This window comes from Dermochelys coriacea, chromosome 7 (genome assembly GCF_009764565.3).
Source record: "Dermochelys coriacea isolate rDerCor1 chromosome 7, rDerCor1.pri.v4, whole genome shotgun sequence".
NCBI lineage: Eukaryota > Metazoa > Chordata > Testudines > Dermochelyidae > Dermochelys > Dermochelys coriacea.
The window spans coordinates 114,606,349-114,894,706 of record NC_050074.1 but is presented as its reverse complement, the minus strand read 5'-3'; the positions used below and the strand labels follow the sequence as shown (position 1 = coordinate 114,894,706).

The 288,358-nt window shown below is 42.8% G+C and overlaps 4 protein-coding genes across 14 annotated transcripts; 3 read left to right on the top strand and 1 right to left on the bottom strand.

Annotated features, from left to right (window-relative positions):
- The first annotated feature begins 7,455 nt into the window (after window positions 1-7,455).
- On the top strand, window positions 7,456-10,666 carry ADRB1 (adrenoceptor beta 1). The gene has a single exon (XM_038409815.2). The coding sequence runs from the start codon at window positions 7,618-7,620 to the stop codon at window positions 8,917-8,919; it is 1,302 nt and encodes a 433-aa protein (XP_038265743.2). The 5' UTR covers window positions 7,456-7,617; the 3' UTR covers window positions 8,920-10,666.
- Window positions 10,667-56,327: 45,661 nt separating this feature from the next.
- Window positions 56,328-117,235, bottom strand: CCDC186 (coiled-coil domain containing 186). Of its 3 annotated transcripts, XM_043518468.1 has the most exons (17): window positions 95,048-95,189; window positions 94,984-94,987; window positions 93,250-93,964; window positions 90,360-90,486; window positions 85,334-85,462; window positions 84,084-84,296; window positions 81,943-82,062; window positions 80,353-80,478; window positions 79,875-79,973; window positions 78,882-78,968; window positions 75,937-76,079; window positions 68,792-69,047; window positions 67,482-67,671; window positions 66,734-66,814; window positions 65,181-65,391; window positions 62,278-62,497; window positions 56,328-60,497 (listed from the first exon to the last, which is right to left on the bottom strand). In XM_043518468.1, the coding sequence occupies exons 3-17, from the start codon at window positions 93,945-93,947 to the stop codon at window positions 60,414-60,416; spliced, it is 2,784 nt and encodes a 927-aa protein (XP_043374403.1). In that variant the 5' UTR covers window positions 93,948-93,964; window positions 94,984-94,987; window positions 95,048-95,189; the 3' UTR covers window positions 56,328-60,413. The 3 variants fall into 3 exon arrangements, with proteins under 3 accessions (XP_043374403.1, XP_038266372.1, XP_038266373.1); XM_038410444.2 differs by lacking the exons at window positions 94,984-94,987; window positions 95,048-95,189 and adding an exon at window positions 116,731-117,235; XM_038410445.2 differs by lacking the exons at window positions 94,984-94,987; window positions 95,048-95,189 and adding an exon at window positions 116,731-117,200 and having other exon boundaries at window positions 80,374-80,478.
- Window positions 117,236-139,010: 21,775 nt separating this feature from the next.
- On the top strand, window positions 139,011-205,441 carry TDRD1 (tudor domain containing 1). Of its 9 annotated transcripts, none has more exons than XM_043519008.1 (27): window positions 139,029-139,095; window positions 140,943-141,014; window positions 143,843-144,194; window positions 145,643-145,713; window positions 146,525-146,548; window positions 149,040-149,187; window positions 149,850-149,955; window positions 152,146-152,209; window positions 154,293-154,397; window positions 154,813-154,995; window positions 156,250-156,393; window positions 161,646-161,820; window positions 164,829-164,915; window positions 165,147-165,329; window positions 182,681-182,788; window positions 184,172-184,342; window positions 186,447-186,698; window positions 186,903-187,031; window positions 187,912-188,022; window positions 188,758-188,928; window positions 189,971-190,225; window positions 190,785-190,901; window positions 191,367-191,480; window positions 197,754-197,921; window positions 198,336-198,551; window positions 198,731-198,777; window positions 200,698-205,441. In XM_043519008.1, the coding sequence occupies exons 3-27, from the start codon at window positions 143,876-143,878 to the stop codon at window positions 200,788-200,790; spliced, it is 3,561 nt and encodes a 1,186-aa protein (XP_043374943.1). In that variant the 5' UTR covers window positions 139,029-139,095; window positions 140,943-141,014; window positions 143,843-143,875; the 3' UTR covers window positions 200,791-205,441. The 9 variants fall into 9 exon arrangements, with proteins under 9 accessions (XP_043374939.1, XP_043374945.1, XP_038267524.1 ...); XM_043519003.1 differs by having other exon boundaries at window positions 198,728-198,777; XM_043519004.1 differs by lacking the exon at window positions 140,943-141,014 and having other exon boundaries at window positions 139,011-139,095; window positions 198,728-198,777.
- An 8,504-nt stretch (window positions 205,442-213,945) lies between these two features.
- VWA2 (von Willebrand factor A domain containing 2) lies at window positions 213,946-284,956 on the top strand. The gene is given in 19 exon segments (XM_043519378.1): window positions 213,946-213,954; window positions 215,686-215,934; window positions 216,008-216,130; window positions 234,063-234,123; window positions 246,025-246,069; window positions 246,072-246,098; window positions 251,313-251,446; window positions 253,636-253,745; window positions 261,753-261,799; window positions 261,802-261,946; window positions 262,471-262,604; window positions 263,566-263,688; window positions 266,147-266,215; window positions 267,815-267,922; window positions 270,066-270,473; window positions 270,476-270,646; window positions 272,440-272,991; window positions 279,521-279,643; window positions 281,770-284,956. Coding segments are annotated over 19 exon segments (2,772 nt in total). The 3' UTR covers window positions 281,904-284,956.
- The last annotated feature ends 3,402 nt before the right edge of the window (window positions 284,957-288,358 follow it).

Genomic DNA, 288,358 nt, shown 5'->3' with positions numbered 1-288,358 from the left:
ATGGAACACTCTGCGGAGCAGCTCAGAAGATCCAGGCCCAGAATATACACAGTCTACTGCAATTCCTGGGACATTCAACATTCATTCATATAGTTTGTGTGAACAGAGTCCCGCAATTGAAATTCCATTTTATATTCCCTCGGGGTCCATTTGTTATCCACTGTGCAATGGGTGTGTTGCTAGAAATGACCCACCCTAATTATTTTTAAAAAAAATACCTCCAGGAAAAAAATAGATTAGCTATTCATTAAAAACTATGACCTGAAGTGCAGGCAGAAACAATCCATCCAAGAGTTTTGAACTCACTCCACTTGACCTGACATCCTTAAATAATTTGCACACAAAGAGCTATATTAAAATCATGCTAAGCATCTCATCTGAAACTCACAAAAGCCAGGAAATTTAGAGCTAAAGGTGACCTGCAAAGGTATCGTTCTGAAAACGAGTTAACCCTCCAGTTATCAGCAAAATGCTCTAAAGAGCAAGGGGCAGGGGGCTGGCCAGCACATAAATTCTAAATGTACCTTTGATTTTTCCTTTTGAGACAACCCCAAAGCTATGCTGGCTCCAGCTGTCATGTGACATTCCAGAATTATGCCTGCTGGCATAACAATGATCCCAGGAAACCCCAAGGGACTACGGACCTTCTGACTTATTGTGTGGCCTTTGGCAAGTCACTTAATCTCTCTGGGCCTTGAATTTACCTACCTTTGCAAAGCATCTAAGACATATAGAATGGCAAAGGATTATAATAATAATTAGTATTTGACTAGTCAGGTAAGGTAGTTTATTAGTGATATAAAGGTATCATCAGGACAATGAGTATGAATGAGAGGTGGGTGGATGACTGTCTTGTATACCTAAAGCACAGGAGTGGCAGCCAGGAGATCTAGGCTGTACCCTGCCTGTGTGATCTTGGCCAGCTCATTAGGGCTCAGATTTTCTATCCTGTCCACTACTTTGGGATATCTCAATAGGTGGGTGTTTAACTTGAGACATCTAGGGCCTGTTTTTCTAAAGGGCTGAGGACCCACAACTCCCATGAAGTAAAGGGGAGCTGCAGATGTCCAGCCCCTTTGGAAATTACATCCCAGGTGTCACAGGCTGGGCCAAAATTACTGGAAACTTTGAAATATTTGGCTTTAACCCCTCTGCATCATGCTTTCCCCCCCTGTAAAACAGGGACAATCCATGCGTGAGGCTAAATTCATCTGTGTTTGTGAGGTGCTCAGACAATACGACAATGACCTCCTTAGAAATGCTTCTAGATTGTGGTTTCAGAGTAGCAGCCGTGCTAGTCTGTATTCACAAAAAGAAAAGGAGGACTTGTGGCACCTGAGAGACTAACAAATTTATTTGAGCATAAGCTTTCGTGAGCTACAGCTCACTTCATTGGATGCATTCAGTGGAAAATACAGTGGGGAGATTTATATACACAGAGAACATGAAACTATGGGTGTTACCATACACACTGTAACCAGAGTGATCACTTAAGGTGAGCTATTACCAGCAGGAGAGCAGGGGGAGGTTGGAGGGTGAAAAACCTTTTCTAGTGATAATCAAGGTAGGCCATTTCCAGCAGTTGACAAGAACGTCTGAGGAACAGTGGGGGGAGGGGATAAACATGGGGAAATAGTTTTACTTTGTGTAATGACCCATCCACTCCCAGTCTCTATTCAAGCCTAAGGTAATTGTATCCAGTTTGCAAATTAATTCCAATTCAGCACTCTCTCGTTGGAGTCTGATTTTGAAGTTGTTTTGTATTTTTCACTGAATGCATCCGATGAAATGAACTGTAGCTCACGAAAGCTTATGCTCAAATAAATTTTTTAGTCTCTAAGGTGCCACAAGTCCTCCTTTTCTTTTTTCTAGATTGTGGGATAGTTTTGAAAGGGGATCCAGCCAGCCTGGTTTCAGGGAACCTAAACAGATAGCGTTATATGGACTGATACGCTGAATCCTCGCTGTTTGTGGCAGTCAGCACATAGCTTGCTAGGGTTAACTCACCAGTTAACAATAAAACCCTTTGCAGGTCATGTTTACAGAAGAACTTCATCTCTTATCTCCCACTGTAATGGGCTCTTCCTGCTATTGGGACTCAGGAGGAGGACAGGCAGGCACCAACTATTCCTGTAATTATGAGGGTGACCAGTGAAGGAGAGGGGAAGAGGCAGGGAGGGAATGGATTGGCACGTATTGACAGTCCTTGTCTCCTGACACAGATGGGCAGAAACTTGTCACGGGTGGTTAGCCATGATCCTTTCTGACACTATTTGCTCTGCATTTGGTGTATGGCGCTCCCTCCACCCTTGCAAGGCCCAGAGCTGGGCTGGCTGAGCAGTGAGCCAAAGATCATAGGAGCGCTGGGGAGTAGTGGGCAGGTCTGAGCTGGCCTGGCCATTTAGTCAGGGTTAAATAGCGTGTAAATAAATACATAAATAATTCACCCCCAGGTTGTAACCACAACTGAGCCTGAAGGGGATTTTTAATGCCTGAGCTCGAACAACAACACAGCCTTAGCTGAATAAATAGAAATGGGGAAAAAATAAAGACGCCGATTGCTCCTGTGCTGAGTGTAGTAAAGTGTAAAAGTCCCAGGTAATAATGACAGGTTTCAGAGCAGCAGCCGTGTTAGTCTGTATCTGCAAAAAGAAAAGGAGGACTTGTGGCACCTTAGAGACTAACAAATTTATTTGAGCATAAGCTTTTGTGAGCTAAGATTATGCTCAATGTTAATCCAGTTTGCAAATTAATTCCAATTCAGCAGTCTTAGCTTTTGTGAGCTAAGCTTATGCTCAAATAAATTTGTTAGTCTCTAAGGTGCCACAAGTCCTCCTTTTCTTTTTCCAGGTAATAATGTAATACACATGGTGATTAAAAAAACAAATAGGCCTGATTCTCATTTCCACTGTGCTGCAGTGCCAAAGAGCCTTCAAGGAGAAGTAAATAATATTTACCCCACTTTTCAGGCTATTTTCCAACATCAAAGCAGTGTAAAGGGGTGTAAATATAAATATAAATGAGACTCAGGCCCAATGAGTACTTATTTGTGGTAGTAGTAGCAGTTTCAGGGGATGTATCTGTGAACATGACTGGAGTTTGTATATAATCTGTTATCCAGATATTCTCTCACTGGGCTAACACACACACCACACATGTAAACTGTTTTAGTGATTATTAATGAAGAAGAAGTGTACTATGCAGTTGTGTCTTATTTCATCTGTCCATCTCAGTGGTACTATTAGCTCCATGGCTGGGGTAACAGGCACAGAGAGACTTGCCCAAAGTACCAGGGCAAAGCCAGAAACAGAGCCCTGCAAATCTGCAGATATCCGCTTTATATCCACGGATGTGGATATCCACAGACCATGTTTGCGGACTGGATGAGGATACAAATTTTGTATCCTTGCAGGGCACTAGAAATAGAACCCAAGCCTTCCAACACGCAGGCTTAGGAATGATACAGGGATGGAATAGGGGAGCCCTACACAAAGCCAGAATAAACAGGACTTGTGATAGAGAGCTATGCGGGGCTTCGAAAGGACAGCACCATCTCCTACCACACACCAGGCAGCAGGACACTGACACAGTCATTGTGGGCTATAGCAACCAGGTGAGCAAACCTTTGTATTCAGACCCTCCACCCCATGCCAGCCTGCCCTCCCTGTTGCTGTACTGAGGGCTGGTGTGAAGCAGTGATGCTGTACCATTTTTGTCACAGTACGTTGCAGAACAGCATAGATTGCACAGGTTTGAAAGGTCTTTGATATATCTGCCATGGCTGGGCGGATTGCTCTCTACATGTTATTTTGTACTTTGCTCCTGCCGTATTTGTCACTTAAACCAAAAATCAAAATAAAATATTAGGGGAAGACAAAATAATTTCTCTGTACTTAGCAAAGGGTTTTATTATTATTTAATGATAATAATACTTGACTCTCATAGTGAGCTACATTTCCAGAGCACTGAACAGATATTTAATACTAAAATGTGCAAAGCGCAGCCAGCCCACATCAGGAGCAGTGAGACACAGATTCTGAGGTCTGTGTTTCCTCCGCAAGGGTTAGTGCCATCACTTAAAAGTAAAAACAGCGGAGGGAATTGCATTCCTGCTGTTGATGATATCAGCCTTTCCAGGGGAATTAGAGAACACTCAACTCAGTGCTTGGGTGGTAAGTGATAAAGGACTAGACCCCAAGCGCAAAGAACACAATGGAAAGTCTCTCACTGACTTCTGTGGAGTTTGGATCAGGTCCAACGTCCAAAGTGAACATTTTGTTTTAATACATGTTTACTCATAGAATCATAGAAGATTAAGGCTGGAAGGGACCTCAGGGGGTCAGCTAGTCCAACCCCCTGCTCAAAGCCAGGGCAAAACCAACTAAATGATCCCAGCCAGGGCTTTGTCAAGCCGAGCCTTAAAAACCTCTAAGGCTGGAGATTCCACCACCTCCCTAGGTAACCCATTCCAGTGCTTCACCACCCTCTTAGTGAAATAGTGTTTCCTAATATCCAACCTAAACCTCCCCACTGCAACTTTCAGAGTAGCAGCCGTGTTAGTCTGTATCCACAAAAAAAAAAGGAGTACTTGTGGCACCTTAGAGACTAACAAATTTATTTGGAGCATAAGCTTTCATGAGCTACAGCTCACTTCATCAGATGCATGCAGTGGAAAATACAGTGGGGAGATTTATATACACAGAGAACATGAAACTATGGGTGTTACCATACACACTGTAACAAGAGAGATCAGGTAAGGTGAGCTATTACCAGCAGGACAGCGGGCGGAGAGGGACCTTTTGTAGTGATAATCAAGCTGGCCCATTTCCAGCAGTTGACAAGAACGTGTGAGGAACAGTGGGGGCGGGGGGAGGGAGGGGAAGGGAAGAATAAACAAGGGGAAATAGTTTTACTTTGTGTAATGACACATCCACTCCCAGTCTTTATTCAAGCCTAAGTTAATTGTGTCCAGTGTGCAAATTAATTCCAATTCAGCAGTCTCTCGTTGGAGTCTGTTTTTGAAGATTTTTTCTTGAAGAATTGCCACTTTTAGGTCTGTAATCGAGTGACCAAAGAGATTGAAGCGTTCTCTGTCTGGTTTTTGAATGTTATAATTCTTGACGTCTGATTTGTGTCCATTCATTCTTTTACATAGAGACTGTCCAGTCTGACCAATGTACATGGCAGAGGGGCATTGCTGGCACATGATGGCATATATCACATTGGTAGATGCGCAGGTGAACGAGCCTCTGATAGTGTGGCTGATGTGATTAGGCCCTATGATGGTGTCCCCTGAATAGGTATGTGGACAGAGTTGGCAACGGGCTTTGTTGCAAAGATAGGTTCCTGGGTTAGTGTTTTTGTTGTGTGGTGTGTGGTTGCTGGTGAGTATTTGCTTCAGGTTGGGGGGCTGTCTGTAAGCAAGGACTGGCCTGTCTCCCAAGATCTGGGAGAGTGATGGGTCGTCCTCCAGGTTCGTTTGCAGATCCTTGATGATGCATTGGAGAGGTTTTAGTTGGGGGCTGAAGGTGATGGCTAGTGGCGTTCTGTTATTTTCTTTGTTGGGCCTGGCCTGTAGTAGGTAACTTTTGGCTCTGTCAATCTGTTTCTTCACTTCAGCAGATGAATTTTGTAGTTGTAAGAACGCTTGATAGAGATCTTGTAGGTGTTTGTCTGTGCCTGAGGAGTTGGAGCAAATGCGGTTATATCATAGAGCTTGGCTGTAGACAATGGATCATGTGATGTGGTCTGGATGAAAGCTGGAGGCATGTAGGTAGGCATAGCTGTCAGTAGGTTTCCGTATAGGGTGGTGTTTATGTGACCATCGCTTATTAGCACCGTAGTGTCCAGGAAGTGGATCTCTTGTGTGAACTGGTCCAGGCTGAGGTTGATGGTGGGATGGAAATTGTTGAAATCATGGTGGAATTCCTCAAGGGCTTCTTTTCCATGGGTCCAGATGATGAAGATGTCATCAATGTAGCGCAAGTAGAGTAGGGGCATTAGGGGACGAGAGCTGAGGAAGCGTTGTTCTAAGTCAGCCATAAAAATGTTGGTATACTGTGGGGCCATGCGGGTACCCATCGCAGTGCCGCTGATTTGAAGGTATACATTGTCCCCAAATGTGAAATAGTTATGGGTGAGGACAAAGTCACAAAGTTGGCAAGACATTATGGGGATACTGTTCCTGACAGCTTGTAGCCCATCTTTGTGTGGAATGTTGGTGTAGAGGCTTCTACATCCATAGTGGCCAGGATGGTGTTTTTAGGAAGATCACCGATGGATTGTTATTTCCTCAGGAAGTCTGTGGTGTCTCGAAGATAGCTGGGAGTGCTGGTAACGTAGGGCCTGAGGAGGAGTCTACATAGTCAGACAATCCTGCTGTCAGGGTGCCAATGCCTGAGATGACGGGGCGTCCAGGATTTCCAGGTTTATGGATCTTGGGTAGCAGATAGAATACCCCAGGTCGGGGTTCTAGGGGGGTGTGTGTGCGGATTTGTTCTTGTGCTTTTTCAGGGAGTTTCTTGAGCAAATGCTGTAGTTTCTTTTGGTAACTCTCAGTGGGATCAGAGGGTAATGGCTTGTGGAAAGCGGTGCTGGAGAGCTGCCTAGCAGCCTCTTGTTCATATTCCGACCTATTCACGATGACGACAGCACCGCCTTTGTCAGCCTTTTCGATTATGACGCCAGAGTTGTTTCTGAGGCTGTGGATGGCATCGTGTTCTGCACGGCTGAGGTTATGGGGTAAGCGATGCTGCTTTTTCACCCTTTCAGCCCGGGCACGTCGAGGGACGCACTCTGTGTAGAAGTCCAGGCTGTTGTTTGAGACCATTGCGTCACCTGCCCCCCCCCCGAGAACAGCCGAGCTGCACCCTCTTTGGGAACCCCCCCCCCCCTTCAGCTAGTTGTAGGCTGCTGTGAAATCCCCCCCCCCCCACTCGTCTCTTCTGCAGACTAACCAATCCCAGTTCCCTCAGCCTCTCCTGCTAGGTCACGTCCCCCAGGCCCCTGATCCTGAGGCTCTAACCCGCCCGGCCCTACAGCGAAAAGCGGGCGGCACTTTCCCTCCAGCCCGGTTTCACATACAGCAACAAAAGCAGCCCAAGGGGCCGCTGCATTCGGCTACGGAATTACGCTCCCGCCCGCGGTTCGAGTCCGAAGCGCGGGAGGGGGCGCCCGCGAATCAACCGCGCGGCCCCGCTGCCCGCCTCCCGTGACTGCGCCGGTGAAACGCCCCGGCCCGCAGCCGCTCCCGCTCGCCCATTCCCGCGCCGCCCCTCGCGGGGCCGGGACCCAGCGCGCCCCAAGCCCGGCGGGACGGGAGCGAGCCGCGCGCCGCTGCGAGCCCAGCCCGCGAGGCGGGGGAGGGGCGAGTCCGGCCGCTGCCCCCACGCCATTGGCTGCGCGGCCCGTGACGCGCAGGGGGGCGGGGCGCGGGGCGCCGGATCCCGCCGCGGGGCGCTGGGACCCACGCTGCAGCCCCGGAGCGGCGGCGGGCGGCGGCCGGGAGATCGCTCCGGCGGCTGCTGCGAGGGAGGTTCGCCCCGCCTCGCCTCGCCTCGCCTCGCCTTCATGCCTCCAGCCCGGCTCCGCAGCCGGCTGCCCTGAGCCGCCCCAGCCATGGGAGAGGGCTGGCTCGCCCCAGATTGCAACCCCCCCAACCGGTCCAGCTCCCCGCCGCCCGTGCCCCCCAGCGGCGCCTCCACCCTGCCCTACCCGCCGGGCAGCCGGCAGCTGCCCCTGGAGCTGCCCTCCCACCAGTGGGCGGTGGGCATGGGCATGCTGATGGCCGTGATGGTGCTGCTGATCGTGGTGGGCAACGCGCTGGTGATCGCGGCCATCGGGCGCACGCAGCGGCTGCAGACCCTCACCAACCTCTTCATCACCTCGCTGGCCTGCGCCGACCTGGTGATGGGCTCGCTGGTGGTGCCCTTCGGGGCCACGCTGGTGGTGCGGGGCCGCTGGCTCTGGGGCTCCTTCCTGTGCGAGTGCTGGACCTCGCTGGACGTGCTGTGCGTGACGGCCAGCATCGAGACCCTGTGCGTCATCGCCATCGACCGCTACCTGGCCATCACCTCGCCTTTCCGCTACCAGAGCCTCATGACCAAGGGCCGGGCCAAGGGCATCATCTGCACCGTCTGGGCCATCTCCGCCCTGGTCTCCTTCCTGCCCATCATGATGCATTGGTGGCGGGATGGAGATCCCCAGGCTCTGGATTGCTACCAGGACCCCGGCTGCTGCGACTTCGTCACCAACAGGGCCTATGCCATCGCCTCCTCCATTATCTCCTTCTACATCCCCCTGCTCATCATGATCTTTGTGTACATCAGAGTCTACCGGGAGGCCAAAGAGCAGATGAGAAAGATAGACAGGTGCGAGGGCAGGTTCTACTGCAGCCACCCCCAGCCGCCTGCTCAGGCTCAATCCCACCATCAGCCAATCCTGGGCAATGGCAGAACCAGCAGGAGAAGGACCTCCAGGATCCTGGCCTTGAAGGAGCAAAAAGCTCTCAAGACCTTGGGCATCATCATGGGTGTCTTCACGCTCTGCTGGCTCCCCTTCTTCCTGGTCAACGTGGTCAAGGTCTTCAACAGGGACCTGGTGCCAGACCAGCTCTTCGTCTTCTTCAACTGGCTGGGCTATGCCAACTCGGCTTTCAACCCCATCATCTATTGCCGCAGCCCTGACTTCCGCAAGGCCTTCAAGAGGCTGCTCTGCTGCCCCAGGAAAGCTGACAGGAGGTTGCACGCTAGTGCTGGGGAGCTCTCCCAGTATCCAGGGAGCTTCATCAATACTTTGGGCACCCCCGAGCGCAGCCTCGGAGGGACGTGGTCCGATTGCAATGGGGGCACACAGGGAGGCAGTGACTCCAGCCTGGAGGAGAGGAATAGCAAAATTTCCTATTTGGAATCCAAGGTATAAGGATAGGGTGTGTGTCGGGTTTGGGGGCAGAGGGTTGTGTGAACTGGACACTGAGCGTAAAGAAAGACAGGAAGGGAAATGAACAGAAGGAAAAAGGAGGAAAAACCCACCAGGAGTCTGGTTAATAAACACCAGACCAAACTGATCTCTTGCTGTGGAGAGAATCTGTGTTTACTTAAAATTAAAAGCAGGTGAACTTGTATGCAGCATACCTCATCTGAAGCTAAAGGAAACGGGAGGCCACTGACCACTGAACAAAGGAAATTAACAAACTGTCTCAAACGCATTTGGATTATTTGCAAAAAGAAAAGGAGTACTTGTGGCACCTTAGAGACTAACAAATTTATTAGAGCATAAGCTTTCGTGAGCTACAGCTCACTTCATCGGATGCATTCGATGAAGTGAGCTGTAGCTCACGAAAGCTTATGCTCTAATAAATTTGTTAGTCTCTAAGGTGCCACAAGTACTCCTTTTCTTTTTGCAAATACAGACTAACACGGCTGCTACTCTGAAATTTGGATTATTATTATCTTTGTGTGGGGAGTTCCATGTTGGCAGTTAGGGAAAATAATTTGAAAAGGAAATAAGAAAATAGGTTACATTTTTCTGAGGGCTACAGTTGCAGAGGGGCCTGATCCTGAAACACTGAAGTATTGGAAATTTGCCGTTGCCGTCAGCGTTGGCAGGGTCAAGCTGTTATTAACCTTGCTTCAAAGGTTAGGACTATCAGCTATCCCTGTCCTTATTTCTGGGAGCTGCAGCAGTAGTCCCACATGGAGGAAAAGAGCCTGATTTTAATAAGTGCTGACTGCCGAAAAATCTCACTGAAGTCCGTGGGAATTGCAGGTGTTCAGCACTTTTGCATATGGCTAAAAGTCACTGTTGAAAGTGTATTTGTGTTCTGGTGAGTTTTATTTTAAGCTCTTGGTAGCTGGGCTCCCCCGTTATCTAAAGCAGATAAGAATAAAAAATACATAGTGTTGAACATTGATATACTTGTATTTTGAACAAACCTCTTCTGCTTTTTTCTTCGGCACCAGCAAACTGGTGACTTTTTGTCCTTATCTTCCCTTGCCAGACAATAGCAATCAGGCTGAGAAACTTCTACCTCAAACTGTGCATATTGTACAGGGGAAATGAAAAAGACATGTTTATATTAAACAGCTTATTTATGTATCACTATTAGTATTTTTAAAAAAAAAACCCACTCCAGTCATTGAGCCTTCTGCAGTTTGTTCATTGTAATTACAGATGAACAGGAAAAATGAATTCCTTGTATCAAAAAAATTACTGCACATTTTTAAAAAAGGCAACATAGCCATTTTTTGCACAGTGTCAAGAATTGTAAAGTGAATTAAAGATGTTACTTGCACAAAAAGTCGAATTACAAATAAAACGGGGGTTAAATAACGTCAAACCCCAGATCTATTTCAGTTCTTGTCTGCTATGTTACGATTTTACTGAGAGTTACTTTTTTAATATTATTTTATCAAGGTACTGTACATGTATCTATATTATAAATTAAAGTATCTTAAGGATCTTTTTATTTTTATTTTTTATGTCCAAGTGCCCACGTGAATCTGCTGTTGTTTTAGCACTTGTGTGTCATTTCCATTTTCCCTCTGTGTGTGTGTGTGTGTGTGTGTGTGTGTGTGTGTGTGTGTGTGTGTTATAATGTATTTATACTCTGGTGCAATTTACTACTGTGTAAGTAATCGGTCAATGTGCAATAAATGTCATTGCATCATAAGCAAGTTATGTTCAGTGTTTCTCTATAGGGTCAGAAGCGATACCCAGCTAGAATGGAAAGAACAGAGTTTGTTTTGCTCGGAAATGTGGATCAGGTTAATGATGCAGTCCTGTCTAATGGCTTTTCCTGACCCAATATTGTAAAAAAAAAAAAAAAAAAAAAAAAGAAGTCTTTCTAGACCAAATAAGGTTGTGTTCCTGTTACAGTGAGAGCTGCGTACTTCTTAAACTTCTTAAACTAATAGCCAAAACAAGGTGTTTCCAGCCTAATTTTGAAAACATTAGTTTTCTTTAATGATGCCTACTTAGTTATACCAATCTTTATTGTTAAGTGTACTGGACTGGGAGTCAGGATACCTACTATTCAAAAGTACAAAACTATTTCATTCTATTTGGTTTGAAAGCTGAAAATTCTCTGTCTAATAGAAACTTATGCATTGTACTCCATCATGAAGTCAATGATACTCTTAGAATAATTTCATTTCACACAGATGGGGCCTGATCCTGTGTCACTAACTCTCAAGGACTTTTGCCATTGACTTCAGAGAGAGCAGGGTCAAGTCCCTGTTCTATATGGGCCAGAACTTACTCCCACTGAAGTCTATGGAGGTCTCCACTGAGTTCAAGATATAACTGGAGATATAATTTGCAGGGTGTAATGATCTGAAACAATTCCAGACTTTTGTTCTGCTGCATTGTAAAAAAGACTTTCAAGCAAAATTCACAATGAGTTTGACCCTTCACACACTGGAATCAACGGGAGTATTGCCCTTGTCTTTAATGGTTGCAGAATCAGGCCCCCTAAGTGGTTTCAACTCAGTGAATCAGATCTAAAGACTATTGAAGTTAGTGGGGATCTTTTCTGTTGACTTCCATAGGCTTTGGATCAGGTCCTATATCACACAAGTTAGGTGACTGGTTTAAAAAAAAAGACTTTTTGTAGCTTAAACAATTATATATTGTGAATAAAGCAAAGCATATGTGGCCCTTATTTTGTGATGGTATGTTACTCTTAGTAGTGGATTCATTTGGGACCAGGTTCTGCTACCCTTACTCACATTGAATGGTGTCCTAGTCACACTGGTATCGCTGTGAACTTCAGCAGAACTCTGCATATGAGCACAGCTGTGCTGAGAGGGGGAAGGTGGCAGATTCAGATCTGTCATGTGTGTCTTGAACATAGAACTCCATCATAATGCAGCATTTTTTACATTGTTTCACAATGGTGCATTTCATTCAGGTAGCTGAATAAATACTTAATTACTAGAAATTGCTGTGGCAAATAGAGCAACAAAAAGACAGACTGCTCAATATTGTAAAACACCTCTCTACTGTGATGTGCAGAATAAAAGTGAGGCTGTTGTTAGTGCTCTAACACTCCGAGGAATAGTGAAGTTAGCAATCAGCAACCTAGGTTTTTGAAAGTAAGTTCTTCCGGAAACAAGCCAAGCCCTAATGTTTAAAATTTCAGGAACGATCTTTTATACAAAGTGCTCTTAATATTACAAGAAGATAATGCTTTTTTATGCAGGACCAAATTGAAGGGCCTTTAGAAGGTAGTTTTGCCACTGATTTCATTGGGGTTAAGACTTGAACTACAGTTAATAATTCCCTCGTAACAAGTGAAATGGGCTAACTAAATGCCAAAGTGAAGCCAGGTCAGCTGCCAGATGAAACATGCGTTCTATCATCATGGTCTAATGACGTCTATTTAAATCCAAGAATTCAATTCTGCCTTCAGTTGTACCCCTGCTATTCCAGAAAAGTCAGTAGAATTGCAAAGGTGTAACTGAGGGCAAAATTTGACTCCAGCTTACTAATATAGGATGTGATTAATTTATACATGATGGAGGTAATAGAGTGACTATTTGCTCCTCTCCGATGGCAGAAAAGATTGAGTCTAATGGACTTAGACCCTGATCCAGCAAAAGCAGTTTAGCACATGCTTAACTTTACACATCCCAGTAATCTCACTTAAATCAATGGATCTGCTCATGCACTTAAAGTTAAGCACATGATGAAGTGCTTTGCTGAACTGGGGGCCTTAGATCATCTTTAGGACCAAAACCTGCTCAGCTCGCTCTCCCTGGGAAAATACACTGGGCCACACTCATCCTTGATGAATGTAATACCCTCAAAGTCATTGGAGTTACATGTAGGATGAATGCTGCCCATTGACTTCAATGGGACCAGTTGTGTGAGTAAAGTGATCAGGATTTGGTCATTGTGTTTTGGACAATCAGAAATGACCTGATAGATAGGCTATAGGCTTTAGATACTGCAGTTTCAAAAATTGGAAGGTCTCTAATTGGCTGAAGGTTTAAACAGTCAATAAAGATAATCCATCCCACACTCTGAATGGCTGATACCTGACTCACCTAGTCCAGTGTAAAAAAAGCAGCAGCACCTTACAGACCGAGGAAGACGTATGGTGTGCATGTGGGTGAAGAAGGGAAGACTATGGATTGCTGTCTTAGTACAGCCTGTTCTTAGTATTAAAGAAGGAATATGCTCTGCGAAGAGTTACAGCACAGCTGAGTTACTCTGGAGGCAATGAGTCAAACATCCATGATGAATATTACTTTGAAGAAAACCAGACAGGGATTAACAGTAGGAGCTGCACTAAGAAAGTACAAACATTAGACTCTTGGCCACACACACACTTGCACCGAAAAGTTAAGTAACAGAAGAATAGAGACCTGAAGGGAAGGGAAAAGCAGATAAAACAGAAAATCTACTGTAAGAATACGGACTGCATCCATTATGGCTCAAATTGTTGGGCCAGGATGTCTAAACAGGCTTCTAAACTTTAGGCACTAAAATAGAAGTGGCCTGTTTGCCAAAGATGCTAAGTGCCTGTAGCCCCCATTGACTTCCTTGGGAGCTCAGTACTTTTGAAAATTAAGCTACTTCTCTGTAGGCATGTAAATGTAAATCTAGGAGCCTAACTTTAGGCATATGGGTTTGAAGATTTGGGCTTAGTGTAGCTGCTTTTTGCAGGTAAAAAGCATAAGGAAACCAGATCCTGCATTTTTTGTGAATTCAGCAATGCAGGCAAGTTAGGAGAGGAGTTGGATTTTTTAAAAGTAGTCAGGTGCCTAAAGATAGGCATCTAATGGAATTTTCAAAAGTTCATAGGTGCCAATGGGAGTTAGGTGCCTAGCCAATTTTGAAAATTCCACTAGGCACCTATCTGCATCTTTGGGCACCTAAATATCTTTAAAAATCTGGCTTAAAGTGTGCACTTGTATTGCACTTTCATCCATGGATTACATATAGATCTAGTACCAGCACGAGCCATTAGTAAGCAATAATTGCAACTAACTAAATCTGGTTCAGTAAGTGTGGCCTAAAATGCTTAGAATTACATCTTTACATCGCCCACAACATGCAAGGAATTCAACACGATAAGTAGTTTGTTTCTGATAGCATGCACTATTTCTGTTGCAAACACCATCTCTGTCATTTGGCATGCAAGTGTATTCAAATATAGAAGACAACTTCCTTATCTTTTTTTTCCAAGCCTTATCTGAAGTTGAAATTTTATTAATAACTTTTAAGCTGTTATTATGCAAACCTCCCTTGCTCTGCACACTTTCCTAATTTATTATTTCCCATGTGGTGGAATGTACTTACTTCTTCCCCTGCAATATATCAGTGATGGAAACGATACAGTCATGAACTAACAACACAGACATTCTTCAGGCCAAATTCTATCCTCAGCTATGCTCGTGATATGCCACTGGAGTCAGAATTTGGCCCTTATAATCTAATCTTTTATGAGAGCTACTAAGCAACGGCTCCAGAAAGGTCCATTGTCACCAGCAGTAATTGACATTTACTAATGAAGCTGGAGCAATTAGTCCCATTAAAAGCATTCAAGGAAAATGTTAACTGCTAAACCACGGTTAGTGCTGTATACGTCAAATAATGGGTGTTTTGTTTGTTGGTCTCTGTTAGGTGATATGATGGAAAATAATTATCCTTTGACTAGCAGCCAGCTTTGTACTATTCAGAAAGGAGAAGACGTGTTCGGTTTGAAAGATTATACCTAAAAACAGTTCTGATACATCAGCCACATCAGCAACTGGCATGAAGTTAATTTCCATGCACATATACACACACTCTCTATGTTATTTCACAAAAAGAAAAGGAGGACTTGTGGCACCTTAGAGACTAACAAATTTATTTGAGCATAAGCTTTCGTGAGCTACAGCTCACTTCATCGGATGCATTCAGTGGAAAATACAGTGAGGAGATTTATATACACAGAGAACATGAAACAATGGGTGTTACCATACACACTGTAAGGAGAATGCTCAGGTAAGGTGAGCTATTATCAGCAGGAGAGCGGGGGAAGCGGGAAATAAACATGGGGAAATAGTTTTACTTTGTGTAATGACCCATCCACGCCCAGTCTTTATTCAAGCCTAAGTTAATTGTATCCAGTTTGCAAATTAATTCCAATTCAGCAGTCTCTCATTGGAGTCTGTTTCTGAAGATTTTTTGTTGAAGAATTGCCACTTTTAGGTCTGCAATCGAGTGACCAAGGAGATTGATTTCGGTTTCACTCCTGTCGGTCAAAGTTTTTGGTTTGATTGAAAAAACAGTAATGCAAGCTCCTGAAATAAGGTCAAGCACACTGTCCTGCAGGATTGTTTTTCGTATGCATCACTGATTTGCATTCAGAGGGTGCCAAATTCCAAAATGGCTAAGGAGGAAGTAAGTATTCTTTGTGTTTCTGTAAATAATCATGGATAACATAAGATCAAGAGTAGAATTACTATGATTGCCTTACACAACAGATCCATTTTTTTTTTACATAGATGTCCATCTATCTGTTAGCCTAAACAGAAACAGCCGTGCTAAACTGCGTCAGAGAAAGTGACAGAGTGGGGGAAAAAAAGAATAAACAAGATAATATCTGGCGGCAAAGCCGGAGGGGGGATCAACAGGGCTGGATGTTAAATTTTCTTTCCAATGTAATGCCCGTTATGAAAAAGTCCAATAGATTTTAATAGGAATGAATCTGTCGGCTACTCAACAGAAATAAAATAGCCTTCAACAGAAATGACTCTAAAAACCTAGAGAATTTTATCCCTTCTATATTCTCTAGACTGGTTAAGCACTTTTCCATAAGGAGATAAACAGTTGGAGCAAACTCCAACACTTAAATGTTCCCTACCTCTAATGCACATTGAAAGAAAAATATCTGAGCCAGATCCGCAGCTAGTGTAAATCACTGGAGCTTGTTTGACTTCCATGAACTAGAATGACACCCACAACCCCCTTCTTCAGCCATTAGGTTCTCAGAGTGGCGGCTGTGGGCATACACATTATCTCATTAGGCAAACTGTTTCAACAAAGCCTCTAATTTCCACTGCCTTTGGATATTTACATTGTTCCTCCTAAACACAAGTGTGGCTCACGGTTATGCAACTTAAGGAAGTCTTTCTATTGAATTTCATGGGAGTTGCATAATACCTCATACTGGGCCTGACTCTGAAGCCATGAAGTGAGCAGTAGCTCACGAAAGCTTATGCTCAAATAAATTTGTTAGTCTCTAAGGTGCCACAAGTCCTCCTGTTCTTTTTGTGGATACAGACTAACACGGCTGCTACTCTGAAACCTGTCACTTTGCACAGGCCCGCTAAAGTGAATGGACCCAATTCTCCAGTGCCTTTCGCCTTGTGTTGTCATTTATACCTGTGCAATGAGGATGTATAAGTGATGCGGCCAGTGTAACTCAGTGGAGAATTCTGACCAGCTAATGTTTTACACCTGCTTTGCCAGGTATAAATGATTACACAGGTTACAGGGCAAGTGAGAATCAGGTACTTTTGTAAGACTCCTAGGAGTTATTGCTACTTACTGCTAACATAAGCAGCAGAATTGGGCCTGCCTAGAATTGTTATCATGTTTGGGTTTGTCATGTAAACTCTCACACATGTTCCTGGTTCACATTATTTAAGCGATGGTCACATAAACACCACCCTATATCGGAAACCTACTGACCGCTATTCCTACCTACATGCCTCTAGCTTTCATCCAGATCATACCACTCGATCCATTGTCTACAGCCAAGCGCTACGATATAACCGCATTTGCTCCAACCCCTCAGACAGAGACAAACACCTACAAGATCTCTATCATGCATTCCTACAACTACAGTACCCACCTGCTGAAGTGAAGAAACAGATTGACAGAGCCAGAAGAGTACCCAGAAGTCACCTACTACAGGACAGGCCCAACAAAGAAAACAACAGAACGCCACAGCCATCACCTTCAGCCCCCAACTAAAACCTCTCCAACGCATCATCAAGGATCTACAACCTATCCTGAAGGACGACCCATCACTCTCACAGATCTTGGGAGACAGACCAGTCCTTGCTTACAGACAGCCCCCCAATCTGAAGCAAATACTCACCAGCAACCACACACCACACAACAGAACCATTAACCCAGGAACCTATCCTTGCAACAAAGCCCGTTGCCAACTCTGTCCACATATCTATTCAGGGGATACCATCATAGGGCCTAATCACATCAGCCACACTATCAGAGGCTCGTTCACCTGCGCATCTACCAATGTGATATATGCCATCATGTGCCAGCAATGCCCCTCTGCCATGTACATTGGCCAAACTGGACAGTCTCTACGTAAAAGAATGAATGGACACAAATCAGACGTCAAGAATTATAACATTCAAAAACCAGTTGGAGAACACTTCAATCTCTCTGGTCACTCGATCACAGACCTAAGAGTGGCTATACTTCAACAAAAAAGCTTCAAAAACAGACTCCAACGAGAGACTGCTGAATTGGAATTAATTTGCAAACTGGATACAATTAACTTAGGCTTGAATAGAGACTGGGAATGGATGAGTCATTACACAAAGTAAAACTATTTCCCCATGGTATTTCTCCCTCCCACCCCACCCCCCACTGTTCCTCTGATATTCTTGCATAATCACAGGTTTCAGAGTAGCAGCCGTGTTAGTCTGTATTCGCAAAAAGAAAAGGAGTACTTGTGGCACCTTAGAGACTAACAAATTTATTAGAGCATAAGCTTTCATGAGCTGCAGCTCACTTCATCGGCGCTGTAGCTCACGAAAGCTTATGCTCTAATAAATTTGTTAGTCTCTAAGGTGCCACAAGTACTCCTTTTCTTTTTTCTGATATTCTTGTTAACTGCTGGAATTAGCCTACCTTGCTTGTCACCATGAAAGGTTTTCCTCCTTTCCCCCCCCTGCTGCTGGTGATGGCTTATCTTAAGTGATCACTCTCCTCACATTGCATCCGATGAAGTGAGCTGTAGCTCACGAAAGCTTATGCTCTAATAAATTTGTTAGTCTCTAAGGTGCCACAAGTACTCCTTTTCTTTTCTCCTTACAGTGTGTATGATAAACCCATTGTTTCATGTTCTCTGTGTGTGTGTGTATATAAATCTCTCCTCTGCTTTTTCCACCAAATGCATCCGATGAAGTGAGCTGTAGTTCACGAAAGCTTATGCTCTAATAAATTTGTTAGTCTCTAAGGTGCCACAAGTACTCCTTTTCTTTTCTCCTTACAGTGTGTATGATAAACCCATTGTTTCATGTTCTCTGTGTGTGTGTGTGTATATAAATCTCTCCTCTGCTTTTTCCACCAAATGCATCCGATGAAGTGAGCTGTAGCTCACGAAAGCTTATGCTCTAATAAATTTGTTAGTCTCTAAGGTGCCACAAGTACTCCTTTTCTTTTTGCGAATACAGACTAACACGGTTGCTACTCTGAAACCTGTCATTATTTAACTGATAACTGAACATACAGATTCACTTTGCAAACCAACATTTTGGCTAGCTGGCTCTTTGGCCATATTAAGTTTTACAGATAGACCCAGCCCGCAGAGTCTGACTTGGGATCTGAACATTGGCAGAGCTTTGGGAGGTTCAGATCCAGGGGGTTGGTTTAGGCACATTTCTAATTTGATGCTCATTGTTAATAATTATGTACCTAGAACTGTAGTGAGCAAAGAGGAAAGCCCAGCAGGCCAGCTTCATCCTCTGGCCCTGCACCTTACGCCTGCACTGTCTGTGGTAAGGACAGTCACTTAAGAAGTGGACTTTTTAGCCACTCGCAGTGCTTCGGCATGACACTGCTTCGGGTGTTCATCCACCATCTTCCGAGATGGAGGGCTGCCATTCAGTTCTGTTCGAACAGACACACCATTTTCCAAAACAAGTAAGACAAGAGTCCAGTCCTCAAAGAGTTTACAATCTGACACAGAAAACAGTAACACAATCCTGCCTTCATCATGGCATCTGTGCACCCAAGACGTAAGGACATGGGGCAACCTTTTTTTTTTCTCTTCATCCACTATGTTGGACCCAATACTACAGTCCTCACTGGATATGTCTACACAGCAACTAGACACCTGCAGATGGCCTGTGCTAGCTGGCTCAGTCTAACAGACTGTTTAACTGCAGTGTAGACTTCCAGGCTTGAGCTGGAGCCCAGGATCTAGGACCCTGGGAGGTGGGAAGGTACCAGAGATCTGGCTGCAGGAGCCGGAAAGTCCACACTGCAATGGAACAGCCCCTGAGCCCTGGGAGCCAGAGCCAGGGTCAGCTGGCACAACCCAGTCATAGGGTTTTCTCTGCAGTGTAGACATACTGAGAGAGACAAAATGTGACTAGGTGCCTAACCTGCAGTATTGTAAATCCCCCCAGTCTGCATCTTTAGGCACCTAAATTCCTTTAAAAATCTGTCCCTCGAGGATACATCTGTACTGCAGCTGGGAGTGAGCCTTCCTGCCTGGGTAGACAGCTGCATGCTAACGGAGCTTGAGCTAGCAAGTTAAAAATAGCAGCATAGATGGCTGGGGCTCAGGCTCTCAAGCCTAGGAAGTAAGGGGGCCTTGATGTGGTAGGCATTGTAGGTACATAGAATAAAAAGACAGTCCCTGGTCCAGAAAGCTTACAATCTAACCACAGGATGAAAGTAACCCGTGTCTCCTTTAAATGTGAAGAGTTAAAACAAGTCACTTTGTTGGAGCAATGAGTATTATTTTTATTTCACTTTCAGGCACACTGAAGACTCTAAGATATCCTTCTGGCAGACAGAATATGCTGTGAGAATACCAGAAAGACACTGTATAGTGCCAGGAATGTCAACAGGAGTCACCAGGAGTCATATGTTAAAGCAATTACTTTTCACTTGCTTTTTTTAAAGTACAGTCTGGTAATGCTCCTGCTATGATAGTTATTCAAGGGGGGATGAATGCCACAAAAAATTAAAGGGAAAATAACAAAAACAGCTGACTACAGCAGATTATCAGTGTTGTCACTATCACAATGCTTCTTTTAAGAACAAGACAGTCCAAGAAAACCCAAGTGAGATTTTCTGGCATGGAACAAGTGTGATGCTTTAGATGAAGGTTTCTAAATACACATAATGGACCCAGTCACACCCCCAAGTTCCTAAAGGCAGTGAAAGTTCGATGTATATTTCTGAAGGTAGCTTGGCTCTGCAAACCCCAGTCATGCTGAGGGCAGGGTGGTGTCAGTGCCAGTCTATGGTGACAGTTCTGTCTGTGGAATGCACAGTTAGTGCCCAAAGAAGTATCCTCTACACTTCCGTTTTGGGGTGTATAATGTGCTCTTTTCTGCCCCCACCTGCCAGCTTCATTCCATCAGCTGGTAAAGAATGCAACCAGGGCCCACATCCTCAAAGCTATCTAGGCTCCTAACAGCCATTGAAATTAATGTAAAGTTAGGAGCCCAATTACCTTTGAGGCTCTGGACCCAGGTTCCCATTCTACACCCCCTTGGAATGGCTGGCACTAAGGCTGGTAGCACTAATGCTCCCAACGTTTTGCATTCAGGTCCCTCTACCTCACTTCTAATTGCCCATCTGTGCAGAGCCATTTCAGCTCACCCACAGTTGGTAACGAACCAAACTGTCATTTAATTTATTGTTTGGAACATAGCTGAGGTTTAACAATTATTGTTTGTAACACTTGAGCAGTCATTATATAATTGTTAATCCTCATAAACACATTTTAAGTAATCATAAGAGCTGTTGTGTAACAATCAGCATCTGCCCTGTTATTCTAAACTCTAGGTATGGGTTGTCCAAGAATTTGTAAAATCAGGTGCAAAAGTGTGTGCCCTTGGCCAGATCCGGCTCCCAGTGAAGTCTATCTTAGTTTGTCATTCACGTCAGTAGGAGCAGAATCAGGCCCAATGTATGGCAATACATAATGAGCATCTTTGAGCCCTCCAGGCCCAGGTCCAGCCCAATATGGTATATCCTTGCACTTCTGAGCAACACAGGCTGCAGGCTGTAGCAGATACTATCTCTGTGGCAGGCTGAGCCCCACCCAGCAGAGGTTAACCACTGTCCTGAAAGACAAGTAACAAACTAACCATCTCCATATCAGAAGTTGTAGAGTTGGCTGGTGGAGGCGCACTTCAGTGTTCTGCTACCCTCAGCTCAGTCACCCTTCCCATCCGGCACAGCTCTGCTGAGATTACTCCGGTCTGCCTGGAACCTGGTAGGAGTATGGGGTATTGCTGGTGCTAGCTGTTCTAGGAAGGGGCTTTCTCCTCTGCTTCACCCTTGTCTCGCTAGGTGGTAGATAGGAAGCCTGCCACATCAACTGCACTTGGGCTCGGAGCCTCCATCATCAGAGGATCTTGGGAAGACTAGAGGGGCAAACTCCAGGGCCCTGGGTAGCCTGGCTTCCATACACAGATGGGACAACCCCAGGAAGTCCATTGCTTTGGCCCTGTTAGTCTTTTCCTGTTTTTCCCTAACTGATAGACATTGAATCATCCTTTGATGAAGAATTTGTCCTTGTGAAAGACTGATTAAGATAGGCAGAATCATAGGACCAGCTCTGAAGCAGCTGAGGATCTGGTCTTTAGGGGACAATTGGAAGGCAAAGGTATCTGACAAGCCACATGCATAATGTAGGATTAATAAAACCACAATTGTATGTTATAAACAAAAGTACTTCCCTCTTGCCGTGGTGCATGTAACTTTGGAGAAGTCCCACAAAGCTTCCATTGTCTAACACCTGCAGACATCTAAGGGTTTGGTTTGGTTTGGTTTGGTCTTTCCCTAAATATTCACTTGGGAAGCTTGATTTAAAATGTTAGTGAAATCATGTTGTTGTTTAGCGAGACAAAACTAGTTTAAAGACGAGTTCTTTAAATGGCAGCTGTGTGTAACACAAGGCAATGTGAGCTAGATGCTAAGGCCCTGGACCGGGCACCAGGAGACCTGTATTCCCTTCCTTGCTACATTAGGAACCTGCTTTATGACCTTGGACAAACACTTCACCTCTTTGTTTCCCTTTCATTGCCTTGCCTATTTAGATTGTCTGTCTATTTTCTATTTAGCCAGGACATGGGAGAGCAGGGGTCAAGTCCCAGCTTTACCACAGACTTCCAGTGTGACCTCAGGCAAATCACTAGGGTATATCACTAGGGTATATCCAGACAGCACAGGGAACCCAGGCTGTTACTTATCTTTACCTCTCCTACAATCCACACATAAAAACCTCTCACCTGGGTTTGGAGGTCCTTAAACTGGGGATTTAGATTAGAGCATAGGCTCTGATTTAACTTGGGCTGAAACCCATCCCCTCTGCAGTGAGAATGCAGGCTAAATCACACACATACTGATAGTTCTCCAGTGCCCTTCCCACAGAAGGACAGACAAGTTCTCCCACAATTTACACAAGTGATGGGGAAAGAATGCTAGATAGTGTCATCCCTGAGAACCAAGGTTTATGCTCCCAGATACACACTGGCGAGTACAGAAACAGTGAGGGCACAGTAATACGGGTAGGGCCTGGCTGTGGAGGATGCTCACAGGTGGATTAGGTTAACCTCCTGAATGCTCAGACCCAAGGACAAATCACCTGGGTTAATAGTATAGACACAGTCTCTGCCTCTCCATGTCTCAGTTCCCCGTCTGTAAAATGGGGATATGGCACTGCTCTACCTCATAGAGGCATTGTGAGGATAAATATGTTAAAGAGAGTGAAGTGCTCAGATATTATGGTAATTGTGACAATAGAATTACCTAAAATAGATCAAGGGCAGGCTTTTGGAGCAGGGACTGTCTATCTCTGGGTACATCTACACTTTGAGCTGGAGGGATAATTACCAGCTTGAGGAGACAGACCTGCACTAGTTCTGATCTAGCTAGGAGCACAAAAAACTAGAGTGTAGCTGCTGTGTGTGAGCAGCAGGAGGGTCTAGCTGCCCCATGTATGTACCCATCTGAGATGCTAGGCATGTACTCGGGGACTAGCCCCTCGCACTGCAACATTTATATTCTTAATTTTGGCATGTTCGTTCAATCAACACTAGCTGGATATGTCTGCTTGGGTTGAAATTTACACCTCCCATTTGACGTGTAGACATACCCTCTGTGTTTATAGAATACTCAGCATGATGGGTCTCCTAGGCATTGCTGCAGTATAGCTACTAGTAATAATAACGAATGCAAGAGGAGTTGTAACACTGATTCATGCTTTATAGGGTGTGTCTAGACACAGAGTAGAGATTTTTGTTCCTGTTTTAACTTGAGTTATTGCCAATTAACCCAAGGTAGCTAGCATATTTATAAATGTTAGTCTAGCCAATCCACAGATGCTGTGCTCTGGGGTAAACCACTGATGTTTGTAGAGTGTTTTCGACAAATATGTTAGCTAAGGTAACTCAAGTTGGTTGGCAATCAGTTAACTCAAATTAAAATAGGAGCAAAAACTCCAGTCTAGTCAGCCCCTGGTTTGATGAGATACTCAGTATATTGTATTGTTCTCAGTGTACATTTGCAACAGCCGTTTCTGTCACCTTAAAGAGATAAAAGCAAAAATGCCGTTGGTCCAAATTCTGCGCCGACTTAAACCCTCCATGATTCCACTGAATACAAATATAAATCTGTGCAGAATCTGACCCAACAAAAATTCTGAGTGAGTAGGGATTGCATAAGGTACATAAGAAAGCATACACAGGCAAGGGGATCCAGTAGCTAGGGTGACCTCAGGAGGTCTGAGTTCTACTCCCAGTTATCACTGATTTACTGTCAGACCTTGGGCATGTTAGGCACCCTCTCTGCGCATTTGTAAAGTGAAAAAAATAATATGTACCTTTGCTGAATGCTTGGAGAGTTACATATGAAAAGCACCATTTATGTATTATTATTATTATTACCTGTGTAAGTATTCCTCAGTGAGTTAGCAGTGGGAACAGAATCAGAGACCTTCAGCCCAGGTTTCTACCATTTGAATAGAAGGAGTAACTCTGTTATCTGGTCACAGTAATTGGCTGTTATCCTCCAGCCACTAGAGGGCAACATGACACACTGAGGCTAAGCTAAGGTAATTTGAAAACAATGAGCAATGCAAAACTATGAGAATTATTTCCATCTGACAGTTACGCTGTTTTCACAAATACCAGTGTGTCCATTACAGCATTGATGAACTGATAGCAATATGTAAGGCATTCACAATTTTACATATCGAAATCAGCTTTGGGGGAACCAGAAGGCAGAGTAGTATTAACACTTATTCACAAGTAAAGAATGCAGTGATAAAAAGGCTGAAATCATTTCAGTGAGGTGTTGCTTCCATTAATATATTATGTAACAGTTCCATCAGTACACAATTTTTAGTAAACGTCCCCTTTGGGTAGATAAATGTATGAAGTTTGTATGCATCCATGATTAATATATCTTCATTTTAAAATTGGCCGGACTTAAATCAGATGCTTTGTCTTTACGTTATAAGGCACCTCGTAAATTAAATGTTTGATATTGTCAGATGCATGCCATTAACACTTCAGGGAGATAATCCTCTCAGTGACCTCTGTAGTGTCTATCAGAATGCCTGACTCCGCAGATAAAACCTCTGGAAGTAGAACAAAAAGAAAAGGAGGACTTGTGGCACCTTAGAGACTAACAAATTTATTTGAGCATAAGCTTTCGTGAGCTACAGCTCACTTCATCGGATAAGCTGTAGCTCACGAAAGCTTATGCTCAAATAAATTTTTTAGTCTCTAAGGTGCCACAAGTCCTCCTTTTCTTTTTGCGAATACAGACTAACACGGCTGCTACTCTGAAACCCGGAAGTAGAACGATGATTCTCTGAACTCATCATGGCTTCTTTTCTTCAGTTTTGAGCTTTGCAAAAGAAAAATAACCCTTATCTGTATTGCTCAGGCAGTTTTGAAACACAGGTTGTTGTTTTTTACTCATATATTCCAAACATTATTGTATAAAATCTGGTAGAAAAGTGAAAACCTCTTGAGGAGAGGGATTTCTTTTTGCCCTGTAATAAAAAAATAATTCACATGGCAAAGTTCAATGACTTCTTTAGCATCAAATAAGGAAGAAAATAATGAACAGAATTTTATGTGCCTGTAATTCTTCTAGAGGGAACACAGAAGTAAGGGACTTGCATTGTTTTCTTCGCTGCTACCATTCATTAGAGATAAGAAAATGCTGATGACTCTTTTTCTTTCATTTCCTGGCTCCCTTCTTACACTGTTTAGTATTCCTAAACTAGTAGGTGAAGTATCCGTTTTCACCTCTTCTGTTTTAACTTTGGATGGCAACAGGGACTCTACTCTGACTGACAGAAGAAAGTTTGCCAGGTTAACCCTCTGAAGTTTGACAGGTTAATTTACGCCTTTCTATGTAGTCCTTTATTTTGTTTAATATAGCATCAATAACACTCCATAGTTAAGGTTGAAGTTAGTTTCCTATATTTCAATTTTCATTCCCTGCCAAAGAGAGTTTGTCTGCCACATCTCGTACCAGGACAGAATTGCTCTAGGAAGTTTGAAAACAAACTTCAGAAAAGTCATTTACTTTTGCGGTGTTTGAAAACGTCTTTGTATTTGACTTGTTAAAAATATTCCTATTACTTCTCCAAAAGGTCTTGGCCTACAAACTCCAGGTTTGTTTTATTGGCCTCATTGAGCAATGCAGTTTAGTGTTTGGTATTGGGGAGGTAAGGGTGGTGGTGGTGTTAGTGGGGGAATTTTTGCAAAGCTATGTAATATAAACAGCTTTCTCATACAAACACCTAACCGGGGTAGGCAAGACAGGGGTTAACTAGTGGGTCCTTAGAGCAGGGCTATAAATAGAAGGCACAGGAAGTCAGGGGAGGGGCACTGAGTGGAAGTGGAAATAATAATAAATAATAAATAATAATAATAATAATAATCACCACAATCACCAGGTACAGAGGGAATGTCTCACCTTTGTAGGTAAGTAAAAGTTTCTTTGGTCTTTTGTTTTGGCCTAGGTTAAGACCTCATTTTTGACTCTGTGTTGGACTAAGGTGTAGAAACAATATGTGTGTTCCTTAATGCAGTGATTTTTCAAACTTTTTTTCTGGGAACCCAGTTGAAGAAATTTGTTGATGCCTGTGACCCAACAGAACTGGGGATGAGGGTTTTGAGATGTGGGAGGGGCTCAAGGCTGGGGCAGAGGATTGGGGTATGGAGGTGAGGGCTGTGGGGTTGGGAATGAAGGGTTTAGGGTGTGGGAGGGGGCTCTGGGCTAGGGCAGGGGGTTGGGGTGTGTGGGGGGGGTCAGGGCTCTGGGTTGGGGGTGCAGGCTCTGGGCTAGGGCTAGGAATGAGGGGTTTGAGGTTTGGGAAGGGGTTTGGGGTTTGGAGGGGCTCATAGGATCTGTAAGAGCAGGACTCCCTTCCTGTGGGCTTTATATGCCCCCTGGATTTGAGCTTTCAGTGCTGGGTTTTTTAAATGTGAAACTTGCATGAAAAACAGTCTAAAGGAACATAAGATGGAAGGGATCTTGTTGCGATCACTTTGATGTCCTCTATAGAACCCAAACGTTAGAATGTCTGGAAAAGGACAGTGAATGGGCCGGCAAGTATTCTGCTGGCATACAGTCACATGTGATTGCTCTGTCCACTGTACAAGCTCCAATTTTGTTTGTGGAATGTGTCTTGTATGTGGGTTCTGGCTGAAAACGGTGGTGCTGGAACAGTTTTTGGAGTAGGGGTGCTGAGCTGCACCCCTCCTTACCCTGTCTGTGCCCCTCCACTGCCCCTAGAGCTGGGGCCGGTAGCCGAGCCCCCAGGGCTGGCAGTGGGCCTAGCAGCCAGGACCCTAAGTGGGCTGGGGTGCAGGGCTGGTGGCTGGGACACTGGGCACAAAACTTAGGGGTGCTGCAGCACCCCCCACACCTCTACTTCCTGTGCCTATGGCTGAAAACCTGGATAACCTCTATGTTCAAGGGTTAAAGTTGTTGGGTGTACCTGCCATCAACCTCCAGGACTCTGGGTAACTGAGGAAGATCTTACTTCAGATTAAGGTCTTGCCTAAATAAGTTTTTTTGTACTGATTTAATGGCACCAATTTAAAACTAGTGCCTTCCCTTAGTGTGGATGTAGTTATATTTGTTGAAAGGTATTTTATATTGGTGGAGGGTAAGTTATAGTCTACCACTAGAGGAGGCACCAATTTAACTATATTGTTAATATAGTTGTTAAACCAACTACAGTAGAACCTCAGAGTTATGAACCTCTCAAGAACAGAGGTTGTTCATAACTGAAATATTTGTAACTCTGAACAAAATGTTATGATTCTTTCAAAAGTTTACAGCTGAACATTGACTTAAGGCAGTTTTGAAACTTTACTACGCTGAACAAAAATGCTGCTTTTCACCATCTTAATTTAAATGAAACAAGCGCAGAAACAGTTTCCTTACCTTGTCAAATCTTTTTTTTTAAAACTTTTCCCTTTATATTGTTAGTAGTTTACGTTTAACACAGTATTGTACTGTATTTGCATGGGTGGGTTTATTTTGTTTTTTTGGTTTCTGCTGCTGCCTGATTGTGTACTTCCGGTTCCAAAAGAGGTATGTTGGTTGACCAGGTCAGTTTGTAACTCTGGTGTTTGTAACTCCGAGGTTCTACTGTATATTAACAATATAGTTCAAATGGCTCAATTTATAGACCACTAAGGATACAAAGTTCAGGGTATCGCCATAGAGTGGCAAACTATTTATTTGGAATACAATAAGAAACCAACCCCCAAACCTTCAGGCAGAACCGAAATGTAACTGCAGCTGAACATTTGAGGCTTAGTAAGAGTCTTGCAGATAAAGCTGTTGCTGGTAATCTTTTCTTTCCCACAGGCACTTTTGTACTTCCTGGTTCTGATGACAAATGGACCTGGGCCAGCCTGCTTTTCAGACCCAGGAGGTTCAGGTCATTCATATAATCTTCAGAAATGCATCTTAATTTTTAATGGCTTAGCCAAACAGAACAAAAATCTTTTGAGTTCCAGACATCACTAGTGCTATCTTACACATGTCACCACAGGACTCCTTGCCACTGAAATTCTAACCCTTCCCACATGTGATAGTACATGTGGAATGAAGATCTCTCAAACAAGTTTTCCATAATCTTTCTATTTTGGCCTGCTTTTCAAGGTCATCTGTCTGGCCCGCTGCCACTTACAAGACAGCATCTGTATGTACACGGGAGTGGCAGATCTGACTAGCAGCTTGATTTACAACCTGCTTGCAGCCTGTAAGGATGTTGTTGTGACATTGTATCATTGCCAGTCTTCTCCATTCAGGATGTGTGGAAAAGCAGCCATCTGGTTTATAGATGCAGCACCTTGGTAGGGTCATATCTATTTGGCTCTAGAGAAGGATGAAGTTTGTTTTCATAAAGTGATAAATAAAAAAAGCTGAATAAATAAAGGGTCCAGTCACTTATGAGTGAAGTTCAAAGGCTGACATGTCCAGGTCTAAAACTTCAGATCCCTGAATTTCCACTATTCTATACCAGTGTGGGTGGGTGCGTGGGGGGGGGAGCCCAACACTACGGTCATAGGCCCTAATTGAAATATGCCTAGTGGAAGGAGCACTGGACTGGGACTCAGGAAACTTGAGGGCTATTTCTGGTTCTGCCAATGGCCTGCTGGGTGACCTTGGGCAACTCACTTCATCTCTGCCTCAGTTTCCCCATCTGTAAAATAGGTATAATGATACTGACTTTCTTTGTAAAGTACTTTGAGCTCTACTGAGGAAAAGCCTTAAATAAGAGCTAGGTATTTGTCCCTTCTTGAAGTGCTTTAAGGACATGTGGTATCTCGTAAGATACTTTAAAAGGTGAGGGTGAAGACAGATACATAGATTTTTCTGAAATGGCCAGTGAGTTGTTTTTGTGTGTGTCCTGCCTGAGTTGCTTTAAAGGGGCCTGACTCTTTTCAAAGGGCAGGTGCTTTGGCTTTTCCTGAAAACCAAGCCCTTTAAAGTGTCTGATGTTGAATCCAACATAACTCTTGAAAATCCTGGTGGCACAGACCCAATAAAAGCATGGCAAACTCATTGGTGAGGTGATCAACTTCAGCAGTTTAAAGGTTCATGCCCCAGTGTCTTGGCCATGCAAAAGGATTGTATAATTACTCAAGTGTAGAATTCAGACAGTTTGCTATTCAGGCTCATCAAGAGTCTGTTCCACACTTAGTATTTGGTATCAGGGCTGCAGCCAAATTCTTACTCTGATGTGGACCTGGCACAAAAATAGTCTCTGATCCAGTCATTATGTCAACATTTTTGCCAGAAATAACTAGGGTGAATATTTCCCAAAAGGCCACTGATTTACAGTAAAGCTGAGTTGCAGTGGGGGAACAGCAGAGTTAGGGTTTGGTAACTGCCTTAGAAAATGAGGAACAGGATCATCAAGCATGAAGTAAAGAAGCTGCAGAAGCAATTTTCCAAAAAAGCATAAACTGTCAGTCAAAGTTCCAGTTTAATCTTAAAAAAAAACAACAACAAAGAAACAGCTGGTAGGTTCAAATCCTGCCCAAGCTGATAGTGATTTAAAGTTACTACTGTTTGGTAATCCTTAGACAACCAAACAGCACTCAACCCAGTTGATTTTAGTCAACAGCAACAAGATGTTGGTGTACATAAATAAGGTACATTTTTCTTTGACAAACTTTCTCCCATAAACAGCCAATGAGCCACATTTTCCTTTCATTTACACTAGTTTCACATTGGCATTATTCCATTGTATTGGATGGAATTACTCCTCCCACTCTCAGTTCTAAGAATTAGACCCAATCACACTAAGCACATCTATATTGTGATAAAAGATTGTAAAGCTCCTTACAAATCCTATATCCTCTGTCTGTATTCCTAGAAGACCTCCTTCAGGTTTAAAATGAAAAGTAGTGAAGTCTTGGCCTGTACAGAACCGCTCACCAGCAGATGTGACAAATGTTTTGTTCCAGTAGAAACCTAACCCCACGAATGTCTTGAGACATTCCTTAGAAGCTTAAGAGCTATTTTCATTTTCCCCCATCCATTAATTTCTGTACTGTTTGTCCTGAATTTGTTGCTGTTTTGTGTTTAGTTTAACACTGCATTCCAGTATTGAAATAGTTGTTCTGTAGCTGTAGGAATTTGTTACTCAAACCTTGTGATCCTGCTGGAAGACGGAGTGTGATCTGGTGGCTGAAACTCTAGGAGACCTAGCTTTATTCTTGGTTCTGCTTCACCTCTGTACCTTCTCAGCCTGTAAAAGAGAATGGGACAACATATCTAATTCACAGGGGTAGCTGGAGTTAAAATGGCTTCCATTGGGAGCAGTATGGAACCACCATGCCTAGAAAGAGCATGGGGCAGATTGTCTGCTTTCACTGTGCTCCCAGAATACGTGCTCTCTATCACCATCGTAGCTGTAAAGCCACCTGGCTACTCAATGATGCCTGATTTGAACATGGTTGTTGCATGTCATCCAATTGGACATGCATTTGCTGCACTGAAAACAATGCATTAATGTAACCCACTGAGTGTGTTACGGGTTCCACTCTGGGTATATCTGCTGTGTAGACTTCTGGGCTTGGGCTGGAATCTGAGCTTAGGGTCCTAGAACCCAGGCTCCAGCCCAAGACCAGATATCTACACAGCAGTGAAACAGCCCCATAAGCCCAAGTGGGCTGGTCTGGGCCAGCCGACAGTGTCTAGTTGTTGTGTAGACATGCCCTCTGTACTCAATCTATAGAGGAAATTTTAGGCTGCAGCTAGAGAGGCTTGACTCTGAGGCTGAAGCAATCCTGGTTTCTTAATTCTGCAGGTCCCTAGTTCAACTCTTGGTCTGTCAATCCAAATGGAGGCCATCAGCCTCTTTGGGGAAAGAAGACTTTCCTAATAATGTATCGATAGCCTATATACTTAGGCATGTTTGCTGGCCCACATTACAATTCCAATGGCGCTCTCAACAAGCTTAGTGGCTTGTGAAAACTGACCTAACCTTATTCCCAGAGGTGGTCCCATCTGGACACCACTGAGTGGGTCATGTGGGAAAGATTTCACTTGCTGAAATGAAAATGTTTCATGGCTAACGAGGACTTCAATCTTCCAGGCTGTTCATCAGGCACCTTTAATGAGCACTAGGAATTATTCTAGGGCTCCCCGCCCTTCACCTCTTTGGTTAGAAACAGTCTACCTAGCAACAGTGCATGTCTGAGATGCACAACTGCTGGTGCCAGCAACTGAGACGACCGAACTCGATCACTGCTGGATCTCTGGTTTCTGGCAAAGCAGCTGGAAATGGGTTGGAAGCAGCAGGTATAGCAGAGGAGGAAGTAGGGTTTACTAGGGACAGTTTGACATGAAGGACCCTGAGCAGAAGGCGTTTCCATTATGACAGTGAGAGCACACTAGGGGATGTTGCCTTAACCAGCCAGCTCATTACAATATTTTTGGTGGAAACAGGTGCCATGGGATAATCCTGCTCTGTTGTTCTTGGTCATGGTCCATTTCTATCATTGACGTTGAGCAAACAGGATCACTATATAAGTGAATGATTTACAAGGATAAGTTACTAGAGATGTCTATGGCCACTTGACTATAATGTAGACTCTTGCTTTGTTTAACAATCTGCCTTAATTTTGGCAGCAGAGGGGAGAGGGTGGGCAGCTGGCATTTTGCAGTAAACAGGCTTTCTAGCTGGGTCATCCTCTTACCTGGCTTATCATTTGGGATCAAGTGACTTGTTGGAGGGAAATATGGATTCATTTTTTCATATGAAAAACCATACTCCAGAGAGCTTCCACACCTATAAGATGGAAATAACACTTCCATAAAGATTGCTACTGTAGGGCAGTTCACTTTAACTATCATAGAAGTTGCAAATAGAAAAGACAGAAAGGACAGTTGCTAAAATGTCAAGCACTGAAATAGTAAACAATCCTGGCATTTAAAGTGTCATTGTTAAGCTTAAGAGTAAACACCAAATTGACACGAGCAAGGGCACTTCAAACATCTTCAATCGGTCTGTCTGCAGACTCTCAAAGTTAGCATTGCATCTGTTCATAGCGAGAACTTTCTCAACCAGAAGGGCCAGCAATGCAAGTATCCAGTTGAATGCTAAAGTTCTGCATACACTGATAGGGCCATCAGAAAAGGGCTGATATGATGCACCAGCCCATTCTGGCTTGGTGCGACTTCAGAGGTTGTCCAGCCCTGCTGCCCTCCACCTCCCACAGCATTGTCCTACCTTAGGTTTTGTAACCTATTGTCCAGTCTCACTCTAATCCACTCCTAATTAATACACTTCCACCATTCTCTTGGAAGACTACTTCACTGCCTAATAGGTCTTCATTGCCATTAGAGCATTTTTCTTTGCTAGTCCCACTAAACTTTCCTTTGTCCAGCTTTATCTTGTTACTCCTAGCTGTGTATCTTTGAACCACTGCAAACAATTTCTTTTTCCATTAGCAAGATGGAGGAAATATAACTTTTTTTGGCAGAAAATAATGGATATTATGCTAATGAGCATGCTTTCCCATGTTCCCTTTATACAGTTTCTCATGTTAGGTTCAGGAGTCTGTTCAGGCTGGAGTACAGTAGTATCACAATGATTAAGCTTTTCCCAACTCTGTGGTTCTGCAGCCATCTCAATCTGATAACCTGGTATGGAATAATAACTCTCACTGAAATTAAGAAATAGTATATTCTTTCATAGGCCAATACTCCATTATATAGAAATGGGGAAGTGCAGCTAGATTAGAGAGCATTAACAAGACCCTAATCCCCTTCCAGCTTGTAGTGACACCGATAAGACATTTTCCAAGAAACTGCCCAACCCTTATGGTGCAGAAACTGTCTCTTTAGACCAAGCCTTCATGTCCTCTTACACACAAGGTAAGTCAAAACTGAAACCTAATTCAGGAGGCTATTTCTTACAAGGAAGACAAGGATTTTAGAATCCTGTTTTAGAATTGGAAATCTTGGAGTCAAACTCCGACAAAGGAAAAAAATATACACACCTGTGTTTCAAAATGTATTTTGTAACTCTAGTGAAATGTGATCTAGCACTACAAAAGACTTCCTTTGTGTGGCTTAGGTGTTCTTGTGTTAGCTCTCATTCATGACCTGAAAGTGTGTGTTTACATTGCTGCAGTGTTTGTGGTCTTAGTAGTTCTGAAGACTTTCAGTAGGCCACCAAAAAGAAAAGGAGGACTTGTGGCACTTTAGACTAACAAATTTATTTGAGCATAAGCTTTCATGAGCTACAGCTCACTTCATCGGATGCATGCAGTAGAAAATACAGTGGGGAGATTTTATATACACAAAGAACATGAAACAATGGGTGTTGCCATACACACTGTAACTAGTGATCAGGTGAGGTGAGCTATTACCAGCAGGGGCTGGGGAGGGGAGGGGAGGGGGGGAGAACCTTTTGTAGTGATAATCAAGGTGGGCCATTTCCAGCAGTTGACAAGAACATGTGAGGAACAGTGGGGCGGGGGGGGGGGGGAATAAACATGGGGAAATAGTTTTACTTTGTGTAATGACACATCCGCTCCCAGTCTTCATTCAAGCCTAAGTTAATTGTGTCCAGTTTGCAAATTTATTCCAATTCAGCAGTCTCTCGTTGGAGTCTGTTTTTGAAGTTTTTTGTTGTATTGCCACTTTTGTAATCAAGTGACCAAGAGATTAAAGTGTTCTCAAATCACAGGAATATCACTTCTCCCTATTCCTCCTGTTCTGTGCCTGGAGGCCTTTGTGTTCTAAGCTCACTTTGCTGATAACTTTCACCAACACACTAAACTCATTCAAGAAAACTACTCTTGCAATGAGTAATATTCTTTTCCTCAATTCCATAACATCCTATAGCCTGGCTAGCCACATTCTAGGTGGTTCTAGTTAGAACATTGAAATGGAGGCTGATTAAACAAATTCAACTGACTTGTTTTAACTTGGTATAATGGTGGTATTTTTTTTTCCCAAATACCTCCTGCAGGTGTATGAGAGTTGACACAACAGACCGGGGACTCTGGAGCACACACCAGAGTCTGTGATGTAAATATCTGTTCATTCTTAAAGAACGGATGCACTGTTTTGTAAACATTTGCTTAATTTCTAAACCAGTGCTATCCACAGTTCCATTTAATAGTACTTAGTCATGTCAATGAAGTAATGCAATGCTGACTTTGACTATAACCATCCTAGTGGCTTTCTTAGAGAGAGATTTAGAAAAACAAGACTAGCTTGCTGGCACGGGTCTACCGTAGGGTTGCCAGGTGTCTGGTTTTCGACAGAAAACCCGGTCATAAAGGGACCCTGGCAGCTCCAGTCAGCACTGTTACAAGTCCGGTTGGTGGTGCTGCAAGACTAAGGCAGGCTCCCTGCCTGTCCTGGCTCCATGCTGCACCCCAGAAACTGCCAGTAGATCCTGCTCCTAGGCAGAGGGCCCATGGGGCTCCATGACCTGCCCTGCCCAAGCACCGGCTCTGCACTCCCATTGGCTGGGAACTGTGGCCAATGGGAGTTGGGGCGGGAGCAGTGCCTGTGGTCAAGAGCAGCACGTAGAGCTTCCTGGCTCCCTGAGTAGGAGCCAGACCTGCTAGCTGCTTCCGGGGCGCAGCATGGAGGCAGGGAGCCTGCCTTAGGCCCATTGCGCCACTGACTGGGAGCTGCTCAAGGTAAGCCCAGTCCCAACCTCCTGCCCCAGCCCTGAGCCCACCCAGAGCCTGTACTCCCAACTCCTTGACTCAACCCACGACCCCCTCCCTCACTCTGAATCCCTTGGCCCTATCCCCCAGCCTGGAGCCCCCTTTTGCACCCCAAACCCCTTATCGCTGGCCCCACCCCTGAGCCTGCACCTCCAGCCCAGACCCTGTACCCCCTACCACAACTCAACCTGCAGCCCTCTCCCACATTCTGGAGCCCCCTCCTGCACACTCAGCTAGAGCCCTCACCCCCCTTCTGTACCCCAGCCAGGTGAAAGTGAGTGAGGGTGGGGAGAGCGAACCACAGAGGGAGGGGGAAATGTAGTGAGCAGGGACAGGGCCTCAGGAAGGGGCAGGGCAGGGGCAGGGCCTCGGGGAAGGCACAGGGCTAGTGTATCGTTTTGTGCAATTAAAGTTGGCAACCCTAGTCTACAAGAAGACTGCTGCCTACAGGAGTGGCTCATTGTCTAGATCTCTGCCAGTAAGCCTGATGCTATCTGATACTTATAGTTATTATGTAACAAACTTCAAAATTGTTAAGCTTGTCATACTTCAGCTAAGAACTGTTGTACCTAAATGTACACAATTAGCTCTTGGCAGACAATAGACCTATTGTGCTCTTGTCATTTCAATGGAAGCCCACATTAGAACAACTTCATGGCCCTACTGCTGTTTAGATAATGCTACTCACTTGGGACCTGGTTCAGCAAAGCACTTAAGCCCTTCCCTCATCACCAAAGCACATGTTTACCTCCTGGTGGTCCCAATTAGGAAAGCATATGGTGATTAAGGATGCTTTTCTGAAACCAGGCAATTGAATTAAGCATGTGTCCGGGTGTCTTGCTGAACTGGGGGAGGAGGGGGCTTTGAGCCTCCTAAAAATTCACATCTGCGATCTTGCCTACAAAAATGAGTTCTTATTTGTAAGAAGCTACAGTTAGTCACCCTCAGAGTGTTCACATGTCTGAACTTAACAGCAGGAGCCAATTATTGCAAATCCATCTTTTCACCCCTTTGTTATAGTCGCATCATTTGCCATCACTAAAGGCCTTTGCTAAAGCCCAGTCCCCCTAGCACTGTGCATGAAGCTTGATTTTTTTAAATTTATTTGTATTTTATTTTAAATCAATGGGAGTTTGGCCATTGATTTCAGTCAGAGATGGATCAGACCCTTACGGCCTATTTTTGTTGGCAGCATTTGCAAAGCCAAGTCCTAACATAGAATCGTAGGACTGGAAGGGACCTCATGCTAGGACTAAGTATTATCTAGACCACCCCGACAAGTGTTTGTCTAACCTGCTCTTAATCTCCAATTATGGAGATTGTGCAAGGTCCCTAGGCAATTTATTCCAGTGCTTAACCATCCTGACAGTAAGGACGTCTTTCCTAATGTCCAACCTAAACCTCCTTTGCTGCAATTTAAGCCCATTGCTTCTTGTCCTATCCTCAGAGGTTAAGAACAACAATTTTTGTTGACCCTCCTCCTTGTAACAATCTTTTATGTTCTTGAAAACTGTTATGTCCCTTCTCAGTCTTCTCTTCTCCAGACTAAACACACCCAGTTGTTTGTTTTTTTGTTTTTTTTTTCAATCTTGCCTCATAGTTCATGGTTTCTAGACCTTTAATTTGTGTTGCTCTTCTCTGGATTTTCTCTAATTTGTCCACATCTTTCCTGAAATGTGGTGCCCAGAATTAGACACAATACTCCAGCAGGAGGCCTAATCAGCGTGGAGTAGTGCTAACGAATTACTACGTGTGTCTTGCTTACAACACTCCTTCTAAGACATCCCAGAATGTTTGGGTTTTTTGGCTTTTTTGCAACAGTGTTACACTGACTCGTATTGTGATCCACTGTGACCCTCAGATCCCTTTCTGCTGTAGACTTCCTAGGCAGTCATTTCCCATTTTGTGTATGTGCCACTGATTGTTCCTTCCGAAGTGGAGTACTTTGCACTTATTGGATTTCATCCTGTTTACTTCAGACCATTTCTCCAGTTTGTCCAGATCATTTTGAATTTTAACCCTATCCTCCAAAGCACTTGCAACCCCTCCCAGCTTGGTGTCCTCCACAAGCCTTATAAGTACTCTCTATGCCATTATCTAAATCATTGATGAAGATATTGAACAGAACCAGACCTGTTAATGCAGTGGTGTGCCTCATCTCACTCTAGTGGCTAGGCCATCTACTAGGGTATGTCTACACAGCAGCAATCCTCTGAGCCTGGGGTGGCAGACTTGGGCTCACTGGACAGCAGTAAAAATAGCTGGGTAGATGTGGCTCAGGCTCTGAAGCTTAGGGAAGGGTGTGTGCTTCAGAGCCCAATCTCTAGGCTCAGTCCCAACATAACTGCTGTCTACATAGCTATTTTAAGTGCAGTAGCCTGAGTCAGAGTCTGTCGACCTAAGCTTGCTGCTGCTGGTTGTGTAGACCTACCCAAAGAGGCTTGAGTCTACAGCCTGTGAGTTAATGGAGGTGGGTTCTCTAGGTTAGTCCTTAGAGGCTCCTCATTTTAGATCCAGAGGTCCTGTGGTTCAAACCCAGTTGCTATTGATTTGTCCAGGAGCATCTCATCATGTGAGTTCTCTAGGGTACAAACCTTTCTTTTTTCACTTGTTCTGCAAAGTACTAAGCACACTTGAGTGCTGTAGAAATAATGTATCTTAGCATGGGGTTATTTATTGCAGGCTGCTGCAAGTCTCTAGAGAAGGTTATTGCGCCTAGCCACCTGCAATACACCAGCATTCTCCTGCCTAGATATCCATCTCCCATTCAAGGAAGGACTCTCATTGATTTAAATGGGATTTGGATCAGGCCTCACATAAAATCAGAAATGTAGGGCTGGAAGGGACCTCAAAAGGTCAAGTCTAGCCCCTGTGGTGAGGTAGGACCAAGTAAACCTAGACCATCCCTGATCTTAACATATTTGAAGACTTTTATTGGGTCTTCTCAGTCTTTTTTTTTCTCAAGACTAAACATGCCCAGGTTTTTAATCTTTGCTCCATAGATCAGGTTTTCTAAACCTTTTATCATTTGTTCTTCTCTGGACTCTCTAACTTATCCACATCCTTCATAATATGTGGCAGTCGGAACTGGACACAGTACTCTGCATTATCCTTACTCTGTTGCTTTCATTCCTTTCTTTCCTCAGATTCATGATCACTTTCACCTAAACTGCTTTCCACCTTCAGATTCATAACCAATTGTGGCCTGTTAGTCAGAATAAAGTCTAAAATGGCTGTTCCCTTCCCCTCCCCTGGTTATTTGTTCCGCTTTCTGAAACAAAATGTTGTCCCCAATAAATTCCACTAATGTATTGGAAAATTTTGTTTTGCCATATTACTTTTCCAACAGATGTCTAGATAAAGTCCCCCCCATTACTTACCAAGTTGATGGATATTTATTTCTATTTCTTCTAGAAATGCTTCATTCACCCTTTTTCCTGTTTTCCTCCCCCCTTTTCTTTACCCAGAGACACCACCCTTTTTTTCCCCTTCTTGAACAAGCTATACCTCTCTCAACATTCATGAGATGTTCCCACCGAGTCTCCATAATGCCAGTTTAAGTCATAATTTAGTTTATGCACTAATTCTTACAGTTCTTCTGTTTGCTCTCTGTAATCCTTGCATTTTTGTGTAGACATTTAAGAGGCTGAGCATTAATTTCACTCTTGTTGCTCTGATCATGCTATTGTAACTTTCTGTGTTCTCTTCTCCCACACCAAACATCTAGCTCTCAATTAAGGTCACCTTTTTTGTATTTACTGAGGGCTTTTATCACCTGTGAACCTATTTAAGGTCCTCCTCACTAGGATGAGTCTGTGTGAAGATGCTGTTCCCCTTCTTAGTCAGGTGTACCCACCTCTAGCCAGTGTTCCTCTTTCCTGGAACAGCATCCCATGGTCAAGGAAGCAGAAGCCCTCCTATTGACACCACCTGTGCCAGCCATGAATTTGTCTCCAGGATGCACATGTTCCTGTCCTGGGTCTTTAACCTCAACTGGGAGGATAACTGCATACACAGCCCTGCTCCCAGGGCCCTGTAGTCTCTGCTGATTTTGCTCAGGGTCATACCTAGTGGTATCCTCAGTGCCCACATGGTATCATTAGTGCCCTGAGCAGCATGGGGTAGTGGTCAGACAGATGAGCCTCAGCAACTTTTCCATAAACCCTTGGATGCAAGCTGCAAATAGGAAGCACACCTGCTGGGACATCATGTCAGGTTGGCAGATGGATGCATCCATCCATCTTGACCACCAGCCCCCTATGTGGCTACCACTGCCTCTGGGTGCAATGGCCATGAGCTTCCTGGTCTTGGGGGCAACTGGCTGCTGCTTCTCAGCTATTGGAGGGGGGAGAGGTCTGCTCCTCACCTCCGTTGCTAGTATAGCTCATGACTGCAGCGGTGGGGGGTGGAGCACAGTCTACTGCCCGAAGCTGCCAGCAGCCAGTTCTCCTGTGGTGCTGCTGTAGTCTGGGCGTCCTCCATCACAGATGAACAAACAAAACGTATTTCTGAATAGTGAAGATATTGCGGAAAATGTATCATTCATGAACAAAAGCCACACTTCAAAACTGATCTTCTAAAAATATTTAACTTTAAAAGGTGGTGGTGATGGGGAGAATCGTATTAAGTTTGGCCTGAAGAGTTACTTCCCACAACGAAACTTTCTTTGTCTGGCATTCAAGCAGGCATTTAAAGCTTGTAAACTTGGACACTCTTTTGCACTCCTTTTTACGAAAAACAGAAGAACCGTTGGTTACTCTTTACTGTAACAATGAATCCCTTGTATTGCCATGATTTGATCCACAGCAAATATTCATCTGAATATTATAAATCCTAAGAGACAGGGCTTTGACTGATATGTTGGATCTTTAACAGCGGTGATGCTTGTTGGTAGTTATAGGTGATTGGAACATCTCAGGAACCATAATGCTCAGCCCAGTTAAACCTCCAGAGGAGGTCTTACCTTGTGGTGAAATCAAAAGTCAATGGGGCCAGGCTTTTGCTCTGTGTGGTGCTAGGCACTTGCTGAGCAATGCAGGGTCCCATCAGGACCTACAGATGTCACTTGGGCATAGAATCAGACTCCACTTCAGTCAATTGTATTAGAGTTGAGTGAGGTGAGGATGCAGTCCCTCCCCTCACAGTAATGTTAGCAGAGTTTTTTGTACCTACAGCATAGGTAATCATTCATGGCGAATGTTAATAGCAGCGTGAATTCAAAGCATCAGTTCCAGAATGCAGTTCTTTAAATTGTTCGTGCTGTGAAGCCTGCACTTAAAAACATGGATGGAGTGTCTAAGATGACTTCAGGGTTGGCCAAGGGAACCAGACGAACACCACCAAGCAAGAAGTTAGCTCACTCTCTGTAGAACAGCGAAGGCACATGCAATGAGATTTTCTGCATTGTTCACTGGAAATGCACCTCCATTCTGATCTGGAGGTGTGACCAGTAAGAGAGAAGAGTTCACCCTTCCCAACTGCACAATCCTTGGCTGCTTTGTTAGGAGGGGCCATAAAATGGTGTATTCATGGTGGGATGCCCTGGTGAAGAAAAGAGCTCATCACCTCCTTGACAGCATCTCACTGTTGCCCACTGAGTGGAACTTGTGTAGTGCAAGGTGCTCCAAGTGCTTTGCTAACGCTAATGAATTAAGTCTTGCAACATCCCTTAGCCTATATCTAAGATGCACTGAACTCTTGCTAGCAAATCTTAAATGCAACCAGGATCAGGCACTTGTTCAAGATCCATTAAGTAGCTTATGGAAATCCAGAAACCAAACATACACCTCTTGCCTCCCTGTCCCATGCCTTAACCAAAAGACTACCCGGCCTTCATATAACACACTAGATGACTACTACTGACCTAACACATATTGCTCTAGAAATCAAGCAGTTTTGCATGGCATCTCTGCTAACCTCACAAGTCCTCTCATTCCCTGAGAGCAGGTGGAAGAGAGGAGTCTATCAGGGATGCTGGGGGATTTATTGCTGTCTAGCCCCGCTGATATGGATTGACTGTGGAATGTGGTCTGGTTAAATGGATTACATGGGCTCTTTAAACGTTTGCATGTGACCTTCTTAACTGACATCAGGATGCCTAAGGCTGCTATGGCTAAGCCAGTGTGGTACTCCAGAAATCAAATACATAAATGTGGTTTTTATTTTAGGAAACGGACTGAATGGCCACTGCAGTTGCTATTGTGCATAGAACAAAGCTTCGAGAACCTGCTGTGCTAAGAAATAACAAGAATAAGATGTTGCTTGTTGGGCTTCCAAACTCTGCTGTATTGACTTTATAGGTTTGGAATGAGCTCTCCAGCTCTAACCATGAGAAGTAATGATGTGTGAAAGTGTACTCTCTAATTTTTCACTCTTTTTTGGAAGTGCAGAATGTTTTGCAGTTGACAGTACGACACTAATGCCTTATGAGGCAAGTAACTATTTTTAAACAGTCTGAGATTTGCTTAATGACTCATTTAAAGCAAGTAATCAAGGAATCCAAAACGTGAAATATCAAATACATATTTGATCCAGCAACTTTGTAATCATGTTACCAAAGTGGCTCAGACTCCCTGCAAACATGCTGCCAGTGCAGTAGCTATAACTTTACAGTTAGCCATAGGAATACATCCTGTAGGCACAGAGCTTTACCTCCATGGGACTATGATGCATGAATGAATTGTGCCTTGTGCTTGTATGTCAGAGTAACCTTTTCCTGTGTACAGACTAGACTGGAACACAGTGCATAGATGATAGATCTTACTTTCTTTTCCTCATTCACGAGAGGCAGCACTTCAAGGCTTAATCCTGGAGTTTTACTTATGCGAAGTTTTAGAGTAGCAGCCATGTTAGTCTCTATTTGCAAAAAGAAAGGAGTACTTTTGGCACCTTAGACTAACAAAATTTTGTCAAAGGTGCCAAAAGTACTCCTTTCTTTTTACTTATGCAAAGTAACTTTAGATTTAACGGGGATGTAAAAAATCACAACACTGGACCCTCCTCTCATGCCTGCAGGTCACAATGGGGCAATCCTGCTCCCGCTAACTGGCAGAGTAACAATTAGCTCCCTCTGAGTTCACTAAGGTCACGTTTGGGCCTGAGAAGGCTATAGAGTGAATACTGGGTGAAATTCAACATACAAATACATCAATTAATTGATCCCTGTTCTGGATTGGCCCTGTTTCTCTAGTCTTTCTGTAAAGTTCCTCCAATGATTTTCCCGTGGATGAACAGTAATGACTTGTTTTATTACACAAACTGTAGAAGCATAATAGAAACATCCTATAGAGTGGCATGATCCTTGGCTTATGCTGTGCTTAGGTTTTGTATTTCAAATACATGAAATCTCCATAACCTCTTTGGAAATGTGGCCCATTGATTGCCATTGACTGGAGAATCAATCAATCAGAGCAACCTAGACTATCCATGAGATACTTGACCCTAATTCAAAGGGATAGCCGTGTTAGTCTGTATCCACAAAAGAACGAGGAGTCCAGTGGCACCTTAAAGACTAACATGTTTTTACCCATGGAAGCTTATGCCCAAATAAATCTGTTAGTCTTTAAGGTACCACCGGACTCGTTTTCTGAATTAGTATTCATTTAATCTGCCCAATGCAAATTCCTTGAATAATTGAATCATCTCTCTTGTGATCAGTGCTGAAAGGAATTAAAGTAAGAAACCCAGCCCTATCTGACAGGATGATTGACAGCCAGTGTGCAGTTGCTGCTTGTGAGAATTTTTTGCTCTGGCAACCCAGCCAGGTTTGTTTCTTGGGTCTATCTCTGCTAGGTTTGTCCCTTGATCCCAAGGGAACAACACATCTTTGGAATTTTGTTAAAACTAGTTTGTTTTGTAAAAACCCAAGTTCTGAAGGGATTGATTTGGACTTAAATTCCTTAACTCCCAAAGTTTGGGGAAGAGGTCTGCAGGGATGGGAAGACCAGCAGAGTCAGTGTCCTTCTCTTAGTACTAGTGCTGAAAAAGATAAAAGGCCTGTTTCTCCTCTCTCTCCAACTCAAATATAATGCATTTAAAGTAACTGAAGTTTCACCTGTGTGAAATTTTGTCACAAGTCCAAATCGGGGCCTGCAGAGTGCTACAAATGGTCTTTCTTCTCAGGAAGTGGCAAAGCACCTGACAAAGTGGGTATTCAGCCACGAAAGCGCATGCTCCAATATGTCTGTTAGTCTATAAGGTGCCACAGGACACTCTGCTGCTTTTACAGATCCAGACTAACATGGCTTACCCCTCTGAAGCTCTTTCTTCTCAGTTAACTTCCTGACTGCATGTGGCAACTTCTGTCCTTCCTCAGGCTCACAACAACACCTATGCTGGCTTTTGCTAGCTAGAAACTACTCACTAATGCATTGTTCTCTTTAAAGGATTTCCTATGCTTGCACAAATACCACCTCTTTAGAAGCACTGTACAATCCAATATAATCTTCTGCACAAAATGCCTATCCTTGTAATGCATTTTGGGGTCCTGAGGACTTAAATTACAATAAGCTTGTGTATAACGGCATTGTAGGCTGTGCTATATCACAATGACCTTCCACCTCCTAGTTCTCCTTTTCCCATCAAAACACATAGGAACAAGTGACCTCTACAAATGTAGAGCAATAACTATTAAAATAGGGGTTATTGTCCTCTTAAGGTCCTGAGACTAGGAACTATGATGCAACAATTACAGAAAAGCTCTATGGAATCTAATAGGAAACATCTTTTTCTCTAGCCTCTTTGGGAAGATTTGTAAATTCTTACAGAGCCCCAACAAGAAGAGAATTCTCTAAACCTTTGGGGCTTTAGTAACTTTCATACAATTCTTTAAATGCCTATAGGCTGCTCCGTTCCATTGCTATTAAAATCTATAGGACTCTTACAAGGGTGCAAACAACTTGTAGCCAGCTTTGTGACTAAAATGAATTCTGGAGTTGATCCATAGGGTTTAGGGAAGCACATTGGTACTGGGAATGAGGGTCCCTGTGATAGTTATTTAAAAACATTGGGGGTAGAAGCTTGGCCAATAGAAGTCAATGGCAAAACTCCCCATTGACTCACTGTTGGAGTCTTGAGGGAATATGTGCATAAAGTTCTGAGATAGGCCTGAGTCCCCTAATTCAGAATCAGGATTGCAGCTGGGGCTGGACTTCTGAAAAGTTTGGGGACTGGTCCAGAACTGTTTTGTGGGTCAACCCTTATCTAAGCATGGACAATAAAATCTCTTGGGTCAAAAATTCTTTCCTGGCCCCTGTAGTACTCTTGCGCCTTGACTCCTACCTTACAGGTGCATCAAGTGAGTGTTTTTTTGTTTTTTTTTTTTTTAACTTCCTCTGCAGAATGTATTAGATATAGGCCATTCCTAAAGGCAGGATACAGATTTAACAGAGGTAATTCCTAGAACTCTGCTGATGTTCAACAGCAAAAACAAAGGTGCCTCCCCATGACAACTAGAACATGACACAGTTGCCTGTGACCTTAGAGACCAACATAAACATTGAAGGACCTAATGCTGACATTCTCCTGGCATCCGTTTTGCTCATGTGCAATGGGAAGAAGTGGGGGATGGAACCTGGGGGTTCTTTTGCCACCAATGCCTCTTAAACATGTTTAGTTTAATACATGCAAATTCCTGTCTGTTGATCAGGTCAGGATGGCAAGGGTCACTCTGGCCCACTAGGAGCTTTGAAAACGAGGAAAGTAGGTGTGACTGTCGAGCCTTGGGTCTGTGGAAAGACAGAGATCCTCCTCCTCCTCCCTACCTCAACCTCTGGGGGTCACTTCCTCCCACTAAATTATGAAGAATATTCCTAATCGCCACACCCCCTTTGCAAAGAGCACAGTAAAAGTAATGCCTGGGAAGAGTCCCTTCTATTGCCACCCTCATGACAAAGAAGAAAACAAGAGGCTGCCAAAAAGACAGCCATTGGATAGAAAATATTTCATGACCGGCAGAACAGGACAGCAAGGGGCTCCTCTGCAACAAAAGACAAGAGAGCAGGTCTAGTAATCGGGGGATTAACACTAGAAAGGTTCCAAAGAGGATGGAGCAAGGCTTTTTTCAGTGATGGCCAATGACGGAACAAGAAGCAATGGTCTCAAGTTGCAGTGGGGGGAGGTCTAAGTTGGATATCAGGAAAAACTATTTCACTAGGAGGGTGGTGAAGCCCTGTAATGGGTTACATGGGGGGGGGGGTTGGAATCTCCATTAGTAGAGGTTGTCAAGCTGGGCCTTAAAGCCCTGGCAGGGGTGATTTAGTTGGGGTTGGCCCTGCTGTGAGTGGGGGGGTTGGACTAGATGACCTCCTGAGGTCTCTGCCAACCCTAATCTTCTAAGATTCCATGAAACAAGTCTCTGAGGCCTTTGTGCCATCCCCCCAAGCCTGCCCCACAGTACTGCAGTAAAACAAAAATGGCATGCAGGATGAGACAATTCAGCAAAGCACTCAGCGTGTGAGGTGTCCTACTGATGTCCATGGGACTAAACATGTGCTTAAATGCTTTGCTGAAATTTGCCTTGGACTGGAGAGCAATAACTTCATTTGGGTTTTATTGAATTTTAGATTGATTTCCCTGCCTCTCTGCTTTTGTCTGCAAGTTTAGACACCATCTTTTTTTGCCTTGCCACAATTTTTACATATGTGGTTCCATTATGACTTTTTCCACAATATCCATGTTTTGTTTGTCGCCTTTGTTTTGTATTTGTGCACTTGCTTTTTTTCCCAAAAGTTTGGTGTATATTTTCCTCCCCCTGTTTTTATTTATCATGCTTTCTCTGCTATTCAGGAAACTATCTGTCTGCTCCACTCATGATCTTCATTTGGATGTGTTTACAGCTCCTGGTAAAATTAGTGAGGGCTCTGAGCTTTGTCATTTGAGCTCATGCATCTCACCTCTACTACCTATCTCAAAATTAGTTCATCTTGTTGGATCTGATGTAGTAGAACTGCAGAGTTATAAACTGATCAGTCAACCACGCACCTCATTTAGAACCAGCAGTATGCAAACAGACTGCAGTGGAGACCAAAAAAAGCAAAAGCAAATACAGTATGGTGTTGAACATAAACTACAGTACTAAAAAATTAAAGGGAAAGTTTAAAAAGATTTGACAAGCTAAGGAAACTTTCTCTGCTTGTTTCATTTAAAGTAAGATGGCTAAAAGCAGCATTTTTGTTCTGCATAGAAAAGTTTCAAAGCTATATTAAGTCAATGGTCATTTGTAAACTTTTGAAAGAACAAAAAAGGATTGGTGCAGTCCTGTTCATTTGCAAAGAATGTGCCAAGTCCTATTTCCTAGAACACAGTAGGATCAAATAGGAGGCAGGTTCCTTGCTCACATTCGAAGCCTGTCCTTCCAACCAGCAATTTGCCCAAAACACTTTCTGAGCTATCTCTCAAGGACGTACTACCAGTAGTTTTCTCACTGTTTGCTAGCTTACTCCTTGCTTCTAACAGATGTGCAACTCCACCAACTAATCCCCCAGCTCCTCTTTATCTGTTCCCAAGAAAACCCCTCTGCCTTCATGGCTCAGCCACTGCCCAAGCCTTGCGTATAGTCCTTGGGTGATGGCTTCCAGTGTTTCAGCTCTCATCAAACAAAGGAGCATGTCATTGTTCCCTGGTTTTACCTGAATTGAAAACAGCTAGCTCACCCATCTGCTTCAATGAGGTTTGTGATTGCCCAGAGATGAGATGCTTGCTGAGAGCCACGTAACCTCCACTATAATACCATGAATAATGGTATCAGAAAATGAGCAGTACCCTCCATACGGGAGTTATTTTTTTTTTTCAAGCAAATAAACTAGACATAATCCATCTTAAAATCATAGAATATCGGGGTTGGAAGGGACCTCAGGAAGTCATCTAGTCCAACCCCTTGCTCAAATCAGGGCCAGTCCCCAACTAAATCATCTCAGCCAGGGCTTTGTCAAGCCTGACCTTAAACTTCTAAGGAAGGAGATTCCACCACCTCCCTAGGTAACCCATTCCAGTGTTTACCCCCCTCCTAATGAAAAAGTTTTTCCTAATATCCAACCTAAACCTCCCCCACTGCAACTTCAGACCATTACTCCTTGTTCTGTCATCTGCTACCACTAAGAACAGTCTAGATCCATCCTCTTTGGAACACCCTTTCAGGTAGTTGAAAGCAGCTATCAAATCCCCCTTCATTCTTCTCTTCTGCAGACTAAACAATCCCAGTTCCCTCAGCCTCTCCTCGTAAGTCATGTGTTCCAGTCCCGTAGTAGTTTTTGTTGCCCTCCGTTGGATGTCTTCCAACTTTTTTCACATCCTTCTTGTAGTGTGGGGCCCAAAACTGGACACAGTACTCCAGATGAGCCCTCTTCAATGTTGAATAGAGGGGAACAATCACATCCCTCGATCTGCTGGCAATGCCCCTGCTTATACATCCCAAAATGCCATTGGCCTTCTTGGCAACAAGGGCACACTGACTCGTATCCAGCTTCTCATCCACTGCAATCCCTAGGTCCTTTTCTGCAGAACTGCTGCCTAGCCTTTCGGTCTCTAGTCTGTAGCGGTGTATGGGATTCTTCCATCCTAAGTGCAGGACTCTGCAACTGTCCTTGTTGAACCTCATCGGATTTCTTTTGGCCCATCCTCTAATTTGTCTAGGGTCCTCTGTATCCTATCCATGCCCTCCAGCATCTCTACCTCTCCTCCCAGTTTAGTGTCGTCTGCAAACTTGCTGACGGTGCAATCCACGCCATCCTCCAGATCATTTATGAAGATATTGAACAAAACCAGCCCGAGGATCAACCCTTGGGGCACTCCATTTGATACTGGCTGCCAACTAGACATGGGGCCATTGATCACTGCCCGTTGAGCTTTTTGACACTGTGCTAAAGTCACAACTGAATGGTGCTTCACTGAGAGAGAGCAGGCATGGAAAACAAAAGTGAGAACCTGAGAAAAGGAAGTTTTGTTTTAACATCCTCTCATAAAAATGTAATCTGGTAGCTTTGCTTACTGACTTATCAATTCATCACCCCTTTGTCCTGCAAACTTCAGTTATCCCAGAAGAAACGAGGAAAACTCAGTTTTAAGGCAGGGGTCTCAAACTCATGGGCCGCAGGATATCTGTGGCCCAAGAACTTCCTCAATGTGGCCCATGGGGCTCCAGCAATTTTGGGGCTGGGTCTCTTCCTCAGCCCTGCCTGCCACCCCTGAGTGTGCCCTTCCCCCCCCCCGCACACAATTTTACAATTGCTTGGGGCCCTGCCCACCACCATCAGCACAGCAGAGCTGAGTAGCTTCTGCCTGCTCACTCCATGTGTCTGCAAGCCCCTCCCTGCAGCCCCAGGGTGAGGCAAGGCTGTGCTTTCACATGCCGCTGCCCCTGCTCTGAGCACCCCTGCAGCCAATGGGATGCTGCAGGGGCAGTCCTCTGGCCCACCCCACCTTGGAGCCCCAGGTAAGCACCTGACCCGCTCCCAGAGCCTGCACCCTCTTCCTTCCCACTCACCCCATCCTGCCCCAAAACTCCCTCCCAGAGCCTGAAATCCTGCCCCAGCCCAGAGCCTGCACCCAAACTCCCTCCCAGAGCCTGCACTTCAGTCTCCTACCCAGACCTCCTTCCCCACCCAAACTTCCAGAGCCTTAGGCAGGTGAGAGGGTGGAGTTTGGGAAGGGGGAGTTTTGGCAGGCAGGTTCTGAGCAGTATGAGTGACATTATTGGCTCGCTGGGAGGATTTGTGGACTGGCACTGACCCTAAAGTAAATTGAGTTTGAGACCCCTGGTTTAAGGTGAACATTATGATTTTTCCAGGAAGTGGTTGGAAGGTCTATCTCTGTTGGTTTGTCAAAAACCAATTCAGCTAACCTATTTTTATCCATGCTTGCTTATTTGAGCATTGTGTGCTACAAGTGTGCATGTGGCTCTTCCTTCTGTGTACCTCAGACCAAGGTTTCAGAATTGCAGAGGATTTCCACACAACTAGGCCTGAATAAAGACTGGGAGTGGATGGGCCACTATAAAAAGTAATCTTCCCTCTGATATTCACCCCTTCTTCTCAACTGTTGAGAATAGGCCACTTTCACCTTAATTGAATTAGCCTCATTAGCACTGACCTCCCACTTCGTAAGGCAACTCGCATCTTTTAATGTGCTGTAATATATATATACACACACTGCTTACTGTATTTTTCACTCCATGCATCTGATGAAGTGGGTTATAGCCCATGAAAGCTTATACCCAAATACATTTGTTAATCTCTAAGGTGCCACAAAGACTCCTTGTTTTGCTGATGCAGACTAACAGTGTCAGGGTTCCCTCCCCACTCTGAACTCTAGGGTACAGATGTGGGGACCACATGAAAGACCCCCTAAGCTTATTTCTATCAGCTTAAGTTAACTTCCCCAAGGCACAAATTCTTCCTTGTCCTTGGACAGTATCGCTGCCACCACCAAGTGAGTTAGACAAAGATTCAGGAAAAGGACCGCATGGAGTTCCTGTCTTCCCCAAAATATCCCCCCAAGCCCCTTCACCCCCCTTTCCTGGGGTGGCTTGAGAATAATATACCAACCAAATAGGTAAACAAGGTGAGCATAGACCAGACCTTTGGGTTTGTAGGACACTAAAAAACCACTCAAGTTCTTAAAAACAGAACTTTCTAATAAAGAAAAAGTACAAGCTCTGTAAAATCAGGATGGAAGGTAACTTTACAGGGTAATAAGATTTAAAACACGGAGGAATCCCCTCTAGGCAAAACTTTAAAGTTACAAAAAACAGGAATAAACCCCCCTCTTGGCACAGGGAAAATTCACAAGCTAAAACAAAAGATAACCTAATGCATTTCCGTGCTATTACTTACAATTTGTAATCTTAGATGCTTATTTCAGATATGGCTTTAAGAGATGTATTTTTTTTTCCTGCCCTTGTCCCAGAGAGAACAACAAAGCCCAGAACAAAACCTTCCCCCACAGATTGGAAAGCATCTTCTTCCCTTATTTGTCCTTTTGGTCAGGTGCCAACAGGTTATTTGAGCTTCTTAACCCCTTACATGTAAAGGAGGGATTTTATGCTACCTTCAGCTGTATGTTTGTTTGACACATCTACCATTCTGAAACAACTCCCTATGTGTGTGGTTTCTCCAAGTCCTCTCTCGTTGTCTATCCCTGCAGGTTTGTCCGCCCCCCCCCCCACACACACACACCAGGGCCTGGATCCTCTAGTCATGGTCAGCAGGTGAATCCCTCCGTCGGGGAGGGTAGGCCACTGGCCCCACCCCTTCTTCCCAGGCCCCCCCATAGCCAAAGGAGCCCCAGCCTGCCTGCCCTAGCCAAGCTAGCCCCCCACCCCACCCCCCCAGTGCCATCCTGGCTGCTGGCTGGCCCAAGCTTCAGGCTACTGGCTTGAGCTGAGCCCCCCACTGGCTTCCGGGTAGAGGGAGAGGAAGGGAGGGGCCTCCCAGGGGAACATGGGTGGGGCCACAGCCTGGGTCAGGGGAGGCTTAGCCTGCTATGGCCTTTGATACCTGCCACCCATACCTTCAGTCCTTACATATGGAAACCTTCTGTTTGACTTCAGTGTGTGTTTCCACTGCCATGGGGCTGTGACCCAGATTAGAAAGGTGGGGTACTGTGATAGTGGGGACTAGAGGAAAACAAGAGGGCTTGCAACTATCATTGTCAAATTCCTAAGTACTCTGCCCAACTACCAATTAGACCCAGATTGACTGAAGTACGTATCCGTCTATATGTCTCACCTTTGAATTGACTGCTTGAATTTGGGCTCATTTTGATACAAAACCACTCTGCACAGCAGAGTGGAGAGAAATTTCTCCTGGCTTGTCCTACAGATTCTTACAAGAAAACAAGTCCCTTTCTTTTTAATTACTTTCTCTGGTCAGGTCTGAATATTGCCACTCTTCATACTGATTCAATCCTTTAAGCCCTTTCCAAAAACCATCTACTAGGGGTAATTTTAGTGCCAGTTTTGATAGGTATTTTTTTTTCCAGCAATTGTAATCAATAGAATGAGATGAGACCAACAGCTAATACAAACAGGTGAACAGCTGTCTAAAGGGAACAACTTCAGATAACCTGGCCACGGTTAAAATCAAAAGTGAGCTGGAAAGGAAAGGCTCTGTATTCCATTATCAGTCCCCTGAACTATCTGCTCCAACCACTGTGCCTGTCTAACCTCTTGTGAATAGCGTAAACTAAGAATGAAATTTAGTTCAGAATTTCCTTACTTTAGTTAGTTCTAATCTTGTAATGATTTTTTCCTTGCTTTAAAGAAGTCCCAGGAATACAGAATGTCATAAATAATTCATGTGCCTTCAGATCACAACTAATCGAGTTTTCCAGGTACAACCCTGATTCAGCAAGGTACTTAAGCATGTGCCTAACTATATAAGCATCTGAGTAGCCCCATTGATTGATTTAAATGGGAATATTAACATGTTTAAACTACCTTGCTCAATTAAGACTTCCCAATTTATGTAGCCCCCAGCAGACCAGAACATTCATAAACATACTGAAAGACGTATGTAGTATTTACACATCAGCTGAGGAGAACTTGTTCAGAGATGCTCTGGTATAACTGTTATCCACTTATGTATGAAAGTCTTTCTCCCCCCTCCCTCCCGTTATACTTTGTAAAAACAATCTACCTCTGTTACAAACCTCTGAAAACAGGGAAAAGATAATGTCTAGAGCTTTTTCAGCCTCCCTGGGCTGTGCGCCATTAGAATGTGATTCTAGCCAGAAAAGTAACTGTGGAATTCCAATAAATTCCACATTTATTATCCAATAGTTTAATATCAGATTGGCTCAGTTTAAGACTGAGTACTTATCTACTGCTTTACACCTTTAAAACTCTTTACAAACACAGCCTTACAATATCCCTTTAAAGCAGGAATGTGTCCGTCCCCTTCTCCCTTATGCGTAGAACGGGATGAGATATTACTTGCCAAACATTGCATAGCAAGTGGCGGAGTGAGGATTAGGATTAGAGAATTGGCTTCTCTGCTCAGCTATGCTACTACTGTCAGGGCCAGCCCTAGACCAAATGGCACCCCAGGCAAGGAGCATCTTTGGCATCCTCCCCCATTTGTTAAACTTTTAATTTATTTTTATTTTTATTGCATATGAAGCAAGATTTATCTGCCATATAAGATGATAAATTTGCATGCTAGGATCTGTGAATCTGTATTTACAGAGAGTCTGGAAGGTTCCACAAGATTCTACAAAGGTCCAGAACATTCTAGGAGGTTAGTGAAAAATGAATCCACTTACAGAATACCTGAAACATGTTACTTTGGCAGCATGGCTTATGCAGTGTCCTTCGAACTGGTGGAAGGGATGTAAGAGGCAAAAAGAACACAGCTAGACTGAGCTAGTCTAAAGAGCTGACAGTAAGAAAAATCTTTTCCTTAAGATCCTTATCTGTTCCTATTGAAACCAGTCTGAGTTTGCCATTAATTCCATTGGGAATAGAAATGGACCTTTGTGTCATCTGCTATCATTTCAGAAGTGATAAAATCTGAGCTAATAAATATACTTAAACTCCAGCCCCCATCCTATGATTGTAATCAACTCATGCAGATCTGTGGGCAGAATCCAGCCCTTAGGTTGACCATTTTGGTTGGGAAGTGAGACAAAATGGAACTGTTTGCTCTCCTACTGCTGCATTGGCTCTGCTTATTCACCTCACTGTCAGAAAACAAGCAGTTATGGCTTGTACTTACAAAAACAGCTGATCTGTTAAGATGCTGTTCTTGCAATAATCTGACAGTAGCAATTTATCTGGCCCACGTTAATGAATATTGGATTTCCAAATTTGTATTGGAGGAAAAGGGATATTTTAATGGTAAAGCCCAGTTGTTGGAGCTGATTATAATAAAAAAGGAGAGAGAGTGGGTGAAGGGAATGCCTTTTATTGGATCAACTTCCATTGGTCTCTCTCTCGTATCCTGGGACTAACATGGAGACAATACTACAGTCAAAATAGTACAAAAACTCACCGTAGATCAGATCTACTGCCAGTTATAGGATGGGGGAAAAATCTGATTCTGGTTTCCAAAAGTTTAAGTACAATAGAGAATGGTTTTACTATTTGTGCAATTGTATCTGCAGTATACAATCACAATGATGTACTGCCATCTTTCGCTTATGCAGTGCAATAGCAAATTCTACTTACAGTAACAAGACTTACCAGGCCCAGTCTCCGCTTCTGTAACAATGGTTAATTAAAAACTATTGGCACTGTAGCATTTAATCTGACCACTAAATTTCTAGACTGACAAGCAGTTAAATATATGCCAACTCATCCTCGTTTCTTTATTCAATTTTACAATCCTAGATACTAGTTGTCCAGGTTCATATTTGGACAAATTCTGAATTTTGCTCTGATCACTTATGAACTGATTTGGGTATAAATCATTGTTAGGTCTGATTTCTCTTGTTAAAATATTCTGTATTGTATAGTTTGAGTAATTACTCAGTTTCAGATGTCGCCCCAGGAAACTGGTCACCATTGTAGATTCATAGATTCCAAGGCCAGAAGGACCATTTTGATCATCCAGTCTGACCTCCTGTATGCTACAGGCCATAGAACTTCCTCCAAATTCCTAGATCATATCTTTTAGAGAAACATCCGATCTTAATTTAAAAAAAAAAAAATCAGTGATGGAGAATCCACCATGACCCTTGGTAAATTCTCCCAGGAATTAATTATTCACCATTTAATAATTTTACATCTTATTTCCACTCTGAATTTATCTAGCTTCAACTTCAAACCATTGGATGGTGTTACTACTTTCTCCATTAGAGTGAAGAGCCCATTATTAAATGTTTGTTCCCATGTAGCTACCGATAAACTGTAATAGTCATCCCTTAACTCTTTGTTAAACTAAACAGATTAAGTTCTTTGAGTTTCTCTAAGGCATGTTTTCTAATCCTTTAATCATTTTCATGGCTCTTTGCTGAACCCTCTCCAAGTTATCAACATCCTTCTTGAATTATTATATACAGCAGAAATTGGACATAGTTTTCCAGCAATCATTCCACTAGTGCTGGACAAGTAACATAACTTCTCTACCACTACTCAAGATTCCCCTGTTTATGCATCCCAGGATCTCATTTGCTCTTTTAGCTGCAGTGTCATAGTAGAAGCTCATGTTGAGCTGATTAGTCTCTTCCACCCCAAATGTTTCTGTCACTGCTTCCCAGGATAGTCCCTCATCCTGTAAGTATGGTCTACATTCTTTGTTCCTAGATGTATGTTTACATTTAGTGGTATTGACCATTTTGTTTGCTTGCTCCTAATTTACCAACTGATTTTGATTATCTGAATCAGTGACCTGTCTCCATTATTTACTGTTCCTCCAACTTTTGTGACCACTGAAGACTTTCAGTGATTACTTTCTTCCAGGTCGCTGATGATTTAAAAAAAAAAAATTCTCACGGGAAACAGCCACTCAATGAGTATTTTCCATTTCCATTTTGAGCAAGTAGCCAGTTAATCCTTTTAATGTGTGATATGTTAATTTTATATCAATTTTTTAATCCAAATAGGATATGGTACCAAGTCAAATGTCTTGCAGAAGTCACCATAAGCCCATTTTGCATTAATTATATTGCCCTCCTTTGATTCTTTAATAATCAAGCCCCATATAAGCCACTCCATTATATTGCTTGGGATCAATTGTCAGGTTGACAGCCCTATACTTACCCAGGTCATCCTGTTTTAGCCTTTTGAAATATTGGCACAAGATTAGCTTTCTTCCAGTCTTCTGGAATTTCCCCAGTGTGCCAAGACTTATTGAAAATCAGCATCCAGCAACTTCCTCAGCCAGTTTTTTAAACTCTTAGATGTAATTTATCTGGACTTGCTGATTTTAAAAATCTGAATTTTAATAGCTTATCTCACATTGTTCAGAAATTCTAGTGGAATGGAAAGTTATCTTCACCATATGATGAAGCTATATAATTTTTCCCCCAAATACAGAACAGTTATTGAATACATCTGCTTTCTGTATTATTGATGAGTCTACCATTTCCGTAAAGTAATGGACCAATACCATTGTCAGAATCTTTGTTCCTAATGTATGTTAAAAACAAAAAAACCCACCTCTTGTCCTCAGTTCTGCTCGCCATAGATTCCTCCTTGTCTTTGACTTCCCCATCTACTTTCTACAATTCCTAACTTCTGATTTATATTCACTATCAACTTCCCCTTTTTCATTTGTTTTTAAATTACTTATGATTGCATTCACTTTGCCTCTAAACCAGGTGGGTTTTTTAACCAGTATGACATTTGTGGAATTGTGGCTTTTTTTTTTTGAGCATCTAGTAAGTTCTTAGATAATTGAGAATTATCATTCACTTTTTATTTAAATTCTTCCTCCTGGTTCATTTGGCTCATAATTAAGTTTTGTGAAATTGGCCCTATTAAAGCACTGTGTGTATTTATTAATTACTGGTCTGGACTCTAGTCTGCTTGCATGACCAAGTCATGATCACTTGTACCAAAGCTATGGTTCATTTCTAGTTGGGTGATCAGTTCCTCTTGTATCTCTTAGAACAAGGTCTACTATAGAATTCCCTCATGTTGGCTACAACACTTGAGTTAGGAAGCTGTCATCTGTTTACAAATTCCAAGGATGTCTTTAGAACTGGCAGCCTGAGACCTCCACCATAAGTCACTTCATTTGAAATCCCTCTTGTGATCATTCATATTTTTTCCTTACATCTTACAGATAGGATGACTGCCTCATTACACACCTTTCTGAACTATGATTTGGTGGTCTGTAGCAGACACTAATACCACATCTTGAGCTTTATCTTGTAGGACATTCATCCTTCCACTTCGAAGAAAGTGGTTTTGAATGCTTGTCAGTGACTTGGAAACAGCTAATGCCATTTTTGACAGAGTGCTGCTCCTCCTTAATCCTGCCTAAAATAAGATACAACCATTGATTTTTAACACAGTGGTACCAGTCATCCTCCCCAGGTTCAGTAATAGCAATGCAATCCAAATTGTACTCAAAGATCAGCAATTCTCTTGTTTTACCTAGGCTCCCAGCAATTGTGTAGAAGCAATTCAATTTTCTTTCCATATCCCTTGGGTCATTGATCAATTTTGTTCTCAACTCATATCAGTTACCCATTTTGGGCAGATTTACACTCCCACTCTGGAGAAAAGGGACTGGGCATGGCCCAGGATGTGGGCTACCTCTTGCAAGGGGTATTACATGGCCTCTCTGAAATATAGGAGCTATAACAACTAGGTGGTATTAATAAGCCACATCTAAATAAAAGGATATTAGAGGTGCTGCAGGGAGGTACAAAATACAGCCTTTTGTAACCATATAATTGTCTGAGCTTCCAAATACACCCGCTCCCCCACACCTTTAAGAAATTAAGATGTAGTTGGAAATATCTGAGCTCAATCTGACATCCAAAAACCACTTGATTATTTGAAACCATGTTTAGATTCTCCTGCACAACTTGAACTCTCATCCACATCATAGGTTCCATCACCAAAATGTTACCAGGTCTCACATCTTATACAGAAACATGCAACAAAAGCAAAGATGGGAATTGGAGCCTCCCCTTTTTGAGAATCTGGGCCTTAGGCCTTACTCATGCCAAGTATTTCCCAGATTTGACATGTGAAAACAAGCATTCAGATATTTTCATGTTTATTATTTCAAAGTACACTATATACATAATGTATAGTCATGTCTTGAAAAACTTCATTTTATACAGAAATGTATCTACAAAATTAATCAAATCAAAGTCAGTATCTTTGTCAATACGCATATGTACATATTGGAAGATTGAACATTTTCACCATCAGCAGAGAATGGGTAAGTAAATAAAACCCTTTGGGGGGTGGAATCTAATTCATTTTGTATCATAGCTGAAAATTCTTTGCATTGGGCAACACTTTCAGTTATCTTTTTGATGGGCATGAAAAGGTTGGATTTCTTATGCCACCTACTGTTACTAATAATTTATCACAGTTGTGTCAATAGTTTAAAAAAAATATTGGCTATTATTGACAGTTTATGGAGAGGCCTGTACATCTGAACTACCTTGCTGCTCCCAAAGTAAGTAGTGGGTATAAAGTTTTAGGTAAGAACACAGCAATTGTACTGCAGTGCCAAACCAGTTTCAAAAGTTATACTTTTTTCAGCATGTTGCCAGCAACAAGCAAAGAAGATCAGTAAGCAACTGCAAAGCAGAAAATGTTTTGGGAAAACAAACCCATTGTTTTTAGAAGTCCCAGATCCCATTGTTTTTAGAAGTCTATTCACAAAAACTTGCATGCCCTAAGTGGATTTAAAAGGGAAAGGACAGCTGATGTCTGGCATACAGGGTGCCATTCAGATACATGGGCCTGACTTTATAATCTGGAATAGGATTTTTCCATGGTGTGGAAAGACCACAACAGTAAGTAGTCAGAAGCAGATTCTTTAGGACCTGAAACTACAGTCAGCCTGGATAGTATGTTACCCCAAAAAAAAAAAATTGCAAATTCTACTTCAGCCTATCATGCAGGTTTAGATAGGAACTTGAGGCAGCTTCCAAAAATACCTAACTACCCAGTACCACTAAATTTCACTGGACAGTGGGCACCTAACAGCCTGTCTCTCCTTCTGAAAACACTAGCCTACTATACTTCCCAGAATTTAACATTGATTTTATTTAAAAAAAAAAAAACCACAACACTCTCTCCTTCCATATTCGAGAGCCTGGCTGATACTTATCACTGCAGCAGCCACCACAAAGCTGATGCAACACTTAAATTCCCCAAACAAGGATCAACTGGATACAATTGTTGCATAGGCCATGTGCTGATTCCATAGAGGGCTGGATTTCACTTTGATTTAAAGCTATTCCCCTAGAAAAGAGACTAGCAATGTTTTACCTCCACCAAAGAAATCATTCTGATCCTTGCAGTATACCATGAAAACACTAGCATATTAGTCAGACAAGAATATTCATGAGGAAAATACAAGCTTCTCTTAATTTGCAGCATCATCTTCTATGAGAAAACTGACATCTATACAGTCAAGCAAAACTACTCTAACAAATTATTCCTACAACAATCTGCATCATGTCAAAAGTATGATGGCAAAGATGTGCATAGGCACTAACAACTACTGGAGTGCCATTTCCAGCTGTGATGGGGCATTAAAGAAAAAGCCTATACAAAACATCTGCCTAGAATATAATGAACACTAGGATGTCATGGCCACTACATATACAATTTATACAACCAAGGGAAAAATCCTGTAAATGTGTAGTGTTTAACACAGAGGAAGCAGCACTTTTTTCAGCAAGACGGGAGGATAACTAGGTGCTCTAAAATCATTTAAGAGGTGGAATGACAATGCCATAAAGCAGTAAGAATTTCCACAATATCATTGCACTTATCCCATCTGCATCACATTTCTTTACTACATTCACATTAAACAGCTGCAGAACATACTAAAAGGTTACATTATTAAATACTCCAGCAAATAGTTAAGAAATTATAGGCTTAGTTTCGGATTGAAAAAAAATACAAGAAACTGAATGTTTCCATTGTTTAAAGTATGAAAACCACAGATCTAGTACATGTAGGTATGAGAACTTAGTTATCTGGAGATGTGACCATTGTTCCTGAACACTTTGTTCTGCCGTGGGGTCTAATTCAGTCAGACATGCTTACTAGTCCACTAACTTCAAGAGGGGCCAGAATTTCACTCAACACCCATTGAAATCAATGGAACTAGGATTTTCTCCTTCAGAGGTTAAAGTTTCCTACTCACTTCCCCTCAGAGGAATGAAGGAGAGGTAAGCCTGACCTAGGCTGGCTAAGCTTTCATCACTGGCCTCATTTGTTCTTGGAAAAAATGTATTTTAAAAACTAATAAGGTTGAGAGCCACAGTTGGGGCATATTTTCCCCAACTCTCCAAGTTTTGAATCAATAGTTTTTACCTTCTTCCAAATAAATGCTCAATTTACTTTTTTTTTTTTTAAACATGACAGTTGTTCAGGACTCATAAGGAATTCTACATAGACCAGGCCTTGATCCTACAAACACTTGCATACCTTGCTTAACTTTACATGTAGGAAATCTTACTGACAATCAGAATTATTCTCATAGACCAAGTTAAGCACTCCTGGGTAAAACTTTCAGAAGGGTTAAAGTGACTTAGGGGCTTTTGACAATACATAGGCACCTATAACTTAGATCCCTTGGTAACTTTTACCCTGTGTTTACAGATTAGAGTTCGGTTTGCACATGAAGTAAGGGAATAGGTGGTGACGGGGTATAGAAACATTTAAAAGATTAACAGACAACACTGCAATAAGGTTTTAAATAAGTGGCCTTTCAAATTAAAATGGGTAATATTAAATTGTGGAGTGTTTGTACATGTGCACTAAATACTTTTCATGAGCATAGGAAGTGCAAATATTTAATAAATACAGTATAAACCCTAAATATATTTACAGGATGAACTGGTCTGACTCGCCCATTTTAGTTACATGGGCACTAATTCCATAAAATATGCATTTACTGTAGGAGTGGAACCATTCCAGTCCATCTGTTACAATATTTTCTACAGTGTAATATTAGAAAAAGGTGACTCAGCCTCAAGGTGACACCATTCTTGTTATTTCCCCATCACTTTGAATGAAGGGTGGAGATATCACCTGACATTTCAAATGATGGTCACAATTAAGTCATTTTGACAGACTAACTCACATCAGTAAAGTTGAGTGTGATGTCTGTTCAGCTTCTACAGTTCCACCAATAAATTTCAGTTCACCGTTTAAATATACCTTAGTCAGTTTTACTAGCTGGACTATACTTACAATTAAGATGACTAAACAAAACCCGCCCTCCATTGTGTTTTTTTTTAATGGATTGGAATGTCTTGCAATAAGGGAGTCTGTATATAAATAATGGACAACTTAACTCACACTTTAAAAGTTGTGTTAATTTATATTGAAAATCAAACTTATTTTACAAAATCTACCTGAGTTCAAAGTTATTCAGATTCCTATGTCTAGAGATGTGGATTTTATGAAAAACTTGGTGAGCTGATACTAGGCATTTTCAGCTATATCAGACTGTGTCAGCAGCAGAAGTTTCTCATTCTAATTTCGTGCTAGTTTACCTACCCCCCCACAAAAAAAGTCAATTCATATTAAATTTCCAGGGAAGCCATTAAGCTTTTGTCCAATGGTAAAATATACATGTCCTTAATTATTTTTTACAAAAGTTCATTATAAAGCCCCTTTCCCATGCATATGTTAATTGCTTGATCAACTTAAATATATCAAACACTTACAGAATAGGGAAGAAGATTCTCAAAGCCCTGGAAGCTCAGTAGCACTGCATATGTTCCACAGCAAATCAATTTGTTTCTCCCCTGAAAGCTTTATCATTAGCAGGCTGTTTAATTGCACAGTGCAGAAATTAAAATCTCACTGAAATGTACTCTACATGTAGTGCACACCGCAAAGCATCTGGATGCCTTAATTTCAGAGAAGAGTTCTAAGAATGTAGCCTATAGTAAAGTTCATCAATGGCTGAGGCAAAACACACTTCACACCTGATCCTACAGAGCCTCTCACGGCTGGAAGGACAATTTGTGTGGTTAAAGGTTTGCAGGATTAGGCCCTGCCGTTGGTTGACACTCAGTTTACAGGAGAAACTTTAAAATGACAGTCTGCAGCACCTATTTCTTTGTTCTGACTGTTCCATAGTTTTACACTTGCTTCATCCTCCATTCCAGTTCATGCTGGTGCTTAATAAGCCGTTCTATTTCTGTTCCTAGTGTCTGCAGATTTTCCTTTGAACAAAACAGAAGGGAACAATAAGAGAAAATCAGTAGATGCAATGAACAATACTGAATTTAAATTACCACTTGCCATCAATATGAGTGGATTGCTACCTGAAAACAGCATGCTTACCTGACAGTGAAAAGGTGGGGGAGCAACCCTTCTCTCCCCACATTAATAGTGAATGTGATGCTCTAAAGGAGAGTATCTTTCTTATAGATTTTAGGATTCTACTGAGCATGCCGAAAAGGTATACTGCTTCAGTTCAAAACTAATCAACATACAAAGATAGACATGGAATCAGAGATCAGCTTATACAGTAACTCCTCGCTTAACATAGTTATGTTCCTGAAAAATGCAACTTTAAGCAAACGATGTTAAGCGAATCCAATTTCCCCATAAGAATTAATGTAAGGGGGGGGGGAGAGTTAGGTTCCAGGGAAAAAATTTTCACTAGACAAAAAAGATTAAGTTTTAAACAAAATTTAATACTGTACACAGCAATGATTGTGAAACTTGGTTGAGGTGGTGAAGTCAGAGGGTGGGATATTTCCCAGGGAATGCCTTACTGCTAAATGATGAACTAGCACTCAGTTGAGCCCTCAAGGGTTAACACATTGTTAATGTAGCCTCACACTCTACAAGGCAGCACAAATGAAGGGAGGGGAGACAGCATGGCAGACAGAGAGATGCGCATTGCCCCTTTAAGTATGCTGTACCCACTTTAAGTACATTGCCCTTTTAAGAAGATCAGCAAGTTGAGACAGCTGCTGCTGCCAGCAAGCCTCCCTCCGTCCTGAGCTTTGTCATGTCCACCCACCTGCTCTATGGAGATGGGGCAAGTGGAGTGCAGGGGGAGGGGGACACCCTGACATTAGGCCCCTCTTTTCCACCACCCCCCTTGTACAGCAAGCAGGAGGCTTCCAGGGGCGGCTCCAAGGCAGAGGGGCAGGAGCAGCACATGGCAGTTGGGGGGGACTAGGGTGACGAGACAGCAAGTGTGAAAAATCAGGACAGGGTGGTGAGTAATAGGAGTCTATATAAGAAAAAGACCCTAAAATTGGGACATCCGGTCACCCTAGGAGGGACAGCTGAACTGCCGACAATTGATGGGCGGCTGCCACTCAGGGAACTTAGGGGAGCTGATGGGGGGGCTGCCAGTCCACCCTGGTTCCAAGCCCCCAATAGCTCGCTGCAACGGGCTGCTCTTCCTGCAAGCAGTGGACAAAGCAGGCGGTTGCCAAACAATGTTATAAGGGACCATTGCGCAACTTTAAAAGAGCATGTTTCCTAATTGATCAGCAATGTAACAATGTTAACCAGGACGACTAAGTGCTTGCATATTTATACCTGCCTCTGGAAATTTCCACTACATGCAGCTGACGAATTGGACATTCACCCACAAAAGCTTATGCTCCAATACGTCTAAGTCTATAAGGTGCCACAGGACTCTTTGCTGCTTTTACAGATCCAGACTAACACAGCTACCTCTCTGATACTTTAAGTGAGGAGTTACTGTAGATACATTCCTTACTAACTGTTAATCATGAGCCTAGTGGTAGGAGAATCATCCCCATTTTAAGATAAACACACACACACACACACACACACACACAAAATTCCAACCTGTACAGAAATCAGAACGTGTGTCTTTTGAGCATATTTTTGCTCTCTCACTGTCAATGTTACTAGAGAGACCTCTTTGGTAGCTGTGTGTTCAGGGCAGTATTTATTTGAGAAGAGTAAAAAAAAATTTGATTCATAGAATGAAAGGCTACCATAGGTACTCACTTTCAGTGTAATATTCTTTAATAAAGTATCCTCTAGCACAGCCTGTAGCTTCCTGTTTATCTCCAGAGAGAGTTCTAATGTGAGCCCACTGTCTGCGGGATGCGATGTATACAGGGATGCCATGATGCCACCGCGCCTGCTCAAATGGACTTTGTTAAAGTCCGAGGCTTCTGAGGACAGTGTGCCAGCTTCTTCCCGCAAAATGTAACTCTGAATAATTCTGGAAAAAAGAGAAATCTGAGTGAAACTGCAGATGTTGAGTTATGGTTCAGGATTCTTTGCGGGAAGGATATATACTATATTTGGGTTACAACAAAACAGATCTTCACATGCATGATGACAAGAGCAAGAACCTGATACAAAAGCTCCAAGGCTTAGAAGGGTGTAATCAGACGGGGAGATGGCTGAAGTCATTTCTTGCCACACACAGATTCATCTCCTTTTTCACACATTAACAGCAAACATCACCCAAAATAGGATTTCACCCTTGGTCTCTCCTTCTGGGTGGACCCTGGAAATCTTTAACTCTCATTTAAGTCAAAAGCAAAGCTTCTACTGACTTCAATGGGGTTGGGATTTCACCCCAAGAATACACTTAGTGACAAAAACCAACCCCGGTACTGAAGGCCACTGCTTTAGCAAAGGACTAAGCTCCCTGGGGAAGGGACCATCTTTGTTTTTTGTATTTGTACAGTACCTAGCACAATGAGGTCCCGATCCATGAGTGGGACACCCAGATGCTAGAGAAAAGCAAATAAATAATAAAAGGGTGTGAATTGCAACTGTAACAGTTCTTGGAGACAGAACCTTATGATGTAGTCTGACTAGAATCCAAAGCATTTCCAGAAAAAAATGTCAGTTTTGTTAGCAGAAATATTCAAGGGTGGGATTTTGCAAAGCATCTGAGTGACTCAAAAGTACAAGTCACAAATCCCAAAAAGTTGCAAGCCTGACTAAATTTAATTCAACCCCTTCTGCATTATAATGTAGTCTTTAATTACATGATCACATATGACTTTTTTCTATAGTCTCCTGCCTCATTGCGTGCACAGGGTGGATGTTCTGTGGATGAGTAAGAGTTGTGTAATTAAGGAGACCCCTGCCTCATCTGGTGAAGTTGGAAGGTGAGCAGTGAGTGAGGCAAGGAATGACAGGAAGATAAAGAATGGTGTCAGGTAAGGCAGCTGAATGCTATCCTGAATAATTGGATTCTATCCCTACCTCTGCCACAGAGTTCTTTTGCGATGGTGGGCAAATCACTTAATCACACTTTTCACAGACCATTACTAATTGTGTGTTCCTCATTTCCTGGATGCTTTATGTGAGACCTTTGAATTTGATTTGCAGAAATGTTGAGCACTCATCGCTGCAACTGAAGTCACTAGTAGCTGTGCTTTGAATGTAAAAAGTGCTATAAAATACTAAGTACTCAAACACTAGGGTCTGATTTTTCAAATTGGACACTAAGACGGGTAGACACTTTCAACCTTACTCTGTGCCTCAATTCCCATATGTAAAAGGGGAATAATATCCCTTCTCGTAACAGAAATATTGTAAAAATACACTTAGAGATTTATGAAGTATTCAGCTACTGTAGTGAGAGCCCCATAGAAAAGCTCATGAGGAAAATTAACAATTCTGTCCTCAGAGCACAGTTTAAATAGGGTACAATAAATAAGGCCTCGGGGCACTCACTGAACAGAGAGGATAAAACAAAATACTGAGTAGCTGCTTATTGGGTGAGCACTGTCCATCGTGCTCAGAATGAATCTGCACTGATTCAATTTACATGAAAGGCAGTAATTACTGAGAGTTAGAAAATTGCATTAGGTTTCTGAAAGTTTTTTTTTTTTTCTTCAATTAGTCACTTTTAAATCATGGCTGCTTTTCAGAACAGCCTGTGTTTTTATACATGAGACACCAAACACATTACTTGTTTTTAGTATGTTTTTGAAGTGTCAAAGTTATTAATAATTGTTTGGCTTTGTTACAGTCTGAATGAGACAGCTTGTTTAGCATTTCTATTGTAGTAGTTCCTAAGGAACCCAGTGAGGGATCAAGGCCCTGTGTTACAAGGCACTGTACTGGCACTACAGAGGGTCCCTACCCCAGGGAACTCACAAGCTATGATCTTTTATGAGAGACCATCTCATGAGATGGCATCACCATAATAGAGGACTGCATGTGATAACGGTTAGATTTAATACAAACAACATTCCTTCAAAACAGGAGAGTATACTCCAACTTCTTCCTTATGACCCCCAGCAATACTGAACGAGCAGACCTTAGACAGGAACTTAGCCAGCAGGCTAAATGACAGGAGCTCCCATAGCCTGCACAGCATGGAGAAGAGAAATCTTATATCCTATACTAAAGATGGACAGGCTTTGGCTCATATTTTATTACAATAGGCATCAATCATCATTTATTATTTGTATTACAGTTGCACCCTAAGGCTCCCATCAGGAATTATACTAGACTCTCTGTGTCAACCGAGGACCTCTCAGCATAGAAACGATGCATCACAAACAGCATTTTTTTGAGAGAGAAGAACTTGACTCTCTATACCAATGTCACACCTCAAACAGCCAGAGGGAGTCGCTGTTAAAGCAGAGGCACTGTTGACAGGGTGAGAACTTGCAGCACTGGCAGCTCCTGACAAGTTCAAGGAGCAAATGGGACTAAGCCACAGATCCAGGGCCTTCCATTTTGTGCTGCATAGTCTAGTAACTGTTCACAGAAAATAAGGTGAACATTAAAATCTGAGGTCTGCTGTGGTTGCAGATGTTTTATCATTTAACATTTTTCTATCTCAAGTTAATTGTGTGTGTTATGTAAGAGAGTGTTCTGGTGCAGGATAGTCATTGAGAGCCAACACTATGTGATCCAAATATCATACATACTTGGTTTTTTTCCGGATTTCCTCCACCAGTTGCTTAATGTGATCCTCCATGAATTCCATCTTTTCATTTTTCCGAGCATGAGCCTTCTGTAGTCTTACTATTCTCTCAATCAAGACAGCCTTGTCCACTTCTGGGAAGCTATCGGCAGCTCCTGAAGATCCAGTATTCTCAGGCGAGCGATCTTCGTTGCTGCTTCGTGCGTTAAGGGACCCTACCAAACAGTGACATTGTTTAGAACTGTGTACGTTATAATAAACGAGTACTTCTTGCCAAGTACGCCAGTCCATCTCATCACAAAATCAATAGCTCCAGACTGTGCCCAAATACTTTCTTCATAAAATGTTGATCTAATTTAGCTACTCCTGGAGTAGCTGTACGTAATAACAGTGCCATTTTCACAATATAGGTTCAGACAATGGTAAACTCCTCAGTGTGAACACAGCTATCGCGGAATAAAGGTGCTTCCATCAGTATATAGCCTATTTCTGTACAAGAACCTTTATACTGATATAACTGCCCACACTAGAGAGTTGGATCAACTTAATTGTATTATGTTCTACACGGATATAGTTAACCTTTACCAAAAAACTACAGATAGACCAGTGAAACTATTAAATACAAGAATGCTGCAGGGTTGATAGCAGTAGAAGGACCGAGAAGCTCTGGAAGCAACTTTAAAAGTGATGGGGATGAAGGGGGATTACAAGGGAAAAGAAAGGCTACATATCTCAAACACAACCTTATCGACTGAAGGTGCATCAACTTTAATATAATTAACCTAATTTAAAATTATGTGATATTGATCAGGTAAATAAATGCCAATGATATGGCAGAAAAAAAAAACATTTTTCTTCCTGGTAGAACAATAAAGGAATAAATTTGACAAGCACAGTGATGCCTGTAAATATGCCCATTGATTTACCAGTTACACAGTGCCAATTGTCAATTAGTGCAATTAAACAAACAATAATGGAGACAACTACTGATTTTTGTTTTGCCTTTGGCTACATTTAAGTGTCATCTAAGGTACCTCTGAACATAAAAGCAGCAAGTTCAAAAAGATAGGAGTAAAAAAACTAGACTGTCTATAATAAGAACACATGGCTACAATTATATTAACAAGTGCCATTATTAGGCCTGAGACCCCTATATCTATATTAAGTTCTTGAACCTCAGTGAATTCCCCACACTTTGCAACATAAGAAAGATATTCCTTTTTCTCAGTTACACATACACTGATTTTCAGTTAAGGATTACTGGGCAAACACTGCAGTTATCAAGTCTATGTATCTCAAAACTAAAAGAAAAGGGAGATAGCAAACTAAAACAGACTCCAGGACTTTCACCACCAAGACTGACGATATTCCATAAGTCTTGGTGTTCTACAGCAGAAAGTTTTGTTGAAGTGTTAACAAAAGCATAGCTCAGAAGTACATAACGTACAGAAATAACTAGTAACTATTTAAAACACAAACACCCTAAATCCATGGCAGTAAATTAAGTGAGTTATTAAAACTGAACAGTAAAGGCAGAACTGTTACTTGTTACGTTACCTGATGAGCTGGAACGACTCCCCATACTGCTAACTTCTTTATCACAGCCGCCATTTTCAATCTGATCCAATTTCCTTCGTGCTAACAAGAAAACATGAGGAGGGTTACCAAAATGGGAAAAAAATCCTAAGAAAATGGAACCCGCACATACATACCACCCCAATCCACCAGGAACTGAGACGGTTTTCTTTAATTGCCAAATCATACATGTGAGAATACTACAGACTAACAAACCATGTGAACATCACTAAGCGCTTGGTCTAATGCCCATTCTCTAATCCTTCTCTAACAGTGTACGCTGGGCGTGAGGAGGAGTATGTTAGTACACTCTAGTGAGGGGTTCTCAATCTTTTTCTTTCTGAGTTCCCTCACCCCAACATGCTATATGAACTCTGTGGCCCACCTGTGCCACAACAACTAGTTTTCTGCATATAAAAGCCAGGGCTGGCATTCGGAGGTAGCAAGCAAGACAATTGCCTGGGGTCACACGCCACAGGGGGCTCTGCGAAGCTAAGTTGCTCAGGCTTTGTCTTCAGACCCAGGTGGCGGGGCTCGGGGTCCTGGGCTCCAGCCCCATAAAGCAGTGTTTCGGCTTTCTGCCCTGGGCTCCAGCGAGTCTAACGCTGGCCCTGGTTGGTGGACCCCTGAAACCTTCTCATGGTCCCCCCCCAAGGGGCCCCCAGACACCTGGTTGAGAACAACTACTCCAGCGGACACAGGACTAATTTGGGGGGGAGGGAGTTTTCACCTTGCTGAAGTTGCTTGGTGAGGTCTTTAAGATTTGCCGCATGTTTACGCTTTTGAGTAACTAACTCGTCTTTTAATTCATCTACTTGGGTGTTCAGTGCTGTTAGTTCTTTCTGTTGAGAAGCCAAGTCTGTCTGCAGTGTCTGGACTTCATGTTTATGTAGCTCTTCCTCCTTTTGCAGTTTGTTTGCCTGAATTTACAATAAAAAAAAAAACCATCTAAAATCACTAGGCATAACCATCTGCTTAATGTCAACATCACCAGCGCTTTGCACCTGCCCTTCATCATTTTATGAACCATTAATTAATCCAAATACCACCAGTGTGGGATAGGCCATGGCAGTAAACAGGGTGTACTACTTATTCCAGAATTTAGCGCAGTGCAGAATAAGATTTAAACTCTAAAAATAATCCAGTTTGTAACTTTTCAAAATATATCTGCACACAGCAAAATAGAACCATGATGAGGCTATTAGTAATAATTTTTATTATAGCCACAAAATTATTCTTACAACTGATGGGAGCATACAGATACAAGCACAAAGGCTGCTCCAGGTTGATTTTAAAAAGTCATTTTACGAAAGGATCTCCAGTTGTGGCACACTTGATACACAAAATCAAGCTGCAATCTTGCAAATGCTTACACAAGTGAGTAGTCCTACTGAAGTCAGAGTGGGCCTATTTAAAATTACACTGTTAAATATTACAGGAATACCTCTGGACAATGGGAGCAGCCTAAAATAATTCTAGTCTTCTACATAACAAACAAGTTCTTTAAACATGAATGACTTGCAGAGTCATTTTCACATGCGAGTTAAATCCTGCTGGGTATAAAACTGGATTAAGGCAGTCCAGGGCCCTAGGCATGCCATGACATTGGCCCCCTGCTATGACTCCACCCTCACTGCCCTAATTTCGTGTTGAGACTCCATCCTTCATCTACCTAAATGACGGAGGCTGAAGTCAACTCTTGCCTCCTAGAGAGTCAGGAGAAGCAACAGGGTCCCTCTCCCAGAGCACTGGGTCTTCCATTGACACATATTGGGCAGTTCACATGTCAAAGCTATGGTGCTATGGAGTCTACAGGCTCAGGCAGAAGTTTTTGGTTACATTCAGATCACATTTCCAAGCTTTTATTCACAACTGCAAGGGCTAGCAACTAACTTTTTAAATGAAAGCTGAAATTGTGCACTCAAGATGACACTGCACGAGTTGGAGCCTTGGCAAACAACTTGATCAGATAACCTATTAGTTACCAGCCCTGATCAGATAACCTATTAGTACAAAATCCATCTGCATGTTGTAACTCACCAGATCATATTTAGTCTGTCTCACATGTTCCAACTGACTCTGTAACTCTCTTTCACTGTAGGTAAGCTTATCGAGCTGGGTCTGTAAGAAGTTGGTTTCAGACTGCAGCTGTGCATTCTTACTCGTTAGTTTTTCAGTGAATACAAGCAGCTCAGATTCTCTTTTCCGACTGCCTTCAATGTCCTTTTGGAGATCAGTAATCAGAGAGTTCAGACTGTCCAGTTCTTCCTTCAAGGTGTTGATTTCTTGTTCATCTCTACCAAAACAAATATATTTAAGCTCAAGTCACCCCTAAAACATATATCAAATGTGAAAATACTAAATATTTATCACAGATATGAAATAGCTTTCAAACTTCAAGCCATTTCATATCTGTAACAACATCTGAAAGATATTTCTTATCTCCAAGCTGTTAGTGATCCTAATCATATTACTGCTGAGGGAATTCTGTGCCACTGCACGTGCACAGAATTCATGTTCTGCACAAATTTCTTTGCTTCTCTGCAGAAAAATGACTTTCTGACAGGGAAGCAAAGGGAAGCGGAAAGAGCAGTCATGCACCACTCCCTAGCTGCGCAGGTACATCATTTAAGGCACCCAGAGCAGCTGGCGGAGACGAAAATCACCACAAGTTTAGGGCACCCCAGCCAGTGGTTCCTACCCTGAGCCGGGATCAGCTGCTAGTCACTGCTGGGGTGGAGGCAGGTGAGGATGGGACTTCCTCTTCCCCTGTAAGGAGAAACTAGGCCTGTGTCAGACCCATCCCCAGAAACCTCCCCCAGCTGCAGGAAGCTCAGCATCCTCCCCTGCTTCCTGCCCCCATTACCCTCAGCTGCAGGGAGAGGGATCACTGTACAGGGAGCTGCTCCCCCATCCGCCCAACCCCTGTGCATCCAGAGTTCCCATACCCAGACACCCCTGCCAAGCCTCACCCAGAACCCCCTTAGCCCTCCATACTCTAACTCCACCCCATTGAACCTCAACCTTGCATCTGGAGCCCCCGGCACCGAGACCACCCCCCACTGAGCTCCCTGCACTCAAACCCCCACACTGACGATCCCCACCCCCTTGAACCCCCACATCCATACTCCCCTGCTGAGACACCCAGACCCCTCCACTGAGCCCCAACCACTTTCTCCTGGAAGCCCCTGCAGAGTCCCATTGCACCTGCACTTGAAACCCCCCCCCCGCATGAGCCTCTGTGCATCCAGATCCCCCCACAGCTATACTCCCCACTGAGCTGCCTTCATCCAGATTGCCCCACAGAATCCTCTCACTACACAATGGCACCCCCTCCCCCGAGCCACTCCACACTTAGATCCTGCCTGAGCCTGCCTGCCCCACACCTGGGTGTGCCTGGCGCAGAAGGCCAGGGCCCCAGGGTGTATTTGGGGCAGGCCCAGGCCTTGTGCTGCGTCAGTGTTGGGCACACCCTCACCACTGAGTCTGTGTCCCCGGGATGGGTGGTGGGGAGGCTGCAAGATGATCTCCCATCTTCATGCAGCCAGCGGCCTTTGCTCTCCACTGCCATGCTGGAGCCTCTGCATTTAATTATTAGCAAATAAAACTTGCAGAATTTTAAAATATTGTCCCCAGAATGTTTTATGTTTTTGGTGCAGAATTTTTAAATTGTTTGGCACAAAATGCCCTCAGCAGTATCATATCCCTGATAATGACTAGTAAATAGAGGAGTCTGAATGCTATATAAATTTGAAAATTCCATTTTATAACAGTAATACTGTTATAATACTGACTCGACCCTGATGGGGGATTCACCCCCATGAGTTCAAGTGGCTGTCTCCCCCTGCCAAAGTGTTCTACCAGTTTCAAAGTACTGCAAAGGCTCCATAAGAAACGTGGTGGAGGATGCCTGGAAGATAAGATGAATCCAGTGCATTCTCTATGACCCCTAGCCTAGCTCCCATGACTAGCCTTGCCTATTCTGTAGGCCACAGCAGAGCAAGGTTTGCATGCCCATATCTAAACCAAAACTTCAGACCAGGACACCGCAAACTTTGGGGAGATTTAGAATCTGAATTCAGATCCAATGTTTGCAACTGACCCCTATTCTCTATAAACACTATGCCAAAATCCCAGATCTGAGCATCTTGAAGTCTGGAAAGGTGGATTCAAAAAAATCTGGATCCAAATGTTGTAGCTCAATTCAATTCTAACCAATTTATTGGACTTAACTTTACAGTCTTTGGGACTATAGTTTGGTGCATTTTTCTTTAATTTTTGTTTGTAATTAAGATGTCAACTACAATATGCTCCTTGACTGCGCTAGATGGCTGAGTACTCATCACTCGTGATTAATAAAAAGGATTGCATGAGAAGATCAATTTGAAAACTTGTGTGAAGTCACAGGGCTTGATCTAAAGTCAATATGAAATGAAACAACGCAGAATTTTGCAGGAGGCATTTAGCAACTTGCAGAATTAGCCCTATAAGGTACTACTTTTGCCAGTCTTTCCCAGTTAATGAGCTTGAATTTTCTACAGGAATGTTTTCATACTTTCTCTTTATGGAAGCAGAAAACTTGTATTAGGAACAGGGCCATTCTGATTTATATCAATTCAATACTTTGCCTGCCATGTCAGTATAATCCATTGTGTCTCACATTACTTTGTAATCAATGGGTAACAAAACTTCTTCACAAACTTTCATAACAACCTTTTGGGAAATATTAGTTACTACATAAATGCCTCCTCAGTAAGTAAAAACCCCTAATCTTTTCATGCTTTTTATGTTACCACAAATACACCTTAAACCTGCCTAAATGATTTGTTGCCACACATTCATATGGTATTTGACAATTCTTTTAGACCTACCTATTACATAACAATCCTCCACAATAACCTAGTTAAGACATTGGCTGTTTTCTTCATTAGGATAGACCTAATTTTAGGTCACTGACTATTACATGGTCAAGTATTTCATTTCATTCTAATCCCAACTAAAGGAAAAATCTAACAGTGAATTATGATTTTTCAAAGCAGACAGTTTTCCTTTCATCAGGTAGATTAGTCAAGAGTTTCCAAATTCCAGTTAACCTCCATAGAGAAAAAAGTCACAGCACTAGATCATCCTGTCCTAAATTGATAACTTCTTTAATAAAGGAGATATAAAATCCCACCTTGCTCTTAAGAGGTATATTTAATAGAAATACCTTTGCTTTCTCACAGAAGTCACTTTTCTATTCTGATCGCATTTTCTACAAAGGTTTGATTTATAAATAGTTTACAGAAGGTTAATGAATGATTAGATGCGTTAATACATGCTTAATTGTCAGACTGTTTTAGAGTCCACCAGGATGCTTATAACTATCTAATACCTTCTACTGATGCATTTATAAAGCCACCTATGACACACATTACTCCGGTATGTACTATACTTAAAGTATTTATAAATGGAATCTTAATGTAAAGTGACCTCTATTTCTGATGTCACTATCTCAAACAAGGCAAAGTTGTCTTTCTGGCTTACTAGGGCAGATTTCTCATCAGTCAGCAGCACATACTTCCCTTACAAAAAGAAGGGAAGAAACCTCCACCATACTCAATGAAGACTTCCTAAAGCACGAGAGTACTAAAGGCCTTTCCTCGTAGAGAGGAGGTTGGCAATGAGACGAGAACATGAGACTTCTGCAATAGAGTACAGGTTTCCTTCTCCCTGCCCCAGGAACTAGATCTCAGCATTAAGGAACGTTCTCTGTCAGTGCTGCTTTTCTTATAATACCGGACTCAACAAAATTTGTGATTTTTAGTCAGTTCTACAAAACTAGATCTAAGGTTACAACATACAAATGTTCATGAGAATCTCAACAGGAGACTGGCATCTAAGCCACAATGTCAAAGGACACCTCAAAAAGATATTTTTTTAAATGGGGTTGCATGTCTTTATTTTATTTTTGTTTGTTTAGCGTATTTTTTTAAAGTTTGTTTTGTTTTGTACAATAGAAATATGAATAATGTCACGTTTGCTCTTTCTTGCCTTTTCTGGAGAACTTTACTGTCCTCCCCATCCCTACCCTTCAGTAGGTCATGTGTATTGCATGCAATCACACTTTACATGGAAGGGGCACGATGCTGAATCTTCAGTGAAGATGACCTGTCAGACATTGGGGCTAAAGCGATGCCAAAAACAAATTTTAGGAACATACTAAATATCTCTTTCCTCTCGGAGTTGCATTTGTGATATTATTTCACGAGTCCTCCAGCCACTATAGAGAAGTCTAGTCTGGGAATGACCTAAACTAATGTAAAAATACCACCTCTCTCCCCACTAAGGGAGAAAAGAGCAAGTCAAAACCCAAACCAAGTTACATGCACTTCTTATATCACATAAAACAGTAAAAAAAGGTGCAAACCCATTTTTAAAAATTTCTCTGCAGGTAACTTTAAGATGTTCAAGTCACACTGCATTTAAAGAAGAAATAAAATCACTAGGCCAACATGCTTATCCATTTTTGGGTGAATTCAAATGCATTCTCCACACCTGTTCATAATTTTGAAAATGAAGCCCAACTCTTATAAAACTAGATAGCTGACACCTGGCATTATCCACATTGCTATAAGGTGCACCCTCTCTATGGCCATAGTATGGTGACTGGTAGCATGTTGCTGATTTGGTGACCACAAAAGTATGGCTAGGGAATGTTAATAGTTTATTCCCTCCTTTGTCTCATTCTCTTCTGTGCTAATACAGCCAAATATATTGTTTGCCCTTTTAGAAAAACATACAATGAATTACAGCAGTACTCTGGGTTGACGTCAGCTATTTTCCTTACAATAACCCCATTTATATTTCCAGTTCATCCCATACTCTTTGGAGGAGGCTGTTTTCCCATTGCACATTTCTAACTGTGTGGTTTCACTATGCTTAACAACAACAACAACAAAACAGCATGAAGCAGTTTGGGCATGTTACGGTAGAATACCCTGCATCCAGCAACTTCGTTATACAGAATATGCAAGTGTTATTTAGAACACTACCCTCGCAAAACAGAGCAGTGGTTATACAACCTCCATTCAGACATACGCCGGAAAAGGTGACAAACAAAATTCAGAGCAAGGCTAAAGCTTTCTCCCACTACTTTTATAATAGCAGATGTCCCCTATGCTGCAACTGGCCATCCACCTCCAATTTCTGTCATTGCAGGGTTGGCCTCTTCTAGATCAAGCACTAACAGCACCGACCAATGTGTATTTTGCCCTGTGTAGCTATAAAAGGTCCCTGTGGTAGAAGGCAGCAATGAAGCTGTTAACCTTCCACTTTGTGCCATGAAGGCTGAGTCTCTGGAAATGTAGTTATTTTGACAGAGATGTTTCTTTTAGTATGTGGCTTTTCCTCCCCTGGGATAATACATTATTAATGTAAATTAAAATGCAAAGAATTAGAAAGCCCTGCTTTCCATTCTCCCTCCCACCCAACCTAATGAAATTCCTAGTCAAATATTTGTTCAATCATCATCAACAGAGGAGGAAAATGTATTAGCCCTCCTGTAGTTGATGAGTAACTGATATTGATCAAGGTGTAAATTGAAGGTGTCGTCTGACTGATTGCAGTTTTCTAGAAAAGACTGATGCCATGATGTTAATAGGAGCCAAGGTCGATATAAGAAAACGTTTAGTTGTATAAACCGTAAGGAAAGCAGATAATTGATTAACTTCAAATGAAAATTGCTTACAAATTCCACAGGCACATGTGGGTGTTTCTATTTAAACGATGGTCATCTGCCTCCAATGCAACATTGTCAGAATCTAAGAAAATGGATAGTATGTGTTTTTGCTCTAGTTCACAGGTACCGTATGGAAATATGATTATTCTCAGACACTGCTCTGGAATGTCCGTGAGCCAGTCTCCTCTAACTTACAGGGGTGTAAACAGTGGTAAGCTGGAGCCGGTTTGCACTGGTTCACATGAACCGGTTGTTAAATTTTGAAGCCGGTTTAGAACCGGTTGTTAAAGGATGGGGAAGCTCAGGTGGGACGGACAGGATGCGGCCCGCAGGATCGTCCTGTCCGTCCTGCCTGAGCTCTCAGCTGTAGCTCCCATGTGAATTTTTACTGACCAGCAGCACTCCGAGCTTTCGGCGGCACTTCAGTGGCGGGTCCTTCACTCGCTCCGGGTCTTCGGCGGCATTTTGGTGGTGGGTCCTTCACTCGCTCCGGGTCTTCGGGAGCATTTCGGCGGCGGGTCCTTCAGCGCCGCCGAAGACCCGGAGGGACTGAAGGACATGCCGAAGACCCAGAGTGAGTGAAGGAACCGGTTCTTGAACTTCTGGCAGCTCATCATTGGGTGTAAATCTGTATTAGCTACGTGGCAGTTAAATAAACTACACCACTGTCAAACTGGTGCAAGTGAAGGGAGAATCAGCTTGTCTGCTCCTTCACTTCCTTGAAGCAATGGCATTTATTACAGCTGAACGGATGCTAGGGGTTTTAGTGACACAAATGCTCATAAGTATAAGTTAATAATATTTAATGCATCCTATGTTTAAGAAGATTTGTTAAGTTTGTATTTTTGTAATACTTTAATGTATCCATCACATTCAGAGAGGGCTGATCTTCCCAGCTCAGCAACCTCTCCCCTCCCTTTCTCCAAAACACTGGGGACACTGGCTCCATTTCTCTCATCCCTTCAATAAAATGAGCATTGGCGGATTTCTCTGAATGGAGGCTGTCCAGAGTCAGCAGTAGAACGAGCATCAATCAGTAAATCTCAGTGTTACACAACCTGTTACCATCCACCGTACACCATATCTGTCACTTTTATTGAAATCTAGTGAAATGATTAGGGACCAGTGACTGAATTCATCCCTATTGGAATACCAAAGTCAACGGAGTTACCACAGAGATTAAATTTTGCCCCGTACTATTTCAAAGGTAATTCATTACAGCTATCAGTTAACCCTAGAGGAGTCAGGTTTCAAAGTATTGCTCTTGGGTGCCTGTAAGACTAAATAATTTAGAAAGGTTCTATGAGGAACATGCCACAGCTGGGAGAGGATACAGATTCTCTGAGTACACCCCCCGGTCCAATACATTGTAAAGGCAGCAATACTTTTAAAGCACAGAAATGCTCCAGGTCCAAAACATAAATCTATATAATCAAATACATTCTTTAAAAACTTTAGTTTATACCTTTGATGTTGCTCCTGCAGCTTATCTACAATTTTCACTCTATCCAGTAAATTCTGAATCTCGGCCTTCTGCCGATTAATAATTTCTTTGTACTTTGATAATTCATCTTCTGTTCTCAACCTTTCATCCTCCAGACACTTTACCTAAGTGCAAAAGAACATAATCTTTATTGTAAATTGGTTATTTTCCTGCCAAACTTCAGAGGATAGTATGTTTCATCCAATAGGTCTAAAGCTCTAACCACAGTTACGGTAGTACTCCCTCCCTTTTTTTGAGCAATGTATAAAATCAGATGCAAACTATTTCACAGATCAAAAGCTAAAATAGAGAACAGTTCAGTCACATAAACAAAACAGCCATAAGAATTAGCTTCTAAAAATGGCCAAGTCATAAAAGCTTTAAGAGGGGTAATACCATCCCCTCCAAAAGATTCATAAACCCACACATATGGGTGGACCAAAGCCAAGCTGCACTTTCATCTTCCTACAGTCACCACGGCCAACCCACGTCATGCTCACCCATGCTTCTGTCTAAGAACTGAATGCTTCTCCCTACAGAGCTAGTCCATGCTGCTCTTGAGCTGGCCAACAGATTGATAGATGGGTTGCTCATCAGTGATACGTGGCACTTCCTCATGAGCTCTCAGAGGCCTAGTGTGCAGCCTCTAGTATACTCCGAAAATGCAGCTGTACTCTGATCTCTTGCATGGCAATATACTCTGCTGTGAGAACACCTCTGGGCTAGCTCCACTAGGAAAAAATCTGTGTGCAATGATCAGTATATTGCAATTAGAGGTACATACAGGAACACCCCCACACACATGTGGATAGTACTCTGAAAACATGTGCTCAACACGCAGTTGCTGTCAAAAAAGCCAACACAATGTTATTATCTATCCCTTTTCTGATTGTTCCTAAGAGAAAAAATTATATTGCCAACTGTATAAATCCATGGCAGGCCCACACCTTGCATACTATGTGCAGTTCTGGTCACCCCATCTCAAAAACGATATATTAGAATTGGAAAAGGTCCAGAGAAAGGCAACAAAAATGATTAAGGGTCTGGAACAGCTTCCATGTGAGGAGAGATTAAAATGACTGGGTCTGTTCAGCTTGGAAAAGACAATTAAGAGGGGACATGACAGAGGTCTATAAAATCGTGACTGATGTGGAGAAAGTGAATAAGTGTTATTTACTTCTTCACATAACACAAGAACCAAGGGTCACCCAAATAATTAACAGGCAGCAGGTTTAAAACAAACTAAAGGAAATACTTCTTCACACAATGCACAGCCAACCTACGGAACTCATTGTCAGAGAATGTTGTCAAGGCCAAAAATATAACGGGATTCAGAGCAGAATTATATAAATTCAAAGAAGATACCATCTTGGCTAATAGGTCCAGCAATGGCTCAGGGATACCATGCCAAGCTCTGAGTGTCCCTAGCCTCTGATTGCCAGAATCTGGGAATGGGAGACAAGGGATGGATCATTTGATGGTTGACTGCTGTGTTCATTCTCTCTGAAGCACCTGGCACTGGCAACTGTCAGAAGACAGGATACTGAGCTAAATGGATCACTGGTCTGACCCAGTATGGCCGTTCCTATGTTCCATCCTCCTGAAATGTGGTACACAGGCCTTTTAAAAACAGCCTCTAGTCTAACCTAGGTAGCAAGGCATGCTGGGAAAGAAGGCTACTATATAAACCCTTGTCTTCCTGATAGTAGGGGGAAACTTTGAGAAGAACTGTGGCTGTTCATGGATCTCTCCAGGACAAAAACTTATGAAGTGACTAATACTACTCAAGAAGTAGTATTACTCCTGGACATAGAGTTCATTTATTTTTGGGCTTGGGCTTTGTTTGGAGTTGTTGTTTTTTCCCCACTGGGTGAAATGAGCGAGCTTGGGATTTGAGCAGTGTTTGTGGCAAGCACAGGGCAAGTACTTGCTTCCTTTCCAGGGCCCAGAGTTGGGAAGGGAGAAAGCCCCCTCCATGTCATCTGTTCCCCATGAAATCTGGATGGGGAAATTTGTTAGGTTTTCCCAGCTGAGACAGCCTGTGATCACATAGCCTCTGGCCAGATCTTCAGCTATTATTTTGGAACCCTTTATGTTTTTGAAACAGACTATATGTCGATGGAACATAATCAGGAAGAAATTTGCTTAATGAACTTTTGTGACCAGGTGGCTACTTGTGGATTTGGGATTCTGGATACCCCAAAAAGGATGGACCTTTATGTTCCCCCAGAGAGCTATGCTTTCTACAGTAATGAGACAGCTCCAGAAGGGGAAACTGAGATAGTAACCACAGCCAGCAGCAGAAAGGTAAGAACTTGCTCCACTCCCTTTCCGGTGGGGGGGGACCCTGGGGGCCAGCTGCTGCTCTGGCTGCCGGGGGAGGGAGGGGGAGCCCCAGGGCTAGCCGCCGCTCTGGCCATCCTAGGACCACTGCTAGGAGCCACCAAGCTGCAGCAGCTCCCGCAGCCCCCAAGACTGCTGCTCGGGTGGTCCCCGAGGCCAGCTGCCTGAGGCTGCCAGAGTAGCGGCCGGTGCGGCTGGCCCCGGGGCTTCTGGTGTGACTGGCTGTGGGCTGCCCGAGCGGCTGGCTGCAGAGTTGCTCCAACAGCAGCTGGTGCGGCTGTTCCCAGGGCCGCCTAAGCATCTGGTCGCAGGGCCAGCTGCTTGGGTGGCCCTGTGGTCAGCCACACTGGCCACTGCAGAAGTCATGGAGGTCGCAGGAAGTCATGGAATCTGTGACTTCCACAATCTCCATGACAGATGCTTAGGAGTAATGCAGCCATCCTGAATTCATGCTGACAAATCTCTACACCAGATCACGATGTATTCTTGCTCTTTATGTAAACTAGCCAGATACAATAGGATCTGTTTTCAAAATCCTTATGTTCCACCTTCAGTCTCATGGCAAGAGAGAACTCTTTAGTTACCTTTGTTCTTAGTGTACGCAGCTCATCCATACCCTCTTTAAATGTTCTCTTCAGATCCTCCAGTTCTTTTATTTTGGCATAGTGTACCTTTTTAAAGAGAGAAAGCATCATAACACTGTCATTTTAGGGGGCACAGGATCCCCTCATCCACTGCAAGACTACACCCACCAGCAGAGAACTTATGTGCTGCCTGCCTAACTGCCTGGGTTTAATAAATATCAGCCCAGAGTCCTGTGCAAGATATAGTATGTGATCATGTAACTAATGACTGCATCATAATATATGTGCCTAACTTTGCAACCTTAATGCTCTCTTAACATAATTTTTTGTGGATGTAATTTCTTAGGGTTTTTTCAAAAGGCAAACTAAAAAAACCCCAGATGTTTCATCATGTTGAATCACTTTGAACTCCAAGATGGATCATCAAATAGGACAGGGATATATCTTCATCCACAAACAGTCCTCTACCACTTGAGCTAACAGTAAAGGTAGCAGCTGAAAGTTGTTAGGCTTGGTCGACCTGCCACTGGAGGGGGATGAGACATTTTGCCAGAGGGCTCCATAGCTATTTGTTAGACAGAAAAGGAATGTTAAGACTCAGGCCTTGTCTACAATACTGCGGTAAGTCAACCTAAGTTATGCTACTCCAACTACGTGAATAACATAGCTACAGTTGACATAGCTTAGGTCGACCTACTGCGGTATATACACCACACTGCATCGACAGGAGACAGTCTCCCATCGATTTACCTTAATCTTCTCGTTCCGGTGGAGTACTGGAGTCGACCAGAGAGCTCTCTGCAGTCAATTTAACAGGTCTTAACTAGTCTTGCTATATCACCCCCCTGCTGCATCGATCGCAACAGCATCAATCCTCAGTAAGTGTAGACAAGGCCCGTGGAATCCTAGGTTTAATGCCAGGTTCTGAAAGGGAGTGTACTCTAGTGTTAACAGATCCTAGTCGTACTGGCTGTAACAACAACAACAGTTTACCTCCAGCTGCTCAGACTTTTCCTGCATTTGTTTTTCTAGTTCGCCCTTTGTTACTCGGAGCTTTGCATCCAATTCATTTGATTTAATTTCTTCTGACTCCTAGTTGAATTGGAAGAAATTAAAAAAAAAAAGGGGGGGGGGACATTTTAATTATAGAGCTTTTTTAAAAGAAAAACTCTTTACCTATTTTATGAACACAGAAGACACACATTCTTATAACTGACTATCTGTAATTTGTACTACCATATGTAGTAGTTTTGAACATATAAAAACACATTGTACTCCAGTGAAACCGGACTCAAGATCTCACATTTTTCCTAATTTCTTTTTTATTTATCTCTAATCATTCACGTTTATAAATTTAATGGCATAACATCTCACGTGACATACATGCATGCATGCAATAATTTTTCACTTTATTACAATTTAAGATGAAAATAAGTAACAAAAAATCAGATGTTAAACATGTTAATTTCACCTCATGAGAAAGTATGCCTACTTGGTATGTTTTTATCATTTCTTGGCAGTTTTTCCGTATTTGGTCTCCCTCCTCTTTTGCTTGAGTTAACTTTGTGGTTGCCTCTTTGAGTCTATCTTTGGTTTCCTAGAAAATAAACCATGAACAACTATTTGAACCTACGGAGTGTCACAGAGCAAGATTTTGAATTAGCAGGGAAAAGGGAGTTATCACCAAAATGTTTTCAATTCTAATAGAGTTTCCAACTAATGATTTTATAGAGAATCATAATATTTGCTTAGAAAGTGCTGCACCACCAACTGTTAAATCATCTGTTTATGGCTCTCCAGAACGGCAACACCACAACTCAAAAACTTCAAGGGAAAATCTGCTTTTACCACTGTGTTCCTGTAGCCATATTTCCATGAGCCAAATTGAAGGTTCCCTTTAGTAACACTGAAAAAAACAAGTGTCCTGTAGTGGCTGACTCATTATCTCCACACAAAAAATCATGTAACTGAAAACTTCACTGTTCAATCACAGAAATGTGTTACGTCCTATCCCATCCTTCATTTACTATCACAGTTGTAAGCTCTTCAGAGCGAGGATCTAATGGTCATCTCTCTGTCCCTGTGGTAATTCAGCTCCCTCTGTTTTTGCAATATACATATTTAAAGAGAACCAAGTGCAAGGAACCATGTCCAGTTGCTTTCCTCTTCTCCAAATCAGATTAAGGTGACCAGATGTCTCGATTTTATAGGGACAGTCCCAATATTCGTGTCTTTTTCTTAAATGGTCACCTATTACCCCCCACACTCTGTCCCGATTTTTCAGGATTGCTGTCTGGTCACCCTAAATCAAACTGTTACTGTTTGTGATTTAGACCGTGCACACAGTCTGAACTGATTTGTTCAGGAGAAGCGAGAGAAGAAATTCTTAGCGAGGATTGTAGGATGTGTCATTCACACTGTGTTATGACAGATGAATTAAAAGCACTCTTGCAAATCAGAGTAAAGCAGAAATCACCCTGGATATATTCCACTGTTTCTCAATCTTTTGTGATGGCGAACCCCCTTGGATTTAAAAATAAAATAAAATAAAAGTGACCTCACTATTAAGACTTGAAAGAATTGTAACCCCTTACCTTAAATATAATGAAGTAAATAATTAATAATACTCAGGGCCAGCATGAGGGAGTGGCAAGCAGGGCAACTGCCCAGGGCCCCAAACCATAGAGCCCTAGGTGGTTGGCTTACGCCGAAGCCCGAGCCCTGCTGCCTGGGACTGAAGCATGTAACTTAGCTTTGCGGGGCCCCTTGTGGCGTGAGGCCCCACGCAATTGCCTTGCTTGCCACCCCCTAACACTGGCCCTGCACTTACACCCTAAACCCATCCCAGGTTGAGAAACACTAATATATTCTATCATCCTTTCACATTTTCCACTTCAATATCGCTATCTTTAAAGTACTATTCCAAAATCCATCTGTAGATTGCCAAGTTAAAAAGTAAACCACGATTTTTTTAATCATTTTAGTGCCACTAAGCAAGAAAATGGCATAGCAACTATACTGGACTCATTATGATCTTACTTCATGGTATTGATTTACTAACCTTGTGTGAATCCATTTCAGTTTTCAATTTGTTTTGGGCCCATTTTACTTTGATGATATAAGAATTGATTTCTTCTTTCAATTTTTCTATTTCTCTGTTGAATCTAGTGGCTTCACCTTCCTTAAAAAAAAAAAAAAGGAACAAACATCCACAGATTACATTTTATTGAGTTTAAATCCCAATTTTTATACAGCTACAAAATTAGACTCATACATGAGTGACAAATAGATTTCATCTATAAGGCCCCGAACCTGCAAAAAACTGCATACTGTTAGCCACGCTAACGGTTTACAGGACTGGGTCTTAAAGCCTTAATTGTCTAGGTCTATGGGCTCCCAGTGAGACACTGCCTCTCTGTCCATGTGCGTTGTTGCCACATTTGTGATCAGAGGAGAGGTTCTAGCTGAAGCAACCTTGATTAATTCTGAGACAGTTTCTAGCAGACTGTTTTCCAGAAGGACTTTTTTGACTGGAATTGCATAGATCCATGACAGACTAGACATACTGATCTTCTGAACAAGTGGCAAAGCCCCTTTTTCTTTTTGCAGGCGTAAGGGAAAGATGCAGGTTGGGGGGGGGGGTGTCAAATTGTAGGAGGATATAGCAGAAAATGTGAGGTTTACTGACTTTTGTGGGTAGTCTGACAGAAGCATTGTGTACATTGGATATTTGACTAAATGGACTATTATTGGAAAAAAGTGTAAATTATTCAAATAATGAGAGGACAACTGCCTAGATAGGTGCCAGATATATTAGGTCAGGTACCATTAGGCTGCACCTAAATATAGTTGTTTACATCAGTGCAAAGTGGGTGTAAAACACTATCAAATCAGACCGCTATTGTTTGACACATTTTGCACTGAAGTAAATGACTACACAAGGTGAAGGGCAACAGTGATTGTTGGCCAAAAGATGTACACCACACAAATCACCGCTCTATTTTTCTTCAAGTGAACATCCAGTGGTATTAATAGCAAAGCATATTACTGAGATAACCTTAGATACCAACAGCTACAAACTAATATTTGCAATTAAAAAACCCGTGCATTATAATATAACCCCAGCAGCCAAATAATATTTCTGAAATAACAGATCTACCTTAACTAAAACAGGTTTAGAAAAGCACCATGTGAGGGCAGCAGAATCACTCTAATATAAGTCTCCAAGCAATGTTATCCTGACTGTTAAGCTAGAAGTTAGACCTACCAGCTACGTTTTGTTTTGCTGACCTGAACAGGTCACACTGTCCATTCCAATCTGCTTAATTCTTAGGAGCAGGAATGGCAATGACATACATAAAAACTATGCTCCAGGAACCAAAGTTCTCAAGTTTCAATAAGATGGTTCTTTTGATCTTCTTCCTCTTGTGAGCAATGATCACTTGGACCAATGATCATGATCAAATCCATTAGAGTAGACTGAACCCTCTCTGTTCTGGGGAGAATACTGGATCTTTCAGGAGCATAAAATCAGGTTGTTTGTTTTTTTTAATTAGTTTAAACAATTATTACATTTTAAAATTTTGAGACTGCTGGTAGTTTAAATGTAGTGTCAAGGCAAGAGACAAACACTTATAATGAGCATTTGCTGAACCTTAGTACTTAAGGAAGGTATCTGCACAGATGCCTCAAAATTCAGTCAGTCAAACAATCCTGTGGAAGAGTACAAGGGAAAGGGCCTGATACAGTTCTTGCAACATGTGTGGAGCTCTTACTGACTTCCAAAAAGGAGCGAAGGCTTTGATGGCTTGGCCTATTTTAAAAATCAATTTTAAAAATCCAGTATGGACAGCCACAGGGGAAAAAAAAAAGTATATAACAAAATTCTACAGTGTTTATAAATCTTCACTGTTTGTAAAAGAAGTGATGATCTATAATATAATGGCTGCAAAAAGAAAATTGTGCTGTTAGAATGCTACAAACTTCAGTTCAGAAGAACACATAGGAATCTCAGGAAGATGACAATAAGATCTCATTTCCCCCCCACAACCCACAAAAAAATATATTGACATAAAATGGGTCTTTTGCAGCCACACAGTAAAAGGGAACTTAATAAGATATCACAATTATTAAATGAAAGGTGACACATAAGTGCTTTCCTGATTATTTAAATAGTGCTTTTAACCCTTTCTTTAAAAGCACCTTGGTTTCATAGAGCTGGTGCAATCTTCCTTTTTCCTGAGAAAGTTGTTTGATTTTATTCACGTGCTTTTCAATTTCTTTATTTGCATCTCTTAGTCTTCTCTCCAGTAACTCCTTTTCCTTTCGGAGATCTAGAGACTCTTTTTCTCCTCGAACATACTTCATCACCATAGTTTCCTTTTCTTGGCGTGCCTCTTCACATTTCTTGTTTGCCTTTAAAAATGTAAATTTAGCCATAAGTTTACATTTCACTGATGATAGTTTTTATACATGAACAATGGATACTCACAGAAATCCAACACAGTAATTAAAACATAACTGAAGGAAAGTCTTAAAGTCCCCAATTCCGAAAGCAAGGTACACACACTGGCTTAACATTACTACCATGAGCAGTCCCCCTGATTTAAATGGGACTACTCAGAGTAGTAACTAATGTGTTTAAGTATTTGCAAGCTAAAAGCTAAATATTTTACTTCAGCTGCATAATCAGCAGGCTGGTGCAGTTGGAATGTATCTGATGACTCCAAAATGGAGAATATATTCTTGATAACTCCTAAGAGGAAAAATATTTTTGCAGATATCCAGTTCCATTCCTCAGTTATTGTCCCTCCGCTAAATAATTTAACAATTACTATTCAGCTGTACATCATTTCTCACATAGAGACTCTGTTGTCCAGATATTGCTAATATTGTTTCATTAAGGAAAACAAAAATTATGTTCTAAAATTCTTGTAACACAGAGAAAGCCTTTGACTTAGCAAAATCTTAAGGAAGAAAACAGATGACCTTCCAGCAACATAAAATGAGGTGAAAATATTATTTTGTTGTATCGTTTTAATTGTGCTTGAAAAGATCAGATTTCACTGGTAAGCCTGCATAATTGTGGACTGACTTCTCCCTCCATTCAAAACCAAAGTAAATACTGATCAAATCAAAATTTACAGGGAAACAATCATTCCAGGGCTTTTTATTTTCCATATAAATACACAAATGAAAGAGCGTGGCCAGACAAAGCATATGTGAGTGTTACTGGCTCTACAAAAGGTTACAAATACTTGAAAGCTCACTAACCATCAAAATGCATGAATAATTGAATCCTATTAATTTAAAAAAAAGTTTGGAAGCCTTGGTGTATCAATTTTCAACATATCTACTGACTGCAACGCTCAGGCTGCTGAATGTTTCCTACAGCAAGCTAATTCTTTAATGAGAGATTCAATTATTAAAACTTCAAAGGAATTCAAAATTACCTGGTCCATACGAAATGCCATCTCTTTATGCAATTGCTGAATAGTATTTTTGACTGCAGCATCTTGTGTTACAAGTTTGTCTTTAGCAGTTTTAACTTCTTTTTTAAGCTCTTCTACTTTTGATTCTAACTGTAAAGCAAACATTAGCAGATAATTATAGAAAAGTCAGTAAAGATTCCATCAAATTTTGTACATACATTTCTTACAAATTAGAGGTTACAGCATTTTTAAAATATATACTGCGCTTGCCAAACTCTAATCAAACTGCAACAATCACTAGTAACAGCCCAGCTTTTGTATTACAATACTAAAGATGAAAGGAACTGAGATCATCATCTGTCAAGGGCTTATTGCATCATACTAAGCATAACCTCTGGACTAGAATAAATTACTGTGTGAAAAGGTAAAGAGAAATGGGTCAAATTTGGAGGTTCTTTTAAACCAGGGGTGGCCAAACCGTGGCTCGTGAACCACATACGGCTCTTTTACTGTTGAAGTACGGTGCGCGGAACCCCTCCCCACAACTTCACCCCCGCCCATTCTCCACCTACCAGACTGCAGGGGGAAGCTCAGGACCTCTTCCTTGCAGTGGGGTGGTAGGGTAGGGGCTTCTGTCCAACGGGAGGGGGGTCTTTGGGCTTCAGCCCCACAGGGTGTGTCTATTGGGGCTCAGGGCTTCAGCATGAGTGCCCCCTGAAGACTGTCGTATGTGGCTCGGAGGATCAGTAAGTTTGGCCACCCCTGTTACAAACGCTTTCTTTGCTTAGGTAATGTTTCACTGAGCAAGGACAGAATAAAAATTGAGAGCTCGGCATTACGTCCTACATTTTTATGCAGTTGCCTATAAAAATTCTAATTAGTCTCTCAACTTTAGAGGTTTCTTTTCATTTTCACTAACAAAAAGGAAAGAGGACAGATTACTGTTTACATCTCTTCTGAATCTCTGTAAGCTATTTGTGGAGACATCTGTAGAAAATTCCTCCTTTTGTCTATCTACACACAATAACTAGTCTCAAAAGGGAGTGCAATTCTTTAATATGTTAAGATTCTTCTAATATCACCAATTGCAACAATGCCTTAAGTCAATGATTCTCAAACTGTGGTCCCAATCCCATTTTAATGGTGTTGCCAGGGCTGTCTTAGGCTTGCTTGGGTCCGGGACCAAAGCCTGAGGGCTTCAGCCCTGGGCATCACGATTCAGGTTACAGGCCCCCTGCCTGGAGCTGAAGTCATTGGGCTTCAGCTTTGGCCCCCGCACCGGGGACTTGGGCTGGCTCAGGCTTTGGTACCCCCTCCTGGAGTCATGTAGTAATTTTTATTGTCCGAAGGGGGTCACAATGCAATGAAGGCTGGCTAACCTAGTGAGGAGGGCTTTAAACTAGGTTCACCGGGGGAAGGAGACCAAAGCCCTGAGGTAAGTGGGAAAGCGGGATACCGGGAGGAAGCACAGGCAGGAAGGTCTGTGAGGGGAGGGCTCCTGCCTCATACTGGGAATGAGGGGCGATCAACAGGTTATCTCAAGTGCTTATATATAAATGCACAAAGCCTTGGAAACAAGCAGGGAGAACTGGAGGTCCTGGTGATGTCAAGGAATTATGACGTGATTGGAATAACAGAGACTTGGTGGGATAACTCACATGACTGGAGTACAGTCATGGATGGTTATAAACTGTTCAGGAAGGACAGGCAGGGCAGAAAAGGTGGGGGAGTAGCACTGTATGTAAGGGAGCAGTATGACTGCTCAGAGCTCCGGTACGAAACTGTGGAAAAACCTGAGTGTCTCTGGATTAAGTTTAGAAGTGTGTGCAACAAGAGTGATGTCATGGTGGGAGTCTGCTATAGACCACCGGACCAGGGGGATGAGGTGGATGAGGCTTTCTTCCGGCAACTCACGGAAGCTACTAGATCGCATGCCCTGATTCTCATGGGTGACTTTAATTTTCCTGATATCTGCTGGGAGAGCAATACAGCGGTGCATAGACAATCCAGGAAGTTTTTGGAAAGCGTAGGGGACAATTCCTGGTGCAAGTGCTAGGGGAGCCAACTAGGGGGAGCGCTTTTCTTGACCTGCTGCTCACAAACCGGGTAGAATTAGTGGGGGAAGCAAAAGTGGATGGGAATCTGGGAGGCAGTGACCATGAGTTGGTTGAGTTCAGGATCCTGACGCAGGGAAGAAAGGTAAGCAGCAGGATACGGACCCTGGACTTCAGGAAAGCAGACTTTGACTCCCTCAGGGAACAGATGGCCAGGATCCCCTGGGGGACTAACATGAAAGGGAAGGGAGTCCAGGAGAGCTGGCTGTATTTCAAGGAATCCCTGTTGAGGTTACAGGGACAAACCATCCCGATGAGTCGAAAGAATAGTAAATATGGCAGGCGACCAGCTTGGCTTAATGGTGAAATCCTAGCGGATCTTAAACATAAAAAAGAAGCTTACAAGAAGTGGAAGCTTGGACATATGACCAGGGAAGAGTATAAAAATATTGCTCGGGCATGTAGGAAAGATATCAGGAGGGCCAAATCGCACCTGGAGCTGCAGCTAGCAAGAGATGTCAAGAGTAACAAGAAGGGTTTCTTCAGGTATGTTGGCAACAAGAAGAAAGCCAAGGAAAGTGTGGGCCCCTTACTGAATGAGGGAGGCAAGCTAGTGACAGAGGATGTGGAAAAAGCTAATGTACTCAATGCTTTTTTGCCTCTGTTTTCACTAACAAGGTCAGCTCCCAGACTGCTGTGCTGGGCAACACAAAATGGGGAAGAGATGGCCAGCCCTCTGTAGAGATAGAGGTGGTTAGGGACTATTTAGAAAAGCTGGACGTGCACAAGTCCATGGGGCCGGACGAATTGCATCCGAGAGTGCTGAAGGAATTGGCGGCTGTGATTGCAGAGCCCTTGGCCATTATCTTTGAAAACTCGTGGCGAACGGGGGAAGTCCCGGATGACTGGAAAAAGGCTAATGTAGTGCCCATCTTTAAAAAAGGGAAGAAGGAGGATCCTGGGAACTACAGGCCGGTCAGCCTCACCTCAGTCCCTGGAAAAATCATGGAGCAGGTCCTCAAAGAATCAATCCTGAAGCACTTAGAGGAGAGGAAAGTGATCAGGAACAGTCAGCATGGATTCACCAAGGGAAGGTCATGCCTGACTAATCTAATCGCCTTTTATGATGAGATTACTGGTTCTGTGGATGAAGGGAAAGCAGTGGATGTATTGTTTCTTGACTTTAGCAAAGCTTTTGACACGGTCTCCCACAGCATTCTTGTCAGCAAGTTAAGGAAGTATGGGCTGGATGAATGCACTATAAGGTGGGTAGAAAGCTGGCTAGATTGTCGGGCTCAACGGGTAGTGATCAATGGCTCCATGTCTAGTTGGCAGCCGGTGTCAAGTGGAGTGCCCCAGGGGTCGGTCCTGGGGCCCGTTTTGTTCAATATCTTCATAAATGATCTGGAGGATGGTGTGGATTGCACTCTCAGCAAATTTGCAGATGATACTAAACTGGGAGGAGTGGTAGATACGCTGGAGGGGAGGGATAGGATACAGAAGGACCTAGACAAATTGGAGGATTGGGCCAAAAGAAATCTAATGAGGTTCAATAAGGATAAATGCAGGGTCCTGCACTTAGGATGGAAGAATCCAATGCACCGCTACAGACTAGGGACCGAATGGCTCGGCAGCAGTTCTGCGGAAAAGGACCTAGGGGTGACAGTGGACGAGAAGCTGGATATGAGTCAGCAGTGTGCCCTTGTTGCCAAGAAGGCCAATGGCATTTTGGGTTGTATAAGTAGGGGCATAGCGAGCAGATCGAGGGACGTGATCGTTCCCCTCTATTCGACACTGGTGAGGCCTCATCTGGAGTACTGTGTCCAGTTTTGGGCCCCACACTACAGGAAGGATGTGGATAAATTGGAAAGAGTACAACGAAGGGCAACGAAAATGATTAGGGGTCTAGAGCACATGACTTATGAGGAGAGGCTGAGGGAGCTGGGATTGTTTAGTCTGCAGAAGAGAAGAATGAGGGGGGATTTGATAGCTGCTTTCAACTACCTGAAAGGGGGTTTCAAAGAGGATGGCTCTAGACTGTTCTCAATGGTAGCAGATGACAGAACGAGGAGTAATGGTCTCAAGTTGCAATGGGGGAGGTTTAGATTGGATATTAGGAAAAACTTTTTCACTAAGAGGGTGGTGAAACACTGGAATGCGTTACCTAGGGAGGTGGTAGAATCTCCTTCCTTAGAGGTTTTTAAGGTCAGGCTTGACAAAGCCCTAGCTGGGATGATTTAACTGGGACTTGGTCCTGCTTTGAGCAGGGGGTTGGACTAGATGACCTTCTGGGGTCCCTTCCAACCCTGATATTCTATGATTCTATGATTCTATGATAAGTTTGAGAACCCCTGCCTTATGTGGTCAACAGCTGCAGCATTCCCAGATTCATTTGTAACTTTAGCCTTCAATCTTGAGTTTATATACAATTATCTGTAACTGGCAATTTGTATATAGTACAGTATTTAAACTAACAAATATATAACCCTTAAAGGTGGCCTCACACATGATGCGTGCACTACAGAAAACTGGCAGGCCCAAATGGCAATATAATTTTCAGATAAATGCAGTATACAGTGCATGCCAAGGTTGCGTTTTGCAATTTGAGTATGACTCCTGTTGCTAACATTTAGTCATCCAGCCATCTTCAAATGGGAACTGAAGGCACTTACAGGATTGGGCCCAAGGAGCCCCAGTACCCAGAGATGCTGAGCATGTGGAACTCCCATTGACTTCAATAGACTTCTACATGCTTAACATTTCAGTGGTTCGAAGCCAAAGATAGTAGTAAGAGCTTTCAACAAACTAATAAGGCTTTGTGGGATGGAAGAATGAGTCAACAAACGCGTGGGCTACATTAGCATTGGGAGTTTGTTCCCTCCTTCGCTCACACACACAATGCCGGCTAGAAACTCCTACTAACATCAATGACAGTTAAATGTACATGCCAATGAAAGGTTAGACAGCATAGTCAGCTCTTTTGTTATCTGTACCTGTTTAATAATGTTGAGGTGCTGCTTTTCTGTTTCTGTTCGTTTTTTCAATTCATCTTTTAACTTGTCCTTTTCTGAACAAATATCCAAAATCAGTTCCTGATGCTTTTTGTTTTCTTTAATCAATCTGTAAAGATGAAATAAAATTGCTTTGCTTTGTTGTCTGTGTGGACAACAAGGAAAAGTGATCCAAACAATTGGGCACTGGTACTTTTTAACCCAGAACTGCTTTGTTGCACACCCTTATATGCAAGGCTTTTACAAAACTGCAGACAGATCCTTAGCTACACTGCAGTAATTGATGTGACACTAACAATGTGGCTGGCACTAAGGTAAGCGATTACTTGCATGGTCTCCATCACCATGACACTAGAGTACTTCCAACATGTAAGTGTAAAGTCACAACAATGGATGTAAACATACAGATATTATCTTCATTTTACGGTTGTGCAGAGTGATGTGACTTGCCCAAGGTCACACAGGAAGCCTGCAACACAGCAAGAAATTGCACCCAGTCAGGTCCCTTAACCACAAGATCATCTTCTCTCCCCCACCTGTAGGTAGTTCAAATGTTTTAAAATAGTTTGTTCCTTTACAGTAGTGGTTCTCAAACAGGTGTACATGTGCCCCTGGGGGTACGCAGAGGTCTTCCAAGGGGGAAAACAACTCATCTAAATATGTGCCTAGTTTTACAACAGATTACATAAAAAGCACTAGCAAAGTCAGTACACACTAAAATTTCATACAATGACTTGTTTATACTGCTCTATAGACTATACTCTGAAATTCAAGTACAATATTTATATTCAAATTCATTTATTTTCTAATTCTGTGGTAAAAATGAGAAAGTAAGCAATGTTTCAATAATAGTGTGCTGTGACACTTGTATTTTTAGGTCTGATTTTGTAAGCAAATAGTTTAAGTGAGGTGTAACGTGGGGGTACACAAGACAAATCAGATTCCTGAAAGGGGTACAGTAGTTTGGAAAGGTTGAGAGCCTCTGCTTTACAGTATAACAGTTTGAAGGCCGAATCAAAGCTGTAGCCTAAATGATAGCATATTTGTGTTGATGATTATGGCTACATACTGCAGCATTCCAGAAGTGATACAGAAGACAGTTATACCTATAACTCAGGGGTAAAGTTTTCAAAAGTGCCTTAGGGTCCAATTTACAAAGTACTTAGGAGTCTAAAGATGCAGACAGGCACCAAGGGGGATTTTCAGAAACACCTAAACAGGTTAGTTAACTTCAAGGCACTTAGGGGAGTGGAGAGAGTTGCAGGGCTCACTGTTTTGGAAAGGGTATATAAAAGGCAGAAGAGAAGCAGCACTGGTTTGTCTGCATCTCTTTAAGACAGTGATCAGTACACAAGACTGATCTGCTACAATCAAGTATTTACAAATGAGGGGCACAGTAAACAAACAGGTAAAACCCAGCTAACTGGCTTGTACACAATACCATGGAATTACTACCATCTAGACACCCACTGCCTTCAAATCCCACTCCCCAAAACACTCCCAAATTCTTTGTAATTGCTTTATGCATAATGTACACATGCCAGACTACAAAGTCACCGTTTTTTTATACTTGGTATGTTTTCTGATAGCAAGATTACCAAAATCATAGCAGATCTCTCCAGAATCCCATGCTTTGAACAGGAAGTTCTCTCTGGAAGATTTTTTTTTTTTTAAAATATGGTCATCCATTACTGTGGTATCACAAAAAGAACAGGAGTACCTGTGGCACCTTAGAGACTAACAAATTTATTTGAGCATAAGCTTTCGTCTCTAAGGTGCCACAAGTACTCCTTTTCTTTTTGCGAATACAGACTAACACTGCTGCTACTCTGAAACCTGTCATATCACAGTTCCTCCCACAAGAAGTTAACACAAAAAATACAGAGATATATAAATAAAAGCCACTTTCACTTCCAGCCCTGTCAGCAGGAAAAAGAGTTTAAAGTGGAAGGTTAGGTTTTTCAAGTGAGCAAATGCCTCTCATGTTATACAGAGAAAGCAGTATGAAAGATAAAAGGAGAACCAAGAACTCAAGCAGTGAGCTGAGAGAGTGTTTGAACAATCTTCGTTCAATAAAACTGAGTTAACAATTCGACTACAAAAATTTCTTGTAGCAAACTTTGTATATATACAGTAAATTATGAATTTCAAAAGCTTTCCTGTAACTTACTACTGTGTTACCAGATGTTATTTCAATGTTATTTGATGCTTGAAGATGTATGCTTGAAGATGTATGCAATCCCTTAATTGCTTCATACTTTTATGAGAACTGAATTAAAGATTTCCTTTTCAAGCCTTCTTTTTAAAATCCAAACTTGGCCATCTCAAAAACTGGCAGAGGAAACTTTAAGTTAACAATCATAACTGGTTTAACAATTGGTACAGTGGATGAAATTCTTCTGGAGGAGATACAAGCATGAAACTGAATAAAAATTAGAGAGTGGATTAATTTATCATATTTGACAAAGGATTCATGTCACCAGTACTTTGATGGAGTTAACAAGTAATTCTAACTAATGTAGACTAACTCACCAAGGATTTCAGATTAAGGATTAGCAAATGTCTGTTCAGTTCATTCAACAAGAAGTTAGAGGTCTATGTATACTCATTGTACATATTTGTAAATTAAATTTAGAATGATTATCGAGTTTGTAAAATAAATAAATAAATAAACAAAATGATTAATTAAATAAAAAACCTCATTTACACAACATCGTTAAAAAGAGTTAATATAAGCCAAAATCATGACAGGGTTAACAGCAACAACTAAGACCACATAAGTTTCACAACATGGAGGTTGTAACTCCACAATATACAAGTCAGGATGCTCTTGCACATACTTATTTGTCCTGAGGTTAATCTAGATACTCACTTCTTTATTGTTTGCTCCTGTTGGAGGTATTTATCTTGCACACATTTTTCAAAAATTGCTAAGGCATGTTCACCCTTCCTCATTCCATTTGGGAGCTTACGCTCTTTCGTAAAATCTGTAGCTAACAGTTCAGATTCTATTTCTTCTAACAAAGCCTCCTGTGATGATGATGATTGTATTGTGGAAATAAGTTTCTTGGTGCAGTCTGTGTCATAAGGGCTTTCAGAATAGATTCTATTGCTAGATTTTTTCGTGAAGTCAGACTCCCCCCTTAGCTCCTGCAGGATTTCCATTAGGGATTGTTCTGTGCCATTACTTTTTGAAACCTGTTGTTCAAAATCTTCACCAGGCAAATATTCTGCATTCACAGAGTCTTCTACTTGTCTTTCAGAACATATATTAGCACAGGAATCCCCGCCTCCACTACAATCAGGTGAAAGCTGCAGCTCCTGTGCTTCACTTATGGCTCCATCCCCTCTTATGTCAATAGTTGTTACATTGTAGTTTGATGCCAATAATTTAGGTTCCCTTTCCAAGCTGGAATCCTCATCACCAATATAACCAACATCTGAGCAGTCCTTCACTTCAGAAGTCTTGCTTGTGCTCTCATTACTTGATGAGCCGGCAGGTGTATTGTCTTCCTTTGATAGATTGACTGGCTCCAATATGCTCTGTATTTCCGGTAAACACTCTTCCATCCTTCCGTTTTAGGAATCTAGAAAGAGAATTTGGACAATATATTACATTCAAAAAGTCAAGATTGAAACGGGGGAGAGGAAAAAATACTTGGTTGGAAGTTCAGATACTGGAGGAAGGAGAATAATTTTGTTTACATTGCCAATGGTTAGCCAATGTTTTTGTCTGTTAAACATTTGAACATTCACTGTTCCAACAATTATAAATCTCTTATTTAAAAAAAGAAGTTCAGGGGACGGGGGAAGGATATCAGACACTGAAATTTAACCTAATTTTTATGTAGTAGAGGTTTTTTTTCTCCCTTTCAGTAACTCTTGCAGGGAGGAAACTGTAGAGGTGGCAAAGGTTTTGTTAATTCTACTGTGTTTTTAAAAAACAAAAACCAAGCACTTCCTGCTACTTTCAGATAAAAATAGCAAAAACAATGCTTCCAAAGAATAAAATACTGTAAAGGTTTCATTTTAAGCTTGTCAATGAAGATGATTTAAAGACCCACAACAATGATGCCTTAGAGTACAAGGTCTCTTGCTATAGAGTGGAAACCACCAGCCATTCATAACAATCCTTCGGGGGTCCACAGGTTTTTCTTCCTTCACCGTCAGTGAGCACACATAATATACACTAGTTTCTCATCAACAAGTACTGACTGATCAGTTCTTTGCTTGTTGTGACTCTTGAGTTATGCATCGAGGTTTCTAGACCCAGAAAACTGGAGGGTTTCACCTTCTTCCCCACATGGAGCTACAACCGATCAATGCCCAGCTACTGGATTTTCAGTCAGTGAGTCTCCAAGGAATCCCCTCAGGCTACACATGGTGAAGCTTCTCCTCAGCCCTTGCCATGCTGGCCAGCACCTTGAGCAGTAGCTTGTATGGCTTCAGCTATCACTAAACAAAGGGACATCTAATTGGTTTCTCTTTTAGCTTGAATTAAGGGTGCTTAATATACCCATCAACTTTACCAGGTCTGTGATCCACTGCCACCATTAATGCTTTCCACTATAATATGTGGATGCAGCTGGAAACAATGAGGAGCCACCTGCCTAGCTGACTCTACTAGGAGGAGACAGGAACACCACCCAGGGATGGAAGCCAGCAGCTACACGGGAGCTGCCAGCCATCAACATGAGGAAAACGTACAGGAGAGTGGAGAGTGAGGCAGACAGAGACAATATCAGAGGAGGAGCACACCAGGGAGAGCATCAGATGCCTGGGCAACATGGGTAGGGAAGCCTGTGGAGATTAGCAAGTTACAGGAACAGAACACATAGGAGAAAAGATATACTGAAGACAACAACAATCAGCTGTTTTCAAAAAGGACAACTCACTTTTCAGACCCTTTAAAAGAGATGCAAAACACTTTCCTCTCATCACTTTCCACACAAGATGCAATGCTCTGGAGCTGCTGAAGATTAAATCATCGGGAACAGGCGGGGAGATAGTCTGTGCCGTCACGACTGAATGGAGGTGGTGTACAAGACACTATTACCATGTAGTCTGCACTATGAAAGAGTGAACTATGCCTGCTGCAGCTCCTTTGCTTTCATACAGCATTGGGGCTGATTCCTGTTGTACTCTTCCACCAGTATCCCCTGTGCAATCTCTTCATAGATGTTCACATTCTGCAACTAGGCTGCAGCTGTGTCTGCACTGTCTTGTCTCCCCAGAGACCCAGGGGAACCTGTACTTCCGTCTACTCCAGGCAACTGCACATCTAGAACATGTAACTGGCATGGACAGTTGCTCACAACAAGGGAGAGCTGCTCAGTGTGCTCACTTAGGTGGGCAATCAGGAAAAAGTATTTAAAAAATAAACATCAACGTATGGGGGAAATGACTTCTGACCTCCATGACCCTGCACTGGTGTTCACAACTGTAGCCAGAGTGGTCACCGTCAGGCACTGTGGGACAACTGCTGGATGACTGTTATAGTAGACATTGGTCATACAGTGTCTATGCTCACATTACATTGACCTCAGTAGGTTGACCATGCCTTAACACTGTTGGGGGGGGGGGATGTTATTGCATCGCCATAGCAAGGCGTTTATATCAGCAAGAGACAAATTTGAACATAGACATATGCACAAATAGGTTGACGTAAGTCGCCTTGCGTGAACCTAACTTGGTAGTTTAGACCATGCCTAAAAAAGTAAGTCATACCAAAATAACAGTCTACAGGAGTTTTATTGCCCCACCTTGACCCAGGTCTCAGAGTCACAGACTTTAAGGCCAGAAAGGACCATCACGATCATCTAGTCTGACTTCCTGAATATCACAGGCCACAGAACCTCACCCTCCCACCCCTGCAATAGGCCCACACCTCTGGCTCAGTTACTTAAGTCCTCAAATGTTGATTTAAAGACTTCAAGTTTCAGAGTATCCACCACTTATCATAGTTCAAACTAGCAAGTGACCTGTGAGAAAGCCCAAGACCTATGGAACTCTTCATTTTGGTGTACATCTTAATATGAACTCCAGAAACAAATGTGTTTCATCTGTCTTTCTCAGCACACTTTTGCACTGGGGAACATCTTTATGGTGCAACAGTTGGCTTTATGAAAGCAACATCTTGCTAGATAATATTATCAATGCTCTCTGTTCTGAGATAACAAAAAGAACATGAAGCAGTGCCATGTGTTCAAAGTACCACACTTGTATTTCTATTAACCTTGCATTAAAGCATCTGAACACAAAATCTACCTCCAAGTCTTCACTGATATGTCATCATTGTTTTATTTCTGCGGCAACTTCGTTGTTTTACATTGTGTATTCGGAAAATCTGGTGTACTCAGATTTGAACTGGATACAATTTTTCATACAACTTCTTTTTTTTTTTTGAGAAAAATGCCAGTTTCAGTCAACTAGAAACTATTTGTGAATTTGACACAAATTTGCAGAATACTTATAGCAGAAAGATGATTTTGGGACTTAGACGCTATTCACAAAACAGAAGATGGTGTTGCTGCTGTGCAGACTGACTTATAACTTTTAGCCCGGTGGTTAGGGCACTTATCTGGCATGTGGGACACCTAGATTCTTTCAATCTCTCCTGTTGAAGCTGTTCGTGTGTGTGTGTGTGTGTGTGTGTGTGTGTGTGTGTGTGTGTGTGTGTGTGAATAGATAGATAGTCAGTCAGTCATTGGAGAAGGGACATGAACTTGGGTCTCCCCCTTCCAGATTAGTGCCCTAACCATCAGGCAACGGAGTCACTTACTCTCTCTGGCCCAATGACTAATCATGTATTTTATACAAAATGGAACACCTTCAACAGGAGACACAGAGGCCCCACATCAGAATATTCTATAGCCCAGTGGCTAAAGAACTCTCCTGCAGTGTGTGAAACTTGTGGACACATCTACACTGGAAAAAAAAATGAAATTCAATTAAAAAAAGGCATGAGTGAGTCTCAGAACCCAGGTCTACAGACTCAGACTTGCAGGCCTTGCCTAGAGTGCTAAAAATAGCAAATGCAGACATTCCATTCAGCGCATCGGTGAGTGGGGGTGGGTCTCAGAGCCCACTGGACCTTGCGATTTAGCACCAGAAGCCAAGTCTGTAGACTGAGGCTCTGAAATTCGCCATGGCTTTTTCTTTTTGCTTTCTGCAGTGTAGACATACCCCGAAGTTCAAATCTCTGCTCCACATCAGGCAGGGGATGAGAGGGGGATGGAAGTACTGAACTTGGACCTCTCATAGCCCAGGTGAGTGCCATAAGCACAGGCAGTCCCACCCCTTTTGTGAGTCTAACCCCTCATTTTATTTGATTTTTCATTTTGGGTCAATCCAACCATTTAGTATGATCTGAAATTTGTTAACTTCATTTCACTGAAATTTTTCTGAATTTAGTGTCGGTTCAAACTGATTTCAGAGTAGCAGCCGTGTTAGTCTGTATTCGCAAAAAGAAAAGGAGTACTTGTGGCACCTTAGAGACTAACAAATTTATTAGAGCATAAGCTTTCGTGAGCTACAGCTCACTTCAGCAAAATGCATCCAATGAAGTGAGCTGTAGCTCACGAAAGCTTATGCTCTAATAAATTTGTTAGTCTCTAAGGTGCCACAAGTACTCCTTTGGTTCAAACTGAATTTCTTTTCCATTTTTCTTATTTTATTTTCTTGATTTTAAAATGTGCATTTAGTTATACAAAAATAACAGAAAAGATTTAGAATAATTTGTGTTCCTAATGACACCTGCTGTTTAGTGCATTCAGCACAAACTTGCAGGGTCAACGCGCACACACACCCCCAATATGAAAAAACAGCACTATGCTTTTACGAGTAATGCCCACTCTCCAGTTACTACATCCTTCCCGACACACACACTGGTTCTCTAAATTCTCATTCTTTTGATGGGGTCACTTTCTCTTAACATTAGTCTGTCTCCTTATTTTACAAAAAAAATGGAAGCAAGAGAGAATAATAATATCCATTTTGTTAATAAGAGCAATAAAATACCACCACCTTGGCACATAACTTTGGTCTCTTATTCTATGCCTCATGGTATACTCCTGAGGGCATTCTGCACCAAAAAATTAAAAATTCTGCATATAGTATTTCAAAATTCTGCATTATTTGTCAAATAAATGTGGAGGCTCCAGCATAGCATTAGGGAGCACAGAACGCTGGCTGCAAGGAGGTGGGAGATCACTGTGCAGCTCCCCCCGGGACACAGACTCAGCGGTGAGGCTGCACCCAACCCTGACACAGTGCAAGGACTGCCCCAGAAACAACCCAGGGCCCTGGCCCTCCATGCCAAGTGCACCAGGCATGGGCAGGCAGGCTCAGCAAGGCAGGATCCAAGTGTGGAGGGGCTTAGTGTGGGGGGATCCAGGTATAGGCTGAGAGGGTTCTGTGTGGGGCAATTTGGGTGCAGGCAGCTCAGTGAGGGATCTGGGTGTGGGGGGGGTTCTGGATGCACAGGGACTTGTTGGGGGGTTCTGGGTACAACTGTAATTGGACTCTGCAGGGGAGTCCAGGTGAAGGTGGTTGGGGCTCAGCGGGTGAGGGTTTGGGTGTGGGGAGCTCAGTGGGGACGTCCAGATACTGGTGGAATGGGGCTCAGTGAGGTTGGGATCCAGGTGCAGCTGGTTGGGGCTTGGTAGGGTGGAGATCCAGGTGGCTTGCCGGGGTGCAGGGGGAATGGGGTTTGTATGGGGGGGTTCTGGGTGCAGGGAGAATGAGGCTCGGCAAGAGGGTCTGGGTATGAGGGAGTCTGGATGCATGGGGGTTGGGCGGATGGGGGGTGCAGCTCTTCGACCAGTGATCCCTCCACCTGCAGCTGAGAAGCGATGGGTATAGGAAGCGCGGGAGGGGGAGACAGTTTGCAGAGCGTCCTACAGCCAGGGGAGAAATCTGGGGGTGGGTTTGACACAGTCCCAGATGCCGTGCAGGGGAAGAGGAAGTCCCGTCCTCCCCAGCCCAGCCAGGACTAGCAGATGAGTACAGACCAGGATAAGAGCTACCAGCCAGATCTTCTCCAGTCCCGCCCCCTGCCCCACAGCGATTTACCTCTCTGCTGGCTGCCCTGGTCACCTGAAACATACTGCTGGGGAGGGTTGTATGACCACTCTTGTGGCTTCCCTTTGGTTCCCCATCAGAAAGTCAATTTTCTGTGGGGAAGCAAAGAAATCTGTAGGGGACATAAATTCTGCACATGCATAGTGGCGTAGAATTCCCCCAGAAGTAATGGTAACCATGAGTAATGTGTATGTTTCACGACAATTAAACATATAGGGAAACTATACAGAGACAAACACAAACATGCTAAAGGAGAAAAAACAGCAAATTCTGACATTTTAGGGTTTCCTGCAGTCTTGCTGCAAATTTAATTGTTTACCAAAACATAACTTACTAAAAAATAAGAATGTTTCTAACCTTCCAGATAGTGAAGACTGTACTGAATCTTCATGTTTGAAATGATATCTTTTTAAGTTTATAAACAGACAATTCGTGACAGGAGTGGGGCTGAAATTCATCTCAATAGGATGTAACTAATTTTTTTCATTTCAACTGCTAACATTTAAATAGAAACAAATGCCAATATTTTTCATCATTTCACTGCTGAGCTTCATATCAGAAACTTTCATCCAATATGTTTACATAAGCATGGATACCCTCCCAGCTCTATTTTGATATTTATGTAAAATAGCCTTTGCAAATGAATAGAACAAGACAACAAATTCAAACATGCATAAGACAGAATACACCAGATACTCTTTCAATTATTCAAGCAATTGCTTGTTACAGGTCTTATAAATTAAGGTAAGAGATAGTCACCATTTTATCAACTAAAGTGTGTTGGTAATGATGCAGTTTGTAAAATTTCAATAAAACTTAGCCTAGCAGTAGCAGTTTTCTTAAATCAAACCTGACATTTTGGCTAATATCTATGATGCTGTCTACTGTGCCCTAATGTAGGTTGTCAGATGTCAGCATGGTTATGGAAAAACAGAACACTTACACAAACTTATGACAAGATAAAATATTTTATGGACAGCTATGGAGGTGGCATTTATTTGTATATGATGTAAGAAAGTGGAGTGGTTAATCTCTAGTTGGCGTCAGCGCACAACATGATTAATAGTCTATTAGTAACCGTGGCAGCTAACCATGTTTTGACTTTGCCAGATACCTAGATCCTGTAACTAGTCCATGACACTTGGGTGCTCTGGCAGAACCCTCCAAGCATGCCTGTAACCACTAGTTTGACCTTCTCCTTCCTCCCAGCTCTCTACAGCATAAGGCATTCCAAAGTGCACTGTCTCAACATTTCGCTTTCCATACATAACCTCCCAGCACTTTTGCCTCTGTGCCGCAGCCCATACAGGGTTAAGCAGCATGGATGGTGGGGATACACAAATGTGGTTTCAAAGGAGCTGCAGGAGGGGGAAGTCTAAGCCTTCCACTTCAAAACCATAGCCCTGCTATAAGGTAATAGTCACCAGTTCGACATAGGACAAGAGAGAGAATTAATAAGATTTGCATAGGAGTAAAACACCCCTCTCTCCATCATACTGACAAACAATAGCATAGCCGTAAGTACTAACTCTGTATTCCCAAATCCAAGCAGTCAAAAACCATGAGTCAGGCCTTCAAAATCATGATTTAATCATTTTTAAGTTTATATTTTGCTTTCTGGTTTTTGAGTTTTTAGGGTTCACATTGCAAGCTTTTCTCTCCAAGCATGAGGGCTAGAAACTGGCTTATTTTGTATAAATGAAAGCAGAGAGTCTCGTCGTCACATGATTCCAGGAGCTTGAGCTTTAAGGAAAAAAAACCCACTGAGAGGGTTGGCAACACTACTAACTCAGCGTTGCAAACTACTACTTTGGTGGGAATGCAACAACACCTTTTGCATGCACCAGAGATGACTTGCAAATATTTTTCCTCTGTCACTTGACAATATTTCCAAAACTTTAAAATTTAATTTTGTGGGGCAGCACAATTCAGATACGTTTTAAATATTGCCTTAGTGCTTTGAGGGAGTAAAACTGCAGTTTCAGCAGCAGGTGGGAGACATGTAGGTTGTTTTTGTTTTTGTTTTGTTTTGTTAGTACCAGAGGATGGCACTGGCAAGAATGTGACAATTTTTGTTACTGATAGTAATCCCAGGTATTATCCTCCAATGTAAAATGTGCCAGCAGGAGCAATGTGGTGAGGGCAGCAAGGAGGACAATGACATCTGAACAGTTTGAGCGTTCAAAGCGTGGGAAGCAAGGGGAGGAAAAGAGGTACTAATTTGATTTAATCTCATGGTTTAGATTTAGCAGTTGGGGGTTTACATTGAGTCCTGTATTTCATTGACGTGTTTTCTGATAAATGAGTCCATTTGAATTTCTGCTACATGAGTGTGTGCAGGACTGAATTTTTTAATATACACAGCAATATACACCCACGAGACAAGAATCATCCCTATGTTTATAAGTTCTGTGCTGCCTGCTAAAATGAGTAATACTTTTTTGGTGTTCATGACACACTCTGCTGTAGGAATGTTAGGGGAAAAGCAGACCTGGAAGTGGGTGGAGGAAAGATGGATCTAGCCAATGACAAGGTCTTAGAAAGCTGAAAGATGTGTATTATTAATTCTGCTCTGAAGGTTGATGAAGAGGAACCTTGTTTTTCATTATTTCCTTATAAATTGGATCATAAAAATACAGACTAATATTATGATTACCACTTATGTAGCCTCTTATGATTCAGCATTTGACACAATATTCAGAGTAAACTGGTTTAAAATCTTAGGGTCACGTTTTGATCTTCAGCTGGAAAAACTTTTAAAGGGACACAGTCAATTTAAATATTTTGGAAATGAATATTTAAATAATGCATTTTTTGCCTTTTGCAGAGTGTATGATTTTTTTTTTAATGTTTCTTTTAAAAAAAGTTTAAGGGTTTTTCAGCTCCCCCTTTAATGTTTATCACAGTCTTTTCAGCAAGCAAGAAACTGACTATATAAAGGGGAAAACAGTGAAGCTGATGATACTCAAGATGCTGTCACATGCACAAACTGAAAAGAAGTGTTTTGCTAGTGTCTTTCAGTGTCAGTAATCTTACAGGTGTGTAGTAACTCTGGCACTGCTTCCACAGTTAATGAGACTATCAATATCTTTAAAAGTTAAGCATCTGTGTATTTGCAGGACCATGGCCTTTACCAAGTATAAAATTTCAGACAAGATCATTTCCAAGTTGAAGGTGTCAATTTAGAAAATGCTTAAGTAAAAATATTTATTTTTCTGCTAGTCTTTTGTCTGGCCCAGAGCACTTTTGCTGAGATTGAAGTGCCCTCAAATCCACTTGGGAATTTTTAAAAGAAGTTTAATATATTTATTGGAATCATTTAATGAAGTAGGGGCCTATCCGTACAGTATGGATCCAATCTGCAAAGGGTCTCATGTTGGTAGCCCTACTGGGCTGCAGAATCAAGCCCTTATCTTGTTTATCCGTTTATGTCTGATCTACCCCAAGGCAATTATTCAACTTTGGTTTTTATCCAGGGTTCACTCCCATACTCTTGCAAACTGACAACCAACTATACAGCACTCTGTTAACTTCACTTTAAGAAATGTAATAAGCAGAGGATTTGGTGGGTTTTTTTAAACAATGTCTGTCAGACACTGATTTTTAAAGTTATTTTGTGGTGAAAAATTAAATTGTAAAGAAGAGCACAGAAGTAAGTTATATGCTTGCACAACCATGAGACTGATCATAGTACAGTAATAAGTTTATCATGCTGAATTACTACAAGAGGAGAGTATCTGTGATCACACTTAAATGTCAGTACCTGAACTAAAAAATATTTTGCAAGACTCTGCAGAAAATAATAATAAGCTTAAGGAAATTCACTCACTGAAGACTACATGATGCAGATAGCATTTGTTTTAAAAATGTTTTCAAATTAAACTTCTGATTAATTTATTAGTCTAGAACCACAATAAAGCATGACATATTAGGTTGGAGAGATTCAACTTTAACTTGCATGGTAAAGTAAGGATTATTTTCAATTCTTTGTCACCAAATGTCAACTTGCTAAATGTATTAGCCCATCATGCAACCACCATACAGATTTCAGAGCACAGGTCAGCTAAAATACAATATTCTTTCAAACTCTGGAGATGTGAAGGTATCGAGACACCTCTTGCAGGAAGTGAAATAGTAATGTCCTACTCCTCAGGAAACACATTCCATCCCCCTGCTACCCTTCAATATATTCTATTCATTCTAGATATGGCAATAAAGCAGACTGTTCGCAATTTTCATGTGAAACTCTTAGGCCTTGTCTAAATATAAATTGTACTGTTTTAACTATGTGTGGATAAAGTGGTACAACTCTCCCAAGCATGGAGAAAATCATACCAGTATATAGATGCTCTGTACAGGAATACCTGCATCTACCCTAAGGGTTGTACTGACAACTATTTCAATAAAAATTTAACCAAAATAGGTAAAGTGGTACAAAAACGGTGCGTAGATCAGACCTTACCTTAAGATTTCTTCAGAGGGACTCATTTATACCTTCCAATTTTAAATAGCAAAGTCCTTAAACTATTTAGATCCTTTCTTTATATTCATGGTCCCTCCTCAAACCTGTGTTGACCAACAACCTAGAAATCTTCCTGTACTGTTACTGCTCCTGTGGCTTTTAAAGGTTGTATTTTGTCAAGGTCAATTTCCTTGAAATTCATCATAGAATATCAAAGCAAACACCTCTAAGCAGTAATCCTTCAAATGCTCTGCAACTTCCACTAATCCTGCATATTGCCAACCCCACGAGCTCAGAAATTAGAGTACAGACTATAAGAGATATTTTTAAAACCTGAATTGCACATAAAATAGATAACAGTGAATTAATGGGTAGCTTGCTCTGCTGGTCACCGGGAGAGGGGACTATTAATCTTCTCTCCCTCCTGGTTCGTAGGGTCCTTCTCCTCTACTGGCATCTGGAAAAAATGGGGGTTTTACCCATCTGTTTTTCTCTTCCTCTCCCTCCTACTTATGAGTGGAAGAAAGATCTACTTTTTCTTCTCTTTCTGTATAATTAGTGGCCAGGGTTGTGGGGCAGCTGTCTGCTCCACAGAAAAGAACTGGTTGTCTGTGCTATGTGGTGCAGACTTCCTCTCCTTTCTGTGCAAGGAATTAGTGGCCCGCATAAAGTCAGGTCCATTTGCTCCTCCAACTCCAGTAATGCTCATTTGGTCTGCATAACACTCGCTCATAACACTGCTCATCAGGACACACGGCCAGCAGAACCCAATAATAAGGTTATTGTTATTCACCTTTCCCCATATCGCCAAGAGGGAAAGAACAGCATCTTCACGCTGCTTACGTGAATCATGAATGGTAGTAAAAGATGTTAGGTGCATGGGACCTGCATATCAGTCAAATACTGTCAAAGCTGAGTCCAGAGCACAATTGTCTAACTACACGAGTTGTACCACTTTAAGTACACCAGTGAACTTAAACTGGTACAAACCCTCCCCGCCACTGCATGGATGTTCAAAACTGGTTCAAAAACCAGTTGGAGAACACTTCAATCTCTCTGGTCACTCGATCACAGACCTAAGAGTGGCTATACTTCAACAAAAAAGCTTCAAAAACAGACTCCAACGAGAGACTGCTGAATTGGAATTAATTTGCAAACTGGATACAATTAACTTAGGCTTGAATAGAGACTGGGAATGGATGAGTCATTACACAAAGTAAAACTATTTCCCCATGGTATTTCTCCCTCCCACCCCACCCCCCACTGTTCCTCTGATATTCTTGTTAACTGCTGGAATTAGCCTACCTGCTTGTCACCATGAAAGGTTTTCCTCCTTCCCCCCCCTGCTGTTGGTGATGGCTTATCTTAAGTGATCACTCTCCTTACAGTGTGTATGATAAACCCATTGTTTCATGTTCTCTGTGTGTGTGTATATAAATCTCTCCTCTGTTTTTTCCACCAAATGCATCCGATGAAGTGAGCTGTAGCTCACGAAAGCTTATGCTCTAATAAATTTGTTAGTCTCTAAGGTGCCACAAGTACTCCTTTTCTTTTTGCGAATACAGACTAACACGGCTGCTACTCTGAAATGCATGGATGTAGTTATTGCATAAAACACTTTTATATTGATACAGCCATTCCCATACAGAAAGAGAAACGAGCTATACTGGGATAAGTTACAAAAAGTATATCATCAGCCCTTAGTGGTTAGACAAGAAGGTGGTTAAAAGACCTGTGCCTGGTCCATACTTCCAGCTGTTACTATTACTGACAGAGCTGCAACAGTGGTAGAAGGAAATATAAAGAAATGCTAGCGTAGACCTAGCCTTACTGAGCTGAAGAACAGAAGCCAGAGTCCCTTTTTGAGCATGGGTTGCATGATTTCTTTTATTAAACTTGATAATCTCTACATATCAAGTACTGTAACACACCAACAAAAATAAAAGTTACTCATTCTTTAAGGCAGGCTTGTGATGTAAAATTAATGGTAAAATTCTGCTTTGGATGGGACTTACAGAAGCTGGTCCTGAAGCCAGATGGCAAACTTGAATTAAGAAGGAAAATCAGCTGCATTACATGTAGGACATGGTACAGTTCTCTTTATTTTTCCAGCATTGTTGCTTTTGACACAGTACTGCAGGAGTAGTACACCCTTCAAAGCATCTGAAACCAATGGTCACCGGTTTCACTCTTACAGGAACTCATCAGCTGTGGGCAACTGGTCCAACCTCCCTTGGACTTCTGACTGCCTCCCGTGGAGCTGCTGTGCCATGAGTGCACAGCCGGGCGGGGCCACTCCTCCTGGGTGCTGATGCCTGAATGTGATGCTGCGGCTGACTCCGGCTCTGTGGCTGGAGGAGGCTTAGGAGTCAGAAGTAGACACGCTGGAGACGGGGGCTGAAGCAAATGGGGTTTGTAGGTAGTGAACATTATCTAAACTATCTAGACAACCATGATTGCTAATGGGTTGTAGGGTGACAAATTAATTTTTTTTCCATGAAAAGTACAAGGTATCTAGAAGCAGATGCTTCACGAAAGAATCCATGGCTTTTCCTGACTCTTCCATTAGCAAATATATGCAATATGACTTCTATTTCCAGGAGTAAATTGCATGCATTACTGCACTTACTTTGAAAACTCATGGTTACAGGTCATATGGTGTTGCAACACAATTTTCTACTCCAAATTAAAAAAAAAAAAAAGAGAGAGAGCAAACTCCACCCACAAATTGAGGATTGCTGTAAAGCATATCAGATGTGTTTGACTTATTCTGCTCCACCTGTTATATACAAAACAACGTCACCTTTGTTAATTAGGGAAAAGAACTAAGTGGCTTGATTTGCAAAAGTACTAAGCACCCAGTGCTCCCATTGACTTCACTATGCGTTATGGTTGCTCGGTACCTCTGAAAGTCAGGCCCATAGATTCCAAGTGCATCCTCAGCTGAAATTCAACCTCTTTTTGTTAAAATGGAATGTAGTTTATCTATGTCTGCAAGCTGCACTTTGAATGTTATCAAGATATTATTCCACTTAGAAAATATTTTATCTGTACATTTACTGACTTAATTCTCCAAAACTCATGTTAAAATATGTCAGTTTTATAAATCTATATGAACCTGCAAACTCTCCTTAAAATTATTCTTTACTGTGATGTCTGCAACAAGAGCCAGTTATAAATTATTTTATGAATCATGTTCTGTCCCATTAAGATGTGCACATGCCTAAACTGAGTAACTGGTCTTATTGCTATAACTAACCCTTTACTTTCCTCCCACCTTCTTTTTCCCTATCATTTGCTACCCTCACTTGTTTCTTCCATTCTGATATTAGGCCTCAATCCTGCAAGACGATCTGCACAAATGGGCCCCCTATATAAAAGCACTTTTCTGCCAAGGAAACAATTGTTAAAACTAATGAAACAACAGTGATCTTAGTTACACTGGGAGCATTTGTAAGCATTTTTCTGCTGCAGTACAATCTAGAGTGGATGTTGTAGGGTAGACAGGGTTCAGGTATTTACCACATCAGATCATCCAACTCCTATGACCTGTCTACACTACAGCTTCCATCACCAGGAAAAACCTATCAATGAAGTTTCCAACTCCTCTAGATTACCAGAAATAAAAATGTGTACAAGTATCTATGGGATAATTTATTTATAAAGCTGTTTTTGTGTTCAAGGGTTTTGAGCAATAAAAATCTTGAGTACAACCGATTTAATCAAACCCCCTACTCCAAATGGAAATACCAACAAATGACAAGATACTTTAGTCACTGTAATATAGAATAGGGTAAAGGATTTGTTTATTTGAAAAAAAGTATTAATTATTAAGATTAATTGGATGGAAAGTATTCAAAGTGTATAAGAGTGTTTAGAATTTTCTTCATGAACATACAAAATTCAACATAGAAAATTCAAAATAAGACTGGAAATGATTATGTGCAAAGACCTTCATTAACGGCACTAAGTATTATTAGCAAGCCCATAACTGTTCAGATAAATTAGCCCTGTGTAGAAATTTTCTCCTAGTAATACCATAGTACCGAATATCATTTCATGTCCTTTACACCATCCTGTTATAAACACCTTAGAAAGGGTACTGTAAAATTAAAAATATTTTTCCACTACCTTTTAAAAAGTTACTCTACTACAATACACAAAAACTGCATTAAAAGACATATCAAGAACCTGACAACTGACAGAAACAAGGAAACTTGTAATTACAACTATTACTTTGTTACTAATTCAATCTATTGTACTTAGTTACTAACTACTAAAAAAAACAAACCCACATGATGCAATGTAGCATGGTCTACATCACACAGTGATAGTTTTACACTAGGGTAGTATTAAAGGAATAATGATTTGATACTACAAAATATTCTGAATTTTTATATAATTATGTGATTTGTGGTAAAAAAAATTAAACTTTAATTTAAAACCATGGGTCTCATGGGTTAAGGTCACTAACTATAATCATTTAATTAGGGAAAGAAACAGGTCAGCATGTCCAATCAGTGTCTATGAAATGTATAGATATGCATTTGTCATCAGAGCAGACTTTATGACACATGTACTGTACACAGACTACAGTCTAACAATTAAAACTGAACAGAGAGCTCTTGCAGCTTGGATTATATGACAGCTATGTTGTTACTCAAATCTCAAAGCATTCACTCCGCTGAAAGTAAAAGGACTGAACACATCTTTGTACTTCAGTCATTCCACCAGTCTGGGGAGGGGGAGAGTTGTTTTTTTTAATAGAACAGGATATCTTCAGTTACTGTTTTAAGTTCATTGCATAGATCAAGGCGACTAGATTTCCTGTTCTATTTCCAAGTCAATAATACATCGCATCTTTAATTTGCATGGTGTCTTTCATACAAACTGCATCTCAACACACTTTATTGAATTAAACAATACTACCAGAGGTAAATGAGAGAGAATTTATTGGTAAAGGCAAGTGAGAAAAATCTATTTTCAACCAAGATTCATAAGGAAATGGGGAATCAATTACTGGAGAAATAAAGAAATTGTGTTCTACGTGACAAGAAATACAGAGGAGCTGCCTCTCATACAGGTCCATCAGTTATGGCTATAATTAATATTGTGCATTATTAGGTTAGCATATTTTATTCTCTCTAGTATGCTTGCTGCTAGTTATATATATGTGACAGAGTTGACAATTATGTTCAGAGCATGTGCAGAGTGACAGAGAAGAGAGATTGCTGCTAGAAATTCAAAAGAAGAAACAAAGGTCCATGAAGTCAGTTACAGAAAGTCTATGGAGGATTTTAACAACAAAGGGAGGGTTGGAATCAGATCCTTAAATGAATATTGGACCAGTGGGTGCTGTTTGAGGATGATTTTCATATAATCATGGGGTTTTTTTGTACATGTGAAAGGGCAGGTGCAATCTGGAGAGATGGGACTCAGGGAGGCCAGAGCAAAGGACTGTGCAATATTGAAAAGAGGGGAGTAAAAAGGGATACTTTCTGATAAGATGGAATTGAGTCAGTGACTCAGATAGGCATCATTGTGGTTGTAGCAGTGATAGACAACCAAACAGCAATGAGGTTACAGAAGTGTAAGTAAATTGACAGTCAGAGTCAAGGAGAGTTTTGCTCGATTGCCAACTGGCTTTTCAAAAGTTAGACCGGCTTTTGTCTTCAGTAACCTTGTTAACTACCATACCAATAAACTCTGCATCTAGACTGGCCAGCAACTCCCATCAGCTTGATGACTCAATTTTCTGCACGTTTTCAGCAGCAAAAATCATGCACTTTTGCATCTGCTACAGTCTCAACACTTTGGTTAGTAAGATAGATGAATGATTCCAGAGAGATACCCAAGTTATAGTAGTAACTGCCTTTTTGGCAGTATAGTTTCCTAGGGTTCTAGCCAATTGTCATCTTGGGGAAATTATGTTCCGTCAGTCTAAAATTTCCTTTATAGGTTCAAGATTTCCCCCCCCCACACACACACACACAAACTTCTGCCCTTTATAAAACAAGCACAAAACCCTACTCTGTAATACTGTTAGTGCAGATCAGTTGCTGTGACCCAAATTATGCAGCGACCAATGATATCACAATAGTTTTCAGAGTAGCAGCCGTGTTTATCTGTATCCGCAAAAAGAAAAGGTGTACTTGTGGCACCTTAGAGACTAACAAATTTATTTGAGCATAAGCTTTCGTGAGCTACAGCTCACTTCATCGGATGCATCACGAAAGCTCATGAAAGCTTATGCTCAAATAAATTTGTTAGTTTCTAAAGTGCCACAAGTACACCTTTTCTTATCGCAATAGTTGTTAACTCTATAGCAAATATAATTAATCCAAACATACCAGAGATAATAAAATATGCTAACCTAATAATGCACAATATTTTATTATAGATATGATTGAGCCACCCGTTTCTGACTGAGAACTTCATTAAATCATAAAGATCTAGAGACCAATCATTTTGTAGCATGGACAGCTTAATAATACGGAGAGTCTCATGCACTCCTTCTTTTACTGCTGGGGGAATTCTGCGCCACTGCACAAAGCAGAATTTGCACAGAAATTAATGTTCTGTGCAGAAGTTACTCCCCATGCCCCCCAGAAATGAGCTGCTGACCGCCACTGGACCCGTAGAGCCCAGCTCACAAATGGAAGACACTGCCGGGGGAAGGAGGAAAGAGCTGCAAGGGTTCTGAGAAGCTGCAGTTCCTGGCACGCCCTGAAGGAAGGAGAAAGCGTGCAGGAAACTGCACACAAGCCTGGATCCCAATAGGATCAGGCTGTTTCTCCCTCTGGCTCCCTGGGTTCTAGGGGTGTAGGGGGTGCATGCAAGTATCTGGGCTGGGGAGAAGGGGCTCACAGGTGGGCTCTGAGGTGTGTGAGTGTCTGAGTGGGGTGGAATGTGGAGAGATGTCTGGCCCCCAAGCTGGACTCCGGGGGAGAGGTGGCAGAGAAACAGGAACTGGGTTGTTTTAACTCTCTACTCCTGGGGGGGAAATTGTGTGTGTGTCTGTATTGTTACAGACATAGTTTCTGACTTTATTTTTAAATAAATTATAAAAATAATTGAAACTGGAGTGATTATATATAGTGTTATTTTGACAAATAAAATATACAACATTTTAAAATACTGTATTGTGTGCAGAATTTTTATTTTTGGGGGGCAGAATTTCCCCATGATTATTCTTTCCCATTTATAACCACATGGACCACTTCCCCTGCTTACTCAAAAATTGAATGGACCTCTTATTCCTAGCCCTAATTGTGTAACATCCCTGTGGCAACTACAGTGATTGCTCACACAGAAGAATAATATGGGGAAAGTGTTTACTGTATTTTAGTGATGTTTTAATGGAATTTAAAAGCTTGAAACAAGATAAAGAGACACCACTCTGATCAACTAGCTACCAGTCATGGGTCCATGAACAGCAGTCTGAGAACCTGTGTGTTTAAAATAAAGAAATTGTTTCTGCCGCCTTTTGTACTGCATGCAATTCTTTCTAGGACAGCTAGTTTGATCATATTATTGTACCACTTGACGGCGTTCACTTTGCTTGCTGATTTCCAACATAAAGCCAGCAATCCTGTACTAAGTTCCATTCCATTGTTTCAGAACAGAGTATGGATGAAAGACACCATGTAAAAAAAAGTTGTACTTTAGTTCTGTGCACTACTAAATAAGATAAGAATGATACGTTCCATATACGGAACAGGAGTAGAATATGCCTCTCAGTGCTTGTATACATGTGTTTAACCACCATTAAGGAAAAGTGCTTGAGCTCAACTCAAACATGGCTCAACATGGTTACAGATAAGATGGTTTCTAACATGGTTTGGCTTGAACTAAACCATGTTTAAAATCTGTGTTTTAAAGGTCTTTACTTAATATAGTATAACTTTCTGTGTCCCTGTTTGATTGAGACAAGTAGTTTATTACCATTATTATTATTTAGACAGGTCTAGGCAACATGACAGCAAAACCACCTGAGCTCTGTCTACACTAGCATTCCCTTCAGTGGTACAGCAGAAGTAGGAGATTTCTCAAAAATTGCTGCTTTAAGACACTAATCCTAATCATAGTTACTCCAAACATCGCTTACTTGGCTCATGGAGGTAGAACCAATCTGTGTTACAGGCTGCCTGTCTACGCAGGGAAAGTCAAAGAGGATTGCAGCCGTGGTCAGGGCACAAATCTGTTTGTAACAGGAATGGAAAAGTCTACGGTGTGTTAAGGCTGTAACAATGCTCTAAACACAAGTGTAAATTGACACAGCTCTCTGACCCGGTGTAGACAAAGCCTCACTGTGCTATGAGCATTAAGCTTCAGGAGATGGGAGAGATAAGGGTAGACTGGCAGAGTACATAAAAGCAAGGAAATGTAGAGTATCAGACTATCATTTTATTTAATTGTTTTTAACCCTATTTATATATATTTTTAATGGTTACAGGTTGCTCCATTTCAGCACTGAGGTGCAAAACTCAGTACTGTACATCTTCAAAGCACTATGACTCACTCTAAAAGAATTGGAAAACAAGATATGCTCTTTTAACTGGATTTTCTTTGCTTGTGTCACAACTTGAGCATTACCTTAGTGTGTATTTTTTACATGATTGCTTTGAGGTATCTCTGAGTTTTTCCCTGTATCTTGCAAAGGCTTCATATTGTGATCTGATTGATGTTTTGGCAGTGAAACCAATCACAGCTCAACTTGAAGATAAACTTGAACATGGTTAGGTTTACCATTGGGGCTGGATTTGTTACAATTACAATGCAAGTCACTGGGCAACCAGAGTCTGTTAATATTTAGTCTGTCTGGTTCCAAGGTTAGTAGTGTACATGTGATGGTCAAAGTGGATCTATTCATAATTGTCGGGGGAAGGCAGGGCGGAATCCTGCAATCCTAGCAATGGGGCTGGCCTGGAGCCCAAAACAAGTAATCTTTAAACAGGGTTTTAAAACAGCCTTTAAGCTCTAAGGGCTTGCAAACAAAAGGGAGGGGAAGGGAGGGGAGGGACAAGCAGATAAATAATCCTTCATTGGGGGAGTTGCAGCAGTGCAGAAACATATTTCATAATTTTCCCAGTGTAGAAAAGACTTAGCACCCTCCTAGCTAAAGTGACACATTCCTAACAAAACCTGGTTGTTTCTATACTGTTCAGCCACCCATGTCTCAAACCAGTGCAGCTCCACTGGCAACAACCCTAGTGTAGCCTTGCTGCAGTAGCAGCATCTTAGCTACCATGTCATCCAGACCTGCTCTGGGCAGGGGTGGATGACTTGCCTGTTGAAGTGCCAATTAACCCCTAGTAACCTGTCTATATGAGAGTTCACCCAGACTATTGCTAGTTACAACACTGTAGCATCCTGAGTTGGCACGTCAGTGGTTTTCAATCTTTCTTCATTTGCAGACCCCTAAAAAATTTTGAACGGAGGTGCAGAAATCTTAGACATAGGCTGCAGACTCCCAGAGGTCTGCAGACCACAGGTTGAAAACTAAGTCATGGGTTGAGCCATTGTGTACTAAATGGGTTTTTAATTAAAGAAGTTTCCAAAAGTTGATACAACCCTGCAAGTCCAAAGTTAAAGAACAGCTGAAATATGGTACTGTTCCATATATACTGATCAGTCAGACTCATGTGTTAACTATGCTGGAGCATTTCTATATTACAACAAGATCCCCCTGCAAACTTTTAAAAGTGCGGATGGGACCAAAATATCAGTGCTCAGGAGACCCAGATGAGTGAATAAGCATTAAAGGTGAATTCATTAATAGAGGTCGGTTAGTAGTATAGTGGGCACACAATATTCTTTTAATTTTAACTTTTAAAATATAAATCTCATGTGCTCCCAGGAGTTAGGAACTATAAGAACCTATGAAGGAAAACATGATCCTAATTCCCACGAGCATATGAGATTTTACATTTTAAAAGCCACTTGAGTGCACACTTGTCCACACTTCTGTATAGCCAGTTTCACTGTTTCCCATGAAGACTCAGTTTATCAGTTTCCCCTGTTCATGAGAGTCTTCTAAAGAGCAACAGCACAGAAATATACACAGTTTTTTAAAATAAAGCAGGAGAATGTGACTATATTCTCTCCAAGAAGTTAGCAGGGAAGACTCAAAGGAAATGAAACTACTTTTTAAAAATTAATTTATTTTGATAAACGCCAACTAGATTTCACCTGGATAATGTCCCTTTAAAGTTAGTATCTGTAAATTTGATATTATGAAGCACTTTGGGATTTTTTAATGAGTGCTGCATTATTAGTATTATACTGTATTATTTTACCTTTCATAAAGGAAATTCTACTAGAAGAAAAAGTAAACAAGACAACAAAAATAAGAGTACGATATTAAAAAGAAATAAAAGGGCAGATTTTCAGGATTGATTTTACACATGAAGATCCCAAACAACCTGCCCAGATCTTCATAATGTCTCTCTGAGGTTCCTGGAACTCTGTGTGGGTTTAAAGGGTCCACCAGTGAAGATTGCTTTCTCAGGTTCAGAGCTAAAAATATGGACTACGCAAACAGAATTTTTCTTCTTGCCTGAGTTGTTGTAAAACCTCCCATTTTTAAACCTGGAACTTCAGACCGCTCTTATAAATAAAAGCTGAAAATACATATTGTACTGCAGTAATCCTGCAAGGTTAAAAAAAAATCCCTTCATGTCAGCTATTCCATAGCCTTCACGTAGTTTTACCACAAAAACTGCAAGTGTATAATAGAAGCACAAACCGCAGAAACAATGGGAAGGCTTTGTACACTCTATGCATTAGGACAGTAAAAATATAATCAACAATTTCCACAGAAGGGAAAAAAACAAAATATGAGGGGGGGAAAAAATCAGATGATACACAGCAGGAGCTAGACGTTTTAAAGCTTCTGAATGAGGAAATGGTATAAAGCTGCCTAGTCAGGACTTTAACCTCTTGTATTCAATTTAATTTTGCTTTTTTCCTCTCCTAAACTTGACCCTTTCCCACAGAGGCCGCAAGTTACTGATGTCACTCCAACTGCAGCTACCTGCACCTGGATCCTTTGCAACAGATTCATTGAAATCTCATAGCAACTAGCAATTGAAAAGATCACAAACAAAAGCCCAAAGTAATTTTTTTTCTGCTGTAGTTTCCACTGCACAGAATAACCACAGTTAGTATTTTATTATTATTTAAGCAATCGTTAAATCTTGCTGTTTTATTATTAGTTTCCAATGCACATTTAGGGGCAGCTCTGGCTCTCAGTATTTAGAGAAAGAAAAGGAGTACTTGTGGCACCTTAGAGACTAACAAATTTATTTGACCATAAGCTTTCGTGAGCTACAGCTCACTTCATCAGATGCATTCAGTGGAAAATACAGTGGGGAGATTTATATACATAGAGAACATGAAACAATGGGTGTTACCATACACACTGTAACAAGAGTGACCACTTCAGGTGAGCTATGGGGGGGGGGAGAGAAAGAGGGAAGAAACCTTTTGTAGTGATAATCAAGGTGGGCCATTTCCAGCAGTTGACAAGAACATCTGAGGAAGGGTGGGGGGGAATAGTTTTACTTTGTGTAATGACCCATCGACTCCCAGCCTCTATGCAAGCCTAAGTTAGTTGTATCCAGTTTGCAAATTAATTCCAATTCAGCAGTCTCTCGTTGGAGTCTGTTTCCGAAGTTTTTTTGTTGAAGAATTGCCACTTTTAGGTATGTAATCAAGTGACCAGAGAGACTGAAGTGTCCCCCCCACAGGGTTTTGAATGTTATAATTCTTGACGTCTGATTTGCGTCCATTTATTTTGTTAGTCTCTAAGGTGCCACAAGTCCTCCTTTTCTTTTCCGAACAGGGCGGCTACTTGAAGCGAGCTGTAGCTCACGAAAGCTTAAGCTCAAATAAATGTGTTAGTCTCTAGGGTGCCACAAGTCCTTCTTTTCTTTTTTGACAGGTTTCAGAGTAGCAGCCGTGTTAGTCTGTATTCGCAAAAAGAAAAAGGAGGACTTGTGGCACCTTAGAGACTAACAAATTTATTAGAGCATAAGCTTTCGTGAGCTGCAGCTCACGAAAGCTTATGCTCTAATAAATTTGTTAGTCTCTAAGGTGCCACAAGTCCTCCTTTTTCTTTTTTGCAGTACTCAGAGAAACATCACCGCTCCTTAGGGTTTTAGTACCTAATAACTTTTGATACTTTGGAGAAGGAAATAGAAGCACTAAACTGTCAGACAACCCAGCAGGCAGCCGCACACCAGGGTCATCGGGGCCGATCCTATTCAGGACACCCAGAGAGGCAGCTCCAGCAGGCAGGACTCCTGGCTCCTCTCTCCCCCCAGCCACTGGGTGACCTCGGCTCCTGTGCGTCCCCGGATCAGCTGCGACACTCAGGTTTCCCTAACTGCCAGGCAAAGGGGGAGGGGGGGGAGGCTTCAATAGCCAGCCTGGCCACAAAGTGCGGCGAGACCCTTAGACGAGAGAAGCGGGGACAGCCACAGACCATCAGTATGATCTTAGCTCCCTGGTCCGCAGCAGGCTTCCCCAGTGAACTCTTCCCGAGAGCGGGGCGGGCGGGAGGGGATGTAGCGTCCTAAGCATCAGCGCTTAAAACTCTTCAGGGAGGCGAAGCCAGTGTAACGTGGGTGTAGCGATCAGCCAGGGCCGGCACCCGACGGAGAGAGCTGGGCAGGGAGACCGGGGGCTGAAACGCCCCGAGCCAGCCCCCCACGCTTCAACCCTCCCTGCCGCAATCGCGTGGGTTCCGGCCACGGCCTCCCGGCGTGGACTTCAAAGCCTCCCCCTCCCCAGCCAGCGGCCTCTCACCAGCTCGTTAGGGGGGTTGGCGGCGGCGGCGGCGGCTCCATGGCGGCGGGGTGTCCCCCCCCCCCGGCTGTTCCTCCTCCTGCGGCAGCTCCCGGGCGCAGCTGAGCGCCGACACATCAACAAAGATGGCCGCCGCGGCCCGCCCGCCTCGGGGAGGGAGGCGGGGCTCGCGCTGGCGCCGCGCCCGCCCTGTGTGTCTCGAGCGGGGGCGGGGAGGCGTCTCCTGTGTCCCCGCCCCACCTTTTTTTTCGCCTGGCGCTTCCCCCGTCTCTGAGTCGCGAGCCCTGGCGCGTGCGAAGGCCTGTGATGACGATGAACGACTGAGGGGTGCCTCCCCCTGGCACCTGCTCCAGGGCCTCGCAGCTCCCGCTCGGGGCTCGTCTACACTCGCAGGGCGCTAGAGGATTGCGTCGCCTGTCAATGCAGTGTGGCCTCCTCCCGGGGAGGCGGTAGGTATGGGAGGAGCTCTCCTGTCAACACAGGGCTGGCTGCACTGGGGCTTAGGTCAGTGTAAGTAGGTTGTGCAGGGGTGTGGAAAATCTGAGTGACCCCCTTCCACTGACATCAGTGGGCCGCGTAGACCAAGCCAAGAGTCTCTGCTGGCTACTCCTTTGCTGCATTATTTGTTATTGCTCTTTAATGGCAGGTTTCAGAGCAGCCGCCGTGTTAGTCGGTATCGGCGAAAAGAAAAGGAGGACTTGTGGCACCTTAGAGACTAACACATTTATTTGAGCGTAAGCTTTCGTGATGCATCCGAGGAAGTGAGCTGTAGCTCATGAAAGCTTATGCTCAAATAAATGTGTTAGTCTCCAAGGTGCCACAAGTACTCCTTTTCTTTTTTGCGGATACCGACTAACACGGCCGCTGCTCTGAAACCTGTCATTATGCAAGGCACTGAATTTAGCCGTATGGAGTGGAAATCTATCAACTTCATGAAAAAACTCATACAGATACAGACAGACATCATCTTCCTCTCCAAATGCAAACAGGGGGACCTCATATCAAAAGGACTGAAGGTAAAAAAAATCCATTACAATCTACATGCCACACAGACTATGCTGACAGCTTGTGCCACACGCTCTCAAAGAAACTGCGGAACCAGCTGATCAACATCCTCTACAGCAAACAGGGAGAGTTTAAGAATGAGCTCTCAAAACTGGATACTCTCATAAAGAACCAACCTTCCACACAAACTTCCTCGTGGCAGGACTTTACAAAAACTAGACAAGCCATCTACAACACACACTTTGCTAACCCACCCAGCAATATTGTAAGGAATGCATCCGATGAAGTGAGCTGTAGCTCACAAAAGCTTATGCTCAAATAAATTTGTTAGTCTCTCAGATGCCACAAGTACTCCTTTTCTTATTGCTGTTTAGTATCTCAGACCCCTTTACTGCATTATTAGTTTATGTGATCGCACAGTCCCAATGTGCACTCGTGAAAACTATGGCCCCTCTTCAGCAAACTACTTAAGCGTACACCTAACTATAAGTCAGCCCATTGACTTCAGGGTTGGGCAGATACAAAGTATTTTGCGGAATCGGGGCCTAAAAAGTATACAAAATGTATTAGGAACAGAGGAATTGCCAGACTAGATCAGACCTAAAGTCTAGTCTAATAACCTACTTCCAATAGTGGCCTGTGTTAGGTGCTTCGGAGGAAGATGTAAAAACCCTGCAGCAGGCAGATGTGGGAAAACCTGCCCCCATACATTAGGTCTCACCCTTGTGTCTTACGATTAGAGATTGGCTTGGGCCCTGAAGCATGAGGTTTAATAGCCATTCTGAAATTAGTTAGAATAATAATACCTGGCTCTTATATAGATCAGTAGATCTCAAAGCACTTCACAATTTTTAATTAATTAATCCTCACAACACCTCTGTGAGATGGAGAAATATTGTTATCCATTTCATAGATAGGAAACTGAGGCAGAGAAAGGCTAAGTGAGTTGCCCAGATAGTAAAGCAGGGACTTTAACCCAGGTCTCCCAAGTCCTAGATTGGTGCCCTAACCACCAATTTTTAATTATTTATAATCAAGCTTACTAAGATTCCAAACCTATAACTCTTAATTAAAGAGTGATCACACTGACTTCAAGCAATACTCACCTTCTTAGAGTTGCAGCTTGTACCCGGAATTTTCTAAAAAAATACATATATTCTATAACTAAAACATTAAACTTACCCCTCAATTCACCTCCATTAGCTTCCCAAGTGCCTCTATGATCATCTTGCCTTCAGTCCTCAACCTCCCTGTCTTGTCTTTTCTTCATGTTATGATAATTATTTTTATATTATGTACACTCTCAGTGCTCAAAATTGAGCTAACACCATACAGACAGATTTCAGAAAATAAAAAGGGATGTGGACCCAGGGATTCAAAGGGCTTCTAGTCAAGGGCTCAAATCCTGAGAATGCTGGCACACTTGCTTGATTTTATGCACATACGTAGTTCCACTGGGTAAACTTAAGCATGTGTGTAAATGTTTGCAGTATCAGGACCTAAAATACAGACAAAGACTCAACTAGTGGTAGCAACAATTGGGTAGAAATAGAGAGAGAGATGGACAAAGCTTAAAAATATAATATCATGCAGATACTTAAGGCTAGTTAGTATGTTCACATGTTGATGGTTCCTCTATATATGAATATAGAGACACATGTATACTATGCCCCCAAACCTGCACTGTCTTGTGAATAATTTTAGAAATGTAAATAGTCCTGCTGGTGTCAGGCTGTTTGGAGTGGCTCAGCTCAAGGAAGACTGTCAGAAAACAGGGAAGACACCCCAAACTGGTGGTATGTTCTATAATTAGATTTCACCAAGCCAGTACCAAATGTGAACTGGATCACCATACCATTCTTACCATGGCATCACAGACAGTCCCCTTAGATGCTCCAGTCCAGGGGTCGGCAACCTGTGGCATGGGTGCCAAAGGTAGCATGCGAGCCGATTTTTACTGGCACACTGCTGCCAGCCTGGGTCCCGGCCGGCAGCTGGCAGGAGCTGGCAGACGGAACGCCAGCCCACCGCCAGTCTGGGGTTCTGTCTGCCGGCCCCGCTCAGCATGCTGACGGTCTGGAGTTCCGGCCGCTGGCCCCTTGCCAGCTGGGGTCTCAGCCGCCGGCCCCAATCAGCCCGCTGCTGCCTGAGTGAACGGAACCCCAGGCCGACAGAGGACTGAGCGGGGCCAGCGGCCAGGACCCCAGCTGGCAGGAGCTGCCGGAACCCCAGACCAGCAGTGGGCGAGCTGCTACCAGTCTGGGATTCTGTCCACCACCCCGCTCAGCCCACTGATGGTCTGGGGTTCCGGCTGCCGGCCACTTGGGATACCAGTCGCCGGCCCCACTCAACTCGCTGCTGGCCTGGGGTTCCAGCTGCCTAGCCTCCTGACAGCTGGGGTCCTGGCCGCTGGCCCCGCTTAGCCCGCTACCAATCTGGGGTTCCATCGGGGGCAGAATAACTCTGGGGATCTGTCTCCTCGTTCAGTCATTCTGCCTGTTAGAATCCAAACAATCCAGAGATGAGGGATCTTTCCTTGAATCCATTCTTATAACTTCTCACAGAAAACAAGCTGACAGTGTCACTACCCACGTGGGCTTTTCCTTTGATGATGGAGAGTGAGGAATGTTGACCTCCGATTTTGAGTCTTTGACTGGCAATCATCATTCACAGTAACCGCTTGCTTTGAAATTAGCATTTTTCTGTTAAAGTTCTTCATTTGCCTTTCACAAGGCTTTTTTTCTCATTTGATGGGTTTTTTGTTACAGGGGAACACACAATGTAAATGTTTGCTATTACATTATAACAGGATACAGATAAGTGAAAACAATGCAAGTAACATCCCCTTAGTTTTCAAGACATTTAAAAACCAAATACATTCATATACACTTAACGATTAGTTTGATCTATACTAATACACAAGGGAATTGACCTGGGGCTTTGGCATGAGCTGACATCTGGTCTGCCAGTGATAATGCATCCGATGAAGTGAGCTGTAGCTCACGAAAGCTTATGCTCAAATAAATTTGTTAGTCTCTAAGGTGCCACAAGTACTCCTTTTCTTTTTGCGAATACAGACTAACACAGCTGCTACTCTGAAATTGGGTTTTCTGGAACTACTCCCATATGGAAAGTTAAATCTGTGTGTGTACAATATTGCCAACTTCAAGCATTAAAAAACTTACTAAGTCAGGGCTCAAAAAAAATAATCACAAGATTGTATGATTTTTTTAAAGAAAATCTCATGCTTTTTAAACCATTCAGGAGTCTTTTTATTTGCCTTCTGATTTCTGAGCCTTTAGGGTACACTCTCTTCACATTATCAAGATTTTCTCTGCAACCATAAGGGCTAGAAACTTACTTGGAAAAAGAAAAGAAAGAAAGCTGAGATTTTCATGCAATTATTTTATTCAAGCAATGGGGGCTTTAGGAAAAGCACCAAATAGCAAGCATTGATAACATTGTTCGTACATAGGTATACATGCTTACAGAAATTTTGCATAAGGCTTTAAAAAAAAAAGGAGAAGTAGTATTTCAAAGTACCAGGTGTAACTGGTCAGTGGCTATTGGCATATATAACCTTTTTGTAGTCCTAGCCCATGTCAGGTGCCTGGGTTTAAAAAACAAAGATCAGAATCTTCCCAGGACTCCTCTGTGTTACATCATTATTTCCTTTCCCCCCATTTTAACTTGTATTTTTTGAGCAAGTGTATAAAGCCCCAGTCTTGCAAGAAGCTCTGCATGAGCAGACCCTCATTTACTTAGATGTGGTGCTACATGGGCACCCATGCAGAGGTCTCTGCAGGATCAGCACCTAAGTAATAAATAATAAAAGTAGCTTATCCTCACCCCAAAAGAGAATTATATCCACTCTTCACAATCAGTCCCCATGCACTCAGAGGTCTCTTGGCCTGATTCACACACTGATGCCAATTAAGTGTAAATCAATTGAAGTTAATGGGTGAAATCCTGGCCCTATTGAAGTCAATGACAGTGTGCCACTGATTTCAGGGGGGCTAGAATTTCATCCAGTGAATTTACACTGATGTAAGATCAGAGATAGGATCCTAGGTTAGCAGATAGATCGATAAAATGGCCTTGGCATTCAGTCCTAAACGTGTCTGCATTGCATTTCAGTAGCAGGTAAAAGGATTCTTATATGGTCCACAAAGCCTTTTGGGATGCAAGGAACTACACAAATGGCACTTATTAATTATAAGAAGACATAAATTGAAAAACCTACCTTGGCTGACTACCTAAGGGAAAATACCTGTTTACCATAACAGAGAAGCTGGCAGAAGAAGCAATTGCTTCTTCTCTGCTGGAAAAATAATCCCTTTCTTAAATGTTACAGTAGGAAAACAGATGGTTCCTTTGCTTTCTTATATACCTATGAAGTCAGTGGTTCTCTTCAGCTCCTGTAATTCAAAGCTGAAATGAACAATTTCAGGAATCTTTGGAATTAAATGTACCATATACATTTTCTTTAAAAAAATTAATTAGGGTGGACTTAAAGTTACTGTGGTAGAACAGGATTTTTTTCCTCCCCATATTTTTTGGAAAGTGGATTTTCAAAATACCCAACTCAAATGTTAGAAAACCACAAAATGCTCCATAAAGGTCTCCTTACAGATCCCTGAAATGAACGTTGGCTTTATAAGAAACTCCACCCACAAGCTTCTAGGAACCAGGAAATGCTCCATTAAGTTCTGCTTCTCACTCCTTTCTCAATGCTGCCCTCACTGGGATGCCAGTGCCTTTAGATTAGGAATGGAGAATATTTGCCTAAATTATTAAATTGCAATAATCCCAAAATCCATTTGTAACATAGGTAAGGATATTTAGAACAAAATTATTTTAGGATCCTTTACCGATAGCACACACTAAGGCAGCTTGTAGGATTACTGGGCAGAAAGGATTCTCTTCCTACCCTATCTGCTCTCTCTGGCTTCTACTCCAGTCTTAGTGCTAGAATAACTCCCAAATCACCTGTGAGAACCTTAGATTAGGGGACAATAGGGTGTTATTATTATTAATAAACATTTATACGATAGCACTGCTTATGCTTGGTGCTGTACAAACAGTTATAGAGACAATCCCTGAACCAAAGAATTTACAGTGTAAAAGACTCATGTGCTCTCTCCCTGTGCAATGGAACCACATCTGTTCTGCAGCAGACAAGGGCCCTCTGCATTGCAGAGAAGGGGGCAGGATTTACCCTTTAATCATTTTTGGATGATGCTGATTTTGGCTTAGGGATATTGTTTTGTTATCAAAAGGAAACAAAAAAAGAGAAGGGGGTAAGCCAAAAAGATGTTTACACAATAGTTCCATTCTTTACCTAAAAACTTAATGATATGTTGCATTGCCTTTCTATCAGAGGAACTCAGAGAACATTACAAATAGGGATATGTCTACACCACAAAAACAAAAAAAAGGTATGTTCTTAACTTAGATTATGTAACCTGGTTTAATTTACTCAGGTTAAAATAGCTTTTAACTCATTGAGACCTACAGGGCAGCCTTGGGTTGAACTCAAGCTAAGTTATAAGCTAAGTTGATATGTCTTTGCCACCATTCCTGGGTTAGCTAATAGGTAGGGTGACCAGATGTTCTGTTTTTATAGGGACAGTCCCATTTTTTGGGACTTTTTCTTATATAGGTGCCTATAACCCCCCCCGTCCTGTTTTTTCACATTTGCTATCTGATCACCCTACTAATATGGATTTAGCTAACCCAAGTTAAGACGACACCTTTTATTTGTAGTGTAGCATAAGTAACAAAACCCTTCTTGAACTATAGAGCAGTATTATCACTATTTTACTCATGAGTAAATTGATTGAGACATGGCATTGGATCAACCCTCCCAGGCAGAAGTTTACCAGCACAAGCTTTTTCTTTTCTGAGCTCCCACAGAGTCACCACTGGATTTTGCCATCTACTGGTGATAGGAGCATTGAGGTGAAGGAAGAATGTATGTACTAGTGGAACAGACATTGCACTAGGACTCAGAACACCTGGGTTCAATTTCTGGCTCAGCCACAGACTTCCTGTGACTTTAGGTAAATCACTTAATTCAGCCTGTTCCTCAATCCCCTATCTGTAAAAGGGGGATTATATCTCCCTATCTCACAGGGGTATTGTGAGGATAAAATCTATTAATGACTGCGAGGTGCTCAGATACTATGGTGAAGAGTGCCACATAAGAAGAAGGGTGTAAACACTAAAATAGACCAGGCTGAAGTATTCTTAGCACTGTGTGTAAACCTAGATTTCAGGACACTGTGCTGAAAACACCTGCAGCCTTTCTTCATTAACACTACTATCATTGGTTTCAGAGTAGCAGCCGTGTTAGTCTGTATTCGCAAAAAGAAAAGGAGTACTTGTGGCACCTTAGAGACTAACAAATTTATTAGAGCATAAGCAAGCTTTCGTGAGCTACAGCTCACTTCATCGGATGCATCGAAATGCATCCGATGAAGTGAGCTGTAGCTCACGAAAGCTTGCTTATGCTCTAATAAATTTGTTAGTCTCTAAGGTGCCACAAGTACTCCTTTTTTTTTTTTTACTACTATCATTGCAAAGCTGCAATGGGGCTGGAAAACAGGTACAACATTATCTTGCGTAGACAGAGGAAGGGAAACAAAAACTGAGTTGAAATAAAAAAAATAATACTCCATAGTAAAAGAAAGGGGAAAAGAACAAAGGAAAGGGGGAAAAGAGAGGAAAAGAACTGAAAATAGAAGACAAAGCAGCAACTTTTCTAGAGCACAGTGCAAAATCTGTTTAAAATGTTTCAGAACAAAATGTGCTCCTAGGTCAAGATGCTGTGTCCTAAGTTTCATGTTACAAACATATTTTTACAGCAAAGTTCTGAATTCATATAAAATGAGGTTGGCAACTGAAATGCTGACAGACACTTAATTTTATTGGTGCTATCAGACAAAATACTAGTTATTGGAACACCCTTGCATGCGGTCTGCTGCTGAAATGTAACATTTAGCACCCGCGGCTGACAGGTTATCAGCTGTGGAGTGTAGCCAATTAAATCCAATTTAAGAGAAACCCAAAGTTGCCCAAACATGTTCTGAGCAAGACTGCAACTTTTGTAGATTCAACTGAAATCTAATGCCTGAGGGGAAATGGGTACAAAAGTTCTCCGTAGCCAACATCTGAGAAAAAGTAATCACTTTGATCTTCCATTGGCAACAGAGTGTGATCCCAACGGCACATTGTGTAGCACTTAAGAGGCTAATAGTGAAGCTAGTGAATGTCCTTAGCCTTCATAGAACTCAGTTAATGTTCTGGAGAGACAGAGTGAAAACAACTGCGATAATTTTGAACAAATGGAGCATGATTAATGTATTGTTTAATTGGTGCCCTGACAACCAGACTCTCACTGAAAATAAAGACAGTTCAGTTTCAGCTCCTAAACTTAGGGGTGGCAGACATAAACAGAGTGCTGAAAATTAGAAGGTGACATTAAACTATCTCTGACTGGTCTGCTGGTCCCTCTTTCATAGTGCAGAAAGAGTTCATTGTGATGCAGCACTGAATCCACTGCAGAGACCATGCCAGCAACTGCCTATAGCTCACTGCCACAGCTCTATAGTAGGACTATGTAGGTTCCAATTCTGTTTTAATAAGGTTACCTTTTGTGATAACCTTCCTTCAAAAAGATAGTATCAGTTTACCAGCAGCAGTGACTCGGGGTAAGTCTACATTATGAAATTAAGCTGACTTAAGTTATATCTACTCATAGCCACCACAGTAATAAAATCACTTTTGCATGTCCACATTACTCATTGTGTGTCGGCGGTGCATGTCTTCACTATGAGTGCTTGCATCGATGCAGAGAGCAGTGCACTGTGGGTAGCTATCCCACTGTACGACTTGCCACAATCTAGCAGGAACTCAGGGCCGCCTGGTGGCTGGTGCTGGGCCACATCACCTGCCCAGCACTCCGGGGTGGGCCGCCTGGAGCCCCAGGGCTGGGGGGTGTGGCTACTGGGCGGCCTGGAGCCCCGGGGCTGGGGGCGCGGCAGCCACTCTGCCCGGCCACCTGGGGCTGGGGGCAAAATGGCTGGGCTGCCCAGGAGTTGTGGGTGCTGAGGCTGTGGTGCACTGGGGCTGGGGCCTTGCCCCCCGGCAATCCGGTGCAGGGCTGGGGGGGCTGCGGTGGGGGTGCTTTGGGCTCCTGCAGAGGAGGGGGAGGTAGAACGGGAGGAAGAGGGGGCAGAAAGGGAGAGGCGGGGCCTCGGGTACAAGGGGAGGGGCCAGGGGTTACCCTCCCTGGGTAGCCAGGTCACCGGCCGCCCACGGCACAGGCTGTTTTGGGAAAGGTTTGCAATGCCTTATGGGGGCAAATGAGTTGCACAGGAGTCACTGATTTCAATGTCCCATGATGCAGTTTTCTCCATCCCATAATTTTATCTGCATCCTGTAATGTTTGCACCTCTTTTCATAGATTCATAGATTCATAGATACTAAGGTCAGAAGGGACCACTCTGATCATCTAGTCCGACCTCCTGCACAGCGCAGGCCACATAATGTCACCCACCACTCCTATGAAAAACCTCACCCATGTCTGAGCTATTGAAGTCCTCAAATCATGGTTCAAAACTTCAAGGAGCAGAGAAGCCTCCCTCCAGTCAACCATGCCCCATGCTACAGAGGAAGGCGAAAAACCTCCAGGGCCTCTCCAATCTGCCCTGGAGGAAAATTCCTTCCCGACCCCAAATATGGCAATCAGCTAAACCCTGAGCATATGGGCAAGATTCACCAGCCAGATACCCAGGAAAGAATTTTCTATAGTAAATCAGATCCCATCCATCTAATATCCCATCTCAGGGGATTTGGCCTATTTACCCTGAATATTTAAAGATCAGTTACTTACCAAAATCCCATTATCCCATCATACCATCTCCTCCATAAACTTATCGAGTAGAATCTTTAAACCAGATAGATCTTTTGCCCCCACTGCTTCCCTTGGAAGGTTATTCCAAAACTTCACTCCTCTGATGGTTAAAAACCTTCGTCTGATTTCAAGTCTAAACTTCCTGGTGGCCAGTTTATACCCATTTGTTCTTGTGTCCACATTGGTGCTGAGCTTAAATAATTCCTCTCCCTCTCCTATATTTATCCCTCTGATATATTTATAGAGAGCAATCATATCTCCCCTCAACCTTCTTTTAGTTAGGCTAAACAAGCCAAGCTCCTTAAGTCTCCTTTCATAAGACAAGTTTTCCATTCCTCGGATCATCCTAGTAGCCCTTCTCTGTACCTGCTCCAGTTTGAATTCATCCTTTTTAAACATGGGAGACCAGAACTGCACACAGTATTCTAGGTGAGGTCTCACCAGTGCCTTGTATAACGGTACTAAAACCTCCTTATCCCTACTGGAAATGCCTCTCCTGATGCATCCCAAAACCGCATTAGCTTTTTTCACAGCCATATCACATTGGCAGCTCATAGTCATCCTATGATCAACCAATACTCCAAGGTCCTTCTCCTCTTCCGTTACTTCTAATTGATGCGTCCCCAGCTTATAACTAAAATTCTTGTTATTAATCCCTAATGCATAACCTTACACTTCTCACTATTAAATTTCATCCTATTACTATTACTCCAGTTTACAAGGTCATCCAGATCCTCCTGTATAATATCCCGATCCTTCTCCGAATTTGCAATACCTCCCAGCTTTGTATCATCTGCAAACTTTATTAGCACACTCCCACTTTTTGTGCCAAGGTCAGTAACAAAAAGATTAAATAAGATTGGTCCCAAAACCAATCCCTGAGGAACTCCACTGGTAACCTCCTTCCAACCTGACAGTTCGCCTTTCAGTAGGACCCGTTGCAGTCTCCCCTTTAACCAATTCCTTATCCACCTTCTGATGTTCATATTGATCCCCATCTTCTCCAATTTAACTAATAATTCCCCATGTGGCACGGTATCAAATGCCTTACTGAAATCTAGGTAAATTAGATCCACTGCATTTCCTTTATCTAAAAAATCTGTTACTTTTTCAAAAAAGGAGATTAGGTTGGTTTGGCACGATCTACCTTTTGTAAAACCATGTTGTATTTTGTCCCATTTACCATTGACTTCAATGTCCTTAACTAATTTCTCCTTCAAAATTTTTTCCAGGACCTTGCATACTACAGATGTCAAACTAACTGGCCTGTAGTTACCTGGATCACTTTTTTTTCCTTTCTTAAAAATAGGAACTATATTAGCAATTCTCCAATCATTCGGTACTATTCCTGAGTTTACAGATTCATTACAAATTCTTGCTAATGGGCTTGCAATTTCAGGTGCCAATTCCTTTAATATCTTGGATGAAGATTATCTGGGCCCCCCGATTTAGTCCCATTAAGCTGTTTCAGTTTCGCTTCTACCTCTGATATGGTAATATCTACCTCTATATCCTCCTTCCCATTTGTCATGCTACCATTATCCCCAAGATCCTCTTTAGCCTTATTAAAGACTGAGGCAAAGTATTTGTTTAGATATTGGGCCATGCCTAGATTATCTTTAACCTCCGCTCCATCCTCAGTGTTAAGCGGCCCCACTTCTTCCTTCTTAGTTTCTTCTTATTTATATGGCTATAGAACCTTTTACTATTGGTTTTAATTCCCTTTGCAAGGTCCAACTCTACTCGACTTTTAGCCTCTCTGACTTTATCCCTACATCTTCTGACCTCAATTAGGTAGGTTTCCTTGCTGATCCCTCCCATCTTCCACTCCCTGTATGCTTTCTGCTTCTTCATAATCACCTCTCTAAGATGCTTGCTCATCCAGCTTGGTCTACAACTCCTTCCTATGAATTTTTTCCCCTTTCTTGGGATACAGGCTTCCGATAGCTTCTGCAGTTTTGATTTAAAGTAATCCCAGGCCTCAACTGCCTTTTTCAAAAGCCCTGCAAACCCAAAGGTCAACCATCTGTGTGAGAAGCTTGGATCCTGCACATCTCTGCATTATTGTGATGAGCATTGTGAGCATGGGTGCCTAATTCTGCAGTATCTGCAGAGCCACGAGAGGGGCTACCTTGATGTGTGGCATAGACAGAAACAATTCATGGTTGTTATCATTCACGGAGCAGCTGCAGACAGTGGAGTGCCGGCTTTGGGCCCAAGAAACAAGCACTGACTGGTGGGATCACATCACTATGCAGATATGGAATGATGAGCAGTGGCTGCAGAAGTTTCAGATGCACAAGGCCACATTCCTGGATGTGTGTGTGGAGCTTACCTCTACCCTCCAGCTCAGTGACACCAAAATGAGAGCTGCACTGACAGTGGAGAGTGAGTGATGATCGCTGTGTGAAAGCGATAAATTCGGAATCAATGTGGAGTTAGGAAATCCACCCTGGGGATTGCTATGATGCAAGTGTGCAAGGTGTTTGTGCAGCTACAGCTGCTACAAAGGACTGTGACTCTGGGCAATGTGCAGGACATAGTGGATGGTTATGCAGCAGTGGGGCTCCTGAACTGCGGTGGGGCGACAGATGGCACACTAACTTTCCCCTAGTGTTATCTGGACCAGTGATCTGCTAGTTTACTCCAATCCTCGACTCTGAGAGCCAGTCTTACCCTGCTCTGCTGTGAGAATCACCACTTCTGGGCTGTTCACGCACAGCCTCTAGCATGTAAGCTGCTCCCAGCTATGTGAGTGAGCACTTTTGGCCAGTTGCTGCTTGGATTGTGCAACCGAATGACACTAGCCAATATCTCCGGTCCCAGACACAACCCTAGGAACCTCTGTCTTGCAGTGTCCAGTTATGCCTGCTGGATGCTGCAAGCTTATATGAGTTCATCAGTTTAACAAAGAAATTGATATGTACCAGGCTTGTTATCCCAAGGGGAGTCTCTGGCACGCTTCAAACCAAACACACTGCTTCAGGTAGAATAAACAAACACATTTATTAACTACAAAAGATAGATTTTAAGTGTTTATAAGTAAAAGCACAAGAAGTAAGATTTGGTCAAATGAAATAAAAGCAAAACGCATTCTAAGCTGATCTTAACACTTTCAGTGCCCTTACAAATTTAGATTCTTCTCACCACAGGATGGCTGGTTGCCCTTCAGCCAGGCTCTCCCCTTTGATCAGCGCTTCAGTCGTTTGGTGGTGGTGTCTGTAGCTGGAAGTGGAAGAGAGAGAGCATGGCAAACGTCTCTCCCTTTTATCATGTTCTTTCTTCCCTCTTGGCTTTGCTCCCCCGCTTCAGAGTCAGGTGAGCATTACCTCATTGTAGTCCCAAACTGACCAATAGATCCTTTGTTGCTGCCTAGGCCAGTATCCTTTGTTCCTGTGAGACTGGGCTGGGTTTGTCCCATACATGCCCTGATGAGGTGTGAACTGCCCTTCTGCTCCTGGAAAGTTTTGCCTGGGCTTGTTTTAAGCTATGAGGACACATTTTCAGTCTCATAACTATATACATGAAATTACAACCTATAACATTTACTATAACAACAACGCTCACTGCATCATGACCCTTCTGAAGACACCCAACATGACAAACTTTGCATTGGATACCACACAATCATAAGGATGAACATGGGGGTGCAGGATGTTCCCCCGAAGTACAGAGCGTCTCACACACACATATCCCTATTTTGGCACCAGGCCACCTTTCCCAGAGTACATCAACAGAAAGGGCCACTTTCCTATGGTATTGCAAGCACTGGTGGATCACCGGGGACATTTTACCTACATCATTGAGGGATGGTCAGGGAAGGTGCATGACACATGCATCTTTAAGAACACTGGCGGCCTGTTCAGAAAGCTGCAAGCAGGGACTTTCTTTCCAGATCAGAGGATTATCATCGAGGATATTGAAATGCCAATAGTCATCGTTTGAGATCCAGCCTACCTCTTACTTCCATAGCTTATGAAGCCATATACCGGCTATCTTGACAGCAGCAAAGAGCACTTCAACTATAGGCTCAGCAGGTGCAGAATGACAGTTGAATGTGAACTTTGGCCGTTTGAAAGGCCGCTAGCACTGTTTATTCATGAGATTAGTCCTCAGTGAAAAAAATATCCCAATGGTTATAGCTTCCAGCTGTGTGCTTCATAATATCTGGGAAGCAAAGGGGGAAAAGTTTTGGAAGGGTGCAGGGCAGAAGTGAAACAGCTGTCTGCTGATTTTGAGCAGCCAGATATCAGAGTTATAAGAAGAGTTCAATGAGGCTTTGAAAGACCATTTTAATAGTGATCCACAGTATCACTGTGTGTTGCTGTGGTGTGCTCTGCCTGTGTTAAGGAAAAGTTAGTATATGTGACTCCATTTTGGTTTGGGGTCCACCATTGTCTAAAAGCAAGCACATCATGCACCAAGAGGAGTGTTCCTTAGATACTGCATTCCTGTGAAAACCCTCCCCCTTGTTTCCAGCCTGTCTCGACTCGGTTTCTGTTCTTTGTCTGTTCCTAACTCCCTGCCTCCTGGCCTTGTGATATGGGCCTCTCATCCTGATAAGAAAGGTTACTGATGCATTGCTTTAGGACCATGTTGTGTAGCTGAAATAATAGTTTAGCACGGGGAATGTACCTAGCAGGGATAGGTGGTAGATAAGGAAAGGGTTTGTCTATTGGCTAAGGTTTCCAATGCACGACGGCAACATGCTTTGCTAAAAGGTATATAATCTTTGTATAACCTGCATTTGAGGTCCACTTCTGACTAGCAGGGGGCACCACGCTCGAGCGTAATAAACTAAATATCTTTGGGAACTCTGCAGTTGTGGACTTTGTTCGTGTGCCTCAGCCTAGACTCGAACTGCGCGTGACCTATCAGGTATAATTCACCACACCTGGCATTGATTTTTTTGTACTCTGGGTTTTTTGCACCTCAAATTGTTTTTTGAATGCTGTGTGTGTAGTAACAGAACATTGCAAATGCATCTATTGCTATTATCTGTGAATGATGTCAGCCCCAGCCAGCATATGTTGTGAACTAATAAAGATGAACTGTTTCCATAAATGGACTTCCAAACCCATGCAGATAGACATAGTTATAACTGAATTAAACTTTATAAATACAGGGAAATGAACTTTGAAGGGAAAGAGCAGTCATTTTCATTTCACAAACACATATGCCTACTGTCTCTCTCACAGGTCAGTGTATGTCTGGCTGTGATTGTCTATACTCTCCTCCGGGGTGGATTGTTATGGGTAGTGTAGTGGCCCCTAATGCCATGTGGAATGGGAGTGGGGTTGGTGTGTAGAGAGATCCCAGTTCTCTATGGGCTGCAGAGGGAGGTGAGCACAGATATGTTGAACCTGAAGGTCAACAAATCTCCAGCATGTCTGTTTGCTACTTGAGATGTGCTAGCATCTCCTGCTTCTGCATGTGTCTCTCCTTTTCCTGAGCTTTTCTCCTCTCCACTCTATCCCTGTCCATGAGGGTGATCCTATGGTGCACCCCATAAGGCTTTATGGAAATATGCTTATGAATGTATATATGACATAACTGGAATATGTTTTATGCTACATATGCTATGTAACATATCTTTGTAAAGGTTAAGATCTAATGAATCTATTAATCCTATTTGTATGCATGTATCATTTTTGTATTCAAAGTTATGAATACTGGCTGTATACTTGTTTGATTTTAAATAATCTTAGTAAAGCATTTGGTCAGCTTCTTTAAAAAGGAATTTGCAAATTAAGTGCCCGATCAAGAATCACTTAACGCACAATGGATCTTGGAAGGCTCCAATCCACATAAGAACTCTACATGTGGAGCTGCTGCCTGTAAAAACTGAGTCATAAATGGACATGTTACTTGCCCATGTGATTCCAAAACTCCATCTTAGAGCTGGACTTTGCATAGGAGAGAGGAGTGGGTCTCCACCCACAAGAGAAAATCTATTTAAATCCCTGGGAGACCCCTCCATTTTGTCTTCAGATGGTTAAAGAGATAGCCTCTCCACCCCCAAGGATACCTGAAAGAGACTGGAACAAAGGACAGTAACTACAAGGGGTGTGAGTGATTGTTGGACCCAGACTAGAAGGAGACTAGTCTGTAAAAGGAAGCTTACTGGAATTCCTCTGAGGGTGAGGTTTTTATCTGTATTCAGTTTTCTTACTGTATTAGATATAGACTAGCATATTCTATTTTATTTTGCTTGGTAATTCACTTTCTTCTGTCTGCTATTACTTGGAACCACTTAAATCCGACTTTCTGTATTTAATGAAATCACTTTTTACTTATTAATACTGGGGAGGGGCAAACAGCTGTGCATACCTCTCTATCAGTATTATAGAGAGCGAACAATTTATGAGTTTACCCTGTATACGCTTTATACAGGGTAAAATGGATTTATTTGGGGTTTGGACCCCATTGGGAGTTTGGCATCTAAATGTTAAAGACAGGAACACTTCTTAAGCTGCTTTCAGTTTATGCTACAGCTGTTAGGGGACGTGGTTCAGACCTGGGTCTGGGTTTGCAGCAGGCTAGTGGGTCTGGCTCAAACCAGGTAGGGCACTGAAGTCCCAAGTTTTTAGAGCAGGGAAAGCAGGGGCAGAAGTAGTTTTGGCAAATCAGTTGGCAGTCCCCAGGGGGTTTCTGTGATCCAACCCGTCACATTCAGTATCCAAAGCATGAGAGGCTTGCAGGATCTCTTGAACATTCATCCCACATTCCCTTTGTTCTCCTTCTTATCTGGCTGAACCACTCTGCAGGTGTGGATGGAGACTCTCAAAGCCACATTTCCAGGTGCAAAAGATACAACGCACAGAGGTATTATTGTGAGTGTATTCACAAGATAAATGGAAACTTAGTATACTGAACTCACTCCCCTAGATCCACACAAGTTGCAAGCACTACATTCTCACTTCTCCTTGGGATTCATAGAGCATGGCGGCAGTCCTAGCCATGATGAGTACATCCCTTGGAGAGGGGGCAAGTTGGGACATTTGGAGGTGGGATAGCTCACGGATATGAGTATATGCGGAGAGGGCAATTGAACTGAATACTGGCACCATTTTCTACAGGTGGTAGTGATTTTAGCTGATATCTCACTCATGACAGTAACAGAGGCTGAATGGGAACATCTCCTGCATGCTTCCTGCTGCAGACTGGGGCCATACGTTGCTAGCTGTGTGCTACAATGGTGCCTGCTGAAGTAATTGCTGAGTAGCATGGGTAAATGTCCTACCGCAGTGGAAAAAATAAGTAGCCCTCCCCAGAAACCTTCGGAAAAGAATTTCAGACTACCTTCAGGAAAGTTTCCTCAAGATCGCTGTGGAGGATTCACAGGACATCCCGGTGCACATAAATACATTTTTGGCAGGGCACGCTCTGCCTAATTGTACAGGGGAGTGAGAAGCAGATAGCAATTCTATCTCTCTTGATTATTTCACTACTTCTTCTAGAATGATTAATAAAGAGTAAATGAACAGATGTGTCCCTGCAATATCAAAGCAAACAGCATACTTACCAGAGGTTCCTTCCCCCTGCATCAGGCTTGCCTGTGCTGAATTGTAAGCACTGGCTCAATTACTCTGGAGTCAAAAACAGGTCCTGGCTCACTGTGCCAAGGGATCCCTCAGTGACCTGTCCCCCATACTCCTCCTCCTCCTCTTCCCTGTCCAATACTTCCTCCTCACTGTTCACTGCAGAGACCAGTGATTCGGACTTCTCTGAAGTGTCCACATGGTGGTGGCGGGGTCTCCACTGAGGATGGTGTGCAACGTTTTGTAAAAGTGAAACACTGCACCAGAATGACTGTTAGCCTCACTGCTACACCTTCCTTCTGGTACACCTTCCGCAGCTCCTTGGCTTTCATGCGGCACAGCTGCAGGTCCGTCTTTTAGCCATGCTTTCTCCTACACTCCCCAAGCCGTCTGCTGTGATATCAACATTTCTACGGTTGGATCAGAGCTGTGCCGGCACAGCCTTTTTCCCCCTCAGCTGCAGAAGATCCACCACCTACTGTATCCTGCAGGGAGGAGCATGTCTGCAGCATGGAGCCAGCATGCTCAGGTGGGCAGTTGTTAGGTAAGCTCTCCACGCCAAGGAAACAGGAAATGAAATTCCAAAAATTCGCGTTAGAGGGTAGGGGTGTATACCTGTGTACCTGGCAGCCAGGCAGCAGAGTTCAAAATGGTGACCAGAGTGGTCATGGTGAGGCATTGTGGGACACCTCCTGGAGGCCACTGAAGTCAACATAAATAATGCAGTGTCTACAATGACATTGTGTCGACCCTACTACATCTACCTAAGTGCTACGCCTCTCATGGAGGTGGAGTTATTAAGTCAGTGTACTGGGTGAGTTACATTGGTGGGAGCAACATTTTAGTGCAGATGCTTACCAAGTTAGGTTGATGTAAGCTGCCTTGTGTTGACCTAAGTCTGTAGACCGGACCTCTGAGGTGATCTGTTTTGAACTCAACTCCTTCAGCAGCAGGAACTCTGGCAGGAGAAATTTATCTCTGACATTTCTAGTGGGGGTGACCCCAAATAGTCTCAAAGCTGCGGTAAACAGTGCTCTGCATTGTATCCAGAAATTAACTCTAACCACACACTAATTTAGAGAGGAATAGGTGTCAAATGTCAGGGGAACAATTGGTGGTTCTCTTCCAAGCTCTAACACAAAATAAGATCCACCCATTCATGACATCAGAGAGAGACATTGCTCAAAGTAGATTAGGCAAGTGTTCAACATATGATTGTGTATGCTGTCTGAGCTTCATTGGGTTCCTTGCGTTTGACTCCCACTTGATGGGTCTTGAATATGCTCATGAGGTCTACTGTCCTCTTTGGGTTTGGCTCCTTCTTGATGGAGGGACAAAAATACATGGTGTTAACTTCCAAGCACCCACACACAACACCCTGACTTGTGGCACCACGAGAGTTCACAGTAAATGATGCACATCTGTGATTCACCCTCTTCTTTCTTACATGAGAAATGAAACAGTTAATAATGTGGAAAACCTTAGGAACATCCAGGCTTGTAGGGAAAATTTAGGTTGATATTTATGTTCTGCTGTTATAATTAGGGTTTAAATTTGACCTTATACAGTATGTACAGATTTTATTTGGAGCAGAGAAGGAATGCTACCTGTTTAAGCCTCATTAAAAATTAAGATTTATGAACCTGATTTTCAGCCCAATTCTCCCTTTCGTGCCCTCACTTTTGCAGATGCAAATAATTGTGGATGCAGTTGTGATACCACCATCAATTGTATGTGCATCATTGTCATTTTGATGCCTAACTGCTGGGGTGAACATGCACCAGGAAGTTAGGCATCTTAATGATATTAATTGTGCTATATAAAATGAAGACATATTTTTGTCTTCTTAGAATGTAAGCTTTATGGGGCAGGGACCATGCCTTGATATGCAGTTGTACAGCATGTAGCACAATAGGGCCCTGATCTTGACTGGGGCCTCTGGACTCTTCTGCAAAATAAATAATAATAATACATTAAAAAAATAAATAAGGTGCTGTTTAACCAAATTGCCCAGCACTTGTTTCAAGGACAGTGTATCACTATTTGCGTTGTGATAAATTAGAAGGTGCAATTAATTAATTTGCATACAGGACTTTGAAGATGCAGAGTGCAAATTGCAAACTGATTATCATGGGGCAAGTAAGTAGATAAATTGGTCTAATGGCCTATTGAGATTTTGGCTGACTCTTGCAAGGCACTGAGATGTTGCGTTGATGGGTTGGGTGCTGTTGTAAGGACCATAGTCTCCCTTAATACTTTCCAGCAAGAATCTAGCCGTATCATTTGTTCCCACATGAAGGATAATTAGGGGATTCTTTCCCACTCCCTTTAGGATCCTTTTCAATTTCAGGTCTACATCCCGTATCTTAGCACCTGGAAGACAGCACACCCTTCTATTCTCTGGATCAGCTCTAGTTACAGGCCTGTCTGTTCTTCTCAATAAAGAGTCCCCGATCACATAGACCTGCCTTTTCCTGGTGACGGTGCTATTCTCCAGTCTCTCCCCTGTTCCCTCTAGCTGCAAGTTCTTTCCATTCCTATATTCCCTTATAATCCTCTTCAACCCATCCTGTATCGTCCTGGGGCTCATATTTGGTGTAGTCTCCCTTGACTCTTCCCCTTTTCCTATAGGACTAGCCTCTCTTCTCTTCTTCCTTGCCCTTCCACCTTCAGCAACTACTTGCTGAGCCTTCCAAGGGAAGCAGTGGTGGCAAAAGATCTATCTGGTTTTAAGATTCTACTCAATAAGTTTATGGAGGAGATGGTACGATGGGGTAATGTGATTTTGATAATTAATTGATCTTTAAATATTCAGGGTAAATAGGCCTAATCCCCTGAGATGGGATATTAGACGGATGGGATCTGAGTTATCCAGGAAAGAATTTTCTGTAGTATCTGGCTGGTGAATCTTGCCCATATGCTCAGGGTTTAGCGGATCGCCATATTGGGGGTCAGGAAGGAATTTTCCTCCAGAGCAGATTGGAAGAGGCCCTGGAGGTTTTTCGCCGTCCTCTGTAGCATGGGGCATGGGTCACTTGAGGGAGGATTCTCTGCTGCTTGAAGTCTTTAAACCATGATTTGAGGATTTCAATAGCTCAGACATAGGTGAGGTTTTTCGTAGGAGTGGGTGGGTGAGATTCTGTGGCCTGCGTTGTGCAGGAGGTCGGACTAGATGATCAGAATGGTCCCTTCTGACCTTAGTATCTATGAATCTATGACCTAGATAGACACAGTTCTTACGATTGCAGAGCGCATGTGGTAGTGCGAGAGAAAGATTGATTCAGCAAAATGCAGTGAGTTTATATAGTATAGTCTAGTGCAGTGTTCACCATAGGATAGGATGCAGACTAAATATGCAAATGCAGTCTCAGATATCGGTCAGGGTGCAAAGTGCAGAAATGGCTGCATTACAAAGGGCAGCAAAAGTGCAAAAGGCAGTACTTTGCACTGCAGCAAGGACAATGATTGGAGGGTGCCATCTGCAGCGTTATTAACTGCATCTGAACCCATTATAAATCAAGCTTAAGATCAGCTCTAAAATAATCAGTTAGCTCCGATAACAGAGCCAGGCCTCCTGTGAACGCAGTCACCAAACCCACTGCACCATGCCACTCCAAGTAGGAAAGTCACTAGACTCAGTCTGTGCATGCCTAGAGGTGAATTAAGATTTATTGGGACCCTGGGCACTAAGAACATTTGGGCCCCTCACTTGCCATGGAGCCCTGCCCCCCTGCTCCTCCTCTCCCTTGAGAGGCCATGGCCAGGCCAGAGTTGGCAGTAGTAAGAGCCACCCAGGGACCCAGGCCACTGCAGGGAGCCCACTCCACCTGGCCTGGGAAGCATGCCCCAGCGGGCGGAGCCAGGGGCTGCTCTGAGGGGACAATCGGATTTCTGCTTGAGCAGCCTATTTTGGTTGAATTTCAACTTGTTCCCAGGCAATTTAATCTAAACTGGAAAAGCCACTCTCAGATGTTTTCACTGCAAAAAAGTTGTGGCTTTACATAGATGTGGTGAGTTTGAGATCACTATGTCAGTGTAAAACCCTAGTCTAAACAAAGCACTGAAGTTTATACCTCAGTGCAGGTAGTTGAGGTCACCCCTACATCCAACTGAGGTTTAGCCCTACTAGCTACATTAAGGTCAGAACTACCTGTGCCTTCCCTCCACTCAATGTTATATCACCAGAGTGATCCTGATATCAAAACACACCATTTTTGCCGTGAACACAAAGCCTTTAACTGAAATCAGAGCAGCCCCGCTGGGGCTTGCACTGGTTTAACTAAATCAGTTTAAATTCACCCCTTCAGTTAAACCAGGGCAATTCTACCTGCAGACTGCCCCCATGAGTATTACATTGCCTTACATTTCATGCCATCGAGAACAGCGATTTGTTGACGAGGCAACACATGCAGAGTTAGGGCTACGGTGAGGCAAGTAGTCAAAAAAAAAGACCCCGCGAGCTAGACCCATCGAGACCATAGATTCTTCCGGAGGCTGTCGCCTGTGCTGAGCTAATCTCGCCATCCAAGGGCAGCTCCTGTTGCCTTCTTCTCCCCTCGCCCCACTGTTCTACCAGTGTCGCTCCCAGGGGACCTGCAGCGGAGTTAGGCCGGGGGGCTGGAGCCCCGCAGCCGGATCTCGGGGGCCCCACGACCGGAGCCGGGGAGAAGGCGGCAGCGGCGATCGGGGGGGAGCCCCGGGCCAGAGCTCGCCGCCGCGCGCCGGGGGGGGCTGAGCCGGGATCTCGGGCCCGGCTGCCGAGGCCCGCCCGGGGCTGGGGGCGAGGCTGGCGCCTGGGCGGCACGTGGTGGGCGGGGCGCAGGCGGGAAGGAAGTGACCCGGCCTGGCTAACGGTCGGCGCGCTGCGTAGGCCCGGCCCTGCCCGGGGCGAGGAGAGACGCTGTGAGCGGGGGGAAGGGGGGCAGCCCGGTGGCCAGGGGTTCCCCTCGCTCTGGGGCGGTCTCCGCAGCGAGGGGCGCGCGGTAGGGCTGGGAGGGGGGGGGGTGTGGGCGCCGTCTCTGCTGCCCTCCCCGCCCTTGGGTCGGTGCCCCATGCCTCAGTTTCCCCTCAGGCTGCTGGGAAGTGGGGCCCTGGGGGAGGAAGTCGGCACAGCACCTCCTGGCTTCGAAGGCTAGCGCTCCTGAGCGGCACCCACACGCTGTGAATCGGGGACATGGTTAGCCCCATTGTACAGTCGGGAAACTGAGGCCCGTGGGCGAGGCTGGGATTTCCAAGGGGCCTAAAAGAGTGCGGGGTGCTTCTCCCATTGAATATCATCAGGAGGCGTGTACTTCTCTGAGGGCTTACTTGGAAGTTATCCTGGTGCAAGGAAGGGTGTGGATTTAAAGCTCTTTGGTTATCACTGAGTAATGGCCTGTGCGGATGCCAGAATAAAAGTGCCTCTTGTCAATTACCTTAATCCAGGTAAATTGGGGAAAGGCACTCTTATTCCAGAATAAGAGCCTCCATATGGGGCACTGTGGCAAAATGCTTTATTCTGTGATTGCTGTCTTGGTCAGTTTTCCCCAGAGATGAAATTCTTGGGCCCTTCCGAAAATCCCAGTTTTGGTGATTTGCCTAAAGAGTTACAGTGAGCTAATTGCAAAGATGGCAATAGGACACAGAGCTGTCTCTCATTTGTATGCATTGCCCCAGAAACCATCCTCTTCCCCTCAGTGCTATTGCCAAATATCAAGAACGCTGTTTAGATGTTAGACCAGCATTGTGTCTGTTTCCTACTGATGGAAATGTTGTTTCTGGCTTTGCCACTTACTTCTTTTGTAAACTTGGTCAAGTTAGTTTTCCTGTTGTTCCTTTCCCACCTATAAAATGGTGATTTACTTTTATCTCTTGGTGCTGTGAGATTTCATTCTTTAGCATTTCAGGGCTTCCTGGGCTTCTGATGAAAGATGCTCTAGGACGGGGTAATCAATTACATTTTTGTCAAGATCTAAATTTCTTGGTCAAGGTTTAGACTCTAGATAAAATAAGATTTTGCAGTCCATCCAAAAGCGTCTGCTGGTCTGGATTTCGCCTGCGGTCCACCTATTGATTACCCCTGCTCTAGAAGTACAAAGTTTTATGGTTAAAGTCAACTGAATGATTTCCTTGGGTGTGCCCTATTTAGGTTAAACTGAGGTATTGTAATGAAAAAGAAATAGCTTGTTTTGCAAAACTGAGTTTGTAGCATTAATGAATTATTTTTGCTAAATAAATGTGTAATCTACTTAGTGCACGTTAAGCCAGGCAGTTTTATTTAGGGTGCTGGATATTAATGCTTAGGAGGAGGAGTATTTTGCTTATATCATTCTTGTTGCAGATGCATGAAGATGCAGAACCATTGGGCTAAGTAGGAGAAAGAGCTTTTCAGGAATTGTCAATAATATGAAACTTGGTGTTCATTTTAATTCTATAACTAGATCAGATATTTGAATTGTGTATAATTTGGTTCAGTGAACTAAACAACTTGTTCAGTGCTGCTATATTTATTATTTATAACCTCTCATCTTGATATGTTAATTTAGTGATACATTATGTAGTGCATAGAAGCAGGGGTATATAATTATCTAATACTTAATTTTCTTACATGCCAAATTTCTTAATCTAAGATGCGGTACTTAATCCTCATTAGGTCGATGGCAGGGTAGAAGTCTTAAAATACATGTTTAATTTAAAATCAAATTAGTGTCTGAGTAACTTTCAAAGTGAAAAACACACTGACATAACTATGGCCATTTATTGCTCTTCAGAACTTTCCAGAACAGTTCACTTTTGATCTGAGTCCAAATGTGCAGAACTTTCTCTCCAAGGATTTCTAACAGGTATTTTACAAAGTGCTAGCTCTAGCAATAACTATAACTTCCCTGCCATAACATAATACAGTAATTTATTTTAAAAATAAGGTCCTTGAAATTTGTAGATTTTTCTGCATCTGTGGAAACTTTGTCACTGGCTGTGATCCTTTTTGATAATAAAATTCAAGTGCCACACTAAGGGGCTGGGTTTGTGAGGTGATGAGAGAATTTTTATTCTTGCATTTCATCCTGTTTCTCAGAGTACTTCAACTCAGTTTTGCATAATTGCAACACTTTTTGAAACTTAAATTGGAGGCTATATTAAGAGGGACAAGAATGAATAATCTTGCATGTATTTATCAATGTTCTGGGGCTTTTGACAAGTTCTTCATCTCATTACACTGTATACTTGAGGAATAAAATTGTGCTGGCTTATTAGGATTCCATTGAGCTCAGTTTGCTGCTCACTTTGGGTAATAGGTTTAGTTTTACTTCTGTACAAGAAGGGTGAGCTAAAATAGTACAAACAGCTTGCTTCTTACAGAGATAACGAGTTTTAAGTAGCTGCTGCTCAGAAACTACTCCTTATTTGAAGACCTAATTACAGTATGCATTGTAGCATGTGTTGGTAGGTGGTTGTAGATATCCAGAGATACATGGCTTTCTTGCAAATTTATTTCAAACTAGCAAATTCTTTTAACATATACGATAATGCAGTACTGCATTGTACTTTAACTTCTGGAACCCAAGGCCAGGTGTATATTACCAAGTTTGGTCAATATAAGTTCTGTTGGCTAAAAGCTGCCACAGTTAGGTATGCACACACACAAGTGATGTGTGTTTTAAAAAAAAAAAAAAAAAAAAAGTACTTGTGGCACCTTAGAGACTAACATTTATTTGAGCATAAGATTTCGTGAGCTACAGCTTACTTCATCGGCTGCATGCAGAAATAAGACTGCCATCTTCAGGAGACAGATTTCAGAGTATTAGCCGTGTTAGTCTGTATTCGCAAAAAAAGAAAAGGAGTACTTGGGGCACCTTAGAGACTAACAAATTTATTTGAGCATAAGCTTTCGTGAGCTCGGTGGAATGCATCCGATGAAGTGAGCTGTAGCTCACGAAAGCTTATGCTCAAATAAATTTGTTAGTCTCTAAGGTGCCACAAGTACTCCTTATCTTCAGGAGAGGATTGCAGAATACATCCATGGAAGTTTTATTGAGATCTCTCAGGAGGATTCAGGGGACATCCCTGTGTACATAAACATTTCCACATCTCTTCTCTCTCCCCCCCACCCCCACCAATGTTGGTCTGCTACCTCTTCTAGTACAAGTAAAACAATGAAAAGTAGATACCTTTGTCCTGGAAAGTTGGTGTCTGGCACCATCTGTACATTTAAACATTGTAATGGAAAAAGCATTCAGATATTTACCCAAGGTTCCTTCCTGTGCATCAGGCTCATCCATGCTCGGCTGGTGGTATTGGCTAGACTGTAGTGAAGTCTCAAACACGTCCTGACTTGGGGCATAGCTGGATGCCTCCAATGCCGCATTGCAGATCCCCCATCCTCCTCCTGCTTGCTGTTAATGGCAGGTGTGTCTGTTGGGCTCCTCAGAGGTATTAGCGGTGCTGGTGGGGTCTCCACCGAGTATGGCAAGCAGCTAGTTGTAAAAGTAGGTTTGCGGCTAGGCACCAGATTGACTGTTGGCCTTCTTGGCCTTGTGGGATGCCTGCCACGGTTCCTTCATTTTCATGTGGTACTGCTGCTGATCCCTGTTGTTTCTGTTTGCCTGTCTCCCCTAGCCAGTTTTTCATAGATGTAGAAATGTAGTCAGTTGCTTTGTAGCTATGTCTGCACAGCCTCTTTTCCTCACAGGCCATAGTACCTCCAGGCAGGAGTGTCTAGAAAGTATAAATGGCATGACCAGTTGGACAGTTGCACACAACAAAGGAGAGCTGCTGGCTGGGTAGTTGGGAAAAGGCATTTCAAAAGTAAACACTTAAGGGAGTGGGTGGGTTCTGGTCTCTATGACCCCTGGGCAATGGAGTTCACAGTTGTGACCAGAGCTGTCGGGCATTGTGGGACAACTGCTAGAGGACTGTTAGGGTCGACATAGGTCATGCAGTGTCTACACTTGTTCTGTGTCAATCTCAGTATGTTGGTCATGGTTCAATGCTGTTCGAGGAGGTGATGTTACTGTGTCACTGTAACCGGGTGCTTATGTCGGCTGGAGATAAATTTGAGTGCAGACACATGCACTGTTAGGGTTATATAAGGTGACTAACATCAGCCTAACTTTCTGTTGGAGACCATTCCCAAATGCCAAAAAAAATCATTGAAAAGCAGAGCCTGCTACAGTATACTCCCAAGATAATCCTTGCCAAATTGAAATTGGATTTTCTTACTAATATTTCAACTTGTAATACTTCAGAACACTTGCCTTCAGCTGCTTATCTCTATCCCTTTAAGAACAGGGGAGTATAACAGATAAGTGTTACATCTCCAGTTTTTTCTCAGAATTATGCTGTTAGTATTAGCATAGACACGGGTTTACTAAAAATATGGACAGCTCAATGAGAGACAGATTTATTTCCATCCACCATCACTACCCCTTTGAGAGTTCTTTACTAACGAATGAATCCTCCATCTGGAATGATAAAAATGGTTGAAATTTTAAGGAAGAAACTTAATACACCTTTCTTTTAGGATAATCATTTATACTTTATTTTCTTCATTAGCTTAATAAGCATTGTTAAAACTTTCCTTAAAATTAAGCTATATTTAAGTATTTTAAAAGTCCGAGTTGAATGCTATATTTAGTTTAACACATGTTTTAACTACTTATTTCCCCTCTAGGTTTTTGTAATTACAAAATAGTAATTTTGTAGGATGTCAGGGAAAGATTTGGGTGTGGATGTTTACAAGATGAACCGACGATATCATATAAAGAGCAAGGAAACCAAAGCCCCAAATGAATCCTTAAGAAGCCCTCGCACCTATCCCAACTTCTGGTTGAAAAGCCCTGATCTTGGAGGTAGAACTTCTGGATTATCCAACAAAAACTTCTTATTTTGTGAGAAAACTAAACAGTTCTTTACTAGTTGTGAGAATGGTTCAGGAGATGCTAGCTCTCATTGCAAGAGTGGAGTGGCGAATGACTTTAACAAAGAAGAGTTTGGATCAAAGATGAGCGAGGGTACACTAACAGGTGAGATAAAACACCTTTTAAATAGGGTAAGTTTCTGTAGCTATATGAAGACTTACTTTTTGTAGCACTATACAATATGCCCAGAAATGTAGTTTGTAGAAGGAAGGGAAAAGGCTAATTTAATAAACTTCCTCACTAATCTGAAATTCCAGTTTGATAAAGGTAATCTATCTGAATACAGTTTGAGTACCTGGTAATGGGATAACATTCATTTGCCATATGCATGTGTATATGTAAAAATTATGCACAGCAATTGTAAATATATCTGACTAAGGAATAAAACTCATTAAAGGGAGACTATCAAATTGTAATCCAGTGATTTTAAAAAAGTTAATAATTTCAGGGACCGCTTATGTCTTGATACCCGGAGTTTTCCCTTTCTTGTACAAGTCTTTTACACAGCAACAAGCATACAATACTCCTGGGAGAATTCTGCACAATTCAGAATTCGCACAGAATGTTCTGTGCAGAATTTTATTTTTCCCCTTCAAAATTGGTGCTGCAGAGCTGAGGGGGCTTCTGGACCTGGCAAAGCAGTGAGGATGCAGGCAGAATCATTTGAGTGCTGATAGTCTTCCAGTGCTCTTCCTTCAGCTCCTTCCCCCCTCCCCCCGGACAAACAGCTTCTCCCACAATTGAAAGTCCTAGGAAAGAATTCTTGAGTGTCTCAACGCAAAGAATCATGGGCTAAGCTCCTCCTAGGCACACGGGTGAGTGCAGAGATGCTGTGAAACAGTAATGCTGGTATGGCTTTGCTGTGGGGACGCTCGCATCCAGGCTAGGCTAACCTGGATGTTCAGACCTGGGTGCCAATCACCTGGTTAACTGTGCAGTAAAGAAATACCCTTGAATTACAGAGCACTTTGTGGATTTGAGAAAATTAGAAACAATTACTTATCTACTATTTCTGTTCCTGTAATATTGGGTGGCCTAATGATAGGCAATTCAGAATGTTTAGTTGGTTTCAGAGTAGCAGCCGTGTTAGTCTGTATCCGCAAAAAGAAAAGGAGTACTTGCAGCACCTTAGAGACTAACAAATTTATTTGAGCTCTCTTTAAATCTTGTGTTTGGGGTCGTACTCTTTTTTTAAAGTCATTTAAGTGGTTCAATTTGTAAGGGTGCATGATTTTAATTACTCATCCAATGTCTTGTATCAAGTGATAGACTGATCTACTTTTTATTATGTGAGGATACTTTAGTTTCAATGATGTATTTGGTAAGAATGATTTGTGTCAAAAGTTAATGTTAGTCAGTTATAAAACAAAAAGCTGTGGCACTTGCGTTTTCGTATTCCTTGCTCTTACTTAGTAGAAATGGAAGATATACAGTTTTCTTAGCTTCAGATAATATTTTGTCTGTCTTATGCTTTTTGTAAGCAATCTATTAATACTACTCCTGTGTTGGTTTTATGAAATCAAACCATTTTATAAACACTTCTTTGTTTTTAGGAAACTCTGTGGAAAGCATAAGTGGTAGAAGTAGTTTGCTGTTAACACCTTCAACTAAGGAGGAAAATGCTGTAAGTTGGGGTTTTGTGCCAAATTGTTAGCTTGTATAGTGCTAACGAATGATCAGCATATATTTTATGCCTTGCTAGAATATTTGCATTTGTGTTTGGTTTTTTTGCTCCATTTTTTCCTGTTGGCATCACATTTCAGTTTACAATTAACCATTTGTTTATTTGTTGTTTGCAGATGCGGTATTCTTGCTTACAAGTGATCTTATTGGTATACTTTTTAAAATATAAACTTAGACTGCATATTTAACTTATTTTTAAACATAAATGCCCAGTAGCTAAGCAAAATTTCCATTGTTATTTACAGGTAGTCTATAAGCTGCCGAGTAAATAAATAACAGAAAAATATTAAGTGTTTTAATGAGAAGTTACCTATGGCTCAAATTTAGAAATGGCATTGGAACAGTGATTTGCTAACGGTATCAGAGATACAGTGCACTGGTCAAAATTAAAGACGTAAGTTGAGAGATGCACTTTATCTCCCTCCCCATCCATATTTACCTTACAATGTAGCTTCTCCAATATTCCTCTGAAAATCACTGACTTGATAATGATGAATATTTAAAAGATGCTTATTTTGTTAGAGGCCATCTGTTCTCCACTAGGCCAATAAATTGACCTCTTCACTGGCTAGTGGTCTAGAAAGATCCTGGATCAAATATAATCCTTGAGTCTGTAAGAATGTAAGACTGATGGGAGTCCTAAAGTGATGTGATCGTAGTCTCAAAGAGGTCACAAAATGCTAATTTTTTGAGGTGTATGAAATGTAGGGAAACTGATTGACCCCAGGTCCTCTATCCTGTTTTACCTATAGGTTGCTGGTCCAAACTTAATCCAGGTGAGCAAAAATTAACATTTGGCCATTCAGACAGATGAATATATTGTATTCACATGAAATAAAACGTTGAAAGTTTGGGGCAAAAAAACCTGACAAATGTTAGAGAAATTTGTGATATACCTACTTTTAAATGTACATATCTGTTGTAAATTCTTTCTTTCTGGGCTAGTTATGTTATATTTCTCGCTTCTATTCAGCAATTTTTCAAAATCGCGCTCTGTAGGTTTCATAATTCTTTTCTCTGGCTGTTGTCTTGCTCTGCTTTTTGTTGGTCTTTCTTCTTCTCCCGGTATATTTTTTTTTCTCTCTCCATAGTCACTGGCACACTGAACAGCATTCTCTAACTTATTGACAAATACCATTTTGCTAATAGCATTTTCTCAATCAGATTTTTAAAATGTCTTTGTTCGATTTAGCTTAATTTGATTCTTTACTGATCTGACTGTTCACACTAGGATTTGCACTGATTTAAGTTAAACTGCCACGATCCTGATTTAGTTACATTGGTACAAGCTACTGTGAGGTAAGGTCTTCCATTTTAAATGTCTAAAATCTGTTTGAGGCCCCCACATGTGAGAACTGAAACTGACATTTTTTTATAACTAACGCTGTGTACCTTTTTACCAAAGAGATATGAAGGCTGTGTATACAATAGCACTTTTCTTGCTAAAACTTTTGTTGGTCGGGTGTGGAAAAAACACATCCCTGACTGATGCAAGTTTCACCAACAGAAGTACCAGTGTGGACAGCTCTATGTTGGCAGGAGATGCTCTCCCGCCGGCATAGCTGCCGCTGCTCATTGGGGATGGTATAATTATGCCGATGAGAGAGAGCTCTCCCGTTGGCATAGAGCGGCTACTCCGGAGAATTTACAGTGGCACAGCTGCAGCAATACAGCTGTGTCGCTGTAAGGTCTGTAGTGTAGACATAACCAAAATCACCTACTCTTTACTCTGTTGCAATACTGATAGTAGCTGGCAAAGATGGAGTTTGAGAACTTCTTTGCTTTTGCATGAACCTTATTGTTACTTTAATTATATTTTGTTTGAATTATCAGAGTGGTAACCGTGTTAGTCTGTATCCACAAAAACATCGAGGAGTCCAGTGGCACCTTAAAGACTAACTAATTTATTTGGGCATACTTTTTGTGGGTAAATACACACTTTTACCAATGAAAGCTTATGCCCAAATAAATTTGTTAGTCTTTAAGGTGCCACTGGACTCCTCAATGTTTTTGTTTGAATTGTTATCTAATTAGGAGTAAGAATCAAATGTAAGATAATTTGCTGATGCGTTATTCATTAAATGATCTAGTTACAGAATTGTAAATAAAACTAGTAGCTGAAAACCATGCTGTTGCATAGGCATAATTTTTGCTTTTGGGCCGGGGGGAGCCAAAAATGGTTGAACTTAAAAATTGGACAGTAACAAACTGTGAATCCCAATGATATTCTAAATAAAAAGAGCTTTCAAACATACTTGCAGCTGTTTCTATCACTGCAAACTGACTCAACAGACATTCTTTGCTTCAGAGTGATGTTTGGAGTTGTTTTGTATCTGGGGTGGGGTTGTGGTAGGAGTTCTGTGTTTTGTGTGCAGGAAGAAAGAAGAATGTTTGCTGCAGTTAGGGCTTGTGTGTGTTTGGGATTATTGTGTACATTGTTTGTGTAGACTTGTGTCTGGGGATTGTGTTGATTTGTGCAAGTGGCAGTTAGGCCAAGCAATATACCATCTGTATAGTCTCTCTCATACAACCAGTAAAATTGTTGCATGAAAATTAGCTGTAGAATAAGGGTGGTGATTAGTTATCTCTGATATCTCAATAGTGTAGGACACTCGGCAGGCATAAATACGCCCCTTGTTGTAAGTGTATATCTCATAGGGTCAAAATAGGTGAATCTCATTATATAAGTAATCCAAAATATTGCTGCAATTGGGTAACAGCATAACAGATGTGTTGGCATAATTATTCAAGTTTAAATAAACAGGTAAATTGTTTCACTGTAAGAATAAAACTGTTTACGTTTTAAGGGTTGGGATATCTTACTGGATTAAAGCATTTAGGAGCTACACAGATTTATACTATGAAAAGAATTATTCAGTCTCTCTGTAGATTCTGACATTCTTCTCTTGTTGATCAAAAGGTACCCCTAAATGACTGTGATCCACAGTTTGTTAGTTAAGTGAAACATATTAGTTTTTAAAAATTAAGAATATGCTTTAAATGTCTCAATTTTCATTGCTATTTTACAGTGTGATCGGAACCTTAATTGAGTAAAACTTGCTCAATACTATAATCTTGATTTGGTAGCTTTAGCTGCAGTTATTTGTAAAGAAAATAGCATGTGCTTTGTGATTTTGAGAACTTGTAACTTTTCTATACTAGGGTAAGCAGTTCTAGAATTGTAGGTATTCTGAATTGGAATATTACTGCTTTAGAGCTTTGAGTTCCTGTTACAAAATATTATTTGAGATTTGTGTTCTCTTACAGAGCTCCAGTTCTGACTTGCTTCACACAAAGCAGAAGAAGATACAGAATTCCCCTGAGAATATTTTATCTATAAGCTACGATTCAAAACTATTTAATTCGTTAATGCCATCACCTCGGATGACTACTTGCCATCATTGCGGTCTGTATGGTAAGCCTTAATTACTATCCCTTAGGCCTGCACACATAATACTCAAGTTGAATGAGGCTTTCAAGTAAATATGTGCAAAAGGCTCTTATAAAAATGTAGATATTAAGCCCTCTTCCCCAGACTTTCACTTTGAAAGAAATTGGTATTTTAAATTGGCATAGTAATTCTGCAAAACATAAATAGCAAAGATTACAAAATCATCAGACAAAACTATTAATCAGTCCAATCAATCAGTCAATCCATGCTTTGAGAAATCCACGGTGATACCACACAGATGAAAAAGCAAATACTTCAGTGAAAAATTAATGAAGTACAGACTGGCCTTCAAAAACAAAAAGTAATGGTATATTAAATTAATAATAAATATGTATTCTATAACTTGTCAGGTCTTTTTGAGAGAGATAAGATGGATGAGGTATCTTTTTTGTTGTACCAACTTGCATGGATGAAAGAGACAGGCTTTCGAGCCTTGAAAGCTTGTCCCTTTCACCAACACAAATTGGTCCAATAAAAGATATTACCTCACCTACCTTGTCCCTCTTGTATCCTGGGTCCGTCACAGATACAGTACTGCAAACAACTTTTTTTGTTCAGACATGATTGTGCCTCTTCCCTTCTTTAGGTTAGGCACAGTACTGACTTTTTTTTTTTTTTTTTTAAAGGAGACTTGAGATGTTCTCAATGTAAACAGACATATTATTGTTCTACAGACTGCCAGAAGAAAGATTGGTCTGCACATAGTATTGTATGCAAGCCAATTAAACAAAAGTAAGTTTAGGATGTTAAAGCAATATCTTGTAACTCAGAGAATCTTAAAAATAGGCAAATGAGAATTACTTTTGATTTAATTCTAATTTTTTTTACTGTAATTCAAATACCTTTAAATGATCTATGTTGCTTGGTCTTATACTGAAAGATATTCCACTACATTGTAAATCTGACCATCATAAGAAAATGAGGCAGGAGAGGGCTGGAAATTAAAAAAAAAAAAAAAAAAAAAAAAAAAAAAAAGGCAGCTCAGAAAGGTGTCTGAAAATGACCATATAGAGCTTTATACTGTGTCTGAATGGCTAAATATAAAATTTTCTGAGTTTACAAGTGAAAACATGTCTCTTGTAAGTTACAGCACTGCAAATGAATTTGAGGTGGGAAAAGTCGAGCTGAATTTTTTTTCTGCCTTGTTAACCTGACTAGTAATAGATTTTTTTGCAGCCAGAGCCTAGATATCACTAGGGTACTACCTCTATTTGCAGCTGCTGCATAGTGGTAAAAGAAGTTCAAATCTATTATATTCTTATGTTGTTCTATTCTTCCATGTGTACAATAACTGTGCTTATATGGAATGAAATCCTGCCCTATTGAAGTCTATGGGCATTTTGCCATTGACTTCAGTAGGGACAGAATTTCATCCAAGAATGATGTTTGCTCTCTAATGAGAGAGGAGGTGGTCCATGGATACAAACATTTGCCCTTTACCTTGGGATTCAGTCAAGGTAAAGAACAAACATTTGTACCCTGGAACAGACCTTTGGGGAGCACCCACACAAACCTTTACAAATATGTTAATTGCCAATTAACTTGAGGTCAAGTCTAAACTCTCATTTAGAGTTTGAGGTTTTTGTCACAACCATAATTAGAGACTTAAAGAAGAAAGAGAGCTGAGATTCTGGAGTAGAAAAGTTTCATAGAGGAGCTGGTACACCATAGTGCTGTTTTTCAGCGTAGTGTGAGAACTTGTTGGCCCAGACTGTTTGTTTTAAGTTTATATCCTTTTTGTAATAATTAGCCGTGAAGTTGCATTAATTTTCATGTCAAGAAAGTAAAATTAAAATAAAATCTTTGTGATATAGTGAAAAAAGTGATATATATGTATATATATTAAATGTACAATTAATAACCTCCCACATCTGACTTCAGATGCAAGAACTGTTCTTGCTAGTTACCAGCTGTGAAGTATGGTTTAAAAAAATAAAATAAGCTGGCCTTTACCTTACTTTATTATGCAGCCTTCATTGTGGATCTAGGATGCAGGTTGGCACTCATACTTTTCAACACTTCAGTCATTTTGCTTTGGGTCTATAAGTACCTGTGTCAGGGTTCCTTCCCCACTCTGAACTCTAGGGTACAGATGTGGGTACCTGCATGAAAACCTCCTAAGCTTACTTTTACCAGCCTAGGTTAAAACTTCCCCAAGGTACAAACTATTTTACCCTTTGCCCTTGGACTTCCATTGCCACCACCAAACGTTTGACTGGGTTTACTGGGAAAACGTTGTTTGAGAACGTCTTTCCCCCCCAAAATCCTCACCAAAACCTTGCACCCCCCTGCCTGGGAAAGGCTTGATAAAAATCCTCACCAATTTGCATAGGTGACCACAGACCCAAACCCTTGGATCTTAAGAACAATGAAAAAAGCATTCAATTTCTTACAAGAAGAATTTTAATATAAGGAAAAGGTAAAAAGAATCACCTCTGTAAAATCAGGATGGTAAATACCTTACAGGGTAATTAGATTAAAAACGTAGAGAATCCCTCTAGGCAAAACCTTAAATTACAAGAAAGACACAAAGACAAGAATATTCATTCTATTCAGCACAGTCTAATTTCTCAGCCATTTAAAGAAATCATAATCTAACGCATATCTAGCTAGATTACTTACTAAATTCTAAGACTCCATTCCTGTTCTGTCCCCGGCAAAAGCATCACACAGACAGACCCTTTTTTTCTCCCTCCCTCCAGCTTTGAAAGTATCTTTTCTCCTTATTGGTCATTGTGGTCAGGTACCAGCGAGGTTATCCTAGCTTCTTAACCCTTTACAGGTGAAAGGGCTTTTCCTCTGGCCAGGAGGGATTTTAGAGGTGTTTACCCTTCCCTTTATATCTATGACAACCTGTTACTAAAATGGCTTGATTCTTTATTTGCTCTTTCTTTAATAGTTTAATCAACTGCTTTATTTCAGTTTAAAGAAAAGTGAAGATAATGTCAAGTTGCCTGGTGAAATTAAGAATAAAATTGATTTTAAGGTACAGAATGTTAACTTTTATTTTAATTGGCTCTGGTTTTTGCAGAAGCTCACTGCAGGTTGGATATAATAAGGATGAATTTAAGTTTAATGTGTTATGGTAAACATCGTAATGTTTTAAACATCGTAATGCTCAACTCACTATAGTGAAGAGAATTGAAAGTTAAGAAATTTTGATCGCTTCAAAATACACTGTTGCTTCAAATCAAACTAACTAGTCTAAGCAACATTCCAAAATGTTTGTTTAAAACTGACGTTTTTGACAAAAGTAGAGTTCAGTTATTGCTGGATCTTTTTTACCTGTGTTAGGAGAGAGTATGGTAGATGGCATCGGTAGTGGAGGTTCTGATTTGAAGGGGAGACAGAAATACAAAATGCCTAAATCAGAAACATTACTTACATGTTTACATTTCCTAACACATTGTATATTGTTACTGTTTTCAGCACCCGCGGTTAGCAATTATTCAGGAACTTGTGGGTTGTTTCCGCTAGGAAGAGAAATTGATGAGCTGGGTATTTCTTTGATGCAACACTGTTGATTTATTTCAGAATGTGCACATTGTCATGTTTCTCAGAATAAAAACATAGGAGGCAATTTTCTTTGCTTGCAGTTTCAGGATTCTTTCCAGCTAGCAGACTCGTCAAAAAGCCCTCTCTTAGCGTTCTCTTCTGCTGCTTCTGCCCACAGACCCCTGTTACTCCAGCAGACAATACCCAGGCCTTTGTGTTCGTATTCCATCTCCAATGAAACCTTTCCACGACATATTTCAGATTTCAACTGGCCTTGCATGTTGTCTGTGTTTTGGGCAGTTGCTCCTATTATTTCAGCTATCTTACTCCAAAAAAGTATCTTAACTGCCTCTTACTTTTAACCTTAATGAAGGGCACTATCATGGCCAACAGCTTCAACAAGGTTTCACCCAACTTCCATCATAACTTTTTCCTTTTTGGAAGGGAAATGGAGGGAAACTTGTCTGCACAAACTATTGGGTATAAATATATCTGAGCTTTCCGGTAAGATTAGCTTTCCATTTAATTTTTCTACTTTAAATCCTTATTCAAGGTTATAGGTCTGATTTCTTTCTTTGCCTTGATGGTAGCTTTTATATAGCCATATAAAATAGTCCAGACCTCCAGTGCTTATATTGCAGTATAACTCTGATTAGAAACAGCAAATGCTAATTGACAATAAAGGTCCAATTAAATAAAGGTACCTTGCAAAAGAGGATATATTGATGATGAGTACATCCTTATTTTGTGGTTTTTAATAAATATATAAAGAACAGAGTTCCATTTGTGTTTAGCTTCAGCTCAGTTTTAAATTTCAGGTTGTGCAAGACTACATGCACAACCAACTAACACAGTGAAGGAAATTTAATACATTTTATTCTGGCAATGAAAAATGCATCTTACAATATAGGATGTCCCAGAAAAGCTTTAATAGATGTGGATCCCAGTATAGAGTTAGGCTGATAAGCCATTATTGGGATCCCTTTGTTCGTGTACAGAAGAGAGAGAGTATTTTAGGATATAATAGTAAGGTACAAATTTAAATATGGTGCCATTTTGTTATGATCTGAGCAAATTGGGTATATTTTGAAATCGGTGGGAGTTAAGTGTGTGTTAAATTAATTTAGATTTAGTGTTTAATTTCATTTAGATTTGCAGATGATGTTAAACTCTTTAGCAAAGCAGTCCTACATTTTTTTTTAAATTGGTAAGTTATCCAATACGAAAGGCAATTGCTGCTCTTTTAGACTTCAAAACTGCATGCCTGTACCTTTGTGCTTTCAAACACCTCTGTATAGAACAGTACTCACTTTTGTCAGAAGAGTTGCTATTCTGAGTGAACGGTGAAGAGTTGAAGGAAGGTAGTGTCTTTGTGCTCTATTTCGGGTTTAGGCATAAAATTTTCAAAAGCACCTAAGTTGACTTTCTCTGAGACTTAAATTCTTCAGTACCTAAGTCACTTTTGGTTACTTTTGAAAATTTAATTAAGCATAAATGCTTTAAAGGGCTACCCTGAAGCAGGTAATATGTAGACAATTCCAATTTAGAAGTCGCCTATATTTGTTTCTAAATAGGGCAGTTTATCTCCTGTTGATGCACACAAGATAGAAGATGACATCAAGAAAATAATGCTTTCTGATCTGCAAAATCTAGGGCTCAAAAAAGCTATGGAAATACAGGTACTTTCTCCTTGCCACCCACTGCATGATTAAATTTATTTTTGGAAAATATTGATACATTTCACTGTCAGCATGAGGTCCCTTCCAACCCTGATATTCTATAATTCTATTTCTTTGACAGGTCACTTCACCTCTGTGTGTTTGTTTCCTCACATGTAAAATATGGATAGCAATCCTGGCCCATCCTTTTAAGAGTTGTTCCATCTGCAGATGGAACTGCTGTAAAAGGGATGGGGGTGGTAGTACAGAATTGAACATTCCTAGCATCAGTAGTATACATCTACCAGTTCTAACTGATACAGAATATTTATAGTATATAGACGCTCTTCATGTGTCCATTAAATAGTAAACATGGTAAGTTATTGATGACAAGTATTAATGTTAGATACTTCAGTAGTATGGCTTTTCTTTTTAGGGTACGGTCACAGAATTCAGGAACCCAAGTGAATTTTATATACAGGTCTATTCTCCAGAAGTTTTAGAACATATCAGCAAACTTACTGTGAAACTAAAAGATTGTTATGCAAATATTGTTAACCAAGAGGAATATATTCCTATCGAAGGGGAAGTTTGTGTTGCAAAATATTCTCTGGATCAGGTAACTGTTTTTTTTTGGGGCGGGACTGGTAAACATTGTTAAAAGAATGTGGGACTGTAAATATCTAAATGTCCTAAACACCTTTTAAATTGTGTGTGTTTACTTAAAGTTTTATATATTCTGATTTGTGTTGCATGTAACTCCCATTGTTATCAGCATTTGTATTGAGTGATGAATCTGTTGTAGCATTTGGAAACCAGGTGTAGTTTATACTCTTGCACGTTCTGAAATCCAACTTTGTAGAAATTCTTGTCTTTTGAGATGGTTTATGTTGCCCTAGAGCAGCTCATTTTCATGTAATATTTTCCTTAAGTTCTTTATTAAGTTAATTTTCTTTTAAACATAGTCCATCGTGGTTGGTATTTTGACTTGCTTAGGGTATCTTAGTACTGGTACAACAGGACAACCTGCAAATAAGAGTTATATCTCAATTTTTTTAACCTTAGTGCAGGTCATTTGACCCCTCCCCATTTACTTCTGATTCTTACCTGGGGTGTGGCCTGATTTTCCTGACAGCAGTTTTGTTGTTAGCCCTGGTCTACACTTGTGGGGGGGTTGACCTAAGATATGCAACTTCAGCTACACGAATAGCGTAGCTGAAGTGGGCGTATCTTAGGTCGACTTATCTGTCCGTGAGGAAGGTGGCGAGTCGACCGCTGCCACTCCCCCATCAACTCCTCTTCCGACTCTCACAAGGTAGAGTTCCTGAGTCAATGAGGAGCACATTTGGGGATCGATTTAGCGTGTTTAGATGACACGATAAATCGGTCCCCGATCGATCACACCCACCGGATCGGCGGGTAAATGAAGACCTGCCCTTAGTAAAACAACTTATTTTCCCCCCTTGTCATCTTCTATACTTTCTTCTTTCCCCCTCGTCTTTTCCCGCAACGCTACCAGACTCTTAAGCTGTTAGAAGCATTGTAATGATATATGGTGTCTGTGTTGGGGGCGGAGGGAGGAGGTGGAAATTTCTTTGGAGCAGACTTGCTGTGAATCCTGAATGTTTTGTGCTTTGAAATCAACCGTGTCTTGGTGACAGTACTAATTCTTTTTCAGATGACTTTTGCCCAAAACTATTGCTGTACAACGAGTCTTTGGTTCAGTTGAGTTACTTCAGAACTGATCAATATTTGTTACTTTGTTGCCAACTTGATGGAGTAAAAGTAATTCCTGAAATTATTCCTTTTGTGGAGAATATAATGTGTATGTAGTTGTGTTTTTACATCCAGAATATCATTTGTTCACGTGTAGACCTGGAACAGAGTACTGGTAAAAAAGGTGGATATCTTGCAGAAGAAAGCACAAGTGTTATATATCGATTATGGCAATGGAGAAAATGTTCCACTAGATTGGATTAAACCACTCCACAAAGACATGGAACTGTTTCCTCCCTGTGTGAGTATTTCTTTTTAATTTCTAATAGCTAGTTGGGTAAGCAAAAGTTGTATTTAAACGAACAGTTGTCAGTTAAATCAGTATTTCTAGTGGCATGCTTTAATTGCAGTTACCACAACATTTTATTAAAAGATAATATTGCAAGGGTAGTTTGGTATGATGTTGTCATGGTAAAATTACACATAATTCATGGCATAGTCACAGTAAAAAAAAAAAAAAAAAAAAAAAAAAAAAAATTTCACTGTATGGTCATGGCAACCTTGTACACCCAGCTGCCATGCATTAGCAGTTAGCTTGTTTTGATATAGTCCTCTCTGAAACAGGACTAGATCAGATTGAACCAACTAATTGTTAATCAGTGCTTGAATTATGGTGGGGGGGGGGTCTGCCCTGTCCTCTCTTCCACTCAGTGTAGAGCTCCTAGAAGGGCAGGGCTGGGTTCCCTGTAGCAGCAGCTCCCATTTTCTACCTTCTTTCCTTCTTGTAGGTCCCCTAGACCTTGATTTCTTCCCCCTTTTCCCATCTCCCTCCCTAGCTGGTTGCTGGGACCTGCTACCTGGGCGAAGTGCTTCACTTGGCAGCTCCCAGGCCCCAAGGCCCTAGTCTGGAGAGAAGCCCCTTCGTCCTAGCAGGAAGAGGGCGGTGCTGTCCAGTGCCCTGGCCAGTTTCTCTGCAGAGATCAACTCAAGCCCGCTGCATCTTATCCTGATCACTCTTCCTCCAGTGACAAACTGGAGGGGGGATGGAGACTGGGATCAGAGGGGGGTCAGGGATTGAAGAGACTGGGGGGGAGGGTGTTGTGATTGAGTGAGCTGGGGGAGATTGCTGGGGGCGGTGGCATTCAAAGAGGACTAGATCAAAGTGAACTAATGTGATGGTAATGCATGGCAGCAGGATAAATGGCATAATTCATGGTTCTGTGACAGTAGTGAGCTTTCATGGTGGAGTTGTGATGTAAATGGCAGAATTCCTGGGTTTCATGACAGTGGTGACCACCATGACAGAATTGTATCTCTAATAATGATTCAGTTACTGTTAGTAATTCAAAGTTACGGTTTTGTGAAGTGTTGAAAGTTTGGTAATTGAAAATTTGTCAAAAGTTATTAGAGAATTTTGGCCTCTGCATATTTCCTTTCATGGAAGACGTGCCACCCAGTGCAGGCTAGACACTAGAATCTTCTCCAAACAGTGCTTGTTGAAGCTCAGATAAACCAGCTAATTTTGCCATCATACTGTCACCCACACATCTCACCTAATGCTGAAGCACTAGTGAAATATTTTTTTCTTTGAACCTTTAGAGATTGTGAATCATGTTATACTGCGTGGTGGCTGTAGTATTTGGACAAATATTAATTTGCTACCTGGAATGAGTCCACCAAATTCATTTTCACTTGAGAATTTATACTGAGATCTCAAACTGGTGCTCTATCCCTATACACCTAACACATACACTATGAGAAATAGGTGGCTATTTAAGCTGTGTTTTGGACCTTGTCCTCTCCCATGTCCATGACATTTGGGCTGGCTTTCTTCCTGAAAATTGAGGCAGTTCTGACTTGCTCATGAAGCTCTGGGTTTTAGCTATGCCTCTTCTACCTTTGTGCCAGACTTTTTCTGTGTGTGGTTCACTGCTAGCATCCCAGCCTTTGGAGTTAATTTAAGGAAAGCTGTGACAAGACACAGCGACTGACTTCCACAGTGTCATGGAACTAGGAGACATCAGTCGGTCTTTGCCCAAAGCTCCTGGGTCATCTTCACAGAGATTGTTTCATGATTTTCAGTCTCCTTTACTACGCAGCTCTGTATCCTTAGAGCAGGTCCACTCTGTCCATTGAATGAAGTAGGAATCCTGTGGGGCAAAATGGGATGTGATCATAAATAAGGACTGTTATAATACATATATAAAATAAGACTAAATTAAAATTGCAAAAGCCATCTTAATTCTGGTGTTTCCGTTCTTTTGGGCGCTTGACTTTACAACCTTAACATTCTTTTAAAATGGCTTTGTGTGTGTAATTTCCTAGATTTTTTTTAAAAAGCAAACTGGAAAAACAAATTCCATCTCTTTGCATCATATTGATACCCATGTGGTTCATCAGCACTGTTGAGCATACCCAATGTGGATGAAATTGTGGAGATTTTTAGCTGCAAAAATCTGAAGTTTCTTCTGGATATGTATAAAAGGCTGTGACTTTTTCCCCCAGAAACTTAAAACTTGGCCACATTTGGGCAGTTTTTCACAGGGATGGCAAAATATGCACCCCTAAATAAAAAGTCCACTCCTTCCTTCCTTCTTTCCCCTCAAAACTTCAAGTATAGGTTCCTTGAGAAGCTCTCTTTTATTTAAATTGGGGGAAGCGCCCTTTCCAGATGTGCAAGGGGAGTACTGTTTTGCCCGTAGCTTCCTACCAAGATGCTCATGACACATGCTTCCGTGTTTGGGTGGAGAACTCACCTGGGATATCTTCAGACCCAAGACCTCTGGATTTCCGGTGAGACTCATCATCATATAAATATACTTGCTGATAACCTATGCTGTCATACAATTGTCATTCATAAAGCCATGTTATTTTTTAAAAAGGCCAAAAATTACTCTGAACTTAAAGTAGATGGTAACAAACAGTGAATCCCAGTAATGTTTGCACCTTAAGATATTCTAAACAAAAAGCTTTCAACTATGCTGTAGCTGTTAATCGCTTCATGCTGACTCAAGACATTCTAGGCTTTAGAGTTTTAATGCTGGAATCTTAAGATCAGAAATCAGAGCTATGGGTCTAGCATTCAGAGATATCCTTTCCCACTCTGGGGTTTGACAGTCCACGTCACAGCTCTCAATACAATAGCAATGTAGTAATGTTTTGTAAGACAGGGAGGATCATTCCCTCTTTGCCAGGAAACTGTTTGTTTTTGGAACTGGTGCATTTGCCACCAGATCATTCCAATATCTCTGCTTCTGCCAGAATTATAAAATGTCCTAGGACCATCTCCACAGACAGTTCACAAGCAAACCACAAATGGATTGTCATGGACTCTGTCATCAAGAACATCTTTCTGAAAATGGGGTCACCTGACTCTGTTTGCCTCAAAGGTTAATGTCAGCTGTTTTGCTCAAAGGGGAGGGTCTGAGCCAGGTTCTCTGACAAATACTTTCCTCAACTTGTGGACTCCAGGAATAACTTAGGCTTATCCACTGATACCATTAATACTGAGGGTTTTCAGAAACCACATTGTAGGATTCAGCAGTGATCATCGTATTAAAACCAGCCCAGACAGTTCTGGTACTGGGACCTCATGAACTTGTCCACCCAGCCACAGATATCCCCATCTCTTAACTATCATCTCCCAGAATGAAGGACACTTTCTACATCTGGACCCAGCTTTGTTGCACTTGACAGGGCAGATGCTGGCTTGCTAATCATCATGGAGAGAAGCTGCTCTATGGAGGTCGGAGCACGCTAGTTCAGAAAAGACTCTACTAGACTAATATAAGCAGCCAAGTGGAAAAGATGTCCTGTTTGGGCGGAACAATGCCATCTATGTTCTCTAAAGACTCCTATTCTTTCCATTGTGGATAATGCACTCTCACTAACTAACTCAGGGCTATCAGTCAGCTCCACAGGAGTACACTGAGCAATATCAGCTCAACATTCCCTCCCTCCGGGGTCACACCATATTCTCCTTCCCCACAGTCGCTAGGTTCCTTAAGGCTCTTATTTCCCCCCAGTCCCAGAGACCTCTCCTTTTCCCTTTTGCATCCCTCTCATCATGCTCATTCTTGCTCACTCTATCATCCATCTCTGAAGAGGGCCTTGTATGCCTACACAGCAGCTAGGAGGTGTAAAAACCCAGTATGAATGTACAACCTGGGTGGTGACTTAGGCTAGCTGCCTGCATACACTCTCACCAGACCCCATGGATATGTACTCTGGCAGCTAGCCCAAGCCAGCCAACACAGCCACAGCCAACACCTGTGCCAACACAGCCATGCTGCTATTTTTAGCATGCTAACTTGAGCAGAGCTTGCATGTGAATGTCTGCCTGTGCTAGGATTTGCACCTCCTAGCTGCTGTGCAGACATAACTGAAGTGGCTATAACATCTGTTTTAAAGTTTGAAATTCAGGCTCTCTTGTCTTTTCCGTCTTAGTGTGTTCCGTTAGGACAAAGTACCCTAAGGCCTCATGCTAATTTTGTTTTTTCCTGAGTGGTAGCCTTCCATTTAAATCAGATGATTTATCTGCTTGTTTTCTTAAGTCCCACTATAAAGAGAAGCTAGAAAGTACACATTTGGTGTTTGTAGGGCTCTTTCATTTTACCTTGACAGGATCAAACCTTTCAGACTCCCTGAGACTATTTGTAGCATTCGCAGTTAGGATGAAAGTTCAGGCAAGATCTACCCAAAAGCTAAGTGTGTGGGTATCTAATTGCATTAGGGTATGCTATGAGCTAACAAGATCAGATCCACCCATGCAGGTAAGAGCCCACTCCACTGGAACTCAGGCAGCTTCTGCGGCTTCCCTAAGATGCATACCTATCTGAAATCCACAGAGTGGCTACTCTGGGATCAGTCCACACATTTACATATTTTTCACGTTACACAGCCTCGTTGGGGTATCAAGATCTGAAACCCACTTTATCAGATCTGTCCTGCAGCCTTTATTTAAGTAGACTTTCTGAGCACTTACTTCCTTTATACTAGGTCACTGCTTGTTAGTCACCAAAAGTGGAATACATATTGACAGTCGTTTAGAGAGAACAGTTGTATGCTCTAGAGTAACTGGCTCTTTGAGATGTTGTCCATATATCTATTCCACTGCCCCCTCTCCCTCCCTTCTCCTGTGGAGTTCTATAGCAGTTGGCTTCTGTGTCTGTGAAAGAACTGAAGGATGGGGGTGGGGGGAACACAAGGGCAGTCTTGCACATGGGGTACATGTGCAAACCAGAAGTGGAGTATATATGGACAATAGGTCTTGACACATCTGCACTTATTGTAGGGTATGTAACCATTCTGTATGTCACAATGAATGAGGATAACAGTGGAGGCAGGGGAAGAACAGGAACAAGAATTCAATATATTGTCCCTTAGTTCCCCTGTAACCGTAGGACCTTATGTAAATAGCTTGAATTGTTAATATGGACTTGAGTGCAAAAACAAAAATAAGAACCAGTGACTATATTTCTTGAAAACCAAAGATTTTGCAGGCTCTAATTTTATTTTCTTAAAAAATGTATTCTTTTTGGTTTTCTCTTTCAGGCCATTAAGTGTTGTGTTGCTAATGTTGTTCCAAAACAAGGAGAATGGAACAAAGACTGTGCTAACATTATTACTCCTCTGCTCATGGGACAGTACTGTTCGGTGACTGTTGTTGACCTATTACAGGAGGAGATGATGACTTGTTTCGCTGTAGATGTTGTCCTGCCAGGTTCTGGTAAGATGGGTTTGATTGTTCAGGGACATATCTTAAAATTGTCAGTTGTGATTCTCATTTCTGTTCCCTTAAAGCGTTTTACAGAAATGAGATCGCACGCTTTTTATCTAAAATGTTTAGTTTTCTAGTCTTAGAAATTTGAATAGCTGCAATAGAGAGATCTTGTTTTGAAAAGTTGTGTCTTGATTGGCTTAATCTCATGCTTTGTTGACTACCTTTATAAACTTAAATTCTTTAATAGTGAACCTTTAATAAGATCACTTAAAGTCTGGATGATAATTTTCTTCCCATATGGTGCTAGTCTTTATAGAGCTTTTGTCTACTGGCATGTAGTGACTTGGGGTTATTTCCTTACATTCTTTCTTACTGTAATTTTTTTCACACTGTTTAGTTTGAGGTAGTTGCCTTTTCCAGGCACAACTGTATCTCTGCCCTGTAGTGATGTTATACAGTAATAATATGGCTGTGACTAAAGCATCTTAGTTTTTGTGGTCCTAGCGTACATTACATGGATTCTCAAAGACCTATCAGATTTCCCCTCAAGTCATCACTATAGGGCAGACTTAAGGTTGTTTGGGACCCTAAACTGTGCGTTTCTTACCTTAACGTATTTGGATTTCTTTTAATTATTCATTTAATTTTTGAATTTCCTGAGTTTGTAATGCATGGTTTTGAAAACTTTTTATCCTTAAATTACTGGCACATACTCTCGACCTCAAACCCAGCTTCTAAGAGGTTTTTTGGGGTTTTTTTTGTTTGTTTTTTTTTTTCCCCCTCCTGGGAATTTCTTTAGTTTTTAAAAAATGTATTTAAAATTACATACTAAACTAACATAAAAACTAAACAAGAAGTCCCCCCAAAATGCTAGTGTGTGATATTTCTAATTATTTGAAGACATAATACCAATCTTAAATATTTACATGTTAAGGACAAAGTCCTCAGTGGAGAAGGGTAGAATGAAGCAGCCAGAGTGCATTGGCCAGTTAAGCAGCTGTAAATCCAGCCTTGCATTACTATAATAGCTGAGAGATACTAGTTTATCTGGACCTAAACTTGCAATTAATTTATTGGTTTTAAGGGCTCTTTGTGAAACCAGTGCTATGTGAAGAGGGGAGATAGAGAGAGCTGAGTTCTATTGTACCTGCTCTTTTGGGTTTCCCATTGTGCAGCTGCTTTGGTGTGCCATGAAGTTAAGGCAGTGGTACCATCTAATCTTTTAGATTGATTTAGATAGATTTAGATAGATGTCCATACTATGCCTGCAGGCACAGAACCTTTAAAAAGTAGTGATATTTGAGCCAGCTAACTTACCAGTGAGAACTCTTGACACACATAGCTAGTTTTCCTCATACTATTGAGTAATGATATCAAATAGAATTGTTAGCTGAAGGAACAGAAATGGACACCGTGTAGAGCCAAGCACGAGTGTTTATTACGCACAGCGCTGGCAGAGTTTCACTTTGTTTATTAGGCTCAGTGAGACACTGCTAAACAATTTATTACAATAGTTTATATAGAATGCCAATGGGTGGAGAGAAGCGACGGGGTAGGAGTTCCCGAGCCCCGGATAGGTTCTGGCAGCAAGACAAAATTAGCACAATAAGCTAATAGTCTAAAAGATTACTTAATGGCTTCACTCATAGCTCAGGTTAACATAGTTGTTAATACACAGGTGTTATTCCCCAAAATTTTACTTTTAAAATGTGTAAGTTGAATCCTGATTTCAGGTCCATAGGGGTGACGGTGGCTCTTTCCAGACAGATGTGGCCCACAGGTATATCTCTGGAGGATTTAAATCAAAAGAATCGTGAAGAGTACACAGCAATAACAATGATTTGGTTTTACCCTTGCATTTTTGTGAACTATGATTGGCATTTGTGAGGGAGGGATTCATCTGTGAAAGGGAGGATGTCATATCTCATGCTGACATGTTAGGCCTCTCCCTGAACTCTGGTTGGCATTTGGGGAGTGTGTTATCTTCTTCCTGCACCAGGGAGTAGACTTTGAGGCTCCTCTCAGTGCATTGTGTGCCTGTAACTCATGATAAGGACACCCAATTACTGCTCTCCACCTCGAGTTATGCTGTTTCAGCTCATAATATCTATAGTGAACAAATAAGGGTTGTTTCCTGCTTCTTCCAGTTTCCTTAGCCATGTATTGTCCATTGCTAGCCAGGCCTCATGCCTTAGATCAGGCCATGGAGTTTGGGCCTATGAGAGATTTTTTTAACAGAGACTGTAGTCAAGATCTTACATACATATTATTGGGATTTTGGCCCTTCATTAGCTATAAAGGAAGAATGCTGATTGAGTTACAGTGGCCCCACTTAAGTTATCTGAGCCTGGCAGTAGCCCGTATAATCATAAAATACGATCATTACTAACTTGGCTTAATTATAATCCAACTTCTTCAAATACAGGTTGTGCATGAAATAAAATGAATTTTTGTCTATATTGAGAGTTTGAAGTATTTGTGGTGGTCTGCTCATTTGGGACGAAGAGAAGACTGTCACAGACACTGAAGATCTTAAAGGACCCAGTTTTTAATTAACTCATAAACTAATGGATTTATTTGTAAATTCTCAGGCCTCATTCTGTACTCAAAGTGCTGTAAGTTTGGGGAAGATCTGGAGCGGTTGAATCCTGGTTGGTGTGACACATGCAACTCAGCCTTAACTATCGAGTCGTAGCATGATAAATTCAGTAGCAATTGTTATAGATATTTTGGTGAAGTGAAATTAGCAAGGTGGTAATTGAGAAATGGGTGTTTTTAGGAAACTTCTTAGTAGTCAAACTACTCGGAGCCTTTTTAGTATATCTATATAAAAATGTTATTCAACACCCACAGCATGCTAGACGCTTGACCAACAAGTAAAATAGACATAGTCAAGGTCAGATTTTCCAGGGTTAGTAGTTTAGAGAGTGCGTTCAGAAAACATGATTTACAAAACTTGTCTGAGACTGCCTTTGTATGTAAATTAGTTTAATTTACATAAATATGTATTATAGGGAAACACCTAGATAAAATACTTCTCGAAATTGGGCATGAATTGAGTCCAAAGAGGAAAGAAACTAAGAAAATGAACCCAGATACAGGTGAGTAAACCAATCAGGCTTTTGACAGATTAATCTGAAATTTGGGAACGGTATCGTCTCCTATTTTGGATGGTGTGGAGTTAATGGTGAAGTTAGGTTGTCCTCTGTTTCAAACTTAAGATGCTGGACAATGGAACTAGCTTCAATTCACTGACTGTGATGTGGCGTGTGTTCTTATTAGAATATTAACTCAGTAAAATAGCTTCTCCTATCATGTTTGTATTTCCTCAGGTACTATGTTACAAAAGGATTCTGAGGGAGAAAGAGAAAAAACAGCTGAAGATGAAAAACTGGTTCACAATAGTGATTTAGCCATAAAGGTTTTTTCCGTATCCGTGGGAGATACATTTTCTGGTGTAGTTGCCCATATTCAAACACCAGAAGATTTTTTCTGTCAGCAGATGCATAATGGCCGTAAGTGAATATATTCATACAGGTCATTCTAAAGTAAAAGTGTTAACATAATAGTTTATGCAAAAATGGTATATTACAATTTTTATTTATATATATATATTTTCTTTTTAATAAAAAGCATCTGAAGGTCCCAGGGGAAGAAGGTGGGACCATAAGGAGGGGAAATGGAGTTGGGGGAATAAACTAGGAGCCCTAGAATAAGAGTGGCATACAACTTGAAGCATAGAATAGCTGTTGAGGACCTATGAGTCTGGAAGAGGCTGAAAACAGCAATATCCTAGGGCACAGAGTTTAGCTTTCTTGTGTTGCCGCTTGACAGAATAATTTTTTCTGCCTTACTTGTACAAAAAAATGTGATTTTTTTTTTGATTTGTTGAACTGACCCAAAAAATATTATTTAATGCTGAACTGATTCTAAACTACTACTTACAGTGTGATGTTTCTTTTATAGCAGTTGCTGTTTGAGTGCTTGATGCCTCTGTTCTCTCTCATGGCTAAGTCCACAGATTGTTAGTATTGGTCATTGCCTGTCTGCCCCCTACTGCTACAGAATCAGAGCTGATTGGATGGCAGATGAGGGACTAGCCCCACTTTCCAGAGACCCTTCCCCTTAGTTTCGGGTTTGTTCTGCCTCCAGTAGCTACTGGCAGGGAAGTGGAATCCAGCACCTGTTGCAAGAGAGAATGGGAAAACAAAACCCAAAATATGAAGATGTACTTTGTCTCATACAGCACCACTCCCAACTACTCAAGTAACGGGCTATGAGGATGATGGAGACTAAGGCAGGAGACTAAGGCTATTCCTCCTGCTCTGCATCCCTGCAATAAGTTTGTGCCTTGTTTTCCAGCTGCCTCATCCTCTGAGTTGGAAATCTTGTTTTGGTGGCCTTATTCTGACCCAGGAGCTAGTTCCCCACTAGCACGGAGTTTGACAGCCAGACTTCAAATGTCTTGAAGGATGTAGGAAAAATGGAGAGCCCTTTGGCCACCAGAGGCAGATACGTCAAAGGACAGCATCCTGTCACAGGGAAACGGTAGGCAGGCCCGGCAGAGCAAGAAGTGACTAGTAAGACTGTTTCAGGGATGTGTCCTCCTGCAAAGCAGGTCACATCATTACATATACCCCGCCCATCTGTGTCAGGAAATTCAGTCTCTTCCATTAGCCTCTGGGAAGGTCAGGAATTCTGCATAGATAGATATATAGGGAAGAAGAAGGGAATCTCATCGGGAAGAAATTCTCTCTTGGGCTAGGCAGCTCTTGGGTTTGGTATGAAAAGCACCATTACCTCAAAGTCTGCTATCTTGGAGCCCTGGGCAGGAGCTTAATATCCCCTTACTAGCATTTGGTCTGCTCTCAAAAGGGAAAAGATAGAGATGCATTTAGCAGAGGAGGTTCACGGTACTCCTCACCTGACTCAGATTCCCAATCCCCACCTCCCCTAAAGAGTAAAATTTAAAAAAAGAGGGGAAAGGGTTCAAAAAATTACCACAGAAATACAGGAAAAAACTTGGCCTGTTCTTTTGAGAATAGCAGTTTCTTTGACACATCACCAGAGCAAAAAACTCTGCTCACAAGGTTTTGATCCATGGAAAGAAAAAAAATAATAAAAGGAATAGAATTGTTTGTGTCTGATTTTTCTTTATCTTCATCATCATTTAATTTATTTTCATCCCCATCTTCATGGGTATCACCAAAGAAAAAGAAGACTAGGAAGTATGTTCAATCCAAATCCCAGAGGAGAAAAGTCAAGACAAAAGTCAGGATTTTCTTCGGAGGAAGGTGAACTCTAAAATCAGAATCTAAATAGCAGGATGAAGCAAAGCAAGAGGATCTTTTTCGAACTATCATTTGAGAAGATGTTAAAGGGTGATTAGATACTTCAGGTATTTTGTTGGATGAGCCCACTAGCAAATACTACAAGGAAGAAAAAACGATTGGTCCAGAAATTACAAAAAAAATATTTTCCAGCTGGTTCATAATCTGAACTATACATTGCCCTTCACATCTTTTTGGAAAAAGTAATTAATGCCAAATGGGAAATACTGTAAAAACCTGAGGAATATCCAGGTATATCAAAAAATTCTACAACAAACACTGTAGCAAAGGAGATTTTGTCTCTTCCCAAAGTGTCAGAGCAGTTTCAGCGCTAGTCTAAGATGCTGGTATCCTAATGGAATGGGATTTTTTTTTTCCCAAAAGAATTCAATTGCAGAATTGAAATACCATTGTTCTGTACGTTTGAGGCTGCATCTTCCTGTCAGGGCTACTTCTGCAGCAACATGTTGTGTAAGGACAGTCCTGGCCTGGCCTGACAGTTTTTTGCAGTTAGTGCCCCCCCCCCCCAAAAAAAAAGACACAGAAATTGTTTTGGTTAGGTTTGGAGTTAAAGAAAATCTCAATGGCTTCAGCCTTCATAACCAATGAAACCAGGGATGCTTTGATGTTTTCAGCACATGTCACGGCCTCCAGCATGGTGACCAGATATCATCCCTGTTTATGAGCCTGGAAAGGCAATATACAAGCCAGAATCATGTTAGTGTCTTCAAAATATTCAGGAGGTGGCTTATTTGGAGAGCTGTTAGAGACAAAGTGATGCTGGAATCCTCAGATAACTTAAAGATCTTACAGAACCATCCTTACTCCAAATCTGGGTATAGGGATAGCTGACCTTATTACAGGTATTAATCTCGTTTTCTTGGCTACTGAAAGTATGGAAGGCAAGATTACAGCAAATGTAAGCCTTGAAAGGGTAGATATCAGTCTTCCTGCAATGCAAATTCCAACACTTAAAAACAATGCCTGACTAAGTCTGGAGAATTCCAACGAGTGACAACTGCGGGTAGACTATTAAAATTCAGGGACCAGTGATCTTTCTCCATATCAGACTAATGGATCCTGGATGTGTTTTGACAAGGGTACATCATGGAATTTTCAAATATTCTGAGTCTTCATTTTCTCCCTTCTCCAGTATCCTTAAATCCACAAACAAGGAAAATATGCTAAAGGCCATAAATCAGCTTCTGCAAATCGGCAAGATAATTACCAAGGTGGAGATGTTCTCTGAACATACTCAGTCTTGTTTTTTGTACCTAAGAGATCCAGGGAGGACAGAGCATTGTTGGACTTAAAACACCTGAACAAGTTCATAAGAAGGGCCAGAGTCAAGATGGAGATCTTTAAAGTCCATAGTGGTGGCAATGTGACAGAGGGATTATTTTACAGCAATCAGTTTGAAGGAGGCCTATCTTCATATGCAAGTTGAGTAGGTACACAGGAGATTTCTGTGCTTCATTCATGGGATCAATTGTTTTTTATACAAAATTCTGCCTTTCAGACAATCATCTATATCTCACAAAAGTCCCCATTCTGGTGGCTTTGCTCAAGTAGAACAGGATACAGGTATACCCTTTCCTGGATATCATTCTAGTCAGAGCCTCCTTCCAGGAGGGGTCTCTTTTGGTGGCTCAGACAAAAATCTAAATGTTGCAACAGCCTTCTCAGCACCTAGTTAATCTTGGTGTGTTGATGGACACGGAGGCCCACAAAATCTTTATCAGCTGAAAAATGGTACAAGATCAATTCAGCAGTTAACCCTCCTGAGAAGGTATCAGACGACATGGGTAGGCACTCTGAGTGTTCTGTAGGGATGGTCGTGTCCTGCATTGGAATAGTGACTTGGGCAAGAATGCATATGAGGATTATCCAGAGATTCCTGCTGTCCCTTCCCCACCATTTTCTGATTATTTTTTTCCCCATCTTGAAAGTTGAACATTTTGTCATTTTGTGTTGAAATCCGTAGGTTGGTGGATGAGTCCAGAGAGATTTCAGGGAGATCTGGCCAAGGCAGAATCAAAGCAGTATGTCATCACAGATGACAGTCTGGAAGGATGGGAAACATTCTCTGAGAAGTTGGTGGCTCAAGGGATATGGTCCATCTCAGAATGAAAGAAAAACACTCATTTTCCTAGAGCTGAGGCTGGGCAATTAAGTATGCTCTTTGACAACGGGCCCCAGCATTGCTGAATAGTCATATTTTGGTAATCGCACACATGGCAGCGATAGCATACATAAACCATCAGGAGGGTACGAGGTCAAAGAATCTACAAAAGGAAGCAGCATCTGTGATGCAGTGGATGGAAGTCCATCTATGGTCTATCAAGGTCCTGTATATCAAGAGCACCAATAATGTGAAGACTGACTGGCTGAGCAGAAGAAAAATTGATCAGGCAGAATGGAGTTTTCACAATGAATCCTTTTGGAATTCTGATTTTAGATCTTTCCATCCAAGATGTACCAGAAGGTTCACCAATAATTTGCAGAAAGAAGGCAGCCAGGAGCCCTAGGCATAGATGCCTTGTCACTAAAGTTTCAAAAGGGCTTACTTTATGCTTTTGCCCATTGCACATCATCACAAGTGTAATACAGAAGACCAGGAAGGAGGAAATGGTTATGGTGGGATCGCATCATTCTGCAGGTATGGGATGATGAGCAATGGCTGCAAAACTTTCCAATGCACAAAGCCCAGCTTCCTGGAACTTTGCAGAGCTCGTCCCTGCCCTGCAGCATAAGGATACCAAAATGAGACCTCGTCTCTAGGTGAAGAAGCGCGGGTGATCGCTGTGTGGAACCTGGCAATGCCAGACCACTCCTGGTCAGTCACGAATCGGTTTGGAGTTGGGAAGTCCACCATGTGGGTTGCAGTCACGCAAATGTGCAGGGCCATTAATCTCATCCTTCTATGAAGGACTGAGACTCTGGGAAATGTGCAGGAAATAGTGGATGGCTTTGCAGAAGTGCAATTCCCTAAATCCAGCGGGACAATAGATGGCACGTATATCCCGATGTTGGTCCCAGACCATCTTGTGACAGAGTTCCTCAAGAAAAAGGGCTACTTCTCTGTGGCATTGCAGGCACTTGTGGATCACCAGGATCGTTTCACTGATACCAACGCAGGGTGGTCAGGGAACGTGCATGACACATGCATCTTCAGGAACCCTTGCCAGTATAGAAAGCTGCAAGCAGTGACTTTCTTTCCAGACCAGAAGATTCAGTGGGGGACATTGAAATGCCCTTAGGGATACACTGGGTTTCCCAGGATCACTTTCTCACATGGCTCATGAAGCCTTACACCGGAAACCTTGGCAGCAGCAAGGAGCACTTCAACAACAGGCTGAACAGGTGCAAAATGACCATTGAATGTGTGTTTGGCAGATTAAAGGTTTGCTGGCGCTGCCTTTATGGCAGGTTAGCCCTCAGTATGAAAAATATTCCTATGGTCATAGTACTCTGCATAATATTTGTGAAGCTAAGGGGGAAAAGTTTCCCCGGGGTGAAATGTTTACTGGATCGGCTGATTTTGAGCAGGGCTGTTGGATACCAGGGCTATGAGAGGAGCTCAGAGGGGGGCTATTCAAATCGTGGAGGCTTTGACAATGAACTCCAGTAATGTGTTTTCATGAAAGGCATTTAGCCAGGCTTTGTTTACTTGCCACCTGGAATGAATCTTTTGGTGATTGCTTCCTGAGTGTGATTTGAAATGTGACAATTGCCACTGTGTATGAATTCCAGCAGCAAGGTATAGGAGAAAAATAAATAAAATAAAGATTCATTTTCTATGAATGTAGACATTTTTATTTAACAGCAATAACAAATAAATAGAATTCAGTTTCTTGTAAGGGACATGATACCGAGGAAGACTCTCCTCTTAATGGAGGCTCTCATAGTTGTGTATAAATCCAGCTGGGGTAGAGTGAAAGGGCTACTGCGATGGACCGGGAACATGTCAGGAATGTGGGGGGGGGGGAAGGGCATAGCATGCAGTTCTGGATAGGCTGCATGCCGAGGCAAGCATGCATGTGTTCAGACAGCAGTGCAATCAGGGACTTCAGCATCTCCATTTGGTGTTCCATCCTTTTTATCATCCGTTCCTGGCCCTGCTTCCTCTCCAGGCTAACTATATTTTCAATTTTTTGTTAATTGTCTCTTTCCACTCTCTGTGATCATGATCTGTGGTGTCAGATGATTGGAGCACCTCCCTAAATGTGTCCTCCTTTACTCCTCCTGGGTTGCCTCCTTATCAGACGGAGGCGCCCCACTGGTGTGTTGGGGGTTCCCCTCAAGGGCACAGCTACAGAAGCGCAAGAAACAATAAACAGAGGCAGTATTGTGAGTGCACTTACAGCATTAAATGATAATAGTTAAATGCATCTCTTTCTCATTCTCCCTTGGCAAGCACACAGGTTGGGCAAGTGCCCTAAACATGGTCAGTTCGGCCTGTGACGGTGGGGAGGGGAAGGCCCAAGATGGGGCAAGGGGCCCAGGTGTTGTTTTTTAAGGGAATTGCTGCAAGCAACTAGGGATATTATTGTAAATTCATTTTCCACAGGTGGAGGTAATTGAGGCTGATATCTCACTACTGAGGATAAACAAGGATGCAAAGGGGCGGCATCTGCATGCGTGTGGCTTCAGACCAGGTCCCTATGCTTCTTGCCTTTGGTCCCTGCACTAGTGATTGCTGGTTGGCGTGGCAAAGTTTCTTATAGTGGGGAAAGAAACACAGCAGCTTTGCCAAGGAACCTTGGCAGAGGATTGGCAAGTACCTCCAGGAAAGTTTCCTAGAGATCTCTCTGGAGGATACCCATGAAATTTCTGTGTGCATTAACACACTTTTCCGCAGGGCCCCCACTGAGTAGCTGCATATGGGAATGGGAAACAGATGCAAAGACTACTAGTCTTGTACATGTCTATCCCTTAACCCACTTCTAGTATATAACAAAACAAAGGACAACTCTACCTCATATAACCAAACAGTATCAAATCAAAATGAGCACTTACCAGAACTCCCCTGTCCTGCATCATACACACTGGAGTCCGAATGCTTGGACTGGTTTGAACCCTCCGAAGTTGATGATGTCCTAGCTCACCACGCTACTGGACAACCCTGTCACCTGTCCCACCTCATCCTCCAACTCCACTTCCTCATCCACCACTTCATCGTCTGGGATGAGTCCCTGGCTGCTGTCTCCAGTCCCCTGAAAGTATCCACGGGGCTCTTAGCAGTAGAGGTAGGGTCGCCACCGAGGATGGCGTCCAGATGTTTATAAAAGTGGCGGGTCTTTGGCGCAGCACCAGGGTGACAATTTGTCTCCCTAGCCTTCTGATACGCCTGCCTCTGCTCCTTGATCTTCACACAGCAATGATGCCTGTTCCTTTTGTAGCCCTTCTCCAACATTCCACAAGAAATTTGATCATAGATATTGAAGTTCTTATGGCTGGAGTAGAGCTAGGACTGCACAACCTCCTCTCCCCGCAGATCCAACAACTCTGGTATATTCCAAGCGGGAGAGCATTTGCTGCATGGAGCCGCCAGGATCAGCTGGGAAGATGCCTTTTGAGCTTTCCATGCTGAGTTAAACAGCAAGTGGAATTTCAAAAAATTCCAAGTCTTTTTAAAGGGGGAGAGGATGAATGCCTGTGTACCTGGCTGCAGGTCAGCAGAGTTTGAACTGCTGACAAGATTGGTCAGGATGGGCATTGTAGGACACCTCCTGGAGGCCATTTATGGCGACATAAGCAAGCGTAGTGTCTGCACTGACACTGCGTCGCTCTGACTTAGCTGCAAAAAGCTCTGTGCCTCTCGGGATGGTTTTATTTTTTCGGCGTGGCAGGAGAGTTAAATTGGCAGGAGGAGCACTGTAGTATGTACACCTCCACTGTTTTATTGATGAAAGCTGTCTTTTGTCCACAAAACTGTGTAGTGTAGACAAGGCCTTAGCGGCCCCCAGTGGCTCAAGGGGCCTTGGTTTCTGGACATCATGAACATAACCCTGAAGCCACCATTGTTCCTGAATCTGCCACCAGATGTGTTATCCCAGAGTCTTCATTAGGATCTGAGGAGGTTAAATTTAGCATTTGGCATTTGAAAGGAATTTTCTAAAATGAAACGGTTACTCTGCTGGTCTCACAAACTCTCAACATATAGGAGAAAATCATTAAAAAGAGCTTTCTCAAGGATCTGGTCTAAATTCAAGGCATGGTGCAGAGACGCATTCAGCATCATGTAGCCAAAGTGTCTCATGCTCTGGAGTTTTTGCAAGATGGTTTTGATATCAGATTGAAGCCAATACCTTGAAAATACATATTTCTGCACTGTCTGCAATTTTAATGTATCCAGAAATTCTTCCATTTCCTGCCATGAGAACATATTCTGCTTTATTAGAGCAGTTCAGCTCTGACATCCTCCTAAGGTGCATTGTGCTCCATATTGAGATTTGTTAGCTATAAAGGAAGAATGTTGATTGAGTTACACTGAGTTGGCCCCACTTAAGTTAGCTGAGCCTGGCAGTAGCCTGTATAATCATAACAGATACAATCGTTAATAACTTAGCTTAATTATAACCCAACTTCTTCAAATGACCAAGACTATTTCAGTGGATGACTAGTACTCCCCAGGTTCAGATCTCTTCCTCCCCCAATGAGGTGGTCAACCCGTCCTCTTCAGGGGTTCGACACATTTAAGATCTTTGAGGACCTCTTGACGAGGATTAGATACCTTTGATATATCACCTGAACTGACTCAGGAAAAGCAATAGACAGTTGGACGTTCTCCACCAATAATTCTGAGCAGAATAGCAGTGTACATTAACAAGTCTCTCCAAGTTGGCCAAGGAATCATAGAATATCAGGGTTGGAAGGGACCTCGGGAGGTCATCTAGTCCAACCCCCTGCTCAAAGCAGGACCAGTCCCCAACTACATCATCCTAGCCAGGGCTTTGTCAAGCCTGACCTTAAAAACCTCTAAGGATGGAGATTCCACCACCTCCCTAGGTAAAAAACCCATTCCCGTGCTTCACTACCCTCCTAATGAAAATTTTTTTTTCCTAATATCTAACCTAAACCTCCCCCATTGCAATTTGAGACCATTACTCCTTGTTCTGTCATCTGCTACCACAGAGAACAGTCTAGATCCATCCTCTTTGGAACACCCTTTCAGGTAGTTGAAAGCAGCTACCAAATCTCCCCTCATTATTCTCTTCCTCAGACTAAACAATCCCAGTTTCCTCATCCTCTCCTCATAAGTCATGTGTTCCAGTCCCCTAATAATTTTTGTTGCCCTCCGCTGGACGCTTTCCAGTTTTTCCACATCCTTCTTGTAATGTGGGGCCCAAAACTGGACACAGTACTCCAAATTCGGCCTCACCAATGTTGAACAGAGGGGAACCTTGCATACTTCTATCTCCATCCCACCCTTTGAGCCCTTGGCAACTACTCTTTATCTTTTCCCCTAACTAACGTGACTGCTATCTAGACACCTCCTGAAGAGTTGGTGAAGATCTTCATGGCAGAGTTTCCCTAAACTATATTCTATATGGATGAGTTCAGGCCTCCTCAAGTCTTTGCCTAAGGTGGTATTGGATTTTCATCTCAATCTATTTGTCTACTACTATTCTTTTTAAAACCCCACTCTAATCCAGCCAAAATGAAACTATAAACCTTGGATGTAGTGAGAGCTTTATCCTTTTATTTAATCAGAACTAAGTCATTCAGAGTATTAACAAGAGTGTTCATGACTTTTTCGTGGAGAGTTTCCTCTAACCCTCTATGTCCCTTCAGATTATCCACATGGGTTTTGGACTACATCAGACTTTACCCTCGAGGGGTTAACAAGACATTGTCAGGATGCATTCCATGAGAGCTCATGCAACCTCAGCAACTTCCCTGTCAAACACTTGGATTTCTGAAACGTTGTGTGGCCACATAGAGCTAGATCCACATGTTCATTTCCCATTACTTTCCTGGTTTGGATTTCCAGATCGGATGCCATCTTTGGTAGACCAGTTCTCCAGTCACTCTTCAAGTTATACTTCTCTTTATGCTTACCATAGGGTAAGTAATGGTTACTTACCCTACGGTAAGCTTGGTTCCTTGAGATGTGTTATCCACACAGGTTCAACTACCCACCTTGCATCCTCACTAATTGAAGTCCCACTATGTGGGATTTTTATTGTCAAAGGAACTGAGTAGCATTTGCATGTCCTGCTTGGCTGCGGTGGGCAAGAGAATATGAGGGGATGCTATTCAAAAAGAATCTGATCTTGGGCATGTAAGGCACTTGTATACCAAGAGTGGAATCTCTGTGGACAACCATTTGGAGAGCCAGTTACTGTAGGGTAAGTAGCTGTTGTTTTGATTTTTCCATTGGGAAAACTGAAAACATTCTAGTAAATCAAAACTTTCTCATTTAAAATTTTGATTTTACAAGAACTATTTTCTGTTGAAGAAATTTTGACTGAAAAATATATACTAGAGCTGGCCCGGAATTTTCTAACAGGAATTCATCCTCTAGATCGCTGAATAGAATTCTTCAGTCTTGTAAAGATTGGCTTTCTGTGATGTGTGGTGGTCAGGCAAGTACATACCAAAACAGAACAGTGTGTTTTTTTTTCCACTTACATGTTTTCACCTCTGAACAATCTTAGACCTGATAGTTAGCCTTTTGCCATCTCCAGAGATTCAAGATGAAGGTGCCCTGGTTAGTCATTTAGCTGGTGCTCTGAAGAAATTCTTGGATTTCATAGATCTATAAAGTACTCGTCCTGAGCACAAAAAATACCTGATTGTATTGGAAACCTGTAATTCAAATATTGCACTTTGCCTTTCATCTGGGAAGCAGCTTCTGAGATTTATTAAATTTATCAGTGGTAGCAGCCAACCTCTGGAAATAGAGAATCTTAAAGATTTCCTGTATCCGTAAAAAGAAAAGGAGTAGTTGTGGCACCTTAGAGACTAACAAATTTATTAGAGCATAAGCTTTCGTGAGGTACAGCTCACTTCATCGGATGCATACGGTGTGGATGCATACATTGTCTATTTCCACTGTAGGCATCCGATGAAGTGAGCTGTAGCTCACGAAAGCTTATGCTCTAATAAATTTTAATCTCTAAGGTGCCACAACTACTCCTTTTCTTTTTACGGATACAGACTAACACGACTGCTACTCTGAAACCTGTCTTGGTGACTGGCTGTTCAGTGACAAGTCTTCCAGAAGACAAGTCAAGAATATTCTAGACTTCCTCCATTTGATGCTCATAAGACTCTTACATTATATTAAATCCATTTCTGTTGGCCCAGTTGAACTATAAGAACCTCTATCCTATCCTGTGATTTGAGACCAAAGATTACCTTGATGAGGGGAAAAAATGCCTGCCTTTTGTTCCAGACATGGCAAACCATAAGGAAGCCAGGTTACATTGTACGGTGTCATGAGGGGTCCTTTTATATAACAATCAAAAACCAGTTGGAGAACACTTCAATCTCTCTGGTCACTCGATCACAGACCTAAGAGTGGCTATACTTCAACAAAAAAGCTTCAAAAACAGACTCCAACGAGAGACTGCTGAATTGGAATTAATTTGCAAACTGGATACAACTAATTTAGGCTTGAATAGAGACTGGGAACGGATGAGTCATTACACAAAGTAAAACTATTTCCCCATGGTATTTCTCCCTCCCACCCCACCCCCCACTGTTCCCCTGATATTCTTGTTAACTGCTGGAATTAGCCTACCTTGCTTGTCACCATGAAAGGTTTTCCTCCTTTCCCCCCCTGCTGCTGGTGATGGCTTATCTTAAGTGATCACTCTCCTTACAGTGTGTATGATAAACCCATTGTTTCATGTTCTCTGTGTGTGTGTATATAAATCTCTCCTCTGTTTTTTCCACCAAATGCATCCGATGAAGTGAGCTGTAGCTCACGAAAGCTTATGCTCTAATAAATTCGTTAGTCTCTAAGGTGCCACAAGTACTCCTTTTCTTTTTGTGAATACAGACTAACACGGCTGCTACTCTGAAACCTGTCATTATGCAAGGCACTGAATTTAGCCGTATAGAGTGGAAATCTGTCAACTTCATGAAAAAACTCGCACAGATACAGACAGACATCATCTTCCTCTCCAAATGCAAACAGATGGACATCATACCGAAAGGACTGAAGGTAAAAAATCCATTACAATCTACATAGCACACAGACTATGCTGACAGCTTGTGCCACACACTCTCAAAGAAACTGCGGAACCACCTGATCAACATCCTCTACAGCAAACAGGGAAAGCTTAAGAATGAGCTCTCAAAACTGGATACTCTCATAAAGAACCAACCTTCCACACAAACTTCCTCGTGGCTGGACTTTACAAAAACTAGACAAGCCATTTACAAAACACACTTTGCTTCTCTACAAAAGAAAAAGGACACTAAGCTATCTAAACTACTATATGCCACAAGGGGCCACAACAATGGTTCCCGTAACCCACCCAGCAATATTGTTAATCTATCCAACTATACTCTTAGCCCAGCAGAAGAATCTATCCTGTCTCGGGGCCTCTCCCTTTGCCCCTCCACCCCCACGAACATGATACAGTTCTGTGGTGACCTAGAATCCTATTTTCGACGTCTCAGACTCAAGGAATATTTCCAACACACCTCTGACCAACATATTAACCCACAGAGACCTTCCTGCCAACACTACAAAAAGAAGGATTCTGGGTGGACTCCTCCTGAAGGTCGAAACAGCAGCCTGGATTTCTACATAGAGTGCTTCCGCCGACGTGCACGAGCTGAAATTGTGGAAAAGCAGCATCGCTTGCCCCATAACCTCAGCCATGCAGAACACAGTGCCATCCACAGCCTGAGAAACAACTCTGACATCATAATCAAAAAGGCTGACAAAGGAGGTGCTGTCGTCATCATGAATGGGTCGGAGTATGAACAAGAGGCTACTAGGCAGCTCTCCAACACCACTTTCTACAAGCCATTACCCTCCGATCCCACTGAGAGTTACCAAAAGAAACTACAGCATTTGCTCAAGAAACTCCCTGAAAAAGCACAAGAACAAATCCACACAGACACACCCCTGGAGCCCCGACCTGGGGTATTCTATCTGCTACCCAAGATCCATAAACCTGGAAATCCTGGACGCCCCATCATCTCAGGCATTGGCACCCTGACAGCAGGATTGTCTGGCTATGTAGACTCCCTCCTCAGGCCCTTCGTTACCAGCACTCCCAGCTATCTTCGAGACACCACTGACTTCCTGAGGAAACTACAATCCATTGGTGATCTTCCTAAAAACACCATCCGAGCCACTATGGATGTAGAAGCCCTCTACACCAACATTCCACACAAAGATGGGCTACAAGCCGTCAGGAACAGTATCCCCGATAATGTCATGGCTAACCTGGTGGCTGAACTTTGTGACTTTGTCCTCACCCATAACTATTTCACATTTGGTGACAATGTATACCTTCAAATCAGCGGCACTGCGATGGGTACCCGCATGGCCCCACAGTATGCCAACATTTTTATGGCTGACTTAGAACAACGCTTCCTCAGCTCTCGTCCCCTAATGCCCTTACTCTACTTGTGCTACATTGATGACATCCTCATCATCTGGACCCATGGAAAAGAAGCTCTTGAGGAATTCCACCATGATTTCAACAATTTCCATCCCACCATCAACCTCAGCCTGGACCAGTCCACACAAGAGATCCACTTCCTGGACACTACGGTGCTAATAAGCGATGGTCACATAAACACCACCCTATATCGGAAACCTACTGACCGCTATTCCTACCTACATGCCTCTAGCTTTCATCCAGATCATACCACTCGATCCATTGTCTACAGCCAAGCGCTACGATATAACCGCATTTGCTCCAACCCCTCAGACAGAGACAAACACCTACAAGATCTCTATCATGCATTCCTACAACTACAATACCCACCTGCTGAAGTGAAGAAACAGATTGACAGAGCCAGAAGAGTACCCAGAAGTCACCTACTACAGGACAGGCCCAACAAAGAAAACAACAGAAAGCCACTAGCCATCACCTTCAGCCCCCAACTAAAACCTCTCCAACGCATCATCAAGGATCTACAACCTATCCTGAAGGACGACCCATCGCTCTCACAGATCTTGGGAGACAGACCAGTCCTTGCTTACAGAAGCCCCCCAATCTGAAGCAAATACTCACCAGCAACCACCACACACCACACAACAGAACCACTAACCCAGGAACCTATCCTTGCAACAAAGCCCGTTGCCAACTCTGTCCACATATCTATTCAGGGGATACCATCATAGGGCCTAATCACATCAGCCACACTATCAGAGGCTCGTTCACCTGCGCATCTACCAATGTGATATGTGCCAGCAATGCCCCTCTGCCATGTACATTGGCCAAACTGGACAGTCTCTACGTAAAAGAATGAATGGACACAAATCAGACGTCAAGAATTATAACATTCAAAAACCAGTTGGAGAACACTTCAATCTCTCTGGTCACTCGATCACAGACCTAAGAGTGGCTATACTTCAACAAAAAAGCTTCAAAAACAGACTCCAACGAGAGACTGCTGAATTGGAATTAATTTGCAAACTGGATACAATTAACTTAGGCTTGAATAGAGACTGGGAATGGATGAGTCATTATACAAAGTAAAACTATTTCCCCATGGTATTTCTCCCTCCCACCCCACCCCCCACTGTTCCTCTGATATTCTTGTTAACTGCTGGAATTAGCCTACCTTGCTTGTCACCATGAAAGGTTTTTCTCCTTTCCCCCCCTCCCCCCCCCTGCTGCTGGTGATGGCTTATCTTAAGTGATCACTCTCCTTACAGTGTGTATGATAAACCCATTGTTTCATGTTCTCTCTGTGTGTGTGTGTGTGTGTGTGTGTGTGTATATGTATATAAATCTCTCCTCTGTTTTTTTCCACCAAATGCATCCGATGAAGTGAGCTGTAGCTCACGAAAGCTTATGCTCTAATAAATTTGTTAGTCTCTAAGGTGCCACAAGTACTCATTTTCTTTTTGCGAATACAGACTAACACGGCTGCTACTCTGAAACATGAGGGGTCCTTGAATCTCTTTAAATTCTGTAGAGTCTTGAATTCTCTCATCTAGAGCCTAAGTAAAAGATTTTGTAGCATAATCTGCAACATTTTACTGTAATGGAGCCAAGTTCTGCTTTAGTTAAGGTTGAGTTGTAGTGCTCAAAAATCTGTTGTGGTGAGATGTGCTTAGATGGTCTTGAAGCATGCTTTACGGGAGAGTGGAGTAGGGTTAGTGATCAAATGACCCCAAATTTGGAGCAAGTGGTTCCTGAGGAACCCGAACCCCTCAAGCATTTCATGTAGTCCACAAACGACCAAATTTTTGCGCACACACCTGGGGCTTAGATCATCACCTACGTAATCTGTTGCTTGACATTTCAGTGCAGCTAGTGCATGGCACCCACAGCCCCTTTTGAGGAAGCAGTATTGAAAACATTAAAGGACATGTGTAGTTGTCTAGAATGGTATATGTTAAACCAGGGGTCGGCAGCCTTTCAAAAGTGGTGTGCCGAGTCTTCATTTATTCACTCTAATTTAAGGTTTCACGTGCCAGTAATACTTTTTAGAAGGTCTCTTTCTACAAGTCTTTAATATATAACTAAACTATTATTGTATGTAAAGTTAAATAAGGCTTTTAAAATGTTTAAGAAGCTTCATTTAAAATTTAAATTTAAAATGCAGAGCCCTCCGGACCAATGGCCAGGACCCGGGCAGCACGAGTGCCACTGAAAATCAGTTTGCGTGCTGCCTTTGGTACACATGCTATAGGTTGCCTACCCCTGTGCTAAACACTCTCACACATCACATTACAATGTGCATGTGCAGAAAGACTAGGGAAAACTGTTTCCACCCAACCAAGTTTCACATATCTCTGGGTAGCTCAAGGGAACATGCTGTGGTTGTCAAAACCTGAGCTATACCAAGGCACTGTAAGTTTGAATCCTACCTTTAGGCAGAAATCTTAGAGCTCTGTAGACCTGATGCTACTATCCACCTATGTCAAAGGGTTGTGCGGTTTTTTAATATAATCAGAGTAAAGCCGATAATTCAGAAGGGGCTCAAATGATTTACAGGGGGAAAATGCAATACAAATGTTTTCTATATAGTACTTGCAGGTGTGAGAGTTGAGAGTGCAAGCAGATGGGGGAGGGAATAGGTGTGGAGATTTAGCGTGGGATGATGGGAGGAGGATTTTTAGGGATTAGAAGTTGGTGGAGCCCTATTCCTCTCAGGGGCTGCGAGCCCCTCTCCCTGCCCCCCAGGTGAACTGGGATCGGTGGGGATGGGAGGGGAAGAGTAGGAGTGCTGAAAGTAATGCAGATTTACACCTCTGAAAGCTTAAGTGCTTTAGGTTTGTATTTCCTATTGCTCCCATGCAAGGTGGGAGGTTAGCAGGGTGGGGGAAGGCCTGGCCTGGTCAGCATTTCAAGCAGAACTCAGACCTCTGAAAACCAGGAACTAGAACAAAGATATACACCAGCACAACCTTAACTCCGATCTCTTTGAGCAATGCCTCAATAAGATCCATAACACTCACTCTGTGAATAGTGCTGAACTTAGGGAATAGGGTAGTTGGTCATTGTTGGACTATCTAACACTGCCTCTTTAGGCAAAACACATGGCTAGGTGATCTATAGAGAACAGGATCTACTTACACCTGACCTTCATTCAAATGTAGTTTACTCCACAGAAACAGCATACACCTGCTAAATTTTACAACCCCTTCACCATTAGGCTCAGGGTGGTATTTAACGCTGTACTTTCACTTAGCCATCATTAAACCCAGAGGCCACTCGTATCCTACTTTATTGCTGCCATTCCCCCTGGCAAGAAGCTCCCTTTGTACCGTTAATGACACAGCCTACAGAACTCATTTCTGAAATGAGGCATACTAGATCTCTCAAGGTATATATGTACCTCTTTCCTTTGTCATGCTATACCTAACACAGTGAATGCAGCAGGAGTGCACGCTGATAATTCCCAGCGGCTGTTGCCAGCTTCAGGGGGTGGTTAGAATTGTCCCTTAACTCCTTATTAGTTGGCTTTCAGAGATTTGAATTTTTCTGAACTCCTGGAAGGGCACTAGGAACCACCAACCAACTTTAGCTTCTGCATTAATGAAGTTTGTCATTGAATTAGATTTTTAGAGAGCTGATGTGCCTTTGCTGTCACAAGTTTTGACAAGTCTGTTCCAGCACTGAGACTGAAAAACCATCCCCCCCAGTTATACAGAAAGAAGTTGATTTTTGTCCACTGGAGAAATACCATTGATTATAGGAAACCTCTGTTCTTTCAGGCTTTTGGGAAATCCTTCTTTTGACACAAAAAGGAGCCTAACACTGATTTTTATGTAATAAAATAAATCTTAATTTTGGGCATCGAGTTAAAAGGGTTTGTCTTGTAATGCTTGCTTAAAGAAGTCTTGTTAATGAGTATTTTCCAAAAACATTTATTGTCAACAGGCCAGCTTGCTGAGCTTCAAGTATCCTTGGGTGAATACTGTAACAAAATCCCCACTATCCCAAATTTCTGTCCAGCTGCTGGAGATGTCTGTTGTGCCCAGTTCACAGGTAAAGGAGAGGGAAAGGATGACTATCTAAATGGCTAATCGCTATTGTGTTTAATTTCTTACCAAATTAAACTAAATCTCTATAAAGCACTTATAGTTAATGTAGCACTACATTAGTTAATGTAGACACTCAAATCTATTTAAAAAGCACTCTTTAAATAGATTTGAGTGTCTACATTAACTAATCAGTGCAACTCTCTAAACTTTTTTAGAAATATATTTAATTCAAAGATATTTCTGTGTTTAGACAGTGCTTTTATCATTTTACTTGGACCCAGTTTACCTGTGGATACAGAATTTTCAGCCACATCTATGGTAACCAGTGTTGTGACCAGATACCAGCTGTGATTAAGAGCCTGGAAAGGCTACTTACACCAAGGAAACTATAGCATTGGATAAATTCTTGGGTAGAAATACTTTCAGGGAAACCCTGAAGAAATTTCTAGCTGACGTTGAGGAAAAAGCCCTTGGGCCGGAGGAAGAGTGTACTTCCAATGTGCTAAATAAACAGTTTTCTTGTGTCCAGAAACAGTAGGGGATACATAATACAAGAGACAAGAAAATGAGGAACAGAGAAGCAGTGCAACATCCAGCAATGTTTACTTTGATATTGGCAGGGGGATTCGGTCTTTGCTCATCTGTTTCAGTGAACATAGTTGTGATAGTAGAGTAAAGTTTGCTAATATCTCACTTTAAGTTTCCAAATGCCTTAACACAATCTAAACCTATTGCTATCCCTTTTTTGACCTGAGCAATTAGCCCTGCAGGTTATTTCCAGGAGGAGGAAACATTGATCATCAGGTATTTATCAATAAACAGGACCGCATTAAAGTCTTGTTTCCCTGAGTGCAGTAGGAATTAAACAGGAGACAGTTATTTGCCCTCTGTCCTAAGCCCCTTTCTAGCTAGCACCTAGCCCTAAAATGTTCCAACTTAGCTTCTTCTCAGGGCCATGCTCCTAGTGCTTTTTCTGGCTGTGTCCTTTGCTTTCTTGTTGCCTTTTGTGTCTTCTCTGTAGTCTTTCTGCTGTTTCTGACAGATGCCTCTCCATGAAGCAGTACCCAATGAAACTCCTCTGGCCACATAGCTCTGTTTCTGGAGGGACTTGCGTGTGCTTTTGTTTTGGGCAGGGATGTGCCCATCTTTTGGGTGGAATCTCCTGTTTCAGCTATCTGGTTCCGTTAAGGAGCTTGGTTTTTTTCTTATTTATTTTGAATGAAGGGTGGCTGTTATATTTAACAGCTTCAACGAGGTTTAACTCAACACATGACAATATTATAGTTCAGAGCCATTGCATTTTGTATTAATGTGTTGCCAAGAAATCCTTTTGGTGCTTAGGAATTAATCATTCACAGAATGTTTGTATCTGCATCTTTCCTTCCAGAAGACAATCAGTGGTATCGTGCCTCTGTTCTAGCATATACCTCTGAAGATACTGCTTTAGTGGGCTACATAGATTATGGTAACTTTGAAGTTCTCCAAGTGGCTAGACTTCGCCCTATGATCCCAAAATTATTGGAGTTGCCAGTGCAAGCTATAAAGTGTACGCTAGCAGGTATGAAATGAACTACAAGCTATTGCAGGTGGGATGAAAAATAAAGTTCAAAACAGATGTGGGGGAAAAAATTTTTCAGAATTTGCCTAATTTAAGACCAGTTGCAACTACTGAGTGACGGAGGGAGGATGAGGTTAATGGTTGAAAGCTACCTATAGAAAATCAAATTAGCACTTCATAGTGATAACAGGAACATTAAAATTCATAAAACTAAAGTCCTTTCAAATGTGCATAATAAAGATACCTAGTAAAAAGGAATAAAATGTACTGTAAGAACTATACTGTCCTCAAATATGCACTTGTGCATTGTGCATATGTCCTTGGTTCTAATGTGTTGAGGTACTTGCTGCAATGACTTTCTTAGGCACCAGTTCTTTCTTGGAGCCAGTGCTTTCTTTGAACTGAAGAGGCAGAGCCACAGCTGTTCAAAGTGCATTTTCTGATGGAGTCTTATCTGCAAAACCACATCTTGTTGGACAAATCAAATAAAACCACTTCTTGTTAAATTTGACAGCACCGAATACTTGAATGGTACTTTTTGGCAAACTATGGATCAGATGCTCCCTTAGATCAAAGTGGCTTTTTTGAAGCCTCTGAGCATTTTCTTAACATTGTCAGTAAGGAATATTCCATTTAATCCTGTCAAAAGGACAAGGCTGAGATGCTGCTCAGGCTCTAAAGCTTTGTAAAAGAGGAAAAACTTTAAAGGATGGCTGTTCCTTTAGGGATAGAACCCATGCACATGGGGCATGCCCTGCAAATCACACTGGATGGAATCAGCAATAGTGTTTTTGGTAATACACCTCTACCCCGATATAACATGACCCAATATAACACGAATTTGGCTATAATGCGGTAAACCTGCGCTGTGGAGGGCGGGGCTGCGTGCTCTGGTGGATCAGCGCGTCTGGTTCTGACACGCTGCTCTGAGTGGTGTGTTAAGGGTGCTGGGCTGAGGTCTTGGGGGGCGGTCAGGGAGCGGGGGGGTTGGATGGTTCGGAGGTTCTGGGGGCAGGGCGGTCAGGGGACTGGGAATGTGGGCATAGGAGTCGGGGGGGGCCTGTCAGGGGGCGGGGGTATGGATAGGTGTCGGGGCAGACGGGAGGGGGGGCATTGGATAGCTCAGGGGTTCTGAGGGGTCAGTCGGGGCGGGAAGTGACTATTAACGGAAATGCTCGAGGCCAAAGCAAATTCAATATAACACGGTTTCACCTATAACACGGTAAGATTTTTTGGCTCCCGAGGACTGCGTTATATCAGGGTAGAGGTGTCGTAATTTTGGTGTTGCAAGAGGTGCATGTTTTGGAATCTGTTTCTATGCCAGTATTGCAGTGCAGTTCCTATAAATGGAGTAGTTCACTGATAAGAATGAAAAATAGAGTAGACTAATACCACATGAAACGTGGAGATGTTTGCCTTGAATTGAACCAACAGTTGGCATTGATCCATCTTATACCATACAGTGGGGAAGTCTAATGTTAACTTTGTAGAACTACCACCAAAAATCTAAAACAAAACATGGGGAAATAGCAAAGTAGAAAGAGGTGCTGAAGATTCTGATAGTGCTGGGGATTCCATCTTAATATATACCTGAGTCCAGCCATTGCATCCCGAAGTCCAATGACTACTGCTTTTCTAGGGGGTTCTTACTTGGCACTGAGAGTGTATGGCAAAACACAAGTATGTCTATACTGGCAATCATCTACAACTACAGTTACTAAGTAACCTTTCTTCTAAGTGTTTCCATCATTAAAATTGAGTCAAGCAATACAAAAATTGAGTGTCTCTCGCTTAGCAGTGTTGGGGGAGCACTTGCCATATCTAACAATGGCGCTCTGATCTCTAGGACTCTAGACACTACCTTAATAGTTCCCTTCAGCATTTTGTAACCCCTGACATTAAATCACTGGCATGTGCTGCTATTGATTTGATGCATATTTAATTGGCAAGTAATTTCAACCATTGACAATGTTATTCATAAAACAGCTTCACAAAATGAAGAATGAACTAGTTCAAGAATTGGGACTGTGGGAGAACAACTCCCAGTAACTACAGTCCAGCTTGAAATAAGATAATATTTCTTTCCTTTAAATTTCACTTTCAGGTGTGAAGCCCCCATCAGGAGCCTGGTCCTTGGAAGCTATCTCTCTGATGAAACAACTAGTGCAAAATAAAATGATCACTATCAGAGTGGTGGACAAAAAGGAGAATAGCTCTGTTGTAGAGATTGCAGATGAATCTGTTACTCCAATAATTAATGTATCTAAACATCTTTTAGAATCAGGTTATGCAGTGAAAGATTCCAAGGATGTCTTGACAATAAATGAAACTGTTAACACTGTGAAGGAAGTAAGTGGTAAGTACATGAAAAGTTGCTATAGAAGCTGGTTTTATCTATACTGTACAATAGATATACAGTAATCTATTAGGTGATTTGAAAAGAGTATGGTCAGTTATGTGGCCAAGAATGGGCATTTAGAATGTACATTTTCTTTCCCTATAATGCTGTCTCTTATGTCTCTCTGACCCTGTTTTCTTCTCTTTCCCCTTCACCCTTTAGCTGTAGGAGAAGCAATAAATAAAATGGATTGTACATGGGTTAAGCTGACTCTTAAACAGATATTAAATGTCATGCTGTGTACAGTGAACAATCCGGGAGACTTCTTCTGTCAGATCTTCAAAGATGATGGTGAGTTGTCTCAACCTTCATTTTTCTGTGCTCTCATCCTTAATCTTGTTGCATATTAACTTGTAAAATATTTTGGAATGGGATCAATGTAGTTTTCATGCACCAGTGCTCCTAGTGGACTTTTCATACTTAGAGCTTACGTCTGAGCTTCCTAATTAGTTCATACTAGTCCTGTAGGTCTAAATTTGAACACGCATTTTAATAAGGACAAAGATCAGATCTCTAGGGACAAAGAATGTTGGTCACATTTACAAGATGGGAAATGGTATCCTGGATGCAGTGACACTAAAAAGGAATGAAGGGTAATTGAACATGAGCTCCCAGTGTGTCTAGGAGGACTAACGCAACCGATAGAGGCCCAAGCAGGGGAATATCAAGTAGGAATAGGGATGCATATAACATTATTAAAACCATTACTGGAATACTGTGTCCAATTCTTGTGTCAGAACTCTAAAAAATCTTCAAAAATTGGAAAGGATTCAGAAAAGATGCACAAGAATATTTCAAGTGCTGGAAAAACAGTCTTATTGAGCTTAGGTCGTGTTGTCTATTTAGTTTATCCAAGAGAAAATTAAGAGATGACATGGCCTGCAGGTACCTGCATGCGGAAGAGATTTCCAATATTTTTTGGCCAACTAAAACTTATAACAGTACTAGACTTTTATACATGAATTTATTGATACTGTTTTACCCTAAATCAGGGGCACCTTGAGATTTTTTTTTAAATATCTTTCTAAATATGCTATTAAATAAATAAGATTGACACTCTGCACAACACGGTCTTGTTTGTGCCTGGTAACTCCAAACTACTGACCTGCTGCTTCTAAAGATGTATTAAGTTTGGTGGTTTTTTTTTTTTTTTTTTTTATATTCTGCTTAGACTTACTTGCTCTAAATGTACTCAACAAGTCATTGGCAGAATACTGCCAGCAGATTTCAACTAGTGTTTTCAAGCCTTCAAAGGGAGAACCTTGCTGTGCTTTTTTCTCTGGTAAGTAATATTACCACTTTTGTTAATTTTTTCATTTACAAAAAGGTCCTTAAATGGAAAATGCATCTCTATCTTTGACTCGGAGAATGTTCTGTTTAATATATAGCTTTCTAAACCTCGTCAGATATTTTGGGCATGGTCTTGATGTTTGGTGTGTTGCTAAGTTGAGCAAGGAAGGAAAATAGATCTGCAGTTGGCAACGGTAAACCAAGTATGTGTGAATAGTGACTCCAGGGATTGAACAGTTAGGAACCTTTCAGATCCGATATACACTTAAATAGATCATAATATTGGATATTGTTAATATAAAGTCTGATTGAACAGAGTAAACAGTATAGAGAAAGAGGTTTAATTATTATCTTAGAGAAAGTTATTGCTTTTCCAGGAAGTAAATATTGGATTTTCCACTAGTTTGTATGGGATGTTAATAGGTTACTTGCATCACTTTTTTTATGTACTTTCATTTCTGGATGAAAACTGTATTGATATTGTGGAAGGGGCTTGATTGCCCATTGCCCTTGACCTCATATAGTCACTCAAAGCAGTGCAGAATGAATATAAAATGCTATCAAACCAGAATGGCAGTGTTTTACATCTACTTTGAAGTCATGTAACCGATTTACGTACTGTGCAAAGCAACAGAAATTAAGGCCCATTTTCTCTGCCCAGGAAAGTAAATTAGTTCTGCTTATGATTTAGGTAAATGTGGGAAATCACAGTTCTTTTAAATCCTAGGTGATGGTAACTGGTACCGTGCTTTGGTAAAAAAAGTCTCTTCAGATGTAGCTATTAAAGTGCAATTTGTGGATTATGGAAATGTTGAGACCGTAACTCCAGATAAACTTCGACAGATCTCATCAACATTCCTAAAACTTCCATTTCAAGGAATTAGATGTTGGTTATCAGGTAAATATTCATTTAAAGATGTTTTAGAAATAATTTCCGCACCTGCTAAGCATTCTGTCATAACTACTCTTTTATATGTAGAAATCATATGGAGTTTCAGGCATGGTAGACCTTCTAATGTAGCATGGTTTTAGCGAAATGTTTTTTTAAAAAAAAATTGTTTCAACCATATTTTCTTCTAAATAGAAGTGATTTCTCTTTGTGGACTGAAAGGCAAAGTTTCTCATCACCTATAAACTCTTCACAATTACACCTCCATTTATATCTCTGCTCTCATCTCCTACAGTTTGCCCCATTCTAAGCTCCACCCAAGTTTATTTTCTTATTGTTACTTAAGGGCAATGCAGAGACAAGCCACTCCTGGATACAGGCCAGTACAGAGTGGATGTGGAGCTACAGTTCTGCCTGCCCTGCCTTGATTTGAAATAAGACCCCCTAGCACGCTCAAAGTGAAAAGGTTTCAGGATCGCATCTTAATTTAATAAATATTGAAATAGTTATTTGGCAAGGAATCTGACATTTTCCTTGACCCACCTTTTTCCCAAAAGGAAGGTCTGGGCTCTCAGGGATAAATTCCTAAACTACCACTCCAATTCTGTATATTAGATGAGGAAGAGCACCAGGGCTCAAAAACAACTGTTCCTTTCTGTCAATTAATACTTTGCCTTTTTAGTATTTTGCAAATGAGGATATTAAACTGCTTTACAAACCTTGTATTGCCATGTAGTATCATCCCCTTTTACAGATAGCAATGGGAACAGAGGCACAGAGGAGATTGACTCATTGACAGTCATGCAGAGTCTATTACGGATTTAGGAATAAACTCAGGATGATTTTTTAAGAGAAATTTGATATTGTACACTTTGTGGGCCCCAACTCATTTTGCACTAGATATACTTAGATTACACATTCCTTATGGCTGCAAAAGTGGTCTTTCTAGCTAACAGGACATTTTAAAAATTTGGATAAAACTAATAAGGTAATTTTTGTTTTTAATTGTGAATGAGAAAATATATTTTTAAGTCTTGTCTTGTTTCCTTAGGTGTAAAGCCTGTTAACAAGGAATGGCTCCCAGAAGCCACAGCAAGATTTCAGATGTGCACTGCAGGAATTAAACTTCAAGCCAGAGTAGTTGCTTTCAACAGAAGTGGTGCTGGAATAGAGCTCATTGATAATTCCACAGGTTGTCCAAGAATAATCAGTGAAATTTTAATTAGTGAAAAATTGGCTTTAAAGGAAGGTCTGCCAAATAAAGATGGGCTACCAAATACATCTGCTGAAAAAATAGAGCCTCAAGGTGACTAAAGCAGTCTTGTTAACTTCTTTTTGGATTGGAATGATAAGAATATTGGGTATCCCTCAATCTGACTTTTTTTGATCACATCTAAGATGTAATAAATGTATCTAGTTTTAAATACATTATGAATTTTGTGATTGGGTGCAAGTTGTCCTGCAGGTGGCATGATAGGCAAAAGGTAGGTAAATGTGCAAGTCACTGGGGTTATATGTTAAACAATATTACTTTAAATACACTGTAACAAATTATAGCAAACTTGAAGAATGACTAAAGAGTCTATTGCATATTGGTTTCTAGTATCTTATTTTCAGCAATATTAAAATTAACTAGCATTGATTGTAAGAAAATTAGATATTTTCTGATGAACAGAATATCCAGTGTATTAGTGTCAGTATTCAGTTTTCATCTCACTGTAGTCACACTAAAATGACTGGAACATGTTGATAGACTGGAGATGTTACTTAAGTTTAATAGATGTGCAACTGTGATGAACTTGTATATATTTGTAGAAGTGCTTTGCTCTGTGCTTTATTTACTAGTTTATGTCTAATTACTTTAGAAACCTCTTCTGAACAGTGGCAGACAGTAGAATTGCCTGTCAATGAAACTGTGTCAGTCCGTGTAATGGAAGTGATAAGCCCAGACTTGTTTTATGCTCTACCAAGTGAAACCAGAGGTAAGAAATGAAGAAAATCTCTTGGTTTATCTAGTTGGTAGCAATATATTTGGAAGACGGATGCAAGATGTTTAACATTATAATAATGAATTGAGGGACTACCAAATACATCTCAGACAGTAAGAAAAATGCAGAAATATAAATATTTTTATTAAAAGCTTTGAGCTAACTTAGGTAAAATCAGGCCTAATAATAGGCTTTCCTATGGGTGGGGTGGGGTGTGTGTGTGTGTGTGTGTGTGTGTGTGTGTGTGTGTGTGTGTAGCCTATTATTAGGCCTGATTTTACCTAAGTTAGCTCAAAGCTTTTAATAAAAAATATTCTGCATTTTTCTTACTGTCTGAGATGTATTTGGTAGTCTCTCAATTCGTTGTTATAAAGTTAAATATATACAATTGATATATATAATTTTTATCATGCTTGAAACTTCGTGCAGTACTAACAGATTCTGTTCGCTTATTTTTAGTAGATCAAGAGAAGTTGCGTAGGTTGATGATTGAACTGGTAGAATATTGCGACACTCAGAACAGTCATTCCTTCAGACCAAAAGTTGGTGAAGCCTGTTGTGCCAAGTTTGCAGGTGAGAGAGAATTCTTGTTAATTCTAAAAAAGGAAAAGTGATCTGAACTGCAAAACTTGGGCATGTTGTTATAAAGGATAGATGGCAAAGTCCAAACCTTTAAGAGAAGAGAGATTTGTAAAATCCTTGATATGCCACAAAACATTGCCATATTTCATTTTGTATATGGCTTCTGTTTAGTTACAAACAATATGTGAAGTCAAGGCTAGAAACTAAGAAATGCCTCATGCATCTGAAAATCCATGGAGTTTTAGGAGGGTCAATATAATGATCTAAACTGGAATTTAGTGAGGCTTCTTGAGTTAACTCCCCTATTCCTAAGCAGTTTTATATGTTATCCAAAATTAAATTTCTTCAGGAGCAACCCACAGGGGAAGCTTGACTGAGGGCTTGGCTACACTTACATTTTATAGCGCTCTAACTTGCTGGCTCGGGGGTGTGAAAAATCACCCCCCCGAGCACAGCAAGTCAGAGCGCTTTAAACGCTAGTGTAAATAGGCTCCGAGCACTGGGAGCCAATCCCCTCATGGAGGTGGATTACCAGGAGCGCTGGGAGAGCTCTTTCCCAGGGCTCGCGCGCGACCACACTTGCACTTCAAAGCGCTGCCGCGGGAGTGCTTTGAAGTTTTCAGTGTAGCCATGCCCCGAGTCATTTATTTCAGAATTGATTCAAAGAAGAGTTCTGCCAAAGAAATCCATAAACATAAATCATTTCATGTAGCATTTGAATTTTCATTGGAGGTGTCCTATCCAAGTACTGACCAGGCCTGCACCTATTTACATGATTGGACATTGGTGTCAAGATCACAGTCCAAAGTGGTATAGCTGCAAGCAACAGAACATTCCTGTAAAGTGAAGCACAAGGGTGTCAGATCTGTCAACAGTTAAGGGAGAGATGGACAGAAATACTACAAAACAGAGTGTTTAAATATAGGCACTGAAGTAAAGTACTAGATGATGAAAAGGTGGCCAACAGAGTTGAAGTTCTGATTTACTTTACTATTTGAATGAGTTGGGGGATTAAAAGAGATGTTGAGGAATTTGTGTTCTTTAGTAGTAAATAGAAGCTATCATCGTGGTAGGTCAAAGGAGTAGGTAATTAAAAAAAATACATAGCATTGGTATAAACATCCGGAAAACACACTAATGATACAGCAGAGATGTTATAGTTAAGACTGAGACAGCAGTTAATAAAATTTAATTGCTGCTTTAAGTGGTGCAATTGATGCTTCATTAAATTGTGTGAAGATCCCCTCTCCCCTCCTTTTATGCTGGCATGGGAAGAACTCTCCTTGTCAAGGCCAGGTCATGGGCAGTCAGACTTTAGTAGTTGCAGCCAGAGTCCGCAGTCGTGACAGGAGTTAGGAGTCAGCTGAGTCAGGACACCAGGAGATCAGAAGCACAAGACAAGAAATTGGAACCAGAGTTAAGCCAGATCAGGATATCAGGAGGTCAGAGCCAGGAAACAAACTGGAGGGCCAGAACCATAAGTCAGATGCCTGGAGTCAAGCCGGGTAAGGATGCCAGGAAATAAAGAAGCATAAGGTGCACAGTCCAGAGCAGAATGGAACCCAGTTGTTTGGATACTTTTCTGTGCTTGCTGCTGGTTTAAGTAAGGCCAGTGAGCCAATCAGCTGCCCAAGGGCATGGCCAGTTGGACCTTGGGATGGAACCTCGTCTTGGGGTTGGGCTTCATGAGTCCTAGATAAACCATTGTGAGCAGGCTTCCATGTAGAGGGTTGGAGTATGGTTGCTCCCATGGACCCTGTGGACTGGGTTCGAGACACGTGGGTCATGACATCACACCTTCCCCTAGGGGCACCCTCTGGGCAACATGGGTCCAAGTTTCTCAGTATGGCTCCTATGGAAGGCCTGAACCAGGGTGAGAGCATGAATGTTTCAGCTGGCTCCCAAGTGTGTTCCTCCAGGCTGTAACCTTCCCAGTCAATCAGTACCATAATTTGCCCAACTTAATCTTTAAAGTTGAGGACTTCATGCACCTAAATTCCCTCTAAGATGTGCAGCCATTGAGGGCTGCACATGCAGGTAGGCAGTGGGGAGAGGCGCCTCTCCCCTAGCCCCGCTGGAGCTGCCACAGCCAGGGAGAGGCACCTCAGCTCCCGCCCCCAAGCTGCTGGGGGGAGTCCTCGCTCTCTCCCTCCCCGCCACAGCCCCGGGGCAGCCTGCACCCAAACCCTTCATCCCGAGCCCCACCCTAGAGCCCGCATCCTCAGCCAGAGCCCTCACCCCCCCCAACCCATTGTCCCCAGACCCACCCGCATCCAAGTACTGTCACCACTCTTTGAAGGCAGTCTTAATTGCCAAGAGCTTTTTGTCCAAGATCTCATAGTTTCATTTAGCAAGGGTAAGCTTCCTCCAGTAGGCAATGAGGTGCAGTATTTGCTTGGTTCCATGCCTCTGAGAGAGGATTGCCCCAATCACTGTGCTAGACGTTTCAACTTCTACAATAAAACTTGCCTTCACCACTGCTCCTATATCGGCCCTCCCAGACATGATGCAAGCTTTAGCTGCTCAAATGCATGCTGGGCCTTGGGCGACCTGTGGAACAGAGCATTTTTCCAGAATAGGGCAGTGAGGGCCGTGGCTTTTTTGTTGTTGTAAAATTCAAAATGAACCTCTGCTAAAAGTTTGTGAAGCTTAAAAATATCTTCAGTCACGCATGTTGCAGGGGGCTGCCCAGTTGCAAGAAGACTGCCTTGTGTGGATCCCTCTTGATTCCTTCTGGAGACAGGATGAATCCCAGGAATTTGGTTGAGGTCTGGTCAAATGTGCACTTCTCAAATTGAGTAGAGAGACCATGTTTTCATAATCTGTGCAGGATTGTATGGATGTGAGTGGTATGTTGGCCCATATCATCTGAGAAGATCAATATGATCTAAGTATACCACCATGAACTGGTTCAGTAGGTCTCATAGCATATTGTTAATGAAGTGCTGGAATTTTACTGGGGCATTAGTCAGTCCGAATGACATTACTGAATATTCAAAGTGCCTTTCAGACCTGTTATGTCCAATCTTCCATTCATCCCCCTCTTGGATGCGAACAAGTTGTAAGCTCCCTCGAGATCCAATTTCGTAAATATGGAGTGGCCTCTATGCTTTCCAACAATTCAGGGATAAGTGGTAGTGGGTAACGGTTCCAGATTATCTGATTTGGGGCTTGGTGATGGACACAGAAGCAGAGGCTGCAACCCTTTGTTTTTATAGAGGGACACTGGCTGGTGAAGTCAGCTTACAAGTGAACCCCGGGTCCAGGTTATCTTGGAGATATTCTCCCAGTGCAGCCAGTTCAGGCTCTGCCATGGCGTATATCTGCCCAAACGGAATCTTCACCCCAGCTGGAGTTTTGTGGGGCAATCGTAGTCCTGATGTGGGAGGAGGCTTTCTGCATTCTTTTTCTCAGGGACATCAGTATAGTCACAGTATCTGGTGAGATGTTCCATAGTTCCCCTAGTAGGTGTTTCAATGCAGGTGACTACACCTACTTGAACCTCTTGGGTCTGGGTGCAGCACTTCCTGGTCTCCGGCTGTGCTGTCAGCAGAATTATGATGGGAAAGTGACCTTCTGTTCTCGCTAGTGAATGAAGGGATCATGAATGGTTAACCAGGAGATGCCAAGGATCAGGGGAAAATGTGGGGAACGGATCATACTTTAACCTGGTGCTTTTCCATTTTGAAGGAGGGGTGGGAACCCAAAGAGAGATAAAGGATTCCCGCCTTGTGTCAAAGCTATTAAAGGGGGTGGAACAGAATAAAGGGGGCTGTCAGTCATGAGAAATCCCCTAGTTACCACCTGAGCTGGAACTAACAAGGATTGTACCCAGACTAGGAAGAAGTCCAGTCTGTGAAAGAAGCTTATTGGAACATCTCTGAGGGTGAGATTTTATCTGTAATCAGTTTCGTAATGTATTAGGCTTAGACTGGCTTGTTTTGTTTTATTTTGCTTGATAACTTACTTTGTTCTGTCCTTACATGAAGCCACTTAAATCCTACTTTTTATACTTAATACGATCACTTCTGTTTATTAATTAACCCAGCATAAATGATTAATACCTGGGGGAGCAAACAGCTGTGCATATGTCTCTAACAGCGTTATAGAGGGCAGACAATTTATGAGTTTAAGCGGTAAAAGCTTTATACAGAGTAAAATGGATTTATTTGGGGTTTCAATCACATTGGGGTCTGGGTGCTGGAGACAAGAGTACTTATTGAGCTGTTTTCAGTTAAGTCTGCAGCTTTGGGGAGCATGGTTCAGATCCTGGGTCTGTGTTGGAGCAGACTGTCTTGTCTGTCTCAACAAGGCAGGAGGCTCAAACTGGCATAAAAAACGGGCTCAGAGGTAGTTTCAGCACATCGGGTGACAGTCCCAAGGGGGGTCTCTGTGACCGAACCCGTCATAATAGGCACCTGCAAATGGGAAGCCCCAAGATGGGGCTGAGGGTGTGTTTCAGTAAGGACTAGAGTACAGGTCCGTTTTCCCCCCATTATGCCTGGGCTGGCTTCTTTTCCCCAACCTCCTCTGCTGTCATACTGGGCAGCCCAAAATGGCATGGCCAGATTTGCAGGCCAGATTCTTTGATTTCTTCCTGCAAGCGCCTTGGAACTGGTACTGCTGCCCTGCTTCATTCCACTCTGTACCCGCTGTGAGGCAGCGGAAATGTGCTGTGTAGGAGGCCTCTGTGCCTTGCCTCTGCCAGAGTCTCCTCAGGGCAGCCCCTTGGCCATTCGAACTTGGTGTGGGTCATCAAAGATGGCCGATATCGACTGGAGAAAGCATCCCAGTTAGACAGCATTGGGCTACGGCCTTCCAGTGCCAGGGGGGTTGGGAGGGTTAGTCTAATAAATCTCCTGTCAGCAGGCTGATTACCAAGGATTGGTCAGAGGCATAGATTTTTGGTACACATCAGAAACAAGATGGCATTGGTTCTTGAAACCCCCAAACTGCTGGCAGTTCCCGTTGAATTGTTCAGGCAAGGGGATTGCAGGCCTCTGGTTGGGGCAAGGAGCTGCAAGTTGTGTTCACAGCACGGTATTCTCAGCGCTGAACTGCCTCACTTGCTCCTGCGGCTGCTGGTTGTCCCAAGCCAACTGTGTTGTTTGGGCCTGCTGTGCTTGATTTTCTGCCTGGAGGGAGGGGGCCCACTCGGGCAAGTCAGTACACCTGGTGGCTGTTGTGATGCAGTTGGGTCCAACCTTCTTGCACCAGGCTTAGTCCTATAGGGTTATTGTGGTCCAGACAAGTAGTAGTCAGAGCCAGAGTTCACGGTCACAGGACAGGAGTTAGCTCGAGTAGGATACTGGGAGATCAGAAGCAAAAGACAAACTGAATATCAGAACCACAAGTCAGGTGCCAGGAGTTAAGCTGGGTCAGGATGCCAGGAAATCAAGGAGCAGGAAGCACAAGGCACACAGTCCAGAGCAGGGTGAGCCCAGTAGTTTGGACAGCTTCCCTTGCCTGCTGATGGCTTAAGTAGGGCCATTGTGCCAATCAGCTGCTCTGGGGTTCTGCCAGTAGGTTCTCAGAGGTGGGGCCTCATCCTGAGTCTGGGCTTCATTGGTTCCAAGTAAGCCATTGCAAGCAGGCTGCCACATGAACAGTTGGAATGTGGTTGCCCCCAGGGATCCTGTGAAACTGGGTTCAAGATCCATGGGTCATGACTCTCCTTCATTTCTTGTGCCAGATTTTCCAAGTATCACAGAGCTGTGCAGCCAAGGAGCTGAACAGGAGCCAATTGAGTTAATGTATGTTCACGTGACCTTACCTGGGTGACCTTGATCTTTTGAGATCTGCAAGACTTAAGGTGGGGAGGAACATTCCCACTCCCTACTTCAGGGTGACTGGGCTAGCAAACTCAAATCTCAGATGGAACGATTTGGAGGAAACTCAGTCTCTCTCTCCTATCCCATGCCCTCACCAGGACTTCTATAGATTTTCCTGCCAAGGCATGTGATCTAATTTTGAACACAACTGTATTTCTTAACTAAGAAAAGTTGAGGTTTTGGAGGGTTTGAAACATCTGTAACGTAGCTTAGTTCTTTTCTGATGTTGATTTTCTTTTTTAAAAAAAGTTAGTACTTCTAGATGGCTGTGTTTCGTTTTCTCTTTTTTGTTTTTTACAGTATCCATGTACTCTGAATAATCTCCTTTAAATTCTGGAAAACTATATAGATTAGATGGATTATTATGTAACTCTGAATCCTAGTCTGAAAGTGAAGAACTTCAAATGTTTTGTTCCAATTTTTTTTTTTTCAGGGGATGGCCATTGGTACAGAGCTATTGTTCTGGGAGTTTCTCAGTCTGAGGTGAAGGTAGCATATGCAGACTATGGAAACACCGAAACTCTACCATTCTCTAGAGTGCTGCCGATCACTGCACGTTATTTGAAGCTCCCTTTTCAGATAATTAAGTGTTCGCTTGCAGGTAGAAACATAACCAACAATGCTAGCTATTTAGCAGTGTGACTTTTTTTTTTTTTTTTTACACGAAATAAAGTTGTTACCATTAACCCCTGTGTTATATTGTCTATCTAGATGAGGACTCAACAAAACAGTATACAGATTAGCATTGTAAAGTTTATTTTCAAACCCAGAAAGATTAATTTTGAAAATTTTCTGAATTGCAGAAAAAAAAAAACTATAGACATCTAGAAAACTGGGCTGCTCCTAATTTAATGATAAAGCTAAACTTTGGTATTGATTTTTTTTCAAATTTTGTAACATTTTCTAGGTTTTAGTGGCATTTCATAATTTAAGATTTAAATAATGTTGTAGAGGAAGTAGCTTAACTATTTACAATCTAAACTAGAACTCAGTTGTCTCATTTTATTTTTTCCAGGAATCAAGGAATGGTCTCCATTAATAATAGATTTGCTAAAAACATTAATACTGAATAAGTGTGTCATGATCACAGTAAAAGGGATCAATGAGAATATTCATGCAGTATCTGTGGAGAAGTGTTTTGAAAACAGCAGTCTAAGTATAGCCGACAAATTAGTAATGGAAGGTTTAGCCAAATATAGCAACTCTGGAAATCAAAGTATTCTACACCAAGGTAACTGTTTTTCACTTAAAATATTCTCATTCTTAAATTTATTCTAGTGTTCAAAAATGAGTTGTGTGTATCCATAACTAATGTCCTTTGTCCTTTTAAAATCTCATTGTATTCAGCCAATTAATGAGGCAATAATAATGCTTTACTGATCAGATTCCTGTTCATTTTTTCTCTAGTAGCCCATGCAAATGAGGCTAGTTGCTGTTGCACAGAATTAAAAAAGCAAGTAAGTAATATTCAGCCTAAACTTACATTTTCTCTTCCAGATACTGATGTTTTTCAAAAAAAAAAAAAAAAAGCAAGCATGGAAAAGGTTTGGGGTTTTTGATTTGTGGCTGGCTATAAAATTGAAAAAAGAAGTGTTCTAAAAATGTGAACTTTCCTATTTTATGTTTTACATAGTTAAATAATTCAGAATGTCATGCAACATGGAAAATATAGGTTGGCTATATAGTCTTGGTCAATTCCTCGTTTATCACAGATGATGTAAAAATGAATGTTTAGAGTATATATGAATGCTATGAGAAGTTACTGTGAATATTCTTCAATGTGTTCTACATGATAAATATTTGAAATAGTAAGCCAGAATTTGCTGCTGATATTAAGACATGGGAGTTGGACTTATTTTTATCTTTTTAAAAAAAAAACCCACAAAATATTTATCCCGAGCACTGAAATTGCTTACTATGTATCTGAAGGAAAAAGTATAGTACCATTACTAGTTTTATAGAACTGACTTGCTGACATGAAAACAACATTCAATTATGTCTGTTTGTAGGATTATTAAAATGTATTTAATTAAAATTCTACGGACTGTTGCATAGGAATTAAGGCTATGTAAAGCTGGTGGAACCTGCAACCTTTAAAGAAAAGATCATTTATTAGAATATTATAACAACACCATTATATGGTCAAGGGACTACCAGCCTTTTCATATAACCAAGAGTTAATGTGCCTATGAAAAAATTAACTGTGGGTGCAACTTGGCATTCATAATGCCTCCATGCTTGTATTTTTTTCTTTAAACAAGAATCTTATGAAGTCTGTTGCAGGTAGAAAAGGAGTACTTGTGGCACCTTAGAGACTAACAAAAATAAGGTGCCACAAGTACTCCTTTTCTTTTTGCGAATACAGACTAACACGGCTGCTACTCTGAAACCTGTTGCAGGTAATAAGCAAACTTAGATTTTGGTTTGTTTTTATAAAAACAAGTGAAATCAGTGTTAAAAAATCTTAACTTTGGAGTCTCAAAGGCCCATTTTCATTTTCAAGGAGAAGCCCTACATTTAGTGAGAGTTACTATCTTTGAGCGGGAGGTAGAACCAGAAGCCTTTGTGCATTCTGACTGCTCTGACTTTTGTGGGGCAAAGGAGAATGTTTCTACTGAAGAGGGGTTATCATGGAAGCTGGGGAACTTCAGAGAGGGAATGTTGATGCCAGGCATTTAGAGGCTGGTAGAGAGAAAAACCATCTTGTTAATGAGCTTACTCTTGCTCCTTCCCTGTCCCACTACAGAATGGACAAAATCATTTTCTCCCAGGTAGTCCTTTGAACTGTAGCCATGAAGAATCCAGCTAAATTGCTGCATCCAGCTCTGTGAATGACTCCTCTGCTTGTTTTATTGGGGGTGGGGAGGAGAGGGGAGAGTGGGGGACAAGACATGGAAGGGGTCTGGCTCTGAATCCCCTGAGACAGGTGGAGGAGAGACAGATTTAATACACTACAAAGGGCTTCCAGGAAGTAACTCTAGAGATAGGTAGCACACCACCGAATGGAAGCAAGGAGAGAACTTGGTGACAGGGCTATATTAACTTCCTGTTGGCCTGGACCATTGATCTGCTGACATCATCATCTCTAGCACCTCATCAGAGCTCTCCTTAGGGGTTTCTTTAAAAAAAAAATATATATATATTGAGGGTCAGCCAAAATCATTTAATGCACCATGCTGTGTGTTTTTCACAAAATAGGGAAAGGTAATTGTACATTCACTAAGCTAGAATGGGAACCCAGGTTCATTTGTAGTTCCTAAAACTACTTTTTAAAAGTGGCTTTCAAGTTGATTTTATTTAATTTTAAAAATGAACATTTACATAATACTTTATATGGCAACGTGCCTGCTAATATTCTCTCTGTCCTTCCCCAACAGATTGAAAAACATGAACAGATCCTCATCTTTCTTTTAAATAAACATGTGGCTCAAGATAAGTGTAGTGAAATGAAAAAATTATTACAACATTAAATCTTTTAGGCATGATGTGTGTTATATGCTTAGTTAGACCTGTAACATTGTGTTGCCAATGTTAATGCAATTGCTGCTGCTCACTGCTCTTATTCCTAGAATAGTGGCTGTGTTCAGGAGCAAAAAAGCTTGATTTCTTTTGTAGAAATTGTTTTGCTGTTGAATGCTGTCTGAATGTATCTGTATATATGTGAAATAAGAAATTGTACATTTACGCTATCTGGATCAGAGCAAAGCTAGATGGAGCCAAGTTAAGACGTGACGCCTCTGGCTGTTAGTGCAGTTGTTTTGAACGAAGGCAATACTTTTTCTTAAGCAACTGTTTTTGTAAGAAAACTCTTCTCTTGCCAACCAAAAGTATGGTAAGAGAACTTAGTGAAAACTATTCAGTTTTCATTTACAAGAGGGAAAAATTGGATTTTTGTCTTAGAAAACTCAACTTCATTTTTACATTTAATGTATAACAAACATAAAATTTAAGTTTTGAAATAAAAATTCTTGTGAAATTTTAGGTAAATGATCTGTCATGAAGAATAACAGTATAGATACTACTTTTTTCATTAGGTCTACTTCATGTTCTATGTCTAATTTATGGTTAGATTTGTTTAAAACCATATTTTCAACCTTTTATTTTTCCTTATTGTTTCCTCCAGCTGCGTGAGGTAATATGAACAACCAAACTTGATTTTTAATTGGCATGTAAGGTATCTCTCTTACCTTCAAAATCGTCCCTTTTTTTCAGATTGTTATTCAGCAGTTCGGTCAGGCATTGTTTAGTGGTTAGAGCAAGGAATGGGCTCTCAGAACTCTTGAGTTCCGCATCAGACTTTGCCACTAAATTTAGACAAGTCACTTAACCTCTCCCGCTGTTTATGCAACTTTATTTTATTAATGGATAAAGTTTCTGTATATGCTCAGATGCTGTATCAGTGCATATTTACTCCCTTCATTTGAAAGCATATATCACATTCACAATTTGGCACTTTTATTGACAGTCTCAGCAGATAAACCAGAGGTCCATATACATGGAGATTGAATTGCTCTCAACTTTAGAGTTAGTTTCCATGTTTGTTTAGAAACATGGAAATGTGTGTTTCCATTGGTCATGTGCATCTGTTTTGTAGAGACGTAAGGACTTCAGTTTAGAGTGCTGCCAATCTGATACTTTTCAAGAGCACTGCAGTTGACGTGAAGGAGTTGGAATTTTTAAACTGTTGCTTTGCTTGTGCCACCAGACTTAGTTCTCATTCTCAATCAAAAACTGATTTGCCTTAAAATAGGGGATTTTTTAAAATCATTTTGTGCATGGCAGTAAACTGTTGCTTACCTTTTGTAAATTCAGGATGTCTATGAAAAGAGTCGGTGTAGTCCCAATCCACCAAGTCTATTAGAAACCTGTTCCTTTAACACACCTCAATGTAAAAACTCTTGGTGAATGGTGAATCGGCAGTGTTTTTTCCCTAAGCACAGGGTGACTCTTTCACTCAGAAATAAATTCCATTTGAACAGCTATCATATCCAGTCAGACAATTGGCTTTTATTTGAAACTGCTTCATAGCATTCTCCTTTGCTGGTGTAAGATATGGAAAACATACCCTAGGCTTCCCCCCTCTGTAGTGGGGTGTTTTTTTTTTTTTTTTTTTGAGTGACATACTTATATGGACCAACTGACTGACAGAACTGGATTCTATTTTAATGACATTAACATACTCAATGCATTTTTGCATTGTACTGTTACCACTTACAGCTCCCCTGTCTTCCTCTAAAAACATTTGGCTTCTGGTTATGAGACTCTGATGAGTATGATATGACCTGCAAAATCCAAAATATGGCCAAGAAAATAACTCGCTATTGATGTTCAGATGAGTAAGAAGATGGTACAATATAGCCTCACAAAAAAATCCTTTGGAAGCCAAAGTTAGTATGTAGCACTTTACAAACATTCAGAACCAAATGTGTTACAGCTGAACTATTAATTGTCAATAAAAAGTTCAGCTTCAGAGAAGTTCAACATAAGTGTTTGGAGATTAATTAAAAGGCTTTTTTACAGCCAAGACACAAGTTTGCTTCCTATATTTTTTGCTGCAACAGCTATTGACCTCACCAATAACAAAAACAGAGGGGAGCAACAGTTCCTGTATGGCATTAAGGACAAATTCTGTGTCTGTACATGGTTCCCATTTATGTCAATAGGAAGTGGTGTACGCATGTGTGAGCTGAAGTTGTTTTTAGATCTTGGTGGATAAGTAAAGAAGGAAACCATTTTCTTAATGTGTTAAGATCTTTGGTTTTAACATCTTCTCAGAAGCATGACCATATTCCTAACTAACCTCAATGTCCTGAGGCACCTGAAATAGCCCATAGACAGGGACCCTATCCCAAGAATTAACATTCTCTGTCTCCCAATCCCCCTGTGTTAATGACTCCCACTTCAATTAGTGGCATCTGTACTATCTGGTTATCTCTGGTATCCCAACTCTGTGCCTATGTGGGGTTATTGGGATCACCTTTGCTAGACTTTCCTCTGAGATAAGCTCCCAACCTATTAGACAGTTGTAAGTTAGCCTGTAACAGATGTGAAAAGCTGTTGATCTCTGAGGCAGCCAAGCTAACCCAGCAACTCCGGACCCTCCCCCCAATACCATGGGTCCCCATGTGTCCCCCAGACCGCCCTCCCAAACTCTGTGGCTAAATCCGTTGCCCTACAAGTTTCAGTAGCTAAAGCCCTGGGGAGCTGCAGAAAGTGGCTGCTCCCCAGTATCTTGTTTTTACCCTCAGTAGGGAGCAGTAGGCCATATCCACATGCCATGCCACTCTCCCCTCTAAGATCCCCAAATGCAGCATTGTAGGAAGAGTGGTTAAAATTACCATTCCCATATCTACTATCCTGGGCGTCCCGTTTCCCACACTGGAAGGCCCTGAATGCAGCACACTGCTGTCCCCAGCCATGCCCGTTGAGCTTCTCTCCCTTGAATTCTCCTACCCTTCAACCACCCCTTGGTGTCAGTCCAACTCACCAATAGTGACTCTGTTTCTTGCAGTTGTAATGCTCTGCTTCTTGGGTCCTAGAGATTGTTCATCCCCCTGGTCTGGTTCTACTTGTCCTGTAAGCACCCTGTAACCTTAGAATTGCTACAGAAAGAACTTCTGCTGCAACAGTGTGCCTAGCTTCAAATTAATTCTTGGCCTGCTTCCCCAGTCTTCAATGCTTGTTCCCTGAACCAGCAGTGTTCTTCCTCCCCCCTGCCCCCCCCGGCTACTCATGGGACGAAAGGATCCCCAGAGGATTCCTCTGGTCCATGCTGCCCACAGGAGCACAGATGGGGGCCCCACTGTCCCCCCTCTCGATTGGGCCCTACTTGCAGGGAAAGAGGGAAACCTCTTCTCCTTCGCCCCCCCCCCCCGATCTCACCCTTCTATTACGCAGAGCCGGCTTTTAGCAAATGAAGATGTTGCTGATGCTGCCAGCCCAATCCTGGTAAAGAGGGGCCTCTCCATGGTTGCATGGGGTATAAATACCCCACAAAACCTCACTTTTCCAGTCAGCAGAAAGAGTGAGCATTGACCTTGTCCTGACCTAGCTCCAACGGCTTCCTGCCCTTCTGATCTATCCCTGTACACTTCCCCTTCTCCCCATCTGCTGCAATGGAGAGCTTAAATAGGCAGTGCCCTTTTTCACCAACTAGCTAGATGAAGACCCGCTTGCATAAAGATTGCAGTGGATACATGAGTTCTAACATCTTCTCAGAAGTGAACAAAACTTCAGCTAACTTCAGAAAATACTTTGCACTTATGTAGCACTTTTCATCCAATGATATTAAACGACTTTACAAAGATGGTGGATAGGCATTATTTCCATTTTATAGATGGGAAACTGATATACAGAGAAGTTGTAACTTGCCCAAGATCACACAGCCACTCTGTGGCAAAATTAGGGCTAGAACCCAGATCTCCTGACTTATGCTTGTGTTCTAACCACTACTTCCCTCCTACTACAGATAAGACATGCTAGACCATTCTGTTCAGATTTACAATGCCCACTCCCTTTTTCAACCTTTTTGTTCGTTTAACAATCTGAACATCTGTTAGTTTATATTTTCTCACGCATGTTACAGGCCTTCCAGTACTGTGAGGTCCCTCTAGCACTGTAGTTTTTGTTTTTCTATTTCTCTTTTGTCTAGTACAAAGATAACGGCAAGTTAATTTTGAAATGTATGGGACTGTATACAGAGAGACTGTACAATTAATACTGAATATATGAGTTTTGAATTACAATCTTTCCTCATAATTGGTTCTGTTCCAGTGCTTTTTTATGTAAAATCCCACTTGCTGAAGCATCATAGTTTTATCCATGAAGACTTTTCAAAGTTTGGAAACGGTCTTTTTTCCCCCTTTCATGATTGTGTGGCACCAATGGGAACTTAAGCTTGTTCCTCGCATGATTTTGTATTTATTGAGCTGCTGGATGCAGATAATATGTAAGCATGGTGTGAAAGAATTGTACATTTCAAGCAGTTGTAACCTTGTTTAAACTTTGCTCGGCTTTAAATTTGAGGATGCTACTTTTTTGTTGTATTTCAAAGACCAATCTTGAAACACTGCACATGCTCTGTATGTTACCAGGAGTAATAAAGCTATTTCATGGTCTAGATTTCTTTCCATTTGTATGAAGTTAATCTGTTGAAAATTAAGCCCTTTCCTTTTTCTCTCCAAAATTGGTGTTTACATCATTAACGGCTAAATTTTGCCATTGAATGCATACATGCAATTCTCTTTGAAGTCAATAGAAATTTATATGCACATGTCCAAAGGCAGAATGTCTCTAAAAGTGTCTCTGAATTTATTTTTATTTATATTTTTACCATCAAATTTGCATATCACAAATGGGTTGTTTGGAAATTGAGACAGAATGGAGTTAACCTGAATGCCATTCTTGAGAGTATATTACAACTATCATTTTGTCTTTTAAATGCAGCCTATATCTCCTTCAAAATTTGAAACTGTCCATCTTCAATCAATCAGATTTGTATCCATCTGAATTTTACCACATTGTTTGAAGCGGAATGAAGAGGCTGTGGCTTTTGTATTCTGGGTTCCATGTTGAAATGCTGAAAAGCCCCTGTTTTCCCTTTCCTGGCAAAAGAGAACCCCATTAATGATTGCTAGGAATATTAATATAGAAAGGAAATCAATAGGTTTGTGTTGCAATCTCTAAAATGTCATTGATGTATAGATATCAGGTTTTAATATAATCCCATGGTAGTGTTTCTAATGAAATCCCCAAAATTATTTGAGTTGTCAATGTGCTCAGTACTAGACATATTATAAAGGAAGATGTTATCTCTGCCCCTAGGGGGCTGAATTAAGCTATATAGCTAAAACACAACACACAGGCAGAGCAGCTTAAGTTCCAAAATTGGAGGCCTTGTCTAAACACAAGTTGTATATGTTTAAGCAAAATTATTTTAAGTAGTTTTAGTTACAGTTGCAAACTCCTGTGTGGACACAATCAGTTGACTTAATCTATTCCTTATTGATTAAAGCTAAATTGCTCACAAGTCAGTTGTAACTCAGTTTGAATCCATCCACACAGGGGTTTGCACGAGTTTAACTAAACTGACTTTAAAAAATATTTGTTAAACTACTGGTGCAAGTTGGTATGTAGAAAGCGCTTGTCACAAAATAGGACCTCCAGTTAATAGCAGATTGTGATCACCCAGGCTCATCCAAGTGCAGTATTGCTGATGGCGCAGCATAGAAAGACTCAGAAGGTTTAAAATGAGCTGAAATCTATTTTATTTTTTAAATTAATACCATGTGTGTTTTACAAATATGGGCGTCACGTTTTGGGGTGTGACTCAGACCAAGGAGAAGTTGTTGCCACTTGTCCTGTAACCCTGAGTGCCCTTAAAATCCTCCGTTGCTGTAGCTCCCAGCCTGGACGCTCCCAGCCAGCATATAAGCATACACCGAGTGCCTGTGTGTCTGTTCGGCAACTCTGAACCCAGCAGCCAGCTTACAGCACCACTGCCACACTCTTGTTTCCACCAGCCATTCTACCATTAAGCAAGTGACCCCAGCACCTGTCCTGAATTTCCTCAGAACTATCTGCCTGAAAACATCCAGCCCTCTCCAGAAACATTCAGAGGATTAGTAAGAGTGGTTTGTTCTAAAGAGACAAAAGCACATTACAGCTTATTAACTTAACTGAGGTAAATGCACCCTTCTCTTCAAGCACAGCATTGAGTTGGTTGAGTGTAAGAAATAAAACAGGTTTATTAACAAAGGACATGGTGTCACTTAACCTAAGTAGAAAGAATAAAGTTAAAATGAGTTACAAACCAACAAAAGTAAAAATACACTTGCTAATGGCTAAGACTTAACAAGCTACAGCCTTGGTTCAAGGTAGATTTCTTACCAATCTTTCTGTTTACAGTCATACTGACTTTTTCTCAGTCAGGACTTGCCACAGCAATACAAGGTGCTACTTTCCCTTGTCTTCCTAAGTGAAAGATCTTTGCATCAGCAGATTTCTCACCCATATTCTGTTCCCAGAAACTACAACCCCGTTGGCTGAAGGACCCATCTTTCTCAGCTTGCAAGAGGTCTGTCCTGTGATGGATGCCAAGATGGCTTCTTCTATCTCCTTATATTTCTCTAAACTCACTGCTTTGTCCCCAGACTCAGGATCATCTCATGCGGTTTTTCCCTTCCTGTGGACCCATCCTCCTGCTCGTTCATATGTAAATGGGTCTTCCATTGTTTTTGTCACACCTTGCTGAATTTTGTTGGAGACTGATAACTTCCTTCCCTCCCTCTGTCTGGGATAGTACCCGTATATCAGCTACATATGATCTGCATGGTTCAAACACCTTTTATTCACAGACTTCAAAGCATAATATTAGTGAGTATTTATTTCTTGTATAGTGTTAGTGCATACATTTCACGATGATGATCGCCATTGTGTTAGTCTTTCATAATAGACCTTACTCGATGCACTTTTATAATACAACCAATTGTATGCAATATTATTGTAGTTGAATTCCAGACCCTTGTCTTTATAGCCCAAATAAAGTTTCTCTTTCCTGCTGGAGTGTTGACACCATGTTGTCTTGTCCCCTGATTAGCTTGATACATTTCTTTGTCTAGGGTAGACTGTGACTACATCTATACTACCGTGGTAAGTCAGCCTATGCTATGCAACTCCAGCTACATAAATAATGTAACTGGAGTTGATGTATCTTAGGTTGATTTACCCTGGAGTCTACGCTGTGGGAGGTCGACAGGAGAAAGTCTCCTGTTGAATTACCCTATTCTTCTCCTCAAGGGTAGAATACCGGAGTCGACTGGAGAGAGATCTACAGTTGATTTGGCAGGTCTTTATTAGACCTGCTAAATAGACTGCTGGTGGATTGGTCTCAGAACATCGATCCCCGCTGTAGTGTAGACCTTCCCTGTGGTTATGCATTGCTTGCCCAACATATTAAGAACATATCCATAACTCTGTACACACTTCGTACATACATCATGCAAGAATATTAGAGACCGATGTGGTGTTAGTTTTCCAGTCATATGCTACATGCCCCTTATTGGGTACATATCCTGACAATAGTGTGTTAGGTGCAGTGAGCATGCCAAGCCTGAAAAGTTACTGACACACAATAGTGAATCACAAATGGACCTCTGTCTCGCTCTGGGTACTCGTGTATTGTCCAACACAACAATATGAAAAAATACACAAGAGTAATTATCAAATAAAATGGGAGATCAAAGTTGAGCTGCTGTTGAATTGCTGTAGTTACAATCTAAAGTCTCATGGTATTATTGTGTGAACTCCAGATACCAAACCATGCATGTTTCCAGAAAGTGAGTTAAAATGGGGGGTGTAGCCGGTCAGAGATTCCATGACTGGTTGGCTATCAGTAAGTAACTCATGGATGGCATTTGGTTGTTGGGCAATGTCTGCGGTAAACTGTATGCTGTGGTGTTTTTTTGTAAAAGTTAACATTTCCTACTGTACAGTATTTGAAAATTTTAGGCTGTCTATTGTACGTTCGTGGAAAAGGAGTGAATTGCTATCTTAATGTTGCAAGGCATAATATTGTATCCAATCAATTGTATGTTATTACTATTTATGCATTTATAAGTTTCTACCCTTAATACACAGGTGAACAATACCAGACTCATTAGAAAACAAAAATAAAACCAGTTCTGCTGTGGAGGGAGAAGGAGGAGAAAAAGGAGGGCAATAAAGTCTTAAAATGTATGTTAAGCTAGCTAGCAGGGTCTCCATCTAAAATCTGAGAAGATGCCAACATTCTAAGTAACAGTTGTGGGCAGTCAAGTGCCTTAAACACAAGTCACAAGACCATATTTTCTTTCAACAGGCCTTCTCTTTTCTTGTCTTAAACCTCGTCTGCGCTATAACACCTTGTGCTGTTTTCATTGGATCTTGCAACCAGACCAGTATCACGCCATGTCAGTATCTGAATAGGAATTTTCCAATAAGTGGTGGTATTTCACTGGTGACTTAAGGAAAGGTGCCATCTACTTTTCTTACCACTGGGGCACCATGGAGTTATATGTCCTGCTAGACACACAACCCTGGTCCTGGACACTTGTGCTTACTAGAGTTTCCATAGCAATATCTTCTTTTGAAAAGCAGAGACGTTAACTCTAGTGTTTTGGGCAAATAACTCAGGTAATTGCTTTCCACTTGCATGTATTTCCCCCTCCTAATTCAAATGGAGAAAGACAGTCACCGCTTCAGTTCTAAACTGTGCAGTATTGTGTACTGTCAAACAGTTGTGACTGAGGTAATTGCATTTCAGTGGTGAATGAAGTGGCCCTTCAGTGTAATTTGCTTCACTGTTTGTTTTTGTTTAAATGTCACAGTTTTTCGTAAACCTTTTTATCTTGCCTCAATATTTTCTTCCTCTCTTCAGTTTCTTCCTCCCCCTATACAATCTGTTTTTCTTTCATTATTTTCTTTTTTGTGCATTATTTTTGTAATGTCTAATTGTTCACTAAGGGGTTTTTCCTCTTGCAATAAATTTAGTTCTTTATTAAACTCCTCTTGTCCTTTCTCCTAAACAAAGGATTGTGACTCTCTTGAGTATGTCTTTTGTAAGGAGTATTACCAGCTCCAGGTTGTGGCTTTATACAGGATAGAGATAGCACTGCTGCCATAATCCTACAGTTTTTGTTCCTCTTTCAGATATTGCTTCTGCTCCCAGCAGTCAATTTTTGCTGGTCCTGTAAGTGGCCCGGTAAGATGTATTCCACTGTATGTAAATACAATCCAACTACTACCTAAAAGACATTTTGGCTGCATCTGAAAAGAAGGAAACCTTGATTTAGGGAATCCTTGTTTGTCCTGTGTGGGAACCAAAGAGGGCACAAGGAGTTTGTTAATCTCCCACTTAAAAAGAAAATGGTACGTGTGATGTGCTGAAATCTGGAGCAGTCCTAGCAGCTGGGAGAGGGGAGAGGGAAGAAGAGAAGCATTTTAAAATGATGGTGGTGATTCAAATTGTTCATTATTTAATTTCAGACAAAAATTAGTTGTGGACAGAGATTTAAACTGTAAAATCTTCAGTCAGGAATTGTCTTTTATGTGTTAGTATAGTGCTCCCTATAATGGGAGCATATTATTCACTAGGGCCCATGAGTGCTAATAGGTATCATCCCTATTTTACAGATGAGAACTCTGAGTCTGAGACTTTTTTTTTTTTTTTAAAGTGATCCCAAATTGATTATTTCTTCTAGTAAATAGAGCTTACCTGCCAATTGATTTCTCCCTGGCAGCATTTAAACTGTATCATATAAGAGACATTGATGCCAGGGATTCCCAGTTTTCAGTGTTTGGTTCCATCCCGTGACACACCCTCTGTCCTTGGGCAAGTGGCTTTATCCATCTGCCTCAGTTTCCCCATTTGTAAAAAGTTGAGACCTACCTCTGGTGAACATTGCAGTGACTAATCTGTAAAATAGCATTTTTGAAAAGTTAGTTGAATGCCAAGTATTAGTTTAGTATTTGTATTAATATTTTAAAAGGTGGGGAAAATGAAAGATATCCCTAATTCTGTATACTTATGGCTCAAATTCACTCCCCTGTTGTAGGCATGAGGTATAGAGTTTCTTGTGGACTTTACCATTTTATGTATTGCTCCGTTGAAGAATTCATTGAGCACTGAAACCTATTCCTAAAACTAAAATCAGTTTCCCCTCCACTGTAGGGTAAGGTATTAAATAGATCCAGGAGGTGAAAAGTAATGTCATTGGAATTAAGTCAATTAAAAACAGTTTAATCCTAAAATACCCAGAAAAGAAAGCAGAATAAGGAGGATTTGATCTAGTAATGGAATCCACTACCTATTAAATATAGCTCCTGCTACTGGAATAAATTTACTAATACCTTTAAATAAATCCTAGTGTATTCTTAGATAAGGGCGGGGGAGGGGAGGGATAAGATTGTTTATAATTATTTCAGTATTAAAAGTGTACTGAAGTTGTTGCTCTTAGGAACATGGAAAGGTCCTGTAATGTACTGAACTGGAGAAGACTGGATCCTGTCCCCCTTAAGGTGATGCTAAATCTGCCATGGATTTTTAGATCAGATATTACCCTGTAGTCTACTGTAGGTGACCACAGTCAGCTGATCCAAGAGCAGCAGCATATTGTCCAGGAGAAGCTATAGTCAGACCTCCATTATTAAAGAGATGGGCATGGTGACTGTCTGAAATTACTTGTCAGAGTAGACACACCACCCACACCACCTCAAATGAAGCACCCTTTGCCGGGATGTGAAAGCTTTAAATAAGGTATGTAGATCTGATCTGATTTCTAGAGTAGTGTTGGTTGAAATTTACTTGAAAAAGTTTTTGATGAAAAGTAGCTTTTCAACTGAAACTGCCATTTTGGTCAATTTTCAGTTTTAGTTATAGAAAACTCAAAATATTTTCTCTACCTTTTTCTTCCTCTTTTTTTGCAGGGGAATGACGAGGGGAGAGAGAAGGGAGGAGAAAATAGAGAATTTTATTAATCTTCTGTTAAAAAGCTGAAAACTCCACTAAAATCCAACAGATTGAGACTTTGATTTAATTTGAAAATGTACATGGAAAATACACTTCTGTCCAATCAGCTCTATTTTGGAGCATTTTCCTTCAGGTATTTTATTAAAGGGAGAATTGGCATCTTGAAATAGAATAGTTAACTGCTTCTACATGAAGCAAACAAACTGCTGTTAAAAAGTAGATTATACGTTGCTTGTGGATGTAAAGAAGAGCACAGCCAAGTCTCACTCCGTTTCAACAGCTCTGAAACACAAGAATTAACGTTGCTACATCTTCTCAATAAGTTTTGCAGTCAGGTCTTACTAGACTGTGGGGCACTTAAAAAGAGGACATTTATGATTGTTAAAAAGCTTTGTCTAATGCACATCCTTTGTTCTTTCTTGATTCATTGTCACCCAGTGGAACAATAGGCGTATTTTAGATGGGCTTACTGTGCTCTGCAGATATTAACTAATGAATCTGCATAGCTCCTTTGTTTACTAGGTAGGTGTTAACCCCATTTTAACCCATAGATGAATGAGATGAAGTGACTTGGTCAAAGTCACAAAACAAGTGAGTACCCTAGTTTATCAAAAGAACTCAGGATTAAGGGTGTGCGAATAACCAATTTTTCTATTCAGTGGCCAAACCAAAAATAATTTTACAATTGTTTTGGGTTAAAAATGTTTTGTTGAATTGTTGAGGTTATTTCTTTACCTTTTTTATATAAAACAAAGTAAATTTTTAAATGAAAAGTTTGTTTTGAATTGGAAAAATTAAATCTTTTGAGTTTTCTGATTTTGTTTTGACCAAAACCGTGGTGAATTCAATACAAAGTTGCCAAATGTTCCGGTTGACCTGACTGCATTTTTTTTTTTCCCCCTCAAAGTTTTATCCAAAAAATTTCATTCAGGGACTTCCTGGCTCCCAGAACAGAGCATTATTTCTTCTCTAGATGACGTCTTGACTTTATTTTGACACTGAAATTCATCCTTGCTCTAGCAGGACTCTTTCTTTTTTTTTTCTTTTTTTTTTTAAATGTGAGATAACATACTTTCTTTTATACCCCATCTGTTTCTTTCTGTGGTGTTGTCATCCTCTAAATTTCCTTATCCCTTCAAAAAGAAAAGGAATACTTGTGGCACCTTAGAGACTAACAAATTTATTTGAGCATAAGCTTTCGTGAGCTACAGCTCACTGCATCCGATGAAGTGAGCTGTAGCTCACGAAAGCTTATGCTCAAATAAATTTGTTAGTCTGTATTCGCAAAAAGAAAAGGAGGACTTGTGGCACCTTAGAGACTAACACGGCTGCTACTCTGAAACTTTTCCCTTCAGTATGCCCTCTTCATCTGACATAGTGTCCCTGAGCTGCAGAGGTTGCAGGTTCAACTGGGAAAATGGGGCAACTCAGTCCCCAAGGGGAATTGCTGCTCATCAGACCAATGCTGTATTCTCAATCTGCTTTGACACAGTTGATTGCTGCTACTTTGCATGCTGTTTGTCATACAGCAGGCTGAAGAAACAGCCTGATTCCAGAGCCCATTGTGAACCATTGCCACAGATGAGCTGTATGTACATTTTCTCTTCCACTGCTCTCGTATAAGTTTTAGACCATAGTACAGGGCATTCTAATAGAGGATTTGGTAAACTGTTCTGGTACATGAAGACAATCTTGGATGCTTTAGCTTTAAATATATTCTACTGTGTGGGGGTTTGTTTCATTTCAACCTTAGGGGCTAATTCCGTTCTCTAAATGTAAAGCTAAGGTAATTTAAGAGTGTTGAAAATTATCATCTAGATCAGTTAATTAACTTAATACAAAAACATGAGTGATCTTTGAACATGGCTGAAGGCAGTGTTTCCTAAACTTTTGAATGTTGAAACTCTTTGGGAAAATTAAACCAAATGTTCTGTAGTGTTCACACCCTGCTATTGCTGCAGTGTGCTAGGCATGAGAACGTGATAATGAAATGGACTATAAACAATTAAATTGTCCTCTCTGGTTTTTAATGGCTACATTGAGAGAAATGTAAAAACAGTGAAATATAAAACTGATTTTTAAAATTTTCCACTTAAATCAAAAATATATTAATCTTAACATGGGACTGGTGAGTTGGAGGAGCCAGTGCCTTGTTAAACTAACAGCTCAGTCATTTGCTGACATAAACTGTGATGGTAGAACCCCTAAAGGTACGTGGTATCGGGACACAAACACATGTTGGAGTGAGGGCAGACAGACTTGCACACAGTTCAGAATCGTATTATAATTTAGAGGAACATAATCCAAAGTATAAGGGTGAGATACAAAAATGGGAGTAAATTGTATTGAGGAGAGCACTTCTGAAAAGGAGTGGGATTTAAGGGAATATGGAAGGGACAGACTGAGAGCTTTGATGTACAGGAAAAGGGTGGTCCAATTGCTGCGTGTATCCTCCAAGTTAATAACTTGAAGAGTAGGAAAGAGAGTTGGGGACAAATCTTCCCAGAGGGGTTAGGGCAGGGGTGGCCAATCTGAGCCTGAGAAGGAGCTGGAATTTACCAATTTAGATCGCCAAAGAGCCACAGTAATATGTCAGCAGTCCCCATCAGCTCCAGCACCCCCTCTCCAGTGCCTCCTGTCACCCAGAACCCCCCATCTCCTGCAATCAGCTGTTTCGCATGTGCAGGAGGCTCTGGGGGGGAGGACCAAGGGCATGGCAGGCTCAGGGGAAGAGGCAGGGGCCTTGAGGGAAGAGGTGAAGTAGGGGTAGGGCCTGGGGCAGAGTCAGGGGTTGAGCAGCGAGCACCCCCTGGCACACTGGAAAGTTAATGTCTGTAGCTCCAGCCCCGGAGTCAGCACCTATGCAAGGAGCCGAATGTTAACCTCTAAAGAGCCGCATGTGGCTCCGGAGCCACAGGTTGGCCACCTCTGGGTTAGGGCCACTAAGCCCAGTGGAATGAGCATTGCACTGCTTTGTTGCACAGGGAGAGGGAGACCATGATTTTTCTGTGGCTGTATCAGTTTATCAGCCTACCAACTTGGCTCTGCTAGCCAGTGACTTGATGATGTCCCTTCTGCAAATGGTAACTTCTTCCGTTACGGCTTGCTGATGAACGTCTGGATTAGTGTGTGTGACACTGAATGAGAAGTAAACAAGGGTGGCACGTGGAGCCAGCATAACAGATTGGCTCTGGATTTAACCAGTATGGTCCTTATTCTACAAGTGTTTTGCATAGCAAGACCTCTGCAGCCATGCCAAATCCAGTGCAGGCTAGGGGAGACGACAGAGGAACCACCAGAGAAAAGAGTCAGAAACCAGTGAAACAAGCTTGACATCCTAGTTCTGATCAGACATGCCAAACCTGCAAAAAAAAACCCCATAAAAATTGGGCTTGTTTTTGGCTTAATTGTCTTGTGAGTTGCTTGTTGGCTAGTTTTTTGCTTGTAGCTTGTTGTAACCTGTTGCTTCTATTTTTTATCAGCTCCTGGGGGGGGGAGAGAGTCAGGGGTGCACAGCAGGCCCACTACAGCCCCAGACTGCAGGCCGAGGGGATCTAGTCCCATAGAGGGTTGGGGTTCTTAGGGATTGGCTGGTTTTGGCCTTGATTTCTGGCTTATTGTGAAAGTTGGGGTGCTTATTTACTGGCAACTGTGGTTCTGATCCCTGGGACTGGAAAATACCACTTTTTACTGATATGTGATACAATCTACTACTCTTCACGTTTATTTGAATTTGGACGCAGGGGAGGCATTTAAGAGAGCCCCTGCCGCCCTACTCCCCCCGGCCCTGGGGTGCAGTTGTTTGTTAACAGACCTGCCCTGCATTTCATACTTTAAAGGTCCCTGTGTCTCTGGCTAGTGCCGCCCTGCCCTGGAGGGCATCCTCTGCATGCACCTGCACAGCCTGGCCCAAGCCGCCGGGAAGGAGAAGGCTCTGGCCGAGAGGGGCTTGTTCAGGGCTTTGCCCACCCAGGCGGAGGGAGAGAAGTGCCCCCCGCCGCCGCCCCCGCGGCTTGACTTCGCTCCGCGCAGCACCCGCCCCCTCTGCCTGCGCTGCGGCGCCCCCTGCAGCAGAGAGCGGGGAAGGCAGCGCCGCGCTCCCAAGCCTGTGAGCGGCGTAGCCAGCGGCCGCTGCGTTCGGCGCCCCCCGCTCCTCCATGGGGCGGATCGCTGCCCATTAGCTGGCGCGGGGAGCGGAGCAGAGGCGATCGCCGGCAAGCGAGGCTGACTTGGTAAATTACAAGCGTCTGGCGTTCCCCGTCCCGTCCCGTCCCGTCCGCCGCGGAACCGGTGCCTGGGCAGAGGTACCGCACGCTGCACCCCCCCTCCCCCCCCAGTGATAAAAGTTATGGGGGACGGGAGAGCTGCGGCTTCCCCTCCTGAGCCCTGGCTGCCCAGTGCGAGCTGAGGCCGGATTCTCCCCTTTGGGTGCAGCTGCTGGGGCTGAGCAGGCAAAAGACCCAGGATTGGGGCGCGTGGGGGCCCTGCCCGCAAGCTGGAGGAGGGGGGGGGGTCAATGAGCGCGGCTTGGTGCGGCACGAAGGCTCTTCTCCCGACCCAGGGCGGCGTGACCCGGGCAAATCCCTGTCCCCATTGTCTGTCTCGGTGCCAGCTTCCTGGGTGGGTGCGGAAAATGGATCCCTTCTCTGTAAGGTGAGCCAGAGCCCGACCCGCTCGCTCCAGCGAGCTCCGCCGCGTTGCTGGGACGGCTGCAGGCGGCTTGGTTTCCCCACGCACCTGGAGGGAGTTCGGCGGGCTGCAGAAAACTAGTGAGGGTGTTTAGCCCCCCGAGAGATGGGGGAGGGCACGGGCAGAAATGTACCCACCGCAAGGACAGAAGAAAGTCCCTCTTCTAACGTGTAGGTTGAGTAACTCCCCGCGGACATTGTGTCCTGGTGCAATATTGGACGGTATAGATCAGCGTATTTCGAGCATGCTCCTTGCCCTGGGTTCTGGGCGTATTGTGTATATATGGGGGGGGGGGGGAACAAATTAAAGTTACATTTCTCTCCCCTCCTTTCTGGATTTTTCCACCCTTTGGGTTCTGTTAAGCCAAACGCACCTGGACTGCATGAAGCTGCAACCAGACTGTTCTGTTCTTATCTAGCTCCAACAAATGTATTTGAGCCAAAGCTTTCGTGAGCTACAGCTCACTTCATCGGATGCGTTCAGTTTTCCACTGAATGCATCCGGTGAAGTGAGCTGTAGCTTTTGCTCAAATAAATTTGTTAGTCTCTAAGGTGCCACAAGTCCTCCTGTTCTTTTTGCGGATACAGACTAACACGGCTGCTACTCTGAAACTTATCTAGCTCCGTTTTCCTTCCTGCTAGTGGGCAAAACGTGTGGGTCAAAGTATTTTCTTGCTGAGTTCTGCAAGGCTAAATAGTCGGCAACATACTATATAAGAATAGTATTGTGCACAAGTGTAGATAGTAAAATAATAGAACTTGTTCAGGTAGAAGTGTAATACAGTTAGTGGGTGATTTTTAGTAGCTCTAGTTTATAAAGTAGTTCTACAAGTATGTATTCCCAATTGTAATTTTGTCTTGGCAATGTTCACCGTACAGACATGGGTTATCTCTTCACTGAGTGTAAATTGGCGCAAATGCATCCAATGAAGTGAGCTGTAGCTCACGAAAGCTTATGCTCTAATAAATTTGTTAGTCTCTAAGGTGCCACAAGTACTCCTTTTCTTTTTGCGAATACAGACTAGCACGGCTGCTACTCTGAAACCCATTAAATTTACACAGATTTAAACAGATTGACAGAGCCAGAAGAGTACCCAGAAGTCACCTACTACAGGACAGGCCCAACAAAGAAAACAACAGAACGCCACTAGCCATCACCTTCAGCCCCCAACTAAAACCTCTCCAACGCATCATCAAGGATCTACAACCTATCCTGAAGGACGAGCCATCGCTCTCTCAGATCTTGGGAGATAGACCAGTCCTTGCTTACAGACAGCCCCCCAATCTGAAGCAAATACTCACCAGCAACCACACACCACACAACAGAACCACTAACCCAGGAACCTATCCTTGCAACAAAGCCCGTTGCCAACTCTGTCCACATATCTATTCAGGGGATACCATCATAGGGCCTAATCACATCAGCCACACTATCAGAGGCTCGTTCACCTGCGCATCTACCAATGTGATATATGCCATCATGTGCCAGCAATGCCCCTCTGCCATGTACATTGGCCAAACTGGACAGTCTCTACGTAAAAGAATGAATGGACACAAATCAGACGTCAAGAATTATAACATTCAAAAACCAGTTGGAGAACACTTCAATCTCTCTGGTCACTCGATCACAGACCTAAGAGTGGCTATACTTCAACAAAAAAGCTTCAAAAACAGACTCCAACGAGAGACTGCTGAATTGGAATTAATTTGCAAACTGGATACAATTAACTTAGGCTTGAATAGAGACTGGGAATGGATGAGTCATTACACAAAGTAAAACTATTTCCCCATGGTATTTCTCCCTCCCACCCCACCCCCCACTGTTCCTCTGATATTCTTGTTAACTGCTGGAATTAGCCTACCTTGCTTGTCACCATGAAAGGTTTTCCTCCTTTCCCCCCCCTGCTGCTGGTGATGGCTTATCTTAAGTGATCTCTCCTTACAGTGTGTATGATAAACCCATTGTTTCATGTTCTCTGTGTGTGTGTTTATAAATCTCTCCTTTGTTTTTCCACCAAATGCATCCGATGAAGTGAGCTGTAGCTCACGAAAGCTTATGCTCTAATAAATTTGTTAGTCTCTAAGGTGCCACAAGTACTCCTTTTCTTTTTGCGAATACAGACTAACACGGCTGCTACTCTGAAACTAGTTATGTTAATGCTGTTTTTAATACTGTTTGTAATAAGTCTTAAAACTTTATCCACAAAACTAGAATTGAGAGTTGTAGTCCATAAAACACAGTATTGCAGAGCCTTCAAATCAGCGGCACTGCGATGGGTACCCGCATGGCCCCACAGTATGCCAACATTTTTATGGCTGACTTAGAACAACGCTTCCTCAGCTCTCGTTCCCTAATGCCCCTACTCTACTTGCGCTACATTGATGACATCTTCATCATCTGGACCCATGGAAAAGAAGCTCTTGAGGAATTCCACCATGATTTCAACAATTTCCATCCCACCATCAACCTCAGCCTGGACCAGTCCACACAAGAGATCCACTTCCTGGACACTACGGTGCTAATAAGCGATGGTCACATAAACACCACCCTATATCGGAAACCTACTGACCGCTATTCCTACCTACATGCCTCTAGCTTTCATCCAGTTCATACCACTCGATCCATTGTCTACAGCCAAGCGCTACGATATAACCGCATTTGCTCCAACCCCTCAGACAGAGACAAACACCTACAAGATCTCTATCATGCATTCCTACAACTACAGTACCCACCTGCTGAAGTGAAGAAACAGATTGACAGAGCCAGAAGAGTACCCAGAAGTCACCTACTACAGGACAGGCCCAAGAAAGAAAACAACAGAACGCCACTAGCCATCACCTTCAGCCCCCAACTAAAACCCCTCCAACGCATCATCAAGGATCTACAACCTATCCTGAAGGACGAGCCATCGCTCTCTCAGATCTTGGGAGACAGACCAGTCCTTGCTTACAGACAGCCCCCCAATCTGAAGCAAATACTCACCAGCAACCACACACCACACAACAGAACCACTAACCCAGGAACCTATCCTTGCAACAAAGCCCGTTGCCAACTCTGTCCACATATCTATTCAGGGGATACCATCATAGGGCCTAATCACATCAGCCACACTATCAGAGGCTCGTTCACCTGCGCATCTACCAATGTGATATATGCCATCATGTGCCAGCAATGCCCCTCTGCCATGTACATTGGCCAAACTGGACAGTCTCTACGTAAAAGAATGAATGGACACAAATCAGACGTCAAGAATTATAACATTCAAAAACCAGTTGGAGAACACTTCAATCTCTCTGGTCACTCGATCACAGACCTAAGAGTGGCTATACTTCAACAAAAAAGCTTCAAAAACAGACTCCAACGAGAGACTGCTGAATTGGAATTAATTTGCAAACTGGATACAATTAACTTAGGCTTGAATAGAGACTGGGAATGGATGAGTCATTACACAAAGTAAAACTATTTCCCCATGGTATTTCTCCCTCCCACCCCACCCCCCACTGTTCCTCTGATATTCTTGTTAACTGCTGGAATTAGCCTACCTGCTTGTCACCATGAAAGGTTTTCCTCCTTCCCCCCCCTGCTGTGGGTGATGGCTTATCTTAAGTGATCACTCTCCTTACAGTGTGTATGATAAACCCATTGTTTCATGTTCTCTGTGTGTGTGTATATAAATCTCTACTCTGTTTTTTCCACCAAATGCATCCGATGAAGTGAGCTGTAGCTCACGAAAGCTTATGCTCTAATAAATTTGTTAGTCTCTAAGGTGCCACAAGTACTCCTTTTCTTTTTATGAACAGTATAGTATTTTATTGTGTGGATACATGGCACTATATAGTAGTTACACTGTGCTAAAAAATAATAAGGTCCCTACTATGATTGTAAGTAGTTTACAATCATAAAATCGTAGGAGGTGAGAGGTTGGAAGAGACCTCAGGAGGTCATCTAGTCCAACCCCCTGCTCAAAGCAGGACCAACCCCAACTAAATCATCCCAGCCAAGGCTAACAGCATATTGGGCTGCGTTAGTAGGATCATTGCCAGCAGTTCGAGGGAAGTGATTATTCCCCTCTATTCGGCACTGGTGAGGCCACATCTGGAGTACTGAATCCAATTTTGGGGCTCCCACTACAGAAAGGATGTGGACAAATTGGACAGAGTCCAGCGTAGATCAACGAAAATGATTAGGGGGCTGGAGCACATGACTTATGAGGAGAGGCTGAGGGAATTGGGCTTATTTAGTCTGCAGAAGAGAAGAGTGAGGGGAGATTTGATCAGCCTTCAACTACCTGAAGGGAGGGTTCCAGAGAGGATGGAGCTAGGCTGTTCTCAGGGGTGGCAGATGACAAAACCAAAAAGCAATGGTCTCAAGTTGCAGTGGGGGTGGTCTAGGTTGGATATTAGGAAAAGCTATTTCACTAGGAGGGTGGTGAAGCACTGGAATGCATTACCTAGGGAGGTGATGGAATCTCCATCCTTAGAGGTTTTCAAGGTCACGTTTGACTTCTGATGTGAATGTACTTGGGAGCATGTACACACGTAGCCTGGTACAGAAATGCTTCATGAACTGAGCAAATCCCATGGTCCTTTCTTGTATCCAGGATACTTAGTTGTTGGATAACCTGAACAGAGCATCATCTGAAAGACGTGGGTTAAATCAGCCTTGCCAGGGAGGTTCTCCTGGGTGTAAATGGCTTACTAGCTTTTCAGAGCAGGGCAGACTGATCAGCTAATCTGATGGAAATACCCATGTGTATGTTTTAAACACAGTCTTGAGCCAAAGCCCATTGAAGCCAATAGGAAGGCTCAAGCTGATTTTAACAGCCTTTGGAACAGGCCCTAGGCCCCAATCTTGCAAACACTTATACTATATTCTTAATAAAGCGTAAGTTTGTAGGACTGGTGCCTGAGAGGAAAATCCCAGACTGGCTTCTAGTGGGGCTCACAGCCCGTATGACCAATCATTTTATCATATATGCCAAGATTCGGATAATCATTCCCAGGTGTGAGGATCTAAGCTGGTTGCTAAAGGGAGCAAAAGTGGATTTCTTTCTCCGCACCCTACGTACGTGGTAGAATTGACTGACTTATGGGGACTATTCCGTCTTCCTCTGCAATATCAAAGATTGGCCTCTGGATTAGGACAGATACCAATCTAGATGGACCACTGGACTGACTTGCCATTGCACTTGCCAGACTTTGAGTTGCTATTCACGATCCTGTGAGCCCTTTTCTGCCATACTGATCAACGATGTCTTTGCATTTTAAGGTATGATTGGTATTGTTAGGAGCAGCATTCTAATCAAAGGCAAAGGCTTTGCATTGCTCAGAAATGACTAGTCGGCGGTCTCTTGCTCCGAATGCAGGCTTTCCAGCTGTGCCATCTCTGCCGCCTCTCAGATGGCTGCATGGCTTTCTGTACTGTAACTGGTTTCAGAGTAGCAGCCATGTTAGTCTGTATTCGCAAAAAGAAAAGGAGTACTTGTGGCACCTTAGAGACTAACAAATTTATTAGAGCATAAGCTTTCGTGAGCTTCTGACCCGTTAGTGATCAGTGTTGGGGGGATGTACGTGTATACCTCAGTCACGTTTAACAAGAGAGTGATTGATGCATTTTTAAGAAATAAGGCAGTGTCCCATCTCCTTGCTTACACGCAATGCTGCAGTGTGCTGCAAAGATACTGTACATATAGGAGGTCTGATTCTCAACAACCTTTTACTGGGGATAGTCACTTATACCTATGCAAGGTGAGTGTATATCACTAACTTTTCACCTTGCACAGGTGTAGATGATTACAGCAGGTGTAGAGAAGCGGAGAATCAGGCCAGGGGGCCTCCATATGCTCATTTCTTCTGTGTGCTTCTTGCCTTGCTTGCTCCTGCAAGAATACATTGCATATAAATAACTTCTGTGCTGAGGAACAGACCCTTGAGGGTATGTCTACACTGCAGCTGGGAGGTTTGATACCCAGCATGGGTAGACAGACTTGTGCTAGCTAGCTAAAAATAATAGTGTGGATGTTTCAGCACTGGCAGCCACTTGGGCTAGTCACCTCAGTCCAAGCCCACCCAGTCTCCTGGGTCCAAGTTTGGGTGGCCCACTCAGCCCCCTGGGTCTGAGTTTGAATGGCTAGTCTGATCTTCCACCTATGCCGCAATGTCCACACTGCTATTTTTAGCTTGGTAGCTCGAGCCTGTTGCCCTGCCCTGGGAATCACAACTCCCGCTGTCGTGTAGACAGCCCCTGAGATGGGAACATCTGAAATAGAATTCACAGTTGTGAACAACCTATTGCAAAAAGCTAAAGGATTTGGAGCTGTGCAGAGTATAGTAATTGCACTGGAATCTCTAGAAGTGTATTCTAGCCTTGGATTAATAGCTCCTAGCAAAGTACATGACTCAGTCACGTAGACGTTTTCACAGCCTTGGAATAATTATATTGTTTGCCTAGTTTATTTCTTTCCAGCTGTAGTTAGTTTAACCTAAGAGATTGAGTTCACATAGATTGCTACATCCCTCTGGTTCAGGCACTTCAGCAAAACATTTATTCCTGGTATCCTGTACTTAGCTATAGATTGCTTCAGGGAGATCCTTATTGCCTGAAACTCTAAAGAAGGGCAAAATGTTATTTTCACAGAGTTAGATTGAAAACATCAAATACTCTTGCTGGAAGGTAGCACTACTTTTATTCTTAGAATCCAGAATAACACATACAAACCCCAAACCAGAGAGAAACAAAGCTGGCTGCTCCCTGAAACAGAAGCACCCTTATCCCACCTTCCTGTAGGTTGGCTGGCGGCAGAGCTGATTGCTGCTAGTCCCAGATCACGTAGCACACTTCCCTACAGAGCCCCCTGCTTGCAAGCAGGACCAGGAAAGCCCCTGACAATTAGAAGTGATCACAGTTTTAATTACACCACTAATATGTGCCCAAAGAGGTCTTGCATATATCTGTCACAACACAAAGTTCAGATGTTTGTGGAAACATGCCTGCCGCTCGAATGGTGGGCAAAATCAGTAACGTGATGATGTCCATTGGAGCAAACTATGCAGGAAGTTCTAGCTCAAGCTTTTGGGCTCAAAAAAGGTCCTAAATTCAGGTATTGTTGTTTGTTTATAGGGCCTGATCCAAAGCCCAAACAGGGCCCATAGACCTGCTTTATGCACAGTAATCATCATTTCACGAGTACGGCTGCTTGAAATATTTCCAGCAAAACTGTTTGCGTTTTCAGTGGAAAGTTGGGGTTTAGCTAAACAAAAATTAATGGTAAATTTCTGTGCATTTCTATTTATTTTTTTTATTTTATTTATTTCTACAAAAAATTGAAAACTCAAAACTTTTTATTTTTAACCAAAAAGTTGAAAATTTCCCCACACACACTCATTTTCCACCCAACTCTATTCGCCAGCTACTTAGAGCTGGCATATCTAGGGTGGAGCCCTGGTAGTTACTTGACAGTTTGCAACCATACTATGTAACTGTTTTGGACAGGAAGTGAAGAATAAGCATGTCCAATTGAAATTGGATCAGAGAAGCTAGAAATGATGGATCTACAAAATACATATAATACAGTGGTGAGCTGGAGCCGGTTCACACCGGTTATTAAATTTAGAAGCTCTTTTAGAACCAGTTGTCCCTTGCGGGACAACCGATTCTAAAAAGGCTTCTAAATTTAACAACTGGCCAAAAGTGGCGCCTCAGGGGCTGACTCCTGTGGGTGCTCTGGGGCTGGAGCACCCACAGGGAAAATTTGGTGGGTGCAGAGCCCCCAGCGGCAGCTCCCTGCCCCACGCCCGGCCCCAGTTCACCTCCGCTCTGCCTACGTCTCCACTTCCTCCCCTGAACGAGCTGCCCCACTCTGCTTCTCCACCCCCCTCCCGCCCCCGGTTTCCCGCGAATCAGCTGTTCGCGCAGGAAGCCTGGGAGGGCTGAGAAGCAGGTGGCGGTTTCGCGCTCAGGCCCAAGGAGGTGGAGGTGAGCTCGGACTGGGGGGGCGCGAGGAGGGCCGCCCGCGCCACAGCAGGTAACCCGGGGGGCGTGCAGGGAAACCGCTCCCTGCCCCAGCTCACCTCCGCCACCCTCGGCCTGAGGGCAAAGCTGCCACTTGCTTCTCAGCCCTCCCCAGCTTCCCACCAAACAGCTGATTCGCGGGAAGCCAGGTGGGTGGGCCAAGAAGCAAGGCAGGGTGGCGCCAGCCCCGGAGCACCCACGGAGTTGGTGCCTAAGGCGCCACTTTTGATGTGATCAGTGGGGGGAGCGTCCGCTCCCTCTGCTCCCCCACCCAGCTATGCTACCCCACCCCTAGGAGCCAGAGGGACCTGCCAGATGATTCCTGGGAGCTGCCCCAGGTAAGCACCACCAGGACTCCCCACCTCGCCCCCCGGCAGGTCCCTCTGACTCTTAGGGGCAGGCCGGGGTGGACACCCACTACGGTGGCCCTCAAGACCCTCCTGCCCGGTTCTGGGGGCAGTCAGGGGACAGGGAGGAAGGTGGATGGGACGGGGTCCCAGGCGGGGCGTCAAGGAATGCAAGGGGTTGGATGGGGCAGGAGTCCCGGGTGGCGGGGGTGGGCCATGACCCTCTCGTGGGGTGAGGAGGGAACCGGTTGTTAAGATTTTGGCAGCTCATCTGTGTGTGTGTGTGTGTGTGTGTGTGTGTGTGTGTGTGTTTTGAAATGTCAAAGTGACTCCTAGCAATCTTGGAGTCCTTTCCTTTCATAGAAGTGTTATTGTGACCCTTGAAGGAGGAGAATGCACAGGAAAATGTTCATCTCTTAGTTATGTGATAGAGGTTGTGGAGCTGCGGGTAGGCATTTGGCATTGTGGAGAGCTGTCATGAGGAAGTGTCTGTTGGGTGGCTGTCTTTTTGAACTGAATTTCTCTTCTTCCATCATGACAGGTTTCAGAGTAGCAGCCGTGTTAGTCTGTATTCGCAAAAAGAAAAGGAGGACTTGTGGCACCTTAGAGACTAACAAATTTATTAGAGCATAAGCTTTCGTGAGCTACAGCTCACTTCATCGGATGCATTTGGTGGAAAAAACCTCACGAAAGCTTATGCTCTAATAAATTTGTTAGTCTCTAAGGTGCCACAAGTACTCCTTTTCTTCTTCCATCGTTGCCTGTCGTGAGCAAGCTAAATCTGGGGTTGGAAGCTGCCAACAAAAGGAAACGCATGCATTTGTGTCTTTTGTCTGAGGGTTTTTGTTTCTATGAAGCTAATGTGGTATTCATCCCACCCCCACACGCTCCCAGGAAAATAGGATCTTAAAATTTCAGAAGGGAACGTGTGTGTGTGCTGGTGGGGGGGATTAATCCAGAGGAATTGAAAGGATCAGAATAAGCAGCTGTTTTGTGTCAGCCAAAAACCTAATGGAATAGAGATCGACTGTTTGGTTTTATCTTGGAAGTCAAATCTGCATTTGAAAGAAGACTTCAACCTACAAAAAATCTGTGTTTTTGGCTGCACTGGGCTGCTGGGTTACTTCTTACTCAGGCCAAATGTTGCATTCCTTTAAAAAAAAACAATGCCTGGAATGAATCAGCAACATAATATCCCATCCATGGAAATCTAGTTTGGTTTAGGGTGGAGCCCTGGTAGTTACTTGACAGTTTGCAACCATGCTATATAACTGTTTTGGACAGGAAGTGAACAATAAGCATGTCCAAATAAACCATAAAATGGTTTGAATAAAAACAACATAATCTTTTTCTCTCATTCTATAAATAGATCCAGGAGGCTTTGAGGTAAGCCAGCTCTTTTTGTTGTGAGCCAAGCTAAGAATAGGTGGTAATTAATTAAAGCTACTGGCTGGCACCTTCAAATAAGCCTCTTCATGCCTCTGAACTGATTCCTCAGACTCAGACGGTGAGTTTGCAATAAAACAGTGCACAGTATTAAGCATCTGGCCAACATTGTAGTAATGGTGAACTTAATAAAATACCCAAGTCTGATTTCCCATAGTACCCCATAATGACCATGCTATTTCAGAAAAAAATCAGCAGTAGGTTACATTAACTGTAAGCTATATTTTTCTCCATCTCACAGAAATGCCTGCTCAAGTTATGCATTCCAGGTCTGCATTTTCCCTGGGTCTTGGATCCATTTGGTTCAGCCTAAGTTCAGCTCTGAAATTGGAATCTGGTTCTAGATCCACTTCCGCACAGTGTTGATGATTTTGGATCCAGGGTTTGGTTTTGGTTCACTTGTTATAAAAAGGACATTTAAATATTTTACATGTGACAAAAGACACCTGGGAAAAAACCCTTTACAAATTCAATGGGTTGGATTTTCCAAAACATTGCACACTTAATTTGTGTACTTGATTCCCATAACTGTAAGCACCAGTTTGGTATCTGTGTGCAAATGACCAGTTCTTATCTAATCCTGCAGCATGTGTACATAGGATTGTATGCATACAGTTTTGAAACCCTGACCATAAACTGTTTTTACACCAGGGAAGAAAAACTAAAGGCCCTTTGCTCCCACTCACTTCCCAAGCCAACACACCCATTGGCGCCCCTCCCTGCCCCTATTTATAACTCTTTCCCCAAATCCCCACCTTGGCCCTGCCTCTTCCCTGCTTCCCCTTGAGCGCCCCAGATTCCTGCTCCTTCCCCCTCACTCCCGGAGCTTGCTATGCACTGGGAGATAGGCAGAGGAGTGGGGATGCGGCGTGGTCAGGGGAGGAGGTGAGGTGGGCAGGGAGGGGAGCTTTGCTGCCGGTGGATTCAGAGCACCCACTAATTTTCCCCTGTGGGTGCTCCAGTCCCAGAGCACCCACAGAGTCAGTGCCTATGAACATGCTGTCTGAGGTTGTTTGACTGATGCTAATCTTGGAGCTGACATTGACCAGCATTTGCTGACAAACTGCTGCTGAGCCCATGAGTTGTTTTTCAAGTTCATTTTCTCCCAGCAAGAATCAGGCTGGACACTGGAGAATTAATTCATTTAAACCTGAGGTAGGACAGTGTCATTGAAACATCTTTGTCTGTATCTGTACTGAAGCAACCTGGAATATCCTCTCTCCCTCCCCACCACACCTGTCACATCTGGTAGCAAGTAGGGTCTTGTCCTAGTTTTCCATGGTTGTTAAGTTACGTATGCTTTGGAATTAACTTGAAGTAATCATGCCCTTGGGGAAGAACAAACCATAATCTTACCTTCCTGGCATGTACTGGGGCTGGAAGCTACTGAGGGACACAACAACTTCCTTAGTGAAGTAATGGTTTGTGTTTACTTTCTTTTATTTAAACATACTTTGGGTTTGCTAATTTGGCAACACCACATGCGGCAGGGAGGATTCATTGCATCAGTGGCTCTCAACCTTTCCAGAATACTGTACCCCTTTCCGGAGTCTGATTTGTCTTGCGTACCCCCAAGTTTCATCTCACTTAAAAACTACAATACTTGCTTACAAAATCAGACCTAGAGATACAAGAGTGTCACAGCACACTACTACTGAAAAATTGCTTACGTTGCCATTTTTATCATATAATTATAAAATAAATCAAGTGGAATGTAAATATTATACTTTTCAGTGTATAGTCTATAGAGCAGTATCAACAAGTCATTGTCTGTAATGAAATGTTAGTTTGTACTGACTTCGCTGGTGCTTTTTATGTAGCCCGTTGTAAAACTAGGCAAATATCTAGATGAATTGGTGTACCCCCTGGAAGACCTCTGTGTACCCTTGGTTGAGAACCAAGGCATTAGACGATGTTTGTAAAGCACTCTGAGCATCATGAGCAGCACTAGAGAAATGCTGGGTATGATTAGCAATGGGGTAGTATTAACTTTAATTCTGCAATTCCACTTTTCATTCTAGGGCCTCTCTCTCTCTCCAGGGACTCAAAAGCACTTTTGCAAACATTAACTAGACTCACTGTTGGGGCTGGCCAAAAAATTGCTGTCAGAACTGTTTTTTTGATGGAAAAGTGGGGTTTTGGGAAAATGAAAATGTTGGTGGCAAGTGTCTAATTTCTGCAGAAAACCTTGATTTTTTTTTTCCTGTCAAAGAAGATGAAACATTTGTTATTTTTTCCATATTTTGATTTTTTTCTCCAAAAAAACATTTTTGTTTTTGTGTGCAGTAGATACTAGACCCTTTTCCCAACCAACTGTACTCCCACCCCTCCTGGGAGGGAAGTGCGGAGTACAGAGAGGTTATCAATCGCTGAAACGCAGACACTTCTGGGGTGGAAACCAGCCAATGTTCAAAGCACACGCAAAGCTCCATGGGAATCTGGGGCTCCTGAGCCCGCCTCCGGTTGTATTTGACAGAATGTAACCGTGCGAGTCTGAGTCCGGTCGACTACACATTTGTGTCAGTATAATTACGTCGCTCAGCTGCCACCCCCACCGTCTCCTGGGACCCTAGGCCTTCGACGTGCTGATCCTGAGAGATGTCCTGACCAGAGAAGGGGCAAAGAGAGGGACCCAGATGATGCTGCCACCTCTGCTGGCTCCAGCTGAATCCCAAACACTACCTGGGATGAAACCAGGATCAGATTTTAACAACAACAGCTCCAGCCCCTCTCTACTAACTTCTCTTTTTCTGCAAAAGGAGGTGGTAGTACCTCTGATACTATCTAAGACAGAGGGGGGTAAACTACAGCCCGTGGGCCATATCCGGCCCGCGGGTCTGTCCTGCCCGGCCCTGGAGCCCCGAGCCGGGGAGGCTCGCCCCCGTCCAGCCCCCCCGCTGTCTCCCCTCCCCCGCAGCCTCAGCGTGCTGCGCCACCAGCGCTCTGGGCGGTGACCTCCTGCCGGGCAGCGAGGTGGTGTGGCTGGCTCCAGGCGCGCAACAGGGGGCCCCAGGGCCGGGCACCCAGGCAGCTCAGCGTGGGTGCACCCCTGTGGGAGGGGGCTGCACTGCGGGGGCAGGGGAGAACAGGGAGGGAGGCTCACCTGCAGCCTCAGGGGAGCAGGCAGGCGGTGCGGGTGGCGGGAGTGCGGCGAACACGGGCGGAGGACTCGGGAGGAGCACCGGGCGGCCGCGCAGCTGGCTGGAGAGAAGGGGAAACCGCTGCTTCTCTCCAGCAGCATGGCTGCCCCTGCTCCTCCTGAGTCCTTCGCCTGTGTTCGCAGGGCCGCACTCCGAAAGGGGCTGTGGGGGTGGGGGTTGGATAGGGGATGGGGTCATGGGGGGGCGGTTAGGAGCAGGGGGTCCCAGGAGGGGGCGGATATGGGACAAGGAGCAGGGGGGGGTTAGATGGGTTGGGAGTTCTGAGGGGGGGCAATCGGGGCAGGAAGGGGGAGGGGACCAGGCTGTTTGGGGAGGCACAGCCTTCCCTACCAAGCCCTCCATACAGTTTTGGAACCCCCATGTTGCCCTCAGGCCAAAATGTTTGGCCACCCCTGATCTAAGAGACTGACAAACACGGGAGGCTTTTTGGCCAAAACACTCTTTGGCCAAAGGGAAAGGGAACAAAGGATGCTGTTAATATGAATGCCTTATTTAATACTTTACATTTCAAATGCTTAAAATGTTTTTCCTTCTTTTCTTCATCTTTAATAAAAGGTTACAAGGATGTTTAATGGTGCTTCAGGGTTCTAAGCAGGCTGAGGTTTGTATACCAAACCCCGAACCTTGTTTAACACTGTTTAATTTTGGACAGTGACTGGGGTTATGTTAATACCTTTAGCCCATGTATTCTACAACAATCCATGTAGTTTCTGATCCTTCCTTTGACAGTGGCTGGTATGAGACATTCTGGGGGAAGGTGCAAGAATCCTGAAGTGAGCAATTATGGAATAACCTGCCCAGAAGAGAGGTTCCTTTCCTAATCCTCCTTGTCAATTAGAGGGTGCCTTATGCCCTTAGGCATGAAGGTTTATATCCCTACAAACTTCTTGTGTATGTGCACACATAATGTTACTATCCTACTGTGGATATTCTCATTATCCATTTAAATGTCAAGTCCTGATTTTTGGTTTTTACTCTTGCTGAGCTCTTGGCTAGTTCTAATTTGCAGCAATCATTCAACAAGCTAATTTTGTGTTTGCATTTAAACAAAACAAAATTTCCTTACAAAAAGAAAAAAAGTTCCTCTCAGTCCAGCTCCTACAGACCAGGTGTTCCCATCACAAAAACAACCACCATGCTATCACTGACCAGTAGCTGATGATCTTGAAGCTGATTCTAAGAACATCATTTTGCTTCACAAGTCAATCCCTGCCTAGGTAGCTATTTCCTTTATCTGAAAAAAGAAAAGGAGTACTTGTGGCACCTTAGAGACTAACAAATTTATTAGAGCATAAGCTTTCGTGAGCTACAGCTCACTTCATCGGATCCGAAAAGCTCACGAAAGCTTATGCTCAAATAAATTTGTTAGTCTCTAAGGTGCCACAAGTACTCCTTTTCTTTTTGCGAATACAGACTAACATGGCTGCTACTCTGAAACCTGTCAATGTATTTGACAGTTCCCAGACAGCTATGGAGATGATGATTGATTAGGACAGACTTTCAGGATGTGGCTATCACTGCCTAGTGGAAGAAGCCTACAGTAATGGCAGACCTTGGTTACCTGGTCCTCCATTAGTGAGGTCCTTCAGATAAGACACTTAGTACAGCTATTAGTTGTATTGCTGTAGCGCCCAGGGCCCTCAAGTGAGACCAGAGCCCCATTGAGCTAGTTGTTGTACAAACATGTAAGAAGACACTGTCCCATTTAGTTTCAATAAGATGGACCAAATAAGTGATGGAGGACAAAAGATGGTTTTGTGGACTGGGGTGAAAGGAGATCTGGGCTCAGTGACTGGCTCAGCCAGAGCTTTGTTGCAATAGTGATGGTGGCATCCGAAGCCAATCTGCAGTCATCTATCACTTAAGGTCAAAGTCCTGCATTCCCTCTGGCTCTGATAAGTGATGGGTTTAAAGCTGACGAATGGTAAAACCAACTGATATTTGACATGCCCTTTGTTTATATCTTTGTCTTCATGGGGTTATATATCAGTTTGGAATCTTAACCATTTCAACCTGCATGTGACCCCACTAGGGTGTGTACTGTACCCGCTCCCTCCCAGCTGCTAGGAAGGCAAGATCTACCACCAAAAGGACAGTGTTTACAAATGGAGCTAAATGTTGATGTTAGTTTATTTACTTCAGCAAAAGCAAGTATCCAGGCTAAAATATGTAAAGGCTTTTGCCATCCGCTCAACCTCTGTGATTGAGCCATTGCATTTGGATCTGAGATTTACATTCCTGCAACACTAAATGTAGTCAACTAGAAATCTACGTAAAGAACAGTGGTAGCCTCATACCTGTGCTACCTGGGTAGATGCATTTTTACCCTGCACGCAAGAGAACTGCCAACTGTCCAGCAGCTGACAGTAATAGATGATTCCAATACTAGTGCTGCCAAGATCATGACCCTCTTTTCACTCCTTGTCCCTTTGTGATACAGTGTCACTGGGTAGCAGGGCACCACACTAGGGATCTTTTCCTACAATCTCTTCCCTCGCTGTTTTGCAGTGGCCAGCTTTGGGTAAGCAGAAGTTGGGTCTCCATACCAAGGGCCAGAGAGAGCTGCAAGGAGCCCTGCTTGTCTTGCGTTGCTTAGGATCCTCCACATGTTGTGGGGAGCCTTGAATTAGAATACAGGCCTATGCTGTCTAGAGATGGTTAGTTACCAGCAGTACAGTCAGAACTCTTGAGAGAGTTTTCATTGTTAAAGTAGACACCGCTTGCCATTGGTTTCAAAACTTTATCAAACATTTTGAGATCTTTGGTGAAAGGTTGAGTATTATGAGTTTGACTAAGAAGGGGGCAGAACATCCAACCCCCAGAAGATCCTTTGCCCTCCAATGCACCAAGTGATGCCCCTTCTTCTCCACGTCTCCTCTTCTGGCCCTTGCTATTCCCATGACGATCAATTCTAAGGAGAGAAAAAACAATATTCCATCAGTTGCAAAGGTGTGATCTTTCTGCTGTCTCTCTCCCAGGTTTTTTTTTTTTTCTGGTGTTATCCTAGCCGAGTCATTTTGTAAACTTGGTATGTTGCTGTTGGGTAACCCTCAATAAAAGGTTTTAGTCCTTTTCTCATCACCCATTGTATAAACGCAGGCCTCTGCTTACTGCGAAGTATAGTTAATCATGACAGAGCTAATTAACCACTTTGTGCCTTCTGAGACCTTTTTTTGTTTACAGGTCTGTTTAGGAATGCTAGGTAATAAAGCTGTGGTCAGGTCATGAGCTTGTGGGATGTGAGAGGTTAGGGTCAGTGCTTGCCTTTGTAATGAGGTTAGTGTTTCTGGAGACTCTAAATAGTGTGTGTGTAAAGGGTGAGTTTTGTTTTTGTATTTGCACCTCCTGGCAATGAGGATGATAATCGGACCCTTTTTGTTCCTCCAGCTGTCAATTGGATGTGCTCCCACTTACAAATGTAACTCAACCTGAGGTTATGTGGGAGAACACAGAGTCTGTCATTCAAATGATAGAAGGTTCTTGCATACCTCACTTGATAAGGGAATCCCTTTTCCATGACACCCGTAGGTTGGATAATGATAACACTTAGCGCTTCTGGAATACCACTACCAAGGGTCTCGACATCAATGAATGTAGACTGCGGAGTCTTATTGCAGTATTCCACTCTGTGTATGGGGAAACTGAGGCACAGAAAGGTGCAGGGACTTACCCAAGGTCACATAGGATTTTAGGGCCAGATTTCCAAATGGATTAGGGGCTTAAAGATGCATCTTAGGCACCTAGTGGGATTTTCAAAAGCATCAAAACAGATTTGGTGCCTCAGTCTGGTTTCAGTGAGATTCGGGTACCTTGGCACTAAGGATACGTCTACACTGCAAGGAAAAACCTGTGGCGCTGAATCTGAGCCTGGGTCAGTTGACTCAGGCTTGTGTGATGGGGCCTTGAGGCTAAAACTAGCAGTGTAGATGTTCCTGCTTGGGCTGGAGCCTGTGCCCTGAGACCGTCCCTGGGTTTCAGAGCCCAGGCTTCACCCTGAGCAGGAACATCAACTCTGCTTTTTTTTTTTAGCCTCAGAACTTGGGCCCTGGAAGCCCGAGTCAATTGACCCAGGCTCAGACTCGGTGCCATGGGTTTTTCTTTGCAGTGTAGACATACATGGGTGTCATAGCTGGGAATGAACTCCAGTGTCTTAGCTCCCAGCACTTCATCTTATACGTAAGATGAATTAGTCTCCATGTTCCATGCCATTAGTCTTTCTTAGGACTGACACTTGCAATGCAAACCAAAGAGCATCCTCCATGCAGTGAGAGAATTTGTCTTCAGGACCTAGGACCTCATTTCCTCCTTTGTATCTTGAAATTTCTGACTAGTTGACTCTTATGTCTGATTCCTCTGTGCTCCCCTCCTGAAAACTCCCCCCAGAAGGGTGATATGTTTTGGCTAAGAGATCTTCTTTCACACTGTGCTAGAGAAGAGTTGGGGCAAACAAACTTTCTCAAGTGGCGATGTTGGACAGCTGTAAAGGAATGGAATCCATCTCCTCAGTGAAAGTTACAACTTAAGGATGTATTTTATGAAGTTCATGAAAATTTAATGTTTGTTCCTTTCTTTTTAAATTTCAGTTTGTCACCATGAGCCTGTTACTGCCATTTGACTCCATCTGCATTTTCCTCTGTGCCCAAGGTACATTTTATTTTAACATTTGTCTTTTCATACCAAAGGGGCTCAGGCTCGGATGTCCCTATTTACTTCAGCTGTGGCAATGAGGTTGAAGTTGTGTTCTTATTCCGATGTTGAAAGGCTGATTTTTTTAAAAAGAATAAATACATCATCTGTGTAAATATAAACTTTTAAGCATTTCACAGAAATACAAGAGGTTGATTTTGACTTTTATACCAAAATATAGTAATGTTATAAGAATACACATTTCTGAGTGGCAAGCACCCCCTGTAATGCAATCTCCTCTGAATTCGAATAAGTAACTGGGATTTGAGGATGTGTAAAAGATACTCCTCAAGGTCCCCTGGGTGATGTGTCCTGTGAGCATCGAACTTTTCTGAGGTAGCTGGGAAATAGCACGCCATGATCCAGTTTTTTTTCCTGCACAAAATGCTGCCACACATTACACCTCCCACACACATGCATCTTCCTTGAATAAGGACCTGAGTTTGACTGACTGTAAATGACACAGTACCCCCAATGACACCTCCTTGCAACTGTTAGAATACACTAAAGTATCTTGGAGATGCTACCCCCTGACCTGAAACTTTATTTTTGCTGCTGGCATATGTTACACCACAATTACCTCTTGGGTCACCACAAGTGACATGTACTCATCTCCGTTAAACTGTTATGAAGAGACCAGTACATGCTACTCCCCAACCCGAAGCTTCATTTCTGTGCAAAATACTCCTTTGCATTACACCCCTCCTGCCTTTTCCTTTTTGCAAATGGCCCTTAATTAACTAACTGGGGTTTCAGTGTATGAAGATGGCAAAATACCTTTCAGAATACCCAGTCCATATGTCCCTGCATGTGTTATGAAGAGATAAAGGCATGTCACTCCCTAATCTGAAGCTTAATTTCTGATCTAATCCCTGACCAATGTCTGGTTTCAAAGTAGCAGCCGTGTTAGTCTGTATTCGCAAAAAAGAAAAGGCGTACTTGTGGCACCTTAGAGACTAACAAATTTATTTGAGCATAAGCTTTCATGAGCTGCAGCTCACTTCATCGGATGCATTTGGTGGAAAATACAGTGGGGAGATTTATATACACACACAGAGAACATGAAACAATGGGTTTTATCATACACACTGTAAGGAGAGTGATCACTTAAGATGAGCCATCACCAGCAGCGGGGGGGGGGAAGGAGGAAAACCTTTCATGGTGACAAGCAAGGTAGGCTATCGTCATGATGAATAGGTCGGAATATGAACAAGAGGCTACTAGGCAGCTCTCCAACACCACTTTCTACAAGCCATTACCCTCTGATCGTATTGAGAGTTACCAAAAGAAACTATAGCATTTGCTCAAGAAACTCCCTGAAAAAGCACAAGAACAAATCCGCACAGACACACCCCTAGAACCCCGACCTGGGGTATTCTATCTGCTACCCAAGATCCATAAACCTGGAAATCCTGGACGCCCCATCATCTCAGGCATTGGCACCCTGACAGCAGGATTGTCTGGCTATGTAGACTCCCTCCTCAGGCCCTACTCTACCAGCACTCCGAGCTATCTTCGAGACACCACTGACTTCCTTAGAAACTACAATCCATCGGTGATCTTCCTGAAAACACCATCCTGGCCACTATGGATGTAGAAGCCCTCTACACCAACACACCACACAAAGATGGACTACAAGCCGTCAAGAACAGTATCCCTGATAATGTCACGGCTAACCTGGTGGCTGAACTTTGTGACTTTGTCCTCATCCATAACTATTTCACATTTGGGGACAATGTATATCTTCAAATCAGCGGAACTGCGATGGGTGCCTGCATGGCCCCACAGTATGCCAACATTTTTATGGCTGACTTAGAACAACGCTTCCTCAGCTCTTGTCTCCTAATGCCCCTACTCTACTTGCGCTACATTGATGACATCTTCATCATCTGGACCCATGGAAAAGAAGCCCTTGAGGAATTCCACCAGGATTTTAACAATTTCCATCCCACCATCAACCTCAGCCTGGACCAGTCCACACAAGAGATCCACTTCCTGGACACTACGGTGCTAATACGCGATGGTCACATAAACACCACCCTATATTGGAAACCTACTGACTGCTATTCCTACCTACATGCCTCTAGCTTTCATCCAGATCATACCACACGATCCATTGTCTACAGCCAAGCTCTACGATATAACCGCATTTGCTCCAACCCCTCAGACAGAGACAAACACCTACAAGATCTCTATCATACATTCCTACAACTACAATACCCACCTGCTGAAGTGAAAAAACAGATTGACAGAGCCAGAAGAGTACCCAGAAGTCACCTACTACAGGACAGGCCCAACAAAGAAAACAACAGAACGCCACTAGCCATCACCTTCAGCCCCCAACTAAAACCTCTCCAACGCATTATCAAGGATCTACAACCTATCCTGAAGGATGACCCATCACTCTCACAGATCTTGGGAGACAGGCCAGTCCTTGCTTACAGACAGCCCCCCAACCTGAAGCAAAATACTCACCAGCAACCACACAACAGAACCACTAACCCAGGAACCTATCCTTGCAACAAAGCCCGTTGCCAACTCTGTCCACATATCTATTCAGGGGACACCATCATAGTGTGGCTGATGTGATTAAGCCCTATCAGAGGCTCGTTCACCTGCGCATCTACCAATGTTATATATGCCATCATGTGCCAGCCATGCCCCTCTGCCATGTACATTGGTCAAACTGGACAGTCTCTACGTAAAGAATAAATGGACACAAATCAGACGTCAAGAATTATAACATTCAAAACCAGTCAGAGAACACTTCAATCTCTCCAGTCACTCGATTACAGACCTGAGGGCTATCCTTCAACAAAAAAGCTTCAAAAACAGACTCCAACGAGAGACTGCTGAATTGGAATTAATTTGCAAACTGGATACAATTACTTAGGCTTGAATAGAGACTGGGAATGGATGAGTCACTACACAAAGTAAAACTATTCCCCATGTTATTTCTCCACCCCCCACCGTTCCTAAGATGTTCTTGTTAACTGCTGGAAATAGCCTACCTTGCTTGTCACCATGAAAGGTTTTCCTCCTTTCCCCCCCCCCCCGCTGCTGGTGATGGCTCATCTTAAGTGATCACTCTCCTTACAGTGTGTATGATAAAACCCATTGTTTCATGTTCTCTGTGTGTGTGTATATAAATCTCCCCACTGTATTTTCCACCAAATGCATCCGATGAAGTGAGCTGTAGCTCACGAAAGCTTATGCTCAAATAAATTTGTTAGTCTCTAAGGTGCCACAAGTACTCCTTTTCTTTTGACCAATGTCTCACTCATACTCACACTGCTTTTTCTTTGTGCATAAGCACGCAGTGACATGTAAAAAAGCAACTAAAACCACATTTAAAATTTTGTTGCGAATCCATCGGTGAGGTTTTGAAAGAATTTCTATCTGAAGCAATCACAAAGAAGATCAATAGATATCCTGGCTTTTTCTGTGACAATTTAAGCACAGGAAGGCTGAGTAAGTAGATCAGATTTTATTTTCAGTGTAAACATATTTGTTATGAGTAGTCCAACCAGCTGAGCCATACGAGAACAACGTGACTTGCCAAACTTTCCTTTTGAAGAACATCTTGTCTGTGGCTGGAATATCTCCACTTCCTTTCCTTTGGAATTGCCAAATATCATCACAGAAACACCAGCTCTGAGTGCTTCCAAGTTTGTAGAAATAAAAATAAATGGCTTCCAGAGGAGAGGAACGAAGAGGAGTCAACCCATTTTTCAGAAGGGGTAGAAGGGGGAGCTGGCCTGAGCTTCTGGGCTCTTTCTGCTTCCTCCTTCCCTTTTGTGAAAATGGTGTTGGCTGCTCCCTCTCCACCTTCCTTTATCCAAAAACTTCTCTCAGCTTCTGAGGGGTGGGAAGTAGAACTTTTGCAGCAGCTCTGATAGGCTGCTATTCCCCAGGAGGCGGAGAAGTTGAGAAGGCAGCCAATCAGTTGTTCTCCACCCCGCCTGGCAGTCCAAAAATTTTGAAGGCTGGAGTTTCTCCACTCAGATTAGCTCTAGCAGGGCCAAAATTGCATTATTCACAGTACACTGGCAAGAGTGGGCAACGCCAAGCACACGTGTTTTGTGATCACATGACAAAGGCACAGATGACAGTAACAAGATTTGCGTCCAATCAACGCTGCCACAGAAAAGCCACCTGGCTGTAGCTGTTGCCTGAACTCCAAGTGGCAGCTGTGAGTCTAAACAGAACCTCAGATTGCAATCCCAACCAATGAAAGGATGCTGCACAATCTTAGTCAAATGGGCAGCTACTGTTCTTGCCAGATCTTCTGGGTATAATACATGTTCAGCTGCACTTTTCTCAGACTGCCGTGATGGGGTCTCTTCAGCAGTCGGAGGAAAAATCATCCAATCTCTGTCTGAGGTACTTCACATACCTTAACAGTGAGAAGGGAAAAGGTTGCCAGGAAGTTGAGAGGAGGGAATTGACCATGTGCGGCAGACTGAGAGGAGGTGCCTTGCTGCAATGCTCTCCAGCAGCAGGTTGAACCTGCAGCAGTCTCTAAGCTTTTGCTGCATCCATTATGCAGTTCTTCAAGCATGTTCTAGAGCTTTACTGCAGCACTGAAGCGTCAAACTTATGCACGAGTACCATCGCAGTGCAAGCATAGTGCAATGGTCCAGACCCAAAGCCCAGGGAAGCTCAATGGGAGCCTTTCCGTTTATTCAGTGGCCACTGGATCAGCCCCAGTGTCCTTAAGAAACTAGTACTCTTAATGGCATGTACAAAATAAAAAAAAGGGTGGGTTTTTTAAATTACATTGGTTACTTCTGAGTCTGGTGGCAGATCAGTGCCCGTGAAAGAGCCCCATCAGGTTGGTTGTTAGTCATGAATTTTGGCACAAAATGAAGGATTCAATCCTGTGAACAACTCTCATTACTGGATGTCACTGTGAGTGAGCCATTGGCTTCAATGGAATTTGAACTCTTGCTTGACTGCAAAACAACTACTCACAGGAATATTATTGTGTGTTACTGTAGAGCTTAGAAACCTTAGTCATGGACCCCTTTGTGCTGGGCGCTGTACAAAAACAGAACAAAAAGCTGGTATTAAGCACTGCACCTGGTATTAAGTGTTTTCAAGATCAGTCTCTAGGTAGAGACGTTCCCCTGAATTATTCATCCCTGTTATGCAAGCCCCAGTGGAGGCTGGGACAAGACTTTGGGAGTCAGTGCTCTGTATATGTCGGGAGTTATGGACATCTTCCGTGGAGATCAGAGTTACTTGAATATAGAATTTAGGGCTGGATCCAGCACCCATTGGAGGGAAAGATTCCCTTGGGCTGGGCCTTCCAAAAATCCCCCAAACCTGGGGTAGCACAGCAGACAGCATGTGAAACAGGGACGTTGTTTGTGATGCGGGCAGTGTGACTTGCCTTCAGAAGTCCAGTCTTCTTGATGTGACTTCAGAAGAAGTCCCCATCCTGATTGTAATACTGGATTAGCAATACTAAAACGCTATGGTAGGGTCAGGGTCTGGTTCAGACTCAGGGACCAAATCACCCAAGTAGTGTAATTTTGCCTACTGTTTTACACCAGCTGAGGATCTGGCCCCAGATAGCATCAGGTGCAGTACTATTGAAGTCATGGAGCCGCACCTGCAGATGGGAGATTAGGCTTTTAATAATTTCAAGTAGTATTTAATCATGGAAGCATTTCTTCTGGTTGATAAATCAGACCAATGGCAAGTTAGTAATAGATTTACAGTCTCTAACATACACTAGGCCTGCCATGCTGTTAAGTGTCAGAAATGTCACTTCTGCAACATAGCTGTCCCCAGCAGGAGCCTCAGAAATGCCAATTTTAATTAAAAACCCTGATATTGAAATGCATATTCAAGTTTGTTCCTGGGGAGACATGCTTTTGATCTTCTGGATCCTTTCATGACTGGGCTGGGAAGAGTTTTCTCTTAGTATCACTTCCAGCCCTATAGCTTATTAACTAGTGCAGGGGTTCTCAACCTTTTTCTTTCTGAGCCTCCCTCCCCCCCCCCCACCAAGCTATAAAAAAACTCCGTGGCCCAACTGTGTCACAACTGTTTTTCTGCATATAAAAGCCAGGACCAGTGTTAGGGAGTAGCAAGCAGGGCAATTTCCTGGGCCCCATGCCACAGGGTGCCCTGCAAAGCTAAGTTGCTCAGGCTTCAGCTTCAGCCCCAGCTGGCAGGGCTCAGAGCCTCTGGCTTCAGCACCAAGCAGTGGGGCTTCGTCTTTCTGCCCTAAGCCCCAGCATGTCTAATTGAGGACTTCAATAGCTCAGACATGGGTGAGGTTTTTCATAGGAGTGGTGGGTGACATTCTGTGGCCTGCGCTGTGCAGGAGGTCGGACTAGATGATCAGAGTGGTCCCTTCTGACCTTAGTATCTATGAATCTATAATGCCGGCCCTGCTTGGCAGACCCCCTGAAACCTGCTCGCAGTCCCCCGGGGACCCAGGCCCCTGGTTGGGAACCACTGAAGCAGTGCACCTAGTAAAGCCAGACATTAGCTAATGACACTTTGCAGCTGTAGGATCTTCCAGACACAAAGGGGAAAGGGCAATGTGTTACTAACCATCCTGTTCATGAGAATCCACCCTGCAATAAGCCTGTCCCATCTCTGGGAGTAGGAGCAGCGTTTTCATCCTGGCTGGGAAGCCACAGGGATATAGACATCTTGGTCTTGCCTACAATGGCATGTCATGCTGATGTGAATATGAGCACAGTGATAAATATTCCTACGCCTGGACTCAGTCTCTAGCAGCACTAACGAGGCAGGTCATCAGGAACAAGTTATACTCTGTGTTTGTATGTTATGAGTAGGGCCCTACTAAATTCACGGTCCATTCTGGTCAATTTCAGGATTGTGGAATTTTAAAAATCGTAAACTTCATGATTTCAGCTATTTAAATCTGAAATTTCACAGTACTGTAATTGCAGGAATCCTGACCCAAAAAGGAGTTTGGGGAGGGATCACAAGGTTATTGGTGGGGGGGGGGGTGCAGGTACTGTTACCCTTACTTCTGCGCTGCTACTAGTGGTGGCGCTGCCTTCAGAGCCGGGCAGCTGGAGCGCGGTGGCTGCTGACCGGGAGCCCAGCTCCGAAGACGGCACCACCGCCAGCAGCAGCACAGAAGTAAGGATGCCACCCTTACTTCTGCGCTGCTGTTTGCAGAGCTAGGCTGTCAGTCAGCAGCTGCCACGCTCTGGCCACCCAGCTCTGAAAGAAGCGCAGAACTAAGGATCGCAGTACCGCAAACCCCCCTAAAATAATTTTCTGACCCCCTCCACAACTTCCTTTTGGGTCAGGACCCCCAATTTGAGAAATGCTGGTCTCCCCCATGAAATCTGTATAGTATAGGGCAGTGGTTCTCAAACTTTTTTTTCTTGCGGACCACTTGAAATTGCTGAGGGTCTCGGCGGACCACTTAATGATCTTTCCAAATTTGTTTGTACCGTTAGCTATCTATTGTAAAGCGCTTTGGATAAAAATGCTATATAAAAAAACCTTAATTAACTTTTTTTTTTTGGTTCTACAGATAAAAGCGCACAACTCATATTTAATATCAGTAGTCTTATCTTTCTAATGCGATGGATGTGCCCTCTCTCCACCACCGCAGCAGCCCCCGAGTTGGGGCTGAGAAGAAGGGGGGGTCTCCCCTGCTATGGCAGCCACCGAGCTGGGCTGGGAAGGAGAGGGGGTTCTCACACCACTCCTTCCCAGCCCCAGCAGGGGGCTGCGCTGCAGGTGGAGAGAGGGAAAGACCTCCCTCTTTCCCAGCCCCAGTGGGGGGCTACCGTGGCGGGGGAGAGACGGACTCTCCCTCTCTCCCCTGCCGCGGCAGCCCCAGAGCTGGGGCTGGCAAGGAGGGAGGTCTCTCTCTCCCCACCCCCACCATGGCAGCCCTGAGCTGGGCTGGGAAGGGAAGGGGGTCTCTTTCCCCGCCACAGGGCTGAGCTGGGAAGGAGGGCCGTCTCTCCCTGGTAGCCGCAGCCCTGGAGCTAGTCACTGCAGTCCTGAACATCTCAGATTCCCCCCCACCCCTTCTTCTTATCCCACTGCCCCCTGCCACCTACCCTCTGTCCCCAAGGCCACCACCTCACCTTACATGTGCATCTTTTCCAGGGTCCAGGCACCTAATTAGTGGAGCCACACGCCCTTCATTCTCTTGTGTGTGGTCACCCAGGCTTGCACCTTAGAGAGAACTATCTGCAGACCACCTGAATGAGAACCTCTGCTATAGAGGGTTGACTCTTCTGCACTGCTTGAGCCCCATTTTGAAGGTTCAAGTGGTCTCTAAGTGGTATATGGTCTTTTGCGGTGGCTCTCAATACGGGGGAGAATTTTACTATCCTTAAATATTCACAGTTGGGGCTAGGAGGGAGGCAGTAGAAAAGGGATGGATGCTTTCTGTTAAGCAGTGAGTGCAAATGTAGATGGCAATAGCTGCCAATGTATGACTGGGCTGCAGAGTTCATACAAATGCTATGTTACAGCCTGGCTAGTCCCCCACTGTCCAGGCATCAGGCTGTTGTGAGTGGACCCAAACGAGAGGTCTCAGTACTTTTGAGCCCATTGCTCTGGATAGAGTGTAATCACTATTTCTAGCTCTGGACTATAGGGCAGGTTCAGACATCTTGTCTACCCTCTTCTTTGGACATGAGGCACTACTGCCCAGCCCCTAGATGCTGAAATCAGTGTCTGGAACCTCTTGAAGCCCTGCAGTTGCTAATACGTACTCACTCCTAGAGGTCCACATAGGCTATGGCTTCTGGACTTCTAGTTTCATCTCTTTGGAGACATGGCCAGGAAAGCTGGGAATACTACCTTAGCAAAGGAATTTCTTACCCACAGAAACTTTGCTCTGAAAGCACTCGAGAGTTACAGGTCTCTGAAAACAAAACAAAGGTCCTGAGACGCACCCAGTTGGATATCACCCCTTCTTGTGAGGTTTGTCAGCACTTCAGGTTGGACCAAGTCCCTCCGGCAAATCCTTCTCAGATGTGTCAGTGGTTAGCCCCCCTGTCCTGCACGGAGAAGCACCCCACTCTTAAGTCTCTGTCTCTTTGCCATATGGCGGAATTCTCTTTTAGACCTTGTCCTAACAGATAAAGAGGAACTGATCACAGAACTACAAATTAATGGTAGCTTAGGTACAAGAGATTGTGACTTGATCACACTTATAACGTGCAAGCAGAACGAAGGCCAGACCAGTAATCTATACACTTGCTGTTGTAATAGGGCCAATTTCACAAAGCGGAAAACAACTATGAGCCCAGTCAGCTGGGAGGAAGAACTAGAAAAATATGAACAATAATTGGGAATCATTTCAGAACACCTTACTAGATGCCCCAAAAGCCACAATGCCACCATAATCGAGGAAGAAGACTGTGCTGGTTTAAAAAAGGACTTGGTTTAGAGGGGAAATGAAGCCAGCTATAAAAAAAAAATTAAAAAATAATATATTACAAATTGAAGAAAGGAGAAGTTGATAGTAATGAATACAAATTAGAAGGTAGGAATTGCAGAAAATTGATAAGGGAAGTCAAGGGACACAAGGAGAAATCTATGGCCTCCAGAGCTGAGGATAATAAGGAGTTTTTTTAATACATTAGAAACAGAGTCTGATAATGGTCCATGATTAGATGGAAATGGTAGCTATCAATAATAAGACGGAAAAGCGTTCAATAGATATTTCTATTCTGAATTTGAGGAAGACACAGATTAGGTAGCCTCATCATATGGTGATGAGAGAATACTTTCCATTCCAACAGTAGCTCTGTAGGATGTTAAACAGAAGCTACTGAAGTTAGACATTTTAAAATCAGCAGGTCCAGATATGTTGCATCCCAGAATTTTAAAAGTAATGGTCCAGTGGAGCTACTCGACCAGCTATGTTGGTTTTCAATAACTCTTGGAGCACTGGGGAAGTTCCAGAAGACTGGAGGAAAGCTAATGTGCCAGTTTCTAAAAAGGGTAAGCGGAGTGGCCCAGGTAATTATAGGCCTATCAGCATGACATCAATCCCAGCAAAGATAATGGAGCAGATGATATGGGACTCAATTAATAAAGAACAAAGAAGTGTATATGTAATTAATGCAAATCAACATGGATTTATGGGAAACAGATCCTATTAAACTAACTTTCTCTTTTTTGATGAGATTACCTTTAATCAGCCAAACTGGTCATAGTGTTGACGTAACATATGCAGACTTCTTTAAGACGTTTGATTTGGTACCGCATGACATTTTGATTGAAAAAAAACTAGAACAAATAAAAAACATGGCACATGTTAAGTAGAGTAAAAACTGGTTAACTGAGAGGTCTCAATGTAATTGTAAATGGGAAATAGTCAGTGATGGGGTAGGTTTCCAGTGGAGTCCCCCAGAGATCAGTTATTGACCCTAGTCTATTTAACATTTTTATCAATGACCTGGAAGAAAACATAAAATCATGACTGATAAAGTTTGCAGATGACCCAAAAATTGGGGGAATAGTAAATAATGAAGAGGACAGGTCACTGATTCAGAGCAATATGGATCTCTGGGCTCAAGCAAACAATATGCGTTTTAATATGGCTAAATGCAAATATATAAATCTAGGAACAAAGAATGTAGGCCATACTTACAGAATGGGGATTTATTTTGGGAATCAGTGACTCTGGAAGAGATTTTGCAGTTGTGGTGGATAATCAGCTGAACATGAGCTCCCTGTGTGATACTGTGGCCAGAAGAGCTAATGAAATCCTGGAATGCATAAAGGGAATTTCAAATAGGAGTAGAGAGGTTATTTTACCTCTGTATTTGGCACTGGTGCAACCACTGCTGAACTACTGTTTCCAGTTCTGGTGTCCATAGTTCAAGAAGGATATTGGTATATTGCAGTGTTCAGGGAAGAGTCATGAGAATGATTAAAGGATTAGAAAACGTGCCTTGTAGTGATAGACTTAAAGAATTTAATCTAGTTATTTTAACAAAGAGAAGGTTAAGGGATGACTTAATTACAGTCTATAAGTACCTACATAGGGAACAAACATTTAATAATGGGCTTTTCAGTGTAGCAGAGAAAGGCCTTAACGTGATCCAGTAGCTAGGAATTGAAGCTAGACAAATTAAGATTGGAAATAATGCGTACATTTTAAAGGATGAGAGCAATTAACCTTTGGAACAATTTACCACAGGCTGTGGTGGATTCTCCATCACTAACCATTTTTTAAATCAAGGTTGGATGTTTTTCTGAAAACTCTGCTCTAGGAATTATTTTGGGGAAGTTCTGTGAACTGTGGTATACAAGAGGTCAGACTAGATTATCGTAATGGTCCCTTCTGGCCTTAGAATATATGAATCTATAAATCAAATAAAGCCTAGACATCCACCAAATGTAAGGTGTGTTGTAGCAGTCAGAAAAGTGGCACTGTACACTGGCTTGTTGACATAAGACGTCAGCTGTGTCTTTTACTTCACAATCCTATCTCCTAGCACTACTGACTAAAAAATCCCCCTATTTGATTAGTGCATCCTGCTATGCTCCTTCTGTGGAACAGAGTTCTGATGATCTCAGCTTGTTCCCTGTTCCTGCTGAGGATACAGGAATCAAAATACTACTTGATTTTTTAGATCCCAGTCTGAGTTGGCAACCCTAGTTAGACAATATTTTGAGTTGTAAACTTGGCACATTTCAGAGAGTAAATTAGAACCCCAAGAAACATTGTTTTTGCAAATTCTTTACCAGTCCTACCCACCCACTTTAATTACATTTTTGTCGGTGTCCGTGGCACTAGCATGAATGAATGCCCTGCAGAAGTATTTTTAAATAGTTTAGAAATAATCAGATTAATGGGTTAATATATATTTGATCCCACAGTGCTGCTCACATGGGGTCTACAAGAACTTCATGCCAACCAGGAGACAATGTCAAGATTTCTGCTGCTGGCCAACGTAAGTTTGTGTTTATAAATGAGAAATTCAAACTCCTAATCCTCACCTTCAAGGCTTTGCCTGGCTCTGCTGCTGCCTACATCAGCTCTCCCCTTACTTTTCCACTCACCCTCTACCCTGCTAACTCCCCTCCCACTAATGGATCCTTACATCTGTGTCCCCATGCCGGAAAACTCTCCCAGATGCTATGTTCACCAGCACCTCCATCTACTCCTTCAGATTTGAGGCTCGTTTATTTCAGTTGGCTTCTGTTCCATCACTTCAGCCTTCTTGCCCTAAATTTGTTCCCGTCAAACCTAAAGGTAATATTTCAGTCATATTAACCCCTCGTTCAAGTTAGTTAAGTGTTAGTGGTGACCGATGTCCCATTTTTATAGGGACGGTCTCATTTTTGGGGACTTTTTCTTATATAGGCACCTATTGTCCCCCACCCCCGTCCCGTTTTTTCATAGTTGCTATCTGGTCACCCTAGTTATGTGTTTAACAGAGGAACCAACAGGATAGTCTGAGCCAGGATGGTCTTATAGTTAAGGTACTGTACAGTAACTCAGAAGACCTGAGTTCTGTTCCAGGTTCTGTCACAGACTTCCTGGGTGATCTATGGTAAATCACGTCATCTCAGTTCCCCGTGTGTGCGATGGTGATGATGCTTCCCCACAGAGTGGTGTTGTGAGAATCAATTTGTTATTATTTGTGGCCGTGGTGATGGGGATCATATTAAGTACCTCGATAGTCAGATAGAGGTGTATGTTACAAAATTATATTGCATGATCTTTTACTGTAACCTTCATTTTCCAGTGTCCATTGTCCAACTTAAAGGTAAGCTCCTGTTGGCCAGGACCTGACTGGTTTTGAACTTGTCTGTAACACACACTTCATCCTTATCATCTTATAGACTTAACGGACTGATAGAACAGAGACTTTCTCCTCATTGCTGTATGTTTATTTTCCTTCCTTCGCATTCATTTTAAGTCCTGTCACAGCTGTAGAAACAGCAGTCCAGGAGGACCTAGTTTTGGTCAGCAAGAGAAAAAACAATTGATAAGATGAGGCATGCATGTTGGAGCTATCTCTCTATCATACAAGATGTATACGCTGCAGCCCGGGGTTGTGTTCCTAGGCAATACTAGTGCAGCAACTGACAGTGCCTGGACCAAATTGGGAATGCACGAGCACAAGGAAAACCAAAAATGAGAGGGGCTTTATTCTGCAGTAATACACTGTGCATTGTTACTCTTGATCGGTATGTTACTCATGCTTATAACATGCCGGCGGCCATGGTGTTCCCTAAAGATGTTACCTGCATTAACTTAATATCCATATCTGGTGTTAGGATATAGAGCAGTAATGCTATTCATATGGTTACTGAAGTTCCTAGCGTGTTCTGGGAGGCTTTGTAACGTCATGGGGACATCTCTTCCAGATCTTTCCCCCAGTAAGACAGAAGAGTCTCCAGAGATCCTTACTGGGTTTGTCACTGACCTCAGTACGGGTTAGGACAAGATTTTTGGAGTTTAATCTGGGCTGTGTGAATACTCATGCAGAGCAGATCATGACCAATGAAGTCATAGTTCCGCCACCTCACTGGTGGGTCTCAGTGCTTTGATTTCAAACATGGAGGCAGAGCTGCTGAAGTGCGAACAGCACTAGCAACGAGGCACGTGTGCCTGCTATAGCTTGTCTGTACTGTGGAACTGTTGTCTAAATTTTGGTGTCCAGCCCGATTGAGGCTTGGAATGGACTTCTGAGAGAATGAGGCTACCGTATACAAACCCGGTGACCCAGAAGGAAGCTTTAAAACCTTTAAATCCTTTATAATCTGGCATTAGAAAATCCTAATTATAAAACTTCTCACTACTAGGACATGAAAAAATGTGATGATAAACTGTGTCTGGGAAGATGAAGTGACTAGTGGGGGATGGGCGGGGCACTGGCCACAAATGCTTTTTATAGCTGGCCATTAAAAAGAACACCAGTTATCTGCTGGAACACCCTTTACACCTTCTTCTGTAATTAATGCTTTCTGACATTTCCCTCAAAGTTGGTCTTACAAAATGCTGCAGGGGGTCTTTAAAATTTTCTCTGAACATATCACTGACATTAAGGACGCAGTGAAATTTTTTTTCCCCCCCTCTTAAAATTTTTCCTGGTGTTACCTGGCAGAGGAGCAACTATTCACATGTATGTCAGGACAGAGCATGTTTGAGTAGTTACTGCTAGACGAGAGACTAGGAGTCAGGAGTTTCTGGATTCTGTTCTCGGCTCTGCTGCTGACTTGCTGTGTGATCTTGGACAAAACACTAATTTTAAGGGATTTAGATAATCGATTCCCAGTAGGAGCCTGTGAAGATCACAGGTAAACTGAAGGCCAGAGAATCTGAAGCAATCTGGCATTATAATACAGGTTGATTTTTGGAAACACTAAACATATCTCTAGGCTTAACCAATTCACCATTGTAAAGTACTTTCAGATCCTCAGCTGAAGGATGTCAGTATGTGCAAGCTGTTATAGTAGTTGCTTATCAGTTCTAGCTCAGTGGGAGGCCATGGTTATGCCAAGATTACCATTTCATCTCTTGGAAATTACAGGGTGGGAGAAAGTTTGCATGAGGGGTAGGAAGTGCCCTTTTGGTTTTCCATCCATTTCTCTGTAGCCACTATGTAGCCATGCTTCCTTAGGATAATTCCACTCCCCTGCTTTGAGGAGTGAAACTTCTAAGGTTGCTTCCAAACCAGCGTCCCCTATGCAGCGATGCGATGCCTTGCTTCCTGAGCTGAATGTCGTGATTGTGACAGGCTGCTGGAAAACTGTAAGAATTTGTGGCTGCTCTGCCAACTTCAGGGACGTGTCCTCTTTCCTATTACCCAGCTTTTTCCCAAATTCCAGGGAAGTGTTTTGGTTTGAGTGTCTCTGCAGAGACTGAAAAGGGAGCCTCAGGTTAAAGCCAAAAGCTAAAGCTAGGTCAAAGCCCTAGCTGGGATGATTTAACTGGGACTTGGTCCTGCTTTGAGCAGGGGGTTGGACTAGATGACCTTCTGGGGTCCCTTCCAACCCTGATATTCTATGATTCTATGATTCTATGATTCTAATCTTTAAAAGAAAAGGAGTACTTGTGGCACCTTAGCTCATGAAAGCTTAAGCTCAAATAAATTTTAGTCTCTAAGGTGCCACAAGTCCTCCTTTTCTTTTTGCGAATACAGACTAACATGGCTGCTACTCTGTAACCAGTTTAATCTTTGTCAGTGAAAACCATCAGCTTCCACCTTGGCACAGACACTCACAGCAGCTAGTAATACTGAGCAAACATTTTTCAGCATGCTTAGGTGACACCAGGACATCATCCCAGTGCAGCCTGAAGCTAGGCAGATCTAGTCAGAGCCTCAGAGCTGATCAGATAGTTTGTGTTTTGGTTTTTTTTTTTTAAATAGCGCGTTTGAAAAAAGGCTTTCTGCTTTCTCCAGAGACAAAATGTGTCTGATTCAACTGGCCACTAGATATGTTGCAAGTTCTGTGTGCGTGTGTGTTGGTGTGTTGGTGGTGTTGGGGAGAAGTTCTGTAACTTGTTTTTTGTTTGACATATCTCACATAGGGCTGCAAAATGCTGAACACTCCAATCCAGGAAAGCACTTATGAATGTGCTTAATTTTAAGCAGTGCTATTTGAAGTCAGTGGGCTGGGTCACATGACCACATGCCTAAAGTTGACCACATGCTTATTAAGAGCTGCTCTAAGATATATCTGGGGCTGTTTTGGCTCCTTCGAGCCTCAGGATCAGGTGGCTGGAAGATGATTTGTTTGGTTTTTTTACCACCTGTTCTCCCACCACCCAAAACCCTACTTTCTCTCGGCATAGATGAGAGTTACCCCCCCACACCAATTTTTTTAAGAGATAATTTAAAATTTTTTCAGTCAAATAGATTTCCTTTGTGTTGAAAAGTTGTTGACTTCTTTGAAATGTCTTTATTTTTGCTAATATATTGCAACATTTGTGTAAGCGGGGGAATAGTCCCGCTATTGTGGGGGAACTTCCCTGGCTTCTGCACTACCCCAGATAAAGGATCCAAGTCTTCGCTCCCACTTCCTTTACCCAGTGGCCTCCCTGCCCTTGAGGGCTCCCCTTCCACTCTCCTGTCTGGCAGAGTCCTTGTAACCCCAACAAGGCTGGGCCCAGGATTCCCAGGGGCTTGACCCCCAACCCTGCTGTGGTCACGTAGGACAGGGGCTAGGGTGTCCCCACTCCGGGGTACTCTCTCTGCACTGGGCACTTCTCTGACCCACTGACCATTGCATTTGCTTTAACTTATATGTAAGTTATTTAATCAACAATTAATTTTTAAAAGAATAAGGAAAAATGGGAAAGGTTAAAGGAAACACATCACCCCGCTCGGTGGCAGGGAACATCACAAACAGTGTCTCTGGGATGTCAGGGCAGTTCACAGTCTGTTCCTTGTAAGTCCCAGGCCTTCTTCTCAGGCCCTGGCTGTGCTGCAGTGATGCTGTGGGTTGGACACTCGCTCTGGTGGTGGCCACACGCTCTCAGGCTCCAAGGGGTAGGACCCTTCTTCCCGTGTCACACCCGCCCTGTCAGGGTTACGATCCAAGCCTGGCCTGCAGAGCCTCTTGGCTGAGGGGTCTCCCTGTGCTGGGAGCCCGCTGCCCGGATCCCCCCTCGGTCTCCCCAGCTGCTCACCGCACCCAGCTCCAGACTGCTCCAGCCCCAGCTCCACCACTCTGTCTCTGCACTGCTGCTGCTCTGCCTCCAGCTCCCTGGGCTGCTTCTTTGGCCCCCTCTGCCTCTGGTTGCTACAGCTCTGCTCCAGGAAGGTCTGCTCTGCAGGCTGCTTCTGTGACTCTGCTCTGAGCACTGACCTGCTTCGTGGGCTGCTTTTTCTGGGACCTTCTGGCTCTGGTTGCTGCAGCTCTGCTCTCTCTGGCCTGTGCCTCTGGCTCTGGGGCTGCAGCTCTGCTCTCAGGACAGGATCTGCTCTCTCTGGAACTGGCACAGCTCAGCTCCCAGCTCAGCTTGGCCCCCTGCTTTCTCCTTAGCTCGGCCCCACTCTAACTGTCTGACCCAGGCAAATCCAGCTGATGATCAGCTGAACGTTCCTTTTTTTTTTTTCCTCTCCTGTAAACCTGGCTCACTGAATTCTGTTGTCATCTGTGACCTAAGTATAAATGTGCATCCTGACAGCATGTATCTTGTTCTCTTCCAGTGATGCAGTGCTCTGCTTCAGTAGATATCCTCCTTCTGTTAGATGGGTCATACAGCATTGGCAAAGGAAACTTTGAGAGGTCTAAGCACTTTGCAGGCAAACTCTGTGATGCCTTGGACATCAATCCGGATAGGGTGAGTGTGACGGTAAATGTTTTAGTTACAAACAGCATGGTTCTACCTGATGCATCCGAAGACAGTATGTGTAGAGTGAAATGACAAACATTAGAATTGCTGGAAGGGAGGGATCCAAAGGTTACCCAGAATAAGATACGGCGAGGTTCTATGAATAGCTGATGCTGAATCATATGTATATGTTGTAAATGTTTCAAAGTTTTTTTGGCATTTAAAAATATGGGACAAGATCTTGCAGACTAAAGGTTACAAGCCAGAATTTTAAAAAGTGATTGATTAGTGATTTTTGGATGCCTAAGTTGAGACTAATTAAAAGAGCCTGATTTTTCAGAGATTGGGTGCTCAATGCTTACTGAAAATCGGGTCCTTTGAATTTGTCTCAAGTGAGACACCCAAAAATCACAAATCACTTTTGGAAATCCTGGCTGCAGAACTTATCTAAGGGAGGTTAACCAGCTATCTGTATGGATATAAGTGGTTATGAAGCCTGCGGAAGTCCTGTTTGTCCTCTCTCTTTTTAAAAGTATTCTCTATTCCAAAATGAAGGGGTAGAATGGAAGGATTTCACTGCAGGCCATCCACATGGTGGCCTATAGATGCCTGCCTGCAATGTGTCTCAGATTTCCCAGTGGTGTGTGGTGTTTGTCAATTGGTTCTGGAGCTGTGCCTTTCATGGCTAACCTTAAGACTTGGGAACAGCTGTCATATCCAGCAAAGAACAAGTGAGGAGCTTCCACGTGGATTTCCTGTCTCTACATGATTAAGAACTATTTCTCCTTAAGCAACAATTATTGCCCTGTTCTTATATCCCCACCCCACCCCCATCCTCTGTGGAGTTCTAGGTTTTTTGCTTGACAAGATACCAGACACTTCCTGTTTCATCAAACACACAGGCACGATCTATCTTCCTGAGAGCTCATGGAACTATATAGTTGTAGCAGTAGCACAGTGTTCTCTAAGAGCTGATGTCCTGCAGAGATAGCGTATGATGACTGGTTGGGCAAGATATTCTGATTAGAATCCAAATCTCTGGGATCCATCCAGCATAAAATGAATTAAAATAATTGGGAAGGGAAGGGATTCAGCTCCTCTCCTCATTATTTTCCTTTCTTATTTTGGATGTTGGCTTAAATCAAGGTCTAACTATGGGGTTAGACAACTAAGAAGATTTTTTCCATGAAAACTGAAACTGAGTATACAGCTTTCAGAGTAGCAGCCGTGTTAGTCTGGTAGTCTATCCACAAAAAGAACAGGAGTATTTGTGGCACCTTAGAGATTAACAAATTTATTAGAGCATAAGCTTTCATGGGCTACAGCCCACTTCATCAGATGTATAGAATGGAACATATAGTAAGAAGATATATACATACAGAGAAGGTGGAAGTTGCCATACAAACTGTAAGAGGCTAATTATTTAAGATGAGCTATTATCAGCAGGAGAAAAAAACTTTTGTAGTGATAATCAAGATGGTCCATTTAGACAGTTGACAAGAAGGTGTGAGGATACTTAACATGGGGAAATAGATTCAATATGCATAATGACCCAGTCACTCCCAGTCTCTATTCAAACCCAAGTTCTCCTTTCCCCATCTGCTTTCACTTGACCAATCGAAGCAGCTATACTAGCTGGGTGGGTGTGCAGGTACTGCACGGACGTGGGTGGGAGAGGAATGTATGGCCCATCCAGCCAGGAGAGGCGCCTGCTCATGTGACTCTCCAGTCCAGCCTTCCAGCCACAGCAGGACCCAGTGGAGATATCCAACCTGCTGGGGTGGAGGACAGGGTAGGCACCAGGGCAGAGGGAAGGAGTGTCAGCGCCCAGGGCAACAGTGGCTGAGGAGTGAGGGAGACACGGGGTGCCATCCGCCAAGGAAGTGCTGTAGGAATGGCAGTAAGAACTGCCAGGGTGCCTGGAGCTGGCTGCCTCCATTGTGCTCAATAGCTCTCCTCACTTCCCCTCCTATCCCTCCACCTCTCCCAATCATAGTGAGTTTCTGCCCTCCCCCCCCCGCCCCCCAGCTTTGGAATGTGAGTGAATGGTATTTATTGGAGGGTCTTAGCCAAGAAGGGCAATGAGAAGAGTGTGGTTTATCTTGAAACAATTCAAGGTTCCTAAATCTGTCACATAATCAAAATAATACAACCCTCCCAGCCACCTGCTCCTTATGCTATTTAACCTCTTCTTTCAGGTCAGAGTGGGAGTGATACAGTTTAGCTCAACTCCCCAGCTAGAATTCCCCTTGGATTCGTATTTAACCAAGGAGGAAGTGAAGGAGAAAATCAACAAGATTGTGTTCAAGTAAGTTCTTTAGACAGCCCTATTCTCTCTGAGGGTATGCGCATTTTCTGGCCAGGCCTTGTGCCCTGTCCTTCACTCGGCTGACTAGGAAGGAATGAACCAGATTCCCTTTAGAGCTCATCAGCAGTGCCTGTTGTAGCCAGTGATTTTAGTTTAGTATCCATTTATTGTGTGATGTTATGATTAATCAATTTGTTATGTTACATATATTCACTGTATGTTAATTAGAGTTAATTTGTAGGATTATAAAAGTATAAGATTGATCAGTATTTGGAAGAACCAAGTATTAGACATGAGTAAGACAAGGTGAAATGCAAGACCTGTAGGTTGAGGCCTGCAAGACTTTAGCTTAGCTATTTTAGGCCGTGGAGACAAGAAATGATGACATAAGTGACCGAGAAATAACCTGATGCCCTAAGATTATGGGAAAAGAGGCAACAAGTAATAATATTGTGCGTAAAGGCGCATTTGTCTCAGACATGTCTTAATCATAGGATACAGGTTGTGCATCAATGCTAATGAGAACAAAGGGAATTTACACAGCCTATAGAAAATTGGGGTCCCTTAAGTTTCCATGGGACACAGAGCAATAAGAGAAAAGAAGGCGGATGCTTTTATGGACACTCGCAGAATGTAGGTGTAGACAGAATCACATTATAAAAAGGGGATGCCAGAATGGGAAAACTGAGCTCCCTCTGAGAGACTCCAGCAGGAACCATCCCTCTACTGATGATCAAGCCATGAGAGACCCATCAGACCGTAACACTGTTGTTAAGGATGTGAGTAGAACTATAGTTGTAACTTGTGCATAGGTCTGTATAGAATTTATATATGCTTGGGTAATCATAACTTTAATTGTAACTTAAATAAAACTTACGAAATAGACTAGACTTTGTATTGGTAAATATATGTGTGGTCACTATCCTTGGTCTTTGTGTTCCTAGAGACTAACTCTGAAGCAACTAGCAGAGGTGACTTTCACTCTGTTAAGCTTGAAACTGTAGTCGCCAGAGCCAAACCCATTGTGACGTAATACCATATTACAAATTACCATATTACCACTTTAAATAAAATAAGAGGCTACACTGTCAATCAATCATAGGGGTTATTCTGGAGAGAGACATTCTCAGTCCCTGCTGGGTTGGCCAATTAGAATAAAATTGAATGTGGGGCTCCCATGTGGCAGAGCAGAGGTCTAATTCTAAAATGGCCTTTTTGGTCCGTGATTGCTTTCAAGTCCAGATGATTAGCTCCTTCAAGAGTAGTGCCATGGATTCTTGTAGGTCCCCATGAAACTTGATGGGAATAAAGAAGCACTGTAAATTTGACACAGAGATAAAGATCATGCACAGATTTTTTAACCACCCATGCCATTTTGTTACTACTTGCACTTCACGCAGCTTGTTTGCTGAAGCTAGACTTGGTTGGTTTCTATAGTTGTCAGTTTTGTTTCTGGTCTTTGTTTCTTATCACACTGCGATTGGGTTTCCATTTCCACAGTCTTGTCAACCAAAGTGTTCAAAATCTTGATCAGGCCCCCAAAATCATAAGTTCACCTTAAAAATCATGATTTAAAAAAAAAACCCAGATAAATGTCAGGTTCTTGTTGTTTGTCTTTTGGTCTTTGAGTGTTTAGGGTACATATTTTCAAGCTGTTCTCCCCAGTCACAAGGGATAGTGGGAGCATCTATCCCTGTTGAAGTCAGACAAAACTCCTATTGATTTCAGTAGGCCAAGATTTTGTCCTAGAAACTTACTTTTAATGAAAGTTCAGATTTTGATATATTCATGTGGCTCTAGGAAATGGAGTTGGAGTTTCAAAGATGCCTATGAGTTGAGGTCCGGGCTTCTGTCTCCTTCAGGCCTCTGAAAATCCTAGCTTAATGATATGTCTACACTATGGAGCCTATGCCATCTAGGGTGACCAAATAGAAGGTGTGAAAAATTAGGACGGGGTGAGGGGTAATAGACTCTATATAAGAAAAAAACCCAAATATTGGGACTGTCCCTATAAATTGGGACATCTGGTCACCCTAATCATACTTACGTCAGTGTAACTGTGCTGGCATAACCCTCTAGTATAAACACACTGTACCCCAACAAAAGAAGTTTTTCTATTTATATAGGAACACCACCTCCCCAAATATTAGTTACATCAACAGAAGACCTATTCCATCAACACATCTGTGTCTGTTTTGTCAGCATAGATATATTGGTAAGGGATGTCGTTTTTTCACACCCCTGACTGACATAATTATGCTACGTTACCTTTAAGTGTAGAATGAGCCTTAAGCTGTAAGAAAGGAAATTGGAGCCCAAATCATCTCCTTTTAAAAAAAGTGCTGTTTTCTTTTGTTGGGCGGTAGGGAAGGTCACACTGAGCTTATGAATGTAAGTGGGGACAAATATAGGAGCATCTCCCACAGGCTGTAGAATTTCAGCAGAAAAGGCATTCGGGTTAAAGGATCAGCTCATTCAATAGTCAACGTGTCTAAACGAATTCTGAATATGGCCCAGAGTTTGCAAACAAACTCAAGATCCTCTTCAACTTCTTCAGCCGAGCAAGATCCGTAGTTTTTTTCAGTGACAACTTAATTATACAGTCTAGAAAGCCTTTTGTGTAATGTTCCTGGGGAAGTATAGCAGAGAGATACCAGCTCCTCTTTGGCTATTTTCAGAGTAGCAGCCGTGTTAGTCTGTATTCGCAAAAAAAAAGGAGGACTTGTGGCACCTTAGAGACTAACAAATTTATTTGAGCATAAGCTTTTTTATGCTCAAATAAATTTGTTAGTCTCTAAGGTGCCACAAGTACTCCTTTTCTCTTTGGCTATTGTTTCAAAGCCACTGACAGCAGAGAAAATGAAGCTGTTGGATATCTGGAATTTGGCTTGGCACTGAAAATGTCTTTTAATGATGGCAGATGAATGTTGACATATCTTACAGAAATAATGGCCGTACATGTGGCCATTTCATCTAGTTTTAGATGAAAGGCTGAAATATAGGAATGAACAAAATAGTTATGGGTGGATTCCAGCTATCAGGTTGCCAAAAATAAGATTTCTGGTTGGGAGGCTCTGAAAGTGTTATCCTGATGCTTTTTGTTTCTGCTGGGGAGATGTGTCCCATATAACACCTGCTTTCTGTCCTGCGCTTATGGCAGAATTTCTTCTTTGAGAGACCCTAACCCCAAATTCTGATTTGAATCTTTTCTAATCTCCATGGCTCAAATGGATACAGTTTATTGGGGCCATCAAACTGAATGTATAGTGTATATTTCACTCACAAATGGCATCTTTCATCCAAGGATCTCAAAGTATATATAAATGTTAAGCAATTAATTACGGCTTCCAACAACCCAGTGAGTTATGTGACTAATAATATGTCTGTTTTATACATGGGAAAACCTAATTAACAGAGTTTAAGGCCAGAAGAGATTTGATCATGTAGTCAGACCACATATATAACACAGACCATAGAATTTCATAGTTATTTAAGCCTATATTTTGTGGTTCAGCTAAAGCATCCGAGTCAGGAGAGGTTATCCAAGCTCACACCGCAACTGGGATTACACACGACTTTAACAGAGCAGTGCCAATTTTCACTAGCTGAGACTCTCCCAGTATTATGAAGTAGCATTAATATTTTCAGCCATAATAACTGTTAGTTCAAGCACCTCAACTACTCTGCTGCTGAGTCATAGCTTGGGACATGTTGCAGAATTAGTTAGATTTTTATGGATGGTTCAAGTCACACAGGGACTGAAACAAACTGATGGCCAGTGGCATCTGACCAGAGACTTAACGTAAGTTCTTGAAGTTTGGTTGAAAATAATGGAAAGTTGAGGGGAGAATGGGATTATGCATCAGAGAGAAGATAAAAGAAGATAAAAGAAAAGCTCCTGGAATGCATTACATATAAAGAAAGACAGGTATATGGTCAAACAAAGAGAAGTAAATGGACTTGGAGAACTTGGGAGCTCTGAGCATACATGTGATCAACTACTTGAGATATCAAGAAATTCAGTCATTATTAAAATAGAGAATCATTCAAACAAATTAAACGTGATTTGGAAGCACAGAGGTGGGGGGGTGTGAGTGAGAGAGGGAGAGAGAGAGACAGTGTGTGTGACAATACATATGAAGAAGAACATCATGCCTCAAAGAAAGAATTGACATTTGCAGTCGTGGCTGCCTGTAATTGCTTTGGATTGAAGTAAAAGCAGTACTAAAAGGCAATAGCAGGAAATGGTTTATGTTGAAACTCCTCAGCCAGGATTAGAAAACAGATGGAAATGTCTCTTTGGATAGAGAGGCTTAATTAGCCAAAGGGCTCAAGGTGGTCTGGGCTTACTCTGATATCAAATGTTGAATCAAGGATGGCAGGTTACAGAACTCTTGGCTTATATAGTGCAGGAGGGTGGGGGCAGGAAATTTGTGGCTTATCTGGATATAGTTGTTGGAAGTAACACATGACAAGTGTTAAAGCCTAAAAAAAAAAAAGGGTAAATGTTAAAGGGGCAAGGGTTAAAATAAAGGGTTGATGTCAATACATCAACTGCCCTAGTTTTTACACTCGTCTAATTGGGTAGTTCTCACTCAGAGTAATGTAGGACTGAGGCCCTCACTTTTAAACTCCTCTGGAAAAGGATAATGTCACCTTCTGCCTGTCAGTGCCCACGCAAGGAACCCAGTGCTGACTGGAGGTTCTCTCAATGCTACTCTAATAGAAGGCTGAGATTTTTCAAGGCCACCTAATGGGAATTATGTATCCAAATCCTTTCACATTAAACAGCTCCTCTATAGCTCAAGTTGGGCAGCTGAAGCTGAGGCACCCAGAATTATGATCCCTTTGGAATATACAGTCCTCTTCACTCAGGAATGCTGTGGCCAGGCCAGAAATAGAAGCCTGGCATAGGTGTGTCTTAACAGCTTTTAGTATTTGTCTTTGTACTGTGGAAGAGCCACAGTCCTGGACCAGACCCCATTCATAGAATCCTAGAAGTGTAGAACTGGAAGGGACCTCGAGAGGTCATCTAGTCCACTCCCCTGCACTCAAGGTAGGAGTAAGTATTATCTAAACAACCCTGACAGGGGTTTGTCGAATCTGCTGTTAAAAACCTCCAGTAATAGAGATTCAACAACCTCCCTAGGCAATTTATTCCAGTGCTTAACTATCCCAAGAGGAAGTTTTTCCTAATGTCCAACCTAAATCGCCCTTGCTGCAATTTAAGCCCTTTTGCTTCTTGTCCTATCCTCAGAGGTTAACAAGAACAATTTTCCTCCCTCCTCCTTGTAACAACCTTTTATGTATTTGAAAACTGTCATCGTGTCCCCTCTCAGTTTTCTCTTCTCTAGACTAAACATTGTCCTAGGCTATGTGTACACACAAACAAAAAGATGGCCCCTGCCCCCAAAGAGCTTACAAACTAAGACAAGAGACAACATGTGGATAGAGGCGGGAGAGCCCAAGGAAACAACTACAAGGCCTTCCTTCCTTCCCCAGAGCTGTGCTGTATAGCATTGTAAATTTGTGTTTTTCCTAAAATTTTACATAGTATTTTATTCATTTTCTGTGTCCCTCAAGCTGCCTGTGATGTGGTGTAAATTAGACTAGAGAGCTATCCGGTAAAAGTGCATTGTTTAATACCCAGTAAGGAAATAAGTCTTATAATACAGTTAGAATTGTATAACTGTAACAGTCTTACAGCTAACTGCATGCCGCCTGATACTGGGGAAGGAGATGGAGAATATGGATTCTTATTCTGTATTTAAATATCAGGCAGCAGTTTACAACACCGACATTGTAGACTTTATTCTTAGCAGTTGTAGAGCAGCTGAAAGGCTCATAGGCTCTATCATTCCCTAGTACTTAACAACTGTCCTGGTTTATAAAGTAATTTATATCACTAGTGGAATGTACAAACCATTGGCACTTGTGGGTACTTATTTAGTTGGGTACCGGTAAATGATAGTCAGTGTTAAAATAATCGCTTTCTATCATATTAGCATGGCCAATAGGCATTCCCACTCCAGCCTCAGAATACCATGACTGCCAAAATATTCTGTTACTTGACTCTTCGCTGCATGTGCATCTCCAAGAGCTGTATTTGGATCATTCTCTGAATTAGACATGGAGGAAAGAAGACACAGAGGGAGCAGGGCTTTGTGTTTGTTTCAGGTATTTCACTAGGAGTCACACAACATGGGTTAAGTTCCCAGATCTGCTTGTGTGACTTTTGCCCTCACAAGACCTGTCCAGTTTTCAGGAGAGCTCAGGGTCAGACTTTCAAATACTCAGCACCCAAAATTAGGGCCAGATTTTTATAAGAACTCATCATTTCTATAGATACCAAATAAGGGCCTGACTCTATGAAGTGCTCTATGAATGGCCAAATTTTGAAAAAAACCCAGCTGAGATCTTCATCCCTTGGAGCTCCTTTGAAAATCTGACCTTTGATCTCTCTGCCTTGGTTCCCCATCTGTAAAATGGGGATAATAGTACTTCCCTTCTCCCATGCTTTGCCTTGTCTATTTTGTCTATAAGCTCTTCAGGGAGAGACTCTCTAACTATAGGTTTGTACAGCACCTAGCACAATGGGATCCCAATCTCCACCATGGCCTCCTGATGCTATTGTCAGACAAATAATAATGTGATGAAACAGTGTCCCATGATTAGAGTATGCCGGTGTCAGAGACAAAAACAAAGTGAAGTTGATAATTTGTGCCAATTTAAAATGGTTGCAGGCTTGATCGCTTCTCCAGTCAGGAAGGTGCCTGTAGCAGTGGCCAGATAATTGAATTTTAAAGCAGACTGGGTACTTGGGACTGCTTATTTGCATATTAATACCCAGAATGCTTTTCCAGCTTGGAGCTGTATCTACAGCTGTGCTCTACTAGCTGGAATCATGGGTGGCTTTCCCTCACCTTTACCTTCTTAACCTCAGTGGTTTAATTTATTGTGAAATCCAGGTGAACTTCTCTCTGTGCCTCGCTCTTTGTTCGTCATTAATTGAAAAGTTTTTCTAGGAAGGCTGAATAAAGTGTGCCTTGTATTCTCCCCTCATCAGTTTCCAGGGATACACTCAGAAGTCCTTTGGGATTTGCATTTTGGGGGGTTTATTACTGATGAACAAATGGCATTCTGTGGAAAATCAAATTAATCAAAGATTAACGAGCGAGAGAAGGGTCTGTGCCTCTGGGCACAGCTGAATTGCCAACACTTAATTAAGAAACATTCTCCAAAACAACAGTGAGTTGCCATGCACAGCCTCCCTGCCCTCTTTTAGCAGTTGCTCCCTAGGCATCTAGCTATAGTTCTGTTCTAAAGAAATTTCACTATGGTTTTGCTCTCTGTAAGGGGCTTGTACCTGCAGTATAAAATTTATACCATTGGAAAGCAAGATGTTTGAGGTGTTTGTATTTTCAGAAACACTGTACGTGGGGCTGGCAAATGGAAGATTTCATTATTAATCAGCTCTTCTATACAGGGGCAGTGTAGTTCTCAAAGCGCTTTGTAAAGAAAGGTTAGCCTCATTATCCTCATTTTACAGATGGGGAAACTGAGATATGCACTATTGAAGTGACTTGCCCAAGGTCACAGAGGGGGGAATTGAAGCCAAATCTCCTGGGTCCTAACCCAGTGCTCTCTCTGCTGGACCATACTGATTGGTATGGTCTAGCCTTCTCTTAATACATGAGTTACCAGGAGTCTTTCATTGAAAGCAGCCATCCCATTATTGCATCTGTGGATTTTTTTCTCAAGGCGTTTCTGCACTTATGGAGTGGGGGAGGAAGAGTCAAAGGAAGGGGAGCTGCCAACTAATAGCAGGACGGTGGTGACAATTACAGAATTAGACTCATCAGTATGGCTGTGCAATGAGTCTAAGTGCAGAAGTGCCCTAGACTTGGTGCTACCAGAGAGCAGACAGTGGGAAATGGGAAGAAAGCAAAAGGGAGTCGGACACTTAGCCCAAAACCTCGTCTTTCAATTTTCTCTTGCTTGTTTCAGAGGCGGGAGCACAGAAACGGGGCTCGCACTGAAATACGTCCTCCGGAAAGGTTTCCTGGTGGCAGAAATTCCTCTGTCCCTGAAATCCTGATCATCCTCTCAGACGGGAAATCACAAGGCAATGTAGCAACACCCGCTAAGCAGCTGAAGGACAGGGGCACCTCAGTATTTGCTGTGGGAGTCAAGTTTCCAAGGTAGGAAATTGTCTTGTGGGGGGGCAGGAGTGGTGCACTGCTAACAGACTAGCCATTGCCTTCTGCATTTAAGTCCCCTGAGCAAGGCCAAGGGTGAGGGGCAATCACAGAGTCAGAGGGGAGGGACACACGGGTGCTGGGAGCGCGGCAGCACTCCCTGGCTTGAAGTGGTTTCCATACAGTTTAGTTCAGTGGCTCTCAGCACGCCCCACTGTACAAATTGTTCCATCCCCCTGGAGGGATATGAATGTGGAGCAGGAGGTCATTTGTGAACGGGGTGAGTGAGAAAAAAGGGCACTTGGAGAGAGAAGTGCTCTGTTATGAGCATGTGTCTTTAGAAATGTCAGTGGATTTGTAAGAGAAGATACAGTGGGGACCTGTGTGGACGTAAAGCTACATCACTAGTAGTTCTGAGTGTTTGTTCTTTTTAATGCCCATCCAGGAAAATAACTGTGACTGCAAAGGGTCTGTTCCTGTTCTTTAATGCCAGGAGATTGTATTAACATGTCCTGTCACCTGTGCAGGTGGGAGGAGCTGCACACGCTGGCCAGTGAACCAACTGAGCAGCATGTGCTGTTTGCTGAACATGTGGATGATGCTGCCAATGGCCTGTATAGCACCCTCACCAGTTCTACTGTCTGCAGTGCTGTCTCTCCAGGTAACTATGCCACCCTGGTGCATGTTTACTAATGACTGTCCTTCCTTTCACATCTGTATGGGGATTGTAAGCTTGGGCTTTCACTTCCAGAGCTTCTCTCTAAAGCTGGCATCTCTAACACAGCTCACAGGGTGGCACAGTCTACTCCTTTGGGAGAGGTCTTCTCTTCTGTCTAGAGGAAAGAATGGAGGCTGTTAGGAGGTTAGCATCAATCAAAAGATGATTTCAAGGCACAGCCACGCCCCTTGTGTGTGCTGCTCAAACCCCGAGGCCTGTCCAAACCCCAGGGACTCTGTGTGAGAGAGAGGATGGTACAATGATCAGCGAACTCTCCTAGGTCTTAGGAGACCTGGGTTTGAGTCCTTGCTCTGACACAGTCTTACTGGTGACCTTGGTCAAGTCACTTAGTCTCTCTGTACCTCATTCCCCCCATTTAAAATGGGGATAATTCCTACCTCAAACAGGTGTTGAGGATAAATACATTAAAGATAGTGAGCCACTCAGATATACAGTAGTGGGGGTCATATAAATACCTAAGGTAGATGAGAGGTGAAAATCCCCTAAGAACCACAAGTGATCATGTAAGTCAAATTGCTGAACCTAATATTGGAAGGTGCTTAGCTAGTACAGTGATGGTGGTGGTATAGGAAGCTCTGTAGAACAGAAGAACAGGGGTGGACTTAGTGGACATGGGTGCAGGTATTGTGTCAGGACAAAGCAGACTACAGAAGCTGCCCCTAGGAATCCAGTAAAGAGCTGACCTGCCCACCAGCAACAGGTTTACTTGTTTTGGGGCATCACTGAGGGACTTGTCAAAAAGCTGCCATGAACTCGCTCTGCTGGACAATGAGACAAGCTGGCGTTGCTGTGCCTTGAACAATATCCCAGCTGTGTCAGCTCCCGCAGACACTTCACTTGCAAACAAATGCACCAGCTATTTTGTGTGCACTCTTTGTGACAGGCTGCAAGATTGAATCTCACCCTTGCGAACGCAAGACACTGGAGACCGTGAAAGAGCTGGCTGGGAACTATATGTGTTGGAAAGGATCAAAGAGACCAAATGCAGTGCATACATCTCTCTGCCGTTTTATAGGTAAGTCAACGAGCCTTCTTTCTTGAAGTTAGTAGTGCACACAGAGTGAGAGCGCACACACCTCCATTGTTAGGTACGATGACTTGGGTTTATGATTTACTGTAACTTTATTTAATATTATATTATAACAGCACGTAGTGGCTCCAGCTGAGATTGGGACAGGCTCTGTACATATACATAGTAAGAGACAGTCTGTGCCCTGAAGAAGGTGCAATCTAAGCAAAGGGTGAGAGGGGAAACTGAGGCATGGGGAGGCAAAGAGACTTGCCCAAGATCACCCAGTCGGTCAGTGGCAGAGCCAGGGATAGAACCCAGATTCCCAGACAGGTTTCCTTGTTACTGGACTATCCTGCCTACTATGTAAATAGCCTCACTTATGTATTTCACACAATTCCTATTTGTGCAACACTTGCTTATATTCTATGCAATAAAGAGAGTGGATAAATCCCAGGCACTCTGTTGACCCTGAACCGAATCCAACTAGTTCTGATATTAGCCAGGCAAGCTTTTATTTTCAGGGAAGTCCTTTTATCCTTGTTTAATGGACCTGAGAGTCCTGGGAGACTCTGGGCTATGGAGAGGCTTCAATAGCTGTCTGGAAACAGCTCCCACTCATACTGAAGCAAATATTAAGCAGATAGGTTGCAAACAGAGAAGTATATTATCAGTCAGTGGCAGCGAGTTGCACAAGGAGATTCCTCTCGCGCTGAGGTGAGGAAGTATTTGGAAGATTGTGAAACTTATCAGATCCTTAAAGAAATCGAATGCCTTCTAAAAGCTTCATTACTGCAGTTTGTACATAAGTGAAAGAATTTTAAAGTGACCTGCAAAGAAAAATGTAGGTTTGTGGTCTTTGTTTGTTTGTTTGTTTGTTTGTCTGATGTATAAAGAGAGCCTGAGGGGAGGAGGCAGAAGGGGAGGAATTGTTGGTGTTTTTTCCCTTGCTTGTTTTTTATACTAGAAATTCAGGTCTTGTTTTCCAGGGTAGACTAGTAGGATTATAACTCAGATACGAAGGAAGTGAAACTTGATTCATTGAACTAGGAATCTATTTTTATTCAGGCTGTCCAGAATCTCAGATCTTTTTTTTAAACTCCAAAGTCTAACAAACCCCTGGAAAGAAGATCTGTTAAAGTGAGCATCCTTTCCTCTTCAATGAAGGGCTGAGAAATGCCACACTACACTCCTCTAAGCCCCAATGAATCCAGCAAAACTAGGGAAGGTTAGACTTGACAAGGCTGATATTTCTAAAGTTTTAAAAAAATCAGGAATCGATCCACCTTTAAAAAAAAACTCTCCTACCCCCGGCATGTTATAAATAAGGCTACGTTTTAGTCACGCGTATTTTTAATAAAAGTCATGGACAGGTCATGAGCAGTAAACAAAAATTCATGACCCGTGACCTGTCCATGACTTGTACTATATACCCCTAACTAAAACTTGGTCCGGGGATGCTCCAGGGGAATGCTCCAGGGGCGGGCAGCGGTGCATGGCACAGGACCCCCGCTGGTGTTGGGGGGGGTTGGAGGGGCTGGCAGGCTGGAGGGGATCAGCAGCCAATGGGAGTTGCAGGAGTGTGCCTACAAGCATGGGCAGCGCGCAGAGCCCCCTGGCCCCTCCGCCTAGGAGCTGCAGGAATATGCCAGCCGCTTCTGGGGGCCCCCCCACCCCTGAGTTAAGCACTGCCCTGGAACCCCCCCCCCGACCCAGCCCCGATCCCCCTCCCACACCTAAACTGCTGCTGCTGTTCGGGCAGCCCCTGAGCAAACCATATTGGCCCCTGCAAAAAAATCTGTGACTTCCGTAACCGACACACAGCCTTAGTTATAAACAAGCAAAAAAAGGAACACACACATTTATTTTTCCCTTCCAGGTCACCTTTAAGATGAGATAAATGGTTTCAAAACATCATCAATGAGCATTCACTCATTGATCTCATGTGGAGGGATTCTTGAGGATCAAGAATTGCTTCCTAGTACAGCCCTTGCTCTCTTATTAACTGGAAAAGTTAGAGCTGGTTGGAGATCAGAGTTTCCATTTCATGGGAAGTTGCAACATTTCAAAATTTGTTTTTATTCAGATTCAGAACAAAAGGTTGCTATTTCCCACAGAATGAAAAGTCCAAAAAATTTCAATTCAGAACTATTGAAATATCTGGTATTGTAAAAATATTATGATATCAAATATTTTAATTCAGCCTATTAAATAGTTAATAGTCTAAACAAAGTGAAGCAAATTGATAGTCAAAATGATTTGTTGCAACTTTTCCACCTCAAATTTTTCATTCTGTCAAAAATCGATCTGTTCCCATGAAATGTTTCAATCTTGATGAAACTGCATTTTTTGAGGGAAAACTTATTTGTCAGGAACTTTGACTAAATGGTCAGCCTTGCAAATACCGTTAATCTTTTAAATACTTGGTCAGTCCAATTTCATATTTTGTATCAATCTTTCTATCTTAGTTGGAAAAGAGTCTTGATAAAACACCAGGCCAGATGCTACCGAACTACATGCCCAGGTAAGACATGATCTTTCTGAAAAAATCTCATTTACAGTCTAAGCAAAAAAAAGTGAACTAAACTCAGGAGATTATTTTTAAATCACATTCAGTTCCTCAGCAAGGATCAGAAAAGCAGGGATCCTAATTCTTAATGGATGTTAGTGAGGAGAATTGACCCTTAACCAGTCTTTCATTAACCACTTAAAAAAATGAGATTCTTGTTTCACTCATGATCTTGACCATGAAATCCTTCTGCTGGCTTAAAACAGTTACCCTTCCGTCTCTCCCTTCACTCCTGGAGGAGTTGGTTCACCCTTTATTAATCTGAAATTCTTCACGTTCTTGTTTGTTGATAGAATCACACCATTCCCAAATTACTATTGTCACACCTGCATAAGCCAGCAAAAAATAGTGTCCAAGTATTGCATTAGTTTGGGGACTGCATTGCTACCAACGTGGAACGTTTCTGCTCAAGTTGTAGTTGAGTGAGATGCCTTCAGCCATGTAATTTGGAACCATCAGTATCATTCATTTAAGAGGGAACCTGACAGTTAGTAGTTGTGTAACTTGGTTTTGTGCTTGTTTTGTGTGGGAATAGCTACTCCGGTTGATTTACCAATATGACCGACAACTCAGTGGTTCAAATCATGGAGTGACCTGATTGCTTTATTTTCCTTGAATGCGCTTTGAAAATACATCCTCATCGTTTAAGCCCCTGATTCGGAAGGGAAATGGAGATTCCTCGATCGAGCAAAATTTGTATGTGCTGCACGAGCAATGTAGTAAATTCTGGAGGAAAAAGTAGGATTTGAAAATGAAGTGGATAGCTGCCAAACTTGTCAATGTATGGTGTCACCATACCGTGCTACGGGGACATGCCATAAATACAGCCCAGCAGATGAAATATTCAGAGGTAGAGTGTTTTGGACTGCTTGCATTCACTATTTTTCATGATAGCTTTTGAGCAAAAAGTGTTGTAAGCCACACCCCAGAACCATCAGTGCTGAATATGCACCATATGGTCCAAAAGGAATCTGAACAGAATGGACCAGATTCTAATCTCTTCTCTGCTAGTGTGAATCTGGAGGAACTGCACTGATTTCAATAGTTACTTCCGATCTACCAGTTACTCCAGCATTTCCCTGATGTAAGCGATTTAACTCCACAGCAATTCAAGTGCAAGGTGGCAAACCACACGCAGGAATGGACAGCTTTGTAGAGCTGACACTGAATTGTAATGTGGTCGTACAAAACCGTGCTTACAAAGAGCGGGCTTTTTTAAATGGTTGGAGCTGCCCTTGTCAAGAATTATTCATTCAAGTGTAAATAAGTTAAATTTAAGAAATTACTGAGTTCTGCTAATGGGGCTTATCTTGTACATTATTAATACTCAAGCAAGCTACACAGACATCACAGCCTTACTTAACTGTGCTTTATTTGAGTAGAGAAAAGGACCTTTCTGCAAAGCGAAGGACAATTATCTTCCAAATGCCTGAGAGCCCATCTGACTCTGTATACTCTCAAAACACTTACAGCTAATCCACTGTGTAGCATGACTGTATTTCTCTCTGGGCCCAACCCAGGCTCTCTCCTTCTTCTTCTCTGGTGCCTTTGCAGATCCTTGCGATTCCCAGCCTTGTCACAATGGAGGCACATGCGTTCCAGAGGGATTAGAAAGGTACCACTGTGTGTGTCCTGTTGGATTTGGAGGAGATGCCAGCTGCGGTATGTGGGGCCTAAGCCTGGTCCGCTGGTGTGGTGTTAGCTCTTGAATCTGTTGATTGGGACCATCCCTCTGCAGCCTGCCTTCCTGTAACAGCCCTGGTATAGAATTATAATGCAGTTTGCTGGATTGGGTTGAGGCTAACCACTGCCTTTTAAACCCTGCTCCAAGGGGTTGTTTGTTTTCCTACTGCTTGATACAGGGCTGTAGGGCTGTCAGTGACTGGGACTTGCTGCCTAGTGCTACCATTTCCAGGGGATGATCCTGCCTGCTCGCTCCTCAGAGCCACTGTGGCTGCAGAAGGCACCAAGAAAGGAGTCCCACCAGTGGTGCCAATTTAAATGTTTCCAGGAGGTGGCAAATTTCCAGTCCTTCCCCCTGCCCCTCATAAGAACCCTGTTCTGGTCCCTGCTTGCCTCTTCCTCCCCCTCTCCCGAGCAGGGACCCCGAGTCTCCCTCAGCTAGGGAGTGTCGCCTCTTACCCACACCGTGCATGAGCCTGTCACCAGGAGTCGGTTCTCAGTGGACTCCCCTGCACTCTGCCCTACAGGCACAGACTCCCCATGTGCTAGGTCACAACTCCATTTGGCCAGGCTGCCTCTCCATCTGTCAGGAGGGGCAGCTGGGTCAAATTTCATTGGCACTGCGACCACGCAGCCTGAATGGTGTGCTCCAGCAGCAGCTGTACTGGGTTAGTACAGGACCATTGCATGCTAGCCATGCTGCTTATCCCCTATCCCCCAAACTTTGCCTGTGCAACTTTGATCAAGTGCAAAAATCAGGGTTGGGGGGCATTTTCTGTTCCCCCCCCCCAGTAGCTGTCATTGAGTCCCACTATATTCAGAAGCCCCTGTGAACTTGGTCTATCGCAGGGGTGGGCAAACTCCGGCCCTCCAGACATTTTAATCTGGCCCTCTAGCTACCACCGGGAAGCGGGGTCCGGGGTTTGCCCCGTTCCAGCGCTTGCCCCACTCCGCACAGCTCCTGGAAACAGTGGCATGTCCCTCTTCCGGCTCCTATATGTAGGGGGCTCCACATGCTGCCCCCACCCCAAGCACTGCCCCCTGCAGCTCCCATTGGCCAGGAACTGCGTAAATGGGAGCTGCAGGGGCGACGCCTGCAGATGGGGCAGCACGCAGAGCTGCCTGGCCACACCTGCATATAGGAGCCAGAGCGGAGACATGCCGCTGCTTCTTGGAGCTGCTTAAGGTAGGCACTGCCCGGAGCCTGCATCCCTGACCCCCTCCCATGCTTCAACCCCTTCCCCAGCCCCTTGGTCCCAGCCTGGAGCAAACTACTGCACCCACCCCTCATCCCCAGCCTCACCCCAGAGCTCGCACCCCCAGCCAGAGCCCTCACGCCCTCACACACCCCAACCCCCAATTTCATGAACATTCATGGCCCACCATACAATTTCCATACCCAGATGTGGCCCTCGGGCCAAAGGGTTTGCCCACCCTCATCTACAGCCTCATTGGGGCTCCTTCCGTCTCGGTATGCAGGGAAATCTGGAAGTAGGGCATGAGAAGTGGATCCTGCTGAAGGAGGGGGACAGCTGAAGTATCTGTGCCTTGGCTCCACACTCCTTCCCTCTCCTCCCTCAGATCCCTGCAGAACTGCCCTGCACTATGGGCTGGGAATTTCAGAAGGGATTAATGATTCTGGGTGCCCAAGAATGTTTTGTACAGGAGGAGAATCATGCCTCAGGATGCCGTTCGCTTTGGTAGGATGCCACAGAAACCTCAAGGGGCTGAGGAATACGTTGCAGGAAGTCATCCAGTGTTTAGGGCATCTTTTGATACAACTTGAGAAACCTTAAAGGGGGATGGGTGCTCCACTTTTTCTGAGATCAGACTCCTTTAAGGTTTCTCAAGCTGTATCAAAGATGCGCTAACCACTGGATAACTTCCTGCAATGTATTCCTCAGCCCTTGAGGTTTTTGTGGCATCCTACCAAAGGAAATGGCATCCTGAGGCATGATTCTACTCCTGTAAAAAACATGTTGCCCAACACATTGTTTTGTTTTCTCAACAGAGGCTCGGGTGCATTCTCTCTTCTTCAGGTCATTGGGATTGCAGGAGACCCACATGATGTGCTTGCTTATTTTGTGTATTACACGCAGTTACTCACTTCCTTTGCTTTCAGCTCCGAAGCTGAGTCTGGAGTGCAGCATGGATGTTCTTTTCCTGGTAGACAGCTCATCTGGTACCACCTTGGAGGGATTCCTGCGCTACAAGGCCTTCCTGAAAAGGTTCATTTGGGCAATGTTGAGCAAAGACTCCCCAGCAAACGTTGGAGTGGCCCAGTACAGCAATAATGTCCAGATCCCGATCAAAGTGGGCAAGTACAAGGATGTGCTTGGTTTCATGAAGAGCATTGACACCATGCATTTCAGCGGAGGGGGAACCTTCACCGGCAAAGCCCTTCGGTATGTCACGCAGCATGGCTTTAAGAGTGCTCCGGCCTTCATGGATGTTCACGACAATCTCCCGCGTGTGGTTGTCTTGCTCACGGATTCAGAGTCCCAGGATCCTGTGTTAGAAGCAGCTAAATATACCAGGGCAGAGGGCTCTTCCTAATTGGCGTGGGCAGCGACTTCTTAAGAGCAGAGCTGGACGACGTGACTGGGAATCCAAAGCGGACGGTTGTCTATTCCAGCCCCCCGGATCTGTTCAACAAGATCCCTGAGCTGCAGAAAAAAATCTGCAGTGTAGACAGTCATCCAGGTAAGGCTGTGGCTATAGACTGTAGCGCAGTGATGGTCACTGCTCAGGGGAGTTCAAGATTTAAGGAGTAGGGTGGTTAAAAGAATGAATTTTGGTTCCCCCACACAACAATGGTAGGGAATCCACTGATACTGATCCATAATTGGCAGAGCACTCCCCGGACTTGAGAGCTAGCTTGTGTCAGGGACTAGAGAGGCTGAAAGCACTGAACCCTCCTGTGCAAAGACCTATGTTCCCCAGCTGCAAGGGCGGCTGTGGTGTCTAAGACTGCTGCTTCCTCATGCACCCATAGGCACAAATCAATAAAAAAATGGTAAGGAGGGGTTGCAGTCCACTCTCGACTTCTGTACCAGCCCAGAGAGCTGACTAGCCAGCAGGCTAGTGGTTTGGGGGGTCTCATATGGATCAAGTATTATGTGCCGCTGAAAGGGTAAACTGCAACATGTGCACTCTCTGTCTGCGGTGGGGATTAGGGGAGGAAATGCAGCCCCTAAGGCACCATCCAAGCTTCATCTAGGGCGCCGCGGCTCTAGTCTGCCCCCACCTTGTGGGCCTAGAAGCTGGTGAACTATTTCATTGGTCGGTGCACCAAAGAACACTCTCCTGTCACAGGATTTCACTCCTTTTTCTTCATGGACTCAGTGTTATTTCTTAAACAGTTTATTTTGAACACAAGTTCGACATCTCAACCGTGAACTTCCCCTCTGATCCAGACCCTTCTGCAGGAGTCTGTTTACTCCGTACATCTACCTGGGCATCAAGGCAAGCCTCTCTGCTCCCTTCTTCTTCCTAGCCTGCTCCCTACAGGATTACGCTCCACAGGCTGCCTGCCTGGGAGCCACAATAACCTGGGATATTTCCACTGCTTCAGAGATGCCCGTAGGAGCCTTCCCTGTTCCCTGCAGTACTCTAGCTCAAATGAGCTATTTGCTGCCTGTTATGAGGACAAGATGATCTCCAAGCTATCACCTGATTCCTGGCTTCACTGCTTTAGCTGGGGGGGGGGGCAGCTTATCAGACACAGGTGAGGCTCTTAAAGTGCTGGCCACTCTGTGACAGGGCCTCAACAGCACAGTCTAGCCATAAGTAATTAATCCTTCTAGCACCCCTCAGAGTGAGGGAAGTCAGAATTATGATCTCCATTTTATGGATGGGGTAACTGAGGCACAGAGAAGGTATGTATCTTGCCCAAAATTTCCCAGGGAGTCATTGTCCAAGCCTAGATCAAACCCAGGTGTCCTGGTTCCTCCAATTATGGGCTCAGACCACAGGGCCAAGCCTCTGACTGAAAAAGGAATACCCTTGGTACAGAGAGACAGAAGGTGCATGAGGTAATATCTTTTATGGGACGAACTTCTCTTGGTGAAAGAGACAAGCTTTCAAACTTAGGCAGAGCTCTTTGTCACATGTGGGAAAGGTACTCGGGTAGTCACAGCTAAATATGAAGTGGAACAGGTTGATCAGCATAAGTAGTTAACACATATAGTAAGAGACCATTCAAGATTAAGGATTTGGCTCAAACCAGTGTAACAAGTGAAAAGAAACTGGAAATATAATCTAATGCAGTAGCGCTTGTGTTGATTGTATAGCTGGGGATTATTCTCTAGCTGCTCATTATGAGGAGGCTGTAAATTCCTGTGATAATGAATTGTAAATTGCAATCTGCCATTCCTCATAATGCCGCAGTTCATTACTGCCCAGTAGTGATTGTGTGCCTACAGGAGGTGGCTCCTCTGCGTTGCTCGGTCAGTAATGATATTCTGAAAGGCTTAAAGTTTGCTCTTCCTTTCCAGGCTGCCAGTCCCAGTCTCTGGATCTGGTTTTTGCCTTGGATGCCTCAGCTGGAGTTGGCAGGGAGAACTTTCTGCAGCTGAAGAACTTTGTCAGTAGCAGCTCTCTGCAGTTCAATATCAATCGGGACGTCACCCAGACAGGCCTCGTGGTCTTCGGCAGCAGGGCTCGCACTGCATTTGCCCTGGACACGCACGTCACCAGCTCAGCTCTCTTTCAAGCCATCAGCCAAGCGCCTTTCCTTGGTGGCTCGGCCTCCATGGGCAGAGCCTTGCTGCACATTCATGATGATGTTGTGACCGTTCCAAAAGGGGCAAGGCCTGGGGTGAGCAAGGCCGTGGTTGTGATCACGGGTGGGAGCGGCACCGAGGATGCAGTAGTTCCAGCTCAGCAGCTGCGGAGCAACGGCGTGTCGGTGTTTGTTGTCGGGATTGGGGATGTGCGGAGGGACACACTGCTGAGGATTGCCGGCTCTCCCCACTATCTGATCCATGTTTCATCTTATGATGATCTGCGCAATTACAAAGACTTTATCACTGAAAGAATATGTGAAGGTGAGATGGCTTTTGGCTTCCCGTTCTCAGTTCTCCCGCTGCACCCAGAAACCAGCTGTTGGAAGCCTTATAAAACAGACAAACACAAGGATCTCACTGATCCCCAGTCCAGGCCGTGAAGTTTGGTTTGGCTACTTTGCCAGCTGTGGTTGCCTGTCGTAATCCTATCTGGGTTAAATCGGCTTCACTGTGTGTGTTAGAGACACAAGAAAGTTTAAATCTTGCTTTAAATATGTAGGATGTCACATATTGCATACATTGCAAGGTATCCAATGCAATGTTCTTACTGGGGGTACGAAGAGGAGACGTATTTCAAAGCAGCAGGTGACAAGTTCCTTATGAGCCATAAGGAAGGTTCCAACACCTGATTGTGTGAGTCCTCTATCTCAGCAGGCTTTGGATCCAGATCTGAAACTTGTGGCTCAATCCCATTTCCTTCCTGTTGTCCCCTGTCCACTTGCTGCTCACAGCTGACTTGCTTGCCCTTGTAGTTACTGGCCACTAACTCACCATGGTAGCTTTAGGTCGAACATTTAGGTGGGACGACTGTAACTTGCCTTCGTTACAAATGGTCCCTGTTATTAGGGGCACTTTTGCGAGTGCTCTCAGTGTTCTGCTGTTCAGTGAAGTGCTGCTGTCTGAGGGCTCACGTGCACACAGCCTGGGGCACTGGAGAAAGGGGAACACATAGAAGGGGCTATTCCATTAAATTAAGAGCCCTCATAAACACATGGACCTGACATGGACAGAAATTTATTTTCTTCATCTTCTTTATTTTCTCCTTATTTTTCTGAATAGGACAATCTCCCAGATAGCCGGGGTAAAGCCCACATTGCTAACTATGGAATGGTGTCCTTTTATGATTAAAGGAATAACTTTCAGCCTTCTGGGGTGTTTTTAAAAAGCTGTTGCTTTGTATTTTCTGATGAGATGTACAGGTAAGTGTAAAGGTAATGACACAGGTGATCTAAAGAGTTATAGGTGCTTTTATTAAGCAGGAAGAATACAGGTGATTACTGTAAATTAGTTTTAAGAATATACATCAGTACTTGATGTTTATACCCATGTGTTTAGTGCCCTGATTTCAACAGACCCCGGTTGTTAGCAGGTAGGTTCGAACCTGGAATCTCTAGAGCTAAATGCCTGAGTCTCTACCGCATGAACTAAAATCCATATGGTTGTTAGCTAAGACTGTGCAGCAGACTCGTTGATCTCTCTCTCTAAGTGGTCTCTGTGCTACTAGATGGGACAGAACACCACACATAGGGGGTGTGTGGGTTACACATGCAGCTCCATTGAAATGATTTAAGGCGTGATCCTGCAAGGTGCTGAGCAAGTCAGTAGTGCTGCTTGTAGAAGCTACTCAGCAACTTGCAGCATGGGGCCCTTCTATGGCATATATTTATACAGGGTGAGACTCAATTTATCATCTTGCCATTTCTGTTTTATAATGAAGCCCTGTTGCCAATACAGGCAAATCCAGTGCTTTGAGATCTGCAGATATATTTATCGTCATCTGAATACACAATGGAAAAATGAGGGCAATTAGGTAGGATGGATGATCTTGAGTTTAGGGCACTAGACTGGGACTTGAGTGATCTGGGCTCAGTTACCATTTCTGCCACAGATGTCCAATGTGATCTTAGCAAATGTCCCTCGTCTCCCTGTGCCTTAGTTCCCTGTCTGTAAAATGAGAATAATTCTTCCTGAAGGGATGTTATGGCCATTAGTCCTTGAATACTTGGGAAGTGTTCAGTTACTACCAGGATGAGGGCCATATAAGTGCCTAGCCAAATAGATAGAATAACACTTCTATGCCCAGTAACTGCTTTAAAGGGCAAGCCTTTCAATAGATGGAAAATGGTTCTATTGGGTAATTCTGTTTCAGGAAGGAATGAACAACCTTATCAAAGCACTGCCTTGGCTAAGAGAGGTGGCAGATGTGCTAACATTTTATGAGCAGATAAAGTTGAGATGAAATGGGATTAAACTCTTCCACTTGGAAGGCGGTTAGGCTGAAATGATTATAGATGGTCAGAGGAACATTCTGTAATTGTCTGAAAGCATCCAGATCAAAAGAGTCCCAGCTGATCCATGTTTCATCTTCAAAGATACACTTGCCTTTATCCAAGATGGGAGAGAGTGCTTAAAAGCTGACCCATCAGAAAGTTATCATGTGTGGGCTGCAAAGACATAATAAACAGCTCGTCTTAGAAGGGTCAATGTATTCTGTTTACCGAGTAGAGTCCTTAGGAATGTATTGCTGGCGTTAAACGGATGTAGGTTAAACGCTAATTAATGCTTAGGGGAAAGAAGAAAAAAGAACTGTCAAATCCTCCCCAGCTTTGTTTGTGGGGGAGAGAAGGGAATGTGATGACGCAGAAAGAAATTTGGGGGCATGGCAGATTGAGGAGGCTCTGATCAGCTTTATGCTGAATCACTAGCATGCTGGGGTAGGTGGGGTGGAAACAGATTGCAGTGGATTTTGGGGGTCCCTGCTGCAAAAGAAGGAGTCTTTCTCTTCTGTGTGCCGAGTATTTATATTGCTTTCCTGACCTTCAGGGTCATTTCATTCTCTTTGGTGGGAGTTTGCCTAAGTAAAGACCTCAGTGTTTGACCCGGAGTGGAGGTGTCTGATTGGGAGACTGCAGGCCCTAAGATGAAGGGATGCCCCACAAGACAAGCGAGTCATGCTTCCCCCACTGAAGAAATAAAATGGTTTAAGTTCCCAAGAGGAAAATGATGTTTACTTGAACTGGCTGGTATGTGAAACAATTGGTGCTCAGGGCATGGCTAATTTTCTGTTTGCACATGAGAACAAACTTCTGGGAATTCCTACAATTAAAATTACATCCCGTGGACTGAGACAACTTGAAAACCTTCTCAGTCACAACCTGCAAATTCCTCCCTGCCGAGAGTCTGGGATGTTTGCATAACGTGTAACAGTGTGACCTTAAAGACCTAGTCAGCTCCTTCTATTCACTCAGTTGCCCTTTAAAGACAAGAGACTGGGAAAGTCAGTAATTCCTCAGGCATTCTCAATACACCAGAGGAGAGTGGACTTTGACTGCGGGTATGCAGTATGGTTGTAGCCATGTTGGTCCCTCTTAGAAAGACAAGGTGGGTGAGATAACATCTTTTACCTCACCCACATGTTAGTTCAAAAAGATATTACCTCACCTACCTTGTCTCTTTGATTGTGGGTGGCAGAGTACAGAGTAGCCTTAAAGTGCCCCTTCTCCAGAGCTGCTTAATATAGGGCATACAAAGAGAGCCACAGGGTGCTCATGGGTCAGTGTAGGATGATGTTCCTAGGGCATAGCACTAGAAACAAGGGGGAATCTTGACCTCTCAGTGCAGTTTTAATAGCAGTTGATGTGCAGTAGAGAAATATGTATTAAGGGTGAAGTTCTCCCATGCTCAGAGAAGGCTGATAGGATCTACCTGTGAAGGAAATTCCACTTAAGCTCTCAGACTTTTGCTTAAGTGTTCACTAGGTCTTGGCTGTAGAAGAGAAGGTGGCAAAAGTCAATGATTACAGAGCAGGAACACAGCATTTCCTGAAGCTGAATTGCAGCTGTTACTCACCTGTGCTGTGTGCTGTGCTATTGTTTGTAGTGCAAGGCAGGGGACAAGGACAGTGTAACAGACAAAAATCTATCATTTCAACTTCTGCTTAAAGCCGGAGACATAATAACAGAACCAGAGGCCATGTGATGATTGCAAAGGCAGGAAAATCATGGGTTCTGATGATAAAAGTATGTGAAAGGTAGCTTGGATCAAAGGCTAGTGTTTTCAGTGCACCCTTTGACACTCCTCCCTCCACCCCTGTTCCTTGACCCCAGGTTGGACAGATGGAGCAGGTCAGTGAATTGTTCAGTGTAAAACCTAAATAACGGTCATAGGTCATGGACTTTGGTCCTGGAATCCTGATGTTAATCTTCTGCTAAAGGATGTGCCGCTGATGGTTGTCTGGACAATAGAAATCTACATAGTGTCTGTTGTAATGCAGACGTTATCTGGTTATGGACACGTGTACAGTAACAAATCCTGTCAAGGAACTTCACCATGGCCATTTGGATCTTCCTAATGAGAATGTCGATTGAGTGCAGGATTTTTCTGTTTCAAAAGCTAAGCCTCTCCTCACTTGAGCTAAAGGAGATTCTCCAGTGGCTGCTAGTGGTGTAGTTATTACTAATTATTTATTGTGACGATGCCCAAGCGCCAGACAAGAATTGTGCCCCATTGTGCTAGGCCCTGTACAAACACAGAGTTAGTAAAGGACCCCTGCTCTAATGATCTTACTGGCTAGATTAGGGTGACTAAGTGTCCAGTTTTGGACTGGAACACCTGGTCAAAAAGGGATCCTGGCGGCTCTGGTCAGCACTGCTGACCAGGCCGTTGACTATCTGGTTGGCGGCGCTAGCCACCACGCTGCACGGCTCCCAGGTTGGGAGGCAGCTGGCATGTCCAGCTCCTAGCTTAGGGTTAGCCAGAGCGGGGGGTCCGGGTGCTGCCCCATCCACAGGCGCAGCTCCCATTGGCCTGCGGCGATCTGCGGTCGGTCTGTCGCCCCATCGCCGGCACCCAGGAGTTCGAGGTGTATGTATCCCCGTCTCCGAGTGCTGGGAATGGGGCTGCATCCCCATCCCCCGTTACTGCATCCCTCCCCACCCCAACCCCCCATCATTGCATCTCTCCACTTTCCACCCCCCGCACTCCCATCCCCCCGTCACTGCGTCCTGCCCCCATACCTACCCATCCCAGCCCTGTACTCCTTACAGTGCTCTCCCACCCATCCTCTCCATCTCCCAAAGCCACCCCCCCATGTCCCTTGCTCACCCCGCAGCCCTGCACCCATTCATCTCCATACATTACTGCACTCCCATTATGTCCCTATACACCCTGTGCCCCCCACATCATCATGCACCTGTAGCCATCTGCCTCTCCCTGCATCCCCATCCACCCCACATACCCCCCACCCCCTCCTCTCTCCTTCACTGCCACCTCTCACCCACCCTTGTTCTCGTCCTTGGCCTCTTTTCCCTCCCCCCATCCACTGTCCTCCACCCCCACCCCATCTTTTCCCCTCCAGCCCACCCTCCTCCCTTCCCGGCTGGGTGATTTAGGCAGCCCCTGGAAAAGTGTATGGGCAAGTGTGTGTGTGCATGTATGCGTTGTATGTGTGTAAGAGACCGTGTGTGTAGGGAGGTGTGTGTATTGCCACGTGTGTATACCCATGTGAATAAAATTTGCAGCCTAACTCTTTGACTTTTATTCCTTTTGCTGGGCTTGTGCGCAAAAAATTTGATGACATAATATGTGTGTGTTCATTTCATAACAAGTGTTTAAAAGAGAAGGGAACTCTAAAAGAAATGTATTAGAATTAGAATGTAATGGAATTAGAAAGTTGGAGACAGATGCAGGGAAAGGATGCTTACGCCATGTGGCTGAGTAGTTCTTATTCCACCCTGTAGAGGGCAGAGACGTGCATTGCAGTATTTTGCATTACCTCCCACCTTCCCTGGAGAGTTCGTGAATGGGATCCCAGGTTGCTCTGACAGATGATAACTATTTAGACACAATCCTGATAGAAAATAGCATCCAAATGCGCCAATTTTGGGGATAGAGGAACTGATTTTTATACTCTTTACCAGGCACCCAAGTTGTGAGAGAACAAAAGTGATGTGGTTAGAAGACCCACATTCTAAGCCACTTAATTGTTTAGCTGAGGAATTTCACATGCCTCCAAACACTATTGCAGAAATGCCAGTCACGGTACAAAAGATTCTTCTAAGATGCTGCTGCTTAACTCTGTGGTTTTATAGAAAAATGGCACAAAAAGTGCTGAGGCTTGCCAACAGCTGTAGCCTGCTATGCTAGGAGAGCTGATAGGCGCGCACGCTCGCTCACTTGCTCTCTCTCTCACACACACACTTTCCTTCATATCCCCCATTAAAAACCCGTTTCTTCAGAAATCTTTCCCACCTTGTTTTCTACCAATAATCTTTCCACCCTCTTTTTTTTTTTTTTTTTAATCTAAGCTGCTGTCCCATGTCTTATGTGGTCTCTCTCAGCTCCTGTACAGGAGGTCTGGGCTCCCTGCTAATGCATCTGACTGCTGGACTGGGGCTTTCAACTGAAAGCTGTTTGGGACAGGAAACACATCTTACTCTGTTTTGTGGGGTGTCTGTTAGTGGACCCGATGCCCTTGCCTTAGTGGGAGCCATGCCAGGCTCTTACTCAGAACAGCTAGTAAAGTAAATCCTCTTCCCTGACCTTTTCTAGACTTTAACTGATGGTGTTTTGCTGTTACAATGAACACACAACAACACCGCAAATGGCTTGGGTCTCTGCCATTCTAGTATTTTATTTCCTTCCATGTCTTCCTGTAAATCCAGCCGACTTTCCCTGCAAGGGCAACATTTACTGTCATGCCAACGTGCTCACGCTGGAGGCGGGTTTGAGAAGTTAATATTGTGTAATGTGCCAGAGCCTGCCATTCTGTTTGTGTTTTTCTCTGTTACAGAGGCTAAACACCCGGTGAACCTGTGCAAACCTAACCCGTGCCTGAATGATGGAGTGTGCATTCTCGGGAATGGAAGCTACTGGTGTGAATGCCAAGGCTGGGAAGGACCGCACTGTGAAAGCAGTAAGGCTTGCTGAACAGAAACCAGTCAATGAATTTCAGATGGCAGTGCAGGTTGAGGCTTGCACATTGTCAGAGGGTTAAGAGCTCAAGGGTAGGGCCGGAGCATCAGCTATATGGTCAAGAGCAGTGGTTCTCAACCTGCAGCCCGCTGGTTGCTTGCGGCCCCATCAGCACAGAGCTGCTGTCCATGTGACATCCTCGGGGCCACAGAGGTAGTATTGGATGCGGCTCACTAACACAATGCTAAATACAATTTGCAGGAGCAAAGATTCCCCTCCTTTCATGACAGACCCCCCCCTTATAACGGATTGGCAGACGTCCTCTGCTTCCTCTAGCCCTGGGGTGGCCAAACTTACTGACCCTCTGAGCCACAAACAACGGTCTTCAGAAGGTCAAGAGCTGGGGCACACCTGCTGGCACTCAGGGCTTCAGCCCTGCGGTGGAGTGGTGGGGTAGGGGTTTCTGCCCTGTGGGGAGGGGGTTCTTGTGGCTTCAGCCCCGCAGGAGGTGCCTGTCTGGGATCAGGGCTTCAGCCCCACTCCTGCTGAAACAGGCACACCCCGTGGGGGTTGAAGATCCGAGACCCCTTTCCCTTCTGGGAGAAGCCAGAGGTGGAGTCACATGCCACTCCCCCAGATTTTTGCCAGGATTTGATGGCCCCACTCAGTCACATGGTGCAGCTGGGAGCTCTAGTCATGGGGAGAGGCCGTGGCAAACAGCTGGAAGCTGCAGGGACGACCACTAAGGTTAAGGGGAGAGCGTGATGGAAGGGCATGACTCAACTTGTTGGGGGAGTGAACCTTTAACCTGTGACCCCCCCACACTCTCATCAGGAACCAGTTACCTCCGGTAGAAGCCCCTCGCCCCACCACCCTGCTGCAGGGCAGAAGCCCTGAGCTCGGATAGGCAGAGAATGGGATTGTAGCGGGGGAGGAGGGGGGCTCTGTGAGCTGCGCTTTAACTGTAAAAGAGCTGCATCTGGCTCAAAAGCCGCAGTTTGGCCGCCCGTGCTCTAGCCGCCTGTGGGACTCTCCTTGCCACGTCATGGCACAAGTGACACTCTCTCCCTTTCTTTTCTTTCTTTCCACTCTCTGCCTTTCCTTCAGTTCATGTGGGACCATGGTGGTGATGGCAGCGGTTGGGTTTTTTCCCTTCTCAATGCATATAGAGGCTCCACATACAACTTGGGGGAGGAGGGAATGGTTGGTGGCGTCCTCTGGCAGCTCCGTGGGGCTCATGTGGCCCTCAATTCCACTCTGAGAAGAGCAGCTTGGGCTGGTGATATTGTAGGTCCACCCACTACATCCCCACCTGTATTGGGGAAAGCAGACGTCTTTCAAGGAGCTGTGTGCTGTTTTGCCTATGGCTATGGGACCGTGTTTGCTGTGACAGGGAACAGAGTAGACTCTGAAGCTTTTCCTACTCTTTCTTCTCTGCCCCATGCCTCCTCCCCATAGACTAATCTGGCAGTGCACCAACGGGTCCATCTCTCACACTGGGAAGCAGTGGGTTTGAAGCTAACTCTAGGATTATCTTAGTCAGGGGATCACCTCAGCCCGCATGAGAGGAGAAGTAGTTAGTGCTTTGAGAAGCAGAGACTCAGACCATTAGTCTTTTACAGAGGCTTCCTAGACTGAAGAAGGGTCCTTAGGAGCTGCAGCTGCCTTCAGGCTTTAACCCTAGATTGTATGGAGTCATTGGTTTGCAATATTTGCCACACCATGAACCTATTTCCCATGCCAGGACCCTAATTCCATTTAGCAAGGTTCTACCTGCGGCTTCCTTTCATTTGGCAATATGGAAAGGAGAGGGCGGTTAACAACTCACTCGCAACTGTTCATTTCCCCAACCCTTGGAGGTCAAGTCCTCAGGATCTATATGAAATGTTTTGCTCAAGCCCGCACACTTCGGCAGAGCCAGGAATAGAATCCAGAAGTCCTGATTCACCTGAGGTCACAGTATCTGACCTCATACAGGCTACCACCACCACCACAGTATGTGCCTGTTGCAATTGCGTCTGCTAGTATTGTCTAAAATGTACTTTATCTGTACAAAGAATTGAGCATTGATTTTGTAATTGGAGAACATTCTTCTTTCTCAACATTTGTTTATTTTTATTGTAACAGGAATTTTAAGGGGCGATTTTTCAAGATCACCGGTCCCTCCCACAAACTTTCACATCCAACGAAATCCGAGCGGTTTGCAGCAGCTTAACAGAGCTCTCCGACATGCAAAAAGGCACGCTCAGTCGGGACACTGAGTTGGGCAGTTTCACTGTGCAGTTCTCCTTTCAGTAATGTTTGCTTGCAGCCATTAATATACAAGACGATCTGGCAAGCAACCACCAGGTATTTCAATGAATGCTTTAATCTGGCACAGAGACTGAAGTAATGTCTCTCCAAGTTCACACAGGACGCCAGCTGGGCTTATCAGTAGTCAATATTTTTTCTTATAAGTAATAAGTAAATATTTTGTGTTTCAGTATTTATTATTGACTGTTTTTCTTTTCCACTCCAAGATTTTGGTGTTTCACATATGTTGTTTGAAAGATCTGTGAGTTGGCAGCAGACTATTAGAGAAGGCTAGAGTAATTCTGGGGCTCAAGCCAAAAGGGGTTAGCCTAAATAATGTATCTGTAAACGGAGCTATATAAAGTGCACATTTTTAACAATGAGAGTAATTAGCCATTGAAACAACTGACCAACGGATGCGGAGGGGACTCTTATCACTCGAAATCTGTAAATCCAAGACTGGATGTCTTTCTAAAAGAGATGCTCTAGCTCAACCAGAAATTACAATCTAGATGGCGAAAATAGGGAGTGAAATTCTATGGCCTGTGTTATAGGGGAGGTCAGACAAGGGTCCCTTCGGGGCTTAAAATCTATGACTCTATAAACTATAGCTATGGCTGTGCAAACAAAGAGCTGGGTCCTCAGCTCCAGTAAATCAGTTCAGCTCCGTTGGTCTGGCTGTAATTTCCGTACGCTACTTACCAGACCCAGTTAAATATTCCTGCAGTTGAAGTCACTAGAATGAATTATTGGATAAACACAGGAAGACAAATGAAAGGGAGAGCTAGTGATGGGCTTTGTTATGCGTTACTGATTTCTCAATGCCAAATGCAGTGATGTTCCCTTGCTTAGCTCTTTTCTTTGTTTGTATTCGTTTCTGAGTGAGGTAATATGGTTTGGCTTAATGGACATTTTTATTAGCTGCATTTTGTTGTTGTTAGGAGGGGCCTTAATGTGAAACAACTCTAAAATGGAGCTGCAGCAGTTAATATGTACGTTGCTATATTTACAAGATGAGCTTGGCTATTTTAGTCCTAGAGATCAGATTAGTTTACTATGTAAATCGAATGGTAGGTGATGGCTGAAAAATGACTTGTTTAAAACCTAGAACTGAGTAGTTCAAACACAGTGTGGAGGACAAATTCTGGGCTAAGCTAAGGATTGCTTTGGATCTGGTGTGCTAAGCAGCTGAGTCTACTGAATTGGGATTTTTATGTAAACAATACCATTTGCAGCCCGATCCTGCATGCTTTATTCATGCCAAACTCTCCCTAGGACAGCTGGGGGTTTGTCTGAGTCATCTGTGCTACAAATACAGCATTGTAAGGGTTCCAGAACTGGTTACAAATGGGGTTCCAGTCGGATGCATACACTGCACCCTATTGTGTTTTGGAACCTGGCTGCTGTGTTGGATTTAACCACAGCTTCTGTCTCCATCAGCTCTCTTTTGCAAACTCTGTTTGCCCCTCTTTTTACCCTCGCTTATCACGCCTCCTTTCTTTGCCCCTCTCCTCCAGGCCAAACCCAGGCTCCTTTCTGAGTGCTGGGAACACTCGTTCCATGGCTTTACGAGGAAGCTCTATCCGCCCATTGGGGGAGGTCTCTGTAAAACTGGCCCCCTGGAAAGGCAGAAATACCATGTGTGATGAACAGGGGATAGGAACCTAAATAGGCAGCACTTCTGGCTCCCTTAATGGTTTTATGCTGATCGCTCTTCACCCAGCAGGCTAGCGGTCATGGCAGCTTTACATGGAGAAGGAGAGGCTGAGCCATGACTTCGACAGGAGCTGCACACACACCTCCAAAGAACAGAATCTGGCCCCAGGCCAGCACCTTTCAGAGGGTGTCCCTCAATGGATCACGAGATCAGTTCACCTGGGAAGCTATTAGACATACACGATTGCTCTCCTGGGGCTATTTAACTATGATATTACGTTGTTCTTAACTGTTTTCCTCATGGAGCCCATTGCCTTGGAGAGATGAAAGCAGAAACTCCAGTTCTGCTGTGCGCAGAGCAGAGCCAGAAAGATTAACTGCAACTGCCAGTGTTCAGCTTTATAGCATCTAGGGTTCAGTGTTCAGGGTAATAGCAAAGAGAAGAAAATCCCCTTCATCCAAGTGCCTTGGCCCCATGTTTTACTAGTAACACAGGTGTACCAAAAGAGAGAGAGATTATTTCACAGGATCGTTGTCTAAAGGACAATGGTCTAAACCACTCATGGAGATTAAAGCTAGTTCTGAAACAGCAGCAGTGCTATTTTATACCTTATGCTGGAAAAATAAAGGAGAACTTCCACTTTGGTTCTGCTCAGACTTCTGTAGATAATCCTTCGGCTTCTGCGCCTGAGGCAAGCAGCAATAGAAGTGCAATTGCAGGACTGATATTTGAAGCGGAAAGGGGCGCTAACCCTTCTCCCTTATTTATGCCTGGCATGGTTGCCGCTTTAGTGTTACTTCTTCTGTAAAAGTGTCAGTGGGTTCTGTTCTGGAAAGAATGGGCTACATCAGTCTCTCAGCTACAACCCAAAGCCACGGTTTGTATTTTACACTGGGGAAACATCTGGGGAGCTAGTTCCACTTCCAGCCAAATTCTGCTCTTAAAATATTCTCCATCGTCTTGCGCTCCTTGCATGGTTTGTGGTGTTAGACTATACTATTATCCCTTGCTGCCCTGCTTCGCTGTAATATTTACAACACTCTAGCATTTTCTGTTGTATATTTTGTCTAACAGGTGCACTGGTTAAACTCTGCTTCACTTTCACTGTCTTTTGGCAGCTTGCCTTTAACACGGAGTTGGCTCTTCCTCCTTTAGCTTTTGTACAGTGTACGACTTGAGTAATTGCAATGTGCTTTCTTAAAAGTATAAAGGTATTTACAATATTTTCCACATACGTATATTGCATACAGAGAAGATTTGTATAGATCCAATGAACCTTTAGGCTTGATTATGCACCTATGTTGTACAATTGTAACCATGCTATATAGATATACTTTTATTTTAATACACTGGCTAATACAAGCATTTCTGAAGCACATAAATTTTACTGGGATAAGGCTGTGTGTGGGGAAGAGGCCTGGCAAAACAAGGGATTTTTCCCCCATGAATTTGCTTCATTTAAAATATGGATGGGCAAATTGGTCTGGATAAAACTATAGACTCTAAGCTCTTTGGTGCAGAAACCATTTTTTGTTTTGGTTGTAGATACACAGTGTCTAGTGGAATAGAGCTCGGATCTCTGATTGGGGCCCCTAGGTGCTGCCACAGTACAGAGAATGGTGATATGTAAGATGGTGGGTGTTTAACTGAGCTTTTCAAAGGCGCTGTAAGGAGTTAGGTGCCCACGCATGCGGGGGCCCAGTGAAGGTGGCACAGATAATCTGAATTCTGGCATTTCCTAACTTTTGAGTGCTTGTTTTACAGAATACAGCATAAAACTAACAGTCCTGGAGTATGAAATGGTGTGTTCCATGCCTCGTCAGCTCTCTCAGCTGGTGGAAGATGACATTCCTAGCCAACTAAGAGGGCGACATGTCGGGAAAGTGCTGGGAAAATCAGGCTGATCATGGAGATAAAGGCAGTGAGGCTTAGTGGATAGAAGACTGGACTAGGATTTGGGAGACATGGGTTCTATTCCTGGCTTTGCCACAGGCCAGCTGGATGACCTGTGGCCAGTATCCTTCCCCTCTCCATGCCTCTTTAAAATGGGGACAGTGGGGTAAACCTCCTTTGTAAAGTGTTTTGAGATCTACTGATGGAATATGCTCCATAAGAGCTAGGTATTGCTATCTGTAGTGAACAAATCATGACTCGTTGGGTCAAATTCATCCCGGCTCTAAATCCAATGAAACCCCCAGTTGGCTTATTTTATTGGTTCCCTCCACTCCAGAAGAGCTGTGAGATAATGGGAAAACCACAGAAATATAGAAATACTGTAGGGTCTGGTTCTAGGAGGGGCTGAGCACCCACCATTCCAAGTGACATCAGTGGGAGCTGCAGTGCTCAGCACAGCTGAAAATCAGGCCTATCCTTTCTATGAATCCACAGTGGAGCAAGTAGAATTTGACAGAATGGACAGAAAATTGTAATTCAGACAAGGACTTCCCTCTACAATATCTTAACCATAGTGGGCCAAATATACCTTTAGTTGCACATCCCATTGACTTCGTTTGCCTGTTGTAAATGAAGGAGGATTTTGGCTCACAGTATGACATGCATTAAAAAAGGGACTGAACTGCTGTGATCATTTTCACATACTGAATCCCAGATACATTAGACCACAGACACAGCTGTATGCTAGGCCAGGCCCTGTAAACATTTACTACCTGGCATTGTGCTTTGAAGTCAAGGAGACTTGTGATGTCTCACCTGGCCATGTTTGCAGAATCAGACTTGAAGGTCCTGCAGTCTGTTGCACTTGTAGAGGACAGTATATCAATCAGTATATATCTGAATGGATGTGGCTGGCCAATGGGAACAGGTGGACCTGTTGGCTTATTTGACCTGCTGTAGAAATGCAAAAGAGAAACCCAGGTGGTCATGGTGCAGTTAAAGGAACCAATGTTCTACCAAATGAACAGCCATAAATAAAACTGTCTCGCTGTATAGATCCTGACATGACGCAGGTGTGAATAATGAGCACCAGAGAAAGCACTTGTGGGGTCTGGGCTAAAAAAAGTTACTTTGTTTGTTTAGGGGAAAAAATAAAACCAACTTGCAGCTTGAAAGGTGTCAGTGCATCAGGGCTGCCTTTTAACTTCCTGCTCTCTCTATCTCAGTTTGAAAAACAAAAATGGTCCTGCACAATGCACAGACCCATAATCTGGCAATTTTTAGTTAAAAAGCGGAGGTGGCTTGGCACTTACACATTGTCCTTCTTTAAATTCACTCCTGGAGCCTAATTTGAAATTAAACGGAAGTCCTTAATGAGAAAGTACTTGATGGGAAGTTCAGACCCTAAAGGTTGGGAGATTGTTCGGACCTTGCACAGTTACCAAGCAGCAGGAGGGGAGGAGATTTAGCAAAATGGGTGGTAGAGTAAAATCTGTTGGGGGTGAAAAAAAAGCTTTTTCTAGAGAGGAAAATGCCAATTTTTCACTGGGAGTAATTGGACGTTTGGGAACTAACTAATGGGAAACAGGAATGATTCTCTCCCCGTAGGATGTTGGATGATCCCTTCAGATGCTCGTATGTTGACTTCAGTGGGAAAGCCTGGTCTCATGTCATAAATTGGAATGTGAGTGCCATATGTTTCATCCTCTTTAGCTTTATTTCCTCTGACCCTCCTTTTAAAACAAGCAACATCTTGCCCTTCTGTAACTACTGAATCCGAGATAGTGTTTTCACTTTTAGTGCTAGGCGCTTCTGTCTTTAACACTCCCACTGCTTCCTCAGAAGATCTGAAAAATAGCTGTTTTCTTGTCTTTTTCTTTGATTTGCTGGCTGCTTTCCTATCAGAAGGTGTCTGGCCTTTGCAGTGAGGTAGGTGTGTTGTTGTGACCTATAACTGGCATGAGAAGTTCAAAGACCTCATTGAGATGAGTTGTTAACCTATAAAAGTCACAAATACTGGGCCAGTTCCTGCTGATGCCTTAATCAGACTTCACTGGGAATTTTTGCTTGTGTGAAAACAGGAGGCTTTGTCCCGTACAACGTAGGTAGCTTGTTTAAACTAAGTCTTAAACAATATGCTTGAATAAAGTGGAGTAATTTGGTTCTTGTCCCAAACAATGACAATAAATATTTGAGCCAAGATTTTCTAAAATGGGAGCTTGAAGTTAGACTCCTAAGATCTATATATAGGCATTGAGTAAATAGACGGATTTTCAAAAGTGCTGAGCAGACAGCTGCTCTGATTTGTTTACGTCGGACTGTGAGATGCCTCAGCAGTCAATGAAGGATTGTCCAGTGCCTTCGAAGCAAGAAGAAGGGATGGTAAAAGAAATCTTAAGAAAAACCCTGGGGTTATAGCAATGGATTTTCGTTCAGAACAAGTCCCCTTTGTGCTTCTGTCATATTATACAGCCATATCCAGTCCCATTGACTTCGGTGGGTCAGTGTCTCGATGTCCAAAAGATACAGAGATGATTGACAAACAGATATATAAACACTACATGTGCACGCTGTTTCAAGCGCTTCAGGGCCAGGACTATCTTTTACTATGTATTGGTACAGCATCAGAGGCCTGTTAGTGGACTTTAGGAACCACTGTAATAATGATCCTTTATTAAATTCTATGTATTAAACTTGGCAGTGGCCAGCCTCTGCACTTCTTGAATTCTGTGGAAACTTTACCACAGACTATAATGGGAGCTGAGTCACACCAGCACTGAGCACTTTTGAAAATCCTACATGTAATTTCAGTCGAACACTATAAAATTCCCAGAGAAAATTTCCGTGAGGAGCAGGGCTAACAAGTTTTGTATT

What these genes read in the sequence shown, in the direction of transcription:
- ADRB1 (XM_038409815.2), top strand. Translation starts at nt 7,618, where the DNA reads ATGGGAGAGGGCTGGCTCGCCCCAGATTGCAACCCCCCCAACCGGTCC.
- CCDC186 (XM_038410444.2), bottom strand. Translation starts at nt 93,947, where the DNA reads ATGGAAGAGTGTTTACCGGAAATACAGAGCATATTGGAGCCAGTCAAT. An exon ending in CAGGAGCAAACAATAAAGAA is followed by an intron (nt 90,487 to 93,249) that starts GTGAGTATCTAG and finishes TCATCTTTACAG; the next exon opens with ATTGATTAAAGAAAACAAAA. An exon ending in CTGAAATGGATTCACACAAG is followed by an intron (nt 80,479 to 81,942) that starts GTTAGTAAATCA and finishes TTTATTTTCTAG; the next exon opens with GAAACCAAAGATAGACTCAA.
- TDRD1 (XM_043519004.1), top strand. Translation starts at nt 143,876, where the DNA reads ATGTCAGGGAAAGATTTGGGTGTGGATGTTTACAAGATGAACCGACGA. An exon ending in GAGCGAGGGTACACTAACAG is followed by an intron (nt 144,195 to 145,642) that starts GTGAGATAAAAC and finishes CTTTGTTTTTAG; the next exon opens with GAAACTCTGTGGAAAGCATA. An exon ending in TTGCTGTGCTTTTTTCTCTG is followed by an intron (nt 188,023 to 188,757) that starts GTAAGTAATATT and finishes TTTAAATCCTAG; the next exon opens with GTGATGGTAACTGGTACCGT.